We start from the raw sequence: 251,202 nt of genomic DNA on the forward strand, positions 1-251,202 counted from the left end.
TGGACTAACAGATAGATTTGATATTTGTTCCAAGATCCTTGCATATCCTGAGATTCCTAGCAGGAAGTAACCTTTCGAAACCCAGGAGCCCATGGGTGGATATTTATTTTGAAAGATTTTTGCTAAATCTACTTTACTTTTTTCATTTCTAAATTTGTTTATAATTTCTTTTTGTTATATTTAATTTCTGGGTAGTTAAACAGTTTTTTGGCTTTTTACAAATTTCTTACTAATTTCCAAGTAATTTCTTGCTAATTTGCTCATCACCATTTCTCTTCATGTTTTTCTCAGGTTTCAAAGGGTTAAGTGCCTGTGAAAGCCTAACGCTGCATTCAGGTGCCTTTCACAATCATTTAATATATAGACAGATTTTTAAGTAATCAAATTAACTGTTACCTGTTGCTTTTAAAGAAGAAAAAACTGAGGCAAGTAATTTCCCTTCGGTCAAATGGACTGCAGTACTCAGGCATGCAAAGCCCATAGAATAATGCAAGAATGCCATAAATTTTCAATTGATATCATCACTAGATGAACAAATAATGCCTACGGCTGATTTCTTGAGAATGCTCCATTGAGCTCAAATGCAAATGCAGTAGGCTTTGCTCCTGTAAAGTTTGGTAACATACCTTGAGTTCAGCCAAGTGAAAGTGACTGAAGTGAAGTTGTTCTGGATTACTTTGCAACAAAGGCTAAGAACAAGTATGACAAACACCATTTTCCTACATTCAAAACCAACTGTAATGGAATTTTACAAAATTCCTGAATACAGAAGATAGCTCTTCTTTTATACAGGTGCCAGTGACTCTAGGTGCATTGATGCTGATGGACAAAGTTTCTGTCAAGCAGACAGTACAAAGTTGATTTCTTTGTTGCATCATGCAAAATTGATCAAAGAAGTGATCTTAAAAGCAAAGGACTTTTCAACCATATGTTTAAAAAAATGAAGAAACTGTTTTCCTGACAGCTGCTCCCCATGGTAATTTTAGACAAATCTTCCACTGGCCCAGTTCTAGGTTTTTCTGGCAACCTGAGTTAAAATGGAAAATATCTAAGCATCACCCTTCAAACATCATCCAGGCATTTCACTCTGTACCTCTCTCACCCACTCCAACTAGTTTAACAGCCATTGCTAGCAATTGCTTCTGTTTTCTAAATAAGTGATAGTGCACTTGTCAGATTGGTAAGTATAGTTATGTCCATAAGTATTTGGACAGTGACACAATATTCATAATTTTGACCTTGTATACCACCACCGTGGATATAAAATGAAATAATCAAGATATTACTGAAGTGCAGACTTTCAACTTTAATTTAAGAGGCTGAACAAAAATGTGGTATTACCTTTTTAGGAATTGCAGCCAGTTTTATACAGTGACACCCCATTTTCAGAGGCAAAAGTAAGTATAGTATTTAGTATACAACATCTTGACATCATTCCAAGTGTTTGCATTTGCATTTGGTAGCTGTTTATCAGAACCCTCAACATATGATCAAAAGAGGTGTCTATGCAGGTGAAGGAGACCATCATTAGGCTCAAAAGGGTAAAAAAAAAAAAAAAAAAAAAAAATCTATAACAACTTTAGGTGTTGTCAAATCAATGGTTTGGTATATTCTGAAAAAAGGAATGCACTGGTAAACTCAGCAACACCAAAAGACCTGGAAGACCACAGAGGACATCTGAAGCGGATGACCTAAGAGTTCTTTCCCTGGTGAAGAGAAACCCATTCACAACGTCAAGGGAAGTCAAAAACACTCTGGAGGAGGCAGGCGTATCACTGTCCAAATCTACAGTCAAGACACATTTGCAAGAAAATAAATACAAAGGGTATACAGCAAGGTGCAAACCACTGGCAAGGCCAGATTAGACTTTGCAAAAAAAAAAAAAAAAACAGCCTGCCCAGTTCTGGACCAAGGTTCTTTGGACAGATAAAATGAAGATGATCTTGTACCAGAATGACAGGAAGAGAAAAGTGTGGAGAATGAAAGGAACAGCTCAGGACCCAAAGCAGAGCACATCATCTGTCCAGCATGGTGGAGGCAGTGTTATGGCATGGGCATGTATGGCTGACAGTGGGACTGGGTCACTAGTGTTTGTTGATGATGTGACTGCTGATGGAAGCAGCAGGATGAATTCTGATGTTTATAGGCCTGTACTGTCTGCTCTGATGCAGCCAAATGTCACAAAACTGATAGAACTGTGCTGGACAATGACCTAAAACAAACTGCAAAAGTAACCCAACAGTTACTGAAAGCAAAGAAGTGGAACATTCTTCAATGGCAAAGTCAGACCCCAGACCTCAACCCAGCTGAGCTGCTTTTCACCTGCTGAAGACCAAACTGAAGGCCAAAAGACAAGCAACAAACAACAACAAGCAACACAGACAAACAGTATTGGTTGGTTGTATAACTACAGGTTTTTTTGTTTTGTTTTTTTAACCAAGCTACACGTTTTCTTGTACAGCATGTCCACATTCAGATTTAAAGCTGGTTTGGACAGCCTATTTCTGAATTTTGAAAGTGCTGGACAAACACTGAAAGTGTCCTGAGGAAGGTAGAGAGCCATCTGGAAAAATCGGACTCTGACACTATTCTTGTCCCTTCCTGTTGCAGTGAAGATATTCACAGTGGTGCTCAGGCATGCTGCTCTTACTCAATACCAGTCTACCATGGTTTGCAGTAGAACAGCAACATGCCAGCAATATGCTGTCACACCCGATCACTGCTACAGCCAATGGAAACAACAAATCAAACTTGTGTCATAGCTACATTGCAGCATACTTTGTGTGTGTGTATGTGTATGTGTGTGTGTGTGTGTTACTCCATGCCTCACTGACTGAAAAAACACCAGTGTTAGTGTGAAAGTCTTGTCATATCTGCAGCTGAATGTCCCTGTCCAAGCAAACACTTTCCATCACTGCTGGAAAGTGGTGTGTGTATATCATGATGACCTATCAGCTTTCCTGTTTTTATGGAAAGAAAATGGCAGACATTCTCTCTCTCTCTCTCTCTCTCTCTCTCTCTCTCTCTCTCTCTCTCTCTCTCTCTCTCTCTCTCTCTCTCTCTCTCTCTCTCTCTCTCTCTCTCTCTCTATCTATCTCTATCTCTCTCTATCTCTCTCTCACACACACACACACACACACACACACACACACACACACACACACACACAATGTGCAGCATCCAGTTAAACAGACATGGTGTTGTGTGGCCTTATCCACGGGTGGTGATGGTAATTTATGGTTGCCTAGGGACATTAAACCCACTGGTGCCCTGTATAGAGACACTGACATTGAGCAAAATGCAAAGCTTACACTATGACCCTGACTGAACATGGCTTTACCCTCTACTCCTGTGAAAACCTTTTCCCTCTGCTTTGTTAGTTTTGCTTTTCAGTTGAGTTTTCACTCCACAGTGAATGGGATTTTGCTCCCCACAAAAAAAAAGGGGGAGGAGAGAGGGGGCATGTTTAGCCATGTTGGTCATACCAATTGATTGGCAATCCTTACAACTTATTTCTAATTGAAAAGGGGACTAATCAGGCTTTCTATCGGTATAAAAGACAACACCAATCAGTATTGTTAAATGGGAGAAATGATCAACTGAAAAAATATTGTAGGGGATTTTCTCCATCCATAAAGTTGCCCACTCCCCCCAAGCAGTGCTAATTATAAATGTAGAACAATATGTTTTTAAGTGTTAAAAATTTATGACTCAAAGTGGTTTGGTCCACATCCTTTTCCAGTGGGCGGGGCTACCGCCCTTTCAGCTCTCTGTTTAAGCTAACAGCTAATGATTGTTTCCAAGATCACGCGAGTGCAGTGAGGGAGAGAGAGGACAGACCACAGGAGGAGCAAATACTGAGCTTTTTATTCTTTCAAAAAGTCTGTCAGGATATTAATGTCAGAAATAGTTCAGATTTTACTGATATTTTGAGTTTGTCTCTAGATAGATATCTCTTTTTTTATTTAAAGTAAGCTATTTGTACTTTGAGTTTGATGTTGTATAGGCCCACAGTTACACTTTATAATTTAAATGTATAAGGGCTGTGCATTTTAAGTTGCATTATTTTGTGGCATAGTTTCCTTTCATTTTCTTATTTGATCTAAAAGGGACAGTGTACAGCTCAAACATATACTGTATGTCACTATTTGATGCATTATCTTGCTTTGTTTTTTGCTGACACTACAATAAATCTGTTTTTTTAAGAATAGTTTGATGTAGTTGGATTATTCACGCTTCAGGAATTACCCCCCCAACCATACATACATACATATATGTATGTATGTGTGTATATATATATATATATATATATATATATATATATATATATAAAAGGGAAAAGGAAGAAAGGGAAGAAAGGGAAGTTTGGGGGTCCTCTGCTGAAACTTCTTCCTCCGCGACCTGATTCCGGATAAGTGGTTGAAGATGAATGAATGAATGAATAATTACTGCTATTCAAACATATCTTACTCAGATGACAGCGTAGCAGGGCCAATATAAGGAGAAAAAAAAGAGGTGACAGTGAGGTGTATTGTTTTGAGGGGGAAAAAAACTCATAATTTTCAAGATTAAATTAATACATTTATGAGAGAAAAACTCAGATATTCTCTAAGATTAAAGTGGTACATTTATGAGGAAAAAAAACTAACAAATTTATGAGAAAAACACTTGGAGATTCTGAGATTATAGTCACAAATTTGCAAGAAAAACTTGCAAATGTATGAGAAAAAATGAAATTCTGATATAAAAATCATACAATTACAAGAAAAAAACTCTGAAAAATAGTTTTTTCTTATAGTATCATATTTTGTAACAAGGAAATCCTGGTGCCTGTAGCTCAGATTTACAATATTATCATCAGCATCTGGACTTTGAAGAGACACTGCCATGACTTGGGCCTGGGCCCACTCAAAGAAAACAATACTGTGATTCTGGATAAAATCACAAATATTTCCTGTAGCTGCAGGCGTGATACATGACAAGCAGCAGCATCTGCAGGATGTGATTGATCCCAAAGTCAAGCCATGCGATTTCTTGACCAAAATGTAAAAGAAAAACTATTTATAAAGTTAAATAGTTATGAAGTTTTTTTCTCATACTTTTATGAGTTTAATCTTGGAATTTTTTTTCTCTGAATATTAACCCTTTCCACTGGCTCCATTTTTTTTCGCCTGACAATGGAACTAATATGCTGTCGTATACTGAGAAGGGGAACCAAAAAAATGTTTTCTCTTTTTAACTGATGTTGTGTCGGTTGTGTTTTAACACCACACCACCATGACATTACACACTGTTGCCTCTAAAATGTTTAACATACAGGGCACACAGTTTTGTGCTGATGTTAATGCCAGAAGAGGTTTGGAGCTCAGTTACTGATTCAGCAGAGCATTGGCCACTTTTACGCACTATGCACTCTGAAACTTTATATGGTCTGCCACATGGTGGCTGAGTCGTGTGGTCTAAACACTTCCACTTTGCAATAATCCCACTTACAGCTGATGGTGGAATATCTAGGAGGGAAGAAACTTCACCAACTGACTTGCTGCAGTGATGGCACCCTATTACATTAATATTACAGTATCAAGCACAAATTCATTGAGCTCTTTAGAATGAGTCATTGATTGATTGATTGAGCATTTTATTTCGAATATGAAATAACAGAACAGTGAAAGAGTTTAAGATAAACATAAAAAGTGCTAATACCTCATGAATATTCTTTCTTTATATCTTGTTTCAAACTGATTAATAGTTTTACATTGCTGTAACTCCACACCGATACTGTTCCATAGCTTCACCCCACAAATTGATATACAAAAACCTTTCCTAGTTGTACGGATACTAAACATTTTGAGGTTTAATTTGCCCCTTAAGTTGTAGCCCCCCTCTCGATCATTCTTCCACACTACAATGCTGGGTGCTTGATTTAATAATCCTGTGGCAATGGGACGGAATGAAACACCTGAATTCAATGATTAAGAGGTGTGGCCAAATACTTTTGTCCATATAATGTAAATGGCAATGCAGAATGAAAGGAGTGACAACAGTCCCAGGACATCATGGTATCCACTTCGCCAACTAAGTCAAGGGAACGTCCCAGTGTGGAGGCTTGTTTAGCAGACCAAAATATTTTGACTGAATGAATTGTTGACCCTGTGATTAACAATAAAGCAACTTAAGTGCTATTTGTTCTACTTGTATAATAACTGACATCTAAATTTTCCAGAAAGATAAATTTTAACAAAAAATCCATTCCATCCATTAACACACAATTAGAGGGGAATCCAGAGCTGGGACAGTTGTTATGGAAAGTCACAGAAAAGTTTTGGAATTTTACATGAGGCGTGAAGCCAAGTCACAACACCTGTAGCCAACTCTCTGACACTGAGGAGCTCATGGTCAAATCTCTGTCTGAATAAAGAAATACCGGTACTTAAAAACTAAACAAAAAACGGCAGAGATCCCTCCCTCACTCTTTCTGACTTGCGTGCGTGCACACACACACACACACACACACACACACACACACACACACACACAGAAGCATTTCAGAATGCAGCTCACACACAGCAAGGAATTTTCTCACTGAGGCATGAAGTCTTGTTAGACCAAGGTGCTTACTCACTGGCTTAGCAACACACCAATATTCAGACAAACACCCACTCACACAAACACTCTCAGAAAGGAGTAACTTGTTTTCAACTTAAAACAGCCTGATTGAGTTCTCTCTCTCTCTCTCTCTCTCTCTCTCTCTCTGTTCACCACAGTGTAGTCTATCGCTGAATGAGACTGAGAACCTTTGTATCTGACAAGAGACAGTGAACTAAATAAAACCCCTTTAAAAAAGGACCTTACCAGTAATTATGCATGTTTAGCATAACATCTACAAAATGTATATCCTTAACATTTCTGCTAATCTTTTCCCAAAGCAAGCAGTCATATTTTAGAACTCAAATATCATTTTTCCTCCTTTTCATCCAGCCATTGGTTTCCATTCATTCCACTAAGATATGAAAATTAACTTTCAGACACTTCAAACTTTCTTCACACCAGTATTCCATCACTGTAATGAACTTGTCCACATTAGTTTTCCTATAAGCAGCAGCACTGTTGTGTTTTGATGACTTGAAATAGGGTGAAGTGAAAACAGTCAATGTTTGCTTTACACGGCGAATTATCACACTGCGCATACTGATAACTTTGTTAGCCACAGAAGCAGAACATGCCAAGGTGAGTGTTTCAACCAAAAATTCAAATTTGAAAATCGAGAGATTCTGATTATATGTTGCTGAATCTTTAGTGCCCTCTCATGATTTGCTAAATAGTTTGTTGGAATGTAAAATGTGGAGAAATTGTGGTAAATAGGCCTAACATTCAGAGTCATTGGTATGGTCCTATTAAGTGGATAGAGCCAATTGATCAGCATTCACACATGACTCTCTGACACCTGGCTCTGATCAACATCATTAATTACAACTATTGTTAGCCAGCTGAGTTCTGGGCCTTGTGAAACCCTTTGTGACTGTGACTGTGATCAAGGGTTACACAAATGAATGGAGCTTGAAATCCTTAACCTGATTTTAGATCAGAGCTGGTTGTCACATCGCTTACAGCGTGCTACTTCGAAGGCACTGTTCAAAAATGTTGGTACTTTGATTTTCAGCATTGGGTTCAGAGTTCACGTGTGTGGTCATTTCACCAGTAAGCCACACATCAGTGAGATGAGAGGAGCTTTAATGTTTTTCTTGACAAGAAAACCTGAGTCTCCATCATTTAAGTTTTTCTCTGAGGCTTTTCTCCTGTTAATTAATCTTTAAACAGTGTTGTGCATTTAAAAGTATGAAGGGAGGGCTAGTTTACATTGTTTTTTTGTTTTTTTTTTTCCTGTTAGACAACAGCATGTGGCAATTAGCTTCAATGCTAGCAGAACTGTTCAGCTGGGGTTGTCATAGTCACCACATGCACATTCATGCACAAGCAACAATGACACATCAATTCATCACTTTAAGGTTCATGTAAAAACTAGCCCACCACACATTAAAACACCAGACCTGTTTGTAATTTTCTATTTTTTGACAAGCTAAACCTTGGACAAACTTTGCATCCATGTTTCATCACGTTCCGTAATTACAGTATGAAAACTTGTCACCCAAACAATACAACTGCAAATAGATGTTAAAATTACAAGCATTATATGACTTAAATCAGCTCTGTGGATGACAGACATGTGTTTGGCAGTGGCAGAATGATGGCTGACAGTATGTGTGTGTGTGTGTGTGGGGGGGGGGGGGGCAACTTGGCAGGGAGAATTGCATCTTTCACTTCCTTTGAGTTTTTGAGAGTCATGTGAACTGAAATTGAGAGTCATGTGAACTGAAATGACATCCTGTGACTCTCTCTCTCTAACCCCAAAACATGGAACCTTTAACAACAAAAGTGACGTCCACTGTGGTGTCCAGTGGTGTCAATGGTAACCCGTCTGTAAAGGGGACCCATGGCCTAAAGTGTAAATGTTAAGGGTTTAAAAGATTATGTCATTGTGTTTCCAGGCGCAGGACATCAACATCAGCTTTGGACGCTGCACAGCCATTTTAATTCTCAAGGCTGGGAGAAACAAGTCTTTCAACAAAATTAATTAATTAATTAAAAACTTTTTTGTTGCTAGTATTATGAAAAAAGGACAAACACACAGAGTCGTATATAGGTTTCTTACTGGGCGACACTGAGCAGCAGCAGAAGTGATCCAACTATAGCCTACAACCTATAGCCTTTAAACAAGCCAAGGACCCTGTTGTTAATTTAGGGCTAGAGCTACGTTTGACTCACTGGCTTTCGTGTTACTGTGGAATTCATTCAATAAATATTTGAATAGGTCAGTGTAGTTTATTTAAATATATTTCATATCCGTGTCCTGCATTATAGGGATGCACATCGGGTAGGAAGTTCCTCCATTTAAGTCTTAACTACGCACATTAACCCCTCTGGAAGTTGTCTTTTGGCCCCCGACCCCGAATCAGTTCATATCCACAAGTGGAAAGTAACAGCTGCCACACCACACATGACGGTCGGTACAGCAGCAGCCTCGGTACGTTCCGTCCGCATAAATTTGACAAAAACCTCAAGCCAAACTACGTTTAAAAAATATCCGTTTTGCGATTTCGTTGCTCATTGGCACACATAACTACTTGGTAGAACGTGATTTAACACCATTTAAGTAGTGTTTCAGACGACCTTCTATGCGGATTTCATCCAATCTAATGAGCATGTTACGATTAAATTTAAAAAAAAAAAATTTAAAGGCAAATGAGGTTGAAGGCCAAAATGTGGTTACATCGAAATAAACCGCAATGAGCGGTAGTACAAACCATTTCTTGAAGATAATGCGATTTTCAAGAGCTATGTCTAAATATATAATGCCAAAATTACGAGAGAACTTAAACAATTGGAAAACTGTCTTAAGTTGTGTTTACTGAAGTAGGCCTATTTGTCGATAAGCACGTAAACATTAAATTGACGGATTTCTCAATGGAAGTGGGGTGTTGTTGCCACACCATAGAACGGCACGTGTTGGGGCAAGCAGGCAAACCATGGCAAAGTGTTACCGCTGATGTAAAGTTTTGACAGTGTTTCCCCGCCAGCTGGTTAGACAACCACCCAGTTCTGGGAAGCTGAGACAGGAATCAACGTGGATATGCCGTAAAAGTGAATAAATGTACGAATCGGCTGTGGAATTTTGACTCATTAAAGTCCATTTGCTACAGTGAAAGAATTTACATTACCTGCTAACAGCACGGTGGGCAGCAGAAAGCAGTACAACAGCCAGACAACCACCTGAAGATCCATCTCCGATAAATCCAGATCAGTAGGCACTGTCCTCCGATAGGTAAATCCCTCTTAGAGATCAATAGGTTTTATAAATCCCCACAGAAGACACTGCAGTTGCTACACTCTTCCATCACAAACTCTCGACAGCGTGTTCTAAATCCGAAAACAGGCCATTATTCCGACAGGCTGTGATTATAACCCTTCAAAAAACTTGGCGGAACGTCTTCAAAAGTTATAAATGAAGGTTTTCGATCGGTCGATTGTATTGATCCACCAGTCGCTCTCAGCTCACCATAGTAAAAATCTAACTAAATCCAAAGCAGGTCCATCGCTTTCAGTAAATCTGTCGGTGAGAAAGTTGCTGGTGTATGTGTCCGTTCAGAGAGGCCCAGTCTGAAAACTGTTGATGGAAAAAGTGATTCACAGGCAACAAGTAAGTCTGACTTGCGCTCATAGTGGAGCTATTCTCTGCCCTGCTGCCGCTGCTGCTGGGTCGCCTCCCTACTCACCTCACAATTTGTGCATAAAAAGTGATCAGCAAACCCTGTCCTGCTCAATACTGCATTGCTGCTGCTGCTGCACGAAGCAGCTGCACAAGTCCAAACCTACCACTTCTTGCAGCTTACCAGGCTTCAGAATGAATTGTGAAGCTTCAAAGCTACTTAAAGACTGACTCTGCGTTCACTGCTCCTTAAAAAGTAAAGTCACTCCAGCACTAAAACTAGACTTACTCACTATTTCAGAGCGAGTAAGCATCTCATATGCACTCTGCCTCTTTCAATTTGACAGACATGTCTAAAAAAATAACTTTTGATTGTTTCCTATCCACATAATCATGTGAAACGAACACGCTGGCAGTGAAGACATCAGTCACTCTGAAAATCGAAACATTGTGGAGAGGCCTTTTAGTAAATAGTTACTGTTCTCGCTTCCCTATAAACCACATTCTGACATAACCACGTCATTATTGGCACTGCAGATATCCTGTAGAAACGGTGTACCTACCCCACCTGACATAAATTCAGCCGTTTCATTTATTTGTGTCAATGGCGTCCTCTAGGGGCAAGATGAAGTGAAAAACACTGTACAATGTGATCACATAACAATGTAATTATTGTACAGTGAAGCCTGGGGAAGGCAAAATTTCACAGTCACATTCCCCGCTAAAGTCTTTTGTTATCGGATGAAGTGGAAAACATTCACTGCGTGGCTCACAACTAGACTACTTCTGTACTTCCGTTTGTTCATTTTGTGATTTTTTTTAACGAAATTATATGATTTTGAATCCCAGTTGTATCTTAATATATTTAATGAACCTTTTGTTTGCTATAATTGTTCAGGCAGGGTGTGAACTTTGTAAATAGTTATAATTACTATTACTACTGCTACAACACATTTCAGTCAGTTCACTTTTTTAACCGTATAACGTGATGACGTCCGACGTCAACCATACGGTGGGTTGGCGCTCCTGTTGTCTGCCGACCAGTCACAGCCTGGACCGGCCCTTCAGGATGCGGAACGGGGTGTGGTTTTGATGCTTTCGCGCCAAAGTTGTATTCACTCTCCTGTGCGACGCCGCAGACAGTGCTGTAAAGACCGTGAAGAATGTGTAGTTTGCCATTTTGGTAATGTCTTTTGCTGGATTTTGGGTCATAGGTGTGTAAATCTTTATATCGCAGAGATTGCATCAATTTCCGACGGGGGAACTATGTCTCAGGCTCGAGTTACAGATTTCTTCTCTCAAAAAAGGCACGGTTCCGTCGGTCAGAGGCTCGCGAAGCAAAACAACAGTGGTGCTGTGGGCAATGTCTGTTCTGGGGTGGTCACCGCAACGAGGACACAGTCCACCCGGCTTAAAAACAAAGAAGTAACCTCGAAAACAACCACTTCCATTTGTTCACCCTCCATCCATGAGGAGTTTCTTCGAGTTATCGACGAGGTAGCCGGAGTTAATGGACAAGAGGTCCCCGTCAGCCGCACGCCGTCAGATTCCCCCACCAGCCCACGGACACCGAAGCGGACTTCAGCCGAGGCACAGTTTGATATCGGCGCTGCTGTGTTTTCAACCACCGCCAACCACAGCACCGCTAAGAAGAGACGGCACGCGGAGGCCAGCAGAGATGCTAAAGCTAACATGCCGGAAAAAACAACGAGGAAGACGGCTAGGAAGAAACTGGTCCTTTCCCAAGACACACAACAGGTAAACGGAACCCTTATCCGTGTCATTAATGCTCAATAGCACGCGTTACAAATTTGGTAGACAACAATACTTTTGGTTGCTAGTTACAGGGTAACACGATTAAGTCCCACATACAGGCGAACGACCAACTTTTCTGCCAGCTTCCATTTTGAATTTGGGTGCATGCCGACTGCGATGATAGCAAGGCAGTTTGCCCTAGAGGTTCTAGTAAAGTTGTTGGATATAAGGCTCCTAACCTAACACCATAGAATAATAAATGAGTTCATTACATTTTATTCAGTTTAGTGTGCACCTTACCACCCACTTGAACACTGCACTTAGCAGTGTGTGTGGTATACACAGACAGCATAAGATCTCTGTCCTCCATTCGAGAATAAAATAATCCCCAATTTAAGATGTATACGTTAAAGAAGTAATTGTTGCTTGGTATATGAAATTAATTCCATCATGGGTATTTAGACCCCCACCCTTTTCCCTGAAATTAGGTTTTGAATATTTCCACCAAAAATTGATCATTCCAAAATGAAATTACTGTCCTTTTGTCTACACTTATGTTTTGTAACGATTATACTTTTCTTCTCTTGCCTCAGTCCTTGTCCAAGCCTCCAACACCACCTGGCACTGAAGCTGACAACCAGCTATCAAGCAGCTCTCCACCAATGAGCCAAGCTACTAACAGCAAGCCCACTGGACAAGAGGCCAGCAAGGTAGCACCAGTGGTTTTTTTTTTTTTTTTTTTTTTTTTTTGCATGTTGGCTTTAGTTGACTGATGGAGGGAGATAGGGGATGACCTGCGGCTAAGATCTCCACCCTTATACTTGTGAAAGGGCTTTGACAAGCATATCTGTCCATGTTCCTTGAGTAGATGTACAGGCTGAAGAATGACTTTTCTCGGTTTCATATCATCAGAAAATGCAAACAAACAACTCCTGCACACCTGGGGCCTGTACCGTAAAGCTGGATTAACATACCCGGGGTTTCTTAGTTATCTGGCTTCACTTAACCAGACATCCGCAATCTGGATTTCCGGTACCATAAAGCCGGTTATCAACTCGCTAACTCAACCCAGGGTTTTCCGATCTAGATCTGTGCGCGCTCACATAAAAGGGGCGGTGTTTGCTGCATACGACCAATTGCAGACATGGAAAAATCCACCTGAGCCACATACTTAAATAAATACGAGGAATATAAATCCATCATCCAGGCAAAAAGCAACACAGTTGTAGCTGCCAAAATCCGCAATGAATGCTGACAAAAAATCGCCTACTGTGTCAATGCGTAAATTAGTGGGATTATAATATTACTTCTCCACCATGAAGACACAAGTAGATCTGACTACATTTGCGTGCTCCATAATTTTGTGTTTATGAAATTTGCCGTTATGGCATATGTTTTCAGCCTTATTATTTCAGATGCAACCCCAGTGGAGCAAAAAGAACGTGGGAGCAAATAAAAAATAAGTCAAAGTGGTCAGTACGCTCACTATATCTTGTACATGTAGCATATGTATCTGTACATGTTGTAGGCTATATAGCGTACATCATGTATAAGGCTTTACTTTTTCACACAGTCTCATCAAATGGGCAGGCCATTTTCCAAGATAATTGATTGGTCAGTAGGTGGGACTTTTCTACCTACTGAGCTCTTATCCTGAACTTAACCTGCTCCAGAGGAGGTTAGGTTTTTCAGTGTATGTTACCATGGCAATGTACCCTGATAAAAAGTAAACCACCTTCGTGGTACAGAAAACCCAGGGTTTACCCTGAAGTTACCTGGCTAAGCTGAAATCCAACTTTATGGTATAGGCCTCTGAGTCATCTTTATGTGGGTGCGTTGGAACAAAAATGTCTAAAATCTAGAAAGGAGGCAGTCCATTGCTGTGGCATGTCATGTACCGTGCAAGTGATCAGCTGTTTGATACTCGCATGATTATGCATGATTTTTGCGCAGTAAATGATGTGTTGTCATGTTTGTTTTTTAATTGTTTGATCTGTCATGCCATGTTTTATACCTCACTGTATCTCTCACCAAGACATCACAGTTCTCTTTGTGGAAAAATGTGCAAGTTTTGCAAGTTACAGCAGTGTGTGAGACAGCCTCCCCAATTTTAATGACATAACTGCACTCTGGAAACTTGTGAGACACTTGTCATTAGTTTTTAACTAGATTAACTAAGCAATTAATCAAAAAAGAATCAACAGATTAATCAACAATGATAATATTTGTTTGTTGCAAAGCCTCACTGTACCATCAGTTCCCTGTAGCCAGGACCAACAGGCAGAGACACCGCCCCAACATAGTGGTGCAAAAGCAACATACATAATTCAAAAACTGACAACACAACAATTTCACCTCACTTCTTTCAGGTGCTGTCGAAAGAGAATGCTGCAGCTCTTAAGTTACGCTTGCAGAAGATCAAGAAACAGGCAGAGAAACTGCACGGTGCTGCCTCCTCTTCTTCAGCCGACCTAGCACCTGAGAACACCCCTGCCTCTGTTTCCAAACCACCCAGCTCTGATGCCACAATCCTAAAGGCCACTGTGGCACGAGCCAGAGAGCTAGCTGCTAAAGTACAGGGGAGGAAGGAAAGGGAGGCTGACGAGGGCAGTCAGAGTAAGATACAGTCTCCAGAAAGGTGAGCACACACACAGCCAGTATAAACCACAAAGCACCGTGGTTAATGCTTAGTAACCGTGGCAGATGTAATTGTAAAATAGCCAAGGCCACAATGGCAAATTAGAATCTGCCAAATGCAGGCATAGATTTGCATTGGAGGGTAAATTTTTGTTTGGTGGACCAGGCACGATGGTGACTTAAAAATTATATAGCTTGCAGTTGGGGGGTGACACAGAGTATTAAAAGGCCCAGTCTGCATCGCCTTGAAACTACAATAATTCAGAATGGAAAAAAAAGTGAAATGTCAAGTTGGCAATAGTGGATTGATGTCCGATTTCTTGTGTCTAAACGTTTGTGAATGGCATAATGTTTTAACCCTTGGAAACCTGAGAAAATTCATCTGATTTCATACAAAAATCATGGACAAAGATAGTGAACTAGCTAATTGGCCAGAACTGGCCTGGAAATAACCCCCCAAAAATTATTTAAAAAAAAAAAAAAAGGAAAGAAAAATTTGTCAAAACTAGGAAAAAAGAAACTATGATCATTAGAAGTATGTAAATTATAAAATGACTGTTGTAAAAGTAATTATTGGGAAAAAGAGTGTGTGGTTAAAAATGTGTCCACGAGACACTTTGGCAGGTGGACAAAATAATTTGCCACCCTGTTCAAGGCAAGAGATAATGAAACATGGGCACTGATTAGTGACTTAAAGTAGTTAACTCTAACATTCCGCTAGCATCTGCTATGCTAACAGTCTCTCCTGTGTCTCAGTACTAAGCTGCCAGGCTACCAGCGCTTCCACACCCTTGCACAGCCAGCCTCCCCTGGACTGTCCCTGCCGTACCAGTACAAGATTCTGGCAGAGATGTTCAGGAGCATGGACACGATTGTTGGCATGCTGTATAACCGATCAGAGACTGCAACCTTTATCAAGGTCAAACAGGGTGTTCAAGACATGATGCACAAGTAGGTGGAAGGACTTTCTTTTGGCTGATAAGATGCAATAAGCTGGAATAGTTTGTTTGCAGTGACTGATGTTTGTCTGTGTTTGTCTGTCAGGCGTTTTGAGGAGAGTCATGTTGGCCAGATAAAAACAGTGCTTCCTGATGCATACACCTTCAGACAGGAGAAGAACATCCCCACATTCAGCTCCAACATCAAGAAAGGAAGCTACCAGCTTACCATGGAGCCCATCATCCACACTGGTCAGAACACACACACACACACACACACACACACACATACATACATACACACTGACAGCTGCTCATGGAATTTGAAGAGGTGTATTCCAGGCAGGAAAAGACACAATATTAAGGATTTTTCAATTTCAATTTCCAACTTCTCTCACAGTCATTGTAATCAGACTGTACACTGATTAGTAAACAACCTTAAAGGTGAAGTAATATCTACAAAATGTATTTTCCATTTCAGCTAATCTTTTCCTAAAGCAGGTAGTCATGTTTTAGAATGCCTATTATTTTTCTACCTTTTATCCAGCCATTGGTTTCCATTCATTCTACTACAATATGAAATGAACTTTCAGAGACTTCACACTTGCTTCACACCACTATTCCATTACCATACCAAAGTTGCCCACATTTGATTTCTTAAAAGCACCAGCACTGTTGTGTTTAACTTCAATTTAGTTAATTTTCATGATGACACCCTTAGGGGTCCTAGAAGGTCTTGAAATTTGGAAAATGCACAATTTTGATAGTTAGCATTTCAAGGTTAAGAATCTGTTGAATATACCCTTTGAAAAGTACTTTTCAGCATCATCTCGTGTGTATTTTATACAATCACTCACATAAACCAACAGTCTTTTAACATATAGTATTCATGTTTGAATGAAACAACCCTTGTTTCATTTTTTTGGCTCCTGGCATCTCATACAAGGCGCAGAGCTGATCAGAACTAGACTTACAAGGGCGCCAAAATATAAAGAGGTTTTTATTGCCTCTTTTCATTCCACTCCATCATGTGTTCATGCATACTGAAGGTAGCTAGCTGCCTGCTTGTCATCTCATCACCTCATGTGCAAGCACTGCATCTTACTGTGTCCAGTGCTGGCTGAATGATTCTCATCAACGTTGTTGTCATGTTTTATTTGTGTGTGGTTGTTGTCCTCAGACCAGAATGAAGCTCGACCTGTCCTGTCAGCCTCTTGTCTCTTGGAGAGGAGACAGCTCTTCCACCTCAACCTGCTTTCCATTGTCAAACAGCATCACAAGGTCAGTGACCATTCCAGTCCCACTTTTGGTGAATTTGGTCAATACTAAGATTAACAGCCTGGTCTACTTTGGGGATGTCACAAGAACTGACGTTACGATACGTCATTGATGCCAGATGTCAAGAAACTCAAAGATACAAACAGTATTTACACAGTATTGGTAGTCAGAGGTGGGTAGAGTAGCCAAAAATTGTACTCAAGTAAAAGTACTGTTACTTCAGAATAATATGACTCAAGTAGAAGTAAAAAGTAGTCATCCAGCCATCCTGATCCAAATCTGACTTATTTTCTATTGTGTACTCATTTGTGACTATAAACAAGCTCAAGTCTCACATAGGCTCTAAACCACTCCGGTGTATGATGTGTTACATTTCCTCTGATTGTTGATTCGCTGAAAACATTACCGTCATTACATCGGTGACGTCTGTCTGCTGCTCGGGTGCTGCTACTTCAGCTGGTCAGAGTGGCAGAGCAGAGAGGCATGCACGGTGGCGAGATATGAAATTTGAGCGGTTATCCGATAATTATCTGTATGTGCGGCACAGCCGTTAGATCCGGCAGACCTGGTGCCGGCCGGCACCGGCCACAGCACTGCACGGTGTGCACGGCCACCCGGTCAGGTCAGGTCTGCCGGATCTGGCAGGTGTCGCTCCGGCTGTCAGTTGGACGCATTTTGAAGGAGGAAGTTACCTCCGAAACTGTCAAGGCAAATAAACATCCATATATCTGATTAAAAGGAAAAAAACGGTTTTTAGTTAAAAGGAAGACATGACCCGCTGACCGTTGATTCTGCCATTTTCATTTGATTTGCTCCAACTGACTGTGAAAAAACTGTAAACTCCTGTCCCACTCCCACCGCTGAGATTGAGTATGGTCACGTGACGAGGGTGCACGGCTACAGCTACGTTTGATTGGTGAAACACAGTCACATGGTTTAGCCTGGCAGATGTCTCTCTCTCTCTCTCTCTCTCTCTCTCTAACAAAATAAAACATTAAAATGATCCGTACGCGGGGGGAATAAAAGAAAAGTAATGAGCAATGCAGCCTAATGTAGCGGAGTAAGAGTAAAGTTTTTTCTTCACAAATCTACTCAAGTAAATGTAACGGAGTACATTTGGCTAGTAACTCGTTACTACCCACCTCTGTTAGTAGTACTGAGTGGTATTGCATGTGTGAGTAACTGTGCATCTGCTGCCCACATAAAAGTGCAGCACCAGTGCTCAAGAAACACATTCTGTCATCCAGGGGATGGAAATCTCCTGTAGAAAGCTTCCATGACAGAAAAGGAATTGAGGGATTGGGAAATTGGCAGATTGGCTTTTGCTCATCTGTGTTACCTTCCCAGTGTGCAGCCTGTGTTTGTGCATTTTCCAGATGAAGGGTGGAAACACATCAAACCTAGCTAACCACTTTTATTGTGTGTAAGTCTTGTATTACGTAAATGTATACTGAAGTATCTGGGATATTGTTTTCTCCATGGTATTGAAATTTTTATTGATAATCGTGGAATTTTACTGGTATTGGCATTGACCACCAAAATTCTGGTTTCTTGACATCCCTAGTCCACATAAGTAAACAGTCAATACAGAGACTTTGTTTAATTCTAGCCTGTTAACATACAGTGTTATTCCAGTTTTGGCCTTGTACTCAGGGATGTGGTGGAGGATAAACCCATCTACACTAGGACCAAGTCCATGCTAATCCAGAGATATCAGAAAACACATTGTTATATCTCTATTTTGTCCTTCAGTCTGCTCTAAAATAGTGTTGAGGTGGATACTTGAGTTATTTGTTTTTGGGCAACAGCCTGGCGCCTTCAGTTGACTGACACCTCCACCACCTATATCAGGACTTGTTGTAGTTCATTAGACCCCAGTTAATTAGCATTTTTCCTGGTTTAAATGGTTGGTTGGTGGCCCCTTTTTTTAATTGAGAGCATAGTTGGGTGCTACCCAAATATTATTACCGTTTAAACCTCCTCAGATTTACCACAGTATACAGTATTGAACAGACAACAGAATTTAGATGCTGGAATAATGTGTTGACTTTCACTCCACAAGCTGGTGACCTCTGGTCTCAGGTCTAGCTTCTTTCCTGAGGCGGTCAGACTGAACAGTTCACCTCATATGTGCTGACTTTTGAATGCTGCTCTTATACATGCTGCAATATTAACTTGTGCAATATTCTTTAGGTTCTTCTTTTTATTTGAGCTTCTCTTAGTTTATTTATCTTATCTTTTTATCTGTTCTGCTTTATTTATCGCATTCTCACTGGGCCTTGACTGAAATTTCATTCTTTTCATGTACACCATGTTTGGAATGATAAACAAACCTTGAACAGCAAAAGTCCCTGGTTCCATCTTTGGCAGAATCTTTCCCCATGCATATCTTGTATAATGCTTGATTGAGATTTGCTGGCTCCTTGCAGTCATAATGTACAAACATGAAATGCTGCCAAATCGTCGCAGCTGCATTCTTTGTTGTTACCAACTGCTTTTTTCATACTATGTGAAGAGGAGTGGTGACATGATGGTAATGAAATGATGCTGTAGCTATTTTCACTTACTGCAGGAGGACTTTCTTCTTGCCTGTTGTCACTTACATATCTTGTTTATCTGTCTTTACCCAGGCCTTCCTGTCCTCATTGGTTCCTCCAGTGTCTGTACCAGAAACCAAACTGACTCGCTGGCACCCTCGTTTCAATGTGGACATGGTACCGGCAGTCTCCATTAGCCCGCTGCCTCAGCCCCCTGTCATAGAGAAACTTAGCACCGCCCAGGAGGTTCTGGAGAAGGCCCGCACACTTATGACACCAAAGGTACTGTATCATGTGAACTGTTTTTCCCATCTTTTATCTGTTCCATCACCTTTGTATTCTACCCATCTGCCTTTTGGCAGCCCTAAACCTAACTGTACCATATCACCCATAAAAGACAGCATAAACTATGGAACCTGACATCTGGGGGGTGGGGGGTTCTGTCTTTGACTCGATTAAAATCCTACACACTGTACCTTTAAAAGAAAATGCCACTAGTTATTACTGCTTAACACCAGTTGCTCTCATGTGTTCCATATGTTAAGATGGAGAAGGCTTTGGCCTCCATGGCTCTGAAAACAGCAGATGAAGTGGTTGGGAGCAAAGAGCTGGTTTCTCCTGAGACCCCTACAACTGTCACTACAGTTCCTTCTTCAGCAGCTGCCTCATCTGTCTCTGCAGCTCACACCCCAGATGCCCTCAAAGGAGTGTCCCAGTCCCTGCTGGACAGGGTATGTATGCTCAGGAAAAAAGCTCTTTCAGTGTTGCTGTGCATCCTGGAAAACCTGGAAATTTAGAGTACTTTATTAGTCATAGAAATCACTTGGAAAATTTTAAAACCGATAAAATGCCCTGGAAGTACCAGTTAAATCCTGGAAAATGATAAAGTTAAGCTGAGATTACATTGCACACTTTTAGCTACTGATGCCACGTTTTAATGCCCATTCATACCCAGCTATCATGTTCTGGCATGTGTCACCTGTATGAAAGGCCGAAGAGGTCAAAAACACACAAAACCAATGCTTTGATCAACACCCTAACAATGCACAGACATTTCTAAGCTATAGAGAATATGCAGTATAATGGGTTTCTTGTGTTTATACTTGTGAGGTAGAATTCAGATGCCTAGTGTTTGTGTGTGCAGCACCAACATTTTTTTTGTTTAAATTTCCTTGTGTTACTTCACCTCAGCTGCATTCTTTATAGTGATTGACATTGATTGTCCATCGAAGACAGCAGAGGACGTTTTCGTTCATCTCTGCAACACACAACCATGGCAATGTGTACTGTGTGAATGCCAAATGGCTGTTTTGACTTGGTTCATTGACCGCTTGTCTTGACTTGAACAGATCCGAGCGAAGGAGGCCCAGAAGCTTCAGGCGGCAATGACTCGAAACCCTGCCCAGGAGGAGCGCCTGCTGATGATATCACGGCTCGGGGAGCTGGCCAGGATCCTACGAAACGTCTTTGTTGCTGAGAAGAAACCAGCTCTGATTATGGAACTGGCCTGCAGCAGGATGGTGGCTAGCTATAAATCGGTTCTAAGCACAGGTTGGCATGGTTTGTTGTTACAGATAAGAGAAATGATTGAGGTTAATTTATATTTGCGTGTCAAAATCCCACCACACTATAGCTAGTAGATCTGCTGTCAGGAAATACTATGGCATGGCCTCATGGACAAATTCTCACCGGTGTCTATGTGCTGGTAAATTGTTTGTTGCCAGTATTCACTGTCAATTCGGTGAATGAGTCAATTCAGTACTGTCACAGAAGCTGTTGTGAAGTAAAAAGTCCATGTACATTAAAGAGTATGAATGCAGTCTTACAGAACAAGGTGTGGCTCCATCCCAACAAATTCTTGGTCTTGTCCTAATAAACAGGTGAGATGGAGAAACACCTCCGGCTGTTGGCAGAGCTGGCCCCATATTGGCTGACCATCCATCCGATCAGGAAGGACTTCTACCTGAAGCTGAATAAAAGTACAGAACTGAGCATTGTTCAGGATAAACTCAGCACCAAGCTCAAAGAGGAGGAGCGACTCTGAAGACAGCATCTAGTGAGAGAATGACCAAGAGTGAATTCTAGTCACAATTCTCAGGCTATGTCTCAAGTCTACAGTATGTGGGTTCGAGGACAAACACTGAAGAAATTTCACAACTCGCTGACCATGATATCAGGAAAGGCATTAAATGATACTTCAGCAGGAATTCAGTCTCTTTCTCTGGAACTGACATCAGGGAGACCAATCTGATTTCCTTATGAGGTCAAAAGAGAGATTTGTGTGGCTGACAGGAAGGAGTAAAATAATACTCAGGGCAGTTTTCAGGTAATGTTATACAGTCAGTTTTAAATGGGATTGTGATTATGTTGCATCTCATTGGAGATGTTTTTTTTTTAAATTTATTTTAATTTTCTGTGGCAGTAGAAATGGAGCTTGTTCACCCTTGGAGAGTCTAAATGAAATTCCAGGACTTGAGAAAGTTTGTAGTAATTTTATACAGTCATTTGTGGCTGAATGAATACCAGTTTTAACACATCAGTTTTTAAATACCTGTCCTTTCTCACTTCTCCATGGTTTTGTTGGTAGTGGCCATATGTCCTCCAGTCTGCGCAGCTGGTGTTTTGAGGTGCACTTGTCTTAATTTTAGCATTGCATTACATCAGTATTCCTTTAAACACCACTGTCTACTTCTTGGATATAATGCTTTGTCTCATAACAGACTCTTCCTGCATCTTCAGCAGTGTGTGGAGACATCACTTGCCTAACGTCCTCTGCTCAGTTTTGATTTTTAGCATCAAAGCTGTGTTACTTAACTTTAGCTGGCCAATGCTAAATAGATGTTTAGGAAGTTGTTAAGATTTGTGGTGCACAAGGCCTTGAAACACTGCCTTGTTGTGTCTGTTACTAGCAGGGCTCATGAGTGAGTTTTATGTTGAGCAGGAGAAAAGGCCTCTGATTGCACCAAAACCTAAAAGAATTTCATCACTTTGGCTTCCAGTGGTGAGTTTTCAGCCATGGCTATACTGATTCATAGAAATCTGAAAATGCATCTTTGTCAATTTTGCCATTCCTTCCACACTAGAATACCTTGGCCACTGAAAACACTGTCCTAAGTGGGTACATTTGGAAACGCTGTTTTTGCACTGTAGTGCAACTAGCGAAAATACTCGTAACAGTTGCTTACATGCAAATGTCTAGTCTGTATGTGTTTTAGTCCTTGTAGTGATCAGCATTCTACAATGTAGGACTGGTATTACACTGGGATGAGTTGAAATCAGGAGATTTGCAATGTTCAGCCTGTATCTGTAAATGCTTACTGTTGAAATACAGTGTGTGAAATATAGTGTGTTTCTGGATTCTAGTAGAAGTGGATCACTCAGAGAGAAATGTTCTTTTTTTTTTATTGTGTAAAGATTGTCATGGTTTGTTTTTTGAGTTATGGAATTTTATTTAGAAGGCAAACTGTCAATACTTTGTCATGATTGAAAAATAAAAAGCATGCCTTACAAATTCACTTGATTTCTTTGCTGCAGACCCATCTCAGCTGAATTTGCATGTAGTTAAACTTGTTGAATGACTTCCACAAAAAGATTTGGGGCCCTATCTTGCGTCAGAGTCCCTAAACCCGTTATTTGGGGATTTAGCATTGCATAAGAGGCGTTCCCCAGCAAAAGTTGCTATCTTGCACACCTGCCGTTATCTGTAAAACACCTGTGCTACCCGTTACATTATGCATAGGTGTGCCAATTAAATCAGTGTGCCAGGTGCCATTGCCTTTAAGAGCAGGCTGCGCAACCCCAAATCTGCAAACCGAAACCCGTGATGGAGAGAGGGAGGTCGTGATTTAGTGCTATCTCTGCCATTTTCTCAGGGGTCAAGATAGCAGTTGCAGGGAAAGCGCATGAACATGCCCACAGACACACCTCCAGGCACAAATAACGGAGTTGGCATAATGTATAGCAGGCAGTGTGGCCACAAGATACCATTTAGGGATGGTGGAAGCTGCTAAATGTGTAATTCACGGGTAGCGGGCAGTGGCAATGGGTAGCGCAGTGTGAAAGAGTCCTTTAAGTCATTCACTTGTTTTTCTGTTACAAAAAAATGAAACCTTGGAAGATGGTGGTTCCTCAGAGCATTGTAAGTGTACTTTATTAAAATAATTGATTTGAAGAGCAATTACTTTTACACTTAAATATTGTAAAACGTAAAAAAATTACAAAAGGATTTTGTATAGTATTTGATAGAGATGTCAAGTTTGAAACATAAGTGTTTCCTCTGTTCATTTAGCACTGGTGCTCCACAATATGGAAATTACCAGCACCGCAAGAGACAGTGAAATTTAACACTAACTGTAGATTATCTAACTTTAAAAGTATAGTCCAGTGTTTTTGAGAGTAATGGTAATATTCTGATTAAAACATTTCTAGCATTAGTCTCTACTGTGACTGTCAAATAAAGCAGAAATTACAAAATAATGTTTAAAAAGAAATATAATCAAGAACTGAGTGAATTTACTTTTCAGTTTTACTGTCCCACAGAAGAAAAACACTTTTATAGCATTATGAAGTACTTGTGCACCTCATTTAAAACAAGAACAAACAAGGACCATCATCATCATGTGGCTGTAATGAAAGCTTCTGTTTGGGGTAGGAGGTTTGAAATGTTTCAAAAGTTTCAAACTTGAGATCTCTACTACTTGCGCTCCATCCAAAAGCAAATTACATTGCTCTCTCAACAATTAGATACAAATACTGATAGTCATCCCTCCTCGGCAGTTAATGTCATTCCATGATTAGCTCCTCCTGTGGGCTGGACAGTGGATAGACAATGGTGCACTGGTGTGCTGGGTTTTACACTGACACTGGCACTGATGCAGGTCACAAAATAGGCTGAACTAAAGAAGAGTCCCAGTCCTCTGTGGTGAAAGTCAGAGCTTTAAAGCTGACATTCAAAAGAAAATGCTAGTCCAGTGTGACACCACTGCAGCAGTGTGCTCTTCAGTACTGCACCAGGGAGAAGACACTGTGTGGTTTCAGTTTGTCGCCGCCGCTCAGCTCTTTCAGCTCGATGACAACCAGACAGCCCAGAACCTCGGCCTGCAGTCTCTTCATCAGCTCACAGGCTGCAAACAGAGTCCCTGGAGCATAAACACAACTGTCAGAGAGGGATTTCCAGAGGCCTTCATGACAAATTCCATGACTGTCCATGAATAAGTCAAACACCATTAAAACCACATTAAACTGCATTAACCACATTTTCATCCTATTTCATGACCATTCAATTTGTCTTTTTTCTTTTTTTAACCTGATTGAATATGCCACAACTAAACAAGTAATGCCAACCTGATTTCTAAAGAACGCACTGTTTTAACTAATGTCTGGACCAGCATCAGCAAAAAAACAAAACGAAAAAAAAAAAAAAAAAAAAAACAGGTGATTTTCCTCCCCTGCCTGGGGGCCATAGTGAATTCTTGGGGAAAATCAGATCTAATGAGGCATTTCTCACCTCCAGTGGCCAAAAGATCATCAATGAGCACAACCTTCTGTCCAGGAGTCACCGAGTCTTCCTGGATCTCTGCTTCTGCCTGGAACAACAATAACACTATTAAACAACTTCTTCTGCTCTATAAGAAATGAAGTAGAGCTTCAGCACAGAGAGGAAGATGAAGTTTTTTTCAGTTGTTTGTTGCCTCAATAGAAAAAAAGAGAAAACAAAATGATTTCTTGTGTCTGTAATGTTGCATTTCATCTAGGAAACAAAATGTACATAGAGATGCCTTTAAAGTAGTTCTCATAGGCACCTCTATATCCACTGGTGCCTACCACATTGGGCAAGTCAGGCAGATCTCCAGGGCCATTCAAATTTCTAATTTCTCAAAAACACTTGGTCACATTCTGCATTCTAACTCATGCATGTCAAGAGTTCATTCTTTTCACCACAAAGTCATGCTTTTCAATGGAGAATCGATTTAGAAATGAATGTGTGCACTTAAAAGACGCAACATGTGATCTTATCTTTCATTCATTCAATATGTTAATGAAATATTATACAAGTGTTGCCAAATGAGGTGAATGACTTTATTCTGTGCCTGCCAACATGTGATTACAAGAGAAGAAGAAGGTATATTGCAACTGTAAACAAAGCACAATGCTAATGCATAAAAAATGTATGTAAAATGGAAGGAAATGGCTTATTTTATCCCTGTCCTTCTTTTACAGAGAGTCACGTGCCCATGTCTATACAGTGGATATAAAAAGTCTCCCATACCGTGCCATTTTCTTCAGTGAGGTCCAGGGGTATGCAACATCCAGCCCCCAGGTCCATGAGGCAAACCGGTGCATACAAAAAAAGGCAAGTCAAAAATGCGTGTGTGTTCCTTACCTTGCCATATTCCAGATCATATGCCACAGAGACAGTGGGTCCTGGCAGTTTGCCTTTCTTCCTGATCAGAATGAAGCCGGTTCCCAGTCTCTGGGCTAATAAAGGGCCAAACAGGAAACCACGAGCATCTAGACCTGCGCACACACACACACACACACACACACACACACACACACACACACACACACACACACACACACACACACACACACACACACACACACACAAACAGGTGTTCGCTACATTCCAATGAGTTAGGCTACTCTATACTGTATGCCATTTAGCATTAGAAGCCTGTTGGCTAAAGTTTTGTGTGAATCATCTCTTATCAGTATGTAATCCCTGAGGCTTCACAACAAGATGCACCTCACTGCATAGTTCATCTGCACTTGAACACCACATCTCTACCACCAGGCATGCCACTACCTGATCTCGGGGCCAAACAACTGACCATTCCACCAACACTGGTTCAGTGAGCCCTTCTCCACTTCATGTCTCAGGCATGGCAGCCCTCTGAACACCAAGGAAACAGTGCTCACTGAGGGAAGAGGACATCAAGCAAGAGGTCCTGATCAAGGAAGAAACATGGATCGGCCAGACTGAACCTGGTCTTCTCTTGATTCACCATCAAAAGTTTGATTCACTATTATGCTATCTGTGCCCAGCGGAGATGTGGTATCATGTCTCTGGCAGTGGAAATCAGGCACTCTTATTCAATTCCAGAGGAGGACAGAAAGTGTCACCTGTGTGAAACAAAATGCATTTTTTGTTTCACTGTCCATCATATCCATCATGTGTCCTCACTTGTTTTCTATGACTGATGAAGGCAAACTTCTGTACCTGTTTACAGACAAAGTTTTCCAATTGTTGGGGGCGCCCCCAGTTGCTCATCAGATAAGAGCACATACTAGTCCTTACTGCAACGCCCTGGGTTTGAATCTGAGCCCAGGCCATTTGCCACATGTCATCCCCTCTCAGTCTGAGCCTCAGATGTGTTTAAGTTGTGTTTTAGAGCTGTGATGTCGGAGGAACAGGCTTGTGTTCATACTTGGTTTGGACACTGTTTGACACGTATGAAGGCGTATTTGTGTATTCACATTATGTTACTGCTCTTCTCCATTATGTTTTGTAGTGTCTTGTAGGCCCATGCCGGCTGGGCAACTTTTGTTATATGACACTTGGAAAAATAAATTACCTGAATGATGGAATATTTTACATAGTATGATCAAAGAGAAAGATTATGTTCAATAGGTGTGTGTTAAATAATTAACAGTTTAAAAAATTATAAAAGTACAATTATAATAGTTATGGGTTATAGGCTAAAATAGCTGGTCTGACAGCAAAGATTAATGTCACACAGCAAGTGAAAAGATGTTAAATTGTACAACCTGTGCTGTAATAGGAAAAATCTGTCACCAAAGGAGAAGTTAATGAATGTTAGCCAGAAATACTTTTCATTTGTGTTTTCTTCTTTTGACACTGCCCTCTGTCCTCGATTGGTCCTAATGACTTGAGTTCAGCTTTGATTTCCAGTGTTGCTGGGAGCAAAAAATCTCCAGCTAGCAAAGTCTAGTCAGTGTGAAGACGTCTGACGGCAGTAGTACCATGCTTGTTCGTGGATGTCCTCACCTTTAGAATAGATCTCAGTGAGAGGGCTCAAAAATGTGGCCCACCTCTTCATTGGAAATAATATTTGTAATGCAAACAAAGGGCTTTAAATGACCAACATTGTTTGCTTCTCACTACCTTGTATGCGTTTAATTTGTACCATTTTACTGCCATTCACTTACATCTACCTATATACAGAGTAGGCAACCAATATTCTACACATTTCCTTTGAATGTTTGAAGGTTTTTTTGTTTTGTTTTTCAAGATTTTTTTTTTTTTTTTGCATTTCTGCTTTTTTTGACAGTCACAGTAGAAAGAGACAGGAAAGGCAAGGGAGAGATGGGGAATGACATGCAGCAAATGCCCTGAGATTGGGCTTGAACCCAGGGTGCTGTGATCAGGACAAGTGGTATACTCTTACCCAGTGAGCTAAGATTAGATAAGATAAGATATTCCTTTATTAGTCCCACAGTGGGGAAATTTCCAGCATTACAGCAGCAAAGTGGATAGCAAAATAACTGGGGCACCCCTGAATATTTGAGGTTTTAAAACAGGCTAGCAGGCTACAAAAAGAAAGCTAGCTGAAAAGACTGCTGAAAGGCATAGAATCATAGAGTTTGTTTACAGTAACCTCTGGGCACAAAGGCTCTGCATCAGGTACATGTCAATTCGATGGTAAAGAGAAAATGGGGGTGAAAAACTAGTTGCAGCTGTGATATAATTTCAGCTCAAGAGAAAATGAGGAAATCTTGTTGTGTGCTGTGAGCTCAGATTTTTCTGATTTGCCAACCTTAAACTCGCTGTTAGCTTAACCGACACTGTTGTTAAGAGTTTGGCTCATCCAAGATGCAGGCTGAGTAATACAGAAACATCAAATAATCATAAAATAGTCCCATCAGTCAGAGTTTTCACACCAGCTACTTTAACTACCTCCTTTAACATTGCAATTACAGCTGAATAATGACCACAGAAATAATCTAGTCTGTTGATCTCACAAGCCTCCTCAACTCAAATGATCCACCTGTTTTCCATGTTTCCATGTTTCTGGCTGTTGGTTTTAGCACATCATGGTGATTTGGTCTATAGAAAACTACTTTCCATTACCAGTGTTCTTCTTACCAACTATTAGATCAACATGCTGGTGATTCTTCCTCACATGTTCTTCAAAAAGGTCAATCACTGCTGTCAACGCTGCAGGGTCTTTCAAGATGGGACAGATATCTCTGTATAGGATACACACACAGCACCAAATTCTCAAATGACATTCATTGTCCTTCAAAGTCATGGATGAAAAAGTCATGGGTGTTGGCAATCTATCATACCTTCCATAACTTTTGAAATTCATTTTGGAACTTTTGTCAATTTTTAGTGGTAATATTTTCAGTACATCAGAATGCAGTCAAGCTTCAAGAGCACCTGGAGGTCTCAAACCAAAAATCATTGATTTTTTGACTCTCTACCAACAAAAAAAAAAAAAATTTTTTTTAAATTACAACCTTGTATTCACTCAATTTTTAACATAAAATCAATTGACACATTATAAACTGCTGGGTTCTTTTAGTAACTCAGCACAAATACAATAAAATAGGGCTCATACAACAGCAGAGACCTGTTGATGCAACAGTTGAGTCTGCTGGTATAGGCTGTTTGATGTCTGACGTTTGAGAATTTCTTCACACTCGTTATATAGGTACATCATGCTGCACAAGCCTCTTAATACTAAAGTACTTACTGCAAAAAAAGAACGTTTAAAAATACTGTACAATTTAGGGGGAAAAAGACATCACTGGGTATATGTTGTTATTACTGCTGTGGGCATGTTTGCTTAGGGCGCTAAAGCAGAGTGAAGTTTCTGATCATTATAAATGTCATTTTATAGTTCCTCAGACACAAATTAGCTAAGACAAATGTGTGTAAAATGGTGATATTTCTTATATGTTTTATACAGCTAAAACAGCCTGAGGTCACTTTGACCCCAAACACCGATGGGTACAAAATGTGTTCTGGACATTGAAAACATATCATGCTGATTTTATGTTTGCTGACTTGACCTCATTAAATTAATGTAAGTTATTAAATGTGAAGCCAAAAAGAGATGTTATATCTCCCTTACCTCATTATTGCCTCTGCCTCAGTATTGTGTCTTTTATGTTATTTGTCTCTTCATGTTGTTTGTTCATTTGTATAGGTCGATTGTCCATGTCTGATTGTAAAAATAGGCACTGTGAAGGGCACCTGCAATTTCAGTGTATGTACATAATGACAATAAAGGCTTCTATTCTATTCTATTCTATTCTATGTTAATCGTGTACACAGAGGCATGAAACACTGAATGGGCTCAACTGACCCCAAAGATGATAGAAGGGTTCAAACCTTGTACTGGGCTATGGGTTAGACGTATCAGGTTTAACAGGATGACAAAACGTGTACTTTTATACAGTCTAAAGGTCAGCCTCTTTACAGGGGTAGCCATTTTTACATTACTCTGAAGGTACTTTGAAGATTTAAGTTCTTTGTTTGAGGAAAAGTCGGTTTAGTTTAGCCCACTTAATGCCGATATCAACAGATTAACCTGTCGGTTTATGCGGCGGTGGCAAATTTCGACACAGCAGCAAAAACTGACAGAACACCGGTTGTGGCGTCATCTTGACAAACCTACTAGAGTAATGAAGGTTGGCACGTGAGCTAGCTGGCAAAATGCATGCATCTTAGCGCTTACACACAACCGACTCACACACTGTAAACTTCACTTTACAGATACAAGAAAAAAATGTACATTGTTTATCTGTCATGCCTGATCTACAATCACACTCTAATGTGAGTAAGCTGTGGTAGGACCGCAAGCCATGGAATGACATGTAATGTTAGTACCTGAACAGGATGCCCTTTTTAGGAAAGTCTGGAAACGCTCTAATGTGTCTGGACACCAGCTGGAGCTTGGACTCTTCTGACGCTCCTGCCATAGTAGCACACTGAAGTCTTCAAGTACGATATTTCACATAAGAGAGCTGTCAGCAACGGTTTCTTCCCATAGAAAGCTCTTCCTCTTCCTGGTTTTCCTGAGTGTCACCATAGATATCTATAATAAAGGCTTAGATGTCTCGTGGGCGCTGCCGGCCAATGGAGTCGCACGTCCGCACTGGCGGCCATCTTGCCACAGTCAGCTCGCTCACCCATAACATTGTAGTAGTGGTGCATGTACTTTTTAAATAACCATAACCTGCTCAATTTTCTACCGATTTTCAAACGGTTTGGTTTGTTATAAACGTCAGATGTGTAGTTATAAAACTGCACTTATGGATAATTATGTTACACTTCCGGTCAAACATCCAGAAGTGTAGCCACGTTAATAACGTTTGTAAGAAACCAAACCGTTTGTAAATCCGTCAAGATTTCAGCGAGATAAGAGTATTTACGTTTGTGCAGATCACTCACCTTCCCTCAGGTACCACAGATTCCGCCAGAGAGCTTGCCTGTGGTAAGATGGCCGCCGGTGATGACGTCAGAGACTCCGCCGTAAGACATTCCCTGCGTTCCAAATCGCATACTTATACTTTTTACTTTTAGTATGTACTGCAGCTGCCCTTACAAAGTATGTAATTTAGTATGAAATATACATGCGTATGCATACTATTAGGACACACTACATACGTCCTCCCTGACCTCTGACCCTCTCGCTCACTTCCGCCGCCGTCCGTAGTGGCAAATTTGAATGTCGTTGTCAAAATCCCGGTGCTGTTTCACACTGCATCTGTCATATTTCTGATCTTCTGTCTTCCTGTCGCTGCTGCTGTCACTGAGCGAGGTTTGTGCGATATGTGTTTTGTTGTCGTCCGTATGTGGGCGTGGTTTGTACACGCAACTCAGTCAGTGCCATAGATATCTACAATAAAGGCCTTTATTATAGATATCTATGGTCAGTGCGACATAACGTCCGCTGCACATAGGATTGTGGGTCAGAATGGCCAGAGAAGCATGCTGAAATCAGGGGTGTAGTCAACGACGTTACGATACGTAACGTTGTGTGACGTCTCATTGAATGGTGTGTTTGGTTGTAACGTTTTGTAACAGAGAGCAACATGCATTGGATGTACCCTGCGTTCCAATACCCATACTACCATACTATTTAGTAGGGAAAAAAGAATTAGTATGTCCCAATACATACTAAACTACATACTTTGTAAGGGCAGCTGCAGTACATACTAAAAGTAAAAAGTATAAGTATGCGATTTGGAACGCAGGGCTAGTTTTCCTCTTTTGTGGGCGTGTCACAGGTGTTATCCAATCAGCATCAGTCTGTATTTAAGCCTACGCGATTTAAAACGCTAGCGCTCCATTATGGCTTCCAAGTCGCTATATTAGTGCAGCCTATGTTTAAAATGTTGCCCATCATTTGAGGAGGTAAAAGCACATGTATGTGATAAGTATGATGATAAATCAGACATAGTTTATTGTTTTTCTCAATAATATGGCAACTTTTATTCAACTTAAAACTTAAAACTCATTTGTGTAGGCCTATAGCGCGCGGTTTGGGCTGCGCTTTGCGCTGGGTGCCTCACAGACTGGCGCAGAGTAGGCGCCGAGTAGGTCGCACGCATGCGCGTTGTGCACGCATGTGGCGCTGGCTTGCTTCAGTTTACAACAGTATTGGTCTTTAATTGCAGAAAATGAAAAAAACGCCTATTGTGGAAAGGAAAAACATCATATATCTCTGCCATTTTTTAAACACACCTGGTATTCCTAAATTGTGGGATATCTCTCTCCATGCCTGGGCTTTTTTAAAGAGATCCCGGTATGACTGCAGTCTAGTGTCCCACAGCTGTGCATGCAGAGAGACAGACACGATGATGCTTTCCTCCATTTTTTGTGTACCCTTCTGCCAAAATCCGCCTATTTCTTCCGATTCCAATATTCTCTCCTATTAGACGCGCCGAGGTGACGTCACATGGCGCTGTGCCAAGTTAAAAATTTTCAACTTGGGCGCAGCGCCCTGTCCAGTGGCGGCGCCCTGTCACACTACAGTGACAGCGAACTCGTCACAACTCGGCCACTGGACTTGGTGGGGCGTTCGTTTGCACTTCCTACTTGGAAACTGGCAGAGATTTACTTTGTTATTAATATTTTATATGCTTCAAGAAGGACACAAGAAGGCTTTTTCAATCATACAGCGTCAAAATAGTCGCTGTATGATTGAAAAAGCCGAGACGCATTCACCAATGAGTACATTTTTTTTTTCTTTTTCCCTTTAAATTCAAGTCAGTTTGGCTACATGAAGTATAGATGTTACCTACATGTTTCATGAACAATTCTAAATAAACATCAGCATAAAAATGATATAACAGTAAGTATTATAATCGATTACAATGAACAACAAATGACAAAATGTAAGGAAAAGAAACAAAAACAAAAAACTTCACAGCCTGATAACTAATTGGAGTAAATTTTAAATGTTTAAGTGATTTAATATTTTGCCAATTTGTGATTTCTGAGTTTTAAATTTTCAGTTGTGGTGAAATGTATTAAAAAATCTTGCGCGCCCGCCTCCCATGGGTGCCTTATTTTGAAGGTGAGACCGGAAGTTGTATTGTTATTTTTAAGTGTACTTGATAACATTGTCTGTTTCCGGTTTTCCTCCCGTTGGATACAAAACACGATGGGTTCGTCAAGAAGTGGGGTGCCTATGTGCCTATATAAAGTTAGATTGTAACCGGAAGTACATGTCAGCATGATGATACACACTCTAGTACAGTAGGTGGCGATATTCAAGTTGGTTGCAACACGTCAATAACCAAGAGAAGAAGAAGAAGTGGTGTGGTTAAGAGATGTCGGCAGCCTGCAGGTATACGAGGTTGTTTTTTAGTTTTGTGAGAGTCACATCTGCTCAGCCCGCTGCAGCTTGTAAGCAGTTTGCTGCTGGCTGTAGCATCCGGTCAAAGCCAGCCGGTCGGAGCGTCGGGATGATCCTGAGCAGAACTCACAGCAGCACACAGCACGTCAACACAGGTTAGAAGTGTGTTTCCGTTCAGTCTGAGAACACAGAGCACTGATCTCAGTGTCACATCACACCAGCAATGGGCGTTGCATAAGCGGTTTTATATTGTTAGATGGGAAGGAGATGTTCATTCAGTGCTGTTTTGTAGGAAAATGAATGAATGTGACAATGGAAACGATCACATGGATTAGGTTAAGGAGCCTTATGCAGTGTTAGCTATGATGGTTTGTCTAGCTAGCTGGCAACGTATAGACGTCGTATAGCCTGACGTCAAGATGCACATCTTAGCTGAAACATAATTTAGTTGTTACTCTGAATTTGCTCCCCATGGTAATGTTAGTAGAACTCGGAAGCCAACTTTGAATGGGATTCATGTAAAATATTCCAGTATTGATTTATTTTTTTTTTTATGTCAACAATATATTAGAGTGTGATATTAGAGAGTGCAAAGCAGCACATGCCCACATGTTTGCAATCAGCGTTATGGTTAGGTGAGGGCTTTCCCAGCTGTCATGTAAAAGCTGTTTTAGCCAATTGGCAACAAGCCCTACACATTTTCTGACCAATAACAGCGCCCGTGGCCTTGCACAGAACTGGGCTTCCCCTCAGCTAACATTTTTGAAAATAACCACCTTAATCCACTCAGAAGGTTTAAAACTGCACTATGCAGAAAACCCAAACAAATTTGGTGAAAAATTCATTATGGGTGAGAGAAGAGTGTTTCCACTGTGATCTACCTCCATTAACCTTTCATTCTGCTCTGCCTCTTCATTTGTTCTGAACATAATGGAGCCCTTTTCCTCCTCTGACTTAACCTGCTGTATTTTTAAACATTTTTGTTCCGCTGGCTTTGTATAACTTGATAACTTGAGTCAGGTCAGCACATGGAGTTGCTGGAAGTGAAGACTTTGTTCTCAATATATTGTCCTTCTTCCCAGAGAAGCTGATGCAAAACGGACAGGAGAGGAAAGCAGTGGTAGGTCTCGTTTCTTTGTTTTGAGGATGGCCTTTCTGGACTCAGCACTTCCACTCATTTGCATTTGACTTGATATGTTTTCCTGATTTTATTCATAAACTATTATAGTTATTTGGCCAATCACTATACTACCCTATCAAGCAAAGACAATGACCACGTTTGTGGTTGCGTGATTTCAGGACGACAAGGAACAGCTACCTTTGAGAATGATCTTGCTCGCCTTCCTTTGTTATATTGTCTACAAAGCTAAAATACTGATGGTACATGTTTCATATACTGAAATCGTTATTATTACAACATTCAGTAACAATGTTTACTTGCCTTTTTTTCTTCCTAGTCATTTTCAGTGACAGTGTGACTAATGTCTGTCTTTGTGTAACTGGTTTCAGATCTGTATAGAGGGAAACATTGCCAGTGGGAAGACAACATGTCTGGAATATTTCAGTAAAACTAGTGACTTAGAGGTATGACAAAGTTAAATCCTTGTTACACAGTAGTTGCATTTAGTGTAATTGTGTATTCATGTGCTGTGGAGATGATTGGATGTACAACTTTATCACCAGGAAGTCCCGCTTGATTATCTCCCCATGTGAAAAATCTGGTTTCTAGATGGTAACAAATTGACTGAGTAGTCATATTTCCATCAAATATATTGTGAGTTATGCCACTCTGGGTCTAAATGTGGACTGACCAACTGAACATGGTGATGTACAGGCCCCAGCTATAATGTTGTCAAAAAAGTGTGCCCGCCAACTTTATGCTCCTGGCCAGCCACTAATCACTAGGACATTATAACAGACTTTTGCAACATCAGTTAAGTTATTATTTTCCACTCCTCTCTTTTTCCATGTTTTGTCAGGTTCTAACAGAGCCAGTTTCTAAATGGAGGAATGTCCGTGGTCACAACCTTCTGGTATGGTATATTTTCATTGCTGTCATCACTGTATCATGTCTTAATTTATTTAGTTCAGATTTATTTTCCATCAGAGCCATTTTTAACTCTAGATCAGGATCATAGAATGGTTTCTGACAGTAGTAATCAGAATATCACTTTTTAAAGCAGAAGAAGTCTTCTTCTTCTGTCACTATTACTGTGTTTTCTCCCATCGATATCCTCCATGATATTTAAGTCTTTCATTAGCTGAAGGCAGACTGCAGACTCCTGGCTCTTGCTGCTGTTCGCCATGCCGTTTTCCCCGCTTGCAGTAACCATAGCAACAAAGACGCCACAGAATTCCTTGCGAGTTGAGCATGCGCAGTTGTGACTGAATATTCCGGTTTGGGGCTTTTTCCAACTAAGGTGTTTACATGCCACAATATTCCGCTTGGAACAGTCAGGGGTCTTATTCGGAATTCTCTCCAACTGGAATATGACTTTAATCGGGTTTGGTGCGTGTTTACATGACACGTGTGCAACCGAAATATTGTGAATATTCCGAATAATACCAGAATATGATGTGCATGTAAAACGTACTCACTGAGACTTTCCCTGTTGAGACTGAGATTTACACTGTTTGACCCAATTAATTTCAGATGTCCATGTGGCCACTGGTCACAAATTGTTTTACTGGATTTGTACATAGTAAACAATCCTTTATGTCCTGCTGCCATTGGAGGTTTCCATTGTGCTAGTTTGCCTGTTGCAGCTACAGCCCAAGTCCTGGGGAAGTTGACTTGCAAAAGGTGACATGCAAAAGTAGGTTGCCAGGATTGGGACTGGGGCAATGATACATCCCAAGGATTAGGGAATATCATAGAATTTTGCCAACGTTTATTTTCCATGAATGAATAAATGTGGTTTCCATTTTGTTTCACACATTGACTGTACTGAATGGTTTTCAGTCCAACTAGAGAGGAAGAAATTTTTCAGTTTTTCAGTTTCAGCCCCTAATACACCAACCCAGCAGCTGCCCTTTAGCTCTTGTCTAGCTGTCTTGGGCCCCCTGTGATCTAAGATCTTGGTGTGCCCCACACGTTTATACCTTGTTGGCATAAGAAGAGAAAGAAATCCTTTTGTGTTGATACTGTGCCACTTAGCTCACCAACTAGCTAATCAGAAAAGGTTTGTGCTAAACAATCTTTTTACAAGCAAAAGACCTTTGGGTTGACAGCGCCAGTGCTAGTTGCAACTTCCCATCGGATATATTCCTAATTCCTATAACAAAACTGCTCCCTCCTGGCACGTTGAATAATTTTCTCTTAAGCAGGCGCAGAACGTGCATGCATGTCAACCTTCAGGTGTAGACCATATCGTATATTCTTGGACAGTTCTTAGCATGACCTAGCAGGTTCTTTGAAGTTAGATTGGTGTATAGTGTTAGTTTTTATCTACCCAACCACAAACTTTGGTTCTCTATCTCCTCTGTGGGTCTAACATGTTATGCATGCTAGTTTTCTATCTCTATGTATCATTGCAGGGTCTGATGTACCAGGATCCAATGCGGTGGGGCATCACACTGCAGACTTACATACAACTCACCATGCTGGATAGACATCTGTCAGCCATAGTAGGTGTACTTAGTTTCTTGGGGGTGTTCCTGTTTCAATTTTGTGGAAAAAAAGACTTGTTTGGGTCTGATCCTTTTCAGTTTGTTCAGATGTACGCTGTCAATACAGTCCTCCGTGTATTCAGCAAAACTTGTGATGCTGTTGCATAGGGCTGGGCAATTAATCGAAAAATAATCGAAACCGACATTTAGGGCCTCTAACCGACGTAATCCTGCCCATATCGGTTATTTTGGTTACCCCCTCATCCCATGACACCACCGCATCCAGTCCATTACATGGAGGAGACATGGAGGGGGGATAATTGTTCATTAATCGTAATCGAGGTAAAATGTTCAATTAATCGTAATTTAGATTTTTGCCATAATCGCTCAGCCCTACTGTTGCAGATAAGTTAACCAAAAATTTAGAAAAAAAAGTGTCAGCTTGGCTTGATGCCTCCTGCTGACCACAAAATGTCAAGAAACCAAAGTATCTGTTTTACCTCTATCTGCAAGGCCAGCCAGTCCTGCTTAATTCAGCAACAAACCTGCTTAACGAAGAGTATCTGTGGGTGGGTTTGCTTCCACTCTGCGTGCCTCCAATACCTCTGCCAGTTTCCACAGGACCCTGTCATGGTGCCACCAGTACTGGCCCTGGGTCAACGCTGACTTGCAGCATGATAAGATGTGCTGCAGGCTGGGGTTCTGGGCATTGCGGAGACCGCAGTTTCCTTCAAAACCAATACTAGAGCTGTATGTTTAAGGGGCTTGGGAGAACATTGTATGTGGACCAGATAAGTATGTTCAGTCTTGCTTGTGGGATCTTCCACACGTTGACCCATACCATGGTCCTGTTGGTGATTGCTTCCCAGCCTGTCCACTTCCTTTGCTTCTGTTGGCTCACAGCACTGAGTTTGTACATTTCATCCCTCATTCTGGTCACCAGAATTGGGGCCGTCCAAGGCAAACGAGCCAAAAACGAGGAAAGAGCACCAACTCTTTCCTCTCCTTGTTTGTGGCCTTGGACAACATCTTGGGAGCTTGGGGGATTGGCTTTCTGTACAGCTGGATAAGTTGAGTATCTTAGCTCAAACATGAGCCTCACCTTCTCTTGTTTGTAGCCCAGGTTGAGTGATATCAGTGGCAGTTGAAATGTGTTTCTTCCAAACAGGCCTACATTGGAGAGGCATCAAGGAAGACCCAGCCACTTGTAGATGTAGTTGTTAGCTTTTGAGTCTTTGATGCTGCTGTTGAGATCTCACACACACAGCTTCAGTGGCCACATCAGATGCTGGTACAGGGTGAACTAATAGCGCCAAACTTAGAATTTCCCTGGGAGGTGGCTGTGGTCTATTTTTCCCAGACCTTCAGAGAGCTGTGTCATGACAGAGAATGCTATGTGTTTGTCTGAGGGATCAGCAGTGTAAAGCCTTCTAAGACTTCTCACTGGCTTCTCTGCCAACATTTGGATCCTCTCCCCATCAGCAGAGAAGGAGATGTTATCATTCCTGGCTCCTTTCCTGATTGATAGGCTCCTTGGTTTGATCTTCATCCCCGCCCATGAGAGGAGCCTGGTTGTACAATCAGCTGTCAGCAGGAGTGTGGTGATATCATCTGTGTAACTCCTTAGGGCTGGTAGGCACTGTTCTGATGGGGATCTCACGCCTCGGACCATCTGTCCTCCACCATTTAGCATGATTTTGATGGCTGTGAATACTGTGAATAGGATGGGTGAGATCGAACAACCCATTGTTATGCCTTTTTTAAGTTGCTGCCATCCATTAGTGTGTTCCCTGGTTGTGTAGCAGATGTAGAAGTTAATAAAATAGGTGGAGACCAAGGTCTGAATGCAGGTTTGTATGTGGAAGAAGTTGAGAACAAAGGTGATGAGCTGGTGTGGGACAGATCTCTAGACATTTTCCAGAGCCAGCCAGACAACGTGGAGATCTGATTTCTTGCATTTTGCTGTTTGGATTTGTTCCCAGATCATGATCATCGTGTTTGACACAGCCAGGGGCCATGCGTCTTGCCAATACCAAAATCGAAATCCATCCTCCTGTCCTTTTCCATGAAGAGGCTGATGGTGGGGTCATTCAACCAATCCTTTGATTTCAATTCCGTCAGCAGTTCCTTTTCAATGGAAATTAAGGCCAAGTCTGACAAGTTTTTAACCAGAAACCGAAATCGAAGCTGGCAAAGAACGTGATGTATCCATCAGCACAATGGACAGTGTCATGGTCTACGATGTGCTCCAATACCTAGGAAGGTTACGTGGCTTTTATCTTATGGAAACAACTTTTGGACCTTTAATAAACACAGATTATTCACTTTTTTTCTTTAACATGAATAGCCTGGGCCTACTATCATTAGTCATTAGTTATTATTATTATTTATCCTACCTCTCCCAGTTCCCTGGTCTTCTCTGCCGCTGTGCACACCAAACAAGAATTGAAGCACCAGCGAGTAGGAGCTACTCGTGGAAGCCTACACCGGCAAACATTATCCAGCAGCTTGGTGCGCTTTGCTGAGCAGGTGAAAAAGGCAGCCAAGCGGGAGAGATGTGAAAAGAAGACCTTGCACTCTCTGATCTTGGAGGTTTCCTGTGCCATAACAAGATTTAGAATGTGGGCATAGCAGTAAACAAAGAGGGCCTGTGGAATGGTTTCTTTCACTTTCACTTGCGCCCTGTTCAAACCAGATGCCATGACTGCCACTCCATCGTAGCACTGGGCAACCACTTTGTCAACACAGCCACAGCCCTGGAAGAACTTCAGCAACCAAATAGCTATGGCCTCATCTGTCACATCATCATACTTGAAAAAACACTCTTTCACCCTATCGTCAGTGACATATTAAAGCACGCATGATATCTGGGCCATGTTGCTGATGTCTGTGGTTTTATCTAACATGACAGCCACAAAAGGTGTCGTCCTCACCTCCTCCTTCATGTGATCTGTTATGTCGCTGGCAACGGTGCTGATCACGTCATTCTGAATCTTTGATGATGTGCCACTGAACACTGTTGATGTGGCAAGGTGAGTGCGCAGGTCGTTGTCGTAGTTAGGGTTGCAAAGGGGTGGAAAATTTCTGGTAAATTTCCAGAAACTTTCCATGGGAAGTTAAGCTGGGGGATTTGGGAATTTTTTTTGTTTTAAGCAGACATGCGTGCCAACTAATGCAAATTTTAAAAGTGACATTTTTGACTTATTTTGAGATTTATTTTGAGTAGAACTTTAATATATCCTTGCATTGAACAACAAAACAAAAATCTAAATGTTGAATAAAGGAAACATATGTGTTATTCCCTCCCCCCCCATATACCATAGGTCAAATATACAGTGGTGGAAAAAAGTTTTCAGACACCCTTAAAATTTTACACAATCTCAAATATTATCATGAAATATTTGTGGAAAAATCTTTTTTGTGTTTCAAAAGGTGTGGCTGCATTAGACAGATACAAACAAATACAAATTATATTTTTTTGTTTATTGTTTACAAGAAAAACTAACAAAACTACATTTTTGACAGTTTAAATGTCAGTTCTCAACATTGTCAGTATCAAAGTCAACAAATAACAGAGAATGTATTCAAAACTGAACAAAAAATAAATAAGCCATCACATCATCAAATTAATATTTAGTAGTCCTGCCAATGGCACGTAGTAGAGCTCTAATCCTGGCTGGCATGTTCCTCACGAGCCTTTCACGCTGTTGAGGGGTAATCTTGTCCCATTCTTCTTGAATTACTGCTTTTAATTCTTCTAAATTCTTTGGTTTATGCTTTGAAACAGACCTTTTGATAATCCACCACAGATTTTCAATGGGGCTCATGTCCGGGGATTGAGCTGGCCACTCTAAGACCTGGATACTGTGCTCCTGCAGCCAAGTTCTACTGGTCTTGGATGTGTGGCAAGGGCTATTATCTTGTTGAAACATCCAGTTTTTACCTTGACGGAACAGTGCATGCGCAGATGGGAGCATGTGGGTTTCGAGAATGGTACAATACTTGGCAGAGTTCAATGTGCCATTACAGACAGTGAGATGACCAACACCAGCAGCACTCATTCATCCCAAAACCATGATACTGCCTCCACCATGCTTGACAGTAGGTACTGTACATGCTGGAGGTGATGCTTCGCCTGGCCTTCTGCGTACCCTCACATTAGTAGGAGGAAGATAAGCTGGAAACTGGACTCATCTGACCACAGAATCTTCTTCCAGTTCCTGGCTGTCCAGTTCTTGTGTGCCTGGGCTCAACGACGCCGGGCTAGCCTCTGTCTCTCATTGATCAGGGGCTTCTTGATAGCCTTGTAGGACCTTAAGCCATGATCTAAAAGTCGGCCACGTACAGTGCGGGTGGAACACTGGACACCAGTTTGACCACTGCTGCTGAAGCTCCTGTGATCTGGCGGCAGCTGTACCCTTCCTGGCTGAGAATCTTTATCTTCAGGCGTGTTTCCTGCGTTAGGTTCCTTGTTTTAGCCATTTTTGTGTCTGAAGAACTTTCAAATGTGCTGCTTTATATAGACACGAAGCTTGGCAACAAAAATTGTGTCTTTTAATAAAAAGAACGACCTTCATCACTGGTACCAAAATGACCCAATACTCAAAATTTCTTATGTATTTTTATGGAACCAATCAATTTTAAGTTTTTAATGGCTTTTTTGGGATTTGTGTAGTATTTTGGCTGTGACTGTACTAAAAGAAATTGCACTTGAAGACCTAAGAGTGATTCTTAATGCAATATTTCACAAATGCATGGGGTGTCCGAAAACTTTTTTCCACCACTGTATTTATCCCAGTATCAGCAAAACATATTTGACTGGATGTCGTCCGTGGGCTCAAATGTAGACCGAGTCGTGTGGCTTCAGTAGTCCCGCTGCAGTCTGCAGGATTCTAGAAATTATCTGCATGGGATGGACGAATGCACAGTGCAGGGTAGAAATTCAGCTGAATTTGCATTATATCTGTTTGTTTTTACATTTTTTTAAAAAATGGTTAATAAGTTAGCTAGCTAGCTTATTTAGCTAGCTAACTTATTTCCCTTTTTTTGCCAGCTTGTGATTCGCCTAGGGGACAGCAGGCGGAAGTTGTCATAAAGTTTGCAGTGACAAAGCCAACCCATTCAAAGGGAAAATATGATTGTTCAAATTTATTGGAAGGTTCCTGGTTCAATCTCCGGCTCCTCAAGAGTGTGTTGAAGTGTCCTTGAGCAAGATACTGAACCCCTCACTGCTCCTGATCCTGACAGCTAGGCATCTTGCATGACAGCCTCTGCCATCAGTGTGTGAATGTGTGTGTGTGAATGGGTGAATATGAGGAAAACATTGTAAAGTGCTTTGAATGGTGAAATATTGTTTACTACCAAACTGCCTATTGTTTATTACCAAATATTGTTTTTAGAATATCTTAGGCCCTCTCTGAGGGTCTAGAGGGCCGTGTCTGTTCCCCTCTGCCTAAAGTGGCCCTGAAAGAAACTTGCTCAAGCTTTCTCCTTTCTGCCCCTGTGTTTACAAATCCTTTCAGCTCTCCTCAGATTCACAAGCCTGGATTTTAATTTGCCCCAGCAAGATTTCAGACCCTCTTTCTTCTGGTGTTCGATTTTCCTCCATGCCTTCCGGAGAAGCTGAAATAATGCTGAAATAAATTGAATGAATGAATGAATGAATGAATGAATGAATGAATAAATAAATAAACAGTACAGTTTGACTGATATGGTTGTTTGAAGGCTGATACTGATATTTTTGGAAAATTCCAGTGGCCGATATTTTGGAATAATATTGAGTGTCTTTATATTTGACCTTTTTCGTGCAAGTTCAGTGTTTTCCCTAGATTTGCATCCTTGTCAAGGGGGAAAAGATTCTGAAACTTCATTATGCAGGTGGTTTTAGAATTTATTTTATATTTACTCATACATCCTTAATGGTCAGTGTGCAGCCTTGTGTTAATTCTTTCAGTTGTACTTTATACTTTAAAAAGCAGCTTTTTCTTACACTTGAGTGCTAACATTTGTTTTGAAAAGTGATATATAAATACACGTATTTGGTACTGGTGCTAACCATGTTGTGTTTCTGTTCGGTTCCAGTCAGCTCCGCTTAAGATGATGGAGAGGTCCATCTTTAGCGCCAAGTACATCTTTGTGGAGAATCTTCATAGAAGGTATTATCTGGGAGACTAAGCATGTTATGGCCATTTTGGTGTGTTTTTTTTTTTTTTTTTTTTTTTTTTTCTCCAGTGTTACATATAAATCACTGTCAATGAATTTCTGTCAAACCTTGTTTTAGGAAACTGGAGAGACTATGGATTAGTCTCCATGTATTTTTTTCATGTCTTTATCCTTATATTACCATAAGTGTCTCAGACACTACTGATTGTATTCTCATGAAACTTAGTGGAATGATACAGAACACCAGGGGCGAAAATCCCATTTCATTATTGGGGGGGGACAATAAACAGCAAAATTTCAGAGAGTAATTGTTGGGGGGACATGAAAAAATTGCTGTCTGGCACAACTGTACCTCCCTCTTTCTCTCTTACGCTCCTTTGAAACTTGCCATACAGTGTTGAGCCCTCAGCATGTTCATATGTTTTAAATAATGCTATTAAAAGCAATAATTCTGTAGCCAAATTTCTTTACTCACTGTTCTATTTCCACTACAGTCCATCAAAGTAGCTTTACAAGAACTAGAAACTCAAAATAAGCTCTAAAACTACAGGAAATACCTTGAATAATCCAACTATATCAAACTATTCTTCAAAAAAAATTGATTGTTGTGTCAAAGCAAGATATGGCATCAAACAGTGACATAGAGTATATGTTTGAGCTGTACACTGTCCCTTTTAGATCAAATAAGAAAATGAAATGAAACTATGCCACATTATAACTTAAAATGCAAAAAATAGATATCTATCTAGAGACAAACTCAAAATATCAGTAAAATCTGAACTATTTCTGACATTAATATCCTGACAGACTTTTTGAAAGAATAAAAAGCTCAGTATTGCTCCTCCTGTGGTCTGTCCTCTCTCTCCCTCACTGTCCTGCACTCACTTGAGGTTGGAAACAATGGTTCTCTCGGTGATCCCGAATAATTTCCAAATTATGGCACTTTTCCTCAGAGTCGAGATTCCAACTTCTCCAAGCTGCTATCCATCTGGCATAAAAGTCCAGGAATTTCTTCCTGCTTGCAAACTAATTCACAAATCAATTCGCATAACGCATGAGTCTGAGTGTTGTTAGCTCGGCCCAAACCTTCTGTGGCTGGCAGCTTCTCCAGAGCCAAAAGCGCTGCCAACACCCTCTGAACTTTGCGATAAATCAGGAATCCGCCAGCACCAAACAGCAGCAATTGAACCGGATACTAATGAAGGTGCCAGTGTGTCTTCTGCAACTGTCGCTGCTGCAGTATGTACAGCAATTCAATTCAACTGTAAATAGTTTAAAAAAAAAATTGTATTTTATAATATATTTTTGTAGCACTATGTAGAGTGAATAAATAGACATATTTATATAATAAACATATATAAATAAAAAAATATAACACATGTTTTTCTTTTACATTAGTAATTCATTTTTACATTATTGTTGGTAATAAATTAATTTAAGCAACAAAAAAATCTGAAGAGCCGCTTGGGAGCCAAAAGAGCCGGCTCTTTTAAGTGAGCCGAGCCAAAAGAGCCGGTTCTCTAAAAAGAGCCGGAATTCCCATCACTACTGAAAATTACCGAGCTGCCGAGCTTCTGTTTTTGGCTATACATATAACTTAAGAAAGGACAAAAATGGGGAAATAGAACACTTTTTTAAAGATTATTTTTAGCACTTCTGTTTCATTTGACAGTCACAGTAGAGAGAGACAAAAGCAGGGGAGAGAAAGTGGATGACATGCAGCAAATGGTCTGAAGTCAGATTCGAACCCAGAATGCTGCAATCAGGGCTCAGCCTTAACACATGATACATGCTCTTATCCAGTGAGATACCGGGGTGCCACAAAGCTGCCCAGTTTTGACAAAGATAGGCTCTTCCTCAGGGCGTGGCTGGAAGGAGAAGTCAGAGTAGAAAGTCATGATTCTTATGTAGCACTGCCACATAAGGCAGAATAGGGTTTACTTATTTCATTGCCCAGGTAAACTGCTATTAAAAAATGTCAGCTCTGTAATATGTTTTTGTATTGCTTTTGTTTTTTGACTATCAGCTGACTCACCAAATTGGTCACAGCTGAGATGTACGGGGGGTTTAAGAGGACACAGAAGTGTCAGGCGCAAAAACTAAAAAGCCCTGGGAGTCTGTGGGACACCAGGTTGAAAATTTGTTGCTAATGAAAGTGCACTAATTGATTTCACATGGAAACAGTGTATCGCTTCAATCACCGAAGACACTGGATTTTGTGCTGGAGAGCAGATGAGTCCATCGAGCCGGCGTGAGAGTTCAGATTTTTTTTTCTCTTTTCCTGGACTAACTGAACGGAGACACCTTTTTTAAAGTTATTGTTTTGGATCTTTATTGTGCCCCTACCCAGGACTTGGTTGGGGAGCATGGAAGCGGACATTAATTGATGCTTTGTGGGACTTGGCTCTTTTGCCGTGTGATGCGGATGATGGACAGTGAAACACGGCTGGCGTTTCACTGACAGACTTTCAGAATTGCATGTCATATTGTGTGTTGCAGAGATTGTTTGTTTTTTTGTTTTTGTTTTTTTTTACTAATGAAAAATGTACAATCACAGTAAGCTCAGATCTGTCTGTCATTTATCACCAAATTCAATATAATGAAGACCAAACATATCAATTAACCTGTTAATCATAATTATCCCTTGTTATTTTGGTAATAATCACTATACATTTAGTTTGATTGTTACACCTGATACAGGCAAATGCTGATTGGTCAAGCCTAAGCATAGGGTGTCATGCTTATCATTTTTATGTTGATTGTTTTTCAGTGGGAAGATGCCAGAGGCGGACTATGCTGTTCTCAGTGAGTGGTTTGATTGGATCACAGCTAACTTATCCATTACTGTTGATCTGATTGGTGAGTAAACAGGAAGCAGAAGTAAATGCAACAGATTTTTGCAGATTTAAAGTGATAATGGAAATACTCTTTTTACCTCGGAGTTTCTCAACCAGTGGGCTGTGGCCACAAAATTCCTAGAAGAATTATTCTTGTAGAATTAAGCATTATTACACTCGAGGGTGTGCTTGACCGTCATTATTGTCACGACAGTGATGCGGCCAGGAACGAGGCGCTCGAGTGTAATAATGCAATTAAACAACTATTACCAACAAAATAAAATGTATAATAAAATGTATTCATACTGTGAGCATTTCGCTCTCAAAATATAAAAGTTTTTTGCTAGTATTCTCTCCGTTTCAGTGGAAAACATGAGATCTGACATTAACTAGTCCTTGTCAGCAGCCAACTTGTTCTTATCATGTTTTCCTGACATCGTGATTCCCAAAACTGACAAAATACCACACATCAACAAAAAACTGCTTTGCTAGCTCAATCATGTTGTTACTAGAATATCTGCTGGAAAAAATAATTTTTTCATGGACTCATAGTTATACTTCTGCCGACTTCTCAACCATTTTTAGTCTAACAGGTGCCGTGACAGCGACTCACCAACACAACTGATCTTTATCTACAACCAACTTATAGTAACAGTTATATTTAAATATAGGCTACTGCTACTTGCCAGAAAAAACATCTATCTTTTCATAAACTGACTGGCAGATGTTTTATTTCAGCTGGGAGTGTGTCACTCCAATTTAACGTCAGCTCCGATTAATGTGGCTAAGCAGCAAAAATAACAAAAGTAACCAGTAACATTAAGGCTGAACAGAGTTATAGAATTTCAAGGCTAACAAAGTTGACAGCGGCTTTTGATGCGGGTTTCAGTGAAACCATGGCAACAACTTGTTGTCATGGAAACAAGAAAGGCAATAAGATATAGGCGGAGTAATATTTTCATTGATGAGGTATTTTTCATATGAGCACGGCTACCCATGCTGTCATGCTCATTTGAGAACGTTCTAAATGTCTGATTGACCAATCAGATTGCTCAGTTGGATCTCAATGTTGTGTATGCGACAATCCTGCATGGGTCCAAATGGGCATGGGCCCTAATGGGCATGGGCCCTAAACTTAATACTGCACCTAACCCATTACCCACTATTTTCTTTAAATCAGCTCTGGACCTGACCTGCATCTGTTATCAAATACATCAATCCATCTTCTGTTTTAAAAGGTTATTTTGACTTCCTGTTGGCTAAACAGGGTAGCCACTTAACGTCATTCTCCCACTCTGTCGTCACACTGAATTTCTCCTGTAAAAAAACTCACTGCTGGGATCTTTTGTGTAATGACAATAAAGAAAGTCTAAGTCTAAGTCTAAGTATGTCAGAGGATGTGATGTCAACAGTCTCATCCATCCACTTCATCCATGCTGATGAAAATCAATGTGTGGCTTTGATCACATTCACTTTTTTTTTCCGAGCCGGATGGTATTCAAGGAGGCAAGGTAGCATATCACAATTTAAAAATCATAGGCAATAAGTTGGGTTGTTGTTGGGATGACCTGGTTTTTGAATCTGGGGCCTATTCTATCAAGCTGGCTAACGGGATAGCCTGGCTTATTTCGATAAGCCTCGCTAATTTAAGTGAGAGTTCCGTTCCATCAAAGTGGCTTGTATGAGTTGCAGCTCAGTAACCATGGTAACTTAGTCAGCAGAACTAGCCTGCTCCGTGGCGGCTTACGGTCAAGCTTAGCTCAGCTGCCTGTCAAAGAATGTCCGACGGACGGAAGCAGAGCCCCAAATGACGGTCCCGTCATGTATATTGTTTCCATGGCATCACATATTCAATTCAATTAAATTCATATTTAATTATGTAGCACCATGTCCGAATCGGAAATATAAGTTCAGACTTATTGAATGTACGTGTTTACTTAATAAAAATAAACGTAATGAAAATCATGTGTTACCACTGTCAGTCTCCGAAATCAACCGAATAAACAATCAATTACTCAATCAAAAAATCAAAAAGACGTCTTATTTTATTTCCCACCCGCAATTTGCAATGATCTGCCTCTGTTCTGCCCGAAGCCCCCTCTGTTCCCTCTGTAAGTGGGCGCCCCCGGTCGCAGCTGAGCGCCAGCTCCTCCGCAGGGGTGAGGTCCTCAGCTGGAGGACCCCCACCAGTAGCAGTTGCCTCCATTCTTTTTCTGGTGGCTACAATGGTACATATTTTCAGCTCAACTAATATTTTAACAAATACATTTCACATTTCATTATAGGCTACTTACCACTCTGGAAAATATTTTTATCTTATTTTCACCTGATGGCCGGTTCTTTTTTCGCTATTCAAATTGCTTCTGTTGAGATGTAGAAGAGAAGAATTAATATAGGCCAAGGGATACTCGGCACACACACACACACACACACACACACACACACACACACACACTCACAGTTAGGCTGATTGAAAGTAAATGCATTGCAGTTATATCGGTTCTCCTAAGATAGCCTATACTATTATTTTAAACATCTGATATAATCTAGCCTAGCCTACTATAATATCGTCACAGTCTTACAGTATCTAGTGATCTGAATGTTCAATTCAATTAGCCTACCGTATTCATCCGAATATAAGACGATATTTTTTCCATTGAAAAAACGCCCTCGCCTAATATTGGGGGTCTAAGCAAATACTCATGTATTGTACTTGCATATGTAAACCAGTAGGTAGCCTCGCCTGATGCCGCAATTACCAGCGAATGGTGTCATTGTCCGTTGTGCTGCTGCAGCCGCGTATGAACAAAAGTGGATTTATAATGAAAGGTATACACTACTCACAAAAAGTTAGGGATATTTGGCTTTCGGGTGAAATTTACGGAAAATGTAAAAAGTTCACGCTACAGTGATATTATATCATGAAAGTAGGGCATTTAAGTAGAAGCATACACTGGTGATTTCCTCATCTCAAACAATGTCTTGAAACAAAAGCCAACAACAGTGGTGGGTATACCACAACAAAAAATGTCAGTGTCAATAACTTGTCATGTGCCCTTGAGCATCAATTACAGCTTGACAGCGACGTCTCATGCTGTTCACAAGTCGACTTATTGTCTGCTGAGGCATGGCATCCCACTCTTCTTGAAGGGCGGCCCTCAGGACATTGAGGTTCTGGGGTACAGAGCTCCGAGCCTCTACACGGCCACTCAGCTGATCCCATAGGTTTTCTATGGGATTCAGGTCTGGAGAAAGTGCAGGCCACTCCATTTGAGGTACCCCAGTCTCCAGCAGCCGTTCCCTAATGATACGACCTCGATGAGCTGGAGCATTGTCGTCCATGAAGATGAAATTGGGCCTGTGTTGTTCATGCAGGGGCACAATGACTGGATTAATGATGTTATTCAGGTGGTATGGGCTTGTCACTGAACCATTCACAAAGTGTAGGGCAGTTCTGTACTGACTAGACACACCTGCCCACACAGTAACCACCAAAGGCTCATCTGGTGACAACAGTGGCTGATGCATAGCGCTCTCCTTGACGTCTCCAACATCGTTGACGGCCATCATTTCTGCTCAACATGAATCGGCTTTCATCAGAGAACAGCACTGAGGCCCACTGGTCCCTCGTCCAGCGTAAATGCTCCCTGGCCCATGCAAGACAATGACACCTGTGCCTGGTGGTGTGGTCAGGTACCCTTGCAGGTCGTCTAGCACGCAGACCATGCTGATGTAAACGGTTTCGAATGGTCTGACGTGACACTTGGGTGCCTCTCACCTCCCTTAAATGTGCCTGGAGTTGAGTGGCATTCATCATCCGGTTCCGCAGGGCACTGTTCACAATGAAGCGGTCATCAGTGTGGGATGTGGCCAAAGGACGTCCACTTCTATGCCTTTCTGTGTACTGTAAGTTGCTGTTCTCTAACAAGGAGTTTAACGGCAAAATTCACATCAGGTGTTTGAAGCTCCAGCTCATCGAGGTCGTATCATTAGGGAACGGCTGCTGGAGACTGGGGTACCTCAAATGGAGTGGCCTGCACTTTCTCAGACCTGAATCCCATAGAAAACCTATGGGATCAGCTGAGTCGCCCTGTAGAGGCTCGGAGCTCTGTACCCCAGAACCTCAATGTCCTGAGGGCCGCCCTTCAAGAAGAGTGGGATGCCATGCCTCAGCAGACAATAAGTCGACTTGTGAACAGCATGAGACGTCGTTGTCAAGCTGTAATTGATGCTCAAGGGCACATGACAAGTTATTGACACTGACATTTTTTGTTGTGGTATATCCACCACTGTTGTTGGCTTTTGTTTCAAGAAATTGTTTGAGATGAGGAAATCACCAGTGTATGCTTCTACTTAAATGCCCTACTTTCATGATATAATATCACTGTAGCGTGAACTTTTTACATTTTCCATAAATTTCACCCAAAAGCCAAATATCCCTAACTTTTTGTGAGTAGTGTATTTACCTATCAGAAAACTGAAACAATAGTATGATCATGAGAATGCATACATTTATGGAAGTGATTTAGAATTGTATAGGATAAGATTCGCGATCCTTACGTGAATTGTTTTTTTAACCCACCCCTAGAAGGTGCAGAATGCTTTTTGGTGATGCATGGCATTACATCTTGTGCTGAATGGTAGAAAATTCAGTATCATAAGGGGATATTGTAGTACAAACCTCCAGACAAGCTACCTTGCAGACAGGAAAATGTTTATTTTCAGTTCAGTTGCTATTTGTGCTGGTGGAGCCAAGTAAATGATCAAATACTCTGCTCTGGCTCATTAACGTTACTTGATTAATGGCAGTGTTTGTAGTACTGTTGCATAAAAGCAATATCACATTTGCATTTGAAGGTCATAACAGCACTTCCTCTTGTGTGACATCACATAAAAAGGCATGCATATGTGTTTATGTGTATATATTAACAATTCTCTCTCTCTCTCTCTCTCTCTCTCTCTCTCTCTCTCTCTCTCTCTCTCTCTCTCTCTCTCTCTCTCTCTCTCTCTCTCTCTCTCTCTCTCTCTCTCTCTCTCTCTCTCTCTCTCTCTCTCTCTCTCTGGCCCCAGTCTACTTACAGACATCACCCAAGACTTGCTATGAGAGGTTGAAGCAGAGATGCAGAGAGGAAGAGAAAGTCATTCCTTTGGTGAGAACACAGGGTTTTAGTTCATGGAATAAACATCCTGTCAGTGACATCAAATGAAAATGTGGGACATGCAGTTTTATCCCTTTGGTACAGAAATTATTAAATCTTTTTTTTTTTTTTTTTTTTACTTGTGAAGAAGTATAAAATGATGTCATAGGTTCAGTATAAAATGTTAAAGTTTAAATATCATGGAGTTAACAATTTGTCCACTGCAGGATTATGCACCAACAGTATAAAAGGGGAGACAAGGTTTGGATTGACAGGGAGTTGTTTGGCTTTTTCATTTTCCTGTCACTTGTCAATGTTCTTTGACCTAAGTTAGCTAAGCAGTTAGCCACATCATGTGTTTTACCAGTTCACTTCCTGCTTGTGTATGGGCGGTGTGGCTCAGGCGGTAGAGCGGTTGTCTGATAATCAGAGGGTTCCCGGTTCAATCCCTGGCTCCTCCAGAGTGTGTCGAAGTGCCCTTGAGCAAGATACCGAACCCCAGCACCTTGCATGGGTTAGGGTTAGGCTTAATGCCATCAGTGTGTGAATGTGTGTGAATGGGTGAATGTGAGGCAAACATTGTAAAGCGCTTCGAGTGGTCAGTAGACGAGAAAAGCGCTATAGAAATGCAGTCCATTTATAGAAATGCAGTCCAGTGTCTTTGTCTTTACAATTTTCATTTTTTTCTTGTAACTGTTGCCACTGATGACTGGCAGTAAAAATACACTTTCAAAATAAAAAAGTTGGGTGCATTGGCATTTAAAAAATGAGATTGTTAATACAAGACCAATGGCTGACATGAGACTCCTTCACTTGGTGGCTGGACTCAGCTTCAGGGATTTGGTGAAGAGGTCAGACAGCTGTGAGGATCACAGACTAGAGCCGCCTCTCCTCCACATTGACAGACGCTAGTTGGGGAGATTCAGACATGAAGTTAGGATGCCTCCAGGGCACCTCCTTGTGGAGGTGTTCCAGGCATATCCACCTGCAGGGAGACCCTGGGCAGACCCAGAAGCTGTTGAAAGGCTGGGCTACTCCAGCTGTCTGTAGAACGCCTCAGGATCCCCCAGGAGGAGCTGGCAGATGTTGTTAGGCAAAAGGATGTCTGGACCACTCTCTTCAGTCTGCTACAGTGGATAATGGATGGATGGATGAACTGATACTATTCATACACCATTTATACAAATCTGACTAATTTGTTGCCATTTGGCATAGACAGTAAGTTCATTTCAAACCTTTGATTTTTACTTGCATCCTATTTGTGTCTCTGCTAGGAGTATCTGGAATCTGTACACCAGCTGCATGAGGACTGGCTCATCAACCAAACCTCTTTCCCTCTTCCTGCTCCTGTCTTAGTGAGTAATCAGTCACATCATTGCATCCACTCATGGGCTTTTTTGTATGCTGTGGTAGCAAAGTATGCATTTTGTGGCAGGAAAGTATCATGCATGAGGAAACTAGTGCATGACATGTCACTGTGGTGGAGGGCCATAAACAGTGTTTAAAATGAAGGTAATAGTTAAAGCCCTTTTCTTAATCTTGATGTTTTAGAGGTGTAACGTTTGACCAATACAGTTTTTTATGAAGTCTACAACATCCCTCCAGTCTGCATATTGTCAGTCTTAGAGTCCATCAGTCCTCAGTGTTCTCAACAGGTTTTTGTTCCAGTGACTCATCTTGTTTTTAGTCTATATAAATGATGCATTTTTAAATGCCTGATGCATCTAAATGTATTCACTCCCAATAGAGTTACAGTAAAGTAATTATAGTGTGCGGTGGTTAATTTTTGTCTTCACTGAAGTGTTCCTGTGATGACCAGCACCTGATTACAAGTACTGGCTGTGCACAGGGAGTTCTGTTCACTGAACTAAATATATATTTAATTTTGCATGTCATGCTAAGTTAATAAATCAATAAAGTCAACTAAACTCAGTTTACTGTAGTGGGTGAAATCAGTTTGAAAGTTGCTGACTGAACTCAGTCTAGCTTTAAAACAAACATTTTGTTAAAATGTGGTCACTTATTAATTGCTTTGTTGACACAAATGAAATCTCTGTATATTTCATCTACTCTTAATTGTGTAATTAAACAGTATTTCTGTATCCAGGTGATCCCTGCCGACCACGACCTCCAGAAAATGCTGCACCAATATGAGCAAAACCGAGACAAGATCCTTGCAGCTAGCCACCTCTGACATCTCCAATACAGACACACACAAACACACCCAGACATCCAGACCGAAAATGACTTGGAAGCTCTAGGAAACCTCTTCATGTTACTAGGAAACCTCTTCATGTTACTAGGAAACCTCTTCATGTTACTAACATTTTAGCCTACAGGATTTTAGTAGTTTAATTGATGTTTCTGGAAGCAGACAAGGTTTTCATAGGTAGATTTTGATTACAATAGTATTTGGCACTCCAGACGAACGGAGGGCCATTTGTCTGTCCATTCATTTGTCTCTCATGAGCGATTTGTGAGATGCTGGCTTGTTTTGGATGAAACATGGAGAATAATGGCCTCTAACACTGCCATTAAGCTTCATCTGAATATCTTGGACACTGATGGGTCAAATTTGATGAACCTTTGTGGAATGATGTAGCCTGCATCCTGCCCTCATAAATTGCCATGCCCACATTTTTGAAGTACGCGGTTATTCCTGAGGTCTGGAACTGCTCTCATTCCCACAGGTAGATTTGACTGGAATCTGTGCGAGATGCCTGATTGGCTGGTCAGCAGATTCTCTGATCATGCCTTCACAGTGAGCAGGGAGAAGTAAACAAACATAGCGGCTGTGAAGAGTTGTGGTGGCGTGGCTCAGTTTTTTTTTCCTCATAAATTTATCGGTTTGATCCCCGGCTCCTCCAGAGTGTGTCAAAGTGTCCTTCAGCAAGATACTGAACCCCTCACCGCTCCTGATGGACAGCTAGGCACCTTGTCATGGTATCGATAAACTAAAAAGCGAAAATTAAGTCAGTGAAAAATCGTCACTGATAGAGACTCCAGTTAAGCCAGACCCCGCTTAATTACAGCATGATTCATGGAGTCTTGAAACCAGGCTAGGAATGATACATTGTTACATTGATATTCAGTATCCGCAAAATGAAATTGATTGTCCACCACAGGACACCACGAGACACGATGCCAGTCCTTCAGGATCTCTCATGGATCTGGGGAGCAGATTTTCAGCACCACTGACAAAAACCAGTGGAAATATTAAAACACACAAAAGCAACGAGAATACTGAGTAATGAGGTTAAGGCAGGAAAAAAAACATTTGCGTGTGTGAGACTGAATACTCAAAAACCCCAGTCTACATGTGGTAACTCAGTAAGCAGTCTTTTCTTGGACCGTTAATTAATAAAAAGCATTCTGTGACACCCATCTAGAATAGATAGTGAAGTTTTTATTCTCCTTTGTGTTGTAAGCCTACATTGCGTGTTTATCCTCTTTTCATCCACATATGCAGATAAAAAATAGAAACATAACAGCCATTATAGATTGCAGTTGTTATGTTAGTGTGTGTGTTGCCTAAATGTTGGGACCATTTTGTCAGCAGCATCAATAGTAGGCTACAAAGTCCATCACCAATCATGGCTTTTCTTTCAGTTCAGCCATGGTTAAAATACTATTGCAACATAGTAGTAGAATAGTCAGATATTCAGACTGAATGTCCATTCTGTCTCCACTCCATTATTCAGTCTGCGATTGTGCTCACCAATTTCTATAGGCGGAGAGATTTGAATCCCACTTACAAATCACTAGACTGCTGTGTCCTGCTGCTGACAGACTTTTCAGTCGACACAGTAGGTGCTTCAGTCAGTTTGCACCACTGCTGCGAGTCATCAGTTAACAGCTTCAGCCACCAATAATCTTCAGTCAGTACCAACTCAGCTTGTTGGTCAGTGGGGTCGTAACAAATGAAAGAGGTTTATATTGCCAAAAAGCAAATGAAAAACGTGTGAAACTAGTGTGAAACCAGTCTAGTGGTAGAATAGTAGAGGTTGAAACATTTTATAGCCACGGTGCATTCTGGGGAGATGCTGAACCTGCATTTAGTTTATAGATATCACACACATGTAATTTGCTGCTAGAGAGCGCTAGAGAAGTCTAGAACTGTCCAACAAAAAGCCAAAAGAGGGTTGTAATAACATTGTATATTAATTTGTATATTAATGTCACTGCACCACTGAAGAGTTAAGTTGCGCAGAGTTAAGTTATGACATAGTTTCTCTGATGGTGGGATGTTCCCACTGCTTAGTATTCAGTCCCATTACCAATAACACATGGCAATGTAACTACCTCACTGGTTAGGTCTATCTTGGTCACTTGGACAGTCCATACAGCCACTGTGGTCTCTTATGTTTTTTTTTTTTTTTTTTTTTAGTGTTACATATTGCTCTTTTTTTTTTTATTTTTATCTTTTACAAATGTAATGGGATCACAATAAATATACTGTATGTTCATATACAGACAAGATCTGAGTTTCTGTTGTGAAAATACAGGTAAATCCATCCAGCTGTAATAGTTTACATGGGACCACTGCTTGAAAAGAGAGATTTTGGTCTTATTTTTATTCCTTGAATACCAGTCACATTATTTTCCTGAGTCTAATAGCTTGTAGCTATCTGACTCACGTTTTTGTCGCAAGACGCAGGAATCTTTTTCCTCCACTGTGTTTGGTGAAAATATTAGCAGACCTTTTAAAAACCTTCTTGTCCAGTAACTCTTACTCCACAGTAGGAAAATGAAGTGTAATAATGTTGTTTGACATTTTTTGCAGTATCTGTCTCTGCTTTTTTACATTTTAGCTTTGACTGTTTGATCTGTTGATTTATAACCATGAATAGAGGCATCTGAGGGAGAACTGTAAAATAGAAAAAGGGAGAAAAGTATGGTGTTTCTCTTGTTTGGTGTGCTAAATGATCAAAAATACAGGCTTTAGGACCAAAAATGTCCAGTCAGTCAGTTCAACCCAACAAAAGTGATAACTCCTGCTGACTGATTAACAACTGGTTAACAGTCTTACATTTGTCAGCTGTCCCCATTATGAACCTGGAAATAGTTTCTTTCTTATGTCTGTCTGTCTGTTATTTTCTAAGGAATGGATGCAAATCTAGTAGGGTTGCAGACAAGCCCTCAAATAGGCCTTTCTGCAAACAAGTAACTCTTTATGACCAACTGCAAAAATAAATAGCATTCGCTGTAGGACTACTCCTCCAAGGTGGCCTTGCTACTCAAAGGACCATCCCAGTGATTTTGTATGTTTAGCCTAATATCTACAAAATGTATATATTTCCGCTTATCTTCTTCCAAAGCAAGCAGTCATGTTTTTGTATTCTGTCAGCAATATTACATTAGTTTTCCTAAAAGCAGCAGCACTGTCCCTCCACCGGAAAGTAGTCCCCAGGGAAATGTTTGCTTTGTGCAGCAAATCATCAGCTCAGCTGACAATGACAACCATATACTGTGGGTGTGAAATCTTTTGCAGCCCTGCATGATTTGCAGAATAATTTGTTGCAATGTAAAATGCAGGTGAATTGTAGTAAACAGGCCAAATATTCAAAATCACTGATGTGGTCCTTTAAATGATACTGATGCTTTGATATGTTGTATGAACTTCTATCATCTGTTTTGACAAAAAAATGCATGTTAATTCATGTACCCAGGGAAATGATTACTTTGCAAATTACCAGTTCAGTGGCTAATGAATGATGATGTTGTGTAACATAATGATGTGGATGTTTCAACCAAAAATTTATATCAAATCAAATCAAGTAAAAATCTTCTTACTAAACCCCATAGTATAAGAAAAAAAAATTCCAAGTTTTTTTCATGTTCTGACTTTACAGTCTCAGAATTTTTAATTTTTTTTTCTCATAAATTTCCTGGAAAATTACCATTTAAATCTCCAACTTTAATCTCCAACTCTTACAACTTTAATCTTGGTAATTCTGAGTTTTTTCTCATAACATACCCCCCCACCCACCCACCCTCCGCTCAGTATTTCTTTTTCGCCCTACAACGTTGTTGTTGTTGTTGTTGTTGTTGTTTTTTTTAATTATGTTATTGAGTTATCTTGATAAGTGTAGTTGGGTTAAGTGTAGCGCTCCGGTTATTTGGTACAGATTAATTGAATTTTTTAATGTTTTTAATGTTTCATGCCCATTTGGCTCTAGACCTGACAGTCTAACCATCTTGGTGAAATAAGCTTTGTTATTTACTTGACTGACTGTACATGGAGGGATGCTTTTAGTGTGTCAGTGCCTAGCAGCAGATACGTTGTTTTACTTTGGTTTGATGTTCAGATGTTTGATGTCAATAACAGCTTTCTTTTTAAAAGCTTTTTTTGCCCTGCTGTGGGCTAATTAAACAGAAAAAATGAATGAACTTCTTTATTGCTTTGTCCTTTTTGCCTCAGCAAATGTCCATTTACAATCCTGGACAATGCGAAATGTGGGTTAATTGTAGTAAAAGGCCAAATATTCAAAATCACTGATGTGGTCCATTTAATGATACCAATGCTTTGATATTTTTTATGAACATGTATTGTCTGTTTTAGACAAAAGGGCATATTAATTCATGTCACTTTATATCAGTTGAGCAAAGTCAATGAAAAATAGATAAAGAGTAAAGACTGTGGCCATTATTTCTTAAATTGGTATAAATTTTCTCATGAAGGGACTCAACAGAAGATGTAGCCAAGCATGTGGTTTAATAAGTGATGGGCCAACAAGAGAAGCAGGACAGAAATTCAAACATTTGTAAATGAGTGTAATAAGCATGCAAATATACATTAAGCGTAATCTAACCTAGGACCATAGGCGTATGGCACCTATCCCGTAATGCCATGTGCAGGTCTTTACTGTGCACAGCTGAACTGTCTAATACACAAGTTAAACAGAGCATTCTGTTTTAGGATAGATTTCTACTTGGAAAAGCAAACTATTCTCAGATTACAACTTCTTTTTCTCACACACTTTTATCTCTATAGAGCATATTCACTTTATTCCCTGAGCATAAGCGTGAGAGCATTAGACCTACAGAATTCACATTACAGGGCCTTATAAGCGTGCTCCTACACAGAATGAGAGGACACTGAAAATCTGATACAACCTGCTGCAGTAAGGCTGACGTGGATTCAAAGCAGAGACTAATATACAGTACAACCCTGCCTGGCAAGATCAGTACAGTGATGAGTGATCAATACCAGGCCAGTTCATGAGGCCTGATAGTGCTGGAAAACATTTACATATGTTTCCCAGTGAGGACAGAAAAGCCTGAAAAACCTATTTCAGGTGTCAAGGAGGATAACCGTCAGTTTAATTCTAATGAAAAAATAGTTCTTTAAAAAAAATTCATCATATGTCCATAATGGCATTAAAATGGCAATAGTATCTTCTGTAAAAATGCTGTCAGAAGTAGGCTGCTAAAGTTCAATGGGGTGCTGATGTCATTGCAACAGAACACTAAAGTCTCTATGAAATGACCCCACATGACTTCTACTTCTTTTAAGACAGAATCTCATAATTAGTGACATCATTCTGCAATAGTGGGTCTGAATTAAAATTTCAAATCTTTAAACACCCTCTCGCATTCACCTGTCCTGTCAAATAAAACTGTTTCTCCCCCAAACTGATATCCTGTTGGTTTACACTTGTGAATGATCCTTTCCTGGGAGAGAGACAATTTTATTTGAAGGGATGGGGATTTTACCAACTTGCATCCATGCTACTTCTTCTTGTGCTCCACTATAATATAGCTCTGTGCCAAGTGCTCATCCTCTCCCCCTCCTCTTTCCCCATCTCTTTCATGTCTTTTTTCTCCTTCCCATCCCACTATGCCAGCTCCTCCTTTACAGGTTTGACAGTCTGATACATTGCAGATGGTTTGCAGTGAGGGGTGACACAATGTGGGCTGCTTCTGCTGCTTCAAAATCCCTCCATCCAGCTGAGAGGTGCCATGGCCTAGTAGCACTTGAGGTGGATTCTCCTCCACTGTGTTTCTCAACTTATGCAGAACCTGCACCTCCTCCTCATCACCTTCATTTGCCTCCTTCTCTTGCTTCCTCATCTCCTCATCTCTTTTTTCTTCCTCTTGTTTGCCCCTGTCCTCTCCTGTGCCCAGCACACTGAGCTGCCCCATCCTCTCTGCTAACTTATTCAGCTCCTGTTCTTCCTCCATGGATGTCAGAGAGGGAGCCTCTGCTCTGGGTGGTGTGGTATTTTGCAGGCCTGTGAAGATATTTCACATTTAGATTGTAAGGTGCAGCTTGTTTTGGCATAGCATGTATGCAGGGTTAGGGTTAGCATAAAGGTAATCCTTTGAAAGCAAATTCACAAGGTTTATTTATATATAAGTATTACATATTAAAAATGAAACCATTAAACCATTAAATTGCACAAAAAAGTACAAAAGTAAGTATATCTTAAATCAAAGAAAATCAACATGTTTATAATCTGTTTATAATTATTGTAATTATGTATTTAAATTTTTTTTTTTAAATTATGATAAAATTGCCATAACATTACACACAAAAAACTACAACTACTTTAAAAAAATTAGAACAATTAGAAGGAAATTAGTTTAAAAAAATACTATTACTAAATTGTTAAATTTCAAGTAAATTATATTTGTAATTATTATAATTTCATAATTAAATGGAATACGATTATGAAAAGAATATTATATTATGAAAAAATAAATGAGTAAAATTACAGAAAAAAAGAAAATTACCAAATAATTCCCCCAAAATTAGAAATAACATGAAAAAAATTAAATGAATTTTGTTCAGAAGGTGAAATAAAACAAAGGCCTGTCCATGGTCTCCTGGCTTTCAAACGATTTCAAATACTGTATGTTTTGAACCACACAGAACATATATGCATGGAATAACACAGTGCATCTCCATCATATATCATGTGTGGTACCAGGACTTCGTTTCATAATTGATGTGAAATTTCTACCTTAGAAGGTGCAATAAAATGTACTGACAATGACAATGACAACAAATGTCCAGGAACTGATATTTCTGGCTGTTATAATTGGAAAGTAAACAGTGTAGAGAGACAGGAAAGACCTAGAAAGAGGGGGGGGTCACAAGTATTTTGGGTTGATTTTTGCAAGAGGCAAAGCAAGACACAAGAAGCTTTGCAGTGAGCAGTGAATGAGCTTTTGGTCAGAACTGATCGGAATAAACTGTAAAATAGTTTCCCCGTTTCTTTAAACATTTCTTTAAAAAAAATAATGATAATATTTAACTTAAACAGGAGCTGGCGAAGTGGGATGGGAAGGACTAAAAAGGCATGAAAGAGATGGGGACAGAGGGAGAGACAGAGAAGGGAAAGAGGAAGGCGAGAGGATAAGCACTTAGAACAGAGCTATGTCATAGTAGAGCACAGGAAGAAGTAATGTGCATGCAAGTTGGTAAAGTTGTTAAAGGGGTAGTTCACTTGTTTTGCAGTGTGATAATATTTTATTTCCCCCCTTGTCCCCCTAACCTCTGTACTTAATGTATCACTCCGCGCCAGAAGAGCAGTAGCCACCACAGAGACAGAAGTCGATTGCTTAAGTTAGCTACTGTTTGGTTTCTTCATTAAACACATGTACGCATATTGGAAGACAAAAGTTTCAATTTCTCCAGAGTACTAAAGGATAGCTGGCAAGTTATGTTGTGGCTAGCTTCTTTTCCCCACTCTCACATGTTTCATGTATCTTTCAGGCACCTGCCAGCGACCATCCCAGAGAGAGTAACAGAATACATGTGGCATGTGGCCCATGTAGGGATTACGTATTAAAAATAAAGGCTACATGAAACTGTAATTCCTTAAAGTTACAGTTTAAATGAGGGTAATCAGACTATACCACTTTTTTAAAATATCTGGATTTTTGTGGACATTAGTAGCAAACTGTGGATCACTGCCTCCACATCATGACAGTGCTAGTAATGAGTGGACTTCAGTTATATCCACAGAGTTCGCAGATAATCCACAGATCGGGCGTGCCGTATCATAAAATGTAACATGATGATTAATACCAGATGGGTTGCAGTTGGTGAAACAATACATCATTGAGGAAACTGTTAATTACATTCGAAAATGTGAACATATTTTAAGGTTACTTGCAGCGATTCCCCAGTAGCAGGTGGGTTTCAGGAGGAAACACTGTGTGTGCATAATTCTGCACGAGGCACAGTGGTAACTTCATTGATTGAAATCTCCATACGCTGACAGGATGGGTCAGGATCTAATGGTATTTAATGCTCTATGTTCTTACACATCTGTGAGGTCGCAAAAATTATTTCCCTGAACTGTCCCTTTAAGTGAAACTGCTTGAAGGAGTCCTTGCTCTTTACCTGCTGCAGTCTGGTAGTCTGTCCAGGGAGGAGGCTCTGCTGTGGGGTGTGGCTGCCTCGGGCTCGGGTCAGGCCTTGTTCCAGCTCTCAGTGTGATGTGCATGGAGATGGCCTGAGGACCACTGACACCATCCTCAGCTCTGCCTCCGTCACTACTACTGTGAATGCTGCCTCCCTTGGTAGAAATGTTGTTAAAACCTTTATTATCACTACAAACACCACTGTTGCTATTGTTACTACTACTACTACTGCTTCTACTGTCACTGTCAACTATATCACATGGTTTGCTGCAATCGCTTTTACTGCCAATAGCAGCACTTTTATTATAATCACTGTATACTAAGGTGCCAGCTTTACTGCTGTTAGCATCATTATTTTTGCTGGTAATTTGAAGAGCTTTTGTGCTATCCCTGCTGTTACTTGCTCTTTGTGTTTTATCCTGTATCAAAGGGCGCCCCCTGATGGCCAGGTCAGGGTAGTTCCTATGCATTTCTATGATGGATTTGTCCTCACTGTAGTGGTTTTGCAGAGGCTTTGGCTGAGGTTTGACAGCAGGTGTGGCCTCCAAGGAGAGAGGTAACTGTAAAAATAAGAGAAGAACAATCATTGTTTGTAGTAAACAAACAAGATCCTATGAGAAATGTGTTCATGGAGGCACGACCTTGATGGAATGTTTGATTGTGTTGAAGGTTAGCAAGAGCCTGCAGCAGAGTGATACATTTCTCCTCACTAAAGCTAGCAGTGCAATTGTGAGCATCAGCAAGAGACAAAAAGAAAGACAAAAACAAACAAGAAAAGCTGCCCCCCACCCATGGATGGCTACTTTTAACATGTATCTCAGTATTTCAGGAACACTGTCATTGTAAATGCTCTCACCCACATAGATCATTATTTACTATCATCTCATCTAGCTGCTCCTTTCCAGATCACAGATACTGGGTCCATAATTCCAAGCAAGATGTAAGAAATGTTGGGCAACCAGCCACAACATTTGTTACATCTTTCAACAGTTCTTACATCTAACATTTCCCAACTAGAGAAAAAAAACATGTAGGTTTCTGATTTTTCTTTTGACATTGTGATTTCATCTTGGATGAAATTTGGCATGAACTCATTTGAAGGCCTAACTAATCAATCAACCAATGACATCTTGTTTGTTGTGCTGAGCATTACAGAGCACAATGTCATTTACCTGTGTAGATCAAACCTAACCAAATCTAACCAAAAGCATATTTAAAAAACCTTTGCAGTGAAAACAGTGGCTATACCTGACTCACAATTTCTAGAGCTGACTCAGAGTCTGCATTTTAATACGATGATTCAATGATTCATACATCCCCCTGACACACACATACATATGTCTGTGCGCGCCATTCCTCAGCTCTGATGGTATCCATTTAGTTTTGGTCAGTGGTCCTCATTTCTCCTCCACCAGCTCAGTGGTTGGCATCAGTTTTCATTTGGTACTGCAGGTACATGTGTTGCATGTGTTTTCATGATGATTATGGGCAGAGAGGCTGTCAGAGTAGCTTCAGTGCTGTCCTCTATGCCTATGTTTTTGGATGCAAATGGAATATTTCACATTTTGGATGGTTATTTTGTCTTATTGGTGAAGGTTAGGGCTAGGTTTAAGTTGGCTTAAATTAGGGAAAGGCTGTAGAGGACAAATGTTAGTCAGTTAGTTTGTTCCATCACTATCCTTGGAAAGGAAAACTAGCATCCTCTGCAATTCTCTGATTAATTAGTTCAAATGATTGTGCGTCAACCAGGTCTAAAAGGATATAAAACATAATGTTTTTCCATACCCTATTGCAGAATATTACCAGTATGTCTTGTGTTGTTTTCATATTGCAATGAAAAATAAATGTATTACCAAAAAACAAAAAACAAACAAACAAAAAAAAAACATAACATGCTGATACTCAGGTCAGTTCTGAAGGATAATTCGAGTTGTTGACTTTAAGGGGGCAACCTAAGTGCCAAGTGTTTTTGTTTTTGGCTTTATTAGATTTTATTTCTGCTGACGTTAGGTGGATGCTCAGAATCTCATGCTACAGTCTGAGGGAAATCTACATAAATGTATGATCATATATTGGCCAATTTGGAGAACACTGATTGAGCCATTTGGAATGAAAACTGGCTGATTTAAACAAGTGGCTGATTTATTGGGCACCCATATTAAGAAGTTGTATGTTGGTATGAAGCACTAACAAAAGCATTGTACATACCTGTGAGCTCTTGTCCTGCTTGTTCACTTCCAAGTCCTCCTCCTTCTCTTGATGAACCAGACTTATGGAAAACTCCCCATCTTTTTTTCTCTCTTCTTCCTTCTTCTTCATCTCCTCCTCTTCCTCATGCCCAACAGTCATTTTTTCTACAGGTTCCATTTTGTGCTGCCCTGCTCTCCTCTGGAGAAACTCACTCCATTCCTACAGTACAAAATTACAACAATTACATAGCAACTAGTTAACAAGAACAAGACTGAATGACCTGACTCTTGACAATGACCCTTCACCCTGTCGTTTGACCTTCAATCAGTCATTCATGCGTTTTCTCTACTGAGCTATCATTATCAGGGTTATGAGGGTCTGGGGCCTAATCCTGCATGCACTGAGTATGAGGCAGGGTAACACCCTGCACTGGTTTCCAGTGGTGTTTGGCTGTCTGTGGCACATGGTTGGAGGACCCTGATCTCTGGGATTACCTGCAATCCTGGTTGATTTTGCTCCAGAAACTCTAGCAGGCTGCGGCATTCCACCCTGGCCAACAACAGCTCAAAGCCCACCAACATAGCTGTGTTTGGGTTAGCATCCTCCCGGAGTCTGTACTGGCTGACATACCTGGAACAGAGCAGAGCAGAGCAACACAGAATTTGATAATGTTCCCCAAGCACATCAGTTGAACACCCATGTGAATGACAAATAAATGGCATCCAGCAACAGAATAATATCACATAAACTGCATGAGGATGGTCAAGTCAGAGCTGACCTGCAATTTTTCATACAGCCTATAGAAAATGATATGGCAGTCAATACAATGGAGTCTTTGATTCTGTCAGTGTCCCATTACCCAGAAGTATACAACACAACCACATTACTTCTCATTCATATCAACGGTCATTTTTATGTGTACCATTGCCATGGTACTTGGCTAACTTCCATAAAAACGTAATCTGGGAAAGTGGCTGACTCCGTGAGGTGAGATCTTGCACTAAGGACCAAAGCAGTGGAAAGACATTTTGCCTTTCAACTAAGGTCTATCTGTTTCTAGCTGTGTCTTAGCTGTCTAAAGTCCACAAACACTTTTTTCTGCTAAAGCTGGCTAAACTGTGATGGTTTGTAGCATTTAAAGATTCATATTAATCAAAAGGTTTGTCTGATGATGCTTACCTGCTAGGTTTACTAGTTTGCAGATGCTGACTGCAGGAACAAACAGGAAAAGCACAAACACATACAAACACATGCACTGTATGAGAGCATCTAACACACTGTGCTGATGAATTTATGAATGTACTGTTTGTATACACTACCAGTCAAAGGTTTGGACACACCTTCTCATTCAATGTTTTTTTACATGCTGTAGATACATGCTGAAGACATCAACTATATGAAGCAAGATATATGGAATTATGTAGCAAAGAAAAAAATGTTAAAAAACTCTAAATATGTTTTATATTTTAGATTCCTCAAAGCAGCCACCCTTTGCTTTGTTGTCAGCGCTGCAAACCCTTGGCATTCTCTCGATGAGCTTCAAGAGGTAGTCACCTGAGATGGTTTTCACTTCACAGGTGTGCCTTATCAGGGTTAATTAGTGGAATTTCTTGCTTTATCAATGGGGTTGGGACCATCAGTTGTGTTGTGCAGAAGTCAGGTTACTACACAGCCGACAGCCCTATTGGACAACTGTTAAAATTCATATTATGGCAAGAACCAATCAGCTAACTAAAGAAAAACAAGTGGCCATCATTACTTTAAGAAATGAAGGTCAGTCAGTCCGGAAAATTGCAAAAACTTTAAATGTGTCCCCAAGTGGAGTCGCAAAAACCATCAAGCACTACAACGAAACTGGCACACATGAGGACTGACCCAGGAAAGGAAGACGATGGGATCTAGTTTTGCAGACCGGGCGAGGCGGGGGGCGCAGTGCACCTGCGCTTCGCCAACTGGGTGTGGCCACGTGGATTTTGCAAGTTTGGCACGCCGTGCGCGCTGGCGCTAGTACTCCGCTGTCCCTCCTACGGCAGCAGGGGGGAGAGAAGGCGTGGAGTGGGTTTGACACAGCTGATTCACTTTAATTACGCCTCCGCGCAGCGAAGGTGTATGTGACGGGACAGTCGATATGGAGATAAATTGTGACGGGACAGTCGATATGGAGATAAATTGTGACGGGACAGTCGATATGGAGATAAATTGTGACGGGACAGTCGATATGGAGATAAATTGTGACGGGACAGTCGATATGGAGATAAATTTATGTGCTAATTGAGACTATAGTGGCCATTTATCAAAGAAAATCTCAAAACAAACTCAATCAAACTTACAAATAAAGGGTCACTATGGCACCATGGGCATGATTTACGCAGGCAAAAGAGTCCACTGTCCATTCTGAGTTTCCATGTTTTAAATGGTTTATTTCACAAGGCAAGCAAACAAACAGAGAACAAAGGAATCCTGCTCTCTCACTCAGGGAAAAAACCAAACGCCCACCCTGGTGCATACTGGTCCTATACCTGCCCATACTTATAGCCTTCGTGCCCAGTGTTAACAAACCCAGAATACACAAAATGGTTCTACAAACTGAATATGGCAAACAAAACAACAAAACATAAACTAAACAAATAATAAACAAAAGAAAAAATATGTGATCAAATCTAACCAAAATAAAGCAATTATCTAAAATAATCAAACAATACTCATGGCTCCTACAGAGATAGTAGCATTGAATAGTGTTTTTTGCCAGTATTTATTGCATTGTTAATGTGACATTCTGGACCCGTGCCTGTGAGGTTTTGGTGACATGTGCGCACTGTGCACCGGTCAGCCAAACTTCCACTACACCAGCTGCGCTCCTGCCTGCGCTGAAAGTAGACCTGCCCTGCGTTCCAAATCACAGACTTATACTTTTTACTTTTAGTATGTACTGCAGCTGCCCTTACAAAGTATGTAGTTTAGTATGAAATATGCATGCGAATGCATCCTATTGGGACACACTACATACATCGTCCCTGACCTCCGACCCTCTTGCTCACTTCCTCCTCCGTCCGTAGTGCCACATTTAAATGTCCTCCTCTGGTCCCTCAGTGCTCAGCCATATTTGATTTTATCTTTGGGTTGGGTTGGGGTGGGCTGGAGTGTGATGGGGTGTATGCCTGGGGTGTATGCATGTGTGAAATATGTTGTATTTGTGTGTGTGTGTGCGCGTGTGTGAGTGCATATGAGGGGGTGGGGGATTGGGGGTGTATGTTGTTTAATGTAAAGCACTTTGTGTTGCATTTCTTTTATGTATGAAAGGTGCTATATAAATAAAGTTTGATTTGATTTGATTAGTGTATATATATATATATATATATATATATATATATATATATATATACTTGCTTGTTGGTTTTGTTTCTTCCCTTTAAGCATCTGATTCTGTTGTGATATATAATTGTCAAAAAAGGCACAAACTAAAGTGTTTGTAAGTTTTCTGTAAATCCTCTGTCTGACAGTGAAAAAGCAAAATTCAAAAAAAAAAAAAAAAAAAAAAGAACAAAATGACCAGACAGACACAAACTCTGAACACTGAACTCAGTGCATCTCTGAAGACCAGAGATGTAGCCAGCTACAAGACACTGAAACATGCCCCAACGCAGGATTATCACCAGAAATTAAACAACAAAGTGGAAAGTTTGTCAAACCTGCCAAGTTTGGCACCTAATTCAGGTGCTCTCAAAGACCCCAAACAGGAGCAATTTCCTGGTCAAAAGCACAACTGCAGAAACAGCAACAGCTGTAAGTGATAAAACAAGAAAGATGACCCCTACACTCAAAACAAAGGCCACTAGACACCCACAAAAACTTCACTCCCAAACCCCCCACACCTCAACGTATGATTCTTAATCATATCCTTACACCTGTTGTAGACGTGAAGTCCTCACCTAGTGTTAACTACATTCTACAGTTCCAACATCATTCATGACCACAGCAAACAGTACCACTTCCATTCATGTTCTGTGAACGCAAACACTCCCAGAAAAACTCATTTCAACCAAACTGGCCAGCAGCCTAGTTCATAGTCAGTTATGAGACAGGATAAATTTGTTTTGTACAGCTTTTGTTGAACATGTAACTATGTATTTTTAATAGCTGCTGCTGCTGCTGCTTTTGGTACTTTTATTTTAGTGCTACTGTGAGTGAAACAGGAAATCTTGCCACCTGCTCTACCCACATGTGATATGCAAATAAAATTCATGAACTGAGTTCAGATGTGACCAAACCATCAAACAGAACAGAATTAAATGAACAGGAAAAAACAGAAAAAAGGATTGCATGTGTTGTTGTCTGGCTTTTCCGGACAAATTGTAACATGTGAGCAATTTTTAACATGAAGAAGGTAACCAGTGGCATGACTCATTGTCTCCCAGATACCATTTTCTTGAAATGATTTGGCCTGAGGACATTTGAATATTCTCTCCTCACATCATAGAGTTCCCAGTTCCTGGCATTGTACACTGTTTTAAAGTAAGAAGTGCAGAGGGTTGAAGTGTGATGCAGTGGAATCCTGTGAACATCCTTTCCATGACAATGAACCTTGTGTTCTTCACTTTGTCCTCTGTGTTTCCTACCTGAGTTGAGTGTCTGTATGTGGCAGGTAACCAATAGAGGCCAGGACTGAGTCGATGGTAGAAGTGGTTAAAACTGGCAGGAGATGATAAACAAATGGACCTGTAAATGTCTGACAGACAGAGAAAGAGATGTGTAAATCATTTTAATTCTTTTCCTCTTGGCTTACACATCCATACTCTGATTTAATTCTGAGTTAACAGTCTGCACTGGGCAGATCGACCTGTAGGACCCACAGAAGATATGGCTGGTACAAGTTTTTTATTCAACAAGGCTGGTGAGCACATGTGGGCACATTGAATTTATTTATTTTTTTGCTAGCTGCAAACCAGTTATTAGTAGAGCGGAATAGACAAACAGCCTGCTTCCTCGACACGTGCTCTGTGAACATGGAAGGAGAGGACTGTGAAGGAAAAAAGATGATTGGGGCTCCAGGCAACATTTAATACAGTGAGGGAGGGGGATGTGGAGGGCAGATTGCAGACTGATGGCAGGCCTGATACAAAAGTGGGTGCCGCAAAAAAATGATGCAGGTTGTGAGTGTGAAATCAGGCAGTAATAGGTGTGAAATCCTGCAGGAGTGGGCAAGGAGTCGGTCCCTTCACCAAGCTAACAAAGTCACAAATCAGACTATGGATGTTGTAATGATGGGTTGTCCATTAATGCTGTTGAAACACACCAACTTAAGAATTCATTTGTACCAGAAAAAAAAACGTATTTGTAAGAATGAATTCATCTGTATTTGAGACTGAACATGAACTTTGACAATTTGACAGTATTGTAAATATAATAAAAAATATTGATAATTATGTCCCAGTATGTCAATTTTTCAAAACGGCATATCATCCTTTACACAGCCAATCACCATTTCAATGGTTTAATGGTTGAATGGTGACAATATTGTTACTCACAGAAGCAGAATATTATAAGATGGGTATTTCAAAGAAAATTTCAAATTTTTAAATTTATGGATTTTGATTAGATGTTGTGAAATCCTTAACACTCTGCATGATTTGAAAAATACTTTGTTGGAATGTAAAATGTGGGGAAATTGTAGCAAATGGGCCAAACGTACAGTATGTATACAGCCTTGTACCCTTGACTGACCTTCAGTTTTCTTCATTCAACTCTTTTAAGCTCATGCATCATCTTGTAGCTGGTTGATTCAATTTAGAGCTTTTTATTTCAGTGTTAAGATTATCCTAATTGCATAACAGACGTTTTTAATGTAACTCCACTGGTGGTGCCTCAGCGGCTTGGTGAATGTTGAGGGAGTGCAAGCAGTGGGAGAATGGGGCTCATATATTTCGGCTTGAGGGCAACACTAGAGAAAAGGTCATGCTCAACAAAACTGAGAGGGTTCATCCTTTGGGATGCGTGAATGTGCTCACCAATATCATGGCAGTCTGTCCTCTAGGCCAGTGTTCCCCAACCCAGTCCTCAAGGACCGCCTTTGGCTTCAGCTCTGCTCTTGCACACCTGACCCAATTAAGGCGCACACATCTTCCTGCACGCCCTGTTCAGGTAGATCTGCTTCAACCAATCAGCATAAAGCCCTTAAATGGATCAGGTGTGAAAGAGCAGAGCTGAAACCAAAACCTGCAGAACAGGCGGTCCTTGAGGACTGGGTTGGGGAACACTGCTCTAGACTGTGAGATATCAGATTTGACATTTTGGCCTGAGGGTGGCATTAAAGAAAAGGTGATGGTGACACCAAAATGTATAGGGTTCATCCTCTGTGGAGCATGATTCCACTCAGCAAATTACTTGGTAATCTGTCTGTTATATTTATAGATATATTGTGCACAAGTCAAACACTTGGCCTAAGGGTGGCACTACAGGAAAGATCTTAAGGTCACCACAATCAAGAGAAGTCTTGCTTCTGAGAGCATGAATACTGAATGAATGAAAAGATGAGGGAAAAAATATGCATCATCGACATGCAACAGCTAAAATCTTCAGAGATTTGCAATTGGTTTCTGTTTTTTATACTAAAACAACATACATCAAATCAAATCAAATCATTTTCTTTCTCTCTAATTTCTTTGTTCATAACCGAGACAGGTGAAGTTACTTGGCATTTCATTTTCTAAACAAAAGCTGTCGCCATCAATCTTGCACATTTTTCAGTGTATATATTTTTGGCTTGAGGTGGAACAGAACTTGAAAAAGGGTGTGTGTGGAAAAAACAACTATGCTAAAAAAGCTCATATTTACTTAGTTTTGATTTAAATATTGTACTGAAAGTATAATAATATGAATTCTACTTTTACAGACTTTTGTCTTTTAAAGAGTTTAAGGGGCAGAGCAAATACATTTGAATGTATATTCTTGTATTCAGCCACATTATCACTTCAAATACATTATTTGATTTTTTTTTTCTTTCTTTGTTTTACAGGCATACTTGTTGATAATTTATACATTAACTTAGTCACCGTTTGTTTCAATTGGTTGACTTATTTATTGAAGTGAGAAAAAAATAGTGAAGGTATGAGCTTGTTTTATTCCAGAGGAACACAGGGATAAAGACAAAATAGCCTTTGCCTTAACACAATAACAAAATGTTATGCATTTATGTTTTTTAAAGCAAGTATTCCTACTTTGGTAACATAAAACAATTATTAGCTTTGTCTATTTTTTGGGACAAAATCATCTCTATTTCTGAAATGCAAGCTCATAATGACTCCAACTACAACTCATGTAGCCTATTCAGCTCTCTCCTCTGCGTTGAAGTACGTTCATGTGTTTGTGTTAAGGCAAGCCAATGGCCTATTCTCAGGTGTTTCCTCTTTCTACCACATCCTGACAAGAAACAGAAACAGAAAACGACACGGCTGATAAAATGATAAAGCCATGGCAGTTGTGAACTAGTTACAGTTTTTAAAAGTAACGCAAAACGAGTCTGGAGAACACTTATTCGAAGTTGTTGCCTGTTTTAACAATTCCTCATAAGCGTTTCAAAGTAAAGTAGACGCAGCGGTGTACTTGGACAACCGGGTGTTGGATTTGAAGAAACGCTTAGATAGTTTAGTCTCTGACCAGACACAGCAGACATCTGTCAAAATGGACACACCATTAACGAAGTAAACTGGCCATTCTGGTGGACAAGACAAGGAAGAGACAGCGACTAAAGTGAGGCGACGGACAGAGAATCAAAGAAAGTCCCGGCTTCCAACCTTGAGCGTCTTGAACTCCTTCTTCCACGGCTGGAGGAACAGGTTGACACAGAGCCGCTCCAGAAACTCGCTAGCTTTCATGAAGGCAGCCAGGTGCTTGGTCCAGTCTCTGCCCAGAGCCTCGCCTCCCTCCATCACAATCTGGTAGAAAGGGAAACTTGTGAATCTTTCCCTCGGCTCTGGTTCCCTCAGGAGAAACTGGGCTGCCTTCATCCCCACCTGAGCATCGCTGCCCTGCGGCAGCTCCGTGCTCCCCGCCTGCCTGTAATAACTCACATACTCTTCAAAAATGTCTTGACGGGAGACCATCGTCTGTTTTTCTGCCGCCGCTCCGTCCTTCATGATTTTCAGACTGACGCTCAACTGGCCTGTCCTGTCAAACTACAAAATGAGGAAGTGAAAGCAGAGTGGGTCCATGTTCTCCCTGTGTAAAATGCACGGTTTGTCCAATAGGTGTCGCTACGGCAATAGAAACCATTGCTCTGACAAGGTCCTACAAACAAAACACGCAATGACCAATAAAAATGGAAACGGCATATCAGCATATTATAATGTACTCTGAAGGTAAGGACCTAAAGAAAAAAATGTAAATTTAAGGATTTTGATTAGCAAATTTTTTATTCACAAACAAACAAACAAACATATTTGCTGTTTTGCCTCAGGAAAACATTATTTGTTGTACTAAAATTACATAAAAAAAAGTTTTCACTATCAAATTGTATAACTACATTTTGAGGTGACAACAACAACAACATCATTATCTGCCCACTTTTAATTACCTTTTCTTTTTTGTATTTTTCCTTCCTTACTTTCCTTCATTAAATTTATGCATATGTATTGTAGGCCTTTGTTTACACTACTGCATGTGTTGTGAAATGTGACACTGAGAATTTCTCAATGAAACCATCATCATTCATCTGTAGGTGGGATCAAAATCATGCTGGTTTTTGGTGTCAAATCCAGTTGGACCACTTTCTCCTGGAGGATCCGTTCTGAAAAAACGGCATCTGGTGACATGGTGCCTCAGTAAAAACTTGCCAAGTGCCAATGCCAAGTGGTGCCAGATGCCACTGGAATAGCCTAGGTCATGCAACCACCAACACCACGGAGACTTGGCAGGAGGATAGACTACACTTTGATTACCTGTTCAGGATGCCCTGCTGTTTCTGTCATGGTTTTGTGTTTCTTGTGTTTTGTTTGGTCCTGTATCTGTTTCAGGTGTTTCAGGCTACGTTTACATGTACACGGGTATTTTTAAAAACGGAGACATTACCCTTCGTTTGTGCCCTTCGATTACACGCAAACGGCGAATTCGCGTCTGAAAACGATTCTTTCTAAAAACTCCGACTTAAGTGGAGATTTAGGGAAACTCCTGTTTGGCGTTTGCATGTAAACTGAGAAAAACGGAGAAATACAGAGTTTCAGGCAGCCGACGTCACATTATGCGCCAAAAGTGCGCGCAATGTTTACATTTGGCTATGGTGATCATAGACATGATATACGTATATTATGTCTATGATGGTGATGATCATGGATGCATTCACAGTAGCAGTCGCATTTCTGTTGGTGCAGACACTTTCCATATGTTTGCATTTGCAAATACAGCTGCTTTTTTATATCGAGGAGCAGAGATGAATGAGGGCTCGGAGGTCAGTCTCTTCCCTCCAACACAAAGAGCCAGTCCTCGTCTCCAGCAACATCGCCGGTTTTGGGTCCGACCTGGGCAGACTGCTGTCTGCTTTGGCTTCTGATTGGCTTGCATGGTTTTCTCCTTCTTCCTACCCCTCCGCCCATAGGCTTGGGGTAGTTATGATGGCGCTCGACGGCGTATTTATGCGGGTTGATGTAAACGTAAACTTTTTTGAAAACGATGCCGTGTGCACGGTGTTATTTTGGAAAACGGATGGAGGGAAATATTCGTTTCTCAAAATACCCGACTACGTGTAATCGTAGCCTCATTTGCCTGGTTCCGTTCAGTGATTTCAGCTGTATCTTGTTTGCTCCTCCCAGTGCCACACCTGTCCTGTGTCTGTTAATCATCCCTGGTTGTTCTGATCCCGCCCAGTGTTTCCCTCAGCCTCTCCTCTGTGTTCTCCTGTCTTGTGCTCCAGCCCCTTCCCCAGGTGGGTCTTGTTTGCTCATTAGTTCTTGTGTATTTAAGTCCTGTTTTGAGTTCTGTTCCTGGTCGGTTCATTGTATTTTGTTGTGTTATGCTATGCTTTGTTTCCTGCCCTGTGTTTCTTGTGTTTCCTGCAATCCCTGTGAGTGATTAAATTTTTGTTTGCGGCTCCTGCATTTGGGTCCTCCATCCACCCCCCGTGACAGTTTCTATTGTTGTCATTTGTCCCAGTTTGTCCTTATCTCCCTGTCTCTGTCTCTTTGTCTCTCTCTCTCCCCTCCCACCCAATCAGTAGGGGTAGATGACCGCCCGCCCTGAGTCTTGGTTCTACCTGAGGGTTCTTCCTGTTAAAGGGGAGTTTTACCTCGCCACTAGCTGGGTTTCCATCCAAATATATCGAATTTTTTGAGCGAATTTTGTAAAAATGCGCAAAAGAAAATGCAAATTTATGCCCGATTCCATTAGTTTTGTTTTGCGATTACTTGGGAGAAGAGTGCGCCGTGAGATGACGCCATAAGATAGCGTCTGTGTGTCGACTGAACAACAACAAACACTCAGCTGACACTCAACAGCTGATCATGGACAGATTCCTGCTGAACTTGTCGGCTCTTGGGAGAAGTCTGCTTACTATTTAGGCAGCGCTAACTTCGTACCGAACCATCCTAAATAAGGAATAAGAGACTAATAAAAATATTAATAAATAATAATAAAATGTGGCGTAGAAGTGTGACGTGGTATCCGGTCTAGTCATCGTTTATTCGCAAAACCTGTTTCCACAGCAAAAAGTCACATTTTCTTTTATCGATACGCAGAGAAATCCGCCCCCTCCAAGCGTAAAAACTTTTTTGCGGATTTTCGGCCGTTTTTCGAATTTCTGGCGTTTCTATCCAAGTTTGTTTTCGCAATTTCTGAAAATGCGAATAAAAATAGGTGGATGGAAACCCAGCTACTGTCACCAAGAGCATGCTCAGGAGGGAATCTGTTGGGTGTCTTGTTTTTTTCTACTATAATTTGTAGAGCGTGGTCTTTACCTGCTCTACCTGTAAAGCATCATGAGATAACTTCTGTTGTGATTTGACACTATATAAATAAAGTTTGATTGATTGATTGACACATGCACTGAGGAGACTCATGTCATACAATTCATGCACACATGACAGAAAGTGGAGCATGTGTCCAGCTTCAAGTTCCTGTGTGTCCTGTGTGGTAAAGAAGGCCCAACAACATCTGGACATCACCCTCACCTGGGCTGCCCCTATATAGACACACGCACACACACACTGTCTATTATCTCACATCTACTTTGCACAGAGAGCCGAGCAGCACTCATAACCCCACTCTGTGGCCTGGGACTCCCCAGCACTCACTCAAAAGGACAAAATGAAATTAAATGAAACAAAACTAGAGTCGGCTCAAGCCAGACCCATCTTCAGAAACAGCAGCTGGGGAAGCAGCTATAGGCTTGTTGCTCATAATTATTGACCCAGACAGTCTTCTCCAGAGAGAGCATGAGGTGTTTTCAGTCAGGTAAATCCATTCCAGATACTGCTCAACAGGCAGCATGTGAAGACAAGGGCTACTCTGTTTACGTTGCTCACAATAAATTTAATAATTTCTCCTTCAAATTTCTCTTTTTTCTTTATTGTCGAGCCCAGTATCTCTGTTAACAGTCTCAAGGGGCTTTACATACCCACATGTTTACAACAAACAGATGACACCCCCTGACTAAACTGCTGTATCTTTTTTAGTACTCTGAGAGAGTTATTTTTGTCCTCTAACACATGTACATTTGTTTTAATGAAGAAAACAGGCAAGCTCAAGCAATCTACCTCCATCTCTGTGGTGGCCACTGCTGGTTTTAAGTTGAGCTATTATCTTTACAAAGCAACACTTGCTGGTTGATGTTAAACCTCGAGTGGATTAAGGTGGTTATTTTAAAGAATGTTGACTGAGGGGGAAAGTCTATATTAATGGCAGAAGGCTAAGTTAGCATTTGGAGCATCCAGCCAGTATCCAGCACCCAGTAATGAGAGGAAGATGGCACCACCACTGTCCTGCATAATGGCTGGGGAGGAAGTGAAATATTGTTTTCTTTTAAATGGGTGAACTTTCCCTTTAACCTCTTCTTCTCCTTGTTATTCTCCTGTCTCCTTTGTACCATGCAACACGCTGTCCACAACAAATATTCCCATGGGATAATGATATCATCCGTATGGTGGGGAATCCTCCTTGTTTTGTTTTGTTGCCATCTCCTTACTTGTATGTTTTACATATTTCAGAGGAAACTTGGCATTACTGAATATTAAAGTAACTCATTAAGATGCATTTCTGGGTTTCCTAAATGCTCTCCAGCTGTAAGACATTTTTAAACCAAATTTAACAGTATCCAGTTATATTTCTATCGATCAGTGGAGTTGAAGAATCCACTTAGTACCTGTCAACATGAGCAATGCTTTAGCAAAGGTGGAAACCGATGAGTAACATGGATGTATGGTGTCATGAAGATAATTATAAAATCTGTTCCAGCAAATTTCCTCCCTCTCTATTTTCTTGTCTTTACCCTTCTTGCCCTGTATCATCTGACCTTGTCATGCTCTTCTCTTCTTCCTTCTCCTTTTATCTGCTCTTGTCTCCCTCCTCCCCACCCTACTTTCAAAACTTCACATACCACATAACCTCACTTCCTCATCCTGGCATATCTCCCTCTTACTTTCTTCCCCTTTTCATTGTATTTTGCCTATCTTCTTCCTTGTTTTGTCTTGTTGCTATCTCCTTACTTGTTGTTTATTTCCCCTCTAGACATCCCCAAAGTTGCTCCCATAAAGACTGTGTTAAAAACACCATCAGGACTGCGCAAGGGATTCAAATCAGTGGATGTCAATTTTGGTGTTTGGCCACCTCAGAATGATGCATCTTAACTTGTAATGTATACAAACCTGGTGTTTTCAGCTCATAACAAGTGAGCATGTCACCCTCCACAAATGATACAGGCACCCTTAACACAACACAAATTATGATTATGATTATATTTTCCCTATTAAGGCAATCAGTGTGATTTTTTGAACACCAGAACACAGTACCAAAATGTGAAATCGAAGATATTACAGTTCATAGAAGTTTTTCATTTAAGATTTTGACCTTTAATTGTAGTTTCCTGTGACAGTGTATTAATGCCACTGTAGGGAGAAAAAAAATATGGAGCCAGGTGGAGGATGGGCAGGGCAATACAAAAACTCAGAATTTAAGAGACTAAAGTCAGAAATTTACGAGAAATAAAACTAAAAAAAAAAAAAAAAAAAAAAAAACATACAAATTTGTGAGATAGGAAGTCGAAAATTCTGAGACTATAAAATCACATATTTACAAGAAAAAAATGTGGAAAAATTCTTTTTCTTTTATTAATCTTTCTTGTATTCTTATACTTATACAGGAAACACATGGCTTTGGATCAGTCACACACTGCAGATGCTGCCAGTTTAGTAAGAAGGAAATCCTGGTGAATTAGCCCAGAATCACAATATTGTTTTTGAATAGGCTCAAGTCACGGCAATGTCTCCTCAAAGACCGGATGCTGATGCTAATATTGTGATTCAGAGCTAAAATCACCAGGATTTCCATCTTACTAAATCCCAGAGTAGAAGAAAAAATATTTTCCATTTTTTTTCCTCATAAATTAAAAACTTTAATGTCAGTATTTGAGTTTTTTTCTTGCAAATTTGTGACTTTATAATCTTAGAATTTTTTAGTTTTTTTCTGTGTCACACGTGTGAGTTCCTTCTCGTAAATTTACCACTTTAATCCCAGAGAAAATCAGTTTTTTCTTGAAATCTTGAAATTACCCATTACTCCATTGATCTGGAGGACTTCAGTTTGGATTAAATGCCTAGAAACTCTGTGTAAAAGCGGGAAAGAAGATGCAGATCCCAGGAGAGATGTGAATGGATACAAACAGGGGAAACTCAGATGTGTGGGTTTGACAAAAAACATTAATCTCACCTCAAATTAAATTGGTCTTTTTGGTAAAGTATTCCACAAGTCCTAATATGTAGAGTGATGCTGAGGAGGAGGGAATAATAGAGGTTTCCCTTCAAACCAGCCAAGGCTGTATTATAGGAAAGATCTGAGCAAAAAAAACAAGAGCTTCTGTACACCCTCAGCTCTCTCTGTTGTCCTGGCAACTTGACAGTAAGAATAATTATGAGGTGGAGCTTCCTTTAAAGGAAGAAAACATCTTGATTTATCCAGGTTCCACACAGACCCATCATATCTTGGCCATGTTCTGAATCTGGAATACAGTAAGTTAAGAACACAGCAAACCACATACTGATACAAAGTGAGGCAGCAAGAGTGGCCAGCAGTTCAGCAACACCATAAAAGTAAATAACGTTTCATTGATTCTTCTCTCACAGTTTAAATACATATTCCATTCATCTGTCTATACATCCACACTTCCGTCCTTCAACTTGTATCTATGGTAACAGCTACTGCCACTGACAATGGCAACTAAAGACAGATGACAAGTACTCATTACCAGTCATGACCCTGTGTGTGTGTGTGTGTGTGTGTGTGTGTGTATGTTCAAGTGTTCATTCTTTTCTCTATCATTCTCTTGCTCTTCCTCTCTCCACTTCCTTCTCTTTGTATCATCTCCAGTTGGGACATGTATCCACCATAATGGCACAAGTTGTGTGTGTATGTGTCCTTCTCCTCTGCACACACCTCCACAACTTCATCCCATGTTATAAGATAAACATCTATCTATCTATCTATCTATCTATCTATCTATCTATCTATCTACAGTGCATCCAGAAAGTATTCACAGCGCTTCACTTTTTCCACATTTTGTTATGTTACAGCCTTATACCAAAATTTTTTCCTCAAATTTCTACACACAACACCCCATAATGACAATGTGAAAAAAGTTTTTTTTTTAAATTTTTGCAAATTTATTAAAAATAAAAAAAACTAAGAAATCACATGTACATAAGTATTCACAGCCTTTGCTCAGTACTTTGTTGATGCACGTTTGGCAGCAATTACAGCCTCCAGTCTTTTTGAATATGATGCCACAAGCTTGGCACACCTATCTTTGGGCAGTTTCACCCATTCCTCTTTGGATGGGAAGCGTCGGTGCACAGCCATGTTCAGGTCTCTCCAGAGATGTTCAGTTGGACTCAAGTCTGGGCTCTGGCTGGGCCACTCCAGGACATTCACAGAGCTGTCCTGAAGCCACTCCTTTGATATCTTGGCTGTGTGCTTAGGGTCGTTGTCCTGCTGAAAGATGAACTGTCGCCCCAATCTGAGGTCAAGAGCGCTCTGGAGCAGGTTTTCATCCGGGATGTCTCTGTACATCACTGCATTCATCTTTCCCTCTATCCTGACTAGTCTCCCAGTCCCTGCTGCTGAAAAACATCCCACAGCCTGATGCTGCCACCACCATGCTTCACTGCAGGGATGGTGTTGGCCTGGTGATGAGCGCTGCCTGGTTTCCTCCAAACGTGACGCCTGGCATTCACACCAAAGAGTTCAATCTTTGTCTCAGCAGACCAGAGAATTTTGTTTCTCATGGTCTGAGAGTCCTTCAGGTGCCTCTTGGCAAACTCCAGGCGGGCTGCCATGTGCCTTTTACTAAGGAGTGGCTTCCGTCTGGCCACTCTACCATACAGGCCTGATTAGTGGATTGCTGCAGAGATGGTTGTCCTTCTGGAAGGTTTTCCTCTCTCCACAGAGGAACTCTGGAGCTCTGACAGAGTGACCATTGGGTTCTTGGTCACCTCCCTGACTAAGGCCCTTCTCCCCCGAGCGCTCGGTTTAGATGGTCGGCCAGCTCTAGGAAGAGTCCTGGTGGTTCTGAACTTCTTCCACTTATGGATGATGGAGGCCACTGTGCTCACTGGGACCTTCAAAGCAGCAGAAATTTTTCTGTACCCTTCTCCAGATTTGTGCCTAGAGACAATCCTGTCTTTGAGGTCTGCAGACAATTCCTTTGACTTCAAGGATACAAGGAAGTTTATTGGTCACTATACAACAGGTTGTATAACAAAATTAAAATGTGGTTCCCTCTTGATTGATTTATTAAACATGGCATTTCTCACATCATCAGCACATTTGCTGATGTATGATGTCACTGATGATGTGTATTCTTCAAGGTTGATGTGGTTCTCCTGGGTAGCAGCATCCCTGAACATCTGCCAGTCCGTGCATTCAAAACAGTCCTGTAGAGCCGCTGCAGCTTCATCTGTCCACACTTTAACTGTTTTTACAGTTGGTTTGACCCTTTTTGTCAGCTGGATGTAGGTAGGCAGGAGAAGCAGGGAGATGTGGTCTGACTGGCCAAAATGTGTGTGTGTGTGTGTGTGTGTGTGTGCGTGCGTGTGTGTGTGTGTGTGCACGTGTGCGAGTGTGAGTGAGAGAGCGGTATTACACTTGTTTCTATGTAACTTGCATCATCAAATTTCCACAAGGATGCATTTGGGTAGAAGCAACATGTATGATACATGTTAGAAAACAACATGATATTCTAATTTAGCAGCTAATGCTCATGCGGTTCTAACACAACCACAACACAAACTTAATTGCTGAACAATGAGACTGAAACATTCATTTGGCCGATCAAGCCAGGCCTGCACCATTATTTACTGAGGCTGTTGACATCACAATTATTATATATTTTACTGAAAGGAAAAAAAAACATTTTGAAAAAGGCAATATTGTTTCACACTGTTATGAAGGACACTGGTGATGTTAATTCCTCTCAGTGTTATGGAGTGCTGGATACTGGCTGGATGCTCCAAATGCTTAATATTAGCCTCCTGCCGTTGAGGTGGACTATTATATTTCTGCTGATCTTTTCTTAAAGCAAGCAGTCATATTTTAGCCCTCAGTATATTTTTCTTGCCTTTTATCCAGCCATTATTTTCCATTCATTCCTCTACAATATGAAAAATGAACTTCCAGAGACTTTCCTCACACCAGTATTCTATCAGCATAATAAAGTCGTCCACATTAGTTTTCATAAAAACAGCAGCACTGTTGTGTTTTGGCCTGAAATCAGGTGGAGTGAAACCATCTCTCCATTGGAAAATTGTTCCAGAGGAAACATTTGCTTTCCATAGCCAATTATCAATTCTGTGGTTTATGAATAGGAACAACTTTGTTAGCCACAGCAGCAAAACAGTATAAGTTGGGTGTTTGAACCAAGAAGTCACACTTGAAAATTGTGGGATATTGATTATATGTCGTGAAATCTTTTGACACACATTTGATTATTTGATTTTTGTTTTTTTCCGAGAGAGAGAGAGAGAGAGAGAGAGAGAGAGAGAGAGAGAGAGAGAGAGAGAGAGAGAGTGATGTAAAACGGCTTGTTGTTGTGTCAGTCAGTCGGTGTTGAGCTTAGAGCAGCTCGGACATGGTGGATGTGGAGGACCCGCGTCTCTGTCTCTGTCGGTAACTGTGCAGCGAGCCTCCGAGGAGCCGCTCCTCTGCACGGACAGCGCGTTAGACGAGGCACAATGTCCCGACATCGACACTGTGGACCGTATCGTGAAGGGAAGGCTTCCACGCTAACGACGAGGGGCGTCAAGCTGGACGAAGCTCAAGCCTCCGCGAGAACCTACGCGGGGAGACCGGACTTTGACGGCGGCCGGTCCGCGTGCGCAACGCACAGCCACGGAAAGTGTTTGAAGCTGCACTGGTGCTGTCATCTGGGCTGGTGTCAGTGTAAGGAACTCTGACAGACACATACAGAGAATAGTGGGGCGGCTTAGCTCAATATATCACAACAATCGTTCATTTTGTGATAAAAGCATAACATTTGGTAGATGTGTTGGCAGATATATTTCAAACAAATCTGGATGTTGGGCCATCACAAAATCGCCCCCTAGTGGCCGTAGCAGGCATTTGATTTGTTAAAATGAATAAAAATATTAAAATGACTCATTAAAATATTTTAAAAATGTAAATACACATTAAATTAAGAAAAGATACAGTTATACACACTCAGTATCTCAAACACTTTCTGTCCCCACCACCACAACCACCACTGCAAGCCAGCTAGCCAACGAGCTAGCTAGCATATAGTCAGGACCGAAAATTGAAAAAGCCCCTTAGGAAACAACATGGTCGGCATTTTTGAGGAAAAGCACTTTATCTGTAGTTTCTGTATGATTATTTAATGCTGAATCCAGTTCTGCCGTATGCCAAGCTGTAAAAGTTACTGTTTAGTCATAATTATTGATTAATTAGCATAGCTATTGATTAGTCGCCCAAAGTTAGAAATGGCTATCAGTTTCCTATTTGTCAATATTCTATATATGATTGTTTGATATCATTGTAAAGCATAGGCGGAGTTTGCAGGGGGGGCAGGGGGGGCATTGCCCCCCTAGCGTCTGAAATGTGTCACTACATTGAGTCAAAAATAGGTCCAATATTTTTTTTTTCCTGTATACATATCTATAAACATTTAAGCAATGCAATAAAATAAGATTATTTTCAGAAATAAATCTGAATTACATTATGTTTGGTATTGTAATAAATAAAATAATAATAAAAAAAAATGTTTGCCCCCCCAGCGCAAATTTCAAACTCCGCCTATGTTGTAAAGGGGACCTTCTCAGCTTTCATTTAAGCCCATGGGTGTCTCTTTCTGACAAACACAGAGGTCACATGACCTCCTTAAACCATAAATCAAACACATTTTCCCACATTTTTCACCTAAACTATACAGTTTCTTTTATCCCTGTGGGATCAAGGGATATCAAGGACCCAAAAGACAACAACCACAATACCTAATGGACTTTGAGGATTCAGGAAATGTATGATATACCCATACTATTTCTTTGTGAGAGGTTATTGTGAGCCTTAAAATAGCAGTAATCGACTCAGGCCCATTCACATCCATTCATTCTCCAGCATTACGTAAAAACAACCTCACCAATTGTTTACTGTAGATATAATGATATTATTACTAATACAAATGTAATAATAATCAAAGGCCAGGTAGACATTTTTCATCAATTTAATTAATTAGTAAAAATTAACTGAACGTGGCCACTAATTATTACAAATATTAATGATAATGATTGGATCAAAACAGCAGTGCATTACAATTTTTTTGTGATCACTTTTTTTCTTCTTCAGTGCATTACATATTCATGCAAAGGTCACTTGACTTTCGGCCCAATATCCAGATTCATTCAACATATATTCAGCAATGAGTGTACCAAATTTGGTGCTTTTATCACAAAATGAACGATAGTTTAGCTATGCCGCCCCACTAACAGACAAATACCTGAGCAATATCCTGAGCAAGGGACAGATTTTGGAATTTACATGTTTTTATGGACAAAGTCAGTCGCATCTGGAATCATAAACCATGACCTATAGAACATCAGCACAAACTTATAAGGTAAGGAGAAAATGAATGTGTGCACTTAAATTTGTGATTCAAAATGTCAGGTGTAAAGCAGGAGGAGGATTTATTGCCAACATGTTTGATCGCCCAAGGCTCCTTTCTGTTTGTTTAATGAACTGTCATTCTTAGAGATCTGTTTCTGGTTCATGAGGATGAGAAAGTAGAGAGCCAAGGAAGCATAAAATCAGTGATTGGGATCCACCTAACGTGGATTGCTAATAAATGATAGTCCACACCTCAAAAATTTTGATTCACCTGAAAACAATGTCAACAATTTTGATTGTCTTTAAAGTCTCTCTAGCCGTGGTTACACTTGTCTTTTCAATGTGTCCTTTGTTACCGGAGCTCAGTGGTGTCTGCATTTGTATGTCCACACTTGACACCTGAATGCGACCGCCTGATCGGATAGTGATTGGTTTTACTCCCGTGTGGATATAGTTTTTACAGCTTTATTCTTTAGCAGTCTTCTATGCCGTTTTTAGATGCTACATTTTTCTTTGGCACTGCAGCCAAGTTCTTGCATAGCCCTCCTTTATCATATTGTTGATGAGGACCCTCTTGTATTCCTGCGTTTTCTTCTTTCTTTCTTTCTTCCGAGGAAGTCCTACTTCCCATGCACGAAAAATCACCAAATTTTGCACAAAGGTCCAGTCCCATGCCAGATTACCTCAGATGCAAACACAAGCCAATAGTCCTGATGGTGGCGCTATAGGAAGCCTCTAAATTTCAAAACTTTGAACATTCATAACAAATCAACCATATGTGCTACAGCTGCAACTTTCATTAAAATGTAACCCCAATACTGAAGAAACTTTTGTGCACCTAAACCTATTGCAAATTATGAAATCCATCGCTCTGTTTTTTTCAAAAACTGTAAAACTTATTAAACCTAACTCCTCCCACAATTTTTGCTCAAATGTCACCAAACTTGCTACAGAGCATCTTCAGACTGTCCTACACAAACGATCCACAATTTCTTGACAGCATTTTGAATTTTGCTCTTGTGAACAATTGGCGTCAATGCAAGAATGGCATTTTTAAACATCAGTTTTTCACTTATGGAGCAAATCAATCATTGTTAAAAACAAATGATCAACATCTCCATGCTGTCCAGATGCAATATGTGTATTTTCAGATTTTTGTCTTAATAACTGAATTTTTGACAGCTGTTTAAAATCTGCCTTTCCATGCATGGCTGGCTGCTGTCCTGCAGGTCAGTGATTGGCTCAGTCAGTCTGTGAAGCTGCATGTGAAGTTTTAGCTCAGTGAGATAGAGGCCAGGCCTCGGTGTCGAAGATTGTGAGTTCAAGCCTCAGCTTGTACAACATTCCCATGTGCGAAAATTCACCAAACTTTGCACAAAGGTCCAGTCCCATGCCAGATCATCATTGTCAGATTTTTGACTTGATGACTGATTTTTTTTAAACAGTGGTTTGAAATCTGCCTTTCCATACATAGGCGGCTGCTATCACGTGACTGTCTTAGTCAATTTGTGAAGCCTCACATGAATTGATACTTGCCAATTAGCTCAGTGAGATAGAGTGTTATCCTTCATGCTAGAAATTGTGAGTTCAAGCTTCAACTGATGCAAAATGCACATTAGAATGCCATCTTTCTTTTCATCCTCCTATTCTCCACTTGTTGCTCAGAATTGCCTGAAATTGCTCATGTTGTGTGGCTGATGAATCCCAATGCCAGCAACATCAAATCTTCTAGCATACACACGCAACAGTAAATGCATTTTGTAACCACGGCCTATTTTATCTTTGTTTAAAATTGCACTTATTTGCAGTTGCATTTTATGACTCACCATTTTATCACTATTCTGTGGCACTTTTTAATACAGTCTTTCCTCTATTTTCTTTTTCTTTGTTTTGCAAGGCACTTTGGTTACATTGTTTTTGACAAGTGCTATACAAAAAAGTACATTTATAATTACTATTGTTGCTTCTGTTATTACTAGTATTATTACTAGTGTTGTTCTTCATTTCTATATCATTCCTGTGGATGTTCGAGCTACAGACTCATCACTGCCTGTAGATGTGAATGCCTTGTGAGAAAGATCAGGGAATTGAGAAAAAAAATTACAGTAAGAATACATAAAACAACATGAATTCATGCATGAAAACTGATTACTTGGCATGAGTTCAAACTCTTTCGTTCATGCCATGCATGAACAAGACATTAATTAAAGCATTAACTAAGGTAAGTATATCATCATGAATTAGGCTTATTAAGCATGATCATGTTTTCCTTGCTTGCAAAAAATCTGGACTGAACCAAATCCAACCCAATACATTACAGAGCACATGAAATCATTATGAAGCATCAGTTACTCATGAGTTCATCATACCATGAAGTCATGAACTACTTGATCTTAACTATCTATTATGTTATACACCATCTTGAGTGATGACAGTGAAGTGGGTCTAGTCTAAGACAGTAAGAAGACACATGCAGTACTTCCCCTCCAGTCATGGCTGGTGGTGACACAACACAGTGCATGGTTCATCTTCTGGAATAAGTCTTCTTCTTCTTCTTCTTCTTTTTTTTTTTTTTTTTTAGCCTCAATACAGGTTCACCTCAAGCATCCCAAAGATTCACTTTTTAGTGTTTTCTTGTGTCAATGACTGTTCATTAACATTTTTACCATATTCACTAAAACTTCATACAGAAGGACAAATTTATTAATTTGATCGCCATATCTGGATCTGGTGTTTACAGAAATTAACATCTTAAGGACTTGAGCTTATTAGCAACAAACTCCCTAAGTACATTGAACCTATTTTGTGTATAGATGTGTATAGATATAGACATCATAGCTGTAATAGATTTTTATGTTTTCCTTAATTATGGATATTCTTCTTTTACAGTTAGTTTATCTCTATATCTTTTTGATATGCATATATTAGATCAATATTCTTTCCTGCAATTCGGTGATTGTGTATAGATCTATCCCTTGTATGCTGCATTTTCATACTGATATAAATAAAGACTGACTTTGGGAAAAGCCTACTGTTGAGCCTTCTTGAGGTGAAGTTGTACACTTGATAACCTCAGTGAGTTGCTTACTCTCACCCATAAAGCTCGAGTGAGTAACTGGTAGATAGTGCTGCCAATCTCATGGCCCTCTACATTTATGATAGTATAGCCAGATGTTTTCTATGCCACTCACTTGTATGATAGTTAGCACTATATAAAACTGTGAATTGGGCCTCCAAAAGAGGGCTCACATTGGATTATAGCACAAAGGATAGTAACATCACATCATGTGTATTTATACATAAATCTAATGTAAATATATCCAATCCAACTGTGTGAGTGTATGTGGCTATATATCCATGTATGCCTTGAAAAAGAAGTGAAATAAAGACTGCCAAATAAAATGTTAGAAATGCTTATTTTATTTTGCTCAATCATGTATGTGACAAAGCATGGCATGACAAACCATGAATACATGTTTACCTGTGCACAAACACAGGCATAATAATCAATGAATAGTAATCATCAGCAGGAATTTGACATGAAGAAGCTGAAGCTGAGATCAGTAAGTTCTAGTTTTGGATCAAAACAGTGAAACATGAGTGGTGCTGGATGTCATGGTTCACCAGGCTCTTCCACTGCCAACACTGCCTCTGTCTGCGCTTTGACACTGTGAGCAGCACCAGCAACAACAACACAGGTTCCACTGACTGGCCCAAAGCTCTGTGCTCTGCAAAACACAGCCAACATGTGGACACTGGACAACTGAGAAAAGCTAACCAGAGCATAAGTTTTCAGTCTGCCATTCGCCACCACAGCCAGTTTCTGCACTTCCTTGTCTCCTACTGATGTGGCTTGGTTTCATGAAAAAAATGGATGAGAAGTTAGTTCCAAGGGCAAAATGGATAGGAAATTGAAACCAGCCATTCAAAAGCTTCCTGGTTCTCACAATTTCTATTTAAAAGACAATGGGAATAGATGTCTGAAAACTGTTAAAAAAAAAAAAAAATCAACACCAAAGCAGCAAAAAAATTTGATTTGTCAGTTGACAGTTTTGCAGCTGCAGATCCATCAACCAAGTTGCTCACAGTGCGAACAATCAGTTTCTCTTGGACATACAGGTGGGGTTGCCCTGATAAACCAAATGCTGTCACTAGTCAAAAAAATCTTTTTGGGGGCTCCTGTGTTTTTACATGAATAGATCAATATAGGACCAAAAGATAAATTAACCTTCTTAACTCAATTCACTTCATTTATTTATTGTTTGTTTGTTTTTGGCTGATTTTCCTTGTTCTTCTTTTTTTTTTTTTTTTTTACATTTTTTTGGGGGACACTTATGGTAATTTAATAAATGGTAATTTATGGAACGACTGTATATAACTGATTTATGTTCCTTTTTTACTAGCTTCGTGAACATTCCTTTTTTACTAGCTTTGTGAACATTTTCTAGTAATTTGTAGGACAATTTTCAAATATTTTTTGTGATTTCTTACTGTTTTTTGCAGATTTTTTTTTAAAAATAGTTTTGTTGGAATTTAATATATTTTTACTTTTTTTTTTTTTGCAAATTTTCAGATCATCTTGCTTATTGGCTTTCTACCTGTTTTTTGATCAGTTGCAAATTATCAAAAAAAATGACATTAGTAAAAAAAAATGAAAAAACAAACAGTTGGCTAATTTTAAAAAAGTTTAAAAGAAGCATAAAAGTTTTAAAAAATGACAAGAACACCATATTTATAATTATTAAAATGATATCTATAAAATATTGGATCAGTGATCACAAGCATTTAAGTGAGCTTTCCAAGGGGAAAAAGAAATGACCGGTTGTGGGGGCCCTACATTGAAGAAGGAAGGGCATTAGGTGCTGTGTCTGATCTGCGTTGTGGGCCTCACCTGACAGGACTGAGGGCCAGCCATGTGTTTAATACTCCTACATGTTTCCAGTGTTTTCCTAACAGCAAACTGCTGCCAAGAACAATATTTCCCATAACCGTCTGGTGACACAGTGAGCTGGCTGGACATGTCCTACTGGGTATGTTGGCAAGACACATTAGCCGAGGTGGAAGCTCCCTATCACACATCCAGACTGGTGTCTCTGGTTTCAGAAGGTAGACAGCATGCCCAACAAACTCAATTCAACTTCAGGGTGCAGCAGTATCATCAACAATCACGTGTATTGCTGTCATAACAGTGTATACAGCCGCAGCAGCCAACTGTCCTGCTGTGTGTTTCCCATAATGACAAGAAGTTTCTGGCTTTGAAGGAATATGAAGCTAGAAGAACAAAGAGACTAATAGGGCATGTTACATCATTCTGATTGCTGTGCAACTTAAAGTTTAACAACAACTAGCTCAAATATGTAATTAGCATTGGCTAGCTAAAGTGAAGTGACCAAAACTCTAACTGAAAATCAAAATGGATCAGAGAAGGTTTGTGGTATCTCTATGGAAACAGAGGAGCAGGGTAAATGACGTCATGAACAAAACACCCATTCTTATCATCTCATTCAAGAGTTCCATCTAGACAAGGGCTATTTTCACATTGCTGTAATGCTACAGAAATTAAAAAAGGACCATACCAGGGATTTGGAATGTTTGAACCATTCACATCAAATTCCCTACATTTTACACTGCAACAAACCATTTTGCAAATAATGTGAGGGTGATAAATATTTCAACATCCTTTGATTTTCAAAGTTGAACTTTTGGTTGAAACAGTTACCTTATAAAGTTCTGCATCTACGGCTAAATTGTCACCATGCATAAACCACAGAACTGATAAGCAGTTCTGTGTAAAGCAAATGTTTCCTCATGGACTATTTTCCGGTAGAGAGATTGTTTCACTCCAACAACAGTACTGCTGCTCTTAGCAAAACTAATAAGGACAACTTTTTTACAGTGATGGAATACGGTTGTGAAGAAAGCTTGAGGTCTCTGAAAGTTCATTTTCATATCATAGTGGAATTAATGCATCCTTATGGCTGGATAAAAGGGAGGAAAATGATATTGGAGTCTTAAAATAGGACTGCTTACTTTGATAAAAGATTAGCAGAAATGTGAAGTTTGTGCATTTTGTAGATACAATGCTAAATATGCAAAGTCCCTCATGTGGTCCTTTAAGAAATGTTCAGCTTAAAGCCCAGGGCAGCATCACAAAGCACACCATGTCCAAACCACGACCATGACCAAGGCATCGTACACAGGGCATCATATGTGGTAATAACCTTGTTTGTTTGTATTTTAAGTCATATGTCTGGCTGCACTGCAACAACCAGTAAAAGATGTTGCTTACTAATCTAGACCTTAACCCGTTGCACTTGACAGATGTGACACAGACAAACTTGTTTCAGTGCATCACTTGACCTTATTTTGTCTCTCTGTATTCAAAAAGAGACTTTCATTTTGTACATGAATTAATGTTAACCAGAAAACACATTTGAAATACTGAGGTTTTCCCAACAAAAAACAATTTGCTCTGGATTTGGAGGTTTACTCTTGTTTTGGTCATGATGCTATTCTTCGACCAGTGGCGGAGGAGAAAGTTTAAGCTGGAAATTCTCATTGTTAAAAATACTTCCTGTCCCTTGTTGGGTAGGGTTTACAAGCCCCACCTTCCCGTTGCTATGGCAATGAGAGAGCTCAGAAAGGATGGCCAACTGGATGGAAGAAAGAGAAAAAGAGAGAACAATTAACATGTGAAAATAACTCTTCAGCATTCATTCCCTCCCGTCTCCCATCCATCAATCCATGAGAGTCAGACGAGGAGAGAAAGAAAACTAAAATGGGGTGAGGTCTTTTTATCTTTCTCTCTCCTGGTCTAACTCTCATTCACACCACATGCAAGTGCCTGCCTTTCATCCCCTCAAAACAGGCACATGTGCACACACACAACCACATCATTATGGAGAGTACTTGCATAATGTGACAGTTGAGCATAATGTCAATTGATATACAAGTTAAGCATACACAAGAGTTCAGTAGAATATCAATAAGCCATACACTGTATTTTGACATGATGTCTGTAAATATTCCAAAAACATTTCCACTGATTTTAATTGGTGACATCATTTTTTTTGAGTAGAGTATCAATGAAATATCTGTAGATGTTCAACTTATACAATGTGTCTCTGCCTTTGGATATACAGATTCAAGTCAGTAGATATTTTGCTAAATGTTTTATTAGCACTTCAAAAAATGAGCTGCTAAACACCGAATATACTAAAAATAAATTCAACTATCTAATAAACGTTTCATCAATAATAAGACATGTTTATTTATTTTGACATCTACAGACATTCTTTTGCCATGTTATTGACAGACACCTGATGTAATACTTAATATCTGTTGAATATTAACAGCCATGTTGACATCTAGTTCTAGATCTATGGACATAGTGGAGAGGCTGCTATGCATAGAAATGAGCTGGTTCCTCCCAGCCCAGGAGGTGTGTCCCAGCATATCCCAGCTGGCATGGGCAGACCTCAGGATCCCCCAGAGGGAGATGCAGGAGCTGGCCAGGGGAAAGGATGTCTGGCCTGCCCTTCTCAGCTTGTTACCACTGTAACCCAGTCACAAATTAGCAGTGTATGAGGGATAATGGAAGGATGGATAAAAGTCAGGGCGAGAGAACATCTGTGGAGTGTATACCCCCCTGCTGTGGCAAAACCAGGAATCACACTTGGGTGTGGACTGGTTCTGGACCGAGACCCTGTGAGGAGATGGTCTTGGCACAGTTACCGACAAACTCTGGAATGTTTAATTTATGGTGTAAGCTTGTACTTTGTGATATTTGGCTACACAAGTAAAACTTACTTAACTTGAACTGACCTAGATCCAACCCAACTACAGTAAGCACTGTGCTGGATTGAAGCAGTTCCAGTAGCAAGGGTCAGCATTATGGACTAGTAATTCATATCACTACTGATAAACAGGTGATGCAAAGGATCTGCTGTATTTGATATGATCTGCCTGAGAAGTTATAAAGACAAAAAAGAATAATAAAAACTAAATAAATAAAAACTACAATTTAGTTGAAATTCCACATTTTATCATTGCAGTACGAACAACTGTCACAGCTCCATATGGAAAAGTATCTATGTGATTGTAAATGCCAGTGAGCCTTGACAGTAAGAAACTGACCAAGTGACCAGGATAGCAATGATGAAATTGAGATCCAGGAAAAAGGGAAGGAAAGAATGAGAAAGAGAGAGAGAATCAATGAGGCTGAGCAAGAGGCAAAAGAAACATGACAGGAGAGAGCTAAAGAGAGAGAAGTTAAAATGGACAACGAAAGAAGAAACGCTAAAAACGATCAGAAGAGCTAAAGAAAATGAGATTTTGCACTGAGAGTGTGGTTAGAGTGTGTGTTGAAGGAGAAGTCACTCTACTCATCTCTTCACACTTTAAAGAAATCGAAGCGAAATAAAAGGAAAGAGGGGTTTTTGTTGCCTCCCCCAGAGCTGCACAAAGTGCCTACCCTGGATGGTCCTCGGTACAAACAGCGTAGCTGATCCCAGGACTGTTCTTGCTGGGGGTCCAATGTTGCCTCTACAAGTACCTGAAACACAGCAAAGACCAATGGGAAGTGGAGTCAAATAGTAGATGCAATGATGCTCATTGTTTCTGAGTGCTGGATACTGGCTGGATGCTCCAAATGCTAATCTGCCATCGGTGGACTGCCCCATGGCTCACAATCTGAAAAATCACTGCCTTAATCCACTCACTTTTTTTTTTTTTTTTCCAAATTTTACAACGGTGCCCCAAATAGTATAGAAACTGCTGATTGTTAAAACATCAAATCAAAACAAAACAAAAAACAGTAGAACTATTCATTTTCCTGTGTGCTCTAAGCTTTTTGTCCTGGTCCTCAGGCTGACAGGGGAAAGGGACATGAAATCTTGTTTCTCTTGATGAAACAAATGAAAAAAATTGCCAGTGGGATACTCCCACTTGTTTCCAATACAGTTTCACTTTCACACTGAATATGAGACTAAATGACTTGTTAAGAGGAATATTTTTTACAGTGCTCTCCTACAGGATCCCATGATGCTCCTGGACCATCAGAAAGAAAGTCACTCCAATGTATCAAGAGTCTGCTAGGTCAGAGCTGTCTGGTAAACATCCAACATGCCAACACCTCAGCTCATCCCTCCTAATGCTGAGAAGCAGCGGCTGTTCTCTGAGCTTTTCACCCTAATACAAATGATGAGGCTTACAATCTGAAGAGGAAACTTCATTTCCACTGCTTATAGCCCTGATAGACACCTTTGGTCATCTCTCTTGTGAAAGTAGCCCTTTAATCTGTCCCCAGCAAAACCTCTTGTTTGTGTCAAGAGAAATCAATCAACAGGCATCTCTGGATGGAGTCAATGGCCAATGGAAAAACAAAATCAACTGCAGCATTTTTGTTCTCTTCTGGAAGGGGAATGCATACAGGAAGCAATGGGGCTTATGGGAAATGTTGCCTTAATATGGAGAAACAATAACACTGAGAAGGTAAACAGAGGCTACCAACTGTCTCCAGCATGCTCTTAGTGGTTTCGAGCCATTGAATATACCAATGTATAATGATTAATTTGACCATGACATATTGATATTTGAACAGGCAGTTAGGAGACAACATAAAAAGCAGTATCATACTGTCTGGGCTCTGGCAAAACCTTACCTTTTTTCCATGAGCCTCTGCTCCTGTTTCACGATGCACTGATGTAACATGAGTCTGAAACAAAGAAATGGGTGAGTAGGGGACTAAGGATTTTAGTTTAGTGAATTTATTTCAGTCATTTTCAACTTGCAGAATCAAATACACATATAAATAAACAATATCTTATACCCATATTTTTAAACAATAAATAAATAATATTTAATTTCCTTTCAGTACAGAAAAACCAAAACAAATATATGATATATACAAATAGGGGAGGGTATTGGGAAAAAAAAAAAAATGCATGCACTTCCAGTGCCGCTGGGTATTGCATATTGCTTATTGTTTACTGTTTGTTTGTGTTTATGCTCATCTTTTTGTACGTGATGTGCTGCTGTTCTGTCCTTGTTATGATATTTATGTCAGAGAGTCTACCAGGACAATTCCTATCAACTTGTTGACATGGCAATAAATCTATTGAATCTTGAATCTTGAATCTTGATCTTGAATCTTGATAATAAATTATTGATATCAATTCCATTATCGATTCTTCTTATTGATACAATTCTCTTATCAATTTTAAGTATGTGATTATGTCCCTGGGAAAGACAGGGGGTGGTGAGATGGCTGTCCCATACAATAACCCATACATAACCATACTAACCCTAAACCGTTAAACAACCTTAATCCTCACATAACCACACATGACTAGCATAGCTGCCAACACTCCTGTTTTTCCCGGGTTTCTCCCGTATTTTAGACTCATCTGCTGCCACCCTCCCATTTTGCCTTTTCTTCCGGGAATCTCCTGTAATTTACAAGTCCCAACTTTGTTTGTTAATAGTAATGACAAACGCACAATAACAAAGGTTTTATTTTGAAAGCTCAGACCAGAAGCCGCCGCAGCTCCGTTAGTTTAATAGAAGGTGAAACACACGGCAAAATGTTTTTAACTGTAAATCAAAGTGCACTTTTTCCAGCCTGTGTCAGACAATGCCGAGTTTACTGACTAATTATTAAAAACCTGGATGTGTTGTAAATCTTAACCCGCTTGGCAGGCACTAATATCCCTGCACATCTTCTGCTGCTGATTGATTTTGTCGTAGCTGATACTACCTTCATTAGCTGGCTTGCCAGCTCAGGCTGTCAAACACTCGGCACTGTTGATGTTTAACGCCGTGTTTGCTACTAAGATGTTACAGCATATTAGACGTATTTCCTCCTTTACACATTATTTCTGCCTTGCAAAAATGGCAGGTTGCAAAATTGCTGTCTTTTTTGGTAAATTGTAGCCATACTTTCGACCGCTTTCGTCTGCTCTTGTCCATGCTAGTTCTGGTTGAAGAGGACCTTTATTAAATTTGCAGGATGCAGGAATATGAGGAATCGTTAAAGGAACTGATAACGTGTAGACACGAATGATTCTGATGGATTGAGTCATTTTGGACTTCTTTTTGGACTTTTTGGAGTCATTTTGGACTTCTGGTTCTTGATTCCAACCCTATATACAAATATACACTGACCAAAAAGGTATAGACTGAAGCTTTAGCTTATTTTGCCTATCCTTCTTAAATTAATAAGCTTTCGTCAGCTCACGTATAAATCAAAGACACAAAAACAAAATATGTGTATCTTATACATACAGGGTATAAGAATTGTTCTGACAGTCCGCTACCTCAAGGGACTCAATGAAAATGAAATGTCTTTATATTATAGACTCTCTGGGTCTCATTCATAATAATATATCATAATTATTATAATTATTTATTTATCCTTTATTTTACCAGGAATGTCCCATTGGGATACAATATCTCCTTCTAGGGCAGGGGTCGGCAACCTTTTTGACATGGAGTGCCAGTTTGAAATTCTCTTGTCAATGAGTAGGCTAAAACAAAGTTAAATTATGGTATGACACAGTGGTGTAGTCTGGTTTATTCTAGTGGGTATACGGGCGCGCACGCCTTGCTGACATGGGAATGTCTGTGATTCTTGACTTGATTGTTTCTTTGTTTGGCAAGTTTTCAAAAAGCATATCTGAGCAACTGGGAAAAGTCTCCTTAATATATTCTCCACTGGTGAACGGCTTTCTATGCTTAGCAATGCAATGAGCAATGCGATAACTAGCTTCAGCGGCAGAATTTGTAGCAGTGGTGAGGTTTTTGAGCGTGCTGGCCTGGCTTGATTCCCATACCTGGACACAGCGCGTTTAATCGACTTTATCAGCATGGTCTGTGAAAGCCGTCTGGTGCTTTTTCTCAAAATGTCGCTTAACACTTGACGTTCGGCACACAACATTCTCAAAACATAAAGTGCACACGGCACTGTTCTTCTGAGACACAAAACCAAACTCCTCTGTCCAAGAGGGCTGGAATGCCCTAACTTTAGCTTTTTTAGCTGGCAGCGTTGCCATCAGCAAGCTAACGTTACGGTTACCACATTTGAAGCATCTGTCTATGTGGTAAATATGGGCGGGGCAGCGGGGCAGCAGGGCAGCGGCTGCACCTGCAAAATGCGGTGTGTGGGCGGGAGTTTGCGCTGTCAGTCAAACTCACGCTGTCACTCATAGCTGGTACCATCCTTGACGGGTGATTTTAAACGATAGGCCTACTGAGAGGGCCTTTGCCAGTGTGCCAATGATTATGCTGCGGCGTGCCAACCGTGGCACGCGTGCCTGAGGTTGCCGACCCCTGTTCTACGGAGTCCTAGTCAAGAAAAAGAAAAGAGTACAAATTCATCTTTAATATAAAAGTCTGTAACAGTTCACAATCAAAGTGGGTCATGGTCTGGTCTATTTCAAACAGGAATAAATACTCTTGGAGATGTTTCTGAATGTCATCTACCTGTCTCCTAGACCCCATCCCAACTAGGTTGTTTAAGGAAATTCTACCCTCTGTTGGCAAATCTTTACTTGATATGATCAATCTGTCTTTATTAACAGTCTATGTACCACGCTCCTTTAAACTAGCTGTGATTAAACCTCTTCTTAAAAAAAATACCTTAGATCCAGGTGTTTCAGCTACCTACAGACGATTTCTAACCTTCCCTTTCTCTCCAAGGTCCTTAAGAAGTTAGTTGTCAAGCAGTTGTGTGACTTTTTTTATTTATTTAGAGAGGACAGTGCACATTAATTAACATTCCTGTAAATGTGCCAGTGTTAGCCAGAGGCTAGTTTACAGCCGCAGTCTTCCGGCATGATGTTAAAGAGCCATTAAAATATACAAAAAGGGACACAAGGGTCATAATACATAAAAACAGGAACACAGGAGACATAAAACATTCATAACAATAGTCTATTTGAAGATTTTCAAGTGTGCATCACAGCACAGAGACAGCACTGGTGACTATTTATCATAGTTATCCTATGCATCATTGTTGCACTGTTGTTTTTCTTTTTTGTGTTCTGTTACTTGTGTGTTACGTAATGCGCACACGAAAATGCCGCAACAAATTCCTATGTGTGTTTACACAATGGCAAATAGAGGATATCTGAATCTGAATCTGAAGTTCGCAAGATAATGTGTAGTTCTTAAGAAAATAATGGGGAATAGCACTTGAGAACATTCTTATGAACTTCTGATTTTTTCCTCTTACGAAATGTCTTAAGATTATTAGTAAGAACTTTTTAGAGAATCCGGCCCCTGGATGACTGAGAATCTTCACAGACATATCTTCCATATACAATATTGTCCTTTCATCACTCACTCATCTTTTAAACCGCTTATCCTCACTAGGGTCGCGGGGGGGGGGTGCTGGAGCCTATCCCAGCGCACATAGGGCGGAAGGCAGTGAAACACCCTGGACAGGTCGCCAGTCCATCACAGGGCAGACACACAAACACTGACATTCACACACACAGTCACACCTAGGGGCAATTTAGCTTCTCCAATTCACCTAACCTGCATGTCTTTGGACGGTGGGAGGAAACGGGAGTGCCCGGAGGAAACCCACGCAGACACGGGGAGAACATGCAAACTCCACACACAAAGGACCCTTCTAGACATATAACTAAGTCCAGCTGACCTGATTCAATTTCCTGGAGGAGCTCTTAGTATCCACCATATATAAACACAAATATATACTCACCTGTGCAAGTGAGGTGCTCCGGCCACGTCCTTGTTCAGTGGCACTGCCCCTGCCTCCCTGGTTGGATGAACACTTGTAGCAGCTCCAGGCCTGTAGGCGCTCTGAACTGAAGCCCCGTCCACAGTCCTTCTGCTGTAGACACTGGCAGTGGTAGAGGTGGCCACAGCTGCCAACACACACATACACACAGACTGATGAATCTGTAAATGTAATCTGTAAATCTGTAAAGGTTCCATTTATAATGATGTTGTCTTGAAGGGATACATGAGATGTAGGACGTGTCTCTGTTTGGTGTCACCATTAATTGGAAATAAGGACTGTGGCTAGAGTTCAGTAAGACAGAAAGAACTGAAAATATTGATGAACAATTGAACAGATTTTCCTGAATTTTAGCAGGACTTGACTACATTACAGGAGCAATGTCTGACAACATTTCTTGACTTTGCAACTATGGCTGGAGACATCATGAAGGTCCACCACAGAATTCTATGTATTAATATTGTCCAAATATGTAACAATCAGCCTAGAAAAACACTTTACTTGAGGAGTCTGTTAACCAATGTTAATTTATGCATTTATTAACATGAACAAGAACACTGACAAAGATCAGCGGATATTCTTTTCACACCAGCCATAATGTTCATGGTACTTTCTTAGTCTCTGGTTTCAGACTATAGCCACAGTACAACATATTTCCATAGTTCTCAAGTGTGGCACACCATGTTTGGCTGATTTCATACAGGATCTATTTAATTTCTAGTAAACTGCTGCCTTCAGAAACACAATCAACTGTTTTGAGTCACTGTTGTTGGGGTGAGACCTCCAATATGGCCACCAGAGTGTGTGAGTCACCTGAATATGATGATCTCCTCAGCTGAGTCTTGCCTCCTCTTGTACTGCTGTAGACAGATGTTACAGTGGTCTTGTCGTGGGTGGAGCCCCCTAGTGACAGCAGCTCGCAGGTGAGCCAGGGACCAGTGGAGATCGTGGTTCAACAGACTTGTGGTGGTTTCCAATAAAGTCTAACAGAGAACCAAGCTTTATTAATCAAGACATATAAATCTGTCTTTTAACCAACAAACACACAAAGCTTCCTATAGATAGGATATACATGAACAAAAAGGAACAAAGAATACATTTAAAGACTGAGGAGCGAGGACAGGGAAAAAAGGTGAGGGCTGAGGTAGAACATTTTTTTAACCTCTTAAACTTTGAAAGGGATGCTGGTATTTTCAGCTGACATACTGTCTCACAGATGCTGTAGTGGGCTCAGTGTTAAAGCTAGAATGATGACCTGAGGAATCCACTGATACCAGACATGTCATGCTGGGTCATCAGCAAATTAAGACAAAGCATTAGTAAAGAGCAAGTGTTTTAGTTTCCAGAATTTCCCTGGTTGGGATCAATAAAGTATATCTATCTATCTATCTATCTATCTATCTATCTTCTACCAAAGTAACACAAAGAGCAAGTTTTGAGGTTAACTTCTCAGACACATTTTCAAATTCAAAAGATTTTATTTATTTATTATTTTTTTTAAATCATGCAAGACAGTATTTATATTTGCCTCCTTAATAATGTTCCACGTTAGGCTAAATTTTGCCAATGGGAAAATGGCATGGTCATTTTCAAAGGGGTCCCTTTGACGTTCCTCATTGTCCGTGATGGGAACAGCCGCTTCCAAGAAACCGTAACATTTCAGAGACCACTAAAAGTAAATTTAAGACTGAAAACGCTGTACTCACTGAACTCAAGACCATTTTACCTGGAGTTTAACTTGGGAACCCAGGAGCTAATGGGCGGGCTCTTATGCTGAAAGGTTTTATTTCACCCTCTGAACAAATTCACTTCAGGGTAATTTTCCTTTACTGTACAAATTTTTGAGTCATTTTTCTGGAATTTTTTTGTAACTTTTTACCAATTTATTTTAGCATTTGAACACAGCCTGAGGCTGCACAAGATTTTTGATGCTGATCCAGCATCAGCTATTCTGACATTTAAATATATAATAGTATATACATAATATAATCATGAATGAAATTTTCTTGCAAATTTTTAAAATATCTTTGCTAGTTGTTGTCACTATTTCTCTTACTAACAGTCCAGTCATTTTTTGCTAATTTGCTTATCACTTTTTATTCCACGTTTTTGAAAGAAACCAAGTGAGTTTGCTCAGATTTCTGTGGGTTAAATGATATACTTCATGACATGTTGAGACATTTTCAGGGTCTGCAGACACACTGCTTACTGGCTTTCAGAAATTGTAGTATTATTAAAAATAACTTGTGAAGACATAAAGCAGGAAACCTATTTAAGAGGAGAAATTTTGTTTTATTATGACTTTTAATTTCAGTGAGTGTCAATTATATTTTAAGACGATTTGCTTCTTTTCAGACACGGGTATCCAAAGATCATGAGGTGTGTGAGAGAGAGGGAATACATATATAATTTAGAGAAAGTATGTATTAATTAGCAGCTAATAAAGTGCTTCAGAAACGCTACATTACAGGCAAGCTAAATAATGTATACTGGTGTGCTAAATATTGTATACAATTGTGTATGTGTGCAGGCACACATAGATACACACCTGTTCGTAGTTAAAAGTCTCCAGCATGCCGAGAATGAGGCCTTGGATCTCAGCCAACTTCCCTTTCCCATAAACTGGATCCTATTATATGCAACCATACATGCACACGCACACGAACACGCACACACACACACACACACACACACAGACAAAAACACTTGCAGAATTTAGACTCTGCAAAGGAAGAGTGGATGTTCATAGGCATCACTGAAGAACTGCCACTCTAAATTTGTATTTAACAAAATAAAGATTATATTTAGCTAGGAATTTTCATTTTGATCTTTCATGTCACTTTGTGAAATACGTGCCAACAAATAGTTTTCCATTTTCTTTTGTTAAACTACTAAATTTTAAAAAATTTTCACTTATCAAACAGAACAGGACAGACAATAATATACAAATCATTAATTTTCACTGGTGAAGTGCATGCCAGATTGCCAGTCATTAAAGGGACAGCTCACCCATTACAAGAAAAAAAAAAGAAAGAAAAAAGATATTATTTCACTTCCCCCCAGCTGTTGTGTAGGACAGTAGTGGTGCTCTCTTCCTCTCAGTGTTACTGAGTGCTGGATACTGGCTGGATGCTCCAAATGCTAACTGTTAGCCTCCTGCTTTGAGGTGGACTTTTTAAAAATAACATCCTTAACTGACTTAAATTTTTAAATAAACAAAGTTTGGGTTTGATGATATGTTACAGAATATTTAAAGCTAGAAATAAAAACAAACAAAAACAAACAAAAATTCTATGTGCTCAACGGTGGCTGGCAGGTGCTTGAGAGGTTCATGAAATGTGTGCTATAAAAGGGAGAGAGGGAACAGAAAAGCTAGCCAAGGAGCAAGCTACTTCAATAAAGAAACTAATAATAGCAGTGATGGCTACCACTCCTCTGGCTCCTCCTTTCTTAGAAAATTATTACCCACTCTTCAAAGTAGGGCCCGACCGATTTATCGGTTGATTATAGCCATTAGAGAATAATCGGTAATTGGCCAAAAGTTTGCCTAGCGGTTTGCCCCCATGTTAAGTTTATAACTAGTTTGGGAAATAAACAATAACTCAATAAGTTTCTCATTTCCCATGGCGTGCCTCGTTGTGTCTGTCACGCTTGACGGATATGTTAGCAAGCTAAAGTTAGGATAACTTAGTTTAAATATCACCTTGCTAAGCACTTTAACAGAGTCAGTGGCAGCACAATAAACGTAACAGTAACGTTACAGTACCTCAAAGTAATGTTACGCTCACTCAGGCAGCTGCATGCTACTACACCAGATAAGACCGGAGCAAATTAGGATAACACGTCATCGCCGTGCAAAAACCGTTATGGGCTGCATTTATTTACAGCAGCACATGGACTGTGTTTTTTAACTGATGGCGTTGAGGAGGAAAAAGCGTTTCTGGTCCAAGTTATAACTTCATGGAGGAAAGAAACATCAGAGAGGCACATTTCAAATCATGTTTTACCAGAGACTTTTATGACGCTCTTTATCTACCTACCAATTACCTACAGATAATAATTCAATAAATACACTCACTGACCACTTCATTACACTGTGCAATGTAATGCACACCAATAACAGGCCTACCATGAATTCTACTTTAATAAATGTATTACTTTGTAAATGTTGACGCTGTCAGAGAGACTTCTTTATGTTTACTGAGATGATAGTGGGTGTTGCTGTTGGTGTGCAGAGCAGTATGTAAGTGGGGTTGACAAAATATCAGACACCTCAATATGATGCTCCTCACACCAACACCCCTACCAGCTCAATAATAACCATAAAGAAGAATTATCAGCTTTTTTACAGTCAACAACATTTTTTTTTTTTTTTTAGAACTTTTTATTTAGATTTTTTTTTTCATTGAACAGTATCTGAGACAAGATCAGTGATGTAAAAAAAAAAAAAAAAAAAAAGTACAAAGCACAAACAGGATAAACAAATAGACAAACAAAAGTAAATTAAAATAAAAAAAAAATACATAAATAGGTAACTAAATAAATAAATAAATGAATAAATGATAAGATAATAAATAGAAAAGAAGGCAAATTCACATCGTGTCAGGGTCCATTTCCATTACTTAAAGAACAGCCTCAACAACCTAAATAGTTCACATTAATAGGTATTTTCTGACCATGCTCCACCTCCGATCAAAAAGGTCCATTTTCAACTGTAATGATGCAGTCATTTTTTCCATGAGATACACCTGTCTCAACCTCTGCTTCCATTCAGCCACAGTCAGTGATTTAACATTCTTCCAGTTTGCTGTTACACTTTTCTTGGCAACCAATAATAAAATATGCAAAATATATCTTTGGTCAGCAGTGAAAAGGTCGACCGGTATAACACCAAGCAAATAAAACAGCACGTTTGAGGGAATTTCTCTTTTCATAATTTTCTCAATTTCGTCTTTAATATTTTTCCAGTATTCAAAAATAACTGGACAATCCCAGAATATGTGTGTATGATCACCTATTTTACCGCATTGTCTCCAGCATAGCGCAGCTGAGGGATCTTCAACAAAATTTGAAACAGCCAAAGGGGTGTGAAAAAATCTGATTTTGAGTTTCCAGTCAAATTCCTTCCACTGCTGACTGCTGATACCTTTATGACTGCTGTTAGAAAGATTATCCCAAAGTTCATTTTCTATTATAGTGTTAGATTCCAATTCCCACTTCTCCTTAATATTATAGGTATTCTCACATAAGTCCGATGAAAGTCTTTTATAGAGGTAAGAGATATGTTTACGTAGTGGGAGACGTTTTTCCAAAATTCCAATAAAATATTGTTCTATACTATTTGGGAGTTTGCCAATTCGCTCTTTGTCTTTATGATTTATAATATAGTGCCTAATTTGCAAATATCTGTAAAAATCATTAGAGGGAAGATCAAATTGTTCCTGAAGCTGGGTAAAAGACTTTAAGTGTGTTTCTTCAAATAATTGATTAAAGATAATGAGACCTTTAGGCGCCCATCTCCTAAAACCATGGTCTGAAACCGAAGGTGGAAAATCAATATTACCCACTATGGGCATAGCTCGGGAAATAGATCCACTATCTTTAAACATCTTTTTAACTTCCGCCCAAACCTTTATAGTATGTTTTACCCATTCATTTCCAATCTTCATTTTATTGACATGTTTCAAATCCACAAAGGGTAAGACCGATAATGGTGCGCCCTTAACTTCACCCTGTTCTATTTGAGCCCACTTTGTCTCCTCGTCTCCACTGATCCAACCCACAATCGCTGTTAGCTGAGCTGCCCAGTAGTAAAATTTCAAATTCGGCAGTGCCAGACCTCCTTTGTTTTTAGGCAAATTAAGTATTTTAAGTCTAATTCTGGGTCTTTTATGTTGCCATATAAATTGAGAGATTAATTTGTTTAACATGTTAAAAATGGAGGTTGGAACTCTTATGGGCAGTGACTGAAATAAAAACAGGAGACGAGGAAGCAGATTCATCTGTACTGTTTCGACTCTGCCGAACAGAGATAGGGGAAGGACTTCCCAGCGTGTCAGATCACTCCTTATTTGTTTAATTATATTATTATAGTTTGCTTCAAAAAGTTTTGTGGTTTGAGGAGTTATAGTAATTCCTAAATACCTAAACCCTAGTTTCGACCAGTGAAATGATACTGTCTCGTTAAGTTGATTTGGCCACATCCCTGATATCATCATTGCTTCTGATTTATTCTGGTTAATTTTATATCCAGAGATATCTCCATAATCTTTCAGACACTGCATGAGTCGAGGTATTGTAGTAATAGGATGTTTTATAAAGAGCAGGACATCATCCGCAAAGAGGGAAATTTTGTGAATTCTCCCCCCACCGTCCTCAATCCCCTCAATCAGAATGTCCTGTCGTATGGCCTCCGCCAGAAGCTCGATGCTAAGAATAAAGAGGACGGGGGAAAGAGAATCTCCCTGTCTTACTCCTCTCTCTACATCAGTCAACAACATTTTAAAAGTAATAAGTTTAGTCTAATGAAGTGGCCAGGAGTCTACATATGGAGGACTAAACGGGACAGAATGAAATAAATAAATACATCTTTAAATAAATACTTAAAAGTGTCATTAATTAATTAAAATGGGAATTAAATAAATAACAACAACAACACTTGAAAAAGTGCATTAAACCTTGTTTGAGTGAATTTAGGTGAGGATTTTTAAAGAACGCAAGCGGAGAGATTTTCACCCAATGATAAGAGCTAATAGCTAGCATTGGGTTGATCTAGCCAGTAGTCATGCATCAAGAACAATGACAGGCCATAGCATAACTACAACCCTATATACCACTGAGGGGATAAGGGGATATCAACTTTTTTAAAATGGGCGAACTGTGCCCTTAAAAAAAAAAATCAGTGAACTTCATGTTCAATTACTGAATTAAAACAATTTCAATTTTAAAACAATATTTGGCTCACACAGATACACAGAGGGTTATTACCTGCAGTATTCGCTGGATGATGGCAGGTAGAGGAATAAAGCCGCTCATACTGTTGAGAACCTTCATTGTCAGCTCTTTCAATGCTGATACACACACACACACACACACACACACACACACACACACACACACACACACACACACACACACACACACACACACACACACACGGTTGGGGTATATTCATAGTTGACATTAAAACTTATGCACAAGTAGTACAGACTTTAAAAAAAATAAAAATAAAAATAAAAATAAAAATATCAAGCTGGTCTAAAATTTACAGAGTCACCCTAAAAAGGGTGACTCTGTGTATCCACATCCTGATCCTGCCATCCTACACAGAATGTGCTGTGTCAAGTGGTTGGTTGGTAGATAGATAGATACAGTGGATTCAGAAAGTATTCAGACCCACTTCACTTTTTTCACTTTTGCTATGTTGCAGTCTGATGCTACAATCCTTTAAATTCATTCATTTTTCTCTCATTAATCCACACTCAGTACCCTATAATTACAAAGTGGAAACAGAATTGTAGAATTTTTTGTAAATTTATTTAACAGAAAAAACTGAAATATCACACTGAAGTATTCAGACCCTTTACTCAGTACTTAGTTGAAGCACCTTTGGCAGCGATTACAGCCTTCAGTCTTTTTGGGTATGACACAACAAGCTTTGCACACCTGGATCAGGGGATTTTCTGCCATTCTTCTTTGCAAATCCTCTCAAGCTCGGTCAGGTTGGATGGGGACTGTCGGTGGACAGCCATGTTCAGGTCTCTCCAGAGATGTTGGATAGAGTTCAAGTCAGGGCTCTGGCTGGGCCACTCTAGGACATTCACAGAGTTGTCCCTAAGCCACTCCTGTGTTGTCTTGGCTGTGTGCTTAGGGTCACTGTCATGTTGGAAGGTGAACCTGTCTCCACACAGGATCTCTGGAGCTCAGTCAGAGTGACCATCGGGTTCTTGGTAACCTTTCTTACTAAGGCCCTTCTCCCATGATTGCTCAGTTTGGCCGGGCGACCAGCTCTTGGAAGAGTCCTGGTTGTGCCAAACTTCTTCCATTTGAGAATGAAGGAGGCCACTGTGTTCTTGGGAACCTTCAGTGCAGCAGATTTTTTTGTAGCCTTCCCCAGATCTGTACCTTGCAGCAATCCTGTCTCTGAGCTCTGCAGGCAGTTCCTTTGACCTCATGTCTTGGTTTTTGCTCTGATATGCATTGTCAGCTGTGAGGCCTTCTATAGAGAGGTGTGTGCCTTTCCAAATCATGTCCAATCAATTTAATATTGCACAGGTGAACTCTAATCAAGGTGTAGACACATCTCAGCAACCATCAAGAGAAATGAGAGGCACCTGAGCTAAATTTCAAGTGTTGTTGCAAAGGGTCTGAATAATTATGTAAATTTGAGTTATTCCTTTTTAATAAATTTGCAAAACTTCCTACAATTCTGTTTTCACTTTGTCATTATGGGGTACTGAGTGCAGATTAATGAGAGAAAAAATGAATTTAAGACTGTAGCATCAGACTGCCACATAACAAAAGTGAAAAAAGTGAAGGGGGTCTGAATACTTTCTGAATGCACTGTAGATAGATAGATAGATAGATGATAGATAGATAGATAAATAGATAGATAGATAGATAGATAGATAGATAGATGGACAGACAGAAGGATAGATAGACAGACAGATAGATAAATAGTCCTTTATTGTCAATGCAACAAGTACAATGATGGCAACACAATGGCAATCTATCAGTGCAAAAACACTGCATTAATAAATAGTATAAAGAGTTAAAAAACAGGCATAAAGACACCCATACACACAATAACAAGAAGAGATATTGCACAATGAACTTTTTTATTTGCAGCAGAGCAGCTGGAGAACCATGCAGAGATGCAGTAGCTCAATGCACTCTCGATGGAGCAGCAATAGAAGGACAGCAACAGTTAGACCCTCAGGGAATGGAAAAATTGCTCTCCCTTCTTAACAACTGATAGCTTTTTTGTAATGGAATTGTTGATAGACATTTTCTGCCAATACTACCTTTCAAGTCAAATTTCATGCTCCTGAAAAACGCTTAAATTTTTTTTTTTTTTTCAGTTAGCTTACACAACTACCTTATACAGACCTAGAGGATTTGGAGATGAATTTATTACTATGCCTGTTACAAACATATGTTACAACACCTCTTTTCACAATGCTGCTTTTTAGTCCAGGGTCCCTTGCCACTAAATTGTCAGTGTGTGATTGTTGTGCACCCAGAGGAGGTTGCCATAATAAATTGCAGCTCTCCAAAAATCTCTACGATCACAAGAACCCTGATTGGACCCTCTTACTTATGTGTGTTTACCCTTACTTTCGTGTGTGTATATGTGTGTGTGTGTGTGTGTGTGTGTGTGTGTGTGTGTATGTATGTTTGTATGTGTTTACCTTCAGATTTGTGTTTGGCGCTGGGTCCCTTTAGTAGTTTCTGAGGAGCCATCATGGCCTCTAATAAAGGAAACCACAGAACCTAGAAAAGACAGAGATGTGTGAGGAGGAGGGTCCTTCAAAGCACTGCTATAACGTATAAGGGTGGGGGGGGGGGGGTATAAGTTAAACATCAACAAGAGAATGTCAGTAAGCCATAAATTCTATTTCAACATGTCTGTTTATATTAAAAAAAAAAAAAATCCAACATTTCTTTTTTGTGTCAACAATGTCAGTGGAATATCAATAGACATTTCACTGTATATAAATAAATCATGTCTGATCAACTGTCAAACAATTTTAGTTTACACATAGAATTGAAGTAGAGAAGTGCATATACACTACTCACAAAAAGTCAGGGATATTTGGCTTTTGGGTGAAATTTACGGAAAATGTAAAAAGTTCACGCTACAGTGATATTATATCATGAAAGTAGGGCATTTAAGTAGAAGCATACACTGGTGATTTCCTCATCTCAAACAATTTATTGAAACAAAAGCCAACAACAGTGGTGGGTATACCACAACAAAAAATGTCAGTGTCAATAACCCCTCAGTGGCTTCTGAAAGTCACTATGGGCTTCACACACACATTGACACAGACACAGACACAGACACAGACACACAGACACACAGACACACAGACACACAGACACACACACACACACACACACACACACACACACACACACACACACACACACAATAACTACCTCTCTCTGCTTCTGGTTGAGGTTCTGAGAGGTCCGATGACACAAAGAAACAATTTCAGTAAGTGAATCTTCCACTCTCCTCAGCATCAACTCTCCTTCCTCCTCCAAAGTTGTTCCATCTCTTTCTCCCTGCTCACTTTCGACAGTGAGCAGACTCAGTTTTTCCTTTAGTGTCTTCAGAGAGAGATGATGACATTGATAGGGAGGAGAAAAGGGTATAATTGACATTATAACAGTTTATTATGAATATTATCAAGTTCAATGTGAGCAGTTCCAGTGTCTGTGTGTGTGTTCATTTGAACTACCTTCAGCAGAACAGTGAAAGCTCCATGTGCATCTCCTTTTCTCTCCAGCAAATAGGCTGTAGCCTCACTGTGGTGGTACTGCTTTGTTATCTACAAAGAAGCAAAGACGGAGGAACAATGCCTCAGTAAAATAATTTCAAAAATAAAACAACACAACATCCCCTGTTGGAAAAAAATATCTATGTCTATTGAACTACTAACTGAATGTAAAGAGACACCAACACCAGCAGAGGAACTGGCACAAAGCTGACTACATCACTGACAATAAACCGACGCAGTGACACAAGCTGACAAACAGCTTGAATCTGATTGCACCGTGGGAGACATAAGAGTGACTTACATAAATCATTTCTGAAAAATCAAAAAATCAAAAGAAAACTCAGAATTATTATGAAAACACGATAAATTTGAAATAAAATTGCAAGAAAATTACCATACAAACTACACCAGAAATTTGTAAAGAAAAAAAAAATACCCCCCCAAAAATTAAAAATATAAAGAAATGAGATTAATTTTGCTACCAGCGTGACATAAAACTTTCCAAACTTAAAGCTCACCAAAAGGCTTCTAGGTTTCAAAGGGTTAATTAAAAAACACACAATAAAACAGTAACACAAACCTGTTGATTTCCTTTTATGTTATAAATAAATACAATGCATTCAGAAAGTATTCAGACCCCTTCACTTGTATAAAGTGAAGGGGTCTGAAGGGGGAACAAATAGAACACAGTACCTGTATGGCCTCCTCCAGTCTGTACTGCTGGGAGCTCTGGAGGAAACTCTGGAGCTGCTGGGGCGCAAAGCGGCACAGCAATCCCACCTGAAGCTCATGGAGTTCAGGTTCCAGAGTCAGGACAGTACCGGAATGATAGCCTTCCCTGGAGGTGAGGATTTGAGTGAGAGGAGGGAAAGGGAGGAGAGGAGAAGCAATAAATTAGCAGCAGCATAAACATTAGATTAGATGCATATACAGCACACACACATAGTCCCCTTACCTTGGTTCCAGGAGACAGCTGAGGAATGTGAACAGTAGCTGGTCATCCTGGGGAGAGAGGGAGAGAGAATTTAGAATTGGCAGAATATCTCTGGACTATCAGAGACAGAAAGCAGGCTCAGTCACTACCAACCGGCCATCGAAAAAGGATGACAGGCAAAATCACGGCAACCGAAAGAAAACAGAGTGTGAGGTCACCGTTGGACAGGTGAGGCTGAGACAGAGATGCACTTCCTCTTACAATGTGAAAAATTCAATGAAATAATGACCATTTACCTTGACAAGTTCAAATGTGTAATTTCAGATTTCAAAGAGGTTAATGAGCTCTCCAAATGAAAAACAGGGCAGTACGTACTGCCCGATATGTATTAACATGTCACAACCTGAGGGACAGTGAGTGACCTAGACATACACAGCACACACTAGGTATGTACCCAAACCTGAATACGATATTTGAAGGTACACAAATAATGCTTTGATCCCGAATAGTTTTTCTGTTCCAAGTTTCTCCTCATTATTCAGAAGCTTTTCTCTAAAGAAAAAAAAAAAAACGTTATTCAGTAGACCCAAGCCCCCAGGGACAACACCGAGCGTTGAAGCCAATTTTACATAGTGGCCAAACGTGGAATTGCAGCATCACGTGATGCACTGCAGCCCAAAAAGCATTTTTCTCAAAGACAATAACGGGAAAAGAGGCGGCTATAAAATGGTGGATACATTTTTTTGAGTGTCACAACCCCCACGAAATGACTCGTTTCACTAGCAGAATTTGATCCATTCAGTCCAATTACGTTTGGAAAGTCTAGTAGAGCCGCAGAATTAAATTATTTTATTCCTGTTCTAGTTAGCCGAGAGCTAAAGCGGAAGTTAGCCGGCTAGCTTGGTGGAAGTCTCTAAGTGCGCCCACTTCCGGTTTCTTCCCGAATCCGAATAATGAATCCGAAGTTTTTTTAAAACCCTGAATCCGAACCCGAATAAAAAAAGTGCAATGGCTGTACACCCCTAGCACGCACACGCACATACACACACACACACACACACACACGGGATCTACTATATACATGTAATTAATAAATCTTAATCCAAATGTTGTTGTAATATTTTAATGCATTGCTTAATGTTTCAATGCACTGTTATTGTGTACTGTCCAAATATTTGAACAGTCTGTACTTTGAATTGTTGAACTGTTGTTGTAACTTGTAACTTTCATGCCAAAAAAGCCTTTCAATTAAAAAATGTGGTGGGGTGGTAATTATCAGATTATCAGTATGAAAAAACATTACTATAGAAAAGAAACCACCAAATGCCAAATTAACCTTTGTTATGGGTCTATTTCAGGTATTGGTTCAGTTACTGCTTGAGCAACTCCAACCTGAGGCAAGCACACAGATGTTCTTCAGAAAATGTAGCCTTTTCAGTTTTGTCCCCTCGTCATTTGTATTGATTAGGTATTGATGGCTGATGTTTGAGGGAAAGGAGAAGAGTCCCTGATCGTCTTGGCTGTGTTCTTGCTTAACAGACAACGCTAAAGAATGTGATGTTTTGATTCACTAGCCCAGACCTGCTAACCTTGAAGAACTTTTATGAGTGAACTCACCTGGAGCTGAGAGATGATTGGTCGCACCTCCTCCAAGAAGTGAAATGACACCAGGTCAGCTGACTTGTTGGGGTCAAGAGCCACTAGTTCCTGAAAAAAATCAACATATGTTCAAGAGTGTGTGTTTATACATACATCATTAGCCAATGAGGTGTACATTCTATAACAAAATGTACACAAACAAGATAGACATTTTAAGCCATGCCACGTACTGTAAGCATGCCAGCTAGATCTCTCGGTGTAATGGACTGAGTAACTGACTGATGCCTTCTACTGAGCCAGTTGAAAACAAAAAGTAAAGAAAAAAGTGTGTTTTATGATGGAAACAGTTGATGTCATGTGCTTATTATTATCCATTGTCAGAATAAATATTCTGAATTTGCATATAAAGCAGCTTCCAGGTCTTTTCTTGGTTAAAATATTTTGGCTCAATAGTTTGACTGCTTACTTTTTGGCAGTGTGCATAACATGTCTTTACCTAACCTAAAATTATTCTTAACATTATCATGGTACAGGTTCTCTATTTGTCATTTCTAACAAAATTAAAAGAAGAAAATATCTCCAACAACAGAGTGAAAAGACTGACATTGTATGTATGTTTGTGTGTGTGTGTGTGTGTGTGTGTGTGTCTGCACTGACTTGTATGTGCTGCAGTGTTTTGTCCCACACTGTTTTTTTCTCCTCAGAGGTATAGCCAGGCATGGACAGCAGGTTGTGAATGTAGCTGAAGATCTCCTCCTGATACACAAACAAACACAGAAAGACATATACAGTATATACGGCATGGGTCAACCAATGCAAAAATGTGAAGAATACAAGTACATTTTCATTGAGTGTGTATGTGTGTTACCTTTCTGAGAGGGTCTCTCAGGTAGCAGTCAATGATCCTGTCATACAGGTGTTTCTTCTCATAGAGAAATTCACAGATCTGGTAGCTGAAGGCCGAGAGAGAGGGATGACCAACCAAGTACAGCATGGGGTGTGTGTGTGTGTGTGTGTGTGTGTGTGTGTGTGTGTGTGTGTGTGTGTATGTGTGTGTGTGTGTGTGTGAAAGCCTCCTTACGCTGTTCGATCAGATACTCACAACTGGGCCTTCTCTACCAGAGCCAATAGCCGTCCTTCATCAAATTGGACCACTCCCCCCACTTGGAGCAGCTCCAGCAGCACCTACACCAGTCAGACCAGTCACATCACTTCACCCAGCCAATAACAGGCAGCAAGCGTGTCTACAGCTATATGTATGCATGTGTTTGTTGTTCATGTAAACAAGCTTCTAAACCACAACTAGAAAACAAATCTTTGACAAATCTTTGCTCGCCATAATGCAAAATATTGGACAAAAAATAACATTTAAGTATTTTAGTCTTTTAGTTTAGTTTAGTTAGTCATTTCTGAGATTATTCACTACATCAATTATTTGGCACCACAGATCTACTAGTTATGCCACAAAAACTTTATATGATGATGTTTTGCTTTAAAGGATACTTCAGCCATGCTGCATCATTTTTATATCAAGTATGCATTGTGTGCTGCCTTCAATCTTCAACGAAGAACCTTGAACTCACACTCAATTGGCTCTCCCTACAATCCAGAATGCATTACCATTGGTTGCAATTTGTTTTTAAATGTTTCTTTTTCAACTATCCCATGTACCTAAAGCACCTAAGAACCTAAAGGCCTTTAAATTTAAAGCCCCATTGGACTGGAACCACTTGCCCAATTCACTTCGCTCCAGTTATTCCTTGTATATTTTTAGGACATTATTATTTGCTCATCTCAAGACAACTTGTTCTTGCTTTTGATTTTGTATTACTTCCCAACTTATGAATTGTGAGGTGTGGGTCAGCCTGTGTTGTATTTTGTGTTTGTGTTTGTATTTCTGTTGATATGCTGTATTTTCTGTTGTACAGTTGATGTACCTAAATGTTAGGGACCCCCTCGAAAACGAGATGCGACATCTCAAGGGGTTTATCCCTTTAATAAAATTCTTGTAAGCTTTGCAGTTAACTCATATTCCAAAAATGCTCATCATCTGTGATCCAATGGAAAAAATTGGGGCCGTAATTTTATGATTTTACAACAGTAAAATTCAATCAAAAGTGCATGCTTCATGTCCATGCACCAGAGGATTTTGCTGAAGTGGTCTTCGCAGAGAGATTTGAGTGAAAATGTGTGTGTGTTTGCAAAATAGTGAGCATACAACTGGATACCAGAGGCTTGAGTTATACAGCACGACAAATATGAGCTTTTTAAACAGAACTTGTTGTAAAATCATAAAATTAGAGCCCAATTTTTTCCCCATTGGGTCAGATATGGCTATAATTTTTGGAATATGAGTTTACCATGACGGCTTGTGAGCAGAGCTTTCTTTGAGGGGGACTGAAGGCTACACACTGTGAGAACCTGGTGCAAAAATTATGCATTATGGGTTAAGTATCCCTTTAAGCTCAAACATGACATGCCTCCAAAATGGTATGAACATTTTCATATATTTATATTTATGTTATTTTTCTACTTATTTATTTTTTTCATTTTCCTACTTCAATATTACAATAAAAAGAAAGAAAAAAAATTAAAAACACAAACACCACTGACTATAAAAGATAGATACACCAGTTTAAACAAAACATCCACACAGTATCATACAGTACATTTTAGTGTTGCCAACTCACTTTGCCAAAACCAGCATATTTACCTCTAAATTGTATGATTTTGCAATATTGCAACCCCAATATCAAAATGCTTACTGTTCTCAACCAGTCCATGCTTGCATGTATGTATATCTGTGTGTGAATCCAGCAACTCACCGGCATACACACATGCAACTCTTACAGAAGGAAGAGACGGCTATTTCTACAGACTTGAGAAGAAAGACAGTTCTGTTTATTTGCCTGTGGTCCATATTATTATTATTTGTCATTTAGTTGCTTTTGTTTTTACTCATGCTATTTCTAATGGCAGTGGGTATGGCGGTGGGCGTCGGTGATCCCAAAGAGGCATATCACCTCTGAACAGATTCACGTAATGTGGCAAAACTATGTGGAAAGCTTGGTCAAAGGACAAGGAAAATCTGATGAACCTTTCACCCCACCTGGCAGAAAGGCTTTGTTGTTAGTGGGTATGGCCTATCACAGAGAAGTGCAGATGTCCAGCAACAGAAATACTCCCTTTACCCCCAAACAGCAACAAAAATTCTCAGTATCAGGTTGTTGTTTCAGACAGTGATGGAGCTGTGTTCGACCTCTGCATAAAGACCTTTTCCTACTGTGTTAAAGTACTATCATTTATTTGACAACTGTATGGGTTTTGAATATTCATGATTCAAGACAAGCAGGAAATACCAAAAAATCACAAAGAATTTGTCGTTTTCTAGTCATTCACTACAGTAGACTGGCCTCTTGTGTTCCCATGGTTTATATACTGAGCGTAAGGTCAAGCTGATATCCCAAACTTACTGCATTTACTTCAAACTATGCAGAATAAACCAAATAAGCAAAATGTAGTATTATTTATAGTTAGAGCCACTGTCAACTTAAGCCTGAGTGTTAAGGGTCACGTGTACATGCATGTGTGCATCTATGTGGAGAGTTGCTGCTAATACAAAACATATATACACACATGTAGATACATACATGCAAAAATAGAGATATAGTAAAGAATCACATGTTTGTGTGGCTAATTTTTCAGGGGCAAATTCTACCCCATTACAGTGTGTGTGTGTGTGTTTTTCACTAACCTGTTGTCTCTCTGTGTGTCGAGATTCATCATCTGGGCTACACAAAAATTCCAGAACCTAAAGAACCAATCACAAAAAAGGTGAGGAGAAATGGTGCTTGAGGTCGGTTATCATTATAAATGAGACACACTCTGTATACAAACTACTGCTAAACTGATCATCAATGCAAATATACATGCTAATTTTGGGCAATGCGTCTGGGCCAAACGCTTCAAAAAGAGGCTGCAGCCATGTTTTTATAGCTGCGGATATCTTTTTAAGTTGCTGGTGAAGTGCATGAAGCAAATGTCCACTTGTTTCTATCAGATTCAAAAAATGACAACAGTGTTCACAGGATAGGGTTGCAGGCCTGCACTCATTTGGGCCATAGGTGGCACTATAGATCGAATTGTAATGTTTGTTAACAATAACTTCCAAGTAGAGAAATTTTGCCCGGAATATGGTAATTGTTGTATCTTTAGTTCATGGATACAGTTATAGTTCATAAAAACGTATATATACAGTTAAAATGGTTAACATTAAAATGTGAATTCATTTTGTTGTGACATTAAGAATTAAAAATTGTGTGCAGTATTGATACAGACCACAAGGTGGCAGTCATGTATAGTCAACAGATGAAATTGACAAATCTAAGTTGTAAAAACAAAGAAGAAAATACAGAAGAAAACAAATAAATATAGAAGTTGCTGGCAGAAGATGTAAACGTTGCAATGCCGTGCTTTATAAGTTAAATGATGCACAGTAGTTCAGTAAAAATGCTGAACGGCAGAAAGTGATGTTCCGGACACTACATTTAAGTCCCATCAGTAATATGATGTTAATGGTATGGTTATGGTTATCTTGACTAAAGTCTCTTAGCTGAGGAGTCATCTAACACCAAACTGAAAAGAGATTTGTTTGTTCAAGCTTTGAGCATGTTGGCTCTTGCGTTACAGATTGTTTTAAGGCAGCAGCAGAAAGAAGAAGCAGAAGAAGAAGCAGAAGCTGAAACAGAAGAAGAGGAAGAAGGATTTCAGCTGTATGGGCTGAATTACATAACGTTATTCTGGAACAAATACCTTTGTTGGCAGAAATATTTGATTTGAACACTCATGAAATGGTGATGAAACAGAGATTCCTTTTTTGATTTTTTTTTTTTTTAAATCAAAGAAATCAAAGATGTACCTTTCTGGCCAGAAAGATGTACAATAGCCATCGACCCAGTAAGCAAATTACAAATATTACAGTCATAAAGCACATGCAAGAAAACACAATAGCAGACAATATGACAACAGAAACAGCAGCAACTACAGTTTACTCCAGCCAGTGAGATAGCTGTGGTCAAATACTCTTGATATGTTGGGATATGTACCTGGTCAAAGAGTTTCCTGTTTACAAATAATGTGTTGTCTGGCTTGGCCAACTGGCGAGCAAGGAACGTGAAGAGCCCGCCCACCTGAGAGGGAGTAAAGTCAGGGTTGTCCACCATGATCTAGAGAAGCAGCAAGAGACATGTTAATAACCCAGGTAAGGCAAAACATTCAGTTTTCTTAAAAAAAAAGCCTACTGTTTCTGTCCTCCAGCCATGGTGATCATAGGGGGTTGGCGCTCTCTTCCAAAATCAATGACTGTATCTTTTGTTTTAGTGACATTCACCTTCACCTATTTTGATTTCTTCTATTTTTATTATTGATATTTATTTTCATGTAGGATTCCACCAGTTGACAAAGAACTCCACAACAGGAGAGACAGGATGTATCTCTCCTCCTTCCCCTTTTCAGCAAACTTACAATGATACAGTCAACTGTGGATTTGATAATGTGCCTGTCCGGATACTGACACCTAGAATCATTGGTATACAAAATATACAGCTGGAAGAGGACAAATCTAGTGGAGGACAATCACATCACTAAAAAAACATTAATATTTACTCTACAGGGCTTGTATGTAAAAAAAAAAAAAATCAACAATCCAATTCACAGCACTAAAATCAAGTTTAAAAGAGGACAGTAGCTTCCTGACAAGAATATGATGTGGAATTGTATTGAACTGATTGATTTCTCATCCCTTCAAGGTGTTTACAAAGATAATTTAGCAAAGTGAAGTGAAGCAAAGTTGAATCCTCAAGAAATTATTGATGAATCCCAGATTATTGCTTAAAATGTTTGTATGAATGGTTTAGGTACAGATTTGTGATTATGCACTGTTTGTGAATGAGACCCTTTGACTGCTGTATTGCAATTTCTTGTATTTCCAGGTAAAATAATACTATTCATCAAATCTAAAGTAAAAGTCATTCAATGCATTTGCCAGCTTCAGATTACTCATAAACCACCCAGATTAACAAACTCATCACCTCTTACTCCCTAGCCAGTATGGGATCTTTTTGAGATTTTACCTTAAGTAAGATATCCACTATCCTCTGCTGGTACTCCAGGGCCTGTTTGTCATTCTTAAAGTCTTCAAACGTCTACAATGAAGGCAGGAAAGAAAAAATCCATATGAGAAAGATAAATGAATCTGTGACTATGAGCTCTGGAAAGCTGCTTGGTCAGCAACTTGAAATCGCATTCACTTATTAAATGATCAAAAATGAGAAAAAGCCAGAAAGCAGAATATTTATCAAAAGCTTATTTCTAAAGCAAATCACCAAATGGACCAATGTGGAAATATGAAGCCACTGTCAAACTGGACATCTACCAAATGATAAGACTAGGAGTATGTGCATTCTTAACAACAACAAAAAATATACTGAATCAATTTAAAAATTATTTTGCAAGTCACATTTCCCAATGACCTGCAATGTTTCTTACTGGATTCAGATTACAGACTATAGTTTTAAATTTAGGCTGAAATTATATCTTGCATTAATCTTGCATTAAATAATGATCATTAAATGATAATGACATGAAATTTAAAGCCCTTACATAGGGTTTGGGTCAACTTGAAATCATGTCTTACAGATTCATTTTTTGAATTTGACCATTCAATATGGGCATGACAGTTTAATATACATTAAAAGGCTGGCATATTCAACCTACTGGCAAATAAATTTGTTTCTATTTGCTATTTGCACATATTGATTGTGGAATGGAAAGTGAACTGACCTTTGCTGTGAAGATAATTTTAGTGGTGACGTTGCATTAGTTAAGGTAAATGTCCTACAGTATATGTCGTTCAAGACCAATTCATTTAGTTTGTCAGCACCATTAAAACATTGGCAGCTTTGACAGATGATCAAATCACATCAAATCTGTCATGAATAGAGTAGGCAAATTAACTGATCAGGGGTCTTTGATCAACTGTTAGGTTCGGTTGGCGGTCCGGCGGGCCTGTGGGAGGCAAGGTTGTACCTGTGTGTTGTGTTGTGTTTCCTGGTTGTTGTGGCTCACCAGGGCGAGGACATTGAGAAACTCCCGGGTGTCAAAGTGGAGGAGAGTACGAATAAATGGAAAAACCTCCTCCTCCTCTGATGAGTCAGCTGAGTGGAGCCGGATCAGGAACTCAAACACCTGAGTTACAGACACGTGTACACACACACACACACACACACACACACACACACACACACACACACACACACACACACACACACACACACTTTTACTTACTTTTAGTTTTTATTTATTTTGGTCAAATACTACATATGTGTCTCTTCAAAGGCAGAAAGAGGAGGATTTTCCTAAAAAACAATGAACAGAATCATACAAAAATAATCACTCTCAATTATCACCTATAAGCCACTAGAAATGTGTGTTGGTGTGTATCTGCAGAGACCCTGCCCTCTGCCTGGATTTTCTTGGTTTGCTGAGCTTGGGACTCCTCTGAGCATCAGCCTTTGGGCAGTGGCTGTGTAGCTCCTAGCCAATCACAGTGCACGGTGCCAGATCAATAGCACCAAATCCGATAGGAAGCTCTGAAAATCGCGATAATCTAGCGAGGAGAAACACTAAAGCAGACAAAGCTTGTTCTTTTTTTTTTTTTTTTTTCTCCATGGAATGGTGATGGAATGTTGTGCATTTCATTCCAGCAAAACCTCGCTGCTGGCATTTAGCTTAGCCAGGGTTGACTCTGAATGACCAACTTTGAATGTTGTGTTTACAAACTGGAATGACCAATCCTACTGTAAACACAGGTATTTCTCTTAATTTTGATTTGACTGATATGATACAGTGATCAGTTTGCTTTATTATTATGGAGAAATATCGGCAATGCTTTTGATTTTGGTGTTACTGGTTGTTACCATTTTATCAGTTTTTGTTGGTTTTATTATTGGTTGGTTTTGTTGGTTTTATTGTTTTTTTTTTTTTTTTTATTGCTGTTTACTGTTACTACAGTGAAGCACCAACCTAGGCGCTTTGCTGCATGTAATGCACTGTATCCATAGGCGGAATTCCCCCCTCTAGTTCCTCTTCCTCTAGTTTTAGAGCTTATTTTGAGTTTCTAGTGCTTGTAAAGCTACTTTGATGGACTAGTGGAAATAGAACAGTGAGCAAAGAAATTTGGTTAGAGGATTATTGCTTTTAATACCATTATTTAAAACATATGAACATGCTGAGAGCTCAACGCTGTACGGCAAGTTTCAAAGGAGCGTAAGAGAGAAGGAGGGAGGTACAGTAGTGCCAGACAGCAATTTTTTCATGTCCCCCCCAGCAATTACTCTCTGAAATTTTGCTGTTTATTGCCCCCCCCATAATGAAATGGGATTTTCGCCCCTGACTGTATCCCCTCTCTCTGCCCTGTCTCTCCTTACCCTCTCCATTGTACCTATCTCATAAAAAAGAAATTTTTACAAACATTTTACAAAAGTTTTACATTTTTTTTTTTTTTTTTTTTTACAAAAGGAAGGTGCTTCTTTTCTATTGGAAGTTTACAGAAATAACTCCTTTTGAGCCTGAAGGCAACACATAATTTGCAGTTCTGACTTTAACCCATGCACCAAAGTTGCCATAAGGTTCAGAGAAAAAAGTGGGCACTTGGATGGTACCCGTTTCTCTGTTAAAGCCCCACTTTGCAATTTAAGCTTTAAAGATTGCTGGATACCGTATTTCACCAATTAATCGCTGGGCCGCAAATAGCCGCTTGGTTCTTTAAACGCCTGGGGTCTGCACCCATTTTGCGTATTGAACGCCCACCCGAATAACCACCAGGGCGATTATTTGCTTTATATTGAGGTAACCCAAAATAAGGCTATTCACCTAGTTTTTGCAGAAGTAAACAGTTAGCCGCACAGTAACTGTGCGGCACTTCCGTTTTCTGTCAAAATAAGACAGCTAGCTAACGTTAGAAAAAAGGGTGTACTGTATTGTACCATATTGTTAGTACTTTTGTACTAAAAAATATGTTGGACAGTAACTGTCATCACAATAATGGCCTGGTGCAGGTCTGTGTAAAAATAAATAAAGGCCTGCAGTGAATAGCTGGCTGGTTCTTTTAAATGCCTGGGGTCCAAGTTGATTTTACGTATTAAATGCCCGGGCTATTAATTGGTGAAATACGGTATTTACATCCAAATTTTGCCTACTGCAGCTGTGACCATTAATGCAGGTCCTAACCATAAACTAGCCCACTGAAGAAAAAAAAATCTAGCAAAATGTCCTCACTCTGGGGGGCCATCTTCATCTTGATGTACTTGTGAGGACCCCTATAAGGATTAAAGCACAGGAAAAAATACACACAGACCCAGACACACTCAGGCCAAATTCAGATATCTACTTGATATAGTTGTCAGAGGCCCATTTACATACCTGGTTCTTGACTTGAGCCACAAGATCTTCGGGAATGTCTCCTAGCGGATAGGCCCTTCCTGCCAGACAGCAGCTACAGTAGATACACACCCACACAGCCCAACACAGATTTGCTGTATTGATTAACAGTGCTATGTGAAACATTTTAAAATCAAAAAGTACACTTGTGGTTTTTAGGTGCTATGCATGATGGAGTGAGTGAAAACACACTGACGAACATTGACCTAAAAAACTCTATACAGGGATTTCTGAAGTTATAAAAAGTTTTTGAGTAAAATTATCATCCTTGAGCACTGAGAAAATGTATGTGCATTTTGGTTTGAGAAAGTGGCACTTGTAAACTGATGTTCAACTTTCTTTGATTGGATTAATGTGGTTATTTTCAACAACGTCAGATGGGAAGAAGTCCATCTCAATGGCAGGGGGCTAATGGTTGGCATTTGGAGCATCCAGCCATCCAGCACTCAGTATATTGCAAATAGGTGAACTATCCCTTTAATAACAAAGAACTGCGATAGCACAGTGATATTGAAAAAAATATTAAATTCATGTGTTTACTTAATCATTTAGAAAATCACAGAGCTATTTCCTGGAATAAAGATGTACAGTGTACCAACCTCAAGTTAGTTTGTATTGCCCTGAATATAGTTAATAGTCCATAATTCATTTAAGGTAGGGAGTGGTAGGGAAACATGTCCTCCTTTCTGCTTGAAGGTCAGGTAATCAGTGAAATCACCTGATGTAGTTTTTGGTTGGAATGAAAGCCTGCAGTCTCTTGGCCCTCCACGGCAAATGGTTGCACTGTACACTGCAAAAAGCTTTGAAATGCCCAGAGCCCAGCTCTTTCAGAGGTGCTGCTTCTGATAGTCCTCTGATAGGATAATAGTAATTACTGTAAGCAAATTGTAGAGATGACTGGTAGCCTCTACCTCTACAGGCTTAGATGCTTTATTTTACATTGTGTGCCACCAGCTCGTATTTCAAGTGAAATCTGTGGGATTTTTTTTTTTTTTACAACACAACACACGAATAGTGTGTTTTTTCTCCAGGGCAAACACAGCTAAACCCCTCAAGGGAAACAGTAGACTGCAGAAGAAACTTCTAAATACTGTTATCTCAACATCCAACAGGTAAATAGTGGTAATCTCATACTTTTCTATAAACTACAATATATCGTACAACTAGGCAGTATATAACACAAAAGTATCTGGAAAACGGTGACTGTTAAATGTTTTTGTTAATTTTGTTAAACAGTTTAATAGTGTTACCTTTTGATAAGGACTTAAAATTACATGATAGCTTACTTTGCTTCCCTTTTTTTCTGCCATTGCAGAATCGAGGTTTGCACTGGTAGAAAGTGGAGTACTGCCAGAGAGCTTCATGTGGCAGAGTCACGAACAAGACAGATGGTTCTCGTGGGTACTGTTTCAACTGGCCGAACAGGCGTGGGCTATATCCCAAGTTGCCACATCAGCAATGTCACGGGGAAGGAGAGGCAATACCTCCTTCAGGAAGAGGTCAGCAAGGGGTCTGGAAAAGGTGGGAGAACTTGGTGCAGCGCAGGATCATTTGGTCAGACTTCTTGCAGTCTGACATAGCATCAAGTTCCTGGTTCAGGCAGTCTATGACACCATACCAAGCCCCACTAACCCGCATACATAGGGCAAGCTTTTTACAAAGCTGGTGAGAGCCCCCCACCACTACAGATGAGACTGTGCCTGTTCTCCACAGCCCCAGACTGGCAACAGAGTGGATCCTGGCAAACAGCTCAAATTCCCAAAGCACAGTGCTCATACAAATCTCCGCCCCGACATGGTCATCTTCTCAGACTCCAACATACATGTGATAATATGGGAACTCCTGGTACCCCGGGAAGAACACCTGGACAAGGCCAATGAGAGGAAACTGAGCAAGTACCAGGAACTTGTGGAGGGGTGCAGAAGCCGGGGTTGGTGTGCTCACTGAAACCTCATCTTCTGGATCAACCAGTGATGTCTGGAAAAGGCCAGGTGACAACCAAGAACAGACTGGTGACTACTGGAAAGGCAGTTGACAACATGGAAGATGGCAACTGGTTCAAGTTGGGCTAGCACCCCAGCTTGCAGAAATCCACACACACTAAAAATCCATCAACCAGGATGAAATGTTTGGACAAGGAGCGACAGGTAACAGCGTACAGGACCTCATCCTGGTGAGACGCAGGAGGAGCATGGCCAGGACTCAACCCACAGGGCCCAGCCATTCCAAGTGCCTGCAGCCCCAGTCCCAGGCAGAGTCATCCAACAGAGGATCAAATGGCACCCCGGCTAACAGCAGGAGGGAGTGGCATCAGTTTGAGGAAGATGTCTGTGGGATCTTACAATTGGCAGCTACGCTTGTAACAGAGAGACAATTGCAGGCAATGACAACCATCATTGAGTTTCAAGCCATCAAAGTCGAGATCCCTTGTAATTAAGAGAGGAAGATCAGTGGACAAGTTACGCTTTACCATCTCTGGGACAACCGTTCCAATACTGTCAAAACAGCCAGTCAAGAGTCTGGGTAAATTCTTTGATGACAGCCCAAAAGACATAGAGGACGTGCGGAGACCTTGAGACCTGGCTAACCAAGGTTGACAAATCTGGGCTCCCTGGCCATTTCAAGGCTTGGGTATACCAGCCAAGGAGCTTAAGCAGTGCCGTGCACAGAACAAGCAACACCCTACAGCTCCCCTTCAGGGACCTTACAGAAGAGTTTGTGGTGACACAACCAAAAGAGGCCATGCAGCACACAGACTCGGCAAGGATCCAAAAATAGCAGCCACTGGAAACGAGGTCTGCACTGGCAGAGAGTGGAGTACTGCCAGAGATCTTCAGGTGCCAGAGTTACAGATGAGACAGATGGCTCTCGTGGGTACCGTTTCAACTGGCCGTACAGGCCTGGGTTGCCACATCAGCAATACCATGGGGAAGGACAGGCAATACCTCCTTGAGGAAGAGGTCCAAGCAGTAGCGAAAGAAGCACGGGTCAGCAGAATGGCGCGACTTGGTCAGCAAGGCGCCAGGACAAGGTGGGAGAACTTGGTGCAGCGTAGGATCACTTGGTCAGACTTCTGGCAGTCTGACCTCCATCGCATCAGGTTCCTGGTCCAGGCAATCTACGACACCTTACTAAGCCCCACGAACCTGCATACATGGGACAAGGCCAAGTCACCTTCTTGTCCTCAGCGTGGTGGGAGAGTAACCCTGCAACATTTTCTCAGCAGCTGTTCTAAGGCCCTGGCCAATGGCTGCTACCATTGGCGCCATGACCAGGTACTCAGGGCAGTTGCAGAAGTGATCAGCACAGCCAGTCCAACAAAATCCATCCTGGGAAAAGCTCCTTTCCTTTTCACCAGGCTGGCAAGCTCGCTGTGACGCCATCGAAGTGGGCTGCCGAGGATTCATAGGTCGCTCACTCTGCAGAGCTCTGCTGGCGCTGGGAGTGACTGGACCAGAAAAGAGGCAAGCCATAAGTTCCATCACCGAAGCCACACAGAAAGCCACATGGTGGCTTTGGATTAAGAAGGGAGACCTATGGCTTGTTGCTGCTGGGATGTAGGCTGGGACTTGATCAACCTCAGTTGGGTCACCTGGGCAAGGGGGTCTGATGTTGAAAGACCCGAAACCCCCAATGACCCAAGGTAACATCACTGAAGATGCATCCCAGCGCATCATAGAGATGTATCTTGAAACCTTCACTTAATTTAACTCGCATGCATGTTGTACTGATCGCAATCATTCAGACCTCTACCCTTCCTCCCATATGACATAAATGTGTCATTATCATCTCCGGGAATGGGAGTGAGGATAGAAAACAACAGGTTTTATGGGAAATGTGGTTGTAATTTGGATAAATAGCAGTGCTGACAATACCACTGGTATAAGACAATCATCTCCACCGTGATTTCATTGGTTGATATTACACCAAAGTATCATAATCACTTTGAGAATGTTTCATGACTGCCATAAAATGTTGGTGGTCAATGATATCAGCTGTACCAACTTAGGTTAGGACTGAGTGAAATGGTGTCTGCTACCTTATATACACCAACAGCTTGTTCCCCATCACCACCTGCTCATCTGTCCAAAGAGAAACACAGTGTTAAAAACTCATCTTCATTCTCTGTGTACTATCCAGGTATTTAAAGTAACATACAAATGAATGTTTGAATGTTTGGCTCATTACTACAGTTTACCCAAACTTTACTTTTCAACAAACCATTTTGCAAATTATGTGGGGATACTAAACATTTCACAACATAAATCGCCAGACTTGTACATTTTAATTTTGGGTTGAAACACCCAACTTATAATGTTTTCTTTCTGTGGCTGACAAAGTCATCGCTGTTCATAAACAAGGAACTAACAATTTGCTGTGTATCACTGAGAATTTTCCAGAGTGGAGCTGTGCATTTCCCTAGTTTCAAAATGCAGTAAAACAGATGAAAAAATATATTTTTAAAATATGACTGCTTGCTGTGGGAAAAGATTAACAGCAACATGAAGAATATACATTTTGTACACGTTATACTTAACATACAAATCATTGGTATGGTCCTTTAAAACAAATAGTTGATACTAAGAAATCTGGGAGTCAAAGTCCTCAGCCTTACCTGTCAGTGTCCTCCCTTCTCTAAGTGGTGGGCCAATTACTGCAAAGAGTTTCTGCAATACAACAAGGGGGAAGAAAACCTAAGCATTGCTCATTTTATTGTTGTTATTTAGTAGTACAGAGGATCTAATACCAATATCTCTGGTGTTAGTTTTGATAAGCACCAATATAGAAACTAAGCTTTCATGGTGGATAAAAGCAGGCCTGGACTCGCCATCTGGTGTACTGGGCAATGCCTGGTGGGCTGCATATTTTTGGCCGTGGCGATTGTGATTGGTATTTAAAACATGAAAAGTGGCCCATTGGTCCCTTTTCTAGGACGACATTGGACTAGCCCAATGAAATCTCTCAGCCCTCCCTACATGAAAGTCTCTGTGAGTAGTGAAAGAGCGTATTGATTTTTTAGCATGATTACTCTCTTCCATGTAGGCTACTGAGCGTTATTTTAATTTTCGAAACAGTGCAATGTGCGCGTATATCGTATGAATAATCATGGTGGGCTACCATGGACAAAAATGCCAGGTCCATTTTCGGTCCCAGTCCAGCCCTGCATGAAAGTAAGTTTGAGATTTTCAAGGGAACTCCTGCCATCACAGATGATTAGGATCATAGATGTTTGGAAAAATTGGATTGGATGGTGATTTTTTTTTTTTTTTTTGAGTTACAAAAAGGGCAAAGCATTACCATGAAATTACTCCAAACAGCACAATCCTAATGTCTGGGTCCAAAATAGGGTGCAATTCCCTAGATTCCCTAAGTTCAGATCTTGGTTTCTGAGCAACAGTTTGGTTCATACTTCAGTTTTGTTTTTTGCTTTTTGGGGGACAGAATGCCTCAAAGAAGTCTTCTCTGTGTGTTCTCAAGCAGGCAGCTGATTTTCAGTGATAAATTATGGCGGAACAGACTAAATTAGTGAGTCCAATGCTCCCAGGAATGTCCACTCTTACACATCCAAACACACCAACCAGATACACCTAATTAAGACAGTTGAAGAAAAGAAAGCTTAATGTCATGCAAAACCCATATTTATATCAGTGTGGCATTAAAGGGAACAGCAAAGCTTAGCTAGCCGTACTGCTTCTGGACAGCTATACAGATATTTCTTATCCAGCTTGGTTTGTTGGTGGTTTTTACCCTGGTAGCTGTTGTTAGTTTATATTTGAGTGAACACTCGTCATTTGTGACGGACTTCAACTTGGTTTGTTGTGTAAAAATGACAGTGAAGCTTGTTAGCTTAATAGCCAATGATAGCTATAGTTACACATGCTTCATTATAGCAGAAAACAAACTCAGTAATGCTAGCTAACTCTAGTGCTGGGCGGTATACCGGTTCATACCGAATACCGGTGTTATTTTTTTATGATATGAATTTTTCAGATACCGCAATACCGGTGTGTGTTTGTGTGTGTGTGTGTGTGTGTGTGTGTGTGTGTGTGTGTAGCGCACATAACGTTGGGAACAGCACGCAGAACGTAGCGCCGCGGGACATCGTTGGAGGGGTGACTGTTTTTGCAGTTGCACTCACTAAGCAGTGGGGACTCAGAAAATGAAGCTGAAGAACTTTTACCAAAAAGAGGAGCTGTGTCGGCTGTTTGTCTTCGGCTTCAAAAAATCCGTCTGGCAAAGGCAGAGAAACTTTCCAGGCTACCACAGCGCACTGACATAGATTGTGTAACAAAGTGAAGAGTTGCCACTCTGCTCTATTTTCACTGACTAACAGCAGCACACTGGCTTAGCTTGTCTATTCAGAGAAGAGGTATCACTTCGGCTTATTTTTCAATCTATGTTATCACATGCATACTACTGCTCATTCATTGGTAGTTGAATTGTTAGGTGTGTTTGATAATTAATTTACATTTTTAAAACAAATAATTATTTAACATATTGTGGGGGGTATTGGGGGAGGGGAGGGGAGGGGAGGGGAGGGGAGGGGAGGGGAGGGTAGACGCTGAAGCCCTCCCCCACAGTTTCAAAAAATCCTGGAGGAAACCCTGCAAACATTTTGTCTGGAGGAAACCAGGCACCACTCATCACCTGCCCTGCAACAGTGAAGCATGGTGGTGGCAGCATCATGCTGTGGGGCTGTTTTTCAGCAGAAGGGACTGGGAAAACTGGTCAAGGTTGAGGGAAAGCTGAAAGGAGCAAAGTACGGAGATATCCTCAATGAAAACCTGTTCCACAGTGCTCAGGACCTCAGACTGGGCTGAAGGTTCACCTCCCAACATGACAGTGACCCTAAGCACACAGCCAAGACAACACAGGAGTGGCTTAGGGACAACTCTGTGAATGTCCTAGAGTGGCCCAGCCAGAGCCCTGACTTGAGCCCTATCCAACATCTCTGGAGAGACCTGAACATGGCTGTCCACCGACAGTCCCCATCCAACCTGACCGAGCTTTAGAGGATTTGCAAAGAAGAATGGCAGAAAATCCCCCTGATCCAGGTGTGCAAAGCTTGTTGTGTCATACCCAAAAAGACTGGAGGCTGTAATCACTGCCAAAGGTGCTTCAACTCAGTACTGAGTAAAGGGTCTGAGTACAATGTGATATTTCACATTGTGATATTTCAGTTTATGACAATGTGATATTTCAGGTTTTTTTTTTTTTTTCAATAAATTTGCAAAAACAACTACTATTCTGTTTTCACTTTGTCACTATGGGGTACTGAGTGTAGATTCATAAGAGAAAAAATGAATTCAAAAAATTGTAGCATCAGGCTGCAATATAACAAAAAAGAAAAAAAAGTGAAGGGGGTCTGAATACCTTTGAATGCACTGTATGTTTATGAACTACCATATATGGTAATTAGTTTCTAAATATTTCATGCATATAGCCTATATTAGTCACAAGGAAAAGGAAACAAGGAAAACTGTAGGCTGTAGTAAGGCACAGTGTGATATGAATAAAAATGTGTCCATCCTAAATCTCTGATTTGGCATAGATGATGGACATACTTGTGTAAGTTTGTGCCAGCTCAAACATTTTTGATTCATGTTGTCCTTTGCACAAAATGCGTTTGAACTGAAGTGAATTTAACTGAAAGTTAAACTGAGAGTCAAAGTTGGTTTGCCTGTATATGTTTGTTCATGCCTGCGTGTCAGAGTTAATATATGTCTTCATATAGGGAGAGGTACCTCCATAGGTGTAATATAGTCATTCATGCCACTGTTGAAAACGTAGATCATAGCATCGTAGAGCTGGTTCTCCCAACACACCTGAACCACCTAGAGACACAGATACACAAATGGACAGACACACACATATTAATCATATTAATGCAATTTAATTCACTACAAATTTCCACAATGCAGAAAATGTATGAAGGATTATTTAAACATTTTATTTCTTTATGGTTTAATCTTGCCATGATTTGTCAGTGTTTAAGTATGACATCAGAACAATTTAATCCTTTGAAACTTGAGCAAATTCACATAGTTTCTTTCAAAAACATGGGGGAAATAGCAAATAGCAAATTAGTAAGAAAAAAATACCTTAGCATCAGTTAAATTAATTAATTAATTAATTTAAAAAAAAACAAGAAAATCACTAGCAAATTAGGGAAAAAAAAATCAGAACATTAGCAAGAAAAGAAAAAACTTAAAAGACCAAAAACTGTTTCTAATTATAAAAAAATATTTATAATTTTCAAAATGATGCAAAATAAACTTTAACTTCTGTTTTGAACCTGCTAGTTGTACCTGTTTTTCCATTACTTTGCTCTCCACCCTAGCCTGCCCTGCTGACCTCTCAAGATATTAAAATATAAAGAAGAAGGCATCATGGAAATGTAAACAATCCAAATGTGTTAAAATATGTAAACTTGCAGTTAATTGCTTATTTATTAAAAAAAAAAAAAAAATACTGGCTGAGGCCCTTTAAACTCTTGCTTAAAATTTTCATCACCATGTTAACACATAGTTAGGTGTCCCTGCACACACACCTGTTGTATATCTAGGCTGGTGACATCCAGGTGGACTATACAGTTCTCCAGGCTGTCCATCATGCCATTGCCATGGTAATGAGCCAGCAGATCCCTCATGATGGGTGTGGTCAGGTGACCTAGGCGCTCAGCAATGATGTATGACTCCAGTGACTCCAGGAAGACACCCTTAGCAACCACATTCTCCACCAGTCGACCATACAGCTGGTTAAACAGCAGGTCACTGCTCACACACAGATTCACACACCACAACACGGGAAAGAACATAACAGATCAGGAGATACCCTTTTAACACTAATGTTAAATACTATGTTTTCTGTTTTTTTCCTAATCATGCAGTCACAGCTTTTCCTGTATTCTTAGACTAACACATGATATTTGCATGTATGAATCCAGTAGAATTGGTTTAGGTATTGATTTAAACCCAATTTAGATTGGGCAAAGATATTTTTCTACTTAATGGGTCACTTGCAATACTTTGCCCTGCAAACGTAAAACATTTTTTTGCTAACTTGAGCGAAAGTTCATCAAGAAGAATCAAGTAGTATTTTAAATGAGCGCTTCTATCATCTCCAACAGCAATTGTTTGCCTAAGTGTACAGCTAATTATTGAGGAACTGACCAAATGACTCAAACTTATGTGTGTTTTTATGTAATAGTGTATTTCACTTACATTCTCTGTAGCAACAGACAATAATCCACCAGGACAGGCACCACCTCCTAGAAGGGGAGAAAGAAATACAAAGAGATGAAGATGAAGAGGAAAACAAACACTTAAGAGAAAGACCTTGACTTTGCTTTTTCTCATCTCACAATAACACATAAGCAAAAGCGACAATAACATTAAATGGGGAGCAGTCCACCTCAATCATCCAGTCAGTATCTAGCACTCAGTCATGCAACTGTTGTTGCAGTTGTGATTACTATGGACCTTGGAAACAGCAGCATAACCACCTCATTATCATCTTACTGTTTCAACAGCCTGCCAGCAGGCCCAGCCAACTTACTGTCTTTCAGAGGCTGCAGAGGCTCAGTTTTAAAGCTAGAGAGAAACACCAGTATCATATGAAAGAGACAAAACAACCTATGGAATAGACTGATGTCAAGTGTGTGATGCTAGGTTGTTGTTAAATATCGCTGCATTTTAGGCTAAATTTTGGCAAGGGATAAACTAGCGTGGCTATTTTTCAAGGGGGTCCTGAGACCTCTGACCTCAAGAAATCTGAATGAAAATGGGCTCAATGGGTACCCACGGGTCTGGGCAATCTCTAGAACAGAAGACATGCAGTCGCCAAAAAATGTAATTCTTACAGAAATCTCCAAATGTCATAAGTTTTTGATACCAAATCACAGCCTGAATTTTGTATGGTGTCCGTCAAGATCTTGGTGTCCTAATATGGTATTTTGGAGGGATTTCTGAATTGTTGTTATCATAAGCTTACTAAGCTACTTAGATTTATAAGCTCTTGACAAGAGGCTAGCTTTAGCCAACCATCTTAGGTTTCTCACTGTTGGTGATATATTTTGTCCCCAAATCAAAGCATTTGGGGACTAATGTATCAAACATGATTTTTTGTTTGACATGATTCTTTGTAGCTCAGTGAGGTATTATCAGATAATATTTCTTACCATTCCAACAAAACTCAGCACAGTGACCTGACATTTTGAAACATCACAGTGTGGCCAATTCATATTACATCTAGAATCCTCATTTCTCTTTCTGGTGTGGTGTTCATGTGCATTTCCTGCTGGGAAACTGGAATTTACAATAAATTTGACACCACATTAACATGACATTTTTCCAGGCATTTTTTTCCATCTTCAAACATCATATATAATATAAATAGACAAACAAGGTTTACAGACAGTGGAATCAATCATTGTTACTTTGGGAAGTGTGTTGAAGCTCCAACAGTTTACTATGGGAATACATTACCAACCTCCCATCTGCCACTATTTTTCAATAGAAGACTGCCTCGTCTTTGATTATCACTTATCATAGTGCATAGTTCCTTTTCAAACAACTGAACGTCTTCAGGTTCACAAACTTCAGTGGTTCCTATGAAGAGTTTTAATCACTGTGCAAAGACACCAAGCTTGTGTATTGGCTTACCTGGAAATGTTGTTCCAACACTTGAATTTTCCCTTGTTCTGGACACTTTTTCAAAGAGCGTTCCGCAAATTGGAACAGGATTTCTACCATCTGCGCGTGCGCACACACACACACACACACACACACACACACACACACACACACACACACACACACACACACACACACACACACACACACACACACACACACACACACACACACACACACACACACAGTGCAGTAGAAAATGTGTTTGTTAGTGACCTGGGAAAAATTGAAGCATGGCATTGGAGGAAGATGAGGCAAAAGACAGATGTAAAGGAGAAGGCAGGAGTTATCTCTGTGTACCTTGTCAGCAACCACTCCTTTCCTCTTCACTGGATCCCCAAACAGCCCTGATAAAGACACAGAACACACTGTTTATATTCAAGAATAGAATAAGAATATATAAGAATATATAAGGTGGTGTTAAAAAGAGGGGACACTGTTGCGCTGTGATTTCAAAGTCTTACACTTTCATTAAGAAGACAACCTGGCATAATAACTTTTCTTAATAATATGAAATTATGGAGATCATTTCAAAGACCTGGGGCCAGATGTATAAACAATGCGTACGCACAACAATCATGCATACGCCATTTCCCACACATAAACTGGTATTTACAAAAACAATGTGCGGTGAGAATGTGTGGACCTCACACATTTTTTAGACCATGCGTACACGTTTTTTAGAGCAATTTGAGGGTGATATGACGAAGAGATGAAATATAAGGTGAGAGACGGAATCTTTTAGCAGAATATTGTTTGCTTAGGTTGATAACCAGATAATAATAATACCTTTTCTTTTTCTTTTTAGTGTTTACACAAAGATTTATTGAAAGGCCTTTCAAAAGGCACAATTATTGAGGTACCGTTGATTAATTATTTTAGAAAGATTAGATTTATCATTCTTTTAAATTACAATAAGTCAGAGTAAACATTTCATTTAGCTGTTAATATTCTTTTTATTTTATTAGCTGTGACAGACCTTGTTATGTCAGTTTCAATATGAGTGCTACAAACTATAATTGATAGTTATCATTTCACAGGCTGGTGGAGCAGGTGGAGAACTGATATGAAAACCGCTGGTCAAGGGTGACATTTATGGTTAAATGCAGAAAGAGGCTCATGCAATGTACGCCCAGTTCCTCACAGACTGAGATTTATAAAAAGGAATCATGCATGCACAGCTTTACAAATCTGACGGAAAGAATGCATCTGCATATTTCTGGCTGGGTACACACAGTTTTAGTCATGAATCATGACTAAATATATTTGCCAAATATATCATAGTAACTATATAACTATATATATAGTAATTGAATACTGTGTCTCTTTAATGGAGAGCGGGCTAGTTTCTGGACACAGGGCAGTGTTTTATCATTGGATTTATTTGTTTTTGTCTGTCAATAATGTTTAACAGCTTACATACTGTATATTCATACAGAGAGAGAGTGGACAGAATGGAAACTATTATCATCAAACACACACTAACAATAACTAACTCTTTTTGTTTTTTGTTTTTGTTTTTAACTCTTTTTGTTTTTGTTTTTAACTCTTTTTGTTTTTTGTTTGGCTGCCACAGAATTAATCTGTTCACACAAGGTTACTTTATGCTACTTTTAGATGATGAGTTGATGTTAACACAAAGTCTGGCTATAATACATGATTCCAAAAGGTGATCTGATCTGTGATGAGGTGATTACACTCCTGTATCAGTTATCAAAATTAGCCCCCAAAAATGTGAGGTGTACCTCTACTATAAATGTTCTGATTTTTTAATCACAGCTTTCTGGTTGCATGTTGCTGATCGTGTGTTGTACCCACCAAGCACAGCCTTTGCAGTTCCCTCATGAAAGGACCAGGCTAGAGAGAGAGCTTCAACAAAACGCTCTTGCTTCAACAGACAATCCACACGCTGTAAAGGCAGACAGCCACAGAGAAGGAGGGATTAAAAGATGAGTGTGATTTGTCTGAATTACTGTTTAATTTACTAATACATAAAGCAGGTGGTATACTGAAGTACTGTAACTAGACAATCTTCAGAGCAGCACATGCCTCACTAATCTCTGTAACACACACACACACACACACACACACACACACACACACACACACACACACACACACGTCACTTAGGGCTGATGCTAAATGCCTTATCATCATACCAACAAGGAGCTGTTTATTTGAATATTGAGGCTGCTACTTGTGTCATCTATCAAACAAATACAAACCAAGAGAAAAGGCCTATTTTCAACAATCCCCCCCCCCATTTTACATTAAAATAACACATCATGCATCATTGCACATCATGTGGAATATTAAGATTTTTATTGAGATTTTACAACATACAATCAAAATCCCTTGATTTTTTCTTGTATCATCCACCTTATAATGGTCTGTTTCAACAGTTAATCAAGTTGTTTCCATTCATGTACCACAGAACTGAATATTTGAGGTTTAAACCAAACACTTAATTCCTAGTCATCTGAACTCAGCAGTGTTGCTGCTTTTAAGAAAACTAATGTGGACAATTTTATTACAGTGACGGGATACTGGTGTGAAGAAAGGTGGTGTGAATGGAAACCAATGGCCGGATAATAGGAAGGAAAAATGATATTAGAGTTCCAAAATATGACTGCTTGCAGAAACATTAAGTATACACATCAAGCATACAGCAACCAGACTAGTAGAAGGAGATAAAAATAAAAAATGAAAAATAATGATGTGGTATGGCTGTGGATACATTCCGCCTTGTAAAAAATGAATAGTCTGGTGAGATTGCATTGTTTGCAATTTTAGGTTATCTTTGTTCTTAGTCTATATACCGTAACACTCCAACACAGAGTTGCTGCTTAAGAGATAAGATAAGATAAGATAAGATATTCCTTTTATTAGTCACAGTGGGGACATGAAGCAGAACGTCAAGGGCACCGTATAGTTTACTAAGGTAATACTAGACATACCTCTCTCCAGTTCCTCAGAGTCATAATGTGAGCCGACTGCAAAGCAAGAGAATGTCACAACATAGTTAGACAATCACACACATGCAGCAAACAACTACAACATCAACATCAACAACTACAACAAAAATGGGGTCAGTACACAGAAAAGACCTCTGGTTAATCCTGATCAAATGCTGATAGCCTTGCTGTTTGACACCACTGTGTTTCCTGTCAAAACTACACGTCTGATTCCCGCAGACTTCTGTTTTTATTTATTTTTTCAGTATTTTTCTGGTTTGTTGTGGTCTGTTTGTTTTTTATTCTGTTAATTAATGATAATTAATCTGTTTTGTATGTTTGTTTTTTCTCTTTTCTGATAATAATTTTCTTGTAGTTTTTACTTATTTTATTGAAAAAATTCACACTTATGGAATTATTGTTTTTGTTTTTGTTTTTTTTTTTTACTTTTACTTCCTACAAGTTTCCGTTTTAGGAACTTCATTTGCTTTTTAATGTGGATTTTAATGTTTCTTTGGGGTATGTTAATGGTGTTTTATGTCCCTTGTCTGTCTTTTTTGCCTGATTGCACAACAAATTTGCCAGTCAGGACAATAAAGTGATTAACTTATTGATCAGCTAAATGATTCATTGACTTTTTTTTTTTTTTTTTAAAACAAAGTTTAAATGCATACAGCATGCATTGTGATGGGAATGTGATGATTGTGCTGATGTGATCTGCCAGAGTAAAAGGACAGCTCTGCAATGAAGCAATACAATTAGAATGCCAACAGCTGTTTTACCAGGGTTTTTAGGGTGAACTTTCCTACTGTATGTTTTCATTTCAGCCATCAGGCAATCAAAATGAAAAAGCCTGAAAAGGTGTGTAGAATTTGGATATTCACTTGGATATGCACGTTCAGCATAAAAACGCAAACCTAAGCAGGGGCCTGTGTCATAAAGCAGGGTATATTGGCAGGATATATGGAAACCTTGCTTTACAGCAGGTTATGTCCAGAAATCAAAGACCAAATCAAAAAATATCAAACACCCAGCAAACTGGGACTACCATTCCTAGAGGATCCCTTTTACTCTGGCTCACAGATACCAAGGAGGGATTTTTGGCTTTCCTTAAATGTTTGCAACATTTCCAGGCCATCTGCCCACTCTGGTTTTAAAGGCCCCATGGTGTACACTTTTTCAGGGTTTTATTTTAACTGTTGATATCCCTAGCAGGATGTATTTGTGGTTTTGAGTACCTGTGGTCTAAATATAGTTTAACGTCTAATATAGTAGAGACACCAGCAGAGACTGGAGAGACTGCTGTGTGCTTGCTTTTAAGGAGACATGGCTCCATGGAAACATCCCATCCCTGCAGGAGTAGAGCACTGAACATTGTCAGAGACCCCTCTGACCCGCTCCACAAATACTTTGAACTGCTGCCATCAGGCAAACGGTTCAGAAGCATGGAAAGCAAAACCACCAGAATGCGCAACAGCTTCCTCCAGAAAGCTGTTAGACTTTAAACTGCTGACTTTACCATCACTCGGGGATCCCAAGTGAGAAACGCAATCTCATTTTGTGTGCACTACTGCTGTATGTGCAGCTTAATGACAATAAAGCTTGATTTGATTTGATTGTGTCGGGTTGATAAAACAGTCAGCGCTGAAATGAGCCCAACAGACGAGCAAATTTGGACTTCCTCAGGAAATTGAGGAAGTGCAAATCCGCTTGTTTTACAGGGGCTGTGTCCGAAATCACTCCCTAACCACTATATAGTGCACTGTATAGTGATTACGCCATTTTGTAGGGGTGTCCGAATGTTTAGTGATTATTAATGTTCACTATATAGTCCACTGGATGTATCCCACAATCCATCGCAAAATGTAGTGAACATCCGATGGTCACTAACCAGGCAATATATCCCGTCATGCATTGCGGAGCGGCGCCGAACAACGGGCGAAGTAGTGTCCGAAACGGTCTGCTATTGAGTTCACTATATAGTCCACTACATTGAATTCTCTATATAGTGAGTAGGGAGTAGGGAGTGAGTGAGTGATTTCGGACACAGCCAGGGACAGTTTCAAAAAACGGGGTGTGTGCACTTACTCCATTTATCACAGGTTAAATGCATGGGACAGTATTTATGTGGCCCCAAGACCCTCCCTATCACGCAAAACAACGAAAATTGCATTTTTCAGGCCATGGGGCCTTTAAAGGAGGGTGTATCCACGTAGTGATGTTCTTTTTTTTTTTTTTTTTGAAAATGCAACATTTTCTTTCCATTTTGACATGAAAACAGTGTTTTGGCCACAAAAAATGCAACTTTTAGAAATTGCTCTTCAGACTGGATTTTTTTAATGCCATTTTCCTGTGGGTGTGTAGACAGGTAAAATCAAAACAATTCGATGATACCTTTGTCAGAGGTGCCACTTTGTTTCTTTGAGCATGCTCACTGTGGGATGCTGACATCACACAGGTGCTACTTTGATCATTTAACCAGATTTGCACTCTCTAGGATGTCAACAAACGGCTCCAGTCCCTCTTCAGCTTCTTTGGGAATGCTCATATTGTGAAAAAGTATGTGTTTTTGGATTCCATGTAGGCAAAGAAATTTTTGAAAACATTCTCATGTTTTGTAAGAACAGATAAATAAAGCTGTGTTTTCACTTTACCTTAAAGACGAGGTAAAAGGTGCATAAATAGAAACCATCTTGAACAGATACACACACTTATGCACACACTTATGCACACACACACACACACACACACACACACACACACACACACACACAAGGAAGTACCTTGGTGCCCAGATATACAATCTGTCCTGCGTAGCTGGAGACTGACTGGTAGCAGGCCTTTTCTCCTACTAAAGCCTGGAACATACACAATAGCGCAGTTAGACACACACACTTACATGCACATATTGTTAGACACACACATACAAAAAAAAAAAAGGCAAAAAGCATAGACACACTCAGCCACATACACATGCATACAAAAAAACAGTAAGGGACTCAAATGGATACACAGACTCAACCAAACACTTGGCAGGAGGTTGGGTAATCAAGTGTGTGGTAGTGTTGGGGTGTGTGGGTGTGTGTGTGTGATAGATAGATAGATACTTCATTCATCCTGAAGGAAATTCACAGTTTTCAGCAGTATCCACAGATTACAAGATTAAATAAATAAAAAAATAAAGAATTAAATATGACACTAGTGTGTGTTGAGGGGGTGTAAGGCAGGATTAGACAGGGTGTTTAGAGTAAGAAATCAGAAGTGATAATCACCCACTTTTGCTAACCCTCACCTAAGTTCTCCTAGTTCAACTTCCCAGCCCTGAACGTAGTGATCCTGAACCCCTAACCTGAACCCTCAGACTCTGTGCCTTGCCTAGAACCTGTGGATAACAGCATCAGCTACCTTAGACTCACTTATTCAGTAGCATAACTCAAAGGCTTTCCCCTTCATTTCAGAACCCTAACTTTGTTTCCAAAACAAGTGAAATTTTGCCCTCCTCAGCCTCAAAGTTACACCTCGCAAATATGATTGAGTGAAGTCCACTCAAACCTTTATGAAAAGGTTTTTACATTTGTTCTTAAGATAACTTGAAAAAAAAAATCTCTCTACATCGGGGACTAAATGAACCAAAAAGGGGGAAATTGGCTACATATCCCAATAGAGCTTTGATTCTCTGCCCAAACCCAATTGGGCCTGACAAATCCGCCAGGTTCAACCCATTAATGTAGATATTTGGCATTTGATTTAAAAACATTAGAATTAGGGGGCAGTGATGCTGAGATCAGGTCTGATGTCATCCAAATCTGCTTCATGTTCCTGCCACCCAACCCATTTCAATTATTTTGTCCAATTTAAACACCCACTGGTTCCACTGTTATGCGGACGATACTCAGCTGTACTTATCCGTAAAGCCGGATGAAACTCATCAGTTAAGTAAACTTCAAGCCTGTCTTAAGGATATAAAGGCCTGGATGGCCAGCAATTTTCTACTATTAAACTCAGAAAAAACTGAAGTTATTGTGTCCGGCCCTAAATACCTTACGGAACAAATTTCTAATGATATAGCTACTCTGGACGGCATTACCTTGGCCTCCAGTTCCACAGTAAGGAACCTCAGAGTTATTTTTGATGAGGATTTGTCCTTTAACTCCCATATTAAAACAGATCTCTAAAACTGCCTTTTTTCACTTGCGTAACGTCTCAAAAGTCCGGCATATCCTGTCTCAGAGTGATGCAGAAAAATTAATCCACGCCTTTGTTACCTCTAGGTTAGACTACTGTAACTCCTTATTATCAGGCTGTACCAGCAAGTCGTTAAAGACTCTTCAGTTGATCCAGAACACTGCTGCATGTGTGCTGACTAGAACTAGGAGAAGAGATCCTATTACTCCTTTTTACACTGGCTTCCTGTAGAATCTAGAATAGAATTTAAAACTCTTCTCCTCACCTATAAAGCTCTTAATGGGCAGGCACCATCTTATCTGAAAGAGCTCATAGTTCCTTATTGCCCTGCCATAGCACTGTGCTCCCAAAACGTAGGTTTATTGGTGGTTCCCAAAATTTCTAAGACTAGAACAGGAGGCAGATCCTTCCAATTTCAGGCTCCATGTTTGTGGAACAAACTTCCGGTCTTGGTTCAGAGGGCAGATTGTCTCTCTACCTTTAAGAGTAGACATCTCACGTTCCAAACATTGGAACTTGAGATTTGCCGGAGAATTGGAGCAGCAGGGGTGGTATTGCGTTCGCTGTACAGCACTGTTGTGATGAAAAGAGAGCTGAGCCAGAAGGCAAAGCTCTCGATCTACCGGTCAGTCTTCCTTCCTACCCTCACCTATGGTCATGAGCGATGGGTCATGACTGAAAGAACAAGGTCGCGGATACAAGCGACTGAAATGGGTTTTCTCAGGAGGGTGGCTGGCCTCTCCCTTAGGGATAGGGTGAGAAGTTCAATCATCCGTGAGAGACTCGGAGCCGCTGCTCCTTTGCGTGGAAAGGAGCCAGTTGAAGTGGTTCAGGCATCTGGTAAGGATGCCACCAGGGCGCCTCCCAAGGGAGGTATTCCTGGCACGTCCAGCTGAGAGGAGGCCACAGGGCAGGCTTAGGACCAAGTGGAGAGATTATATCTCCACACTGGCCTGGGAGCGCCTCGGTATCCCCCAGTCAGAGCTGGTTGATGTTGCTAGGGAAAGGGAAGTTTGGAGTCCCCTGCTGAAACTGCTTCCTTTGCGACCTGACTTCGGATAAGCGGTTGAGGATGAGATGAGATCAGCACATTGTAGTTTATTTTAACTACAGCAGAAATTCAGTTTTGGGCAGGGCTCTGGCCCAAAACTGCTGCTGTGGTGAAGGTCAAGCTCAGATAGAGTTTTTTTCTGGCTTGGTCGAACAGGGCCTGAATTTTTGGGCCACCTCAAAGCTCTACATCTCAGATATATACAGTAACTACAGTAGCATGGGTACCATGTCCGTAACCTAACCCCACTGACCCCTAAACACTATTGCTTTAGGCCAGAGGGACACAACCAAATGTAGCAGGATATCTCATATTTGCCGAACCACTGAGCTACCAAATCCCACCTTACATCAAAACAGCACACACACTTCACAATCAGGCAACAGCATGTGTCTGCACACTGCAAGACTGAAAAGCTAGTCCGACTTCAGATGGAAAATAGAAAGCCAATTGGGTCATTAGTGGAAGTGGTCGTACGCTAGTGACTAATAAAGACAAAAGCCATTTTTTGTTCAAGCAGCCACAGTTTTTTTGGACATGCGTACATGCTGAATGTCTTTGTGGCGTGTACATAATTAGCTCAATCAAAATTACAAAGTGAGTTAGAGGTGAGAAAGTTCCTGTAATAAAAGTTGCATCACTCCCACTGTATTTGTCTGCTTGTCTGTCTCTTTTACAGTGCACTAGCATATCCTGCTGCAATCTAATTGGCCAGTATGACAAATCAGCTTGTTGAGCAACAACAAAAATTTCCAACAGCTGGAAAATGATAGGGATGTTCTAAATGCTCCCAGACTGCATCAGTAGATTGGGACATGATGTGCTGACCCTCTCACAATAATGTGAGTAACAACATGCCGTTTTTGCTCCAATCTTGACAATTTGTCCGGGAATGTTCATGATGCCTAATTTGGCAGCAATATCAAATGATGTGAGCCTGGCTTTTGAACGCCTACAATAACATTAACCTTAACCCTGACATCTGCCCCTGACATTGGAAAGCTGAGCCTAACCAGAAACTCTAACCACAGAACTTCTCCCCCTTCAGCTAATCCCTCACCAGAGCCTGGGAGACGTTCCCCCCTGTTGCCAGCGATTTAAAGTGTCGGCTGTTATAGACCAGTTGCACCTGGTCCAGATCCAAAGTCTCCAGAATCTCCTGACTGGGTCGGTCCACAACCTGCAGCTTCTCATGACTGTCCACCAGAACCATGGTACGACTGTTAATCCACTACAGAGAAGGAAAGACAGACAGAAACAACAAAAAAGACAGGAAAGGAAAGATAATTTTTCTTTGCTCTCCAGAAAAACATGTTTATTCAAACACTGGATTTACATCATACATGTGTTGGGAAACCTCATCTGGGAGACCACAAAAAGTAAAGGAAATAGATTAAAATTTAACCAGTCTTTAGTCCACCGTTTACTAAGAATTTTTTGTAACGAGATACCCTATTATGTATTATGACACTATGTTTAATATGAAGAGTGCTGTGGTTTTGGTAACAGAATTTGATTATGCAGACGAAATGGGAGTTGAGGAACATTTTGATGGTACTTTTTTCCAAGCTACAGGTGGTGAAAAATTTGCGTTAAATTTGTGTTATTGAAAAATTTACAAAGTTTCCTGTCTTTCTCATAAAACCCAAATTAAGTTCAGTTATGAATATTTGGTGATGCATCATACATTTCTTGACTGTCAACAGAACAAGGAGAAGAGGAAGGAAGAGAGATGTGTGGGGGGGTACTTGTTTTCTATGAGAAAGGGAAGCCAAATCAGTCATCATTTATACTTGACTACAGTTAGGGTCTACTGCCAAACCCAAAGTTTACGTTCTCAATACTGATGTGAATGGTGTTTTCTAGTTGCATTTACAAAGAAAAAACTAAACAGAATTTTCTAATAGTATTTACCATGTGAAAGCTGAGGTGAACAGCTTGTTCTTATAGTATTTACAGTGGTGTAGCATGAGTAGGTAACTTACACTTAGGCTGATGATGTCACAGCTAAGATGGAGTTGTCTTTGTTTGATGACATGGATCGTCCCAGTCTCCTCCTTCTTCACCTGGGCACAGCAGTTAACAAGTTACATCTTTAGGGTCCCAATGCTATACTAAAGAACCCACTCATCAGTAGGCCTTTGTTTAATGAAAGTTTAAGTCTTCTATTGATAAATAATGAATGGTATGCAGGTGAAGAACCTCTGCGGAGGTTATTATTTTTCAATAGAATACTGGAGTACATTATCCCATGTTTGAACTGCATCTATACCAATGTAAGTAAAGTACTTAACATGTAGCTAGCTTTCTAACATACAACACAGACAGTAGTAAGGCTGAATGTGTAAGTGAGGATAAATGTGTTAATTCAGTTATGAAAGAGGACAAATGTGAGTAGCTTGAACCCAGATTACTTGCCCTTATTACCCCATAATTTATATATCCAAATCCAGTGTTGTGTTATTCTCTACATGGGTAATAAAGAACATACAGTCCCGAGAGTAGGAACAATACTAACAAGGGACGCTAAACAACATGGCCAACGAGAGCATTATCCATTGCGGGAGGAAGCCATGGCAGTAGGGAAAGATTACCCACACAAGAAGGATGAATTCACAAAAGGTATGTAGGACTAGCTATAATGCTTTGGCTTGTCATCATCATTGCTTTAAAACACCTCCTATCCACCCATCCAGGCTAGCATGCAACTCCAAAGTTTTCAGACTAATACGGGATCAATAGTGTATCTAAATGTCTCAGGATAGTGTGGACACTAAGCCCAAATGTAGCAGAAGTTATACATTTTAAGACAAAACCATATTAGCATGGGTGTAGCCTTAGAAAACTGAGGTAAGAAGCAGCAGGAAGAAAATAGAAAATTAAGTTCACACCAGGAGGAACTGTACAGTATCTCCTCTGCAGAAGGCCAGGATGGGATTAACCGTCTTCTGAACAGGAACAAACTGCCAAGCCAGCTGAGGAACGCTAGAGGGATCCGACTGGGGAGAGAAAGTTACTGCTGGTCAGGCACCACCAAACTTTAATGATCACTGTGGGAACTTGCTTCATCTTTACTTATATCTTGCCAGACAAAGGAAATATCTCCAAATTGCGGCATTCTTCCCAGATTTAGAACTACAGACAGAAAAGTCGTAATGTCACACTAGCAACAGCAGGCATTTCTGGGCAGAAAAGTGGCTGTTCATTTGAATTGTGGAGGCTTGTGAGATCAGCAAAGTTGATTATTATCAGTTAAACACAATGGTCTGAAAAATCTGATGAGTCAAACTAACCCTAACCCTACAACAGTTACAACAGGTTACAATGGTGCCATTTCAGTGCCAGTTGGGCTAGTTTAAGGCAGTGGGTCTCAAACCCTGAGGGGGCTGAGATGATTTTTTAGGGGGGTCACAAGATGATTAAGTGAGTTGACTGTTGTTTTCTTGTGTGTTTTCTTGTGAAATACTAAGTAGTTTCAAAACACAAGGCCTGCTCTGTTAATTAGGCAAATGCTTGCTTAATTATTATGCATAGCTTTGTTTAAAGGGTTAACAAGTCAAAATTGTTGAAAACCATTGGTTTAAGGAGCACGCAGAGCTGAGTGCTTGCTTGATGTTTCAAATGCTAACTGTTCCAGCCTCCTTCTAAATTTATGTTGTAAATTAATGACTTTGCTTTTAATATCAAATTTATGCCCTGTGTCAAGGGCAAACAAATAAAATACATTAAACTGGAGGACTAACAAACAGGACAAGCCGGCAGACAGACAGGAACACAAACCTTGCCATAGGGGAAAGTCATCCAGACTTTCAGAGAGGGCTTCAGTCCAATCACCAGAATCTGGAAAAAGAATACAAAATTCACTCACAGTATCTGAACATTACAGTGAAGTAGATTTTCTTCTGTTTAATGGTGTATCATCTCCATTCTGGGGTATTACTGCCACCACCTGTCCTGTGTTATACTGTATCTACTACTGTTGTGTGTATTAAAGCTTGTGTAGGAAAAAAAGACCATCTCACACATTAAAACTAAATGCAATTATTATGTTTACTAATATGTTTATTTATTCTTTTCTGGTATTATTATCATTTTCTGATTTTATTATTATCATTATCATTCCCATAACTATATTCTATATTTTCTTGTCTTGTATGATCATATTAAAAATGTACTTTATCACTATCATTGCTATTATTATTGTGATAATCATCATAATTTACTCTTCATGTTTTTTCCCTTATCTAATTATTCTTCCACCTGGGTCTTATAATTTTATGTAATACTATCATAAGAACAAGTCCAAATATCCATGCACAGCCTCAGATTGGGTGCTGGTAGGTCGCAGGATAGTCTATAGAATCATGAAAGTGAGCAACAGGCTACCACACACCGTGTTGACTTTACTTCGTTTTAATTTCAAGCAAGCATATGATTGGTCATATGCTGATTTTATATCATTGCTCACAGATAAAAAAAAAAAAAAAACATGACTCATGTCACATCATCAATTGTGGACAAGTGGAATTATTTCATCCCACTGGCATTTTTTCCATCTGTTTTAAGAAAAATTGGATTTTAAGGTTCAACATGAGACTTAATGACTTGTTAATTTGGAAATTTTTTGCTGTGTTATCTCATGAGCCACTATTTGGTAGGGGAAATATGTGAGTGCAATAAGTAGATAATAAATTGATACATCAATAGATCAATCTGCAACATTAACAAGGTTGTTTGGTGATCATACGTTATGATATATGATATATGATATGAAGATATGTTACAGTCCTCAAACTACTTTTTTGTTGGTAATATTTCAATGATTAGCTGATGATCTAAGCAAATATAATCAGATCTGCATTAGCTGTTATAAGGTAACTTTTTCTTTGAAAAACATTTTTTCTTGCAATTTCACCTTTGATAGTTGGTCTTAAACATAATGTGGTTGATTTACTGACATAACTATAAAATATAAGACCAATTGAGCTAAAATTTAAGAAATGTATCTTCTATATCAAGAATCCAAGCCAATACATGTCACTACTGTTTTCTGAGAGAAGTGTCCTATCAGCTGTTTTCAAATGCAAAAAAGTACTAACCCCATTTAACAATTGTTTATTTCTACTTTTACAAGGGTGTGTGTATACCTTGGTGAGCGAGCCCATAGCCAGTAGCGAGTAATGTGTGATTGCATGGTCTCTGAGGTCTGGAGGAGTGTGTAGTGGTTCAACACAGCAAACCTCCCCTTTAGAACCACTGAAGAGACAGCGTGAGTCGCAGGATCGCATCCCCATGACCCTTCTAGACAGAGAGAAGATGATCCAGGTAGATAGACACAGACAGTGAGAGGAATAAATGATGGATGAAGGATAACAGATTTTAAAATCTTTTCCTCCTTTTCTGTCCTCTCACTATAAGCCATGAATGAATGAATGTGAAACAGATCTATGTACATGTCTCAGGTAAATTAAAAGCACTTTTAATGTGAGTTAGTAGTCTGACAAAAAAAAATTCACTACAAAGTTAAGACTAGGTAAAGCTTTGAAAAAGCAAAGAAAAGAAAGAAAAGCAAGAAGTGGGTGGCAGAATTATCCTCCACATTTAACCACAAGGAGGACCCAGAGGCTATATTACCTGAACTGCTTCAGTGACAATGCATTAGAGCCCTTACACTGGCAGACCAACAGCAGTATCTCAGGCAAAGCTAATCTTCCTGCAGATTCAGGCATTTGAAATTTTGGAAATTTTTAAAATCCAGTCGTAGGACAGAGCAATGGAATCTAATTTTTACAAAAGGTTGTCACAAGAAAAATTGGGTGTTTTTGACAAAGATAAAGAAATCAGGGGGCAGAATAATTTCTATTGAGTGGATGAGGTCAATCATGGACAAAGGCAGGACATTCAACTCAATCTTTTGTTTTAACCTTTGACCTTTAGAACAGGGGATACTGACCACTAGAGATCCTGTAAATAACTAAAGGCTAGAGGAGTTTATTAAACATTAACCATCATACAAAAATCCATCAAAACAAGGTCTTATCATTTCACGTGAAGCCATGAAAGCCTTGGACAGGATAGAGTGGCCTTACTTATTTTGTGTTATGAAAAAGGTGAGGATTATATTATTTGGGTTAAACTGCTATAGGGTCATTCCACGTCATTTCACCAAATGGCCCACACACTTGGGTCTCAAAAAATTCTGAAAAATTCACCAGTTGTTCCTTATGTATCCAATAGGCACACTGTAAAAATTTAGCTTGCTCGGATGGATACTTTTTGAGATATGGCCAATTTAGTGAGGGGAGTATGTGTCGATTTTGGTGCAATTTTCACGCGTCCTTATTTTTCCTCCATTTTCAGGTGTCAATATCTCAGGAACTACACCACATAGGAAACTGAAATTTGGTACGATAATACACCTCCACCTACTCTCTCAGAATATACAAAAACATCTGTCATACATCATAACTGGTAGGCATGCCAGCACCTCAAAAATGGAAAAAAACTTACACCACACACACACACACACACACACATATATATATAGATAGATAGATAGATAGACAGATAGATAGATAGATTAAATATACAGTATAATGGGCATTGACATTGAGATTGACTTTTTAACTAACTGATACCCTTTATCCCACTCCTGGTATTCTGTGTGCCTTTTAATTGCCCCTTGGGGATGAATAAAGTAATTTGATTGATTGATTGATAAAAGAGATCTTAAAGGTTCTTATGATGAGGAAATATGAGACAAATGTCTTCAATCCTCACATTCCTTATTTCTTTGTAACACACAAACAACATAAAATTGACTCCAGCAAATCTCCTATGTGTGCCAAGTGTATAGTACCAGTTGGAACCTATATGCACTGTTTCTGGGACTGTTCAAAAATTTCCAGTTCTGGTCATGTCTAACTAAAGAAAGTGCAATTCTGAATATCTGTACAGACATTTTTGAGGCCTGTTGTTGTTAAGGCTTCTACTTATTTCCTGAATAGTGGACTAGAAATTCTGTACACTGAATTCAATAATGAAGTGATAAGCAAATTTATATTAATTTACCTAAAAGCTAGCTCGAATACTGATCCACCACTATCATTGCATACTGCAAGAGTCGGGTCATCTGTGAACTAGAGAGAGAGAGAAAAAGAGGGAGATAGAAAATACATTGTTATTGGTATTAAATCTGTAGAACATCTCTTTTTACATAAAAGATGTAAATGAAAGTAAATTTAAAAAAAACAACTCTGAAAATTCATTTTGGAACTGAACCCATAGTTTAAAATCACTGAAAGACACTATCAACAGCTTTTAGCTTTTTTTTTTCCATACACTAAAGCATACTTACTCATACTCTTTCTTCAGACAACAACATAACCAGGATAGGACATTGGTAATGGTTAACTACAGCAGGTGACAAGTTGTGTGTGTGTGTGTGTGTGTGTGTGTAATACCTTAACATGCAGTATAGCTGTTCCTGGAGGGTGGGCATCAGTAATCGTTCTCAGCAGCTTCCCATTGGCTAGATCCCACATGGTGATCTAAGAAATTAAACACAAGGACTGAGGGACTGAGACGAAGACTAAAGTTTAGGATGAAAAGAACACAGAAAACTGAGTAAAGCATCAATTATTTTTGTGCGTATGTTTCCATGCATTTGGGCAATTCTCAGAAATAGGTGGGCCTTCATCTCAGTGAGCTGCATCCCAATACAATGCAACATTAAATAGTAGAGTTCAATCAATCAGACTTTATTTGTATAGCATTTTTCATACAAAGAAAATGCAACACAAAGTTCTTCACACAAAAATCCCCCATGTGCGCACACACACACGCACGCACGGACACACGCACGCACGCGCGCGCGCACACACACACACACACATACACACACACACAGAGAGAATCACCTACACCAAAGCAATCTTTAAAAGTGGAACAGGAACTGGAAACGAGGAAATACTATCTTATGTGAGGAAACACCAGAAGCAAGATAAAAATTCAAAGTGAAGATAAAAAAAATAAGATCAATCAGTCGATAAAACTATAAAAAGTACGTAAGAAATCAGTAGATAGTAAATTGATAGTAAACTGAGTTTGAAAATGCTGAGACACAGTAGCCACATGCATCAATCCCCCAAGTTTTCTCAAAATCTGATCAAGCTGATTTGTTATCTCCTCCCAAGCTGGTCTATCAGATCACCTCAATGGTAAAACAATAGGCAAGTTACACTTGAGAACTAGCAGAGTGAATATTATTCTTACATTTCAGTACCTGAGGCTGACAAACCAGCCCAAAAGGAGGATGCATTCTGAGCTAGTATGGTTACAAGTATTTGCATATAGTATTTGCTAACGACAGATCCAAATACCTGACCTTCTTGGATGCTGTAAGTGGGGCATCCGAAAGGGTCTCATTTACAGACTCCATAGTTCTGCTACGGGATTTTAACAATTATGAGAAATGATGGGGGGTTGTGATGGAGGGTTGTAAAATGTGTAGAGCTGTCAGCCGATCACCACCTGTTGGTGAGTTAGATGAGATGACTGGGTCAGCTGCCAAACAGATCTAGCAAGCCCAGCAGGTAGTGAGGGTGCACAGGGAGCATTTAGTTTAGAGGACCCTGTGCTGTCAGAATTCTCTTTCCACATCCAGAACAGCTATTTGTTTGTTTTTGGGGGACACTGAGGATGTAGAATACAAATGCACCATGTTCAAAACCTCCACTGAGGAAGATAATTCCAGAAGTTGTGGTCTGAAGTTTTTTTTGTTTTTTTTTTAGTTTAGTTTATTCACACATCATCCAGGAAATACAATACAATACATGGTGTATACAACAGGTAGGCAGTTGGTGTCCTGTCCAATTAGCAACCCAATAACCTGATGGTGGACACTAGTGGTTAGGGATGATGTCAAGCTGAAGAAGGAAGCCTTCCATTACTAGTTGGTACAAGGGCCACCTGATTTAGTGGAGAGTAACCCAAAGGCCAAGGAAGTGCCAGTTCCAGAGGCAAAAACCTGGACAAGGTAGGTTTTGAGAGGCTATAGAAAATGAATGCTTATCCGCCTAAAAAAGGTTCTAGCAAACAATTTGATAATTCAGAAAGATCAAGCATGAAACTGCAGAAGCTGTCCTCAGGAGATATGAGGTAACTGTGGCTCCCATAGAGGGCGGAGGTCAGGGTGCACCATTGGTGGGGGATAACATTACTTGTTAAGTCCTTCACACAGTTATCTCATGCCGCCACTTTGGGACAGCAAACAAACCACGTGCAGTTTAAACTGAGGTGTATCTCTGAATAAAAACCAAACGCATCAACATTTCTTCATTAGACATACCGTGCTAACAGTTGTTAAACTATCTATCTGTGTCTTATATACATCTTCACTCAAGCCACAATGACAGTCAACATCTTGAACTTGAACTACTTTTTACCTCAACTCCTGCCACCCTCTATCCAGTTATCTATCCCACTCAATCAGATTCCAGTTAATGATATTTAAAAAGTCTCAGTAATGTCCTTAATATGTGTATACACACTACATGTGCACTTGTGTTTTAGTGAGAGTGTGAGTGTATATACCTGTCCTTTAGCAAAGCCACAGAGAAGTCGAGAGCAGTCATGGTTGATGCTAAGGGCAGAGACAGCTCCATACTCTGCCCCTGTTGCCGTCGTACCCAAACAAAGCCGCAATGCCTGATTGCTGTCTACAAAGAAAAATGAGGAGGATGAAAAGGACAGAAATCAAACTACTAAACTAGAGATTAAAGATTTTCAGAAAAGTAGGAAAAACATAATTTTATACGACGTCTTCTAATTTAGCTATGAACAGACAGTAACACATCACCACCAAACATATGGAACACCTTGCACCAAGAAAAGAAGACTTGCAAAAAAGAGAACAACTAAAATAATTCATATGGAAAAGACCAAATTAAACAACAAAGCATGCACCAAAGCAGCCTAATGAAAACCAAAGTGACATAACAGCAGAGGTCTAGCAGCCAGTCAAAACCCAAAAGTGTATAGAACTACCAATATGGGACCAACACAATAAGCATGCATGATCTTCTGGCAGGGATGTCCATACCTTTTCCTGTCCAGGCAACATTAGCACAGCAAAATAAAAAGACAAATGTCAATATTCCTGACATCTCTACCCCAAGCAGATCCCAACCAACACCTAAGTGTGAGTTTCTGATGAAACTCGCATTATTTGTTACTCGAGCATGGGGATTCACTGGAATTCAGTGGAGCTAAATTTAACAAGTGAAATATCACATCAAACAAACTGTCAAAATCATTCTTGCTGGCTTGTGATCATATCGTCTAATACAGTGGCTTGGATCAATACACTGCAGAGGACAGAGTGGTGACAGATCTGGGTGGACTGTCAAGGAGATCATTTGAGATAATCCAGAAACCAAGGAAATTTGCTAACTCCTCCCATCATGTTGTTAGTTTTTAAAGAAATAATGAATTCTTCTTCTATGAGATAAGGTGAGTCTGGTGGAGGTTTGTCCACAACCAGTCTACCTCCTGTCTGCTGAATCATGCTGTTCAGGCCACCCCAGTGGCTCACCTCGTAGAGCACATACCACTTATCAAGGCTGCCTGCTTACCACAGCGGCATGGGTTCGAATCTGGCCCAAGCCCATTACTGCATGTCCCTCTCTTTTCTCTGTTTTTCCTGTCTCTCTCTACTGTCGCTATCAAATAAAGAACTGCTAAAAAAAAAAATCTTGAAAAAAGAAGAAAAAATAACTTTTCAGGCCACTCAGTCGAAAGGGAGAGGGTGGAAGACTGCAACAACTCAAATAGCTTCCAAACTGATTCGCGTAACATCACAAAATTATTGAGTTTCAGTTTTTTCTTTTTGTTTTTTAACCGTTTCTCCATTTATTACAGTGTATTCATATAGAGATGTACAGTACAGGCCAAAAGTTTGGACACACCTTCTCATTCAATGCGTTTTCTTTATTTTCATGACTATTTACATTGTAGATTCTCACTGAAAGAATCAAAACTATGAATGAACACATGTGGAGTTATGTACTTAACAAAAAAAGGTGAAATAACTGAAAACATGTTTTATATTCTAGTTTCTTCAAAATAGCCACCCTTTGCTCTGATTACTGCTTTGCACACTCTTGGCATTCTCTCAATGAGCTTCAAGAGGTAGTCACCTGAAATGGTTTTCCAACAGTCTTGAAGGAGTTCCCAGAGGTGTTTAGCACTTGTTGGCCCCTTTGCCTTCACTCTGCGGTCCAGCTCACCCCAAACCATCTGGATTGGGTTCAGGTCCGGTGACTGTGGAGGCCAGGTCATCTGCCGCAGCACTCCATCACTCTCCTTCTTGGTCAAATAGCCCTTACACAGCCTGGAGGTGTGTTTGGGGTCATTGTCCTGTTGAAAAATAAATGATGGTCCAACTAAACGCAAACCGGATGGGATGGCATGTCGCTGCAGGATGCTGTGGTAGCCATGCTGGTTCAGTGTGCCTTCAATTTTGAATAAATCCCCAACAGTGTCACCAGCCAAACACCCCCACACCATCACACCTCCTCCTCCATGCTTCACAGTGGGAACCAGGCATGTGGAATCCATCCGTTCACCTTTTCTGCGTCTCACAAACACACGGCGGTTGGAAGCAAAGATCTCAAATTTGGACTCATCAGACCAAAGCACAGATTTCCACTGGTCTAATGTCCATTCCTTGTGTTTCTTGGCCCAAACAAATCTCTTCTGCTTGTTGCCTCTCCTTAGCAGTGGTTTCCTCGCAGCTATTTGACCATGAAGGCCTGATTGGCGCAGTCTCCTCTTAACAGTTGTTCTCCTGGACTCTTGGTCTTCCTTTCCTGGGTCAGTCATCATGTGTGCCAGTTTCGTTGTAGCGCTTGATGGTTTTTGCGACTCCACTTGGGGACACATTTAAAGTTTTTGCAATTTTCCGGACTGACTGACCTTCATTTCTTAAAGTAATGATGGCCACTCATTTTTCTTTAGTTAGCTGATTGGTTCTTGCCATAATATGAATTTTAACAGTTATCCAATAGGGCTGTCAGCTGTGTAGTAACCTGACTTCTGCACAACACAACTGATGGTCCCAACCCCATTGATAAAGCAAGAAATTCCACTAATTAACCCTGATAAGGCACACCTGTGAAGTGAAAACCATTTCAGGTGACTACCTCTTGAAGCTCATCGAGAGAATGCCAAGAGTGTGCAAAGCAGTATTCAGAGCAAAGGGTGGCTATTTTGAAGAAACTAGAATATAAAACATGTTTTCAGTTATTTCACCTTTTTTTGTTAAGTACATAACTCCACGTGTTCATTCATAGTTTTGATTCCTTCAGTTACAATCTACAATGTAAATAGTCATGAAAATAAAGAAAACGCATTGAATGAGAAGGTGTGTCCAAACTTTTGGCCTGTACTGTACGTATATACCATATACACAGATTACTACAGAGCTTGCGTTGGTTAAATAATACACATTTTCATAGTCAAACTAACCACGGAACCCCTGGAAATTCTTAAAGAACACCTGGGCATAGCATAGGCTCTAAACATTTACAAGAGATATATCAGTTAGATATTTCAGTTTTTCAATTTAATACATTAGCAAACAATTCAAAACTTCATTGTGGGGTCTTGTGTGTACACTGATGGAAAAAATAACTCATTCTAAATCAAGTCTAACACTATAAATTGAGGGAAAAGTGAAGGGGTCAGAAAACTTTCTTAAGTTACTGTAAAATTACACCCCTTTAGTATATATGGCTGATTGTTATTATTATTTGAAAATATATCGCTATGGCACCACAATCAATCAGTTTCACAAACATGGACATAGATACCTCAATAGGACTAACTGACAATGCAGAAACACATGGCTTGGCTAGAAATCTAAAAGTAAGAAAGGGAGAGTGCACTGATCACATTAACTCTCTACTGGTGACACCAAGAAATAAGCAACCACAACAACAACAACAAAAAAACGGAAAAACTGAAAAAAAAAAAAAAACTGAAAAAAAAAGCAAAAATTAATTGCCTTGCTAATTTTGGGGTAATTTCATGTAAACTGACTTGTCTTGGTATAAACCTAAAATAAATCTGCACAGTTTATTTAAATGCATCATAAAAAGCTTTTGGCATCTATTTCTACCACATCTACTTGCTACACGATGCATGGAAAAAATGAACAGGACAAGAATGTCTGTTTGTTTATCGATGATCACTTGAAATCAAAAAGAACACAAGTGATGATAATCAATGATTATCATCAATCGACCAATTGGTTGAAAAAGCAAAAATCTGATCATAGATTTATCTGACAGTTGGTGAATGCAAATTTGATCTTTATTGCTCATGAAGCTCATTGACACACCTGGAACAAATAACAAAATATTTCTCAGCAGTACACACATACTAGGGATGAGCGAGTACACCACTATCTGTATCTGTATCTGTATAACCATCTACATTATCTGTATCCATATCTGTACTCGGAGCGGGCGGGGCCTAAACCAGAAATGGGCGTGGCTTCAACCGGTATGTTATTTTAAGGCTTAAATTGATACAGGTTGATCAGAAGTTGCTATATTTATTCTTTATTAGAAAACTATTTACAGAACAGCATCAGACTTGAGCTTCAGATCAATGTTTTTGATCACAATAGTAAACAAACTATTTACAGAATTTTTATAGACACAGAACATGAATATTCTTAAGTGCAACAATGAATACAAGACATGCAGTAGGCAATTATGAAGTACTAAGTAAAATGCAATGAACAAGAGTTTTCATACTCAACATCACTTCCTGTTTTTAATTTTTAACTTTCTAATTTTTTTTATGATCAAAGTGTGATTTTTTTTTTTTTTTTTTTTTACTACCTTACTTCTTGTCTTGAGTTTTTTTTTTTTTTTTTTTATTATTTTATTTCCACACAAAGTTAAACATAATGTTGATTATGGTGTGTGTGTGTGTGTGTGAGAGAGAGAGAGAGAGAGAGAGAGAGAGAGAGAGAGAGAGAGAGAGAGACAGAGAGTGCGTGTATATATATACACACACATATTATATAATATGTGTGTAATATTTATAATAGTGCTATATTTATTTTTTATGAACTACATATGCAGCCAAAATAAAATAAAAAATAATAATGTACTTTGTGTGTTCAGCTAATGTATGCATGTAAGTGGTGTGTGTGTGTTAAGACTGTGACTCTGCACCGCGTCTGCAACAAGCAAAGTTTTCCAACTGACTTTATATGAAAAACCAAGCTGGTAAGAGCGAGCAGATGGTTAAAAAAAACAAAAACAAAAAACGAGCGGTGTGTCGCGACGCGAGACGCATTCAGCCTGTCTGCTCAAAAGCACTGCGTCTGTTACCAACCAAGTTTAGCAGAAACTCTACTGACTATCAGTGATTACAAACCAAGGGAAGAGCGAGCTGAAAAGACAGACACCACATGAGCTGTCACACCTGAGTGAGTGACAGAGAGGTTGTCACTGTGTGTGTGTGTGTGTGTGTGTGTGTGTGTGTGTAGAGGAGGGGCACTGTGTGTGACTGGCCTATCACACAACGTGGACACAGTCAGCTACCCAATGAGAATTTTCATTCATCACGAGCACAGATATTGACTCATATTACTCGGATCATACTCGTACTCATTAAAAGTGCTTTATCCGTACCGGATACTCGTTTCAGCCGAGTATCCGGCTCAACCCTAACACATACACAAACTGCTCTTTGTTTTATGTCTAATACACACACTTATCTAACTCTTATTTATATAAGGTGGGACACACTGGGCAAGCTCTCTTTTTCCAAGTGTTCCATATGAGCAAGCAAAGAGGGATATTGAAAGAACCTTGAAGGTGCATTTTGAAACCTTTATTATACTTTCTTTATGTTCTGGGCCAATTAAAATGTTATGAGGCTACTGCAGTACTTTTAAAGTTTTGTCAAAAAAAAGAATGCGAGGGATTGGAAGAAAGATCAATACATTGATCTGTCTGGCCTAAAAAAAACATGATCCAATCAACCTAAAATCAATTTGCTGTCAGAAAATGTATGGGGAGGGGTTACAATCCAAAAAAAAAAAAAAGAGAGAGAGAGAGAGAGATTAAATTCAAGATTCCAAGATTAAAGTCGTAAATATACAAGAAAACAACTCACATTTCCAAATTCAAAAATTCTGATGTTATAAAGTCACAAATTTTAGAGAAAAAAAATCCTAAAAACTGTTTTTCTTTTACTTTTTTGTCAAGGAACCACATGGCTGTGGGCGTGTCCCACCCTGTGTAAATACAAAGGATTTCAGTTTAAGAAAAGCTCAAGAAGATATCAGCCTGATCCAATCAGCCTGTTGATCAAAGAGTCATACTCCTGTGAACACAGGGGTTTGAGAATTACATCAAATCTGAGGTATAAAAGGTGTGGGCTTGTTGGTGAAGTCTAGCACTAGTGGAAACCAGGGAGCTGATAGTGAATGGGAGATAAGGAGGGAGTTGGCCAGTACCTGGAGGCACCAGATCACTTGAGTCAATAAAAAGCAGCTCTTGTTCAAGGTGATTTTCACCACTACATAATTTCAGACCAGCGTGGAAATCACATCAAGGACCTCTGCAGACTGCCAACGTCAACGAAAAACTTAGTACTTGAGAGTGCCTTCATATCTGCATAACGTAAGTACTCCTCCATCATAAGAATGTGTAAAGTAAAGTAAGAATCAGTAAAGTAAAAGTAGAACAGTACTTTGAATATGCAAGGCATCAACAACATAACAGAAATAGGTGCACAAACAGTTCCTATGGTTTTGTACTTGTGTAAGGTGGTGTGCTGTGTCAAGGATCACTTTGATCCCACAATAATGACACTGAATTGTCTCAGTCCTTTATGTGAAAAGAAATCGATTGATTTTCATCCAAGAGCTGATGCTTAGCCAAAACGAGTACAATTAATTCAAAATTGGATTTTTGTTGGGGTACCTTGGTCTCTCACCACATAGAGCATGTACCATGAAATTTCTTTCACTTTCTGATCACTGTCTTCTAACTTTTACAGATTTTTTGCTAATCTTCAAGCTGTTTTCTTCTAAATTGTTTTTTTTATATATATATACACTGATTTAATTAACAGAAATTTTTTCTTGAGAATTTGCTAATCATCTTTTCCCCCAATGCTTTTGAAAGAAATTGAATGAATATGCTCAACTATCAAAAGGGCTTAACAAAGAGTAGTACAATCACATATACTAAGGGACCTAGATCAGATCATATGAGAACGTTGCCTCTTGTCCCTCTAAATTATGATATCCAATATTCAGAGTGGACTGCTTGCTCTATTACACTGATAGTGCACTGACCCGTTTTGTTCTACACAACTAGCTACTTCTCTGTCCAGTACCACCGCCATAATGCCACATCGCAACTGCTCTATTGAGATCAACAACAACTCTGGTTCCTACACCCTTTCCAACCCAAGGTAATGGATTTCTGCAAACTGAGCAGTTATGAATATGAATTCTCAGACAAGAAATACACTACCTTTTTTTAGTAGTCGTAGCATTTGCTCTGTTTTGATCAATGTTGCCATGGAGATGTATTGGTTAAACATGACCAGCTGTCATGAGGTCAAAAAGCCAGGATTAATCCTCACACTGGCTCACTAACCAACAAAACTCACTTTGAGACACAAGCACCAGGTCTCTTTCAAATTATAATATGGCTATTTTTATGAATTTTACAACCATCACTTAAAGAGACAGTTAAAGGATACTGTCCGGATGCTCCAAATGCTAACTGTTCACCTCCTGCCACTGAGATGGACTTCTCCCCAGCTAACATTCTTAAAAATAATCTAAGTGAAAAAAAATAACAACTTTTTCAAAATGGGTGAATAATCCCCTTTAAGTATAACCTCTGTGCAAGTTGCAAACATGACACATATGTATTCTTGGCTCTCATGGCAACATAACATTTTCTGCCGTAATCAATTCCAAAACAATAAAAAAAAAAAAAAGATTTCTGTAAGGTGCTCAGATGACAAGCTCTTTTGTTTGATGCTTATTTTGATGCTTCTCTGATCAGGGTGTTCACTGAGAGTGGCTGCTGTGAAGTTCCACTGCCACCCATGGTGGGACCTTGCTCTACTGCCAGTGCTTTGTTCAACAAGACATCCTGTGCTGCTACTGGAGCTGTGGGGGTCTTCACCTATGATCTGTTCAACCCTGACCTCAACGACTACAGCCATATCCTGGCTGTCATGTTCTCCGTGCCCTATGACCGAAACCTCTACTCCAACTGGTTCGCCGTGGGAATCTTTGATAGAGGCAACAACTGCGATTACAACCTTTATGATATCATGTACAATGGTGAAGAAAATAACTTTGTTAGAGCAAAGGCGGATGGCTCCTCTATTTCTTATGAGGGGGATTATGTTATTGTCAGTGCATCCATGTCAGACTCAGGTGAAGCCGTCCTCAGGGTAGATGTCAATGATACAGGAATGTATTAAGTCAACAAGAAGATCAAATTCTCTATATTCCGTCATGTTAACTGTATAATACAATCACAGTAATTCAAACTGAAAATAATTCGATGTGTCAAATTCAATAAATAAATGACAAATGGGATTACATTCTACTGCAAGTGTTGCTCATAAATCAACAAAAACCAACATGGGATTTATAAAAAATGCACAGCTCCTAAATTTTGTGCATGGCTTCAGGTATATCTGCAGATAAGTGCCAAATGTTTCAAAACTGGATATGTGTGCCTCTTGACGCTGATTAGAATAGGCAGGATTAAAACCGGAAAAAATTGCCTACAAAAAATTAGCTTCCAGAGACTTCTAACTTTCTTCACAATAGTATTCCATCACAATAATGAAGTCATCCTCAAAAGTTTTCCTAAAAGCAACAGCACTGTAGTGTTTTGATGACTTAAAATTGGGCAGAGTGAAACAGTCTCTCCGCTGGGAAAAAGTCCCTAAGGAAATCTTTGCTTTGCACAGTCAATTATCAGTTCTGTAGTATATGAATGGCAACCACCTTGTTAGCCACAGAAGCAAAACATAGTATAAATATGGCTGTTTTCAACCAAAAATCCAATTTTGAAAATCAAGGGATTTTGTTTATATGTCGGCAATCTTTAGTATGCCCACAAGATTTCTAAAATGGTTTGTTGCAATGTAAAATGTGGGGAAATTGTAATAAATGGGCCAGTCATTGGTTTGCTCCTTTAAGGATGTTGAAATCAAAAGCACTATGGGAATGGTTGAAAAATCACAGCAAAGAGACCCAAAAGAAAAAACCTTAAACTAGATTACAGGTGTTGCTATCAGGAATAACTTAAATTTTTTTTTTTTATTTATTTATTTTTTAAATTTGTGCAATTAACTGACAGCACAGAGAAGTAAAAATGGTAAGAAATGACTTATACTGTCAGTGTTGCAACATCACCTTGTATGAAATTAAAAAGACATTGCTTGATTTTAAGTCAGAATCTAAAATTTATATCTCCGAATACAAGTGTTGCTAAGTTGCAGTACCCTAAACTGATTATTATAGAGTTCTGCAGAGGATCTGTGCACACACTGTATCGATCACTGACACACCGGACAGCATAGTCAAGATTTTATTAATTCTGTGATAACGCACAGACAAACATGGAAGCAATATTGTTTACATTCTCTAAAACACAGAGTTCATTCTTGGACAGCCTGGTGGTGTCCAAACTGATGATGTGGGATATTTCTTGCAATGTCTTTAGTTTCTTGCAGTGTACATATTTTGGGGACAGGTTAGCAACATGAAAACATATTTTCAAACCTCCACAGTTGCAGATCATTGAAACGTGACAAAAATCATCCTCATTCTCAGTGGAAATCCACATACATAACATGGAAGGAACACAAAGTAGTCTAGCAGACCAATCACAGACATGGCAATTTTGTATTTCGCTACGCACAGTTACATTTCTGGAGGTTTAGAAAGATTGAACTCACCAAACACTAGAGCCAGACCATGAGATGTTCCAACAGCAATGACTCTTGACACTGTCTGAAAAAAAAGATACAAAAAGAAAATTTAGGATGGACAGAGGAGGCACAACTACAGGACTTGCATGGTGTAGAATGGTCATTCCCATTCAAATCAATGTCTCAGGATCATGTGAACAACAGTCATTTTTATTTGCCATTGTGTCACTGGGCTAACTTCTGCAAACCAACTTGCAGCAAGTCACTGAATAACTAAGGTGAAAGATTTTGCAGGAAGGGTTAAGTAATGGAAAGGTATGTAGAATGAAGTAGTCACATATGCAGACCACTTACTTTTGTGGTCTTTTACAACTTGCTGCCATGTTTTTATGCAGGTTAGATCAAAAGGTTTGACATCTTTGCACAGGAATAGATGTTCTTGTAGTTGATTATAGTTGCACTTCAGGTGTGCATTAACTATTAAGTTTTGACAACCACCAAAATGCTTGTGTAATACACCAGGACACAGATTAAAATGTAGGCTTTTTTTGTGTTAATTTCTGCTTTTAGGCTACAGCCACAGCACACCATATCTGCATAGTTGTCAAGCAAGTGTGACACACTTAACAGCCCAACTGACTTACAATGTGACCACAACAACTAACCACAATCGAAAGAAAGAAAGAAAGAAAGAAAGAAAGAAAGAAAGAAAGAAAGAAAGAAAGAAAGAAAGAAAGAAAGAACTACCACCAGTTTTGCCATGAAAGACCAGGTCAAACTCACACACAGATACTGTAAATTGAGCAAGGGAGGAGGTACAGTGAGCACTGTCTCTCTGTGCCAAAGAAATAATATAAATAAGCAAAAATTGTATTTGATCTGGTTGATCATAGCATATCAGCCTCTCTCCATAAAATCACTTAATTACAATTCATTACTAAAGAAACTAATACTCACTATTGCAGTTGGCAATCCAGCATCCACTTTATCCTGGAACACACACACATGCACACACACAGACTTTATTATTATGTATACCCACTGTGGTCTTCTTAAGATCTAACAGTGCAAAATGTAAATTCTTGCAATTTTTCAACTGGTCTTAAAATTTTGATCAGGAGTGTATATTAAATGAAGAAACAAATGAGCAGTGCTGGTGCTGGTATGGAGCAACATAGGAACAAAGATTGAGAGATTCCAAAGATTTCAAATAAAATGACTTTCAGCACCAAAGCAGAGCTGCAACAGAATCAGAACAGGAACAAATGAGGCAAAACCTAAATTACCTCCAACCATCACTGTTTACGGAGGGGTTTTTTGTCTCTGAAGCATTAGTTTGATATAAATGTAGTTTTCTTGTAAATTTTAAATATGTTTTATAATTTTCAGGTACTTTTTGCTAAATTTCTTGTATTTTTGCTAGTTTTTCGACTAATGTTCTAGCACTTCTTTGCTAGGATTTGTAAATCACCTTTTCCCACGCTTTATAAAAAAAAAAAAAAAATCAAGTGCATTTCAAGGGGTTAACAATAAAACTGATCTTCAAATTTGTATTTGTCACACCTATCTGTTTTGCATAAACTCAAGGATGAAGCACATACTATCTTAAAAACCACACAATTTGTCGTAGGTATGGAATGAATAACTCACGACTCAAGTAAATTTAAAAAAAAAAAAAAAGAACTTCAGCGCCATCTGGAGGTTTGTTCAGGGTAGGAGTTAAATTTGGTAGGTGTTGCAAATACTTTTCACTCGTGTAGTGGCCAGAGCAGTGCTTCTGTGTGTGTGTCTGTATGTGACTTACAGCAGCTGAGACAATCTGAGCTGAGATGCCTTTCAACAAGCTGTGCCTAAGGACGGAACCATGGACTGTCACATTCAAGTCCACTGGCTTCTTCTTTCTACACACACGCACACACACAAAGGCAAACATGAACACAGGAAAGGTAAGATATGCAGACATACACACACAGAAGCAATTTATATTTTATTACCTTGCAAGGGTAAAAAGTTTGTATGTGAGTGTGTGTGTGTGTGTGCATGCCCATGCCGTTTGAGGTGCGATGGGTCCCCACTATCAGAGCTGGCAAGAGAGGAGGTGTCACAGGAGTGAGCATCGATATTTTCCGTATTCAGCAGACACGTGTCCTCCAGCACAAATGGCTCCTCCTCATCCTCCGGCTGCAAGGACAAATAGAACAAAACAAGCACACCTCAGCCAGGCAGTTTGTTGGATGAACAGTAATTACCATCCACCAAAATATCACCAGTTTATTTCATTTCAGAATAAAGGAAAAGAAAACAAGAGACCTTTGTGGAGTAGTGGTGACTAGCTGGTTACCTGACAAACTTTGCCAAAAAATTTACCAATCACAACACAAAATCTACGAGCCTCACATCAACCCTATCAGGTAGCCACAAAACAAACTTTACCATCAACAAACCAAAACTTCAGCCTAAACTACAGCTGAATGATATATGATTATGATATCATTATCTAGATATGAACATTACCGTCAAGGATCGCACTTTTAATGTTGTTGTACATTGTACAATGACAATAAAGATATTCTATTCTATTCTATTCTAACATGCATGATCCTAATATCTCAAAAGTCAAAAATATGGATGATATCAAATTTAGGGTTAGGGTTAGCCTGAGACAGTGATTGGTCTGTCCTGATCAATAAAATATTTGTGAAGTAACTGCATTTCTACATACAGTTGGTATTATTACGCTGTTCTTTGAAGAATGCTCATTTTTCACTGTTGTTACACTTAAAATATTGTTGAAGCATTGTGTTGGAGCAGAGATTGCAACAAAACATTACATTTTAATTTTTTTAAAATTTAGACAGTGATTGGTCTGTCTGATCAACAAAATATTTTGTGAAGTAACTGCATTTTCTACATCCAGGTGGTATTATTATGCTGTTTTTAGAAGAAGCTTTATTTTTACTGTTGCAACACTTAAAATTTCAAATAAGTGTGAACCCATAGCCAGACTGTATATCATATCACTTTTAAGATATTTAACATAAATATCAAGGTGGAAAATTTTGTCTGAATCATGCAGCCCAAGCCTGTACTTAACCTGTCTCAACCCAAAACTTTCCAGCCACAAACCAACATTTACCAGCCTCAAATCCTACCAGCAACAAATAAACCCCTTTAAAGAAGACAATACATTTTTAGTGGAGGGCATCCCACCTTGTTACAATGAATGATGAATGCCACTCAGGAACTCACACAACTTTGAGCGGTAAGATAAAACTGAACATTTGTAACAGGCGGAACTGTATTCTGCAACAGCACCACTACTGTATCACCGTGTAGGCTGAACATGGGACTGGAACATCACGGTATGGTGATACAGTGGCAGCGCTCAGGCAGAAAACAGCTACACTATTTTGGAAGCCAGGGGTCTGAGAAAAATCTGTGCAGCTGCTGAGAAACCTGTAGTCTTCCAGTCTGTATCTTATTCATTCATAATGAAAAAGAACACTCTCAGTGAAGGTCCTGTTCTTGAATCAAACTTGGTCAATATATCTGTAGACTCGCACTGACCAGCAAATACAACTATATGGGTAAGAATCTGAACTATCACTTTAATTTCTGCCATCACAGTTACATGTTGTTGAAATTTTAAAATGCCGTGTTATGTTTCAACAGTCTTTGTCATACAAGTTGTGTTTCCTCTGCCATGGCTAGGCTTTGCTGTTACACACACACCAATCCCACTGCGCAGTCCATGTATAGACAATAAAACTGATGAGTCACTCCCAGGTGCACAATATTATGTTCTTTCTGAATTTGATGTGCTCCCCTATTAATTAAAACAAAAATGAAACTTCAAACTCTTCAATTTGCTCCAAACTGCCATGTTAGTAACCATGGTAACGGTGTTTGCCAACAGTAAGTCGACAGGTCCAAGTAATGGAGATGTGTAAAGCTGACCAGCACTCCCAACACTAACAGAAAGTTAACATTAGTACAGTGCAAATATTGCCTCATTTGCTGTTCAACATTAGTGTTCAATGGAAACTGCTGTCACTGGTGTGGACAATTCATTAATTCAAAACCCATGAGACCACCCCTTCAGTTGAATATGTCAACATGATATCTCGCTCTACAGTATTTCTATGATCAGTTCACAGGCAGAGAGACTGTCAATGATGTATAATGCTGTATAAAACAATGTAGGCACTGCACCTCGTTCAGGATGCTCTCCAAGGTTGGAGGGGTGTCCACTTGGGGGATGTCAAACTCCTTATCATCAATCTGAGGAGAGCAGAAGTTGAACATAACAGGAGGTTTAGAAAGCAACGTTCATTCATATTTCTGTGCATTCTGGTACCTATCCCCACACACATGCCGTTCTGTTTTGCTCTCTACTCTCTACTGTTTTACAGTTTTTGTTTTCCTGTTTTTAATCTTCATTTTGTATTGTTCTTGTTTGGCTTTTCTGTGCAGGTCTCTGTTTCTGATTATTCTGTTTTGGTGTGTCTGTCAAAGCACTTTGTAAATTCTGTTTTTAAAGGAATAAGCTATACAAATTAAGCTTATTATTATAATTATTATCGTTATTATTATCATTATTATTATCTTCTGTATGTGTTCTGCTAAACTAACGTATAAACCTGCTTACATGTTTTTCTCACTGCACAAAGAGCCATGAACAACAAGCCTTGGAACACAAGTCCTTAGAGTAGCAAGGTCAGGATATATTGGTAATACTAGAATGTCTGCACTGCAGCGTTCGTGTATTTCACGTTAGCTTTACTAAAAATAATAACAGTGATAATGATAACAATAATGACAGTAATAATTACAATAATAATAATACAATTAAAAAAAATACATATTTGTCAAGCTAACTTAAAAGCACCTTATATTAATGAGAACCAAAATGCGAAGTCTCTCACCGTGTCTATCTCCATGAGGTTGAGCTGGGAAGACGCAGACACCAGGCTGTGGGCGTCAGGAGACTCCGACATCATCCGTTTCGTTAGAACTAGAAATAACTAAAAACAAAACCCCACAATATAGCTACATCACCCAGTCCAGGCCCAGGCTCCCTCCTGATGTTGTTTAGCTTCTCTACCTGGTTTGCAGCGGAAGACCATGGAACATGTCACGTGCTTCGTTACAGCTCGACGGGTGCTTTCAAGGAACAAAATACTTGGCTCCCTCCGCTGTTGTGGTTTTACAGTAACGGCTACGTTTTATTAACACAGATCACATTGCATTGGAAAAGTCAGAAAAAGAATAATGTACCACTATCACGTTATTACGTTAAAGTTTATTTTTATTAAAAAAAAAATAGTTTCACGTTATAACAAGATATTTTCACGTTTTAACATGTTTTCGCGTTATTACAAGAAACAATTTTATCACGTTATAAAAGAAACTTTTCTTGTTAAAACAATATATGATTTATCACATTATAACGTGAAAACTTTCATGTTATAACAATAACTTATAGATAGATAGATAGATAGATAGATAGATAGATAGATAGATAGATAGATAGATAGATAGATGCTGTAATCCCGAGGGAAATTCACAAATGACCAGCTCCTCAATCATTCAGCGAACAGTCACAGCAATACAGAATAATAAATAAATTTAAATACGTTAAACTACATAAAAATAGTAATAAATAAGTAAAATTGCACTAAAAACAACAGTAGGTAAAATTGCAGTAGAAACAACACCAACACCCCCATGTATATTCATGTATATTCTATGTTCTCATTTTGTTATCAGAGCTTCTACCAGTTTTTAGCTCACTATGTCTGTTGGTGTGCAGCAAACAGACACACACCCAGGCTGCAATGTCCTTGCTACACTTATTTTTAACTTTAGTAGTAGTAGTAGTAGTAGTGACACTGCTGTGTTTGGCAAACTGAGCTCCTTGCATCTGGGATAGAGTTGAAGTGTTATTTTTAATCCATTGCAATCACCCTTTTTATCTAAAGACAGAAGACAGAAAAATCTTGTTTTCTGCTCTGCAACAGTCCAAACCATGCCAAATGATATGTAATGCTTTGTAAACAGAAGGTATAAGGAGGGGCAACTTTCCCTATATTATTTGAATCAGCCTACACTTGCAACTATGACATTGTTGGTCTACTGCTTTTTCCATATTGCAATATTCAACATAAAGAAAGCCTACTACTAGCCTCAGTATGCTGTTATCTTATCTTAGTCATAAAGTTTCTCAAGAGGTTGTCCTATGATCTTTTAATAGATTCTCATAATCACAGGAGTAAAACATTAGAATTTGTTTAGTTGCACCAAAAGACCTGACCTAAATGTGACCTACAGTAGCAGCTCACCAAGTTGTATTCCTGTTAAGTGTAAACTGACCAACTTACTGTCCAGCAGAGCAAAATCTAACTCTGATTCACCTTCAGGTTGGTAAAGTGTCATCACTTGGAGGAAACTTGATTATTCATGGGGAAGCTTGATATGAAGGGGATGTGTTACTACTCTTCACAGCAGTCAGTACATGGAACAGAAAGGATTCAGTATTTTCAGTCTGGTTGAGGTAAGGTCAGTCTTGACTTAATGGGAGTCTAACATCAAGAGGTAAACATCCAACCGGTCTTTGGGAGTGTGGAGAAATAAAAGCAGTTCAGCATGTACAGATAGGTGATAAATTACCCAATTTTCCCTTGGGGATGAATAAAGTATTTCTGTTTCTGATTCTGATTCTAAATGAAAGGGGAAAAAAACAACAGGAAGTATCTTGGTAAGACGTTTAAGGCATCTATGCTTTTTGGCATAGATTTTCCAAGTGTTTGAAATTCTTCTGGAGGGATTGAGCACTAGTGAACACCAGCTCTCCCAGAAGTGTTCAACTGAGTGAGTGTGACCATAGCATCATGATTTATATAATTTTTATCCTCATCAGTCCATTCAGTGAGCCCTGATGCCCTAGGAAAAGGGTCTTGTCATCCTGGCAGAGGGCACTCCCATCAGGATGCAAATGTTTCATCATAGGATAAAGCTGATTAACTTTGAATAACTGTGTATTGGTTTACAGTGAGTCTTCCCTCTCAGGGGACAAGTGGAAAATACCTCCTACAGCATAAAAGTTTGTGCAGACCCCCTCACTGTTTGGGGTCCAGCGTTCAGGCCTGTAGTATTCTCTTGGTGGATGTCACACATGCACTCATCCACTTATCCAGAATATGGTGCAGGATGACTCATCTGATTCATCACTTTTTTCCACATCTCTGTAGAACAGTGCCACTCAACTCTCAAATGCGCAGTTGTCTTTGTATTGAGGGCTTTATGCACTGCAGCCCTACTATAATATCCCTGTTTATGCACAGGATCTTTTGAAAGAATGGTGCTCCATGCCTCCAGTAGACTACCAGAGACTTGGAGAATGTGTGTCAAGGAGCATTGAAGCTGTTCTAGCAGCTTATGGTCCCCAAACACCTTACTAAGGCCCTTTATGTTTGTCATTTGTCATCCATATTTCTCAAATGTAGCCTCGAAATAATTCCAAGGAAAGAGAAACACTGGCAAGATTTAGAGATGTCATGAGGGCAAGGCTGAGAAGGTCTATAAATTAATGCTATTGCTGAGATCTTTGAGACTGGTAGATAGACAGCCAGTCAAGTTTTACGTGATCAGGATTACTATTATTATTTCTGGATTGCCCTCTCTAGCTGCAACCGACGGCAGTTCCATCTAAAATACAACAAAACAATATCCATTATAGTCTCAACTTTATGATATTACTAACCTATTAGTTAATAGAATCTAAATATAATTGACACTTGAGTGGTGATTGGTGGCAAAACAAAATGTCCTCATATACACTCAGAAACAATAGCCTATATGTGTCTAAATACTGGCTTAGATATTAGGCTGAATTACAGTTTAGATAATGATTATCTCTATGTTAACTTATACAATGTAAAATTATTAAGGTATTACTATATTACAGTTTTTCTCCATTGGTTTGGCTCATTTCTTGAAACCAAAATTACATTATTAAAACTTCAAGATCATTTAGCAAAACAGTCTTACAGTTCAGCACAACACCATAGATCACTTGCAAAAGCTCATATCTCTCCCAAAACAGTTCACTCATGTGTCAAAATGAAGTTTCCTTCTCATATCAGTAGTCAGTGCCCCCAAAATGCATCGTCCCTTTGGCATTGTGTAAGCACTGCAAGTCAAAATGTTTAGATGTTTTGTCACTATGGCAGAGGACCATTGAAATATCCCTCATGTCCACCTCTCAGTCTTAGCCCAGTCCTTCACTGACAATGGTTACTGTACTATTTTTTTTGTCTAGCTAACAGAATACAATTGTGTATAAAACTGAAAAAAAAAAAAAAAAAAAAAACCTCCAAGGTTTGACATCACACGTTGCACTCATACTGCCAAGGAAATTTTTTTCAATCGCTTTACCTCCTCTGTCAACTCAGAAACGCTGGTATCAAAACAGTAAATCCATCGGCCTAATGAGAGGCGCTCTTCCCAAAATAACACATTTTGTTTGCAAAAGGCTCTTACCATGACAAAACATTTCAAACATGCAGCAAAAGCACATTTTGTCACCGCCCAATACAACTTGCAGTCAGGTGAGTAAATCCAGCCACTCACTCACTTCATACTCAACACCAAAATGCAACACATCCTTTTCAGTCTGAGCAGGTTCCACTTTACTTTTTCCTGTGTGTATTGCAGTCATATTTTTTTTTTTGACAATTTACATAGTTACATATTGTTTAGTTTAGTTTTAGTTTAGTTTTAGTTTGTTTATTTCAGACATGTCAAAAAACAAGATTACTATGCATTAATGAAAAAAAACAAAAACAAAATGTATATATATATATATATATATATATATATATACATACGCATCTATAGATAGATAGATAGAGAAAAAAATAATAATAAAATAATTACAGTTTTTTTTGATTGCTTGAACTCATTTTACAAATGCTTTGCTCACTGTGCCAAAACTCTAAACACAACGCAAATAAGACACAACACCTGGAAATAAACCATACACATTTATGGCAAACTGAAACTCAGTCATCAAAACTTAAAAATCCTTTGTCAAAATGCAACTCTGATAACAAAAGGATACACATTTCTATAATATGAACACACTTTCACAGCAGCAAGCAACACAACAATATACTTAACACAAAACACTACAGTTTTTACTGCTTTTCATTTATTTCTTCAAAAAGAATTCTGCAAAGCTCAAAATAGAAATTAAGCACATTTTTCACAGTAACAACTGTTTGCAAAATAACCAAAAAATAAAAATAAATAAGAAAGGTGTAAACTCAAAACTGAATACAGTATAGAGTATACTGTACTTTACAGTACAGTTTTTTTCAATCACTTTTTCCAGTATAATGAAACTGGGATCCACTTTGCCATCATCTTCACCTCCAAACCACAGCAGAAGTTTTCTTTTGCAAATGTGTTCATACCTTTTCATTGGATTCACACATTTTTCACACTCTTTTGCACCTGCATCACTGTGAAATCACTAGTGCACCTGCATCACTACCCTTTCCACAAATCACCATTCACCAATCAATCAGTAGGGGAGAGTGGGGTAAGTAGTGCCAATTTTTACTTAAAGTGCCTTTAAAGCGAGGGGATTACAGTAATGCCTCCAACTAAAATATGCACATATAGTTTAGGATGTTGTGCATCCCTGGGAACAATCACTTTGGATATTATATAAACTGTTTGAGAAATATAGCTTTTGAAAAAAAAGTGGTTCTGTGGCACAACTTGCCCCCGGTGCGGGGTAAATTGTGCCATTAGAGAGAATACACTGGGGTAAATTGCGCCATTGATAACTGAAGTAAAACAGATCATTTTAATCTCACAAATGATAATACTATATAAAAGCAAAGCAAATTCAATACAAAATTATTTATTTAACATTTATTTATTATTTTAACAAGATCACAGGCCACTTTTCTATAACAAGGCCTAGCGCCACATGAACACATACCCAGAACAAAATAAAAATTCCAAAATGAGCACCTGAAAATCATCTTCATCTGAATCTGAATAGTTTTAGTGATCAAAGGTAAGAAGACAATGTACAATAACAATAAAATACAATTAAGTAATATATAGTATATAATTACAAGTTGTGCCACTGGCACAACTTACCCCAGGCCCTTTGGCACAAATTACCCCAAGCCCACCATTTTGAAAAAAATGCATCCCCCAGCTGTTTTGAACTAATATCATGCTAACTGTATAGACTCATGGTGTAGCTTACTAAAGTACTAAAACCTGTGTGAACTGTTTTCAAAGTTTTCTATAATTGGTCAAACACAACAATCAAAAAACCTTGATCATAGAAATTTTACTTTGGAGAGCATAAAAATGTTTTTTGAACTGAAATGTGCTTACCTCTCAAGCCATGTGTCTCCCTTCTTTGCAGGATGAGTGAAATGGATGCCTCTTCAAAAATATGTGGTCATATGACCAACTTCTTCTATGGTTTTCTAGATAACAGGGGTGGCACTACTTGCCCCTTGGCACAAATTACCCCCCTCTCCCCTATGCACCTAAAAAAAAAAAAGGGGGCCTATAAATTGTATTCTGTATTTTTTTCAACTCCTTTGAGTTTTTTTGTGTAATACTGTATGTGAATTACAGTATTTCAGTTTTTGCCATAAATACAGTAAAAAATTCACTTCAAAGTCTTTCTGAGTTTGGATGCAGTTCTTTACTGTAAGTTCACATTTGAATGTGTAGCACACAGGAGAACCTTGTTCAAACTGACAGCTGTATTTTGTATTCTGCTGTCAACTGTGTTACAGTACAGTAGATCTGACTGAAGGAATCTATTCATTTGGGCAGAAGTTGAGTTGTTTGAGGGAAATATTGGCTTTTGCTACTTGCTAGATGCAGAGAACTGTGATGAAGTGGGAGCGGTGTTGAGTAGCTGGTCAATAGTGGAGAACAATATTCTAGAGTTTCCTGAATTCTCTGTGATTATCTTGGAAAAATAGTTTGTTCTTGCCAGACGTATTTCCTTGTTATATGTGTTCATGGCTTCTTTGTATATGTTACAGTGAACTGTGAGCTTGGTTTTCCTCCATTTTCTTCCAGCTGCCCGACATGTTCTCTTTGCTTTTTTAACACTGTTATTGTTTAACCATGGGGATATTCTGTCTGTAAACTTCTTTTTTACCTTTAGTGGGGCAACAGTATTTATAGCAGCTGACAGGGTGTTGTTGAATTGCTTAACCATGTCATTTAGAGTGCAGTCACCACTGTGTGGCTCAAATGAGCTCATGAGATTAGCAAAGTTGGCTTCGGCCTCATCATCAAGAAATCTCTTTTTAACCAGGTACTCCCTCTTAGTTTTCATTAAGGTTAGTGTGGCATTGAAGAGCACACAGTGATGATCAGAAATGGGCAGTTCAAGTCCTGAAACATTCTCAATGTGTAACCCTGTTGTTATTACCAGGTCTAGGGTGTTACCAAGCTGGTGAGTGGCTTCAGTTACATGTTGAATGAGTGCAAAGCTGTCCAGTATGTTCATAAACTCAATGGCATTGGAGTCATTCTTTTTGTTGATATGAATATTCAGGTCTCCATTCATTATTAACCTGTCATATCTAGTGATGGCAAGTGAGACCAGCTCTGTAAAATCCTGTAGGAATGCTGATGAGTATCCTGGTGGCCGATATACAGGTGAAACTCAGAAAATTAGAATATCGTGCAAAAGTTCATTTATTTAAGTAATTCAACTTAAAAGGTGAAACTAATATATTATATAGACTCATAACATGCAAAGCAAGATATTTCAAGCCTTTATTTGTTATAATTTTGATGATTATGGCTTACAGCTTATGAAAACCCCAAAATCAAAATCTCAGAAAATTAGAATATTACATGAAATCAATAAAAAAAGGATTTTAAATAAATGAAATGTCAGCCATCTGAAAAGTATAATCATTCATATGTCTTCAGTACTTGGTTGGGCCCCCTTTTGCATGAATTACTGCCTCAATGCGGCGTGGCATGGATGCTGCCAGCCTGTGGCACTGCTGAGGTGTTATGGAAGACCAGGATGCTTCAATAGCGGCCTTCAGCTCTTCTGCATTGTCCGGTCTCATGTCTCTCACCTTTCTCTTGGCAATGCCCCATATATTCTCGATGGGGTTCAGGTCAGGTGGATTTGCTGGCCAATCAAGTACAGTAATCCCATGGTCATTGAACCAGGTTTTGGTACTTTTGGCACTGTGGGCAGGTGCCAAGTCCTGTTGGAAAATGAAATCTGCATCTCCATAAAGCTGGTCTGCTGAAGGAAGCATGAAGTGCTCTAAAATTTCCTGGTAGCCGGCTGCGTTGACTCTGGACTTGACAAAGCACAATGGACCAACACCAGCAGATGACATGGCTCCCCAAATCAACACAGCCTGTGGAAACTTCACACTGGACTTCAAGCATCTTGGATTGTGAGCCTCTCCTGGGACCTTGGTTTCCAAATGAGATGCAGAATTTGCTCTCATCAGAAAAGAGGACTTTGGACCACTGACCAACAGACCAGTTCTTTTTTTCTTTAGCCCAGGTAAGACGTTTTTGACGTTGTTTTTTGTTCAGGAGCGGCTTGACCAGAGGAATATGACATTTGAAGCCCATGTCCAGGATCCGTCTGTGTGTGGTGGCTCTTGATGCATTAACACCTGCCTCAGTCCACTCCTTGTGAATCTCCCCCACACTTTTGAATGGCCTTTTCCTGATGATCCTCTCTAGGCAGCGGTCATCCCTGCTGCTCGTGCACCTTTTTATTCCACACTTTTCCCTTCCACTTAACTTTCTGTTAATGTGCTTTGATACAGCACTCTGGGAACATCCAACTTGTTTTGCAATTACCTTTTGAGGCTTTCCTTCCTTGTGGAGGGTGTCAATGATGGCTTTCTGCACAACTGTCAGATCAGCAGTCTTCCCCATGATTGTGAACTCTACTGAACCAGACTGAGAGAGCTTTTAAAGGCTCAGGAACCCTTTGCAGGTGTTTTGGATTAATTAGCTGATTAGAGTGTGACACTTTGAGCTACAATATTGAACCTTTTCACAATATTCTAATTTTCTGAGATTCTGAATTTGGGGTTTTCATAAGCTGTAAGCCATAATCATCAAAATTATAACAAATAAAGGCTTGAAATATCTTGCTTTGCATGTTATGAGTCTATATAATATATTAGTTTCACCTTTTAAGTTGAATTACTTAAATAAATGAACTTTTGCACGATATTCTAATTTTATGAGTTTCACCTGTAGTGTAACCATAAGTACTGCTTGTTCTGACTTGAGCTCAAAAGCAAGATATTCAAATGATGCAAAATCACCAAGGTCAATGTCATTGCATACTAACTGTGTAGAAAAAATGGCTGCAATCCCTCCTCCTCTCCTGTTTTGTCTAACTGACTGATAGAACTGAAAATTTGGTGGACAGGCCTCTAACAGTGTTGCTGTACCAGTAACACTGTTTAGCCATGTCTCAACTAAAAATATGCAATCTAAGTTCCTTTCAGTTATCAAATCCCTAAATATTTATTGGCCAATGACCTGACATTAAAAAGAGCTACTTTCAGCTGTAGGGATGATGTGACAGGAAAAGGAGGATGACTGCTGTTGAACACTGACAGACTTCAGATTGTTAAAATAGGTGCCATATGGTCTGTAAATGCTACGATGTGTACCTATTATCACAGGGACTGAAAAGGCTATTTGACCTCCATAGGGCCCTGACTTTTCCTGGAGAACATTATTGATATCAGTATCACAGCCTGGACCCGGCACATATCAGTCGGATTCACAGTTGTGAAGGTTTATGGGGGGTGGAGGGGGCCGATAACTTTTGGTCGATGGGTGTTTCAGGCGTGGTGGACTGGGAGGGGTATGACGATGAGGGGGGTTTAGGGGAGAAAATATGGGGATTTGATGTGGCGTAAGTTGTACTCCAATGCTAACAAGGTCCTTCATCCTGTCAGTGAAATCCAGAAGTGGGGAGTCAGGACTGGAAGGAGCAAGTGGGGGGCTTGGTGGGGACTGGGGTGGTGAAGACTGGCAGTCTCTAGTTGGGGCTGGGGCAGACTCCTCTAGTTGGGGTGAGGGTGCTGATTTTGGAGCTTACACCTCTTTCTGGGTCAGCTGTCCTCCATGGTCCGTTCTTATCTCAGGCACAAGCAGTTCCTCTCCACAGCGCCGACTTATCGGTTGTTTTGGGTTGTCTTGCCGCACCACTACCACCACTACTGCCATTACTGTTACCACTACCTCTTCTTCTACTACTTCTTCTTCTACTTCTACTACTACTACTACTACTACTAAACTACCATTACCACTATTACTACTAGGTATTTTTATTACTAATACTACTCTACTACCATATGACTATCACTACTATTATTATTGCCATTACTACTACTACTGTTCCTAGTTCCACTACCACTGTGACTTTCACTGTAACTGCCACTACTACTATTACCACTACTACTACAACTACTGTTGCTAATACAATTACTACTACTACAACTGCTAATACTACTGCTATACATATGACAATGGAAAGCCATTTGACTCTGCGGTGTGATACTCTTATGACTACTGCCACTGCTACCTCTAATCTACTACTACTATTACTACATCAACTACTGCTACTACTACTACTACTACCACAGTGACTACTACTAACACTACTAAAGTACTATGACCACTATTAGTACTCCAACTACTACCACTACCACTGACTATCACTACTGCTGCCACACTACTACTCCTTCTATCAGTACGTTTATTCCATATCCTTGATATCAGACATCAGTTTCTTCCACTAGTTAACTAGTTGGAGTGTCTTTTGACTTTATTAGTTAACTAGTGAGGCTAAAAGTGTTTACTAGTTGAAGTAGTGAAAGGAGGCTTTATGTTGGCTCCCAAGTTCAAAATTGGGAAAAAAAAAAAAAAAAAAGCCAACCAATCAGGACTCAGGATTTTGTTATATCCCCCTGTTGCACACTAGTTAACATAAATAGAAGTATTAGAATTTAAGTAATTTATGTAAAAGTATATGCGTACTGGCTTGTGTGTTGACTACATATAAAGAAGCAGACAAATTAGAAAAGGATTTTTAAGCACCATATTGAGATGTGGATTGTATGATATTTTGTATATTTAGTGAACAATTACGACCACCACCAGCCCTGCTATTTTCTACTACAACTATTAACTGCTGATAGTTATAGTCTTGAACGCTGTCTCACCTGATGGACAGGGTGTGGAGGAAGGCAGTCTTCCCGTGGTACGAGCACAGGTGGTCCAGCTCCCGAGGGAATCGATGTTTAAGGCCCTCGATCAGGCACTTGAGGAGCATCAGGCACTGCTTACTGCGAGAGAGAGAGAGAGGATCAAATAATTTACTGCAGAAACGCTTTGAAAGGGTGTCCAAGAAACCAGTGTTTTATTCCTGATTTATTCCTTATCTTATCTTCTCAAAGTGAGGTATCCACTCCTTGAAAAATGCTCCAATTCCTTTCCTTTTATCTTTGCATTTTTTAAAAAATACAAGCAGCCAACATAAACATTTAAACAAGAACCCATGAGGCTGGATTCATAGATGTTCTGTGAAGATATAAAAAATTACATAGTCTTCTTCTTTTTTATTTTCTTAGTGACAGTCTAATTTCTTAGGGATTTCTTTAATTGTCTTTCTTACAAATGTCTCAGAATACTGCCTGACTTAATTAGAGTCTCTGTAAAACAACATGAGGAAATGTAAGTGTGTTTTATCTCTTAGCAGTCCTGGTTGATTTTCCGCCTTAGCTGCAACCGAAAGTTTATCCATTTTGAAAAAAAAAAAGAAGTGAAAAACAGACTTATGGCAATGCCAAGTTGTGCTTTTCTTGTATCTCACACACAGACCCATTACACAGTGCAAAGTCTCACCGACAGCATTTGGTGGCAGTGCTTCCACAGCAGGTCTTTTTGTTGCCATGAAACAAGATGATTTTTTTCTCAATGTGAGAGAAAGATATGCTCCAATTCTCTGGCAGAGACACAAAAAGAGAAAAATCTGACGTTAGACAATATTAAAACACACATGCAGGAAGTTTAACGCCAGCTGCAAGAGGGAATAAAACCGAAAAATGCTCTAACCTCCTACAGTTTATCCCAAAATGAGGCCTGAGTCATTTTTCTGCTCCTGTCAGTCAAGAGTTGGTAGGAAGATGAAACAGACACTGAGTTTGCCCACGGAGCTCCAGCTTATCGCCTACTGAAGTTTTCTTTTCACACCCTGGTCATTATTTTGCATGCTCATGTTTTAGCTGCTCCCATTTGATGCAATACTGAAAGCTGCATGACCTCAATCGTTATATTAAAATAATACAAATTTTTATTTACATATTTTTTCCAGTATGTTTTATTTATATAATTTATTTGTATTCAAAGTAATGTCATTGCCTATTTAAGTGATTATATCATGCGCCAAAGCTAAGAAAGGTTTAAATCGGATTCAGAAAACTGGGTCAGTCGCCGCTGCTGCAAGTCAGCTGCAAATTCTCCAGAGAAAAAAATATATAAGCATTAAGTGAAATGATGAGAAATAAAAAAGGAAAAATAAGAAATATAAAAATATGTGCATTCGAAATTTGTTAAAATGTGTGTGAATTATGTACAAATATGTGCAATAATCCTACAATAATATGACAACAGTATATACAGAAATAAGAAACTGAGAATCTGTGTAAAGTACAGCTATACACACCATATATACAGCGGGGTGTTGCATTATGGAGCTGCTGATGTGAACTCTTTGTGTGTTTTTGGCCATAGTTCAGTCAACAAACAAACAAACAAATGCCTGAATTGACTGAAGTTTAATTTTGGGTTGAACTGTTCCTTTAAGTTTACTTTGAGCCGAGCAGACTGGACAGCAGCTGTACCACTTGTTTTTTGTCTTTTGTTTTTCTCTCTGTGCTCTGTACGTCTCACTTCTGCCCACAGACACTGACAGATGTCTGTGTGGCCTTTGGCCGCCTCGCTCAGCTTCCTCCCCTGCATCCTCTTGGGCACAAAGTAGCAGGGCAAACTTTTGATTTGTTGTCGGTTTTTCTTCCCGAGCCAGTTGTCCACCTTTGGGCCGTTGCGGGCGGTGCACGGCCAGCCCTGTGACGGGTGAATCTGCAGACAGGACAAAAGAGGGGTTATGTAATTAGGTCATTCAACGAATATTCCAGAAAAATACCCAGCCTGAGACAAGATGTTTGGTACATTTGTCACCTCTGCACGTCCAATAGTTTGGTTCTATTGGGTAGCATTTCATGTTAGCTTAGCATAAAGACTTGAAGTCAATGGGAGTCAATAGCCTACCTCTGTCAAAGTGAAAAAATAAACCTTACAGCCCCTCTGAAGCTGTCTTATTTACACAGTGTATCATTGAAATATACATCTTGGAATTGAATTAAAATTATAGCTGCTGTGCAGCAATGGTCGGGGCCGGGCAATTTTAGGCAATTCTGAGCAACAAGTGGAGAACTGGAAGATGAAAAGAAAGGTGGCATTTTAATGTACATTTTGCATCAGCTGAGGCTTGAACTCACAGTTTCTGGCATGCAGGACAATGCTTTATCTCACTGAGCTCATTGGCAAGTGTCAATTCATGTGAGGCTTCACAAATTGACTAAGCCAGTCACTTTCCATGCATAGGCAGCTGCCTATGCATGGAAAGACAGATTTCAAACCACCGTAGAAAAAAAAAAAAAATCAGTCACAATGATGATCTGGCATGGGACTGGACCTTTGTGCAAAGTTTGGTGAATTTTCACACGTGGGAATGTTGCACAAGCTGAGGTTTGAACTCACAATCTTTGACACCGAGGCCTGGCCTCTATCTCACTGAGTTAAACTTCACATGCAGCTTCACAAACTGACTGAGCCAATCACTGACCTGCAGGACAGCAGGCAGCCATGCATGGAAAGGCAGATTTTAAACAGCTGTTAAAAATTCAGTTATTAAGACAAAAATCTGAAAATACACATATTGCATCTAGACAGCATGGAGATGTTGATCATTTATTTTTAACAATGATTGATTTGCTCCATAAGTGGAAAAACAGATGTTTAAAAATGCCATTCTTGCATTGACTCCAATTGTTCACATGAGAGCAAAATTCAAAATGCTGTCAAAAATTCAGTTTTTGAGATACAGTTCTGAAATTTGCCACACATCATCTACCATGACTCCAAAATATTGTCCATTTTTTCATGAAAATTGAAGATTTATTTACCAAGAATTTGCAGGGGGATGTTTACAGTACCATTTACAGTCAAACATTTTGATGCACTGTAGGTTAAATTTTTGATAAATCAAAAATCTGTGTGGATTGTTTGTGTAGGACAGTCTGAAGATGCTCTGTATCAAATTTGGTGACATTTGAGCAAAAATTGTGGGAGGAGTTAGGTTTAACAAGTTTTACAGTTTTTGAAAAAAATAGAGTGATGGAATTCATAATTTACAATAGTTTTGAGTGTACAAACGTTTCTTCAGTATTGGGGCTACATTTTGGTGAAAGTTGCAAAGCTGTAGCACATATGGTTGATTTGTTATAAATTTTCAAAGTTTTAAACTTTAAAGGCTTGCTCTAGCGCCACCATCAGGACTATTGGCTTGAGTTTGCAGCTGAATGTATCTGGCATAGGACTGGACCTTTGTGCAAAATTTGGTGATTTTTCGTGCATGGGAAGTAGGACTTCCTCGGAAGAAAGAAGAAGAAGAAGATTCACGAATACAAGAGGGTCCTGGCAGCTTAGGCTGCCCGGCCCCTAATTATTAAACCATCATCGAGTAAATACATATATATATCTATATATCTATATATCTATATCTATCTATATCTATATATCTATATATCTATATATCTATATATATATATATATATATATATATATATTTTTTTTTTTTTTTTTTTTTTCATGGGGACCAAAATTCCTGGCAGCGCCCCTGGTGTGTGTGCGTGTGTGTGTGTGTGAGACAGGAAGAGTGTGTGTCTGTCGGCGACACGCGCAGTGCCAGACAGGTTTGTGACGTCACAAAGAAGACCGTCCCCGCGTTCCAAATCACAGGCCCAATCCAAATGTCCACACTCACGGGCTGAATCTCAATCTCCTCCCTAAGCCCTGAGCCCTGAGCCCTCACTGACTTAAGTAGCTGCACCTGGAAAGTGACTGAGTGCGTGAGGCTGCAAGGGGCTGAAGTAGTAAAAAGGGAACGGGACAGCCCTTTGTTTGGGTGTCAACAGCAATGCATCATGTTTCTCACAATCGCAGCTTTGGGACTTTTTATTTTCCGTTTTTTGCTTGGTATTTTTGAGGAGTTGTGAAAACAGCATTAAAAAAATGATCTACTCTCACAAAAGGCATTGATGAGTTTGCCAAGAGATAAAAAACAAATAGCCTATGCATTGCCTATCTGCTTATTTCCTTAGTTTCTGAAGGCCATCATATATATTACTAACATGAGAACATTTTCTTTTTTGCAGCGTCACTGCTGATTGCACCCTCCATGTTTTTTTCTTTTTATGCTGTGCGGGCACTGCATTTTACATATTTTATTCTATTCAAATTATAATTGTATTATTATTTTATTTTATTTTAGTATTTTATATTATCTTTTCTTATTATTATTATTATTTTATCTTATTTTATTTGATCTTATCTTATTTTATCGTGTTATCCTATTGTGTATTTTACCTTTTTATTCTGCTTCTATTGTGTTATCCTGTGGTGTGTTATCTTGTGCAGCACTTCGGAAAACCTTGTGTCTGTTAAAATTGTGCTTTATAAATAAAGTGGATTGGATTGGATTGGATTGTTTACAAATTCGCTCGTTTCACTTCGCTTTTATCGCGGCCGCCAGCTGGTTTCCCCAGGGGAATCATGTCATATGTCACAATGCAATGAACTATGGGTAATTCCCTTACGCTAAGTCTGCAGAGATGCCCACTTACGGAAAGGGTGCATTAAGGGCTCAAAAAGTCCGCGAGAGATCCCTCAAGCACTTCATGATTTGTCAATGGGACAACCCTACGCCCTCACGGACTTAGCGGGAGCGCGCATCAAAGTCAGTGAGTGTGTGAGGGTGGACATTGGGATTGGGCCACTCACTCACTGACTTTGATGCGCGCTTTGAAGTCCGTGAGGGCTTAGGGTTGTCCCATTGACAAATCATGAAGTGCATGAGGGATCTCTCGCGGACTTTTTGAGCCCTTAATGCACCCTTTCCGTAAGTAGGCATCTCTGCAGACTTAGCGTAAGGAATTACCCATAGTTCATTGCATTGTGACGTATGACATGAATCCCCTGGGGAAACCAGGGGTGTACTACGAAGCAGGTTTAGTGGGTTAGCGAGGTATGTTGAGTCTAAAGCCAGGCTTTCCTGTATCACGAAGGTGGCTCTCTTTTAACTAGGCTAGATCACCATGGTAACTTATGCTTAACTCATAACCTGGTCCCGACCAGGTTATGAGTTAAGTTTAACCCCGCCCGGCTATAAAAGTGGCGCTATCTCACCCAGGTGAAATCACAAAGTAATTTTTGTCCGGTGATTGGTGACACGTGCGCAATGCAGGTCTACTATTAGTGGTGCACAGACTTCACGTTTGTTAGACATATTCCGTTGTATCACAGACTTTGTTATAGTAGCCTTCTTTTTTAAAGGAAACCCCTTATATTATAACGGTGACTGTCACGGCATCCGAAGGTGCTGATTGGACGGGAGCAGCCCGTGGTGATTCAAACGCACTCCAAACGCCACTTATTCCCATTTAGAAAAAAAGATTTAACAAAAAAGGAGCAAACAAACAACAGAAATGGCTCCATAATTCTAGTTCAACTTCAAATGTAACGAACAATTATCTGAAACTACTGACAAGTAGCTCTAAGCAGCGTAAATAGTGGTCAAAATTGTCATGTAACCATGGTAACCACCGCCTGCTCCGTCCGACACTGCTAGACTCACCCACACACACCTTCAGTCACCTTCAGACTTAACCTCAGGCTTTACCTCCAATTCCTAGGCAACACTCCCATAAAGCTACTGAAGTTACATATTTCTAAACTAAAATTCATAATACTGAATGAATATTGCAGCAATTATTTAAAATGGCTGTAACAGTGACAGAATCCCCAACCTTTGTGCGTCCTTTGAAATTAATTGCCAGCTCTCCTCTCTCGCCTTATTTGCGGCCACAGTGTTGCTCTTAGCGTTAATTTTATTTTTGAAATTTTCATAGCTTTCCATGAGGACAAGCTGCTCCTCTTGCTGAAATATGCAGCGCGTGAACGGTCCATTTTTCGCGGAAGTAGAATCACATGACGTCAAAACGCCCCCTTTTCTGTGAACGCGCACAGAGCACAAAGCTGTCAGCCGGACTGAACAAACCTTGATGAGAACCACCGTCGTGATACCACTTAACTTTGACTGGAGCTTTAGGTTTTGTTGAGCCTGATAGTGAACACAAAGCCTGGGGATGTTGAGCCTCCTTCGTAGTACAGCCTTCAGCTGGCGGCTGCTATAAGAGCGAAGTGAAACGAGCGAATTTGTAAACAGTCCAATCCAATCCACTTTATTTATAAAGCACAATTTTAACAAACAAGGTTTTCCGAAGTGCTGCACAACAAGATAAAACACCACAAGATAACACAATACACAATAGGATAACACGATAAAATAAGATCAAATAAAATAAGATTAAATAAGAATAAAATAAAAGATAATATAAAATAATAAAATAAAAGAATAATACAATTATAATTTAAATAAAATAATGTAAAATGCACTGCTCGCACAGCATAAAAAGATAAAACATGCACACATAAAATCATAAATCCTACATGGTATCAAAAAAAAAAAACATGGAGGGTGCAATCAGCAGTGACGCTGTAAAAAAGTTCCCATGTGAGTATAATATTTTATATAAGATGGCCTTCAGAAATGAAGGAAATAAGCAGATAGGCAATGCATATTTGTTTTTTGTTGGGTTTTTTTTTATCTCTTGGCAAGCTCATCAATGCCTTTTGTGGGAGTAGCTAATTTTTTTTTATGCTGGTTTTACGACTCCTCAAAAATACCAAGCAAAAAACATTTAAAAAAAAAGTCCCAAAGCTGCGATTGTGAGAAACATGATGCATCGCTGTTGACAACCAAACAAAGGGCTGTCCCATTCCCTTTTTATAGTACTTCAGCCCCTTGCAGCCTCACACACTCAGTCACTTCCCAGGTGCAGCTACTTAAGTCAGTGAGGGCTCAGGGCTCAGGGCTTAGGGAGGAGATTGAGATTCAGCCACATACTTCTACTTTTTACTTTTAGTATGTACTGCAGCTGCCCTTACAAAGTATGTAGTTTAGTATGAAATATGCATGCGTATGCATACTACTGGGACACACTACATACATCGTCCCTGAAGTCCAACCCTCTCGCTCACTTCCGCCGCCGTCCGTAGCGCCACATTTGAATGTTGTTGTCAAAATGCCGGTGCTGTTTCACACTGCACTGTCGTCTGTCATATTTCTGATCTTCTGTCTTCCTGTCGTTTCTGCTGTCACTGAGCGAAGTTTGTGCGATATGTGTGTGTTGTTGTTGTCCGTATTTGGGTGTGGCTTGTACACGCAACTCAGTCAGTGCAACGTAACGTCCGCTGCGCAAAGGATTGTGGGTCAGAATGGCCAGAGCAGCATGCTGAAATCCATACTGCGAAATATGACCGGATGTAGTAGAACATCCAGGTACTCTTGGCATACTGCAGCTGACATACTATGTATTGGGACATACTAAATCTTTTTTTCCCTACTAAATAGTATGGTAGTATGAGTATTGGAACGCAGGGCTCATGTCGGCTGCACGTACAGGTCCGTGAGCAGCGGTGACGTCACCCGCTGTTAGATGTCAAACCCCAGCAAAATTTCCGCTGTGTTTAAGGTTGAGAAATGCCTGGGAAAATGTAGCTTCTGCGGACGCTACCGCACTATTTGATCAGTAAAATAGTTTCACTACATAAAAGCTATTTGGTTTAGAAAACAGCCACGTTACGACCACGCTACGGACAAATGAAGTTAAACTAGTAACGTCGCTACTTGTAACGCCGCTACTGCCCAACACTGCTCACACACACACACACACACACACAGACACCAGAGTACAGGTTTTTACTTTTCCCATTTGACAGCGCTGTTTGTTGTTTTTGATGGTTTAATCGGACTTACACCTTCACCAAGCCTCTGGCTCGCGCATCTGATCTGTCCTGCCCACCTGTTTCAGACCTGCGCTCTGATTGGCTGAAGGGCTGCAACATCATTAACCCTTAGTGACCAGGGTGACAGCAACTATGTCACAGCTTGTCATTTGCAACAATCATGTTGTTCGAACGGTGACGTCACAGCAGGTCTGTGACGTCACAGTCACAACAGGTCACAGCTGTTGTGACATCACAGTCACAGCAGGTCACAGCTGTTGTGACATCACAGTCACAGCAGGTCACAGTGATGATGTCACATGGGTGATGTCACCTGCTGCACAGCTTGTCGTTTGCAACAATCATGTTGTTCGAACGGTGACGTCACCCGCTGTTAGATGTCAAACCCCAGCAAAAGTTCTGCTGCGTTTAAGGTTGAGAAATGCCTGGGAAAATGTAGCTTCTGCGGACGCTACCGCGCTATTTGATCAGAAAAATAGTTTCACTACATAAAAGCTATTTGGTTTAGAAAACAGCCACGTTAAGACCACGCTACGGACAAATGAAGTTAAACTAGTAACGTCGCTATTTGTAACGCCGCTACTGCCCAACACTGCTCACACACACACACACACACACACACACACACACACACACACACACACACACACAGACACACACACACACACACACACACACACACACACACACGCAGACACACACACACACACACACAGACACCACCAAAGTACAGGCTTTTACTTTTCCCATTTGACAGCGCTGTTTGTTGTTTTTGATGGTTTAATCGGACTTACACCTTCACCAAGCCTCTGGCTCGCGCATCTGATCTGTCCTGCCCACCTGTTTCAGACCTGCGCTCTGATTGGCTGAAGGGCTGCAACATCATTAACCCTTAGTGACCTGGGTGACAGCAACTATGTCACAGCTTGTCATTTGCAACAATCATGTTGTTCGAACGGTGACGTCACAGCAGGTCACAGCTGTTGTGACATCACAGTCACAGCAGGTCACAGCTGCTGTGACATCACAGTCACAGCAGGTCACAGCTGCTGTGACTGTTACAGTCACAACAGGCGTCACAGTGATGATGTGACATGGGTGATGTCACCTGCTGCACACAGCTTGTCGTTTGCAACAATCATGTTGTTCGAATGGTGACGTCACAGCAGATCACAGCTGCTGTGACTGTTACAGTCACAACATGCGTCACAGTGATGATGTCACATGGGTGATGTCAGCTGCTGCACAGAGGGTTTATAAGAGACAGACAGAGAGCAGATCTTGCCCCCCACCCTTGACTAGCCACAAACCGCCAAAACCTAGCTGAAACATGCAGAAATCACATGCACCGTCCCAGATGAAAATTCACTGGAAAGAACGTGCAAAGGAACAAGAAGAGAGAGAAAAAGAGACCAACATGATCCAGGAAGACCCACTCAGAGACACCGAAACTCTCCAGAAGCAGGAATCTGAGCAGAGGCATGAACTAGAACAAGAACTGATGGAACACAAAATGTCCCAAGAAAACACCAAGAGGTCCCCAGAGCAGGCATCTGAGTGGAGGGGCGAACAATGCCAAGAGCCCAAACCCAAGGGCCCAGAACCCTGGACCAATTTCCATCAGTCCAGGCAATTCTGGATCATGAAGTAGAAAGATGAGAAATCCCACATGGAGAACATGTCCCCCAGCACCAGTGAGCCACCAGGCAAGATCAAGCCGTGGCAGAAAGAGAAGGAAGATCTCCACCAAGAGTTGGAGCAGCTGAAACAGAAGCTGAGGGCCAGAGAGGCAGAACATATGGATCTCCTCAACAAATTGGAAGCCAGCGAGGCAGAAAGTAAGGATCTCCTCAACAAACTGGAAGCCAGCAAGACAGAAAAATAAGGATCTCTGCAACAAATTGGAAGCCAGCGAGGGAGAAAATGAGGATCTCCTCAATAGTCTGGAAGCAAGTGAGGCACAAAAGAATCATCTCAAAATTCTCATTAATGAAAAGGACGAAGTCTGTAGAGCAGAAGAGGAAAGAATTTCCCAAGAGGAGTTGCAAGCCTGTCCTCAAGAAACAGAGGAGCCGACCTGTGACAACACAGAAGAAGAAGAAGATGGAGGGAGCTGTGGTCAAGAAGCCAGATTCAAGAAAAAGCCTTCAAGGATGAGAAGGATGAGGAGATTCTTGACTCAGTTTTTCTCTTCACCAGCGAGGCAGGAGCCTGGACACGAAGAAAATGAACAACAAATGGACAAGAAAACCAAAGGGCTTGACGCCCAGAATGAGAATGAAGAGCTAACAGACATGATACAGCAACCAGCATCGAACGCTGAATGTCTGGACGAAGTCTGTAGAGCCGAAGAGGAAAGAATTTCCCAAGAGGAGTTGCAAGCCTGTCCTCGAGAAACAGAGGAGCCGACCTGTGACAATACGGAAGAAGAAGAAGAAGAAGAAGAAGAAGAAGAAGATGTAGGGAGCTGTGGTCAAGAAGCCAGATTCAAGAAAAAGCCTTCAAGGATCAGGAGATTCTTGACTCAGTTTTTCTCTTCACCAGCGAGGCAGGAGCCTGGCCATGAAGAAAATGAACAACAAATGGGCAAGAAAATCAAAGGACTGAAAGATCCAAATTTGTCATCAATGAAAAGGACCAGAAAACCAAAGGGCTTGACGCCCAGAATGAGAATGAAGAGCCAATAGACACGATACAGCAACCAGCATCGAACGCTGAATGTCTGGACGAAGTCTGTAGAGCCTAAGAGGAAAGAATTTCCCAAGAGGAGTTGCAAGCCTGTCCTCGAGAAACAGAGTAGCCGACCTGTGACAACACGGAAGAAGAAGAAGATGGAGGGAGCTGTTGTCAAGAAGCCAAATTCAAGAAAAAGCCTTCAAGGATGAGAAGATTCTTGACTCAGTTTTTCCCTGCACCAGCGAGGCAGGAGCCTGGACACGAAGAAAATGAACAACAAATGGACAACAAACCCAAAGGGCTTGACGCCCAGAATGAGAATGAAGAGCTAACAGACATGATACAGCAACCAGCATCGAACGCTGAATGTCTGGACGAAGTCTGTAGAGCCGAAGAGGAAAGAATTTCCCAAGAGGAGTTGCAAGCCTGTCCTTGAGAAACAGAGTAGCCGACCTGTGACAAAACGGAAGAAGAAGAAGAAGATGGAGGGAGCTGTTGTCAAGAAGCCAAATTAAAGAAAAAGCCTTCAAGGATGAGAAGATTCTTATTTATTTCAAATTGTTTTTATTGAATTTCCAATAACATGTAATGACATAAAACAAAAACATGAATAAGCAAAAAGAAAAAAGAAAAGGAAAACAAAAACAAACAGACCCAAAAAAAAACAAAAACAAAAACATACAAACAGCCAGAGGACACAATTGCCAGAACACCTTACATGGAATAAAAATCTGGTGTGTATCGAACATAACATCTATATAAACAGACTTCACATACGCACATACAAGTTTCTTGTTTCAGTAGTTTGTTACATTGTCACTACCAAACCCACGCACAGGTGACTGCAACAAAAAAAAAAAAAAAGGGAAGTAGTTGCCGGAGGGGGGGGGGGGTCTAGAAAAGTGGAGAGCTACTGATCTAAAGTGTTCGCGTCAAATTCCCTTGTAAAATATCCTAAAAAGGCGTGCCAAGTCTTATGAAACCTATTCACCGATCCCTGAATCGTGCATCTAATTTTTTCTAACTTGACAAATGCCATCACCTCGTGAACCCAACGTGAATGGGATGGAGGATTGGTGGATCGCCAGTTAAATAAGATAAGTCGGCGGGCTAGTAATGTTGAGAATGCCATTAAGTCTGAATGATGTTTGGATAGCCCACTGTTGCTAGGGGTAACCCCGAATGGCTGCCGGCCGTCCGTTGCTAATGCAGCTATTGGATGTAATTTACTATTAACCATGCTAGCGGTAACGTTAACCCGGCATATCTGTCTCGCTATGTGTGTGCGTCTTGTCAGTGGATGTGTGTCGCCACAGATGGAAAAGTCTGCGGGACACCTACATCAGGGAGCGGAAGGAGGGAGAGAGGGCGGGTTCGCATCAACGCGTCCATCGCGCGATAGACGCGATTGAGGAAATAAATGATTCCATGGTCACGCGACGCGTTTCGGGCGTTACGCGCGATTTCATCGCGTTCATCGCGTCCGGTGTGAACACGGCTTAATGCAGTTTGGATCTGTGCCAGGATAAATCTGGGCCAGTCTGACTCCACAAAGGTGCAGGCGGTTGACTATCCTAAACTGAATCAATCCGTGCCTGACGCATGTTGAGGATGTGTGTATTCTTTTGATAACACTTTGCCAGGTTTCCTCAGAGAGCTCAATGTTCAGGTCTTCTCCCCATCGTTCTCTCAGATGGTGGAGAGAATTGTCTACCATGTCCTGGATAATACTATATAACTTAGACACACAGCCTGGTATGTGAGGCTTAAGTTTCAAACATTCATCAAGTGGGCTGGCCGGGGGTTTGTGCGGAAATGATGAAAAATAAGTGCGAGTAAAATTGCGTATTTGGAGGTACCTAAAGAAGTGGGACTTTCCCAGGTTGTATTCTTTCACAAACTGATCAAAAGAGCCAAACAGTCCATTGATGAATAGGTCCCCTACACAACGAAGTCCCTTCCCAAACCAGGTCTGAAAAGCTGTATCTAGCAAGGAGGGTTTAAAAAGGGGGTTGGCAGTGAAAGGCATTGACACCAAAGCTTGTGTGAGGCCAAAATGTTTGCGAAGTTGGGTCCAAATACGTAGAGTACCTCTCACGATAGGATTATCTGTATGAGCACCCACCTCTAGTGGTAGCGGGCCACATAATATAGATACTAGGGAGACTGGTGAGCATGCCTGCTGTTCCATGAGGGACCAATTTGGACCATCCCCTTTCACAAAAGTATTATACCATACAGTCACTTTATGAATGTTGGCTGCCCAGTAATAATATAAAAAGTTTGGCAGCGCTAGACCACCGTTTATTTTACGTTTCTCTAGGACAGATTTGCGTACGCGTGGTATAGTCTTATTCCAAATGAATGTGCTAATATATTTATCTAGCTCTTTAAAATATGATTTCGGCAAGAAAATGGGAACTGTCTGGAATAGGTATAGAAACTTTGGAAGAGTAACCATCTTAATTGAATTAATGCGGCCGGCCAGAGATAATGGAAGTGTTGACCAGCGACTGGTATCCTTCCTAGCTTGGTCCAAAATTGGTCTAAAATTCAGTTTGAACAGGTCTTTATAGCTGCGTGTCACCTTGACTCCTAAATATGTTAAGGGGCCGGTTTCGACTTTGAATTCACATGTATCAAGGGACATTGTCAATGCTTTACTATTAATGAGGAATAATACACTCTTTGCTAAATTGATTTTATAACCTGAAGCCAGACTGAATTGGGAGATTATGTCCAGGCACTTAGGAATTGAATTTTCAGGGTCTGATAAAAATAACAAAAGGTCGTCCGCATATAATGAAACTTTGTGGACTTGCCCCCCCCTATAAATTCCCAATATTTCATTGTTTTGTCGCAGAGCTATAGCCAGTGGCTCAATGGCCAGATTGAACAGGAGAGGGGATAGCGGACAGCCCTGCCTCGTTCCCCTTTGAAGGGTAAAATACTCAGAATGGATATTATTGGTCCTAATTGATGCCTGTGGCATAGAGTACAGTGTTTGAATCCAAGAGGTGAAAGTTGGGCCAAATCCAAATTTGCTTAATGTTTTAAAAAGGTGTCCATATTCAATTCGGTCAAAAGCTTTGTGTGCGTCCAGTGAAATGACTATCTCTGGGAGTTGGCTTGAGTGTTCAGAATACACTATATTGAAGAGGCGGCGCAGGTTATGATATAACTGCCTCCCCCTTATGAAGCCCGTCTGGTCAGGGTGCACAATAGTTGGTAAAACAGATTCTAATCGTAGGGCGAGTATTTTTGTAAGTATTTTATAGTCGCATGTAAGTAAGCTGATCGGTCGGTAGGATTCACACTTGATTGGATCTTTGCCTTTTTTTGACAGAACAGAAATTGTGGCCTGGGTCATAGATACAGGGAGTTTATTTTGTATAAGCGATTCTGTATAGACAGCACGTAGGAGAGGTGTCAATTTATTGGCAAAGGTCTTATAAAATTCAATTGGGTATCCATCTGGGCCTGGCGCCTTTCTATTTTTCATTAATTTTATTGCTTGACCAATTTCAGCATCAGATATTGGCTCTTCAAGACTGGATTTGTCTTCGTCACTTAGGATGGGTAGGTCCAGATTTTCTATAAAATTGTTTGCATGACATCTATCAGAACTATATAAGGAAGAGTAAAAATGCTTAAACTGATCGTTTATATCTTTCGGGTCTGATTTGATAGAGCCATCAGTGGCTTGTATTTCTGTAATATAATTGGCAACCGAAAATTGACGTAACTGATGGGAAAGCAGCCTACTCGCACGTTCTCCGTGTTCGTAGTGAGTTTGTCTTGATTTTAGAAATTTTTCTTCAGCCTGTTTAGAAGCGAGAAGATCAAACTCTGTCTGCAAAGCAATCCTTTTCTTGCGGAGGTCTGCTGATGGGGAGTCAGAGTATTGCTGATCCACATCATGGATAAGTGTGGTTAATTCTATGAAGCGTTTTGACCTGCTTTTGTTTAGTCGAGCTGTGTATTCTATTATATGACCCCTCAAATATACTTTTAGTGTTTCCCATAAAGTAAATGTATTGGTATCCGGCAACTGGTTAGTTTCCAGGAAAAAATCAATCTGGGCCGAGATGAAGTCTACAAAGTCCTTTTCTGCTAAAAGTGTAGGATTGAGTCGCCAGTTGCGCCGACTGGCTAACTTGTTCTGGAGCCAAAGCTCCATGATGACTGGTGAGTGGTCTGAGATGACTATACTATCATAGCTACACGATTTAACAAGTGGAAGCATTTTTTTGTCTACCAGGAAAAAATCAATTCTTGAATAAGTCTGATGTGCAGTAGAGAAAAAAGAAAACTCTCTCAATGTTGGATTTTTAAATCTCCATAAGTCTACCACACCACTGAACTGACAAAAAGCCTCTATAGTATGAGCAGATTTGGAGGGGGGGGCTGCTGGGATTTTAGAGCGGTCGAGAGAGGGTTGCAGGACAGTATTAAAATCTCCTCCCAATATTAAGTGGTGTGTGCCTGACTCTGGGATACAGCCAAACAGTTCCTTAAAAAAATCGGGGTTGTCCCAATTAGGGGCATAGATATTAACCAAAACCACTGGAAGATTATATAGCCTGCCCTGAACGATAATATAGCGCCCATTTATATCAGCCACCACCTTTGAAGATGCAAACTGCACATTTTTCCCAATCAAGATAGCTGTTCCGCGACCCTTGGAGTTAAATTTAGAATGAAAGATTTGTGATACGCATCCTCTTTGTAATCTGGAAATGTCTGACGTGCGTAGGTGTGTTTCCTGTAGGAATATTACCTCTGCCTTGAGTTTCATCAGGTGGGAAAATACCTTGCTTCGCTTTACGGGGTGGTTGAGTCCCCTCACATTCCAGCTTACAAATTTTGTTGTGGCTCTACTCATTCCATCTGTACAAGTCATGACTGGCGGAAGGGAACTGACTGATGTTTAGAAAGGTTTGCCCGGTAATCTCCCTTGGGGGGGGGGGGCGGACACAGCGACCACAATGGACAGTAACAAAACACGCATAAAGAACCCCTAATGTAACATATAACCCCAATTGCTGGCCTCTCCCCAACTGAGAGGCTGCACCCTCCCTCCCTTCTAAGCCATTATGAAGTAACCTGTTCAACATCTTACCTATTGGGGCTGAGGCCCCATAAGAACCTTATGTAACAACATTTTAGCTTAACAGCTGTTACATTTCGAGTCAAGGAGACCTGATCCATGTGTACGTAAGTGTCTGTATTCATATCTATATGTGTATGTGTGTGTGTGTGTGTGTGTGTGTGTGTGTGTGTGTGTGATAGTGTGCCCGTGAACTGATGTATGTATGTATGAGTCTGAGTCTGTGTATCTGAAATAAAACAATAAAGTCTACATATGTATTACAGTATAAAAGCTCGCAAACTCACCTCTTACTAACAGTTTGATCCCGTCATATTACGCATTAAAACAACACTGTAAAGAATACTGACCATCCCTGGTGGTCCTAACCAGTTGTTTGTTGAGAAAACAGAATCAGCAACAGTTTTGAGAACCCATTCAGTGTCACTGTTGTCAGTCACAGTATTTACAGGAGGTAAAGCTAAACTAAATAGAATATAAGCCTATATTTATTGGACAAATTGAGAATTCACAAATAAATTGCTTGTTATCAGACTGACTGTGAAACCTGACATCAATGTGTGACATAACATCAGAACAGCACTGATAAAGTATTATCTATAACAGCTGGAGTCAATTATGTGAAATTAGAAAATACAATGAAATAGAATAGACGGCAACAGCCACAGTGTTTCCTGAAAAAATTAAATTAAATGTCTCTACTGTTAGCCAGACTGACTCCTAAGGCCTAAAAACCGTGTCAGCCTCAGGGACTTAAATAAAAAATAAAATATGACACTGTATGTACGTTTCCATCCACAACTTAAAATAATAATAATAATAAAGTTCTCTGTACTTAACATCCTGGCCATCACATGCTATCTAATACACTGTGAAGAAAGTCCTCATATTATATCAGTTTAGATGGCAGCAGAGGAAGCAATATTGGCAGCAGTGTTTCCTAAATACATTCAATGTCTCTCCAGTCAGCCATACCTGCTTTTTACTTCAAGTCGCTGTGGCAATCTCAGCATCGAGTGGCGAAACAGAGGAGCCGACCTGTGACAACACGGAAGAAGAAGAAGAAGAAGAAGAAAAAGAAGAAGATGTAGGGAGCTGTGGTCAAGAAGCCAAATTCAAGAAAAAGCCTTCAAGGATGAGAAGATTCTTGACTCAGTTTTTCTCTGCACCAGCGAGGCAGGAGCCTGGACACGAAGAAAATGAACAACAATTGGACAAGAAAACCAAAGGGCTTGACGCCCAGAATGAGAATGAAGAGCTAACAGACATGATACAGCAAACAGCATCGAACGCTGAATGTCTGGACGAAGTCTGTAGAGCCGAAGAGGAAAGAATTTCCCAAGAGGAGTTGCAAGCCTGTCCTCGAGAAACAGAGTAGCCGACCTGTGACAAAACGGAAGAAGAAGAAGATGGAGGGAGCTGTTGTCAAGAAGCCAAATTCAAGAAAAAGCCTTCAAGGATGAGAAGATTCTTGACTCAGTTTTTCCCTGCACCAGCGAGGCAGGAGCCTGGACACGAAGAAAATGAACAACAAATGGACAAGAAAACCAAAGGGCTTGACACCCAAAATGAGATTGAAGAGCTAACAGACAAGGTACAGCAACCAGCATCGAACGCTGAATGTCTGGACGAAGTCTATAGAGCCGAAGAGGAAAGAATTTCCCAAGAGGAGTTGCAAGCCTGTCCTCAAGAAACAGAGGAGCCGACCTGTGACAACACGGAAGAAGAAGAAGATGGAGGGAGCTGTGGTCAAGAAGCCAGATTCAAGAAAAAGCCTTCAAGGATGAAAAGATTCTTGACTCAGTTTTTCTCTGCACCAGCGAGGCAGGAGCCTGGACACGAAGAAAATGAACAACAAATGGAGAAGAAAACCAAAGGGCTTGACGCCCAAAATGAGAATGAAGAGCTAACAGACGGTACAGCAACCAGCATCGAACGCTGAATGTCTGGACGAAGTCTGTAGAGCCGAAGAGGAAAGAATGTCCCAAGAGGAGTTGCAAGCCTGTACTCAATAAACAGAGGAGCTGACCTGTGACAACACGGAAGAAGAAGAAGATGGAGGGAGCTGTGGTCAAGAAGCCAAATTCAAGAAAAAGCCTTCAAGGATGAGAAGGATGAGGAGATTCTTGACTCAGTTTTTCTCTGCACCAGCGAGGCAGGAGCCTGGACACGAAGAAAATGAACAACAATTGGACAAGAAAACCAAAGGGCTTGACACCCAAAATGAGAATGAAGAGCTAACAGACATGATACAGCAACCAGCATCGAACGCTGAATGTCTGGACGAAGTCTGTAGAGCTGAAGAGGAAAGAATTTCCCAAGAGGAGTTGCGGGATTTCTCATCTTTCTCCTTCATGATCCAGAATTGCCTGGACTGATGGAAATTGGTCCAGGGTTCTGGGCCCTTGGGTTTGGGCTCTTGGCATTGTTCGCCCCTCCACTCAGATGCCTGCTCTGGGGACCTTTTGGTGTTTTCTTGGGACATTTTGTGTTCCATCAGTTCTTGTTCTAGTTCATGCCTCTGCTCAGATTCCTGCTTCTGGAGAGTTTCGGTGTCTCTGAGTGGGTCTTCCTGGATCATGTTGGTCTCTTTTTCTCTCTCTTCTTGTTCCTTTGCACGTTCTTTCCAGTGAATTTTCATCTGGGACGGTGCATGTGATTTCTGCATGTTTCAGCTAGGTTTTGGCGGTTTGTGGCTAGTCAAGGGTGGGGGGCAAGATCTGCTCTCTGTCTGTCTCTTATAAACCCTCTGTGCAGCAGCTGACATCACTCATGTGACATCATCATTGTGACGCATGTTGTGACTGTAACAGTCACAGCAGCTGTGATCTGCTGTGACGTCACCATTCGAACAACATGATTGTTGCAAACGACAAGCTGTGTGCAGCAGGTGACATCACCCATGTGACATCATCACTGTGACGCCTGTTGTGACTGGAACAGTCACAGCAGCTGTGACCTGCTATGACTGTGATGTCACAGCAGCTGTGACCTGCTGTCACTGTGATGTCACAACAGCTGTGACCTGCTGTGACTGTGACGTCACAGACCTGCTGTGACGTCACCGTTCGAACAACATGATTGTTGCAAATGACAAGCTGTGACATAGTTGCTGTCACCCTGGTCACTAAGGGTTAATGAAACAGGTGGGCAGGACAGATCAGATGCGCGAGCCAGAGGCTTGGTGAAGGTGTAAGTCCGATTAAACCATCAAAAACAACAAACAGCGCTGTCAAATGGGAAAAGTAACAGCCTGTACTCTGGTGGTGTGTGTCTGTGTGTGTGTGTGTGTGTGTGTGTGTCTGCGTGTGTGTGTGTGTGTGTGTGTGTGTGTGTGTCTGTGTGTCTGTGTGTCTGTGTGTGAGCAGTGTTGGGCAGTAGCGGTGTTACAAGTAGCGACTAGTTTAACTTCATTTGTCCGTAGCGTGGTCTTAACGTGGCTGTTTTCTAAACCAAATAGCTTTCATGTAGTGAAACTATTTTTCTGATCAAATAGCGCGGTAGCGTCTGCAGAAGCTACATTTTCCCATGCATTTTTCAACCTTAAACGCAGCAGAACTTTTGCTGGGGTTTGACATCTAACAGCGGGTGACGTCACCGTTCGAACAACATGATTGTTGCAAACGACAAGCTGTGCAGCAGGTGACATCACCCATGTGACATCATCACTGTGACGCCTGTTGTGACTGTAACAGTTACAGCAGCTGTAACCTGCTGTGACTGTGATGTCACAGCAGCTGTGACCTGCTGTGACTGTGATGTCACAACAGCTGTGACCTGCTGTGACTGTGATGTCACAACAGCTGTGACCTGCTGTGACTGTGATGTCACAGACCTGCTGTGACCTGCTGTGACTGTGATGTCACAGACCTGCTGTGACCTGCTGTGACTGTGATGTCACAGACCTGCTGTGACATCACTGTTCGAACAACATGATTGTTGCAAATGACAAGCTGTGACATAGTTGCTGTCACCCAGGTCACTAAGGGTTAATGATGTTGCAACCCTTCAGCCAATCAGAGCGCAGGTCTGAAACAGGTGGGCAGGACAGATCAGATGTGCGAGCCAGAGGCTTGGTGAAGGTGTAAGTCCAATTAAACCATCAAAAACAACAAACAGCGCTGTCAAATGGGAAAAGTAACAGCCTGTACTCTGGTGGTGTGTGTCTGTTTGTGTGTGTGTGTGTGTCTGTGTGTGTCTGTGTGTGTGTCTGTGTGTGTGTGTGTGTGTGTGAGAGCAGTGTTGGGCAGTAGCGGCGTTACAAGTAGCGACGTTACTAGTTTAACTTCATTTGTCCGTAGCGTGGTCGTAACGTGGCTGTTTTCTAAACCAAATAGCTTTTATGTAGTGAAACTATTTTTCTGATCAAATATCGCGGTAGCGTCCGCAGAAGCTACATTTTCCCAGGCATTTCTCAACCTTAAACGCAGCAGAACTTTTGCTGGGGTTTGACATCTAACAGCGGGTGACGTCACCGCTGCTCACAGACCTGTACGTGCAGCCGACATGAGCCCTGCGTTCCAATACTCATACTACCATACTATTTAGTAGGGAAAAAAAGATTTAGTGTGTCCCAATACATAGTATGTCAGATGCAGTATGCCAAGAGTACCTGGATGTTCTACTACATCTGGTCAGATTTCGCAGTATGGATTTCAGCATGCTGCTCTGGCCATTCTGACCCACAATCCTTTGTGCAGCGGACGTTACGTCGCACTGACTGAGTTGCGTGTACAAACCACGCCCAAATACGGACGACAACAAAACACACATATCACACAAACCTCGTCAGTGACAGCAGAAACGACAGAAAGACAGAAGATCAGAAATATGACAGACGACAGGGCAGTATGAAACAGCACCGGCATTTTGACAACAACATTCAAATGTAGCGCTACGGACGGCGGCGGAAGTGAGCGAGAAGGTCAGAGGTCAGGGAGGACGTATGTAGTGTGTCCCAATAGGATGCATATGCATGCATATTTCATACTAAACTACATACTTTGCAAGGGCAGCTGCAGTACCTACTAAAAGTAAAAAGTATAAGTATGCGATTTGGAACGCAGGGCTACTTACGGAAAGGGTGCATTAAGGGCTCAAAAAGTCCGCGAGAGATCCCTCACGCACTTCATGATTTGTCAATGGGACAACCCTAAGCCCTCACGGACTTAGCGGGAGCGCGCATCAAAGTCAGTGAGTGAGTGAGTGTGGACATTTGGATTGGGCCTGTGATTTGGAACGCGGGGACGGTCTTCTTTGTGACGTCACAAACCTGTCCGGCACTGCGCGTGTCGCCGACAGACACACACTCTCTCTGTCACACACACACAGACATAGACATATTCCGTTGTATCACAGACTTTGTTAGCCTATAGTAGTAGTTTTTTTTTTTTAAAGGAAACCCCTTACATAATAACGGTGACTGTCACGGCATCCGAAGGTGCTGATTGGACGGGAGCAGCCCGTGGTGATTCAAACGCACTCCAAACGCCACTTATTCCCATTTAGAAAAAAAGATTTAACAAAAAAGGAGCAAACAAACAACAGAAATGGCTCCACAATTCTAGTTCAACTTCAAATGTAACGAACAATTATCTTAAACTACTGACAAGTAGCTCTAAGCAGCGTAAATAGTGGTCAAAATTGTCATGTAACCATGGTAACCACCGCCTGCTCCGTCCGACACTGCTAGACTCACCCACACACACCTTCAGTCACCTGACTTAACCTCAGGCTTTACCTCCAATTCCTAGGCAACACTCCCATAAAGCTACTGAAGTTACATATTTCTAAACTAAAATTCATAATACTGAATGAATATTGCAGCAATTATTTAAAATGGCTATAACAGTGACAGAGTCCCCAACCTTTGTGCGTCCTTTCCTATGATGCCAAAACGCCCCCTTTTCTGTGAACGCGCACAGAGCACAAAGCTGACAGCCGGACTTAACAAACCTTGATGAGAACCACCGTCGTGATACCACTTAACTTTGACTGGAGCTTTAGGTTTTGTTGAGCCTGATAGTGAACACAAAGCCTGGGGATGTTGAGCCTCCTTCGTAGTACAGCCTTCAGCTGGCGGCCGCTATAAGAGCGAAGTGAAACGAGCGAATTTGGAAACAATCCAATCCAATCCACTTTATTTATAAAGCACAATTTTAACAAACAAGGTTTTCCGAAGTGCTGCACAACAAGATAAAACACCACAAGATAACACAATACACAATAGGATAACACGATAAAATAAGATCAAATAAAATAAGATTAAATAAGAATAAAATAAAAGATAATATAAAATAATAAAATAAAAGAATAATACAATTATAATTTAAATAAAATAATGTAAAATGCACTGCTCGCACAGCATAAAAAGATAAAACATGCACACATAAAATCATAAATCCTACATGGTATCAAAAAAAAACCCCAAAAAACATGGAGGGTGCAATCAGCAGTGACGCTGTAAAAAAGAAAAAGTTCTCATGTGAGTATAATATTTTATATAAGATGGCCTTCAGAAATGAAGGAAATAAGCAGATAGGCAATGCATATTTGTTTTTTTGTTTGTTTGTTTTTTTTTATCTCTTGGCAAGTTCATCAATGTCTTTTGTGGGAGTAGATAATTTTTTTTATGCTGTTTTCACGACATATTTCTGATCTTCTGTCTTCCTGTCGTTTCTGCTGTCACTGAGCGAGGTTTGTGTGATATGTGTGTTTTGTTGTCGTCCGTATGTGGGCGTGTCTTGTACACGAAACTCAGTCAGTGCAACGCAACGTCCGCTGCGCAAAGGATTGTGGGTCAGAATGGCCAGAGCAGCATGCTGAAATCCATACTGCGAAATCTGACCAGATGTAGTAGAACATCCAGGTACTCTTGGCATACTGCATCTGACATACTATGTATTGGGACATACTAAATCTTTTTTTCCCTACTAAATAGTATGGTAGTATGAGTATTGGAACGCAGGGCTCATGTCGGCTGCACGTACAGGTCCGTGAGCAGCGGTGACGTCACCCGCTGTTAGATGTCAAACCCAGCGAAAGTTCCACTGTGTTTAAGGTTGAAAAATGCCTGGGAAAATGTAGCTTCTGCGGACGGTACCGCGCTATTTGATCAGTAAAATAGTTTGACTACATAAAAGCTATTTGGTTTAGAAAACAGCCACGTTACGACCACGCTACGGACAAATGAAGTTAAACTAGTAACGTCGCTACTTGTAACACCGCTACTGCCCAACACTGCTCACACACACACACACACACACACACATACACACACACACAGACACACACACACACACACACACACACACACAGACACATACACATACACAGACACACACACACACAGACACACACACACACACACATACACACACAGACAAACACACACACACACACACACACACAGACACATACACACACACAGACACACACACACACACACACACACAGACACACACACACACACACACCTGCTGTGACGTCACAGTCACAGCAGGTCACAGCTGTTGTGACGTCACAGTCACAGCAGGTCACAGCTGCTGTGACATCACAGTCACAGCAGGTCACAGCTGCTGTGACTGTTACAGTCACAACAGGCGTCACAGTGATGATGTCACATGGGTGATGTCACCTGCTGCACACAGCTTGTCGTTTGCAACAATCATGTTGTTCGAATGGTGACGTCACAGCAGGTCACAGCTGCTGTGACTGTTACAGTCACAACATGCGTCACAGTGATGATGTCACATGGGTGATGTCAGCTGCTGCACAGAGGGTTTATAAGAGACAGACAGAGAGCAGATCTTGCCCCCCACCCTTGACTAGCCACAAACCGCCAAAACCTAGCTAAAACATGCAGAAATCATATGCACCGTCCCAGATGAAAATTCACTGGAAAGAACGTGCAAAGGAACAAGAAGAGAGAGAAAAAGAGACCAACATGATCCAGGAAGACCCACTCAGAGACACCGAAACTCTCCAGAAGCAGGAATCTGAGCAGAGGCATGAACTAGAACAAGAACTGATGGAACACAAAATGTCCCAAGAAAACACCAAAAGGTCCCCAGAGCAGGCATCTGAGTGGAGGGGCGAACAATGCCAAGAGCCCAAACCCAAGGGCCCAGAACCCTGGACCAATTTCCATCAGTCCAGGCAATTCTGGATCATGAAGGAGAAAGATGAGAAATCCCGCATGGAGAACATGTCCCCCAGCACCAGTGAGCCACCAGGCAAGATCAAGCCGTGGCAGAAAGAGAAGGAAGATCTCCACCAAGAGCTGGAGCAGCTGAAACAGAAGCTGAGGGCCAACGAGGCAGAACATATGGATCTCCTCAACAAATTGGAAGCCAGCGAGGTAGAAAATAAGGATCTCAACAAACTGGAAGCCAGCAAGACAGAAAAATAAGGATCTCCGCAACAAATTGGAAGCCAGCGAGGCAGAAAATAAGGATCTCCTCAATAGTCTGGAAGCAAGTGAGGCACAAAAGAATCATCTCAAAATTCTCATTAATGAAAAGGACGAAGTCTGTAGAGCAGAAGAGGAAAGAATTTCCCAAGAGGAGTTGCAAGCCTGTCCTCAAGAAACAGAGGAGCCGACCTGTGACAACACGGACGAAGAAGAAGATGTAGGGAGCTGTGGTCAAGAAGCCAGATTCAAGAAAAAGCCTTCAAGGATGAAGAGATTGTTGACTCAGTTTTTCTCTGCACCAGCGAGGCAGGAGCCTGGACACGAAGAAAATGAAAGATTCAAAATTGTCATCAATGAAAAGGACCAGAAAACCAAAGGGCTTGACGCCCAAAATGAGAATGAAGAGCTAACTGACACGATACAGCAAACAGCATTGAACGCTGAATGTCTGGACGAAGTCTGTAGAGCCGAAGAGGAAAGAATTTCCCAAGAGGAGTTGCAAGCCTGTCCTCGAGAAACAGAGGAGCTGACCTGTGACAACACGGAAGAAGATGGAGGGAGCTGGATGGATGGAGAAGGATGAGGAGATTCTTTCAGTTTAACTTTGAACGAGTGAGGGAGGAGATTAGAAACCCATGGCAATTTACCTTTCGTACCCACTCGTTTCAATTCCCCTCGATTCTACGGACCATAACACGGCTTCGGTTGTTAACCGTTACAGTTGAGTTCCACAGCAACGTGGGTCGAGTCTACATAGTAAGGTGGCCCCGCCACTAAGCACAGAAAAGTCTCCACCTCTTCATTTGACCACGGTACCGGCCCCCAAACACACACTAACACCCCACCCCCAACACACCTCCACAACCCACCCCTACCCCCAACACACCCCCAACAGCCCCAACACACAACATGCCTCGAACATAAATAATAACAAAATATCATTAAAAAAATAAAATACACTAAAATATATCTGTTGAGTATATATAGACTTTTAACCTCTGAACCTTTGCAGACTATGAAATATATCTGCACAACATATGTATGTATATATGTATGTATATACTGTATGTGTGTGTTTGTGTGTGTATGCATGTTAGTTTGTGTATGTGTGTGTGTGCGCGCGCGTGAGTGTATTTGTTTTTATGCATGTTTTTTTGTGTGTGTACATAATGATAAAATAATAGCTGATGAAGGAATATTCAAAGTGGATACATATTCATCATTAGTGTTTATACACATATTTTGAAAAGTGAAATTTGCAAATCTCCAGTTAATGTAATAAATCTCCACTACATGATGATGGGAGATGTATTGCATTAACAGGGTCAGTAATGTATGGATAGTAAACTATGACACTAAAAGCTGCAACAAACAGCAGCTGGGTGAGCCACTAGGTGGCAGTCTGAACCCTGAAGACTGTCCAGTTAACAGCTTTTCTCCATTGGTTTGGCTCATTTCTTGAAACCGAAATTACATTCTCAAAACTTCAAGATCATTTGGCAAAACAGTCTTACAGTTCAGCACATCACCATAGATCACTTGCAAAAGCTCATATCTCTCCCAAAACAGTTCACTCATGTGTCAAAATGAAGTTTCCTTGTCATATCAATAGTCAGTGCCCCCAAAATGCATCGTCCCTTTGGCATTGTGTAAGCACTGCAAGTCAAAATGTTTAGATGTTTTGTCACTATGGCAGAGGACCATTGAAATATCCCTCATGTCCACCTCTCAGTCTTAGCCCAGTCCTTCACTGACAATGGTTACTGTACTATTTTTTTTGTCTAGCTAACAGAATACAATTGTGTATAAAACTGAAAAAAAAAAAAAAAAAAAAAAAAAAACCCTTCAAGGTTTGACATCACACGTTGCCAAGGAAATTTTTTTCAATCGCTTTACCTCCTCTGTCAACTCAGAAACGCTGGTATCAAAACAGTAAATCCATCGGCCTAATGAGAGGCGCTCTTCCCAAAATAACACATTTTGTTTGCAAAAGGCTCTTACCATGACAAAACATTTCAAACATGCAGCAAAAGCACATTTTGTCACCGCCCAATACAACTTGCAGTCAGGTGAGTAAATCTAGCCACTCACTCACTTCATACATTCAGTCTGAGCAGGTTCCACTTTACTTTTTCCTGTGTGTACTGCAGTCATATTTTTTTTTGACAATTTACATAGTTACATATTGTTTACATATTGTAAAGCAAGTAGCAAAAGCCAATATTTCCCTAAAACAACTCAACTTCTGCCCAAATGAGTAGATTCCTTCAATCAGCTCTACTGTACTGTAACACAGCTGACAACAGAAAACAAAATACAGACATCAGTTTGAACAAGATTCTCCTGTGTGCTACACATTCAAATGTGAACTTACAGTAAAGAACTGCATCCAAACACAAAGACTTTGAGGTGAAATTTTACTGTATTGATGGAAAAACTGAAATACTATAATTCACATGCAGTATTACACAGAAAAACTCAAAGGAGTTGAAAAAAAAAATACAGAATACAATTTATAGGCCCCTTTTTTGTAGGTGCATACTGATTGATTGGTGAATGGTGATTTGTGGAAAGGGCAGTGATGCAGGTGCACTAGTGATTTCACAGTGATGCAGGTCATTTCTATCAGCTGTGAGCAGATGTTTTGCTTTTGACTACCATAGTGAAGTCAATGGAGTCAGGGCCATGGAAATGACACATGTGAGAAGTGTTGTGCAAAAGAGCGTGAAAAATGTGTGAATCCAATGAAAATGTATTGTGACAGGGAATAGGGCCCTTCCTATGTTCCCCAAAATCCCACTCCTCACCTGACTCTGAAGGCAACCTTGGTAGGTGGGTGTGGAGAGGTAGCAGCTCCACCCACAGACCAATCTCCTAATTTGCGGCTCACGGCAGGTGTTTATAAAGGGGTTAACTCATCGGCCAGTATGCAATGCTGCTTGATGGGCTGCCCTGGTGATTTCTCCTGCTGTGAGCTGCCATTTGAGGTAGGATCTTGTGACTGTCTAGTTTTAGAGTTCCAGTATTTGCCAATCAGACACTGCTGTTTCCATGGGCAGCTTTCCTTCCACTGTATCTTGTTTGTTTTATGTTTTATAGCTGTGTGGCCCCAGTTGGGAACAAGACATGAGTTCTCCCTCCAGCAGAGGTTTGAGTCTGTTCTAGGACTGGTAAGTAGGGTGCTTGGCGGCACCTGAGGTAAATTTATTAGATATATACACTACTCACAAAAAGTTAGGGATATTCGGCTTTCGGGTGAAATTTCAGGATGAACCTAAAATGCATTATAACCTTTACAGGTGAACTTAATGTAACCTTCTGTTAACTTTTGAATGCACATGTCCAACTGTTCAATGTTTCAGTACTTTTTGCGCAAGTTGCTGTTCTCTAACAAGGAGTTTAATGGCAAAATTCACAACAGGTGTTTGATCCATGAATCAACCAATAAATTTCCTGATTCAATTAGAATTGGTATTTAAACAGTCCTCCTCATCATGCTGTTCACATTTTGACATCATGAGACCAAGACGACACCTAACAATTGATCAGCAGCACCTCGCCAACAGGAAGTTCTCAGACGGAAGTGGCCACTGAGCTTAGAGTGTCACAGAGTGTCATCAGCAGGTTGCAACAGAGATACAGAGAGACTGGAAGAGTCACAGAAAGGCATAGAAGTGGACGTCCTTTGGCCACATCCCACACTGATGACTGCTTCATTGTGAACAGTGCCCTGCGGAACCGGATGATGAATGCCACTCAACTCCAGGCACATTTAAGGGAGGTGAGAGGCACCCAAGTGTCACGTCAGACCATTTGAAACCGTTTACATCAGCATGGTCTGCGTGCTAGACGACCTGCAAGGGTACCTGACCACACCACCAGGCACAGGTGTCATTGTCTTGCATGGGCCAGGCAGCATTTACGCTGGACGAGGGACCAGTGGGCCTCAGTGCTGTTCTCTGATGAAAGCTGATTCATGTTGAGCAGAAATGATGGCCGCCAACGATGTTGGAGACGTCAAGGAGAGCCCTATGCATCAGCCACTGTTGTCACCAGATGAGCCTTTGGTGGTGTTACTGTGTGGGCAGGTGTGTCTAGTCAGTACAGAACTGCCCTACACTTTGTGAATGGTACAGTGACAAGCCCATACCACCTGAATAACATCATTAATCCAGTCATTGTGCCCCTGCATGAACAACACAGGCCTAATTTCATCTTTATGGACAACAATGCTCCAGCTCATCGAGGTCGTATCATTAGGGAATGGCTGTTGGAGACTGGGGTACCTCAGATGGAGTGGCCTGCACTTTGTCCAGACCTGCATCCCATAGAAAACCTATGGGATCAGCTGAGTCGCCGTGTAGAGGCTCAGAGCTCTGTACCCCAGAACCTCAATGACCTGAGGGCCGCCCTTCAAGAAGAGTGGGATGCCATGCCTCAGCAGACAATAAGTTGACTTGTGAACAGCATGAGACGTCGTTGTCAAGCTGTAATTGATGCTCAAGGGCACATGACAAGTTATTGAGACATTGACATTTTTTGTTGTGGTATATCCACCACTGTTGTTGGCTTTTGTTTCAAGAAATTGTTTGAGATGAGGAAATCACCAGTGTATGCTTCTACTTAAATGCCCTACTTTCATGATATAATATCACTGTAGCGTGAACTTTTAACATTTTCCGTAAATTTCACCTGAAAGCCAAATATCCCTAACTTTTTGTGAGTAGTGTATATTGTAGCAATGTAGGTTAACCATTGTGTTCTCTCATAGGTTCCTGCAGTTGCTGTTTTCTGCCTCCCAGTTTTTGATATGTTGTCCATGTGAACCTCTGTTGTTTTTAAAATAATTCTTGTATTTGTATTGGAGTGTTGTGTTTTTCACAGGTTGTGAGTGCCGCCAGGTGGGGTCAGCCACCCGGGTGAGGTCCCCTTCACTGTTTTGCTGTGGCTTGGAGCACTGGGCACCCCTTTTTTTTTTCTCTTTTTGTTTGAGTTTGCTGTGTGTGTGTGAGTGTATGCACCCCCTCTTCCCCCTTAAAACCTGCCCCATCTTTTCGGCGGCCTCAGCCATAACCTTGTTACAGTGTGTTTTAGTGGCACATGATATTTTTAGCTTGTGGATCTGTTTTAAAATAATTGCTCATTGTAATAAAATATATCTTTATACATACACGTTTTTTTTTTTTTTATCAGGCAGTGATTTATTTATTTCCTTTTGAAGCTGGCTTTTTTTTTAGGGACCTTCACCCACTCCCTTCACTTACACACTAAACAAATCAATAAACCATTTGACTTTTGAATCGCCATCTCCTTTGCCTCTCTGTTTCTGTTGGTGAACGAACTTGTGAATGTCCAGGCTGGTAATCACATCTTGGCCTCCTAACTTTGAAGTTCAGGCACATTTAAATGTAGTGCCTTAGGTTTAGTTCTTACCACTCTGTCACAGTATGAACACATTTGCAAAAGAAAACTTCTGTTGTGGTTTGGAGGTGAAGATGACGACAAAGTGGATCCCCCATTTCATTATACTGGAAAAAAATTATTGAAAAAAAATGGGAACAATTTATCAAATGTTCCAAGAGATTCATATATGGTATAATTCATAATTAAGACGACCTTTACCTGTCTTAAAGTTACGATAGTATTCAAGAAAAATAGTAAGAATTTATTTCAAGAATCCCATTTATTCTTAAGAAAAAGCATAAGAATAAAGATGCGAGCATTCTTAAGATCTTTTGTTTGGGTTCAAAAATATCTTTCAATGTCGTTCAAAAAGATTCTTCTTAAACCCAAATATAAGAAAAAAGTGGAACTTTAGAGGAAATTTAATCGTGAGAACCTTTAGAGAATCCGGCCCCTGGATCTAAGGTTGATTTTTTTTTTTTTTTTTTTTTTTTTAAGAAGAGGTTTAATCACAACTAGTTTAAAGGAGCGTGGTACATAGCCTGTTAATAAAGACAGATTGATCTATGAGTTTGATATTAAGTAGAGACATGCCATCAGAGGGTAAAATTTCTTTAAGCAACTTAGTTTGGATGGGGTCTAGGAGACAGGTTCATGGTTTAGATGAGGAGAATGTCTTGAATAGGTCAGGGAGGTCGATTGGAGAGAAACAATCTAAACATATGTCAGGTTTTCCATCTGTGGCTAAGGTTCTAACGTTTGAAGATAGGTTGGTGTCAGTAACAGGCAGAAGACAGTTAATTTTGTCTCTGATGGTTAAGATATTAAAGTAGTTCATGAAGTCATTACTACTGAGTTATTTGAATGCATGTATCAATAGAGCTATGACTTTTAGTCAGACTGGCCAGAGTGCTAAAGAGGAACCTAGGATTGTTTTTATTATGCTCTATAAGGGATGAGTAGTAGGCAGCCCTGGCAAAGCAGAGGGCCTTTCTATATGTTTTGAGACTCTCTAGCCAAACTAAGCGAGATTCCTCCAGCTAGGTGGAACACCATATCCTTTTGAATCTTTGTGATGCCTGCTTCAGTTTGCAGGTTTGGGAGTTATACCATGGAGCTAGCCTATCATGTTTTATTAACTTCTTTTTTAGAGGGCAATATGTTATGGAAATGGAACAAGGTTTTTGAAGAGAGACACGAGGGAGAGAGACACAGAGCCAGAATGATTTAGGTTAAATATTTAGATTTACTGTGTAAGCTGCCTCAGGAGAAATGATCGCAATCTTGGACAGGCAGCACCACGGTCAGTTCTGCCAGCTCTTCCACATACTAAGAACTTTATAGGTTTCTGAAGGAAACCGAACATAGATTGAGACTTATCATGGAGACAGTCCGGAGACAGTGAGTCTTTGTAATAGCCAAAATAGCTATCCTAGCCTTGGAAGACAGGCCAAGCTGATGCCTCTGCTGTAGCCTATGTACTAGAATGCCAGATAAGGGAGTCAGGTGCTGTGGAGTAAGCAAAAGGGAGACATAAGGGCTGACCTGCCTTAACCTTACTCCACACAGGATAATTTGGGATGGCCTGGCCTAACCACTAAGCAGTACCTACATCAACAGCATAATTTTCCTCCGCACAACAGAATCAAGAGTCATTTGCAGTGAGCCTGCAGCACCACCCACAAAGTGATCATTTTGGGAGGGATTAATGTTAGCATAGGAGTCCTCCATTTTATCAAGACAAGGCGTATAATTAAATAGAGATGGAATCACATCTTTCAATTTGGTCACAGCACTGTCAGATAGATATCTTGTAAAGATATTTTTGTCTAGGGGCAGATAGTCCTGAGGCAGAAATTTGAAGGTTATTAAATAATGGTCTGATAAAAGTGGATTATGTGGAAAAACTATAAGATGCTCAGTTTCCATACCATACGTCAAAACGAGATTAACAGTGTGGTGATAGCAGTGAGTGGGTTCATTTACACTCAGAGAGAAGCCAACTGAGTCGAATAATGACATAAAAGCGGCGCTAAGGCTATCATTATCTTCGTCAACATGAATAATTAAAATCACCAGCTATAATCACTTTATCTGTGCTAAGGACTAGACTCGGACTCGGAAAACTCAGATAGAAATTCAGAGTGTGGGCCAGGAGGGCGGTACACTATAACAAATAGAATTAATAATTTAGAGTCAAAGATGGCTGCAGCTCCACCTCCTTGGCCAGTGTCTCAAGGGATGTGTGTATTAATATGTCTCGAGGGAGTGGATTCATTTAGGCTAATATATTCTTCATGATGCGACCAGGTTTCAGTAAGACAAAATAAATCAATATGATGATCAGAAATTAATTTGTTCACTAATACAGCTTTAGATGACAAAGATCTAATAATTAAGAGTCCACATTTAAGGTTTTGGTTTTGTTGCTGCAGTGGGAGTATTATTTGTGTATAACTCCTCTTTTGTTTAGACCCCAGGGTGATTTTAAAGTCTGCAAAGTGGAATGGAGACCAGGCACTGGAGACATATGCCATTCTGGATGACGGTTCAGAACACACCCTGCTTCAGACCATGAGACAGGAGCTTCACGAGGGGGCCGTCTCATTCACTGTCTCACCAACGAGTTCCCCTAAGCAGGTCTTCAAACTCAAGAGAGCCTTCACTGCACCAAACTTCAGCTTGGGAGAGCACACCTATGTTATGAAAACCCTGCCGCGGAAATTCAAGCACCTGAGGGATCTTCCCATTCAGCAATTTGAGAGTGTCCACCCTGTCTTGCTCATTTGTTCTGACCACCCCAATCTACTAACACCACTGGAACCAGTGCATGCTGGGCCACCCGTGGCTTCAATTGCCATCAGAGCCTGCCTTGGTTGGACACTTAAAGGTCCAACCAATGAGCTTAAATAATACCTCATGGAGCAACACTGCTTCTTGAATATGAGTGGAGAGGGCTACCCTTCGGAACTACCTGCAGCCTGGCTGCGCACCCTTGGCAGTTCAAAAATACACCCTGGAACACACTCAGCCTGGCGATGCAGTAAGGGAATCAGTCTTCTAAGTACTTCTACATAGACAACTGTCTACAAAGTGTAGCTTCTGAGGAGGAGGCCAAAGCCCTGGTGGACCAGCTACAGACACACAGAGCTAAGGTCAGACAGTACAGAAAAGTGGATTTCTCAGGGCCAGGCAGACCAGCAGGAATGAGCTCTAGGCCTCCAGTAGCACTGCCTTCAGACACTCTGTCCTATAAGTTCTGAGCAGTCAAAGCAGATAAGATCACCATGCACTCTATTTATGAAGGTGGCAGCCAGTCAGCATGACCCCTTTGGGTTTCTGGTACCCTATACCACAAGAGCCATGGTCCTCATGCAACACCTTTGGGACAAAAAAGAGATTGGGATGACCCAGCCTTACCAGAGCACCTGCTGCAAGCTTGGATGGAGTGGAAGGATGAGCTGTCCCACCTGCAAACCATCACACTGCCAAGATGCTATACCCCTGAGCTGGACTCTTCCACCAGTCAATTTGAGGTCTATGTATTCTGCGATGCCTCAGAGCAGACATATGGCTCCATGGCATATCTCAGAACAGAGTCCCCCAGTGGTGAGGTCGAGGTGGCATTCCTCACTGCATGATCTAGAGTGGCTCCAAAGAAGCAACAATCTATCCCACGCCTGGAGCTGTGTACCACCTTGTCTGGAGCTCAGGTATCAAAGGTACTCAAAACAGAGTTAACTCTTCCCATCCAAGAGGTTGTGCTACAGACCACAGTTCTCACCTGGCTGAAATCAGACTCATGCCATTACAAAGTGTTTGTGGGCACCAGGGTGGCAGAGATCCAGAATGTCCCAGCGGGAGACACCTGGCGTTATGTGGATTTTGTCACCAATCCAGCAGATGACATAATGCGGCACTAACCACCAACAGCTGTTGGAGGTGCGGCCCTCCCTTTCTGTTCCTCAGCCAAGATCAGCCAGAAACCCCTCCACTCCAGACAAATGCAGCTCACAGTGAGGAAATGAGAAAGCCAGCCTTCTGTGGAATCACAACCACCTTCAGTGACGTCATAGCTGCAACTGCTCAGTCATTGCACGGAGCAGCTAAAGAGGTACTCACTGCTGAGGAGTATTGTAAGGCCCAAACTTCACTCCTTCAACAAATGCAGCAACAACTGCTTTCCCACAGACTTTACCCAACCCCTGACATCCCCAAGATGGCTGATTTGCCTCCAGCAAGGTTACGCCTGCATAAGCCAACCTTCTTCCCTACAGGCGTGGGCTGATTTGGTCTCTACTCCATCAAAATCACACACAGACTTGAGAAACGCTGGGGGTTATTATTCAAATGTATGACTATTGGGGCCATACATATTGACATTCTGTCCAATCTTGACACAGACTCCTGTCTCATGGCTGTGAGGCGGTTTATAGCTCGGAGGGGCAAACTGTTTGAACAAATATCTGATCAGGGCACCAATTTTAGAGGAGGTGAGCGTGAACTGCAAGAGGCATTTGCAGCCCTCCAACCCGACCTACAAGCTCAACTTGATCCCCAGCAGATCTGGAGATTCACCAAATGCCCCCCACTTTGGTGGCTGTTGGGAGCAAAAGATTCGCTCAGAGAAACAAGCCTTGCAGGTCAACCTTGGAGCACAGCTGGTGACAAAGGAGATGCTGGGAACACTCCTCATTGAAATGGAAGGGATCCTCAACTCCCAGCCCTTGAGCTACACATCAGACATCACTGATGCAGATCCAATCACCCCCAACTCCCTGTTGATTGTACGACCAAATTAATCTTTCCCACAGGTGGTGTACTCTGAATCTGAGCTTCTAGGCAGAAGACGTTGGTGCCATAGCCAGCTCCTAGCTGACCATTTCTGGAGGAACTTTTTTAAGTTCTACCTCCACAGCCTCCAGGCCCACCAAAAATGGCACACAAATGGACCATCAGTTGCTTTGATCACCGTGGCCAGTAGGAATAGTCACCAACCTCTCCCCTCTGGACGCGACAGGAAAGTAAGGTCTGCCGAAGTCAAGGTGGGTACTTACCTACTGTATGTCCCGTGGCGAAACGTATTCAACTCCCTTCCCTGCCAGGCTAACTGTCAGCAGACAGATCTGGTAGCTGTCCTGGACTACAATCAGTGAGGGAACCCTGTGACTTACCACCTGACAAACCAAAGGGCCTTTTCAGGATTTATTCTGATTTCCTTCAGAAATGTGGGGGCGGCTGTTGAAAGGCCCTCTTTAGCAGAGACTTCTTCACTATATTTCCCACCTTCTTTCTGCCCCTGAACACCTCACCCAGACCCAGACCTTAAGCCAATCACAACTGAGCTAGTTTTGCCGATAGTTTTTCCTTAAAAGTAGTTTGAAGTGCGCCACACATCAGACGCTCTCCAGAATTAAGGAATTGGCTGTGTACCAAGTGCATCCAGAGCAAGTGAGTGAGGTGTTGAGCATACTTGTTATAGCCGCAAATTGCAAGTGGAATGTTTGTATATGTTAGCCGAATTAATAGGCTCCAGTTCATGTGTTCTGCCGACTTTATGGCCTCATCTTAGCAATTAATACCACTTGTATTTCCTGGATGTAAATGAGTATCATATCTAAGGATATTGTGAAGGATAATGTGTGTTTTAGTTTGGGTTACTTTTACCGTGTTAATGATAAATAGCGGACCGAGCAGCCCCTTGTATGCCTACTCCTTAATTAATGAGGCATGCACAGCATGTGTAGCTCTGCAGTTAGTTGGCTAGTAGCATTAGTGTTATGTCTGTACCTCACTGGCCAGTAGAGGGCAGTATCGCCATGTTGATGTAAATCAACCCACTGTGACAGAGAGAATATGCTGAATGAGCCTCAAATATGCCAGTTTTACACATTGCCACATTATTTGTCTGCTGTTGCCGGGTTTATCATTTTGTATTGTGTAATTTCATATATTTGAGGTGCAATGTAGTTTATCATCTTTACATGTGCTTCATATAATTCCATACAAATATTTTACCTGTTTATTTGATTTATTGTGTTCATTTATGCAAATGTCCAAATGTCCATGCTGGTAAAATCAAATGGATGAAACAACAAACAAAACAAGAAACAAACACACAAGGATGGCTCTTCCCTATTCAGTAGCCCATTTAGCTGCTATCAATTCGTCCAATGTATGCACCATCACAAATAGATCCGTTTCGCCCTTTGTCTCATGCAACAGCCCACAGCAAATCGAGAGAGAGAGAGACTTAACTGAAGGAGGGGTGAAGCGCACATTCACCCCTCCGCTTTCCCACAAAGCCTGTCCCTCTCCCTGGAAGCAGCTGGCAAGTGCAGTGCGCCCTGGGCGTCGCACTCCAGCTACTTCCCTCTGCCTCGTCTGTGGTTCCTGCGGGCTGATGTTTGCTCCCATGGCTTCATCCTTCTCTCTGTTTGTGCTCAGGCTGTAGCCTGGCGTCTTTGACTCCACTGCTGTTGCGGTGTTTGTGTCCCGACTAGCACTGCTCCCTAATTATCTGCAATCACAGGTCGAAAACGCCCCCACAAAGCCCAATCCACCAATCACCACTCACTTAGCCCAAGTGTCCTTCCAGAAACCCTGCAAAAGCCAAGAGAGTCCCACCTAACCCACGACAGCAGCACCACCAGGAACAACTGTACAATTTCCCTGCGACACTTGCACGAGGTGATAGTGCACCAACAGACCATCTGCAGCAACAGCAGGATTCCATCAAAGCTCCCTGAGGTGAAGCAGGCATCACTGTGTGAGTAAATGCATCCCTATGTGTATAACATGCAGAGAGCAGGCACACTTGCACCTGCCTTTGTAGGCTTGCATTACTATCTTGATAATGTGTCCTTCAAATAACTATGAAAGCTGTGCCATTGACTTCAGACCTGGCTTTTGTTTGTCAGTCGTACAATCACTTTCAACTGCCTCAAGTTAGCAATGTGCCAACAATGCTCCTGACCACCCAAGACTAACACATTTATATTTAATATTTATTTTATATTTATATATATTTACTATTTATAAAACGTGAGTACTGGAAGGAAAAATGACAACTGTGCTGGATACTTGCAGATACTTGCACTGGGCACATGACCATATATTGGGAATTACATTTATACACACAATATGCACTCATTCAGGCTTATTTGTCTATGAGATCATAATAGACCTGGTAGATACTGATTGCCTGTCAGTGAATATGAGTGTCATGTTCATTCCTTCATGATCTTTGACTGTGTGTTGCTCAGCTGCTTTAGATAAGAGCCCAACAGCCTATAGCCCACAAACTGTGGGTGTTTTTTTTTTTCTGGCAATTCATTCAAACATGTAATTGAAAACTGAAATCAGCCTGTGTGGTCAGGCCTTGATTCTTTGACACTACAATAAATTTTGCCTGTTTTTGTGCCAAATTTTCCTTTTGTTTTGCTATGTTTTGATGAAAGCTGGTTCAGTTCATGCCTTTATATAATACTGTGTCTTAAATTTCCCAAACACGCAGTCTGTTATTATTCTCACTTGCCTTTCAATGAAATAAACAATAGCCCATAGCCCTTTGGTGACGCTTCTCCTGTATTTCACAAGCCATTGTTCTCCATTGATCCCTAAGCTTGCAGGGCAAGTTATTGTTAGAATATTTGCAGGCATATCCAATTCATACATGTGCTGCACCTCATTCATTACTTTACAACAGCCTTTGAGGAACAGACAGTAGTTCTGAAGTGCCCTAACATCTTCTGATTTTATTGGGGCTCATGACAAGGCTTTCTCCGGATAAGCAGCTGCAACCTTTTGCTAATTTCCAAAATGCTCCTGTTGCAAGGCTTTAGCTTCAGCATAAGCCTTGCTGACAGCATCTGATAAGCTTCCTAGGGCGACCTCTAGTGAATTGTTTAAGGTAGTACAGACAATCACTAGCTGGTGGACTTGCTTTCAACACCATTTTCAAAGGCTCTCATGAATATGTGATACTGCAACTGCTCCCTATTGCCATAAAGACTTTCAGTAGTAAGAGTGGTCCCACACTGTAAATGGTTATTATGAGCTGTAGACTGAGGATTGGATTTATGTATAGGGCTCTTTAAAGTAGTAAGACGAAAATGGGCATCATTGCCTTCTGACTTTAGGCCTTGTGACTGGATCACTACTGCTGATCATGCCATGTGAATTCCATTTGTTTCTGAAATCTGAGGAAAGAATAAGGCAGAATTGACATTGAACTTTGTTCATGGCACCGTTCTGTTGCAGTGCTTTTACCACTAGACATGCTATCAGTCCTTAGCATGCTCACTTTAGCCATACATTCTGCAATTTCCTCATACAGCTGAAGCCTTTCTTTCCATTTCTGTATTTGTTCCTCTTGCTCTAGCAATGCAGGATATAATTTATAACTAGAATAATTTGTCACACAGTGCTGAGCTGCATCTCAAATTAATTTTCAGGTTCCCAGCTTTTACATAATATATGCCAGGTCTATTTGGCATCTGCTGTTGAAATTTTATCTCCACCTGAAGATCTTCTGCCCTTCTAAAATGGGCCAACTAACTAACACACTAACATTTACAGTAGATGCATTGTCTCTTGGATTATTGGCCCTACACATGATTTATGAACGTTTGGTGGTGTGTACTAAGTTTCTTCATGCTGACACAGCATCTTTGAGGAAACAAGCTGAAAAGGGAAGAAAGGATAGGGTGGGGGGATTGCTTGTTTTCTTTGAACAAGGAGGGTGGTCATGTGATCCTGATGTGACCTTTCACACTCAGAAAGAAACATGCAGGGGAGAGAAAGTAAGTGAAAATAACAATAATGGTAGTTGAGGCCAAAAATAAATCATTTGCATGTCATATCAAGATGTGTAAAGGTACCACATAGATTTTTCCATGATTCACTTTTGGCTTTGTACCAATAAAGGTCACCTGACTGATGCAAGAGTATCTTAGATATTAAGCCTGGTGTTGCTGGTGATGCTTGACACATCAGTGGATCGTCACACCCCTTGTCATTTCCTGCACAACTGCACTTTCTTGTCCTGGCTGATGCTGCCTCTCTGTGACTGGGATACATCTGTCATCTGCCTGAACCAAGGTCTCCCTGCTGCTGCTAGGCTTGACCTTTGATTGATGCTCAGTGTTTTCTTTCACAAGTGCTTGAGACTCCTCTTCTCCTCTTGTCTCTTCTTCTTTTCTGCTCTCTTCTAGTCTCTTCACATCTTTCCTCCTCTTTTGTCTTGTCTTCTTTTGTCCTCTTTTTTTTTTTTATCTCTTCTCTCTCTTGTTAAGCTGTAGCTTCAAATTAACTGAACCCACAATGCGGAACTGGTGAAGAGTGGGTGTCTGAACCGGAGTTAAATACTGTTGCAGTAGAGCGGAGATGATCAGGCGGATGAGAACCAGGTGTGCGTGAGGAGGCAGGTGAGGGAGATGAGGACAGTGAGCCAGCCACGCCCAGCCTACAAACCAGGAAGACAGACTGACAAACAAAACACAAGCGGAGGGGAAAACAGAGGGGAAAAGAACACTGACAGAGCACTGATTCTTGGGAATTTGGTAAAACATGTTTTAATTTTGAAAAAAAAAGTGAGTTAAATTACAAAATATGAAGGTATATCATTATAGGCCAAGGTCTTGGCTGTTCAGCAATGTACCGGTGCAACCTCCTCATTTTGCATTTTTTTCATAAAATAGGTGTTTTTCCAGTTATTAGGCTACTTTGTTTTTGTCAACACCGTGTTGACAATGTTTTTTTGTTTTTTTTTTAATTTGAAAAACATATTTTTGTATTAAAGAGACTATTACTTTAACAACTCAACAGCACCAAAGAAACATATTGTAAACATATTCATTTAAAACCAATATAACTGCCTCTGACGGTGGTGACACTAATCTGACGGTGGTGACAGTCGCCTCATTAAAACATACATTTCCAAAATTTATACCACTCAAGTCAATGGCTTCTTGCTTAACAACTTTATTTAAGTATTTGGTATAAAAAATAACAATCCTGAGCTCTGATATAAGCATTTTTCAGACTTCAGTCATCACCGTCACACAGAAAACCTGACGGTGGTGACAAAAACCTGCTCTTTCACATGATCAGCATGAGTTCTTCACATTAGCCAGCTTGTTTTCGCCCTGTTGCTTCCTGCATCAGACCTCTTCTTAAAAAGTATACATTTATTCCATAATCTAATCTAATATTTTTTATACAGAAGTGACGGTGTTGACATGTTATGGTTGTGACAGTAGCAGTGTCCAAAAATATGAAGAGATTTAAGAGAAAATAGCAAACTTCCAGGAGCCTGAGCGGTCTTGAAGCATGCAGTAGAGCTGAAGGTTTGAAAAGGGCTCCTCAGGAATGTAACTGACCTTGTATTTGTAGAGTTTTTTGTTTTTTAAATAAATATCTGACGGTGGTGACGAATATGTGGGACACATTTTGAGCAACCACAAAATAATAGTAAATATTGTTCAAAACTCTTGTAGTTTTTAATACATATTATGATGTACTCTTTCATGTGGTAAAGATATTATTCAATGAAATTATTACTTTTTGTTGTTTTAATCAAGTTGAAATGATTATCTCCTATCCGAGGACAACTGGTTTTGTAGGCCATGGGCCAACATATAATCATTAAATTCATACAAATTAAAAATAAACCTATAAAAGAACCTTACAAATGTGCAAAGGACCCCCTGATTATGCCCTTGATTCTTTTTATTCATTAAAATGTTGTAAATTTCCAGCAGAAATAGCATTTTTCTTAGTGGGACATGATTTATACAAATTCCCAAGAATCGGTGAGAGACAGGAGGGAGGCGGCACCTAACACTTCTCTTCTCTTCTCTTTTCATCTTTTGTCTTCTCTTGCCTTTTCTTCTAATCTCTTCTCTTCTTGTCTCTTGTCTTCTCATCTCCTCTCTTCTCTTCTCATCTTCTCTTCTCTGCTGCTCATCTTTTCTGATTTCTTGTCTTCTCTTCTCATCTCCTCTTGTCTCTTCATTTCTTTCCTCCTCTCTTGTATTGTCTTCTTTTGTCTTTTTTTGTCTTTTTTTTTGTCTTCTCCTCTCTTCGCTTCTCTCTTTGGTCTCCAGGGTTTGCTTGCTGCTGCACCTCTATCTGCTACTCCTCTCTTCTCCTCCCCTCCTCTTTTCCCTCCTCCTGCTCTTCCTGTTGAATGCCTAACAGAACTTTGTTTTTCTTTCAGCAATGGTGGTATATTGGTGAGCATAACTGCCTTTCAGGCATTTGACCCGGGTTCGATTCCTTGCCATCTCAGTTGCTTTGTATCTCTCAAATGCCCCTTTTCCACCAAAAAGACCCTGGTGCTAGTTCGGTGCTGGTGCTAGAGCCAGTGCTTAACCGGTGCCAACAAAGAACCGGTTTGCTTTTCCACCGGCCAAGAGCCAAGCAGAGCCAAGTCAGAGCCACGTCATTACGTCAGCGTAAAACATGATCACGTGACTGTATGTGTGGGAGACGCTCGCTCGGAATCACAATAACTAACATGGACGACCTCATCGTAGCTATGCACTGGGTCTTCTCCCCTGTCCACTGCTGTTTGTTTTTAGCATCCATACTGCTTTTTATTTGCTGAGAATGCGAACAGCTGATTTTTGTTTTACAAATGGCGGTTCATAGCATTCGCTGTTCCCATTTGGGTCTGTAACCCCGCCGACCAATGACATGGTGGGTCGTGTTCTTTCTCTGGCCCCTGTTTAGCCCAGCTCGAAGTTGGTGCTTGCCTTGAACAGGTTTGGAACCCGTTTGGCCGGTGCTTGGGTGGTGGAAAAACCAGCCCTGGAACCTCTTTGGTGGAAAAGGGGCCAAAGTAGAGTACAACCAGGTCTTGGATCAAGTCTAAAAACAAAGAAAACTCTACAGAGCGGATGCTTGAGGATTTAGAATGAGTAATTGATAAATTGAAACAATGGTGAATTCTTGAATTCCCACAATTTACTTATGAACTGTGACAAAAATAGCTACAGATATTTAGCCCTATTCTGTACTCTGGAGAAAGATGTCATTTTTGTCCTCCAACATGTGTACATGTGTTCAATGAAGAAAACAAATGATAGCAAACTCAAGCAAGCTGCTTCCATCTCTGTGGTGGCTGCTGCTCCTCTGATGCCGAGTGATACAGGAAGTGCATAAGTTACCAGATCTTTCCAGATGTTGATAATAGGGAAAATCCCATTTTAAAAAGTAATTTGAGCAAAACTGTCAACCTTGTGCAGTCAGCACAGTCTGCTGAGTGCTGAGCAGTATTTTTGCAGTTTAGTTTCAGAAAGTGACACTTCTAAAGTGATGTTGAGCCTTCTTTGAGTGGATTAAGGCTTTATTTTTAAGAATGTTAGTTGGAGGTAAGTCCACCAAAATGGCAGGGGCATCCGGCCAGTATCCAGCACTCAGTAATGAGAAGTAGCACCACTGTTGTCCTACAGAACAGCTAGAGGGTAAGTGAAATATCACATTTTTCAAAATGAGCAAACTATCCCTTTACATTTACCTACATTATGCATGCTGCTCATTCTAACAATTAGTAATTAGACCTCTTTATATTGTGAACATGTTTTAGATGATAGAGCTCACCAGCAAAACAATCTTTCAGCATATAGCCTTCTGTATGCGTGAGTAGTTTTAATGCAAATGCAGTACAGTATTTTGCAATTGCTAAGCACATTTCTTGAAATCCTCCATGTTTTTCTCAACACTGTAAGCACAAAACCCAATTTTCAAACTACATTCACCAAACCTCTGACTCACAAAACCAAACAATTGCCTCAAAACAGTTCCATCTGTGCTCAAAACCAAACAATGTTGTCAGATCATACCCCAAGTCAATCAAAATAAAAGGCCGTCATAAAAACACTGCTGAGCAATCATTACACACTACATAAATAAATGGAAAACACAATGCTTAGGACATGAAGCTGTAGCAATGTTTCACATGCATTTTGCAAAATAATAACATTAACAATAACAACAATAATAAGCAGAAGAATCCTCTGTGAATTTAGTACTTATATACAGTAAACATAAAGTAAAAAATATAAATGCAAAGCATATTACATTGTAAAATACAAAATCAAACTCAAGTGCCTAGAATATCGACAATCATTCAGCCACAGCATCCTGTCTACGTGGGTCAGGCCACATTCTCCCTGATCAGGCAACAGGGGGAAAACAACCCTGTTGTGCCGGATCCAGGCTTGGCACGCCTCCACACCTACATCATCACATGCGAGTTCCATGGCCTGCAGGAGATTTTAGGGTTGGTGGTCATAAACCTTCCATCGCCATGCAGAGAAGAACTCTCCTCCTGGGTTAAGGAAAGGGGAGTACAGTGGACAGCAAACATTGATGAACTCCTGGTTGATGCTGAATCACTCTCTGATCTGGACAGCATGGTAAAAACTGACATTGTCCCACACAGTGATGTAGACAGGATGCCTTGCCTGCTCATGATCCCATTGCTCATGCCCTAACACAACATCTCTACTCGTAGATCACTCAAAAATGTCAGGAAACATTGGGTGTTAAGGCCCCAATGTGACATGATGGTGGAGAACCCCATGATTACTGATGGCAGCATATAACTTGATATTGCCGCCACGCTGGCCAGGGACTGCAACAATGTCTCATTGGCCAATCACATTCCAGCCTTTCCTCTTCTTTTTGATCAGATTGAACCTAGCTTCATCAATATATTCATGTGATCGTTCAAAGAATCCAGTTGGAACGCTTTCTATGTAGAAATAGATATAGTTTTGTAACTGATACAGAAAGACAGACCTATGCTGTAGAGTAGACAGCTGTATTAGGTATACACTCCTGATTTAGGTTACATACTTCCATACTTGACAACATCATGTCACTTGAACTACTTACAGTAATCAACAGTGAATGTGTCTGTATGTACCTGTATGTACTGGAATCTTTGCTCCTTGACCTTTTCTGAGTTGCACTCAAAGAGCACTCTGTACAATTGCTTCATGCGCATTCTGTTGCATTTTGAGGACACGATCAATGGTAGAAAGGCTGACACTGTTGATGCCTTCAAAATTTATATGGTCTTCAATGACTTTCTGCTGTATTGTTCTGACGGACCACGTCAACAATGAGGGTCTCTTGGTGTGGGGAGAACATAAGTGTCCTCCCACCCTCATGTGGCAGTCTTGCAATTCTACAAAAATAGAACATGCAGCACTAGGCCTACAAAACCTGATAGACTTTCCCTCAAGCCTCCTTTACAGTACAATACTATATTGGCAGAGTGATGTACTGAAACATCTCTTTATGTCTCGAGTCATACAGTAAACATTTACTTAATGACAAAAAATGCAGTTACCTGTTCTCTGCTCTGAATCTCCGGATTATGGTGGACACAGGGAATCTGCTGATGTTGGGTTGTACTCTTTGTCCAGCTTCCCTCATTGTCATTTCATGGACAAGGGCATGGTCTATCACAGTAGCACGGATTTCATCAGAAATTACTGTTCTTACTCGATTTCGTTCCCCTCTTCCTCCTCGACCACCTCTTATACGCACTCCCCCTCTGCCTCTCGGATTGCTTCTATTTAATGTACAACCTTCAATAACTAGTGCTGTCTGAACTGGTTTGGTTTCCTCACATCATTAGCCACAAGTGTAATCAATTTTTAGTCGCTGTGTTTAAGCTGTGACACCTGTGCTTTAATTGTGTTTAAGTTTTGCCACCTGTGCTTACCATTATGCAACACAAGTGCATCATACCGCAAAATGTGTTTTAGTGAGTGAGAATGTGTTTGCAAGTTGTGTCTAATCAGGTGAAAAGTGCTTATGGTTTATGATTCAGACAATAGGGTTTAGTGCTTTAGCAATTGAGAAATACAGTGGAAAAAAAAAAAGATCGGTTGACCTAACTGGTTTATGAATGGAATGATGACTAATTGGCTGACTGGTCTAGGAAAACTGACTGGCTGGTTCTCTGAGCATCTGACTAAATAGAGAGGAGAGGAGAGGAGAGGAGAGGAGAGGAGAGACTATTTATAACCAGCTGGCCACAGAGCCCTGGCTGTCTAAGCTGGTGAGGTTCAGTGGGTTCAAGGCTTCACAGAATACAGAAATATACATAGGAAGGCATGAATAGTTTATCAGACTGAGAGGCTGCTGCCTGTGCTGGTGTGATGGTGCTCCTTATATCCAGACAGACAGAGCTGAAATGTGTGTCAGTCTGCCTATTTCTAACCACAACATGCTGGAGCAGTAACTACCATTAATTGTGGAAAAAAGAAACTGAAACTATATTCTGATTGGCTGTCTGCGGGCTGTCCGCGCCGAAGTGAGTTCTGCGCGCCCCCGGTTGATGTGAGCCGTGACCGCGCCTGGGAGCTGTCCGGGAGTACTAGTGCTGAACTCGCCGGGCTGCGTTTAATCTAAATAATAATAGGTCTAATAACAACAACAATAACATTAATGATAATAAAGGGACAACAATGAGTTCGACGTAGATGTGAGGGCTGTGCGGGCAGAAGAAGATGAAGATTTGGGTTAAAGACTGCTGGCAAGAGACAGAGGGGATACCGGGCTCGGTGAGAGAGCTGCCGGTACGCTTCACACCGCGGACACAGCTCTGTTAGCAAATTTTCTGGGCCAACAGTCGAGGAATGAAACCAGGAAACCTTGGAGACAAATATATTGATTAAAGGACAACGGGATTTCAATACTGAAAGCCTCGGGAGAGTGTACGGCTTGTCGGAAAACAACAAGAAGACGGTTTCTCGAGAACATCAAGTGTTTGTTTGTTGATTTATTTATTTATTTATTTATTTATTTTATTATTTATTAGCATCGACTGGCTTTGGCCATAGGGCTACATGACCCCAGGACCATCATGGATATGGCAACAGTAATCGCACATATGGAAGCAGATCTGGATAGTGGATATGAATGGATCAGAGCTACTACAATGAGCCGCAGTAAACAATGGAGAGGGCTGCATGGATGCTACACAGGGGCGTTGTGGATGTAAAGATGTTACAAGCAAAGACGCTCTTTCTCCCTGAACATTTAATGGAGGCAATTATGATGTAGTCTGCGAGAATCAGGCCGTCTTAGTCGTTGGAGTTTAATGGGTTATCAGCTGGATTAGTTGATTGACAGGTAAGATACCAGACAGAATGCGTGCGGTGTCGAAAATAAACATTTGGGGAATAATCAACATAAGGTGATTTTGCTCCCCGTCAGCGGAAGAGGATTCCTGATGTCCAAATAACAGTAAGATCTCTCTCTCTCTCTCTCTCTCTCTCTCTCTCTCTCTCTCTCTCTCCCTAAGAAAGAAAAAATATATAATATATAGGCTATATATACATAGCGTTTGCGGCCTATCTGTTTTAGGCTTGAACCTATCCTTTAACTATACTGCCACATGTTGTTGGTTGTCGTACTGGCTCTAACGTTACGGTGCTTTATGGGATTGGTGGCCCACCCGCCGATGCTGGTAGGCGGCTGGGGGAAGCCCGAAGGCCGCTGCTGCCGCTTATACTGCTGCTGCTTTGTGTCCAGCGGCAACCTGAAGGTTTTCTCAACATTCAGGCCAGTGCTCTATGCCAGCCTCATGAGCGGACTACACGCAGAAAGCCATGCGATTAGTGGCAGCCCTGCTACTCAAGACTTCCACAGAATTAACCAGGCGGCATTCCGACAACCACCACCGCCCCAAGAGACCATCCGGCAGGCTCAAGCCCGCGGCTCAGAGGCGCCTTTGCAGCCGAAGGCAGTGGAGGACTGGTCAGTAGCTGGTGGAGGTCAGGCTGGTTCCCTGGATTACAGCTCTTCGGAGGACTGCTCTAAGGAGAAACTGGACGAGAGGATGTCCCTTAACAGCTGCAGCGACAGCGGCGTCCGCACACCACTTTGCCGCATCTGTTTCCAGGGGCCTGAGCAGGTGAGGTGTGTGTGTGTGTGTGTGTGTGTGTGTGTGTGTGTGTGTGTGTGTGTGTGTGTGTGTGTGTGTGCGTGTGTGCGTGTGTGTGTGAGAGAGAGAAAGAGAGAGACAGAGACAGAGAGACAGAGACAGAGAGAGAGAGAGAGACGTTGTTGGGTGTGCTTAGGGGCAATACCATATCCCTGTGGTTCTCAACTGGTGTCCCCTCATGGTCTACATCCCACACATGTAAACTGAAGAGCAAATCAATTTGATTTTTGCGAAAGGAAAAGTGCACAGTGCTTTCACCTAGGCCTGTGTATTTCCCCTGTGACAGCTAAATGAAATTCCGTTCATTTCTTAAACACACACACACACACACACACACACACAGATAGATAGTACATACATACATACATAGATATAGATATAGATATCCTGCTTTGATCCATCCATAGAATCCATAGATTCTCGTTGAAGCGCATATATGCATTTAAGTGTTACATAAATTTAATTTTTAAACTAATTTTATATTTGTATAGTATGTATATACTGTATATATTGTGAACATATTATAATTTTTAATAGTTTTTAAAAATATATTTTCATACACTAATTATTTTTCATTATTTATCATATCATATAATTTTTGAATATTTTATATTATTCCTTTCACTTTTTTACTTTTGTACTGCAAACAGGTAATTTAAAGTAATTTCAATGTTTCTTTCACAGTTGTCTTTAGATGACTGGTCAATGGTAGTTGAAAATAAAAAAAGTGCAGATCAGAGTGACCTCAGATCAGGTCCATGTGTGACTTACCAGAACTCTGGATTGCATAGTCCTACATTTTACGCATAGACCTTAAGGATTCATTTCCCAGATACTCAAAAATGTAAAAACAAACAAACAAAAACATACATGCCAGGTAAAGGGTGCAATGGTAAAGGTCTGTATGGCCTAAGCTTACATTATTCCTATGACCATAGAAGTGTCATATAGAAGTGAAGTGCAAGAAAAAAAAGAGTTATATAGAGAGCAATATGAGTCATTGGCCCTCACTGGTTAGTAAGCAGCAGCTAGCTGCTTACTAACCACTAACTAAAATAGTTCCACTAACTAGTGGAAATACTTTTGTGCTGTATCACTACACAACAGCATTGCCTACCAGGTGTGTAAATCAACATACAACATTGTGGGGAGGTGTTATGTAGTGATATAGAAACAAAGTAGGTAGTTACACCAGTTAGTAAGCAAATGTGTTCTGGCATGCAAGAAACTCAACAGAAAGTGTATGCATAGTATTTTGTAGGTTTTCTTATACTTTCAGTGTGAAATATACACACAATGACATCAAGGAACTAGACTGTTAGGGAGCTAACAGTCCAGTGGCAGGACTGTGGCCTGAAGGTATGTCAGTGTAAGAGTGGACCAGAACTTGAAAGGATATGGGTGTGGGACCAGACTATTGTCTAGAGGGATGGGTGTAGGGCTGCATCAAGATCTGGAGGTATGGGGGTATAGATACCTTTGCAGGCTTGTATGCCATGGTTTGAATTTGATATCAGCATTAATAAGCAGCAAGTGGAAGTGTAGTGGTAGAATTTCAGGAGGTTGAAGACTCAGCAAGTTGCAGTGTTCTGGATGAGTTTTGGAAGGTGCAGAGAATATTCTAGGAGACCAGCCAGAAGGAGTTGCAGTAGTCCAGACAAGAGAAGATAAAGATTGGAACAATGAGCTAGGCAGAGTTGTTGGAGAGAGGTTTTAAGGCACAAAACTGCAGGCTGTGGCTGCACTGGTGGTCTTACTTGATGGTATAGAGTCACACAAAGGCTCTTAGTAGTGTGGTCATTGTTGTCTTGTCAATAGTAATAAAGAGGTCTTGTAGCAGGTAGGATTTAACAGGGAAAAAAGCTATTATTGAGTTTTAGGTCGTGGGCAAACATTTATCTGGAGTTGTCTCAGTAAGGCAAGCTAAGGATGTGATTCAACCTAAGTATTACAGTATGGAAAAGAAGAAGTCAGGTTGAATGCTGTTGGTGTAAAATGAGTAAGATTATAAGGTCAGGCAATGTAGTAGGCTATGTATGAGGAGGGGATCTATCCCTGAAGCTAGATCTGTGTGTACCCCGAGAGTCCCCAGTTGAGTTAGTACTTCTGACAGGTAAACCAAACCCCTACTTAGATGAAATTTCCCAGCATGTAGCATGTGAATCACAGATTATTCATTTTAAAAAGTTCTTACAATTCATACATATCTGGTTTTGCCCAATTCAAGTGCAATTTCTCAGTTGAAGGGCTAATCAGGGCGAGATCTCCTGGCGGCTCACCACATACATCACATACCATATTTTATCAGCGTGCATCGGTCTCCTTGTCCTTTCACTTCTTATTTTATGCTTATTTGTCAATCAAGATGTAAAGCACCTTGAATATCATGCATTTGTTTGAAAGGTGCTATATAAATAAAATTTGATTGATTGATTGATATAATTTTCAGGCTACGCTGCAGTGGCCTGGGTTTGAGTCTGGCCCAGACTCTGCATGTTGTCTCCTCTCTTTACCCTTTACATTGTGTAAATAATTCAGAATGGCTATAAGGTTTATTTTTTCACTTTGAGACTCCCATAAACTTCAAGTCATTATACGAAGCTAACATGATATGCTACCCAGAGGAACCGAGCCACTGGATGTGAAAATGGTATCTAACATCTTGTCTCAGTCTGGGTAAATTGGGAAAACGGCATTTCACCCAAAACATTGTACTATTCCTTTAAGAATAGAATGGCTGTGCATGATGAAGCTGAAGATGGTCAGGACATTGAGGGAAGGGAATATACATGTGACAAGAAATCTTTGAAGCAATTCTGTAAAGTATGAAGAGAGCATTCCAGGAGAGTTACCACTGTAAGGATAGCTTCTTGTGAAGCGACAGCTATATGATGGAGTTGCAGGGTGAGCTCAAGATTGTGGTTAAAAATGGTGGGAGTGTGTTACAATGATGGTTGGAAGCTGGTGCCAACTGTCTGAATTTCTGGGATCTTAAAGTTCAAGTTTATTTAGAGCTCTTAGTCACAGTTACAGTCACAAAGCGTTTTACAAGCCGGCAGTTTATAAAAAACAAAACAAAAGACGAGCAAGACAGTGATTTCCGTGATTTAATTTTTATAGCGTGGGATGTTGGTGGCTCAAATGATAAATTGCTGTTGGGCCGAAACCAGGCTGAGCTTCGACATGAACTGCATAATGTCTAAACAATATAATTGCCCTTTGTTGACAATATATATATGCCAGACTGGGGTATATTTTGTAGATGACAGAGGAAGGAGGAAGGAGTGAAAATTCCTCCATAGTAGCAGCCAAATCTGAAGGAATAAGGCTCATCTTTGACTAACTGAATGTCTTCAGCCTTGGTTACATGGAAATCATAGAGGAAAAGCTGTTCCAGGAGAAGAGGAATGGGTGCCACAGATTTCATTTTACATGCTTCATTCAAAGCCATGTGTTTGTGCTGAGATGGACTATGGACCGGTAGGTATGATAGGAAGCAACGGCCTGGAGGAATGATGCAGATGACACTGAGGACTTGAGTTGTGGTCACCTAGCAGCAAGAGTACTGTAGCTGGTGTTTGGTGTAAGACTAAATTGAGGATGATTCCAGAGATGTGCTGGGTTCCTCTGTTTTCTTTGAAGAGAGGGATCTGTGCTGTTACCATATCATTTCCCTGCAATCACCATTTTATTCTGTGCAAGCCAATTGACCATGGCAAACAGCTGCATGACTGTTCTACTCCATTTAACTTCTGTGGAGTAATAGGTCAGAGTGGCACAGGCAGCGTAGTGATGAATGCACAGCTCATCTCACTAATTTATCACTATTTCCTGTCAAGCCTTTATGTACTTGATGCTCTCCCCTAACTTTTTTAAGTTAGGTCTTCTGAACGTCAGATCTCTTGTCAATGTAATGGTTTTATTTCTACAAACAACAATTTTATGAACACTGAATCTTGGCTAAATCAGAATGATAGTATGCCTCTAATTGAAGCAGCCTCCATTAGCTCGAGACTCCTCATTTTTGCTGTTATTGGACATAAGGACATAAGGAAGTTTATTGTCATTGTGGTTACAAAACGAAATTCAGTTTGACACTCTCTCAGCAGCAATTAAAAGCATGTCAACACAACACGGGGGGTGGAGGCAACAGCTCTGGTAAAGAAGCTGCTCCTCAGCCTGGTGGTGCGGCATCTTAGAGTACGGTACCTTTTACCAGATGGTAGGGGAACAAATAGGTGCTGCCCTGGGTGGTTTTTATCAGAGCTGATTGCTCTTGCTTTCCTCTACAGGCAGTCGGAATATACAGAGGCAAGGTCAGGAAATGCAGCTCTCACAATCCTCTGAGTAGTCTTAACCATCCGGGACAGGTCCCTCCTGTTTTCTTCAGTGCAGCTTGCATACCAGACAGCACAGGTCTGGCAGAGGATGCTCTCAATTGTACTTCTATAGAAGTTAATGAGAAGTTGTGGGGGTAAACCAGGCTGCTTGAGTTTCCAAAGGAAGAAGAGCCTCTGCTGAGCCGTCTTCACCAGGGTGGAGGTGTTCAGTGTCCACGTCAGGTCTTTGGTTATGTGAATTCCTAGGAATTTTATGGAATCCACTCTCTCCACCTCTTCCCCATTTATAAGGAGTGGGGCCTGAGGAGTCCTCCTGGGCCTTCTAAAGTCCACGATGACCTCCTTTGCTTTGGAGGTATTTAGGATCAAGTTGTCGTTCAAGCGGCACTCAGCCAGATGATGGAAAAAAACGCAGCCTCTGGCAAGGGTACAGTCTCCAAACTTTATAAACTTGTACATTATACTTTTGCAGAATGCAGTCCATCTACAAAAACTCAATGGGAGAATGACCTAGGTACACCTCTCACACTGGACCAATGGAACGGGGTCTTGAATCGCTCAAATCACCTTTCCAAATGCGTAAGATATAAAGTTATCCAAATGAACATTCTCTTCAGAACATATATTACACCATCTAAAATGAAGCGAATGGATCACAGTGTCTCAGACATGTGCTGCCATGGATGCGGATTGAGAGGCACTCTAATGCACCAGCTATGGCACTGTCCAGAGATGAAAACACTGAAAACAAGTTAAGGATTATTTAAGCTCTTTCTTTAGCATTGATTTCCAACTGTCCCCAAAAACTTGTTTACTAGGAAGCAAGATTGAAGGATTACAGCTCTCCAAAGAGCAATACCTATTTGGACTCGCATTTCTATCAGTAAAACGACTAATACTCATGAATTGGAAGGTCAGGAAACCAAATTGTTTCAACATAGATAACTGGATAAGAGATTTCTTAGACCTGGCAGCAATGGAACAGGCTGCAACCATTTTGCAAGGCCTGGAAGGTGTTCATAGGAAGCCATTGGGCCAGATTCTGTCTCTCTTGTAATATGTAGGTCTATGAATAAGGCCAAAAATGAACAATAGGCTTATCATTATTCTTGTTTTTTTTTTTTTAAAGGAGAAATAATAATAATATGTATGTACTGTTTTTGCTGTTGCTTTTGTTTTGTGATATGTTATTGCATGGTGTAGTTGTCTGTTTGTTGTTTGTCCTTGTGATTTTGCATTGTTCTGTACAAATGTTTGCTTACTGTATAGTGTCTTTTTGTGCTGTATTTTCTGTTGTCAAAAAAAAAAGATACAGAAAAGACCTATCACACTAGTCTAAGAATTCATATAAAATAGGTCCATGTGACTGATCAGACTGTCTGAGAAGAGACAGGATGACACTGTCTTCAGCAAATTTTACAATATGATGATTTTTGTAATTGCTCCGACAGTCGTCCATGTACAAAGTAAAAAGCAGGGGGAAAGAACGCAACCTTGTGGTGAGCCAGTGGAAGTAAGAATTTGTTTGGATCTCTGACCGTTAACAACTACTGTCTGTGTTCTGTTGGTTAGAAAATTAATAATCCATCTAATGAGTTGATGATCTAGGTTAAAATCAAATATGAGTTTTCCTGCTAACAAGTGAGGTTGCATTGTATTATAAAGGCTGATGAAAAGTCAACAAAAAGTAGTCTTGCATGTGTACCTTGTTGCTCCAGATGGTTGATGGATGATATGGTTGATTTATTATAAATTTTCAAAGTTTTGAAATTTAGAGGCTTGCTGTAGCACCACCATCAGGACTATTGGCTTGTGTTTACATCTGAGGTAATCTGGCATGGGACTGGACCTTTGTGCAAAATTTGGTGATTTTTTGTGTATGGGAAGTAGGACTTCCTCGGAAGAAAGAAAGAAAGAAAGAAAGAAGAAGAAGAAGAAGAAGAAGAAGAAGAAGAAGAAGAAGAAGAAGAAGAAGAAGAAGAAGAAGAAGAAGACACAAGAATACAAGAGGGACCTGGCAGCTTAGGTTGCCCAGCCCCTAATAAGGCAGAGTGCCTCTGGAAAACCACTAAATGTACTGTTCATCTCAGTACTCAGGAAAGATTTAATGAAGAGTTTTAATAGAGAGGTTAAAAAATGTGAGAGCCTTGCACTTCTCCAGAAATATCAAAACCAATTATAAAAACCCTAGAGTCCTTTTAAATATTATCAGATGTAAAATAAATGCCACACTTAATAGTCCTGAACCTTCTCAAGGGAAGTGCGATGAGTTTCTAGAATTCTTCTGACAACAAAGTTTCCATTATCACAGATTACTCCACTTTCTAAGGTGGCCGTTATTAACAACTCATAGCCTCACTTTTCCGCCTTGACCACATCTCTTTAGAATTGCTGTTTGAACTGATAATTAAATTAGAAATATCCACATGCTCTCTTGACATGCTCCACACTAGTTTATTCAAGGAGGCCTCTGTAACTTTCTTTTAAAATGAATGGCTCATTACCATCAACACACACTGTTCCATTATTAGTCACTCATCCACTATTGACCAGCAGCACAACACTGGCTGAACCCAACCGCAGTTCTTTGCAACAATATGTGAGGAACTCCCATTGTTCTTCAGTAACAAATAACTTACATTAGAGCTAGTATTATTGCTAATGTAAAAACACATAACCCAAAAAAAAAAAAACAAAAAAAAAAAAACAGTGTAACTGAGTGTAACTCCTCCCCATCTTGTATTGACCCTGAACCTACAGAATTTTTTTTTAAGCAGGTTTTCAACAGTGTGTCAGTCATGTCCTGAAGATTATGGGCTTCCCACCAGGTCCATACCTCTATACAGAGATATCTGGGTACAAGCTGACACCTCTAAGTACAGGTATAAACGGCAGCAATGTATTCTCGATGCATCCTGAGTGATCGGATCTCAGGATGCAGTCGGAGGTGGACTGGGTTGTCTGGGACACTTACAGTTTGGTCCATAAGTATTTGGACAGTGACACAATATTCATAATTTTTGAAATGGAGTAATCAAGAAGTGACTGAAGTTCAGACTTTCAACTTTAATTTACAGGTTGAACAAAAATATGGCATTAACCTTTTAGGAATTACGGTCAGTTTTATACATTGTCACATCATTTTCACAGGCTCAAAAATAACCAGACAAACTATATATAACATACATAATTATAATTATAAGGATTATATTCAATGTTTGGAGGGAAATCCTTTCCAGTCTATGACTGCCTTAAATCTGGAACCCATGGACATCACCAAAGCATTTTAAGGGAGTTTCCTCCCTTAAAATGCTCTGTTCAGCTCCATTGGCAGCCATACATGCCCATGCCATAACACTGCCTCCACCATGCTGGACAGATGATGTGCTCTGCTTTGGGTCCTGAGCTGTTCCTTTCATTCTCCACACTTTTCTCTTCCCATCATTCTGGTACAAGATCATCTTCATTTTATCTGTCCAAAGAACCTTGGTCCAGAACTGGGCAGGCTGTTTTAGATGTTTTTTGCAAAGTGTAATCTGGCCTTCCTGTTCTTGAGTGACACCAGTGGTTTGCCTCCTTCTGACTTCCCTTGACGTTGTGAATGGGTTTCTCTTCACCAGGGAAAGAACTCTCTGGTCATCCACTTCAGATGTCCTCTGTGGTCTTCCAGGTCTTTTGGTGTTGCTGAGCTTACCAGTGCATTCCTTCTTTTTCAGGATATACCAAACTGTTGATTTGGCTCCTCTTAAAGTTGTTGCTATCTGTCTGACAGATGTTTTTTTTTGTTGTTGTTGTTGTTATTGTTGTTGTCATTGTTTTTGTTTTTTTCTTTTTGAGCCTAATGATGGCCTCTTTCACCTGCAAGGACACCTCTTTGGCTCGCATGTTGAGGGTTCTGATAAACAGCTACCAAATGCAAATGCAAACACTTGGAAACACTCCAGACCTTTTGTTTTCTTGACTTGTCATGGAATAATGAGGGAAAAGGTCACACCCGGCCGAGAAACTGCTTTTTAGTCAAGAGTCCAATTACTTTTGAGCCTCTGAAAATGGTAAAATTTTCCAATGGAAAAAATATCTGAGCTGACTGTGCCCAGCGCAGCTACACTGTCAGTTGATGGATCAAATGCAAACTCAAGAACAGGGCGGCTATAAAGCAGCTGGTTAATGAATAAAAACTCTCCTTCATAAGACATCAGCTCCCCTAAAGACATGATGCAAGAAATTTGGGAGGTCTCTAAAATATGTACTGACATTATGAAGGGTTTTTCTTCCATATAAAATTCAGAGGAGGTGGCAGTTGTTCAATTTTGTGCCCCGACATGATTAAACACATTCTCTAAACCTAGATGCAAAAATTACTACAGGAATACTACAGAAATATTACATTGCAGTGAGTACAGGAATACCACAGAAATATTACAGGTCGATTTGTCCTCCTAAGCAGGAACTCTCTCAGACCCGCTGGAATAATTAAATAATCTGATCCGTGATTGGGTGGAGCCTCTAACAGATGTACAATGCATCTTCAGTGATTGACAGCCACGCTAAAATGAGGCAGGGGTGCCCAAGGTTATCTCCTTTTGTTAAATACCTGCTGCCTGTTAAATGTGATTTTATTTTTATTTTTCAAATAGAAGACTAGCAAAGTGGGAATTTAATTTTATGCTCTCTCTCTCTCTCTCTCTCTCTCTCTCTCTCTCTCTTAAATGATACCAGACACATGTTAATGTCAGGTGTGTATTCAGATTTCTCAGGACAGTTGTTAATACCAGGTGGGGACAGCCTCTAGAGTCTCTATAGCCTCTTAAACAGGCATCTACTCAGATGCCTTTAAATCCGCTGTTGTAGGGGGTGTTTTGGTAGCTCAGTGGATAAGAGCGGGTACCATTCTTGTTAGGGCTGAGTCCTGATTGCAACATCCTGGGTTTGAATCTGACTTCAGGCAATTTGCTGCATGTTATCCCCTCTCTCTCCCTTGCTCTCCCTGTCTCTCTCAAATATGACTGTCAAATAAAGCAGAAATGCCAAAAAAGAATCTTAAAAACTATTTTTGTGAAACCCAACCCAGATGGTAATGAATCAACCAGCCATAAGTCAGTACCAAAACTTCCATTCATTTGTGAGATGGTTGAGTTAAGCAGATGACACGCATAACTCAAGCACTTACCACCTTTCTTTTACCAATCACAATCACGTCTTGATCTCTTCACAGGTTGGTGGCCTCTGATTGGCCTGGCCTGTCTCTCTGACTTAAAAAAAAAAAAAAAAAGCTGATTGGCCTGGCCGGCGACCTGTCTAAAAAAAAAAAAAAAAAAAAAACACGCGCAGGCCACCAGGCCAGTGACAGGCCGGCGCTTCGGGAAATCTCCCGGTTCTCCCGATGTACAGTCTGGGCCTGCTCACAAGGGATGCACACTCATCAATATTTAAGTCCTGCACATCAAATGACCATTTACCACAAAATAAGAGCAACACAAACACAAAATCTTTGTACAAAACAAAATATTCATACATTTAGATAGATTAGATTAGATTTAGAATTAGATTTAGATTTATTGTCCCCTAGGGGGAAATTCCTTTTCAGAACACTGTACATATATACACAACAGCAATACAATACATATATACACAACAGCAGTGCAACACACTTAGGCAACAGCATCCCATCACCACAGCACATCACACCACACAGTAACACAGGACAGGTGAGTAAAAAACGTGTGCTCTCAGCGTGGCCTGCTGTTTAAGGCAGCAATGGCTGCAGGGATCAGGCTTTTTCCAAGGCGAGCCTTTTTACATTGTAATTTAAAGACTTTCGCAAACCTCCACAGTCCACAAAAAATAACCCAACTCAAAATTCCACTCAGGTTTTCTTTCACACCTTCACAGAAGGAAATTAAGTTCAGTTCAGTCTGAATATAAACAATGTTTACTTCAACAAACAAAAAACCTTCAAGTAATAATATTGTTTTTGTAGTACTCATGGAGTTAGTCAATAAGTCAGTACTGTCCAATCAAGATACTGTCTGGGTTTTTTTGCCAATGTATTGTGGGTTAATGACTGATGTCTGAGAAACAGCCAAGCAGAGTGGATATGGAGCAATCTGGGAGAACATAAGTTATTGTGGATAGGGTTAGAGTTACGTTGGATGAATCAACAGTGGCAGACGAATAAATGGTGGCAAGGGACTTAACAACCTCACTGTAGTTTAATTGCATAGTTGAGTGTTTTCTCCAACCGACGCTTTCTGCTGCTCTCCCATTATGCTGCTCTTCTCCTCTCCTCAAAACTGAATGACAGATAATAGGCCTACTATAAGCTTGAACTGAGGCATGAACCATGAACAAATCAATGAGTAGATGGATGTTTCTGGGGGTCTATACAAGTGGTGAAATCTGGTGATGTAATCCAGGGTGTCACACTCCTTCCCCCGAGAGAAGACTGAACTTAGGAAGGCTTTTTTTTTCTTTTTCAATATATTTTTGTTCTTTTTTTAATGATACTTTCCTCCCCCATACCTGAAGCAGGGGATCCAAGGAAATCTTCCTTGTTGTTTTTCTCTTCAAAGATTTCAAGGATCCAGCAATACCCTTCTCTGTCTGTCTCCTCAGCTGTGGGATATCATGGCTTGAGTTGGGCCCACATTAAAAAACACATGGGTCTTCTCCAGTGTCTTCCAGGACCACCTCAAAGTTTAGACGACAGATTTTGCTGGTGACCCAATATGGACCTTTCCACCATGGTGCGAGTTTGGACGAAAAGGATTTATCAGCTTTGGAGTAAGTGTGAGTACGGACCCAGACACGATCTCTTCTTCCTTTGTCATGATTCTGTTTTTGTCTTCCTTTTTCTTTTTCCAGGTTCCCACTTACAAGTTTTTTGAACTCTGCTATCTGGTTAGCTGTAGTCTAAGCAGACGTGTCAGAACAACATAGCTGTGAGCTTAGCTCAGCATCCAAGTGGCCTTTCAGAGGACAGTTGCAGTTGAGCTCTACAGGTGTGACGCCTTTGCACTCATGCACAGCTGAGTTCAATACGAAATAAAATTCAGGTAAGTATTTGTCTCAGCTCTTGTGTTTTTGCTCCACATATGAGGCAATCATGGCTTTCCCATTGTGGTTAAGCCACTCTGTCAGGTTTGTTTAAGGATTCTAGGTCAAGGTCCTTTTCTGCTTGAGGTTCCACTCCCTGCAGGTGACCTCAAAGACAGATGACACAAACTAGAAACCTTGGTCTGAGTGGATGAAAGTTGGCACACCCCAGCAACTCAGAATCTTCCTTGTTAAAATCTGGAATATTGTCTTTGCTGTTGCTTTGCGAAGGGCAAACATTTTAACCCATCTTGTGTTTTAGTCCACAAAGATAATCAGGTAGAGGTTACTAAAGCTTTGAGGAAAGGCTCCTATGAGGTCAAAGTCTAGCATCTTCCAAGGTCCAAGCTCCACAGTTAGATTAAGTTTGCCCAGATAACCTTTTGTATGTTTTGGATATCCCACGATGGCTGGATAAAGGATCATCATGATAATGGTAGAGAAGCTGTTGCTGGAGTGAAGAAGGAATTTACATCTAGTAAAGGGTTTTGTGAGGTAATTGAACCACTCGATGTACTTTGTCCTCAAAAACAATGAACTTGGCAGTAGGATTTTCAATTACTTCTCCTGTTGGCAAAATCCTCCTACTGGGCTTTCCAAATGTCTTCATCTGTAACTTGGAGATTTTTAGAGGTGTTCCTCTTAGAGCACAACATTACATCACAAGTGGCAAGTTGGTGTAAATATCCTTGTAAATATGAAAACTCCCTGCAGGTGACCTCAAAGACAGATGACACAAACTGGGAACCTTGGTCTGAGTGGATGAAAGTTGGCACACCCCAGCAACTCAGAATCTTCCTTGTTAAAATCTGGAATATTGTCTTTGCTGTTGCTTTACGAAGGGCAAGTTCATTTGGACTTCTGACATGCAGAAGTCCAAATGAACTTGGCTCCTTTCCATTTAAGTTCCCTTGGTGGATCATTCAGCTGAGAGAATTGCGACACAAAGTGGTGGTACCATCCAGCCGACCCAAGAAACCTTTTAATGTCTTTCATGTTCTGAGGGACAGGGATGCCCTGTCCCGCCTTTGTCTTCTTAGTGTCAACCTTTACTCCAGCAGAGGAAAAAACATGATGCAAAAACCTGACATTCAGAAGAACTGGTTCTTTTTCATTTTCATTGTAACAGATAAGGCACTCTCTTCCTAAGCCAGAGTTTATAGGTTCAAGTTCCATCTGGGGTGCCACTTTTTAAGTGACAGTTTTTTTTTGTTTTTTTTTTTTAAATGTTAAGTCAGAGGACACACAGAGGACACACACTAATCAATGTACACCTTACACACCAAATGACTTTGTTCAACCCAACAAGAACAACAAAAAAGACAAAATTTTAGTGCAAAATATTCATGTTTTAATGCTTTCAAGTCCACAAAAGAGTGTTGAGCATTTGTTCCAGGCAACACTTTCTGCTGCTCCCCTCCTCTCCTCAAAACTGAACAACAGATATTACTATGGACTTGAGCTGAGGCACAAACCATGAACAAATCAATGAGAAGATGTGTGTTTCTAGGGGTATATAGAAATATAAAGTACAACAGCTGCTGTTTTTACTTGATTTTAAGCATTCTGTGTATTCTATTTTCTAACTTTTGTTTTTTTACTTTAGTGTGACGATACAGAGTTTTTTGTCTCATTTCTTTTAATTGAGGATAAAGTTTTGAAGACAACAGAAAGAAGTCTGAAGGTTATGACTGATGATTTTATGCATTTTATGCATTCCATCTTTTAATTTTAAAGAAAGAAAAATGTTTGAACATAATGACATTCACCTTGGGGGGACGACCCACTGGCAAAGGAAATAAAAATGTCAAGTGAATGTCAGAACTAGGAAATTTCCAGGTAAGAGATGGACTGTGAAAATCCCCAGCAGTCTGCTCTCAGGTTTTGCGTGCATGTTTGGAGAATTTACATCTTCCTGAAGGGAGTGTGCTGATTTTTCATCTTATGTTACATTACATGTAGCGTTCCATTCCTGTTTTCATGTCCATTCTTTATCTGTTTACATGTGAAGCAGTTGGTGCATGTAATTTCTGTATTGTAAAGCACTTTGAGCTGAATTTCTCATATGAAAGATGCTATACAAAAAAAAAGTTGTTGCAGATCAGTTGGCTGCTTAAAAGAATTCACTTGAATGATGAGTTTCAGTCTGGCTTCAGAGCTCACCATAGTGCTTTTAATGCCCCTGGGGTCAATGGTAGCAGACAACACTCAAACTGTACTTAATCTTTCATCTAAAAAACACAAGGTGCTGACTGCCAAACTGCTTTGTCCAGGATATTCAGAAATGGATGTATCAATACTTCTTGCAGCTTAAAGGGACCTTTTAAGTCTATCATCCATGTAGTAAATAGGTTAGTTTCATTCACTCAGAAGTATTTTCTCATACGGGATAAAGTCACGCTCAGCTTCAGTGAAAGAAAAAATCCACAATCACTGTGCACTGAAAAAATGAATTTTAGCCACAGCTGACATGATAATAGCGTGTAGTAGCAGCCTCACTTTAGTCACTTGAATAGTTGTTCATATTCAACTTGTATTCACTTACATCACATGCTGCTCAGCAGCATAATTTTCTGGTGAAATGTGCAGCAATTGGCAAGCCTGATTGTTTGGGAAATAAAATTACCAGTGACTTCAGTTCTGCTGATGACTGCTTTCAGACAACCAAATATGGGTGAATCATATTCCTTAATAAATGATTCATAAGATATTCATAAATACTTATTATCATTCCTACACTTATAATGTAGTTATAAATATGTGACTATTTACAAATAAATCAGGGTTAGGGTTTAGAAATAGTCTTACTAATATGTAGATATTTCAGTAAACTCTTTCATATTTACAAGGACAATTACAGCAATAATCATTTATACATGTTACTTATTTGTAAATAATTAACATTTATTTATGAGAATGCATGGAACTAGTTTACAAACATTTATAAGTGTAGGAATGGTATGATTTAAATATTTATCAATGCCTTACAAGTAATTTAAGGAAAATCATTATAGTGTTAAGTGTTGCCCAAATATGTTGTCTACACTGCTATCTATTTAACTGAGAAATAAACTGGTCTTGCCATGTAGAGCTCAACAGGAGGACCCAAATGTAAGAGACCAGGCAGGTAGGGCTGAAGAGTTGAACTTTTAATGCAGGTCAAAGGAAAACTGGAACTCAGGCATCACGAACACAACGAACCAACAAAGACAGAACTGAAAACAGGGCTTGAGTATGTAAAAACCCGGCTGGCCGTAAAAAGCCTACCTCTATAAAACTAAATAACAATAGAATTAAAATGGTAAAAATGATAGAAACTAAAAACCAGCGACAATGCCATCTAGGATTCAAGAGCTGCAGTCACCACAGGTCTAAGATTCCTCCTGGCTTTGCTCAGCGCAGTCCAAACAGTTCTGTAAAATCCTGATAACACACCTCAGTCCACGGGTTCAGATAGATAGATAGATAGATAGATAGATAGATAGATAGATAGATAGATACTTTATTCATCCCGCAGGAAATTCACAGTTCACCTTCAGCACAAAACCTGTGGAGACAGAGGACAACTCGGCGAGTATAGGTCCGCCACTACATTAGAGGGCACTAATACTAGCCTCTGGAGAAGGGCATGCAGCCAGTGAATCGACATGTACTCTGCTTCATTTGGGGGAACCCCTCGTCCCGTCTCGGCCACTTGCCGCACTCAGTCGCAGCCTTCTGCTTGCCCACGGTGTCGTCCGCTTCCCGCTGAATGCCTCTCTGCTGCCATGCCCCAGCCCTTCTTCCTCCAAAATGTGTGCGTCCGTCTCTGTTGGGCCGCTCCTGCCACAGCTCCCACTTCCCTCGTCTCTGCCTCGGGGCCGACCACCTCCTGCTAGTCCCTCGGGCCTCTGCTGTCCTTTCCTGCAGGGGCCTTCTCTTCCTGCCGCCCCGCAGGTGAGGCCCACCTCCCTGGCACTGATTGACTGCAGGAGTACTGTTCCCCTTCCCCCAGTGGCTGTCAAAGCTGTCAATCACAAGACTACCCCTGCAGGCTATCTCAAATCAGGTGCCAATTAAGGCCATCAAACATGCAAATAAAATTAAGGATCAAAACACAACAAATACATATAAAACCAAATTCAAATAAAATCATGCATAAATAAACAAAAGCATGCATAAACACTACAAATAAAACCATAAAAACACTTCTGCCCTGTGACAAATACATTGGAGACTAACAAGGTAACAAGACACACCTGGGAAAGGGGCAGGAACACAAGACTGACCAGAGGAAACAGGAATGGCTGAGGGAAACTTGGGGGTGGGAACATGATGAGTCAAACTCAGGGGCAGGTGTGTGAAACTGGGAGACCCTGCGTTCCAATACTCATACTATCATACTATTTAGTAGGGAAAAAAAAGATTTAGTATGTCCCAATACATAGTATGTCAGCTGCAGTATGCCAAGAGTATCAGGATGTTCTACTACATCCGGTCAGATTTCGCAGTATGGATTTCAGCATGCTGCTCTGGCCATTCTGACCCACAATCCTTTGTGCAGCGGACGTTACGTCGCACTGACTTGAGTTGTGTGTACAAGCCACGCCCACATACGGACGATAACAAAACACATATATCGCACAAAACTCGCTCAGTGACAGCAGCAGCGACAGGAAGACAGAAGATCAGAAATATGACAGAGGACAGTGCAGTGTGAAACAGCACCGGCATTTTGACAACAACATTCCAATGTGGCGCTACGGACGGCGGCGGAAGTGAGCGAGAGGGTCAGAGGTCAGGGAGGACGTATGTAGTGTGTCCCAATAGTATGCATATGCATGCATATTTCATACTAAACTACATACTTTGTAAGGGCAGCTGCAGTACCTACTAAAAGTAAAAAGTATAAGTATGCGATTTGGAACGCAGGGAGAGAGGGCACAGGACACCAACACAAAAAACACAAGGAAAAACTGGGAGAAACAGAAAACAGTGTCCAAACAAAGGATCCAAAACACAACCATGACAGATGTATTTAGACACAACCGAATATGTGTTATTTATAAGCATATTGCTGGCTTGGTACAACACTGGTACAAGATTCTTACCATTTTTGAGGAAAATCTACACTGATGTCCTGTGATGTTTCTGTTCCCCAATTCAGTGCATTTTTTTCCTCAAGATCTGTCATCATCTAAACCAGGCCTGTTGATTGGTCTGACCATATTTTTGGTAAGAAACCAAACAGGTTGAAGTGTTGCCACACTGGTTTTGTCAGTCAAACTAATTTAATCTCATCAGACTAGCTGACTGTGTGCCAGGCTCAGCACTTTGGGCATCTGTGCAAATAAATTTGACGCTGCTTCACTGACATGTAATCTCCACAGCACCACAACACTACAGCAACGACCACTTGCACCAAAGTTGATGACCAATAACTCCTTTTCTAGGGCTCTATTTCACTGAGTCGTCTGCCCCACATTTCCATTGTAGCTCTACAGTTGTCAAAGTCTGATATCAGTCCAACTGTCTCTCTTGAAAACTCTCTTTGAAATGTCATTCTCAACCCTTTGGAAATCTCTTGGAAAACTTTTTAGCCTACAACACAGTTAAGTGTGTGTGTGCATGCGCATATGTGCACTTGTGTGTATAAACTGGACTTAAGGAGTGGAGCTGTAGAAAGTGGCTGCTGGCTAACAGAGGGAGAGCGGATTGGCCCTGGTTGAATGATTTCCTCATTCTTTTTTTCCCTCGTTTTCTCTCCCTATCTCTCACACATGCACACACACTCCAGTTGAGCATGCAAAAGCCCCTAGTTATTCTCTTGCTTTCTGCATGCCTCTCACAACCACTAGTTTCTGCCTTGAGCAACTCATTGAACCCAGAGAGAGAGAGAGAGAGAGGGAGAGAGAGAGAGAGAGAGAGATTCTGAACTGCCTGGTTTACCTTTGTCAAACACCAATATTGTGGTATCTCTACAAATCAGGGACGCTGCCAGGAATTTTGGGCCCTATGAAAACAAAAAATATGTATTTACTCGATGATGGTTTAATTTAATTTAATAAATTTTATATTAGTTTTTACCTATTTTTGGGGGCCCCTGTCAGGCAAGGGCCCTTGGAATTGTCCTAACATTCCCCCCATCTACGGCGCCCCTGCTACAAATGGAGACATCAGTGGAGTAATATACCCTACAAATTTGAGTATGCACAAATTCATAATTCAAATTATAGAGAACATACCATAAAACCTGGGCTTCTATTTGCTTTAATCATCAAAAGCAATTGACCTGTATTTGGGGCCTACGTCTATTTGGGGCCTGTCTGTATTTCCTTTGGCACAAAATTCTTGCTCAGAAAAAAACTAGAAAACATAATCAAAAGACACCTGAAAATTAAGGATATAGAAAAATGTATCTCAAAGTCACAAAGCCTGAGACTAGTTTTTCTTATTCTATCTTCATCTATTTCACTTGATTACACATCAAACCCACATTCTGGAAAGAAATCACATTGACATAAGTATTCCGACCCTTTACTCAGTACTTAGTTGAAGCCCCTTTGGCAGTGATTACAGCCTCCAGTCTTTTTGGGTATGACACAACAAGCTTTGCACACCTGGATCAGGGGATTTTCTGCCATTCACAGGATCTCTGGAGCTCAGTCAGAGTGACCATCAGCTTCTTGGTAACCTTTCTTACTAAGGCCCTTCTCCCATGATTGCTCAGTTGGGCTGGGCGACCAGCTCTTGGAAGACTCCTGGTTGTGCCAAACTTCTTCCATTTGAGAATGATGGAGGCCACTGTGCTCTTGGGAACCTTCAGTGCAGCAGATTTTTTTTGTAGCCTTCCCCAGATCTGTGCCTTGCAGCAATCCTGTCTCTGAGCTCTGCAGGCAGTTCCTCTGACCTCATGGCTTGGTTTTTGCTCTGATATGCATTGTCAGCTGTGAGGCCTTCTATAGAGAGGTGTGTGCCTTTCCAAATCATGTCCAGTCAATTTACTTTACCACAGGTGAAGTGTAGAAACATTTCAGCAACCATCAAGAGAAATGGGAGGCACCTGAGCTAAATTTCAAGTGTTGTTGCAAAGGGTCTGAATACTTACATAAATGTGATTTCAGTTTTTCCTTTTTAATAAATTTGCAAAAAAAAAAAAAAAGCTGAAATTCTGTTTTCATTTTGTCATTTTAGGGTCCTAAATGTAGATTAATGATAAAAATGAATTTAAAAATTGTAGCATCAAGCTGCAACATAACAAAAGTGAAAAAAGTGAAGGGGATCTGAATACTTTCTGAATGCACTATAAATTAAAATTACAGAATTTACCAACAATGGCACAAGACTGGATACCTATTTTATGGCTGGGCCGCTGTTTTGACCTGTATTCCATGAACAGCAGCTGTACTGAACAGCAGATTTCAAACCCTGATTACTTATACAGTTAATAGTGCCATTGTTTTATATGATACAGACAGTAACCATTGCAGCAACACATCATAGTGGTCCATGTCACTGTGACTGAGGAATGGCAGAACTGCATCAGTGTTGAGACACATAGCTACCTTAGAATGGAATCTTGATGTTTGCCTTGGCCTTGGGTGCTTTAACACGGTGTGTCAATGTCATTAACTTTTGCAAGAACATTAACTTTCACAACACAGTTAACATGCTGGCATTCACAGTTATTCATTACAAAATGGCTGTTCAGTTCATCAAAAAATGAGCATGTTCAAAAAATACCGTTCTTTTAACGTGTTTATGCACAAAAATGACCATCACAGGGGGACTTAAAAGACACCCACTCAAATAAACAATCATGCAATCACCTCCTTGGAAAAATTACTGTAGGACTTTTTCTCATCTGCCTCCTCCTCTGCTGAAGCACTTTTAACATTTTCTCATCTTTTGCCAAATCAAACATATTGGAGTAGCCAGCAGCCGTGGAGTAACCGTCCAGCTGGTTACCATAAAGCTGACAGCTTCACATTATTACAGTTTGAGGTCGATAATGTGTAGCAGAATTTTCACAGCCCAGAATGGTAGACAAATGTTGATCATCAATGGCAAACCTATTTTCTTGTGTGGTCTAAGCTCTCTGCGCTGGTCCTCAGGTACAACAGTTAGCATGTGTCTGAAGTAGTACATGAGGACAGCATGTGAAAAGAAGCTGCCAGAAATGATAGCAAACTTCAGCAATCTACTGAGCACTCTGAGGTGGCTACTGCTCCTCTGGCATGGACTGATACAAGAAGTGTAGCAGGTACAGTTATACACAGTAATTTGAGCAAAACTATCATCTGTGTGCACTCAGTAATCATATGTGCATTTTAATTTTGAAAGTGACATTTGTAAAGTGATATTAAACTTATGTGGGTGGATTCACAGTTAGCATTTGGAGCATCCAGCCAGTATCCAGCACTCAGTAACAATGAGAGGAAGAATGCACCACTACTGTTCTGCATAACACCTAGGGGAAATATCACATTTTCCCAAGATGGGTGAACTATCCCTTTAACCTCAGCCAAAGTTTAGGCATCTTAAACCTAACCCTAACCCGATCTTAAATAGTTACCTAACTGTAATCATAAAATTAACCCCAACCTTCACCAAAATTGTTTTAATTGCCTAAACTTTTCCCTGTTTCAGAATTCAAGATCATTCATTCATTCATTCATCTTCTAAACCGCTTATCCTCACTAGGGTCGCGGGGGGGTTGCTGGAGCCAATCACAGCACTCATAGGGCGAAGGCAGTGAAACACCCGGGACAGGTCGCCAGTCCATCGCAGGGCAGACAGACAAACACTGACATTCACACACACAATTTAGCTTCTCCAATTCACCTGACCTGCATGTCTTTGGACGGTGGGAGGAAACCGGAGTGCCCGGAGGAAACCCACGCAGACACGGGGAGAACATGCAAACTCCACACACAAAGGACCTTGGGTGGGAAACGAACCCAGGACCTTCTCACTGTGAGGCGACAGTGCTGAATTCAAGATCATTTCTAAAAAAATGTTAAGAGTCTGTGGTGAGTAGCCTGTTGATTTACAGAATATGATATGGAATGATACATGTTGTCTATTACTGCAGGGAGAGTTATTGAGCCCATGCCGGTGCAGCGGTTCAGTTCGCTGCAGCCACGAGCCTTGCCTCATCAAATGGATCAGTGAGAGAGGAGCCTGGAGCTGTGAACTCTGCTACTACAAATACCACGTTATCAGTATCAGCACCAAGAACCCGCTGCAGGTAACATACACTCTGGATGGTAAGCTGTGTATGTGTGTGTGTGTGTGCATGCGTGTGTGTGTGTGTGTGTGTGAGTGTGTGTGTGCGTACATGCGTGTGTGTGTGTGTGTGTGTGTTTGTTTGCTCTAAAATCCCAAGCACCCGCACATGCACATTTGTGATTCTTGACTAAAATGATTAGGCTTGGTGTTTTTATGTATGTACACTACTCATAAAAAGTTAGGGATATTCGGCTTTCGGGTGAAATTTCAGGATGAACCTAAAATGCATTCTAACCTTTACAGGTGAACTTAATGTGACCTTCTGTAAACTTTTGAATGCACATGTCCAACTGTTCAATGTTTCAGTACTTTTTGCACAAGTTGCTGTTCTCTAACAAGGAGTTTAACGGCAAAATTCACATCAGGTGTTTGATGCTCCAGCTCATCGAAGTCGTATCATTAGGGAATGGCTGCTGGAGACTGGGGTACCTCAGATGGAGTGGCCTGCACTTTCTCCAGACCTGAATCCCATAGAAAACCTATGGGATCAGCTGAGTCGCCGTGTTGAGGCTCGGAGCTCTGTACCCCAGAACCTCAATGTCCTGAGGGCCGCCCTTCAAGAAGAGTGGGATGCCATGCCTCAGCAGACAATAAGTCGACTTGTGAACAGCATGAGACGTCGTTGTCAAGCTGTAATTGATGCTCAAGGGCACATGACAAGTTATTGACACTGACATTTTTTGTTGTGGTATATCCACCACTGTTGTTGGCTTTTTTTCAAGAAATTGTTTGAGATGAGGAAATCACCAGTGTATGCTTCTACTTAAATGCCCTACTTTAATGATATAATATCACTGTAGCGTGAACATTTTCCATTTTCCATAAATTTCACCCAAAAGCCAAATATCCCTAACTTTTTGTGAGTACTGTATGTCTGTGTGTGATTACTACAATGTTATATGGGGTGCTGTTCAAGAAATAAATCGGTTGATTGAGTGGTGAACTACATGGTTAAGTAATATACACTACTCACAAAAAGTTAGGGATATTTGGCTTTCGGGTGAAATTTACGGAAAATATAAAAAGTTCACGCTACAGTGATATTATATCATGAAAGTAGGGCATTTAAGTAGAAGCATGCACTGGTGATTTCCTCATCTCAAACAATTTATTGAAACAAAAGCCAACAACAGTGGTGGATATACCACAACAAAAAATGTCAGTGTTTCAATAACTTGTCATGTGCCCTTGAGCATCAATTACAGCTTGACAACGACGTCTCATGCTGTTCACAAGTCGACTTATTGTCTGCTGAGGCATGGCATCCCACTCTTCTTGAAGGGTGGCCCTCAGGACATTGAGGTTCTGGGGTACAGAGCTCCGAGCCTCTACACGGCGACTCAGCTGATCCCATAGGTTTTCTATGGGACTCAGGTCTGGAGAAAGTGCAGGCCACTCCATCTGAGGTAACCCAGTCTCCAGCAGCCATTCCCTAATGATACGACCTCGATGAGCTGGAGCATTGTCGTCCATGAAGATGAAATTAGGCCTGTGTTGTTCATGCAGGGGTACAATGACTGGATTAATGATGTTATTCAGGTAGTATGGGCTTGTCACTGTACCATTCACAAAGTGTAGGGCAGTTCTGTACTGACTAGACACACCTGCCCACACAGTAACACCACCACCACCAAAGGCTCGTCTGGTGACAACAGTGGCTGATGCATAGCGCTCTCCTTGACGTCTCCAACATCGTTGGCGGCCATCATTTCTGCTCAACATGAATCGGCTTTCATCAGAGAACAGCACTGAGGCCCACTGGTCCCTCGTCCAGCGTAAATGCTCCCTGTCCCATGCAAGACGATCACACCTGTGCCTGGTGGTGTGGTCAGGTACCCTTGCAGGTCGCCTAGCACGCAGACCATGCTGATGTAAACGGTTTCGAATGGTCTGACATGACACTTGGGTGCCTCTCACCTCCCTTAAATGTGCCTGGAGTTGGGTGGCATTCATCATCCGGTTCCACAGGGCACTGTTCACAATGAAGCAGTCATCAGTGTGGGATGTGGCCAAAGGACGTCCACTTCTATGCCTTTCTGTGACTCTTCCAGTCTCTCTGTATCTCTGTTGCAACCTGCTGATGACACTCTGTGACACTCTAAGCTCAGTGGCCACTTCCGTCTGAGAACATCCTGTTTGAAGCCTCGCAATGGCGAGGTGCTGCCGATCAATTGTTAGGTGTCGTCTTGGTCTCATGATGTCAAAATGTGAACAGCATGATGAGGAGGACTGTTTAAATACCAATTCTAATTGAACCAGGAAATTTATTGGTCGATTCATGGATCAAACACCTGTTGTGAATTTTGCCGTTAAACTCCTTGTTAGAGAACAGCAACTTGTGCAAAAAGTACTGAAACATTGAACAGTTGGACATGTGCATTCAAAAGTTTACAGAAGGTCACATTAAGTTCACCTGTAAAGGTTAGAATGCATTTTAGGTTCATCCTGAAATTTCACCCGAAAGCCAAATATCCCTAACTTTTTGTGAGTAGTGTATATTGGATTTACAGGAGACATATTGATTTGCTTACATATGTATTTGGTTTTATTGAGTGTGTGGGTTTCAAGGTTGATATCCTGGATATACTGCACCATATATTGGTCAATTCTGGTCTAACTGTTCCTCACAATTGAATACTGGAGAAGTGACTATAGACTGGGCTCCATTTGTCCGTCATGTGTTCTGTCTCAGCCTCTGCTGCCTGTTTTGGATGAAACCTGTGGGAATGGTGAATTTTGAGTCTGAGGTTAGGCATTTTCAATTGAAACCTGATTGTCCCACCTCAGAGCCACCAGCAGGCCACAAGGACAATGAACTTCATGCTCAATATCTTGGGCATGGTTGGGTCAAATCTGATGAACCTTTGGGAATGATGTGTTTTTATATTGATCTTCCAGTCAAGGCAGATAGCTGTCCCCCCAGAGCCAGGTTCTGCTCAAGGTTTTTTACCACTGTCACCCTGTGCTTGCTCATGGGGAGATTTTGGCTTTGGGGATTAGCCAGTATCTGTCGGGTTTTTGTAAAGCACCTTAACATGACCTCTGTTGTGATTTGACACTATACAAATACAACTGAATTGAATTTAACTCAGTAACCAGTGTCCACAAAATGAAATTGATTGGCCCAACACAACGCCATCATTGGTTTTTGAATCGCTGAGATTAAAAAACCAATACATCAGGCACTAGATTAACTAGGTAACTACATTACAATAACAGATTGGCACATTTGGGTTAAGTTAGCAAGAATGTTGGATCAGGCTCTCTCTCTCTGATTAGGTCTTATCTGCTGTCATGAAATTTTAATGACATCTAGTGACAGTAAATAGCAACTGCAGTTAATCTGAAAATGAATGTACAACAAGAGCATGTTTTACTTTATTCAGTCACTCTATTAAAGATGTTACCCCACATTTATGAAAAGCACAGTATTCTAAAAGCAATCTAAAGTATTTAGATTAAGTTAAATGACTTTGAGTTATTTAACAAAATATGTTACGGATTGTATTTTGGAGCAAGTAGTCAGTAATCTGTGACTAAAAGTAACCCTCCCAACCTTGCTTAGAGCCTTATTTGGGAATTTATGTTACTGTAAAATGTCCAGTGAGTAGTGTGCAGGGGGTGTGATGACGCACATTGTTTTTGGTGACAAGATACACCTGGGGAATTTGGGAACATGGTGGAATTGAGATGAGTATGTTATCCTTGGTTCACTAGCAAGGACCACACCAACAACAAGATACAATTGAATGATTTATTGCAAAGTGAATTGTGAACTTGATTGAAGGTTTTGTAGTTCGGCTGTGTGTGGGGAAGCTTCTTAGGGAATTCGCCGTAGCTCCCGGGCACGACAAACCCCCTCAGGACCCTACGAGGACAGGAGAGGAGAAGGAAGAGAAAACAGGGTGGGAGGGAGGGGTGCAGAATACGAGAGTGACAGAGGGGGAGAGGGTTAGGAGAATTTAAGCAAGAGGCGTGGTTGTGGTGTGGTCCTGCTCCTGAAACTACGCTAGATAGCTTCAATTGTGTTGGGGCTGGGATTGACTTAACCAGTCAGTTATTCCTCCTCTCTTAACAGGAAACACACTCACCTTTTCCCATACAGATAGCCATGGTGTCCATCTAGAAAAGGGGGACATGTTGTAAATTAATGATGTTGAAATCCGACCTCAATGAGACCAAGATCCTTACCCTGCAGTTCATGTGAACTGGCATGGTTGTCTGCACCAGGCTGAATGTTGAATTATGTTCAATGGTGCTACTATGGAGTTACAATGTGCTTTTCAAAGGTGGTAAATACTGTAACAGGTGCAGTGACCTTTGTTGGACCAGCCACCAATCCTGAGAAATAAGCTTTAGTGGATTATTTGAGTGGATTTCCTCTTCCCATATTTTTGCAGTCCTATATCAGAAGGCTCTAAAATACATAAGCCTTAGGCCACACACACAATTTTCACTGGTGCTGCTTTTCTTTGATTTCACCAGTGCTGATACACATTGTCACTTCCTGCTACTCTAACAGCCTCCCCATTGCTCCTTATCAGCTCGTTGGCCAACCTTTCCTCTATTTTCACTAACCTTTTCAGCAGCTTTTGCCACATGCCTCTAGTGACTCCTTCCTATCTTGTCACTTCTTCCTCTTCTTCCCCCTCAGCAGTACCAGGTCTTTCCTCCACTCCCCTGACAACTTGTTGCTCTGCCCCAGCGTCCCTGATTCCCGCTGTATGCTGATCTGACCTGTGCAATGCTTCTCCCTCAGGCTTTGAAAATACAGACTTATTTTATGTTGCACCACTCCCAACTGCACAGTTCCACAACTTGTGTAATTATCAAGCATTTTTCAGCATGGGGGATAAGATATACCATCCCAGTGCAGTTTGATTTTTCATCCCTGTACACATGTGTAACTGATATTTTCTGGTGTGGGGTTGTGGCAAAATAGGGTGAACTCAACGTCACATGGCACATGCCAACCCAAGCTCTGGTGCTGGCACAAAACCATTTTAATAAAACATGGTTTTGATGATTAATGGACGGTGTTGTTCCATACATGCCTTACTGGATCTTACCTGTCTCTGTGTCTGTCCAGTGGCAGTCCATCTCTCTGACAGTGATAGAGAAGGTGCAGATTGCAGCGGCAGTGTTGGGCAGCCTCTTCCTGTTGGCCAGCATCTCCTGGCTGGTCTGGTCCTCACTCAGCCCCCATGCACGCTGGCAGCGCCAGGACTTGCTCTTCCAGATCTGCTATGCCATGTATGGCTTCATGGACGTGGTCTGCATAGGTGAGAGAGAGAGAGAGAGAGAGAGAGAGAGAGAGAGTGAGAGTGAGAGTGAGAGAGAGAGAGAATATGTCATTCCACTGTATACAGTAGATTGAGGGACAGATCATTCTGAAGTTCTATGGAGTCTGACCACATTGTCTTCTCACTAAGAGCTAAACTGCTTTTGTAAAAGGTGAAGCACAAAGTCAGTGCACATATACCCACCACACATAGTCTTTCATACCTAGCCTCTTATTTGTGTAAGCACAATTTGGTGCATGAGTTGTGTTGTGTTCTTAACCAATTAATTCAGTAATTCATAATCCATAACTCTTACTTCTTATGCCATTGGTTTTTCATAATCCATCAAAATCAGACTTGCAGTGCATTGTGGGTATGTTTTCATGTCAAAAAATAGGCCAGTGAGTGGATATTACCAGTGTTAGAAGAAAGCTAGTATTGTAGCTTGGTTCTAGACCCATGAATTGCACATTCACTTTAAAAAGAAATTCTAGCGATTCATACAGGTCTGGTGTTGCCCAATTCAAGTGTGATTTCCCAGCTGAAAAACTAATCTGGCTAATCTGGCCATTGTAGGGTGGAGCAAAGAGTGACGATGTAATCAAGCTGTGCCAGAGCCAGAGATATGATAACGTCTTAGCTAACACTGGATAACAGCATGAGAAAATGGATGATAAAGTTAGAAATGCTTATTATATATATTACATATACTGTATTGTTTTAAATGCATTAAAGCTAAAAACACTCACAGTTAAGCAAAATTTTGCACTGAAGGGGAAAATGCTTTTTCCTGGTGACAGGATTTTGCATATGTGCAATTTAATTGATCAACTTGCCCTGCTGTAAAGGACCCCAGTCTGTTAGAATTAGCCTAGCTCTTTTCCAGGGAATTAGTTTCTGTTAGGGGTGTAAGGATACACAAAAATCACGATTCGGTACGTACCTCGGTTTTGAGATCTGATTCGGTACATTTTCAATACAGTATGGGAACAAAATGCGAAACATAAAATTGCTTTAATTTTATTTTGGTAGGAACTTTATTGTAACATTATACAAAATATAGAAAAAAATAGAATACTGCTGCCAAGTGCTGGTAATAAGTTTTCCAATAAATATTCTAATTATAAACAATATATATATATATATATATATATATATATATATATGTATATATAATATAGGTTTTCCAATAGGTACAATTTTCTCAAATAAACAAAAAAATATATATAATAAGTTTTCCAATCAATAAAATATTCTCAAAAAAACAATATATATATAAAATATATATTTATAAAAACTCCGATGGCAGTTGTTATAGCTTTGGCCCGATCTGAACTGCTAGGGAGCGGCTGCTTGTATGCCGCAGTCAGCTGTGTTTGCACTAGGGTGTTTTTTTTCTCGTACCAGAGATATTCACACTGGGATGACGCCGTTTCAAATAAAACAGCCTGTTTGTCGTGTTGCCATGAACGTACCGGAGCTCAGCTGAGCAATGTCGGCACACTGCCTTCATTTTAAACACTTGTCTTCGTCTGTTGCAATATTTGACCAGGAAGCCGAAGTGTTCCCAAACAGGAGATTTTAACGACAAGGGACGCTCTTTAACCTCTAGTTTATCGCTAGTGCCGGTTTTGGTAGCATTAGCGGTAGCCATGACGTCAGTGCTCAGGCTTCAGGTCACACTAGAGTTCTCATCGGGCCTGAAAATTAAGACCCGACCCGACCCGGGCGCGACTGGGCCAGCCCGAGGCCCGACCCGACCCGACTAATTAGCCGAACTTTAGGCCTGACAGCCCGATAAAGCCCGAAAAAAAAAAAAAAAAAAAAAAAAAAAAATCGCCAAATTCCCCATTATTTAGCAGAGCCGGTCGGCCGCGGCACCGGGGCACCATCAGTCGGTATCAGGCGGGCCATCAGGCAGCTCACCTGTCAGATCCGGCAGACCTGACGGGTGGGCGCGGTATCGGACGGTGCCGCGGCCGACCCGCCTGATACCGACTGATGGTGCCGCGGCATGTGCGGGTCAATACGGTAGTCTAGAAAACTGGAGATTTTTTTTTTTCTCGTGCGCCCCTAAGTAGATTGCGCCCTGGGCAGCTGCACTGCCCATAGCAGAAACCGTCCCTGCTGCCGAGTCTGCCAGCACAGCGGGATCCTGCTGCAACTCTCTCTCACTTGTTTGCGCTGCGCACGCACAGCTGGTCGTCTGTCTGTCACTGAAAGTTTAGCCTCCAAATCCAATCCAGTCTCTCACTCTCTCCACCAGTCACATAAAAATGAAACGTCATAATCAATAACACAACACATAGGCCTAATTCTATTTTTTTTATTAAAAAAAAAAAAAATCCCCCACAGAACCCGAAGCCCGACCCGACCCGCCCAATTCACGTAAATTTTAGGCCCGACCCGACCCGAAAATGTCGGGTCGGGTCGGGTCGGGTCGGGTTCGGGCAGAATATGAGAACTCTAGGTCACACACAGGTGTAGCTTATTATGCTTCTTCTTCAAGAGATTAGGCGCTTCCCCGGCGTACTGCTGCCCTCTATTGTTTTGCACGTGTAGCTGCAGGTGGATACGGATAAATGAAAACGAAACTTATGTTCCCCCACCTATTATACTCGTGTGGTAACTCACCTGTGCTGCACACCTCTGTACCGAACCCAACGCCCTGTATCGAAAACTTGCAATACGAATACATGTACGGTTACACCCCTACTATCTGTGGGTAGCCTGTTGTTAGTGTAGCCCTAGGCTAACAACAGGCGAGTCACTGAAGCTACCTCTGGAACAGAGCTAGAATGAGCCTGATTTCCCTGAATTGTTCATTCAAATGTTTTTCATCAACTTGTAAGCAATATAGAGCTCTTAATTTGTTACGACCTCTTTCATCAGCAGATTGACTTGGCATAAATAACAGTGTCAACATTCAGTAACATTGTTTTTGGTGGCTAAAGTTGATAAGTTAGACTGATTTGCAGCAGCACTGTAAACTGACCAAAGAGTGGCAGGACATGTCAGTCACTAGTGGTTTGTTAGTGTCATTCAGATACATCTGCCTACAGAAATCTGCTAACATGGAGATAATTTCAGTCTGAATAATAGAGTGGAAACATACATACACATACATCCCTGGCTTCACCAAGCTGTCCTGAACAGTGCATGAGATTTCATGTCACTGACCAAAACAGCCTCCAAACTAGATACATCAAGTGTTGTGTTTTCAAGTTTTGAGAATGGATTTGACCGGTGGCTTGCTTAAGTCTGAAACACACACAGACATACAGACAGCCACACACACGTACACACACACACACACACACACACACACACACACACACACACACGCACATACGCACGCACGCACGTGCACGCACACACACACTTACACCTACACACACATTTACTTAGGTCATTTTGGGGGAGATTACATTAGACTTACATTAGATTACAAATAGACTTACATTCATTTCCTGAAGACTTACCCTAACCTCAATCATAATGACTACATACCTAACCCTAACCTTTACTTGAACCTAATCACAGACTCCAAAAAGCAGCTTCTTCCGAATTGGGACTCGGCTTTTGTCTCCAGTTGGACAAGCTGTCCCCAATTACAGGGACTTAACTAGTCAAAAACAGACCCCCCCCCCACCCACCCACACACACACACACACACACACACACTAACCTGACTTTGATAGACAGAGAGAGAAGGACAAAGGGCATGAAAGATAAAGAAAGGCAAACAAACTCTTGAGTTTGTGTTTGTGTGTGTGTGTGTGTGTGTGTGTGTGTGTGTGTGTGTGTGTGTGTGTGTTTGTGTCTAGTCTTGATTGTCCATGAGGGTCCGGCAGTGTTTCGTATTTTCCACCGGTGGCAGGCGGTCAACCAGAGATGGAAGGTCCTCAACTACGATAAGGTATTGTGAATCAAAGGCACCAGAGCACAGATGAGTAGTCCTGGCCTTACTCTGCCTTAAAGAACTGCTAACCCGAAAAGAACTTCATCAGTGTGAATTTCAAAGGATTCAGTGAAGAATCTCCTTACCAAATAATGTTTGCTTTGTCTTAACAAGCATGACATTGCTACATCATGAAATACAATTTGTAAACAAAAGCCACAGGCTTGAAAATGTTTATTGTTAATTGGTGAGGAAATTAAAGATAGCCCACCACACTGGCTTGTGATATCATTTGAATTCCTTAATGTATTGAGTCCTGTTGTAGTTCATGATGACGTTGAAACTTGACTCTGTGTAATAGTGATGAACACCTATGAAAGTGCATTGAAAATGGGTAGACTGGCATATTTCTTATGGAATATCCAGACAGGTGACAAATTAAAGGAAAAGCCAACATTTTCAAGTGTATAAATAGTATTGGGTCAGTATGAGTCACCAGAAAAGCTTCAGTGCTCCTTGGTACAAATTCTCCAAGTATCTAGAACTCTGCCAGAAGGATGGAAAACAATTCTTCCAAAAGATATTCCCTCATTTGGTGTTTTGATGATGGTGGCAGAGAGCGCTGTCTAACATATCGCACCCAAATGTCCCTTAGATATTCAGCTGGGCTGAGATGTGGCGATTGTGAAGGCCATAGCATCATGATATACATCATTTTCATCCTTACCAAAACATGCCCTGTGGATGGGGTAATCCTGGAAGAGAGCACTCCCATCAGGATACAAATGTTTTATCATCGATCAAAGGTGATCACTCAGAATAACTGTGTATTGATTTGCAGTGAGTCTTCCCTCTCAGGGGACAATTGGAAAATGCTCTTTCCAGCATAACAGAGCCAGCAGACCCCCTCACCGTAAGGGTCCTGCATCCATTAGTTTTCCTAAAAGCAGCAGCACTGTTGTGTTTTGATGAAGTGAAATTGCATTAGGTGAAATGGTCTCTTCACCAGAAAATTGTCCCAAACATTTGCTTTACACAGCCAGTTATCAGCTCTGTGATTTATGAATGGCCACGACTTTGTTAGCAACAGAAGCAGAACATTATACGGTGGGTGTTTCAATCAAAAATTCAAATTTGAAAGTCGAGGGTTTTTGATTATATGTTGTGAAATCTTTAGTACCCCCACATGATTTTCAAAATGGTTTGTTGCAATGTAAAATGTGGGTAAACTGTACTAAATGGGCTTAGCTTTCAAAATCACTGGAATGGTCCTTTAACTGACATTCCTTTGCATTTTTCCATACAGGAAGTCAGAATTATCCTAGTTCAATGGAAATCTCCATAAGACTTGATTGTGGTTCTGTTCTGATTAGGCCCGTGACCTGGAGGAGCAGCAGAAACCTGGCTCCACCACCAGGGGACATCCGGCTCTGACTGAACCCCACACTGGGATCAGACTTCCGTCTGGGGGCCGGCTTGGAACAGAGCGCACCTCCCCTTCCACCTCCTCCCTGCTAGCAGCTGTAGCTGCTGCTGAAGCTGCTGCCACCTCATCGCTAAGGGTCACTGCTGTCGGCCAGATGACCATACAGCATCAGGAGGAGGAGGAGGATTCTGGGACATCACCTACAACAATGACGACAACATCAGAGTCAGAGCCTAGTAACAACACAGGAAACTCGTTGTCATCAGTTACGGAGCAGAACCGTAGCTACCGGTGGACGTACAGCTTGCTCCACTTGTTGGGTCACCGCAGGCCCTTCATGGAGCAGCAGAACCCAGAGAACCAGGGACTGGGCCCAGGCCCTGCACCCCCACGGCCCAGAGACAGCCATCGAGAGCTGGTCATGAGAGTCACCACAGTCTGAGGCTCCTGGAGGCTGGGAAGGAGCGAAGAACGGCGAGAGGAGAGAAAGCTGACATGGATGGTTGGAAAGAGGAGATAAAACACCATGATGTGACTCAGTGCCGAGAGACAACAGAAGCTGGGGCTCGGGTGCCTTCGACTGGGTTGATTCATGTTTCCTCTCATGACCACCAGCAAAGGAACAAAAGATTTGTATTGGCTTTGGATCAGGGTTCATACAAGGAAATCTACAAACTGTACATTTATTGCTCTGTGTTGGTTTAGATACCAAGAGGAATGAAATAAGGAATGGAGGGAGGGAAGATGGCAGGTCATCTTGTAAATCATAATGTAATAACTGATGGATGGAAGGGGTCAACATGTAATAAAACGTCCCTCTAAACTGGCTAAAAATGTAATAAAATCTGTTACAATAGTAAACTCTCAGATGTCAGGTATCATCACATTGCTGACCATTATGACTTTATGACTGATGACCTCATAAGGGGTGCAACATATTTTTAAAAGGTGATGCAATAAGTATAATTCTACTTATTCTTATGAGTTGTCA

At 40.6% G+C, this 251,202-nt stretch overlaps 8 protein-coding genes across 17 annotated transcripts in view; 4 read left to right on the plus strand and 4 right to left on the minus strand.

Moving 5' to 3' along the window:
- The window catches only part of piezo1 (piezo type mechanosensitive ion channel component 1 (Er blood group)), a 267,968-nt gene extending 258,003 nt beyond the window's left edge, over window positions 1-9,965 (minus strand). For both annotated transcript variants that reach the window (XM_030070245.1, XM_030070244.1), the window contains exon 1: window positions 9,777-9,965. In XM_030070245.1, coding sequence (XP_029926105.1) covers window positions 9,777-9,840 — 64 coding nt within the window. In that variant the 5' untranslated portion in view covers window positions 9,841-9,965. The remainder of the gene's footprint in view (window positions 1-9,776) is intronic.
- A 1,392-nt stretch (window positions 9,966-11,357) lies between these two features.
- cdt1 (chromatin licensing and DNA replication factor 1) lies at window positions 11,358-22,921 on the plus strand. Its single transcript, XM_030071184.1, has 10 exons — window positions 11,358-12,022; window positions 12,613-12,729; window positions 14,389-14,657; window positions 15,413-15,607; window positions 15,701-15,846; window positions 16,775-16,875; window positions 19,503-19,691; window positions 19,955-20,140; window positions 20,759-20,960; window positions 21,290-22,921. Exons 1-10 carry the CDS (start codon window positions 11,531-11,533, stop codon window positions 21,451-21,453), a joined length of 2,061 nt encoding a protein of 686 aa, XP_029927044.1. The 5' UTR covers window positions 11,358-11,530; the 3' UTR covers window positions 21,454-22,921.
- A 612-nt stretch (window positions 22,922-23,533) lies between these two features.
- On the minus strand, window positions 23,534-30,907 carry aprt (adenine phosphoribosyltransferase). The gene is made up of 6 exons (XM_030070215.1): window positions 30,835-30,907; window positions 30,271-30,458; window positions 28,519-28,622; window positions 25,792-25,925; window positions 24,916-24,994; window positions 23,534-24,547 (listed from the first exon to the last, which is right to left on the minus strand). The coding sequence occupies exons 2-6, from the start codon at window positions 30,360-30,362 to the stop codon at window positions 24,408-24,410; spliced, it is 549 nt and encodes a 182-aa protein (XP_029926075.1). The 5' UTR covers window positions 30,363-30,458; window positions 30,835-30,907; the 3' UTR covers window positions 23,534-24,407.
- Window positions 30,908-33,074: 2,167 nt separating this feature from the next.
- Window positions 33,075-55,888, plus strand: tk2 (thymidine kinase 2). 2 transcript variants are annotated; one of them, XM_030070213.1, is made up of 10 exons: window positions 33,075-33,402; window positions 34,330-34,367; window positions 34,757-34,831; window positions 35,227-35,280; window positions 36,785-36,874; window positions 42,938-43,011; window positions 45,789-45,877; window positions 50,926-51,005; window positions 52,268-52,348; window positions 53,101-55,888. In XM_030070213.1, the coding sequence occupies exons 1-10, from the start codon at window positions 33,222-33,224 to the stop codon at window positions 53,185-53,187; spliced, it is 849 nt and encodes a 282-aa protein (XP_029926073.1). In that variant the 5' UTR covers window positions 33,075-33,221; the 3' UTR covers window positions 53,188-55,888. The 2 variants fall into 2 exon arrangements, with proteins under 2 accessions (XP_029926073.1, XP_029926074.1); XM_030070214.1 differs by lacking the exon at window positions 33,075-33,402 and adding an exon at window positions 33,564-33,582.
- A 1,803-nt stretch (window positions 55,889-57,691) lies between these two features.
- LOC115372975 (uncharacterized) lies at window positions 57,692-71,779 on the minus strand. Of its 4 annotated transcripts, none has more exons than XM_030071149.1 (7): window positions 71,567-71,779; window positions 71,348-71,488; window positions 68,174-68,283; window positions 64,052-64,187; window positions 63,576-63,776; window positions 61,348-61,927; window positions 57,692-59,227 (listed from the first exon to the last, which is right to left on the minus strand). In XM_030071149.1, exons 1-7 carry the CDS (start codon window positions 71,687-71,689, stop codon window positions 58,725-58,727), a joined length of 1,794 nt encoding a protein of 597 aa, XP_029927009.1. In that variant the 5' UTR covers window positions 71,690-71,779; the 3' UTR covers window positions 57,692-58,724. The 4 variants fall into 4 exon arrangements, with proteins under 4 accessions (XP_029927009.1, XP_029927010.1, XP_029927008.1 ...); XM_030071150.1 differs by having other exon boundaries at window positions 71,628-71,707; XM_030071148.1 differs by having other exon boundaries at window positions 71,348-71,779.
- A 14,480-nt stretch (window positions 71,780-86,259) lies between these two features.
- vps8 (VPS8 subunit of CORVET complex) lies at window positions 86,260-162,153 on the minus strand. Of its 5 annotated transcripts, none has more exons than XM_030070011.1 (46): window positions 161,972-162,153; window positions 161,259-161,327; window positions 159,097-159,227; window positions 158,851-158,947; window positions 158,004-158,036; window positions 157,074-157,128; window positions 148,147-148,152; window positions 147,639-147,763; window positions 145,508-145,594; window positions 145,116-145,183; window positions 143,192-143,345; window positions 141,825-141,884; window positions 140,936-141,043; window positions 140,030-140,110; window positions 139,174-139,275; window positions 135,592-135,666; window positions 132,812-132,847; window positions 131,673-131,763; window positions 130,155-130,201; window positions 129,825-129,914; window positions 128,385-128,431; window positions 127,712-127,934; window positions 126,906-126,995; window positions 123,776-123,827; window positions 123,200-123,242; window positions 119,143-119,215; window positions 116,749-116,907; window positions 115,794-115,865; window positions 114,768-114,887; window positions 113,417-113,473; window positions 110,765-110,847; window positions 110,531-110,615; window positions 110,320-110,418; window positions 109,681-109,770; window positions 108,085-108,131; window positions 107,823-107,967; window positions 107,091-107,180; window positions 106,786-106,959; window positions 106,035-106,116; window positions 103,612-103,694; window positions 99,173-99,253; window positions 97,438-97,607; window positions 96,586-96,751; window positions 92,524-92,577; window positions 91,336-91,416; window positions 86,260-89,515 (listed from the first exon to the last, which is right to left on the minus strand). In XM_030070011.1, exons 1-46 carry the CDS (start codon window positions 162,044-162,046, stop codon window positions 89,372-89,374), a joined length of 4,200 nt encoding a protein of 1,399 aa, XP_029925871.1. In that variant the 5' UTR covers window positions 162,047-162,153; the 3' UTR covers window positions 86,260-89,371. The 5 variants fall into 5 exon arrangements, with proteins under 5 accessions (XP_029925871.1, XP_029925868.1, XP_029925866.1 ...); XM_030070008.1 differs by having other exon boundaries at window positions 116,788-116,907; window positions 139,105-139,275; XM_030070006.1 differs by having other exon boundaries at window positions 139,105-139,275.
- LOC115372277 (DELTA-sagatoxin-Srs1a-like) lies at window positions 154,483-155,582 on the plus strand. Its single transcript, XM_030070012.1, has 2 exons — window positions 154,483-154,550; window positions 155,156-155,582. The coding sequence occupies exons 1-2, from the start codon at window positions 154,483-154,485 to the stop codon at window positions 155,580-155,582; spliced, it is 495 nt and encodes a 164-aa protein (XP_029925872.1).
- A 56,237-nt stretch (window positions 162,154-218,390) lies between the features above and the next one.
- LOC115372858 (E3 ubiquitin-protein ligase MARCH4-like) lies at window positions 218,391-250,653 on the plus strand. Its single transcript, XM_030071019.1, has 5 exons — window positions 218,391-218,867; window positions 239,406-239,561; window positions 244,692-244,884; window positions 248,712-248,803; window positions 250,159-250,653. Exons 1-5 carry the CDS (start codon window positions 218,391-218,393, stop codon window positions 250,651-250,653), a joined length of 1,413 nt encoding a protein of 470 aa, XP_029926879.1.
- The last annotated feature ends 549 nt before the right edge of the window (window positions 250,654-251,202 follow it).

The sequence above is a fragment of the Myripristis murdjan genome, chromosome 15 (assembly GCF_902150065.1).
Source record: "Myripristis murdjan chromosome 15, fMyrMur1.1, whole genome shotgun sequence".
Taxonomy (NCBI): Eukaryota; Metazoa; Chordata; class Actinopteri; order Holocentriformes; family Holocentridae; genus Myripristis; species Myripristis murdjan.

Excerpts from the sequence above, each read along its gene's own strand:
- LOC115372277 (XM_030070012.1), top strand. The coding sequence starts at position 154,483 with ATGCCACATCGCAACTGCTCTATTGAGATCAACAACAACTCTGGTTCC. Across the intron at positions 154,551-155,155 it reads TACACCCTTTCCAACCCAAG|GGTGTTCACTGAGAGTGGCT; the intron begins GTAATGGATTTC and ends TTCTCTGATCAG.
- LOC115372858 (XM_030071019.1), top strand. The coding sequence starts at position 218,391 with ATGGGATTGGTGGCCCACCCGCCGATGCTGGTAGGCGGCTGGGGGAAG. Across the intron at positions 239,562-244,691 it reads GCACCAAGAACCCGCTGCAG|TGGCAGTCCATCTCTCTGAC; the intron begins GTAACATACACT and ends GTGTCTGTCCAG. Across the intron at positions 248,804-250,158 it reads AGGTCCTCAACTACGATAAG|GCCCGTGACCTGGAGGAGCA; the intron begins GTATTGTGAATC and ends TGTTCTGATTAG.
- tk2 (XM_030070213.1), top strand. The coding sequence starts at position 33,222 with ATGTCGGCAGCCTGCAGGTATACGAGGTTGTTTTTTAGTTTTGTGAGA. Across the intron at positions 36,875-42,937 it reads ATAGACATCTGTCAGCCATA|TCAGCTCCGCTTAAGATGAT; the intron begins GTAGGTGTACTT and ends GTTCGGTTCCAG. Across the intron at positions 43,012-45,788 it reads GTGGAGAATCTTCATAGAAG|TGGGAAGATGCCAGAGGCGG; the intron begins GTATTATCTGGG and ends ATTGTTTTTCAG.
- cdt1 (XM_030071184.1), top strand. The coding sequence starts at position 11,531 with ATGTCTCAGGCTCGAGTTACAGATTTCTTCTCTCAAAAAAGGCACGGT. Across the intron at positions 15,608-15,700 it reads GTTCAAGACATGATGCACAA|GCGTTTTGAGGAGAGTCATG; the intron begins GTAGGTGGAAGG and ends TTTGTCTGTCAG. Across the intron at positions 15,847-16,774 it reads GGAGCCCATCATCCACACTG|ACCAGAATGAAGCTCGACCT; the intron begins GTCAGAACACAC and ends TGTTGTCCTCAG.
- vps8 (XM_030070006.1), bottom strand. The coding sequence starts at position 162,046 with ATGATGTCGGAGTCTCCTGACGCCCACAGCCTGGTGTCTGCGTCTTCC. Across the intron at positions 145,595-147,638 it reads GTGGCTTTGCTAAAGGACAG|ATCACCATGTGGGATCTAGC; the intron begins GTATATACACTC and ends TTAATTTCTTAG. Across the intron at positions 89,516-91,335 it reads TGTACCGAGGACCATCCAGG|TTGGCCATCCTTTCTGAGCT; the intron begins GTAGGCACTTTG and ends TCTTCCATCCAG.
- LOC115372975 (XM_030071148.1), bottom strand. The coding sequence starts at position 71,689 with ATGAAGGACGGAGCGGCGGCAGAAAAACAGACGATGGTCTCCCGTCAA. Across the intron at positions 68,284-71,347 it reads AGGAGTTCAAGACGCTCAAG|ACATTTACAGGTCCATTTGT; the intron begins GTTGGAAGCCGG and ends TCTGTCTGTCAG. Across the intron at positions 61,928-63,575 it reads AGCAGGACAAGAGCTCACAG|TTACCTCTCTCCTTGGAGGC; the intron begins GTATGTACAATG and ends TTATTTTTACAG.
- aprt (XM_030070215.1), bottom strand. The coding sequence starts at position 30,362 with ATGGCAGGAGCGTCAGAAGAGTCCAAGCTCCAGCTGGTGTCCAGACAC. Across the intron at positions 25,926-28,518 it reads GCATGTTGATCTAATAGTTG|GTCTAGATGCTCGTGGTTTC; the intron begins GTAAGAAGAACA and ends GTGTGTGCGCAG. Across the intron at positions 24,548-24,915 it reads TGATCTTTTGGCCACTGGAG|GGACTCTGTTTGCAGCCTGT; the intron begins GTGAGAAATGCC and ends TTTATGCTCCAG.